The sequence below is a fragment of the Lacerta agilis genome, chromosome 1 (genome assembly GCF_009819535.1).
Source record: "Lacerta agilis isolate rLacAgi1 chromosome 1, rLacAgi1.pri, whole genome shotgun sequence".
Lineage (NCBI taxonomy): Eukaryota > Metazoa > Chordata > Lepidosauria > Squamata > Lacertidae > Lacerta > Lacerta agilis.
In genome coordinates, this window is record NC_046312.1 from 1,237,613 (window position 1) to 1,461,375 (window position 223,763).

A 223,763-nucleotide genomic window follows, 5' to 3' on the forward strand; every position below is an offset into this window, starting at 1 on the left:
CAGAACACAAACCACAAGTTTGAAAAAGTACAGGAGAGCAATCCCATTGTCTCCCAAGACAGACATCTGCCAACACAAGTCACACACCATGAGTATTGGACATGCTGACTGGGGCTGACCCAAGTTGGTTGTCCATCAACATCTGGAAGGTGACAGTTACCACATCTTGGTTTATTCTCTAGGCCAGGCATGTCCAACTCCCAAGAGACAGCGATCTACTCCCACTATAAAAAGAAAACTTTTTAAAAAAATTGTCCAGTAGCACCTTAGAGACCAACTAAGTTTGTTCTGGGTATAAGCTTCCATGTGCATGCACACTTCTTCAGATACCTTTGGATGCACACGAAAGCTTATACCCAGAACAAACTTAGTTGGTTTCTAAGGTGCTACTGGACAATTTTTTAATTTTTTTATTTATTTCGACTGCATCAGACCAACACAGCTACCTACCTGAATATAAAAAATCTGGCAGTGATCTACCCATTGGATTGACCAAGGTTGTTGATCTTCTTTTGGGGAGGAAGACCCAAAGAAGTTGAGCTCCCCCCCCCCCATTTCTTTTCATTTTCCTCTTTTTTTGGGGGGGGGGAAACGAACAATCAGGATCACATGATCTACCAGGATTGATCAGGGACGCCTCACAATCGACTGGTACATCACGATTGACCGGTTGGACATGCCTGCTCTAGGCCACAAAAACATGAGGACCTTTGTTGTGTGGAAGAAGATCAGAGCTACATCACTTGGGAAGACAGGCGAACTAATACCAGTTTACTGGAAGAAGCAAAGATCACCAGTGTTGAAGCGATGATTCTTCAACATCAACTTCGTTGGACTGGTCATGCTGTGTGGATGCCTGATTCTCGTCTTCCAAAGCAACTACACTATTCCGAACTTAAAAATGGAAAGCGTAATGCTGGTGGTCAACAAAAGAGGTTGTGATGGCCTGGGAGTCAGACTCTGATGCTGAACCTGAGGGATCCCAGCCTGCACAGGATTCCCCGCCTCCAGAACCAGCTGAGCCGGGGCCAGGGCTTGAGCCTGAAGGATCCCCACCTGTGCTGGATCCCCAGGTGCAGGCATCAGCAGAGTCTGCTCTGGCTCCTGATGGGAGGGAGGACCCATTGCCTGCAGGTGCTCCACTCCCAGCCTCTTCAGAGGAAGCTGAGGCATCCCCTGGGTCCAGTAACCCACCAGCCTCTCCTGAGCTACAGAGGCTCAGGGCAGAGAGGCGAAGGGAGTTAAGTGTCTGCAGGAGGAGTGCTCGCCTCCAGGCCCGGAGGAGAGGCGAGTCTCCAGAGGATCGGGGCGGCCCTAAGCATAGGGCCAGATAAAAGCCAGCCAGACCCAGCCCAAGTTGCGTGAGCAACATAGTTGCAAGCGTGTGCTCAACCTGCAACCTTGTGCCTGAACCTGCCTTGGACCTTGACCTGCTCCCTGCCTCGCTCCCCGCCGGACTGACCTCCTTTGGACCCCTAGACCCAGGACTGGACTTGGACCTCGCTTCATGGACAAACCCTTGGGGCCAGCACAGAGGTTTAAAGACTGCATTAAGGCAAATTTTTAACAAATGTAGTATAAACACCAACAATTGGGAAACACTGGTCTGCGAGCGCTCCAGTTGGAGAACAGCCTTTACCAAAGGTGTCATGGGCTTTGAAGACACTTGAACTCAGGACACAAGGGAGAAACATGCTAAGAGGAAGGCAAGCTTGGCAAATCCACACCGTGATCAACTCCCGTCCGGAAACCAATGTCCCCACTGTGGAAGGACACGTGGATCTAGAATTGGCGTTGACACTCACTTACAGACTCATTGTTAAAACTGTGTTCATGGAAGACAATCTTACTCAGCTACGAGAGATAGAAGAAGAAGAAGAAGAAGAAGAAGAAGAAGAAGAAGAAGAAGAAGAAGAAGAAGAAGAAGAAAGGGTAATGATCTGCTCCGGATTCCGTTCAATAAGACAAGGCAGCTGTGTTGGACCCAACTGGCCAGACTCACTTTCTCAACTGGTCAATAGCGTGTTCTGCCTCCCTACAAAGCTGTACAGGTTTTATAGGGGAGACAAAGTTATCACAGCCTGGTTCATAAGAAACCACAAGAAACCAGCTTTGCGGGGGAACACAGGACCAGCAGCATTGCTGATTCAATATCCCCAACTTCTAACATGCTGACTGTGTTCTCACACTCTAACGGAGACATGGTCTTAAGGCAAACTGGCTCAGGTCCCTTGCAGGCCCAGATCCTTGCAGACCCCAGACCCACTCATTCTGTTTCCACAGTTGACATGACAAAGCTTGGGGGTAGATCAAGCAAGGAATGAGAATCAGAGTCGGGAGTATTGGACATCCTACCTTCCTTTCACGTCTTAAGATGGTGAATCTGATGAGCAGGTGTCCAAACTGAAAAATATCCCCTGTTTTCTTTATTTGCAAAATAAGACGAGAGTTGAGGAAGCAGACTTGTTGCTGGCATCCATTGCCAACTTGACAGTCTCGAGTTTCTCCAGGCTGAACTATATTGTTCATGCAAATTGCATGCAATTATGCAAACAAGATCTAATTAGATTGATTGATACTGTCATGTCAGCAAAATTCCTACCTTGCCTCAAAACCCATGAAAGATTTGTGTCCAATAAGTATTATTATTTCCGTCATTTAGCTCAGGAAATCTGATTTAGCGTTTATTGTGGCTTCTTGCTCATCAGACCAGGAGCTGGGGGAGGGGTCTTTTTATTATTTTAATCACAGCTTTCAATATTATGCTAATAATACTTGAATATTTCCAGCTGGCTTCCTCATCCGCATTGCCACGATGGGCTATAATTAAAGCGCGTGTTTATCAGACAGAGAACATGGATGATTGACAGGCCGTGGCTCATCTGGAGGAAAACTTTGAACGCACCATGCCATCAACTTGGTGATCAGAGGCAGAACTTTGCCATATTCCCTTTGTTCCACATGTTTTGGTCTATCTTATAAAGGGATCCAATTACGTCATATCCATTAAAACAAATGGACTTTAATAACTTAGCTCCGTCAATTTAGCCTGGAGAAGAGAGGTCTAAGCGGTGACATGATAGCCATTCCCAAATATCTGAAGGACTGACTGCCATATGGACAGGGGCGTAGGAAGGGGGGTGCGGTGGGGGGTGGTCCACCCCAGGTGCCATCCCAGAGGGGGTGACAAAATCCCCCCTGGGTGGATCACGCCGCCGCACCATGATCAGACCCGCCCCTCTGGAGGATCGTGCCACCGCACCAATCGCCCCGTGGGTGGATCGTACCGCCCCGCCACTCTGCACACAGGAGCGGCTAGCTCCGCCACTGCACGTGGAAGATGGAGCAAGCTTCTTTTCTGCTGCTCCAAACTGTCCTGAACCAACGGGTTCAAATTGCAAGAAAGGAGATTCCAACTAAACATTAGGAAGACCTCTCTGAGGGTAAGAGAGGGGAAGTTTTTAATGTGTGATATTTTTGTATTTGATTTCTGTTGGAAGCCGCCCAGAGTGGCTGGGAAAATCCAGCCAGATGGGTGGGGTACAAATTATTATTATTATTATTATTATTATTATTATTATTATTAGCTGTTTGACAATGGGACAGACTCCCCTGGAAGGTGGTGGACTCTCCTTCCTTGGAGGTTTTTCAGCAGAAGGCCACGTGGCAGGGATTTTTAACTGAGATTCCTGCATCGTAGAGGGTTGGAATAGATGACCATTCCAGCTCCACAATTCTATGATCTAGGAATTCCAGGAATTCTGAGCATGACGTAGTTCGATGCAGGGGTAGGAAACTGGATCCAGCCGGGCAGCCCTGCCATGGACCAAACGTACATCACAATGACATCGGGGGAACTAGTTTTGCCTGTGCAAAGGATCCGCTGATGGACGGTGCCTGCAAACCCCCTTTGTCTCAATTGCTCCTGTACCTGCCACATATATGTCAGCCTTTGGGCAGATGGGTGTGGCTTGGCAAGCCAATGAGGGTCCCCTCCCCTGGCCTAGAAATGAAATAATTGCATAGAACATGTGGGCACTCAATGACACTGAATGATGGATGATTCACGCAGTGCATACTTAACTGTGGAACTCCCTGCTGCAGGAGGCAGTGAATCTGCAGGAGGGAAGAGGGCGTTTCTGCTTGGGAGTTTCCCTGTGGGATATCTGGTCGGCCACTGTAAGAGCAGGATGCTGGACTAGATGGGCTCTTGGCCTGATCCAGCAGATGCTCTTCTTATGTTTTTATCCTCCGAAGCAGTTAATACAATGCTCATTACTTTGGAGGAAGTCCTGCTGAACTCAGCAGAATAAATGTGCAGAGGAAGAACAGGCACTGCAAAAGCTTTCAGCCGGACATTACGGTATCTTCCTTGGAATGAAATCCCAACTTACGTGAGTCTCGGGGCTCTCCATGCTTTCCAGGAAAGGGTCTGAGTGGTTTTCTTCTTGCCTTCCTCCTTTCCCAGAAAAAAACCCGCTCTTTAGTGCTAAAACAGAGCAAATGTCAATCCGGTGGGGGGACGGACCCCAAATTGCTGTTTGCTCCGATTGACTGCTAAAGAACAGTTTTCTCTGATGAAATACAGGGAGACAAAAGGAAAAGCAGATGACCTCTCAGACTTGGGACTTGGGTGTGGAGTGGAGATCACCCAGACTTGTCACCAGGACTATGATCTTTAGTGCTGTGACCTGTCAGTCACTAGAAGGGGGCTGCTTACAGAACTTGCAAGAATTCTCCCCTCAATATTTGCTATTCTGTCCCCCCCTTTCCCTACTTATTTATGTGCCAATGCACTTAAGGGGGTTCGCAGTTATATATATATATATATATATATATATATATATATATATATATATATAACCAATAGCTTCCAATCTTGTAAAAATAGCACAAAACAAAGAAGCATTGGGAACGGCCGATGCAAACACACGTACAGTAAATCAGGATGTTGCTCTGCAGGCCTGCTGTGCATATTGGGAATGCTCCTATTAAGCAGAGACAGGCCAGCTGCAGAATCGAGATCTGTGCCTCCAGCGGGGGAACAGGGCTGCCTCTCCATCTCCCTCTCACCCTGGCTCAGCGGGGGGCTCCTTCCTCTGCAACATTTTTCATTGGCTCTTATCTATTTCACAAACCTGAGCGAACAGGCAACCAGAACAAAACACCCTGCTCTTTTCCCAGACTCCCATCTGAAGCCAGTTTTGCTGTTTGCTCACTCTCCCTCCGCTCCTCCGTTTGCAAGGCATTCGGGATCATCTCTGCCTCTTGGTGAAAAGGGCCGCTTGCTACATCTAATCCAGGGGTGGGCAAAAGTTGCAGCCCAGCGGGGTTCCCTGGGGTCAGAAGGAGTGTCCCCTCTGCCTTGCGAATGGGCATTGGCTTCTGCCTTGATAGGGCGAAATGGCATAACAGGATGGCCCGCCAACATTTCAAATTTGAAGGGGCCGGTAGAGGCCAGGGAAGCGGGCAGGGCCTCAGCGGCAGACCAGGGGGAGCAAGTCTACACCTAGGTCCACTGCTGCTACATATAGGCTGCCTGTGCTCGGACCTGGCAGCGCAGTTGGCAGGCGAGAGTCATAGAATCATAGAATCCTAGAGTTGGAAGAGACCCCAAGGGCCATCCAGTCCAACCAAAAAGATTTGGATCATTATAAAAGATGCAGGAGGAAATGATTTAACCAAAGGACCCACGAAAGGGGAGGAGGGAACTAACTCCAGGAGATTCCTTGGAATCTTGATTCTATGTTGAACGTTCGATATGTGACTGTAAAGTCTTAATCTGAAAAACCATATATATACAGGGTGAGTCCTTTAAAAGAGGTCCCGTGTGTGTGTGTGAGAGAGAGAGAGAGTGAGAGTGAGAGTGAGAGAGAGAGAGAGAGAGTGAAGGAGTCAAGGTGCCAAGAGAGACCTGTTGCTTCTGCCAGCTTTCACGGCTCACCATGAAGCCCAGACCACTGGGCAGTGGGGTTCAGCATCCAGCCAGACTCCATCCTCTCAACAGGGAGAGGGAGGTTCCTGCCCCCCCCCCAGGTGACCTGCAGGTGAGAGATGCATTTGCAAAACGCAGAGAGAGAGAGAGAGAGAGAGAGAGAGAGAGAGAGAGAGAGAGAGGAGAGAGCAATTGCTCAAGCAGAGAACTGGGGGCCGTGAGGGTGGTCACCTCAGTCTCCAGGCTGTTTCCATGGCAACCAAGGAGCTGCGATTTTGTTCTCCATTTCTCCACTGCCTAAAATGCAGCCTCCTCCGAGGGCTGTCAAAATATTATTATTTTTTATAAAATAAAATAAAATTAAGACTTGGAACAGATTGCTGGAATCCACCAGCCAGCGCCTGAGATGCGAATGTGGCTACTTAGTATGAACCCAAAATCGGGAGTGGGCTAGGTGCTGTGCTGTACCGCCTACAGAAAATACCCAGGGGGTTTGCAATGAAAGAGAGAGATGGAGAGGTTGAAGGCTGGAAGGGCCTTGGCTGCAGGGGGGGGGGAGGCGGGGGCAGGAGGGCTCAGTCAGAGGGGCAGGGATATTCCCTGGCAGTGATCCCCAAACTTTTTTGTGGTTTCACGAACTCATCTCCAGTGCCCTCTACCCTGCCCTACAAAAAGCATTAGTTAATATTAAGAATAGCCGTCTGCACAACCCACCAAGGAAGAGAATGAAACAATAAATTTCAAAACTGTAACAAATAACTGCTCATTTATTCCACAAATAAATGCATGCCCAGATAAATATATATTCTGATCTACTCTTGCAGGTACGTGTGTGTGTGTGTGTGTGTTGCATGAGAAATATCCTTACCCATTTTTACTAAGAAAAACATAAGGCAGAAGGAAGTTTACAGCACGAAATGTTTATATGTAAATACTCACCAAGCATTCACCTACCACTGGTGAGTGGCAACTAATTTATAAAAAAGAATCAATAGCTATTACCAATAATTGGCGACCTTGTGATTTGGGACATCTCAGGACCAGGAATACAAACAAAAGTGATCAACGGGAATAGCTTCAAAAGAGCAGTAAAGACGAAGAATGAAGGTTTTGCTCGACGCTCTAGTTTGATCAATCACAAATAAGCAACCAATGCATTTGGGGGTCTGACTCCAGCCCCCCCCCCAATGCCTCCCCAAGGGGGCCAGGAGGGCTCTCGTGCTCTTGTGAACAGGGGTGTGTCAATCTGAACTTTCCCTATGCTTTATTATCGTAGATCATGGCATGAGGAAGAGGTCACACCATCCTCCCAGCCCAAGATGTTACCAGTTACAGCTGGGTAGCCGTGTTGATCTCTCAAGAGTCTCCTCTCAAGAGGAGACTCTTGAGAGTCCCATGGACTGCAAGAAGATCAAACCTATCCATTCTCAAAGAAATCAGCCCTGAGTGCTCACTAGAAGGACAGATCCTGAAGTTGAGGCTCCAGTACGGCCACCTCATGTGAAGAGAAGACTCCCTAGAAAAGACCCTGATGTTGGGAAAGATGGAGGGCACAAGGAGAAGGGGACGACAGAGGATGAGATGGTTGGACAGTGTTCTCGAAGCTACTAACATGAGTTTGGCCAAACTGCGGGAGGCAGTGAAGGATAGGCGTGCCTGGCGTACTCTGGTCCATGGGGTCACGAAGAGTCGGACACGACTGAACGACTGAACAACAACAACAACAACAACAAGCCGTGTTGGTCTGCCATAGTCGAAACAAAATAGGAAATTCTTTCCAGTAGCACCTTAGAGACCAACTGAGTTTGTTCTTGGTATGAGCTTTCGTGTGCATGCACACGAAAGCTCATACCAAGAACAAACTCAGTTGGTCTCTAAGGTGCTGTTGTTGTTCAGTCGTTCAGTCGTGTCCGACTCTTCGTGACCCCATGGATCAGAGTACGCCAGGCATGCCTATCCTTCACTGCCTCTCGCAATTTGGCCAAACTCATGTTAGTAGCTTCGAGAACACTAAGGTGCTACTGGAAAGAATTTCCTATTTTGTTTCAAGATGTTACCTTAAGGCAGAGATAATTCCAGGTGACCCAGACTTGTTTATCGAAGGCTCATTGCTGAAGCCTTTAAATCAGCCTTCGTCAGCCTGGTGACCTCCAGATATTTGGGGCTACCATTTCCCTCTGGCCCAGCTAGACACGTTTGCTGGGGATGATTAGAGTAAGGTTACCAGATTTTTTTCAATGAATCTGGGGACACTTAAAATACATACATACATACATACATACATACATACATACATACATACATACATACTACACTTTCAGGACGTGGTGGTGGGAAGCGGGGCGTGGTGCGTCAGGCATGGAAGGCGGAGAAGGAGATCCGAGAGCAGCGGTGGTGAGGTTTGGGCAGCACGATGCCTCCCTTCCCATCGGAGCAGCCCCAATCCCATTCCTACTTGCGTGCAAGCGGGAGGGGGCGGGGATCCCACAGCTTCCTGTTGCCTAACTGAGAGATCCCTGCCCCCTCCTGCTTGCACACAAGTAGGGGCTGGGAGGCTGCTCCGATAGGCAGCATGAAGCCTCCCTTCACAGCTTAGCTGCCGGGGTCAGGGAAGGTGGGGGCAGCCCAGAAGCTGCATCTTAGAGCCCCTGCACCACCAACCTATGGGGACTTCCGAGCAGCTCCTGAAGCCAGCCAGAGCCAACTGCTCCGGGCTGCTGAGATTGCCGCTGCTGCGTTTCCCAGAAGAAGAAGAAGAAGATGAGGAGGAGTTTGGATTTGATATCCCGCTTTATCACTACCCGAAGGAGTCTCAAAGCGGCTCACATTCTCCTTTCCCTTCCTCCCCCACAACAAACACTCTGTGAGGTGAGTGGGGCTGAGAGACTTCAGAGAAGTGTGACTAGCCCAAGGTCACCCAGCAGCTGCATGTGGAGGAGCGGAGACACGAACCCGGTTCCCCAGATTACGAGTCTGCCGCTCTTAACCACTACACCAAACTGGCTCTCTACACCAGGGACATTAGATGAAATCCGGGGACATTCCAGGGATGGAATTTGTCCGGGGACTTATTCGCAAATCCGGGGACTGTCCCTGGGAAACAGGGACGTCTGGTAACCCTAGATTAGAGCCGTTGTCCCCAACATCTGGAAGCCAGAAGCAGAAGACGCTCCTCTGCACCTCTGGGTGAAAGCAAGGGCAAGCCAAATGGTGCGCATCTGTGAGCGCTCCCTGGTCCCAGCCAGAAGCCTCTCCCCATTCATCTGAATTTCTTGACAAGATTCTGATAGAGCAAACGAAACTGCTGACATGTTCGTTCCTCCACAAAGTGCTTTGTGTATAATGAGGATGGGAAGAAGAAAATACTGAGTGGTGGAGGGTGGCGGCTGAGCACTGCTGCTCCCTTGCCACCTCCAAACACGTGCCATCAAATTGTCGGCTATTACAAGGGTGAGGTTGGCCTGGATGTGGGCTGGGGGAGTCTCAACCTCTTTGAAGAGGCTCTGAAGCAGCTGGGGGCTGTGTCTGCTGAACGACTTGATAAACGAGCGTCTCAGTAGCAAATCCTCATTAAGATGCAACCAATACTCACATTTCAAATGCAGCGTTAAAGTTTCTGGTGCACCCAAAGAAAAGTGTTTAATTGCCAGTTGCAGGGCAGGGTTTGATCTCGCTGGGACTGAAAAATTAAAAGCCTAGCAAAAGCTCTGTTTTGTTTGTAATCGGCATTAATGAGATCAAAGCCAACATTTGCATCATTAAGCAGCCGTAATTTGGAAGGGGCACTCTCAGACGGGCTGCTTTCTTTGTGGTTTCTCGCAAGAAAAATATCGATGGCTTTTGCAACAGTATTAACACACTAGCTATTCATAATTGAGAAATTGATTATGGCGGGGGCTTTGATTCCAGCTTCACCCCAGCAGGGAGTTACCCCGCTCCCTGTCCTCATAAGCCCAGGAAAGTGAGTCTCGGAGGCGGTTCTGCTCGTAGTCAAAGCACATCTACAATTCCTGGTGACAGGAGAAGGGCTACTCAGTGCAGAGATGGATGTTGCTAAGGAAGTCTCTCACTCCTGAGTTTCACCTGGTCTGCAGCCACCAGACATCTCCTCACCCTCTTCTTTCTACTGCATATTTCCAACCACTCAGAATTCTATATTCAGCAGGAAATTGAGCAGCTGAGTGAGGCCCCGGAGTCTTCTAACTTTCACACCTTATACCACTCATACCAGAAGCTTGTGTGTGTTGGCAAGACACCCCATTCACTGAGTGGTGAGAGGCTCTGTGGGTTCCAGGCAGTGACCCGGGTTCGGTTTCCTTGGAAAGAATGTCAGCAGAGACTGGGGTGTCTTTAGGATCTATGGTTTTATTTGCACATAGGTACAACCTGAGCAAGAGATGGATTGGCCCACAGCATTAACACTCCAACAGATCTTGCTTCTCCATTTGTCACAGCTTCGGATCCATCACAGAGCAAGCGGGTCTCTGCATCTCCAGCTTCCAACCAGCTTTCAGCTCAGCTCACACGCCCCTCTCTGACAGTTGTTCTCTGACCCTCCCGGGATGCAGGACCCCAAGAATTGCAAGGGACTCAGACCATCATGCAGGCAAACCTCCCAAACTCACGACCAGGGGCATAGCAAGGGGGGCGTAGGGAGCGGACCGCCCCAGGTTCCATAATGGAGGGGGTGACAAATCATCAAGAAACAATTACTGCCCTACTAGGGCGGTTCATAAAAAAACTTTTAAAAAATGCCTGCTCCGAAGTTCTTATCTTACTATACTAGGGATTATATAGCTATATATGAAATTTCATGCAGATCGGTTAATATCTTGACCCTCTTCCATCAAAAGAGCTGTTTACTTGGCGGTTTTCCTATGTCGTGAAGGCTGAAATTTCAGTTCAGTGGAGCACTTACTGTTCCCAACCCTAACGCTGTGGAAAGCCAACTAATTAGACTTTAATTTGATTTTGAGATGTTTTTAGGAGGTAATTTAATTATTGTTTGATTTTATACCAATGTTATGTATCTGATGTTAAATAAAAGTTTATTATAATTATTACTTGTTATTATTCCTTTGTCAGAAAATATGAAATAAAGTAAAACCATTTTTGCAGTGGGGGGAATCAATGGGGGGGTGACAAGTAATTTTCCGCACTGGGTACCACCTGACCTCCCTACGCCTCTGCTCACGGCAATATTTGTTATCTTCCTTTGCACCGAAACCTTTAAAGTGGCTAATGAAGTTCTGCTTCCTCTGCTCATGAGACTGTTGTAAAAGCCGAAAGTGACTTGGGCCTGAAGCTTGGACACCTTTCTCCCAAGATGAGCTCCTCTTCGGGAAGTAAGAGCTGTTGGACAGTGGAATTTGCTGCCAAGGAGTGTGGTGGAGTCTCCTTCTTTGGAGGTCTTTAAGCAGAGGCTTGACAGCCATCTGTCAGGAATGCTTTGATGGTGTTTCCTGCTTGGCAGGGGGTTGGACTGGATGGCCCTTGTGGTCTCTTCCAACTCTAGGATTCTAGGATTCTAAGTACAACTCATTTGTGCTTCTTGTTCCCTAATGTGCAAGTGCCGTGCAGAGAGGCCCTTAGTCCCACCCTTAGTCCCACACTTCTTCAGATACCTTCGGATGCACACGAAAGCTCATACCAAGAACAAACTTAGTTGGTCTCTAAGGTGCTACTGGAATGATTTTTTTTATTTTTTATATTGTTTTGACTTTAGGATATATGGTTTTATTTGCACATAGGTACAACCTGAGAGTCCCATGGACTGCAAGAAGATCAAACCCAGGGGCGTTCCTAGCCCCTTGGCTGCCTGGGGCGGGAAGCCAAAAGGCACCCCTGGGGGCGGGGCGTCGCCCTGCGCGCGCGCGTCATGACGCACATGCGCGGCGACGCCCCGCCCCCACGGGGCGCCGGGCGGGGGCTTTTGGAGCGTTTTTGGGCTGCAAAGAGTCCTGAAGCCGCTGCTGTAGCACCCCATTTGTGCTACAGCAGCGGCTTCGGGACTCTTTGCACCCAAAAAGCCTCCCCAAGCTCCCGTCCGGCATCCCCGGGGGCGGGGCATTGCGGCGTGTGCGTCATGACGCACGCACACAGGGCGACGCCCCGCCCCCGGGGGGTGCCGGGCGCAGGCTTTTGGAGCCTCTGCAGCCCGCGAAAAGCCGCTGGAGGGCGCGGGGGCTATTTTGGGTGCTGCCGGGGCAGAGCCGCAGGAGCGGCCACGAGGGGGGTGACACCCCGACTCGCTGGCGGCCCCTGCGGCTCCACCCCGGCAGTGCCAAAAATAGCCTAAAAAGAATTTTTTAAAAAAATGTAGAAAAAAAGCCCAGTGGGCGGGGCAGCCCCCCATGGGTCACCCCCAGCAGGGGCGCTGCCCGGGGCCCCCCGCCCCCTCCGCCCCCCCCTGCGACGCCCCTGATCAAACCTACCCATTCTTAAAGAAATCAGCCCTGAGTGCTCACTGGAAGGGCAGATCCTGAAGTTAAGGCTCCAGTACTTTGGCCACCTCATGAGAAGGGAAGACTCCCTGGAAAAGACCCTGATGTTGGGAAAGATGGAGGGCACAAGGAGAAGGAGACGACAGAGGATGAGATGGTTGGACAGTGTTCTCAAAGCGACTGGCATGAGTTTGGCCAAACTGCGGGAGGCAGTGGAAGACAGGAGTGCCTGGCGAGCTCTGGTCCATGGGGTCACAAAGAGTCGGACACGACTGAACGACTGAACAACAACAACAATAACAACAACCTGAGCAAGAGATGGAGCGGCCCACAGCATTAACACCCCAACAGATCTTGCGTCTCCATTTGTCACAGCTTTGGATCCAGCACAGAGCAAGCGGCTCTCTGCATCTCCAGCTTCCGACCTGCTTTCAGCTCTGAAACCTTTACACTGAAACCTTTAAAGTGGCTAATGAAACCAGACGTAGACTAGGGTTTCCATGCTATCTCCCTCCACTCAGGATGCAAAAGGAACTTGATTCAGAGCAGAAACGTAAGGGCACCAGATGCGCTTGCTGGATGAGGCCAATGACCCACCCAACCCAGCCTCCTATTCTCACAGTGGCCAACCAGATGCGCATTGTGGGAAGCCAGCAAGCAGGATCCGAGCACAAGAGCAACTCTCCCATCCTGTGGTCTCCAGCAACTGGAGTTCAGAAGCATCGCTGCCTCCTTCGTCATCCCCTTAGTCCTTGTCGAAGCAGAAAGAGCAGCCTGGTGTTTGTCATCCTGAAGAATGGGGGATGTAACTCTCCCCCCCACCCCATGTCCCCGATAATTGAAGAGGGAAGCAGGAGGAGGAGGAATTATTCTGCCCCCCCCCCGAAGCTCATCTGCAAGCAAGACATTCCAAGGTTACTGAGGGTCCGTGAGCCGCAAAACAATTGCTGCATCCACAGGAATTGTTTTATGGAGTGGGGGGGGGGGAGAAAGAAAACAAACACCGAGATCTCTCAGCGGGGCTGGGATTTCTGTCTGAAAGGCCTTCCTAGGTCAGCATTCTGGCTTGCCAGTTCCTGAAATCGATAGGGCCTCTGACACAGGAGGAGATCTTTGCTTGGCAGGTGCTGTTTCCACGGCCTTCAAGCGACGATAGTGATCTTTTAATTCATTCCAGTTGTCAGCCTCGCCTCTGACAAGCAGCTTTGAAACGTCCTCTGGAAATTAGGGACCGGAGCCTGTCACCTGCCCTCGGGTCATGCCCTGGGCCGCCCGAAGACATCTCGATGCCGGAGGCAGAAGAAACAAGCGGTGTGCGTGCTCCACACACCAACACACGGCACACGGCTCTTCCCCTGCAATGGACCTTAAAAGGACATCTCGTTAAGGACCAGTAGACAAAGGAAACAGCAGGCATATAATATGCAGAAGATGGAGCAAGCTCCTTTTCTGCTGCTCCCAAAGTGGGATAGCAAATCCAAACTCTACTTCTTCTTCCTTCCTTCCTTCCTTCCTTCCTTCCTTCCTTCCTTCCTTGGAGGTTTCTAAGCAGAGGTTGGCTGGCCACCTGTCATGGATGCTTTAGCTGAGATTCCTGCATTGCAGGGGGTTGGACTAGATGACCCCTGGGGTCCCTTCCAACTCTGTGATTCTATGACTAGATGGGCCATTGGCCTCACCCAGGTCCAGGACTCTTACGTTCTCCAGTCCTCACCTGTGATTCTCAGCAACTGGAATTCAGAGGCAATAAGTGTCTCTGACGGTGAAAGGAGAGGCTTTGGAGTTAACTTGGCAGAACTGTTTTCCTTTCTTGAGTCACATTTGCATCTGCCCAGACATGTGCCCCCTTCTCCTTAAGATCCCTAAAAAGGTTGATCTGTTGCCCGGTGGCGACTGAAAGGTGTGCGAGTGTGTCTATGAATGAACGATTCCGCCTTGGACCATGAGTCATGGATCAGTTTGGTTTGTCACCCAGCTGGCTCGTCTTGTAACAAAACGAAATGAGCTGTACAAACACACAGAATGTGCTTGTCATGCTTCCACGCCAGAGGAAATGAAGGTTTATTTACTGTTCTAGAAAAAGGCCTTTTCTATCGCAAGACAAGGTAACTATCAGCCCAGAGACGCCATCTGAATAGAGATGTTGACTCATGCAGGTGATCGTGCCTTAACCTTGACCTCCCCAAGGTGACCAGCAACAGGGAATTTGGCAGACCTTGTGCCAACGGGGTTAGAATCCTAGAATCCTAGAGTTGGAAGAGACCCCAAGGGCCATCCAGTCCAACCCCCTGCCAAGCAGGAAACACCATCAAAGCATTCCTGACAGATGGCTGTCAAGCCTCTGCTTAAAGACCTCCAAAGAAGGAGACTCCACCACACTCCTGGGCAGCAAATTCCACTGCCGAACAGCTCTCACTGTCAGGAAGTTCTTCCTAATGTTTAGGTGGAATCTTCTTTCTTGTAGTTTGAATCCATTGCCCCGTGTCCGCTTCTCTGGAGCAGCAGAAAACAACCTTTCTCCCTCCTCTCTATGACATCCTTTGATATATTTGAACATGGCTATCATATCACCCCTTAACCTTCTCTTCTCCAGGCTAAACATACCCAGCTCCCTAAGCCGTTCCTCATCAGGCATCGTTTCCAGGCCTTTGACCATTTTGGTTGCCCTCCTCTGGACACATTCCAGCTTGTCAGTATCCTTCTTGAACTGTGGTGCCCAGAACTGGACACAGTATTCCAGGTGAGGTCTGACCAGAGCAGAATATAGTGGTACTATTACTTCCCATGATCTAGACGTTATACTCCTAATGATGCAGCCCAGAATTGCATTGGCTTTTTTAGCTGCTGCATCACACTGTTGACTCATGGTGGTGGTTGGGTTCCCCCCTCCTTGCATGCCATGAAAATTCCCTGCATTCCCCTTTCCAGAGCAAGCAAGCCCATTCTGCAACCTCCCCAGGATACTGCCCACCATGTCAACATATTGGTGAACATGTTCCATTGCTCCTTGCTCTCCTCTGGTGTAGGAGAGATGGACTGGGCATTGCCAAGCCTTTGGCTGTTGCTTGGTCTTAAACGTGAATGGCTCAGTTAAATGATAATGACTGAAAAGAAGGGATCCATAAGGAGAGGCCACTTACACTAAGGTTACCAGACGTCCCCGTTCCCTGGGGACAGCCCCCGGGTACAAAATCCATTGAAGTTGAAAAGTGTCCCCACATTCATTGGGGGGGGGGGGAGAGGGAAATCTGATAACCTTAATTTACTCTCTTCATTTCAATTTCATAAGAGCATAGGAACCTAAGAAGAGTGTGCTGGATCAGGCCAGTGGCCCATCTGCTCCAGCCTCCTGTTCTCACATTGGCCAATCAGATGCCTGTGGGGAAACCCACAAGCAGGATTTGAGCTCAAGAGCCCTCTCCTCTCCTGTGGTTTCCATCCAGAAGCATTGCTGCCTCTGACAGTGGATGCAGAGTCTAGACATCCTGGCTGGTAGCCACCGATCACCCTCTCCTCCTCCATGAATCTGTCCAATCCTCTTTTAAAGCCATCTAGGTCTAAACCACAGAGCCTAGGGCTTGCCGATCAGAAGGTCGGTGGTTCGAATCCCCATGACAGGGTGAGCTCCCGTTGTTCGGTCCCTGCTCCTGCCAACCTAGCAGTTCAAAAGCACGTCAAAGTGCAAGTACATAAATAGGTACCACTCTGGCAGGAAGGTAAACGGCGTTTCTGTGTACTGCTCTGGTTCACTAGAGGTGGCTTAGTCATGCTGGCCACATGACCCGGAAGCTGTCCGTGGACAAATGCCGGCTCCCTTGGCCAGTAAAGCAAGATGAGTAGCGCAACTCCAGAGTTGTCCACAACTGGACCTAACGGTCAGGGGTCGTTTACCTTTACCTTGAGCTACAGGGTGGCAATTTCAAAAGTCTATATAAGGGCTTGCACACCATTGTTCTGTGTTTTCTCCTCCCTCCTGCGTGGGGGGGGGGGAGTGAGGACCCTGTTGCAACAGTTTAATAAAGATCAGGCTTACTAGCTGCTTTGCCTTTACCTTTAGAATCCTAGAATCCTAGAGTTGGAAGAGACCCCAAGGGCCATCCAGTCCAACCCCCTGCCAAGCAGGAAACACCGTCAAAGCATTCCTGACAGATGGCTGTCAAGCCTCCGCTTAAAGACCTCCAAAGAAGGAGACTCCACCACACTCCTTGGCGCCTGCCATTGCCTCCTGTGGTGGGGAGTTCCATAGCTGAACTATCTGCTGCCAGACTATGCACCCCCAATCTGGCTCCATCCAGAAGGCTGCTTTGGAGGGGCTTGGCCAACAGCCCTGCCCCATCTTCCTTTCGCCAGGCAGGCGTGGTTCGGATGCCGCAGCCGGTTGTTGCTGAGCCCGCTTTAGCATTCGCGGCAGGTCCGCGCACAGCACCATCCCGCCACTCGGCCGCCCCAGAGAGTCAGGCTTCATTCCTTCTGACAGCGCCTTGTCAAGCGGTGACTTCCAGCTGCCACTCGACGCAGAAGATTAATATGAAAACAACTTTCATCCTTAGCATCTACATTCTGTGACTGCAGGCGCTGAATCAAGCGGCAGTTTAGCTGGGGAGTTTTCAAAAGGAAAATAACAAAGGAAAAGGCAATGAGCTAAGCAGTTTCTCTCCGAATTGTTCTCGAGATTTCCCCAGCTACCCCAAAGTGGCCCTTGCAGGAAGGAACACCTGGACGTCTGCAACCCATTTCCTTTTCTTGCTGCGTCTGCAAAGTCCTTGTGGGTCACGTCAGAGATACAGTCACGAGCTTCACTAGCTGGATCATCACCTTGGATCAACTCCTGCCCAGAAACCAATGTCCCTACTGTGGAAGGAGGTGTGGATCCAGAATTGGCCTCCGCAGTCACTTACGGACTCATTGTTAAAACTGTGTTTATGGAAGACAATCTTACTCAGCTATAAGTGATCGCCAAAAAAGAAGAAGACAGCCATGAGCCTCGGTGACAAATCTGCATATTTCCTTTGCTTGTAACTAAGATAGTTAGCTTCTTATGTTCACATGACTGGCACATGGCAGGTAGCAGCAGGAGGTTGTGGGGTGTGAAACACAGAGCAGTCAAATACAACATTCCTAGAGTGGACATGTTTAGACATGAAGAGGGATGTTTGTCCAGCCAGTAGATAAACTTCCTGTTTCCTCCTGGGCTGGGACAGACTTCCTCTACATTTGAACAGAGGTGGGTGTGACCTTACCTGTGCAGGTAACAAGATAGCACAGGGCAGGCAGCAACATCTCCTTAGCCTGAGATGCTCGCTTGACTTCCAGCCAAGAAAGGACAAAGGAACTATCTCCTTATGGGATAGATTCCACGTATATATATTTTGTAACTTAAGTCTGCCTTCTGGGACCCATCTGTGAACAGAATGTGTGTGAGTAAACTCTTTTATACTTTTCTACACGACTGTGTCGTGCCTGTTCTTTTTAGGAGGGAATAAAAGGGTGGCGGGTGGCGCTGTGGTGTAAACCACTGAGCTTCTTGGGCTTGCCGGTTGGAAGATCGGCGGTTCAAATCCCCATGACGAGGTCCAGTCGCAGATGACTCTGGGGTTGCGTGCTCATCTCGCCCTATAGGCCAAGGAAGCCGACGTTTGTTTGCAGACAGCTTTCGGGTCATGTGGCCAGCATGACTAAGCCACTTCTGGTAAACCAGAGCAGCGCATGGAAACGCCGTTTACCTTCCTGCCGGAGTGGTCCCTATTTATCTACTTGCACTTCATGCTTTCGAATGGCTGGGTTGGCAGGAGCTGGGACCAAGCAACGGGAGCTCACCCTGTTGCGGGGATTCAAACCACTGACCTTCTGATCGGCAAGCCCTAGGCTGTGTGGTTTAACCCACAGCGCCACCTGCATCCCTTTTAATTTATTTAGCTAGTTACTTATATTTTATTAAAAAATGTTTATAGGCCGCTATTTCATAAGCAAATATCAAAGTGGGTTGCAATGAAATGACATTTTAAAAAGCCATACAGGGGGGTGCAAAATTTAAAATTAGACACCAGTGAACTTTGGATAAACCTGAGTTGCTGGGTAGTTTGGCATCTAAGGGATCTTAGTCTCTAAAAGAACCCTGGGACTCTCCAGATATTATTGGAGGCTGGTCAAGGATGATGGATGGATGTTGCGGTCCTGCCACACCTGGAGGCCACAGATCCCTGGTCCCTGGTGCGAGGTCCTGCAAGGGAGCTGCATCTCACCACCGACCTCGTTCTCTGCTCTGCAGTCTCGCCTGGACCACTGCAAGAGGCTTCTTGCTTGAATTTCAGCTAATCCTGGCACCGTGGCAAATGGGCAGCCCTTTCTTTGGGAAGAGGTGAGACCAGAAGGCCGTTTGTCCCCCAATGCCCCCAGTAAGCGTGAGCGTTTTCCTGAGCCCGCCAGCGCTTGTGCCCTTCTCCAAGGTGAGGTTTCCAGCCTCCCTGGGTGCCCCGACTGCTGCAGCTTCTAGCTAAGCTCCACACTTGAGTCCTGATTGCCTATTAAGTAATTAAGCCCTGGCTCCTAACCAGCAGTTTTCTTATCTCTTGTTGCTTACTCTGAAAGCGCCATTATTGGAAAGCCGGTTTCGCAGGAGAAGTTTCCCTTTTCTTTTCCGCAGCAAACTTTAAATTGACCATCTCTGCTCATTTGGAGCACCTTTCAGCCCAGATAAATGAAGCAAAGGAACGCCGTCCTTCACTCAAGCTGGGTGGATGGTGGGGAGCTTTCCCCCTCATGGGACTCCCTCTTCTGCTTCTATCTTCAGGCCTTCAGAGGAGGAGGAGGAGGAGAAGGAGGAGGAGGATTTGATATCCCGCTTTTCACTTCCCAAAGGAGTCTCAAAGCGGCTCACATTCTCCTTTCCCTTCCTGCCCCACAACAAACACTCTGTGAGGTGAGTGGGGCTGAGAGACTTCAGAGAAGTGTGACTAGCCCAAGGTCACCCAGCAGCTGCATGTGGAGGAGCGGAGACACGAACCCGGTTCCCCAGATTACGAGTCTACCGCTCTTAACCACTACACCACACTGGCTTCAGAGGTGGGAGCAGGCTGGTGGTTCAGAATGGAAAGAGAGCCTGGCTACTGAATCTTGACCAATGGCAAAAATCTAGTCCAGCCTCCTGTTCTCACCATGACCAAATAGATGCCTCTTGGGAAGCCTACAGAATGGACCTTTCAGGTTCAGAAAAGGGCAACTGACATCATCAAGGGAATGGAGAGGCCACCTTATTAAAAAAAGGTTGCAGCGCTTAGGACTTTTTAATTTAGAGGAAAGGCGAGGAGGTGGCAGCACAACAAAAGTTTATAAGATTATCAGAATGCTAGAGCTTGTTTTATGCTAGAGTTTGAATTATGGTGCTGGAGGAGACTCTTGAGAGTCCCATGGGCTGCAAAAAGATCAAACCTATCCATTCTTAAAGAAATCAGCCCTGAGTGCTCACTAGAAGGACAGATCCTGAAGTTGAGGCTCCAGTACTTTGGCCACCTCATGAGAAGAGAAGACTCCCTGGAAAAGACCCTGATGTTAGGAAAGATGGAGGGCACAAGGAGAAGGGGACGACAGAGGATGAGATGGTTGGACAGTGTTCTCGAAGCGACTGGCATGAGTTTGGCCAAACTGCGGGAGGCAGTGAAGGATAGGCGTGCCTGGCGTGCTCTGGTCACGAAGAGTCGGACACGACTGAACGACTGAACAACAACAACAGAGCTTGTTGACATGCAATGAAGCTGAATGTTGGAAGATTTAAGTGGCAAGAATTTATCCCTATCCCCCTGGTCCGTGCCCAGGTGAGGGAATATCTTAAAATCGACATGAGACCAAGAGAACAGGCAATCTCCCTGTAGGGAACCCCCTTCTTTTTACCCTTTTGCAATAGGAGACCCCTCTGCCAAGCATTTGTTCAGTGAACCCTCTTCCTCCTCCTCCCCCCAGTTCTCCCTCAGATGTTGACAGGCCAAAGGAAAGCCAACAGATTGCTGCGGATGAAGAGTTTGCCATTGCATTTTGCCAAGAAGCACCCTGGGGTGGGGTGGGGTGGGGAGCAGCACAAGCAACAATGGATGGTGGGCTGTACCCAAAGAGTCCTCATCAATGGCATCTCAGCAACTTGGAGAGAAGCAGCGGAGGTCTCTTCTGGGTTTGACGTTCTTCAACATCTTGTGCATGTACTGAGGGTGCCATGGAAATTTCACAGCAAGCAACATCTGAGGTGCTTACCTGAGCCTCATTGAGGGATCTTGAGGAGATATCTCAAGCAGTTGTTTGGTGGTAAGTGCCTGTGGCGTTTGCCCACTCATTGTGGAGATGTCGTACTGGGGGAGAGAGAGATTCCAGTTACAGGTAGGTAGCCGTGTTGGTCTGCCCTAGTCAAAACAAAATAAAAAATAAAAAAATTCCTTCCAGTAGCACCTTAGAGACCAACTAAGTTTGTTCTTGGTATGAGCTTTCATGTGCATGCACGAAAGAGGTATCTTCCGTGCATGCACACGAAAGCTCATACCAAGAACAAACTTAGTTGGTCTCTAAGGTGCTACTGGAAAGAATTTTTTATTTGATTTTGTTTTGACCAATTAAGTTTGTTCTTGGTATGAACTTTTGTGTCCTTGCACACTTCTTCAGATACCTGGGGGAGAGAAAGAAAGGGTTAATAGACTGACCAATAAGAAAGCCCAGGGGTGGAGTCTTTGGAGGTCTTGAAGCGGATGCTTGACAGCCACCTGTCAGGAAAGCTTTGATGGTGTTTCCTGCTTGGCAGGGGGTTGGACTGGATGGCCCTTGTGGTCTCTTCCAACTCTATGATCCCATGATTCTATGAGTCTGTGTTTTGGCAGTTTGGTTGGTTTATTGTTGGGGGAAGACAGTTGGCAGTTGGGAGGCATAGGATGAGTCAGAGTGGGTTAGAGACAGAGGGGAGACAGAGAGATTGAATTGGATTACAGTGTTTCAAAGTATTTAAAACTTGTCTGTGTTCACAATAAACTGGATTCTTTGTTAATATGTTACAACCTGACTGAGTCCGAATATATTACCTGGGAGAACCTGGTTGGTGGCAGCGGATTAGTGGTGGCACAGCCTGGGTCAATAGTCTGTGGAAGGACCAGGGGCTCTGTGTGAATGCCACAGTCCCCTTGGGATGCCCTGGGCAAGAGAAAGTGGCTGGCACAAAACAAGAAGAAGAAGAAGAAGAAGAAGAAGAAGAAGAAGAAGAAGAAGAAGAAGAAGAAGAAGAAGAAGAAGAAGAAGAACAGCATTTTGAGATAATCAAAGTGCATTTTTGCAAACTCCCAGCAACAGGGAATTTGGCAGGCCCATGCCAATGGGAGTGGCCTGGGGTTGGTGGTGGTTGGAGACACCCTCCCTGCATGCAGTGAAAATTCCCTGCATTCCCCTTTCCAGAGCAAGCAGGGAAAGAGTCTGTCCATTCTGCAGCCTTTATTTCCTGAATCATTCAGCCAGAAGGAGGGGAACTGATGGGGAGGGCATGAATTGGCTAGCACCTGTGCCATCCCCAACACCTTCCCCTCCCAGAACTGTTTAAACAGGGAACCAAAGCCGATTTTGGCAAACCCTGCATGATTCCCCGGGCATTATGCACTCATTCCAGCCTTCAAGGGGCTGGAAGGCAGTTTAGTGCCACCCACTGCCAATCCTTGAGCCCCCCCTCCCCATCCACCCATTAAGGTCTTGTCTGCTGCAGGCAGCTTGTAAATCGTCCAGGTAAGGACCGTATCTATCCTTTCCCTTTTATTGCTCTGAATAGCTGGCAAATGGCCGTCGTGGCAGCAGCCGAGGGAGGCAGCACAGACTGCCCTTCTCCGGAGGGGGACATTCACTGCTTCCCTGTCATTGTTCAGTGACAATGTTCCTCCGTGTCATGCCTCGAAGGTTTCCTGAAAGCTTCCTCTCCTTCTTCTGGCTCCCTGTACAAGCGGAGGAGATTATTTGCCCATAAATGTTTTACTAGCCAAACTGGCTGATCGGCGTGTCATTGTGTGGTTCCCGTAAGAGCGACTGGCTCTGCCAGGGATTGGCATGGGCGACCTCTGGCCGAGGAGCTTCCGTTCCTCTTAGAACGCACGAAAGGCCTTGTCAGATAACTCACAAAACCCGGTCCCGATGGCCTGATTGTGAGTACTTGCAGTTTTGCAGAGCATGACCACCAGCCAAGAAAATAAAATAAAAGGGGGAGAGGGAAGGGGGAGGGAGTGAAGCTCTGCAGCCTTCCAGAGGAGAAAGGAGAGAGCTGGACTGTGGGCAAGATCAATGCTCTCTCTGCACGGGCTCATCACTAATGCATGATTCAGTGACATTGGGAGGAGAGGTAAATGGAGGGCTGGGGGCTCCAAGTATGCAGAGCCAAATGCTCTCAGAAGAGTCAGGCAGGTTTAGTCGGAGACACCTTTTGCAAGCTGCGGGTGAGGTCTCCAAAGCTCGCCAATTACCCGACATCTCCTGAAAACAATTTTGCCTAATTTCTCCAGGTTAATCTGAGGCAATATTATGGCCCTTTTTTTTTTGGCCTTATTTGAGAGAGATAAAGACCCTGATGTTGGGAAAGATGGAGGGCACAAGGAGAAGGGGACGACAGAGGAGGAGATGGTTGGACAGTGTTCTCGAAGCTACTAACTTGAGTTTGGCCAAACTGCGAGAGGCAGTGGAAGACAGAAGTGCCTGGTGTGCTCTGGTCCATGGGGACACGAAGCGTCGGACACGACTGAACGACTGAACAGCAACAACAAAGGTTGTGGAGCCCTCCAGTATTCCATAGTACCTTCAGACAATGAAGAGACTTTACCCATTGTTCCTCTCGGTGTTTCTCCAACCCTTGCTTTATTCAATCTTCTCCCTTTGTTTTAAACCACCACTTTCCCTCTCTCAGCGTCTCTGCCTTCTCACTCGCGTGCCATAGCCACTGCTGTTGGGCAAGTGCCCCTGCTGCAGTGCAAGAAGCTTTTCGACATTGCTGTGCACACCAGAGATGGGGAAGGGATGAGGAGGCATCTGGGTGGCTTATGTGAGAACAGGATGCTGGACCAGATGGGCTGTTGACTTGGTCCAGCAGGTTCTTCTGAGGTTCCTATGTTAACCATCTGAACTGTCCGTCACATCTGGACTCTGCCAAGGAAGGTACCTGAGCTTCCTGTGTGTTGCCTGGATAGCAGAGCCCAGGGGTGGACAGCCAGATGACCACTTCAGCTCACTCCTGCACCACCCTGCCTATCCATCACATCTGCTGGCCTTTCCTTAGGGATGGCTGCAATAAGTTGTCTGACAGCACCTTGCGGAGGCGAATCCTTCGGGGCGCATTAAATGGCGGTACCTGTTTCCGCGAAGCTGCCCATCCCTTCCCAGCATTTATTGATCCCTTCAAATTGAAGAGCACGTTCAGAGGCTTCACTTTTCCTGCTGCCGAAAACTGATTTTGACACCGGCCTTTGAGAATCGGGTGATATATCCAACTGCCCTCCCTGCGCTCTGCCATTTTTTCCCCCTTAACCAAGGACTTCTGTGGGAATCGCCCTCCTACTTGTCTCGAGTTGGAGTTTTCAAGAATAAATAAATCCCACGTCAGGGACGGCTAATCAATAAGCAGCATAATGAAGCCCAATGCAATAGCGTTTTGGGAAACGGAAACAAACACCCCACGAACCAAGGGAGGAAAAAGACAGAGACCAAGGCACATCCCTCACTAAAGATTTGCCTGCCGTTATTTCTTTCCCATGATGGCTCCGAATCATTGTGTCTGTTTAGTTAAGAGCCACCCATAAACCACTTTTATGTAGAGTTCAATAATGTTGTTTATGATGGCTTTAACAACAGGTATCACTTTTTGCCGATCCCTCTCCCCTTTTCCGAAGATACCAGCAAAGACACCCCTTTCCCTCCCAACCCAACCTACCGGTAGTTCTTTCTGCTATTTTGGAAATCACACAGCTTTGTGATCCTGATTTACCCCACCCCCCGCCCCTCCTAAAAGTGCTGTGAAAGCTTTTGGAGACCTCATAAAAAACCAGCGGCAAGACAAACCACTTTGACACAGAGAGCCAAATAATGGACCTCGCTGGGCTTTATTAGAGGGTAAGCGGAGGTTGTTAAGTGTGTCAAAATCTCTGCCGGGTGATGGATATGCTGTCCTAAATGGAGGGCTGTCTCGGAAGAAATGAAAATGGATAGCCAGGGGTCTCTCTCTAATTGGGAAAGATTGTTTTGCGACGGCCAGGCTTAGTCACTACATTGCAAGCTGAAAGGTGGGTGGGAGGGAGGGAGATGGGCATTACACGGCTGATCATCAAGAAGGAGGTTTAAAACAGATAAGGCAGCTGGGGATACAGGGAGGGTGCATTTGTGATGTCGGAAAAACAGGTGCACAACCCTGCCATGCCTGGGATGCCCCATTGACCACCACATCAGTGGCGTAGCATAGGGGGCCCACAGGGGTCGTTGCTCTGGGCACAAAATTGTTAGGGGCCTCTATACAGGTGCACGCTTCCATCACCAGGCTCTGTTGAAAATGGCTTCTCCAGGCAAACCAGGAAGTGACCTCTCCAGACAATGGAGCGACTCTTCTTATCTCTGTGGCTGCCACCTCCTAGGTGACACGGGTGCCAGGACACCTGGGGTGGATTTCGGAGGAAGGGTTCTGAGCCTGGAAAGAGCAGGGCAAAAGGCGAATGTGGATAAGCCCCAAATCAAGAAAACCTTCCAGACCTCAAGCTTGCGCAGTTCATTCGGAGACACTGAGCACCTTTCAGAAGGCTGGCTGTTGCCAGAATTGCCTGCAAGAGATTGGTACATTTCACTCATCGGCGAAGCTAATTTCTTGGTGGAGACGGAGTCAGGTTTATTAGTTCAACAGCAAACCAAGCAGAGAGCGACGCTGAGAGGCATATCAATGAGCGGTGGACAGAGGCAGCCCTGTCAAAGCCTGAGCCCAGCCGGATCCAGAAAGGCTCCAGGCCCCAGTTTTATTGAATCATAGAATGGTAGAGTTGGTAGGGATCCCCAAGGGTCATCCAGTCCAGCCCCCTGCAATGCAGGAATTGCAACTCAAGAATCACTGACAGATGGCCACCAAACCTCTGGTCTGTTGCACTAACTAAAGCAAATCCTCTCCGTCCTCACCTGAGAGTGACTCCATCAACCCCTGGTGCTTGCTTCTGAGTAGCCCTACCTAGAACTACCAATACTAAACTGAAGCAGCCGAGGTGGCAATGGAAACAGCACAGTCTTTAGTCCAGATGAATGAATCCTGAACCCTCTTCTCTCTAGCTCCACCCACCGCTGGCTCAGGCTCCGCCCAACGCAAGTCCCAACAGATTGTAAAAGCTTTCAAAGAGGGTTAGGCAAATTCAGGGAGCAGAGGGAGGTCAAAGGATACAAGACGCAGGGACTGTGCTCTGCTTCCACACTGGAAGGCAGTGATGTTTCAGAAAAGAAAGACGGTTCGGTTTGCTTTCTATTGATTCCAGTGCAATAAAACACTGAGGTTTTCTGGTGAATGGATTCTTCCTTCCAATGACTACTCATATCTCCTTATTTTATTCATCATTGCTGTATCCCAGGCCTTCCTCTAAAAGAGGCCTCTTGCTGGTGCAGTATCTGTTTCCTGCGTCTTTGCTGTTAAAAAACGCAACAGCCCTTGGCACCGTGCGAAATCTGTCGCAAGGGGGAAAGGTTGTGTGCATCATATTGCATTGGGCTTGTCACCCATCTGGCTCCCGTAGCGGCGAAGCTAAATGAGCTTTGGAAAGGTGCAGCATTCGCTCGTCACACTTGCAGGCAAGAGGAAACAGGGGGGACAAGGCGTATTTGGGTCATGGCAGGAGGCAGCAGCAAAGCTTACCTGGAGAGAAGCAGGTGGTGGAGGAGGAGAAATATTGCAATGCACCCTCAGATCTGGATTCATTTTAATCCACTGAGTCTGACTTCTGCAGAGCTTTTTAAAACTGCCTTTTGGCTGTTATTTTCCTGCTTCTGCTTTTAATTGCTGCAAACCAGCCTGAGCGATGCAAATGCGTTTGTGGGGGCGTGGGGGGCTTGGCAGGGGCGTAGCAAGGGGGGCGGGGGGCAGGGGGCGGTTCGCCCCGGGTTCCATAATGGAGGGGGTGACAAATTATCAAGGAACAATTTTTTTTAATGCCTGCTCCGAAGGTCTTATCTCACTATACTAGGGATTATATAGCTATATATGAAATTTCATGCATATCGGTTAATATCTTGACCCTCCTCCACCAAAATAGCTGTTCACTTCACTGTTTTCCTATGTCGTGAAGGCTGAAATTTCGGTTCAGTGCAGCACTTACTGTTCCCAACCCTTACCCTGTGGAAAGCCATCTAATTAGACTTTAATTTGATTTCGAGATGTTTTTAGGAGGTAATTTAATTACTGTTTGATTTTATACCAATGTTATGTATCTGATGTTAGCCACCCTGAGCCCGACTTTGGCCGGGGAGGGCAGGATATAAATTAAAGTTTTTTATTATTATTACTTGTTATTATTCCTTTGTAAGAAAATATGAAATAACGTAAAACCATTTTTGCGGGTGGGGGGGAATCAATGGGGGGTTTGACAAGAAATTTTCCACACCAGGTACCACCTGACCTTCCCATGCCTCGGGGGGGGGGGGGTTGACAAAAAAAAATTCGCCCCCGGATACCAATTTACCTTGCTACGCCCCTGGGGTTTGGAATATGCAGTCTCACTTGGCAGGGGCCAGTTTTGGCTGCGCAGAAAAGAAATGGCCAGAAGTGTAGCACAAGTGCATTGCAGGGGGGTTCTTGGGGGCCCTGCCAACAGGCCTTTGTGAGGGGACTGATTTTAACGAAAGGTCTGGTGCCGTGCTGCTTTCATTGTAATTACTGGCATATCTTAAACAGATTTTATAGATGCATATAGTTTCAATTCTATAAATATTTAGTTGTACTCAGTTGGGAGAGCGTGAGCCTATTAATTTCAGAGTTGTGGGTTCGAAGCCACGTTGGGCAAAAGATTCCTGCATTGCAGAGGGTTTGACCGTTGCAGTCCCTTCCAAATCTACAGTTCTATGATTCTATGATTTATTTGTCTGTGTTTTTAGCGGTTTTTGTTTTTTATCCCTAAGCTGCCTTGAGTTCTGTCAGGGGAAAAGGTGGAATTATTAACAACAACAACAACAACAACAACAACAACAACAACAACAACTCAATAATTCTGTGATTCCAAGCCTCCCTTGAGGGATGTTATCACTTTGAAAGCCGAGGGTCCATTTTGGGTGTATCACCATGGAGGGGGCACCTGAAATTGTCTCCCATCAAGAAGGCTGATCGCCGAATAATTGATGCTTTTGAATTATGGTGCCGGAGGAGACTCTTGAGAGTCCCATGGACTGCAAAAAGATCAAACATATCCATCCTTAAAGAAATCAGCCCTGAGTGCTCACTGGAAGGACAGATCCTGAAGCTGAGGCTCCAGTACTTTGGCCACCTCATGAGAAGAGAAGACTCCCTGGAAAAGACCCTGATGTTGGGAAAGATGGAGGGCACAAGGAGAAGGGGACGACAGAGGATGAGATGGTTGGACAGTCTTCTCAAAGCGACTGGCATGAGTTTGGCCAAACTGCGGGAGGCAGTGGAGGATAGGCGTGCCTGGCGTGCTCTGGTCCATGGGGTCATGAAGAGTCGGACACGACTGAACGACTGAACAACAAAGCAGTAGAGCAGTGGGAGCAGGCGTAACGTCCAAGCAACTTCTCCCAAGTCCAACTGCATAGCTTTTGCAAGGTGCATGGGCGACACAATTGCTCCTAGCTACAGTGAAGAAGAATGGCCTCAGAATAAATCAGCAGGCACAGGGTTGGGCCCTGGAGGGCCTTGACAGAGAACATTTTCTCGAGGAAAACAGCTTTGCCCATGCCTGCCCCAGACCTCCTAATCGGCCAGCGTTGTTTGCTGGACCCGCTCCATCAAATCTGGGGGCAGAGGCCCCCTTCTCCAGCTCCTTGGATTTCGGGAACCCCTTTAAAGCAGTGGAATATGTTGTGCATGGAGAGAGGGGTCCACCCTCCGGAGAGACCAGAGCACCCCAGCAGAAACAAGACCCGGCATTTGAGCTAATGGCAACTCTGGAGGGCTGTGAAGGAGGATGGATGGGAGGAAGCCCAGTAATGGCCTTGGTGGGTGTTTCGCAGCCATTCATTCTGCTCAAGTGCAAGGGGGGACACACACACAATTCTCTTTCAGGAGAATAGCAGTGCGGCAGGAACAGTGAATGTGTTTGTGCATTTGTTTTCCAATTGCCGGGGGAGGGTTGGGGGGGGGAGAATTAAAAGAAATCTGTCTCAGGGTGACAGGAAGAGAGTGCAGCATTGCAGGCACATTCGTGCATTCATTCTCCCCCTTATTTGTTCAGGAGGGGCGTGTGGGTCTGTTTCTTTTCTTAAAATAAAAATAAAGAGTCCTTGAATTGCAGGAAGTGGTCAGACAGGATCTCTATGCAAACCAGAGTGGGAGAAATTCTGAGACAGGCCTGCAGTTGAGTCCACCCTAGACAAGGACTTGGCCACTTTCCAACTCGCACGTTTGCCATCAACTCGCACTGGAATGCACTTTGACACCTGGGGTTGCCAACTTTTTGATGCACCGTGCTCCTGTGCGTTTGACAGGAGCCCGACGGTGCACAGCAATTTAGCCGTGCACAGCAACTAAGTTTGTTCTTGGTATGAGCTTTTGTGTGCCTTGCACACTTCTTCAGCTGCACACAGAAGCTCATACCGAGATCAAACTAAGTTGGTCTCTAAGGTGCTACTGGGAGGAATTTTTTCATTTTGTTTTGACCCAGTTTTCTGAGTGCATGTTCTGGAAGTTGGGCAATAGGGGCAGTACAGGATTCCTTTTGGTGTACCGACCTCCCCGCTGCACCAAGGATTCCCTGCCCGAGCTGCTTCAGGTCGTGGCGGATATGCTCCTGGAGACACCTAGTTTGGTTGTCTTAGGGGATTTTAACATCCATGCCGACACGACCTTACAAGGGGCCGCTCGGGACTTCGTGGAAAGCATGGCCTCCATGGGGCTGTCCCTGAATAAGTCTGGTCCAACTCATAGCCGCGGACATGCCTTAGACCTGGTGTTTACCTCTATGGATGTTGGTGATCTGACACTAAGTAAAAGTGAAACAAAAGAAGTGCCATGGTCAGATCACTTCCTGGTGCAACTGGACTTCTCTGCGACCCTTCCCCTCTGCAGGGAGGTGGGACCGATTCAGATGGTCCGCCCCCGCTACTTAATGGATCCAATTGGCTTCCAGAGAGTGGTAGGGGATGCATTATCCCATGTTGATGGCCTTTCAGTTGATTCCCTGGTGGCCCGCTGGAATGCGGAGTTAACCAGGGCTATTGACTGTCTGGCTCCGAAGCGCCCTCTCCGATTGCATGGAGCCCGGACAGCTCCGTGGTTTTCCCCGGAGCTGAGGGCGATGAAACAGTCGCTGAGACGGCTAGAGCGCCGGTGGCGGAAAACTCATTCTGAATCAGACCGGACACGGGTTAGAGCTCAACTTCGAGCCTACCAAGTGGCAATGGCGACAGCGAAGAGGACCTTCTTCGCTGTTTCTATTGCATCTGCAGAAAACAGCAGCAGGAGACTCTTCCAGGTGGTTCGCAACCTAGCAGAACCACCTTTGTCACCGGGGTCTGGTAGGGACCCCAAGATCTCCTGCAATGCTTTTGCAAAGTTTTTTGCAGATAAAGTCGCTCAGATTCAGAAGGAGGTAGACTCCACCGTGGGAGCAGGGCCGGGGCGGGAGAGTGCTAGAGCCCTGTCTAGTCATGTTTCATGGGATCAATTCCAATCTGTTACCTCCGAGGATGTGGACAGGCTGCTTGGACGAGTGAAACCGACCACCTGTCTCCTAGATCCTTGCCCATCCTGGCTTATAAAAGCTAGCCGGGAAGGGCTGGGCGATGGGCTCTGCGCGGTGGTGAATGCTTCCCTCTGCGAGGGAATCTTTCCAGACCCGCTGAAAGAGGCGGTCATTAAACCGCTTCTTAAAAAAACATCTCTAGACCCGGCCAATATGGCCAACTATCGCCCAGTCTCAAATTTACCATTCTTGGGCAAGGTGATTGAGCGGGTGGTTGCTGAACAACTCCAAGCACGCCTGGAAGATGCGGACCATTTGGATCCCTTCCAATCAGGATTCAGGCCTCATCATGGGACTGAAACTGCCTTGGTCACGCTGGTTGATGATCTCCGGCGGGCTAGGGACAAAGGTGAGAGCTGTTTCCTGGTTCTGCTGGATCTCTCAGCGGCCTTTGACACCATCGACCATAACATCCTCTGGACCGGCTAGAGGGGTTGGGAGCTGGGGGCACTGTTATACAGTGGTTCCGCTCTTTCCTCCTGGGCCGTGTTCAGAAAGTGGTGGTGGGGGATGAGTGTTCAGACCCCTGGGCTCTCACTTGTGGGGTGCCTCAGGGTTCTGTCCTCTCCCCCATGCTTTTTAATATCTATATGAAGCCGCTGGGAGAGATCATCAGGGGGTTTGGGTTGGGTGTTCATCAATATGCAGATGACACCCAGCTCTACCTCTCTTTTAAATCAGAACCAGTGAAGGCGGTGAAGGTCCTGTGTGAGTGCCTGGAGGCTGTTGGAGGATGGATGGCGGCTAACAGATTGAGGTTGAATCCTGACAAGACAGAAGTACTGTTTTTGGGGGACAGGAGGCGGGCGGGTGTGGGGGACTCCCTGGTCCTGAATGGGGTAACTGTGCCCCTGAAGGACCAGGTGCGCAGCCTGGGAGTCATTTTGGACTCACAGCTGTCCATGGAAGCGCAGGTTAATTCTGTGTCCAGGGCGGCTGTCTACCAGCTCCATCTGGTACGCAGGCTGAGACCCTACCTGCCCGCAGACTGTCTTGTCAGAGTGGTGCATGCTCTGGTTATCTCCCGCTTGGACTACTGCAATGCGCTCTACGTGGGGCTACCTTTGAAGGTGACCCGGAAACTGCAATTAATCCAGAATGCGGCAGCTAGACTGGTGACTGGGAGTGGCCGCCGGGACCACATAACACCGGTCCTGAGAGATCTGCATTGGCTCCCAGTACGTTTCCGAGCACAATTCAAAGTGTTGGTGTTGACCTTTAAAGCCCTAAACGGCCTCGGTCCTGTATACCTGAAGGAGCGTCTCCACCCCCATCATTCAGCCCGGACACTGAGATCCAGTGCCGAGGGCCTTCTGGCGGTTCCCTCACTGCGAGAAGCAAAACTACAGGGAACCAGGCAGAGGGCCTTCTCGGTAGTGGCGCCCGCCCTGTGGAACGCCCTCCCGTCAGAAGTCAAGGGAATAAACAACTACCTGACATTCAGAAAACACCTAAAGGCAGCCCTGTTTAGGGAAGTTTTTAATTTGTGACTCTGTATTGTATTTTGATATTTGTTGGAGGCCGCCCAGAGTGGCTGGGGAGACCCGGCCAGATGGGCGGGGTATAAATAATAAATTATTATTATTATTATTATTGACTACGGCAGACCAACACGGCTACCCACATTTCTCCTCTCAGTCTCCTCTTTTCCAGGCTAAACATACCCAGCTCCTTCAACCGTTCCTCACAAGGCTTGCTTTCCAGACCCTGGATCATCTTGGTTGCCCTCCTCTGCACACCTCCCAGAAGACAGGTGTGGTCTCTGAAGATGCATTTATTGGAACAGTGAGCAGGTAACATTCACAACCTCGACTCATGAAGAGACACTCTTCTCTGTGTCTCACCAGACTGGGAGTAGGGATAAAGGCTGCTTGCTGCATAATTAGAAAAGCCCCGCTTGTTCCATTTGAAGGTGACCCGGAAACTACAACTAATCCAGAATGCAGCAGCTAGACTGGTGACTTGGAGCGGCCGCCGAGACCACATAACACTGGTCTTGAAAGACCTACATTGGCTCCCAGTAAGTTTCCGAGCGCAATTCAAAGTGTTGGTGCTGACCTTTAAAGCCCTCAACGGCCTCGGTCCTGTATACCTGAAGGAGCATCTCCACCCCCACTATTCAGCCTGGACACTGAGGTCCAGCTCTGAGGGCCTTCTGGCGGGTCCCTCCCTGCGAGAAGCCAAATTACAGGGAACCAGGCAGCGGGCCTTCTCGGTAGTGGCTCCCGCCCTGTGGAACACCCTCCCTTCAGATGTCAAGGAGAAAAACAACTGTCGGACTTTTAGAAGACATCTGAAGGCAGCCCTGTTCAGGGAACTTTTTAATGTTTGATCTTTTACTATATTGTTGAGATTACAGGTGGGTAGCCATGTTGGTCTGCCATAGTCAAAACAAAGTAAAATAAAAAATTCTTTCCAGTAGCACTGGAAAAAAAATTTTTTTTTTATTTTGTTTATATTGTTGAGAGCTGGCCAGAGCTGGGGAAACCCAGCCGGATAGGTGGGGGTGTAAATATTATTATTATTATTATTATTATTATTATTATTATTATTAGAGATGTAATTTGACATCTCCTGAGCTACAGCATCACAGGGCTCTGCCACCACCCTGACACTCTCATCTCTGAGGAATGGCTTGCAGTGATCCCAAAATGTCTCAGAATGTTTAGGTGGAATCTTCTTTCTTGTAGTTTGAATCCATTGCCCTGTGTCCGCTTCTCTGGAGCAGCAGAAAACAACCTTTCTCCCTCCTCTATATGACATCCTTTTATATATTTGAACATGGCTATCATATCACCCCTTAACCTTCTCTTCTCCAGGCTAAACATACCCAGCTCCCTAAGCCGTTCCTCATAAGGCATCGTTTCCAGGAGGGGAGAGTTGCTCTTGTGTTCGAATCCTGCTTGCTGGCTTCCCACAATGGGCATCTGGTCGGCCACTGTGAGAACAGGAAGCTGGACTGGATGGGATAGTGGCCTGATCCAGCAGCCAGCTCTTCTTATGTGCTTACATTCTTGCCCTGTGTGAAGAGGGAAAGGAACGGTTATAGATTTATTTATTTTTAAATGGCACCCCGCATTTGGGGTGGTCCATGCAACTGGAAAGTGAGTCAAACACTCCCAGTATCTCCCCCCCCCAAAAAAAATTAACCCAGATGCCCCCTAACTTTTCAGCCTGAGAAAAACCTGGAGAACTTTTTGGGATGGGGACTTTTTGACTCAGCCTTGGTAGGGGCCAAGAGCTTGGTTCTCTGAAGGCATCCTTGCGCCTGCTCAAAGAGCTGCAGAGTCTGTTCGGGGTAAACCCTTGCAGGGAAGCAACTACCCTAAAGCTATCAGGTCTAATCCTGGCTCTGCCCTGAACAAGCGCCAGACTTAAGAGCTTTGCTGGTCCTCAGGAGACCCAGCCGGCTGGCGCACTTGGGGAGAGTCCTTCTATTTAGCGCCCCTGCCATGCAACTGTTCAGTAAATGAAACTCTCCTTAAAAACACCGCGCAGGAGGGAATAGCAATAAAGGAGCCGTCGTGGCGAAGTGTTTCATTTAATTTGTGGGAAGGGACAACTCTGGTTTGTTTGTGGAGATGGAGCTGAGCAGCTGGCTGGGGAGGCAGATTGATCTGACGGCTGACGGGCTGTTTTCTTGCTTTCTCCTCCTTCCCGCTAATCGACTGCGACCAAGGAGTCCTCTGCGCTGGTTCTGATTTTGGGTTGCATCATTAATATTTTAAGGCTCGCCATTATAAAATATTCAAAACCAGATATATTGATGTTAGCACTTTAACAACGTCCCGGCACAAATCAGATTAGTGAGTTTTCATATGCAGAGTTTTAATTAAACCCATAAACAATGCGCCTTGTTTTTCTTTGAAGGCACTTTGACTGGGCTGCTGCGTTGGGTGGAAGACACTTCTCCCGAGTCACCCCAGCTGAACCTGATGAGGAGGGATTGTCTGGTGTGTGCAAGAGAAGGAGCAAGGAGGGGAAGTCACAGGGGGCCCCTCCGTCGTGGATTCCTGGCAGAACAGCCCTCCTCGTTGCATGGGGCAATCTCACAGTCCAGGCGACACCCAGCAGCTCATAAGAACCTAAGAAGAGTGTGCTGGATCAGGCCCATTTAGTCCAGCATTCTCTTCTCACAGAGACCAACCAGATACCCCAATGGGAAACATGCAAGCAGGACCCAAGCACAAGAGCAACTCTCCCCTTCTGTGGCTTCAAGAAACTGTGGGAGGGAGTTCCACAGTTTCACGATGTGCAGGCATGTAGGTGGGGAAAGTGATGCTCGAACCCTTCAAGTTTCATGCAGCCGTGTCCTGCTAAATTCTCTGCCCCGAGATCCTGGAGAGGCACCTGCTAGTCCCAGAAGACAATTTCCTCTTCCCTCCCTGCCCCCTTTCCTTGTGTGCTGTGTTTTTCTAGATTGCAAACCTTCAGGCAAGCAATGTCTTGTTTTGATCATTGTGTTAGCCACAGGGAGCCCTTTTTGGCTGAAAAACGTTAGAAATTCACTAAATAATTATGATACCAGGCAAGACGGACCTTCTTGTCTGGAGATGCCCATTTGCTGTGGTCACCTGCAAGGTTCTTGTATTTAACAGACTTATAAAGAGCTTCGTGGCGAGAGGCCGTCAAAACGGTGTACAAGATAAAAACAGGGTGAAACACAAAACCCAATTTCTAAAAGCAAGGAGGACTCTAAAAACCATGAAAATGCACCTTACAATATCTGCATACATGAAATCAACATTCTGGGTCTCCCATCTGAGAAAGCCTTAAAAAAGAAAAAGAAAACATTTATTCAGCTTCTAAAAATGTTTATAACAAACAATCCCTGTACAGTATATCGCTACCCCCAAGAAACATAGTTCTTGAAATATACTCGGAGTCAAGTGTGAATTTCATGCTCTTTATTCAGCTCATAGTAGCAAGGAATGAGTCTTTCCCCCAACACGTCTGCTATATATATACATTATTTACACAATGGGCCCCATGTGATTGGCTAATTCCGGGCTGCTCCTGTAGGCCAATCAGGTTGCGGATTCACTTCCTCCAGGAGCCTGATTGGCTGCTCTTGCAGGCCAATCAGGTCGCTGATTCACTTCCACCTGGAGCTGGATTGGGTGGCTCCTGTGGACCAATCAGACTGCTGCATTCTGGATCCTATTGTTCTAGGATTCAGCTCAGTACATAACAGTTCTAGTTACAGGTAGGTAGCCGTGTTGGTCTGCCATAGTTGAAACTAAATTTAAAAAAAAATAAATTATTTTGTTTCGTGCATAGGCAATGTAATCGGCACAGTCTTGAATACACTTGAACCATGCAGCTTCAAGATTGTCTTTGGTTTTTGCGTCCTTTGGTGCTCTAAGATGCTTCGCAAATTACCGTATTTTTCGCTCCATAAGACGCACTTTTTTCCTCCTAAAAAGTCTGGGGTAATATCTGCGCGTCTTATGGAGCGAATGGTGGTCCCTGGAGCTGAATTGCCCAGGGGCCAAAAGAGGATCATGGTTTTTATTTTATAAAGAGAAAAGGTTTTTTTGAAAGGACCCCACTCAGCAGCTGATCAGCAAGAGATCGGGAGAGAGATAAGAGTCCCGGTTCCCTTTCAGCCCCGCCCTCCTTTGTTGAATGTGCTGCAGAGGGAGGTTGTTTGTTTCCCCAGCGACATGTGACTGGCTGGTTAGATTATCTGTCTGGAAACTGTAGAAAAGGCTCCCTTTCCTTTAGAAGCTGCAGAAATGTGAGTTGAACCCCATAAAAACAGAGCTTTTCCTCTTTGATTTCCCCCCTTTGCAAAAGGAGCTTTGCTTTTTCCCCTTTGTAAAAAAAAGCTGCAAAACTTTTAGCTGATCCTCAAAAAACCAGGGCTTTTAGAGGAGGAAAACCAGGGGGAATTTTTTTTTTCTTGTTTCCTCCTCTAAAAACGAGGTGCGCCCTATGGTCCGGTGTGCCCTATACTGTATTCCACCAGAGCTTTGTTCCACAGTATATTCCACCATGCTTCTAAAATTCTAAAATTCCCAAATAAAAATGTATTCAATCGGCGCCTGAACATCATGATGTTAGGGCAGCTGTCTAATTTCAGCTGGGAATGGATTCCAGGAAGCTGAAGGTGCAAAACTAAAAGCCTAGTTTCTAGTGCAAGCCAAGCTTTAAAAGAGAGCTAGGCCCATTCCTGGAGGAGAGGGCTATCGATGGCTCCTAGCCAGGGCAGAGTCTATGCTCTGCCTTCACAGTCGGAGGCAGTGATGCTTCTGAATACCAGTTGCTGGAAATCACAGGAGGGGAGAGGGATCTTGTGCTCGGATCCTGCTTGCGGGTTTTCCGTTGGGGCATCTAGTTGGCCTCTGGGAGAACAGGATACAGGACTAGATAGGTCTCTGTCCTGACCCAACTGGGCTCCTCTGATGTCCTCCTGCAGCACCCACAAAGAAAGCAGCAAGCCCAAGGTCCTGGAATCGCACCTGTTGCAGAGCGACACTCTTTTCCCGTGCCGTAATGTGCAGACAGGTTTGGCCCTCCTCCTGCTACAGATAAACATAAATACATAATGTTTATAGATCCATGTGTCTGGCGCTAATATAGCACCAGCCGCGTGCAGTACGTTTATTAAAGGGAGAAGCCGTGCCGGAGTGCCGGAGATTGAGTTTGTTCTGTGCTGCAGTCACGGTGGGTAGTTTGCTCCATAACTCTCCTTGCACTTGGCACTTCTCCCAGGATGAGGCCCTGCTGTGCCAGCCCTGCCAGGCAGGAGGAAGGTGGCCTTGAGACAGATGAGGCTTCCAAGAGGCCGCCCGAATGTTTGTCTACCGAACTCTCCCCCGTGAGCAGCTGGGGCAGCTCCCAGCATATGTCATGGTGCCCAATAATGGTCTTTATTAATAAAAGCGGGTTCCCACTGCCATCCTCCCTCTGAGACAAAGCACTTTGCCTGACCCATCCTGCAGGGAACTGCATCTAAGAACAGCAGAGAAGAAGAGTCAATGGCCCATCTAGTCCCACATCCTGTTGCACATTTAGACCTTCTAACCTGACCCTAGAAATAAATTCACACGACTCAGATATTTGGTTTGGTTTTTGGCAGAATTTAGGCCACAACTTTATTGATTACAACCAAGTGAGTGGTTGCATAGGCTCTGGTTCAACTAGCTCCCTGCACCCTTGACCCAGAGCTCTACCGTAGGTCAACCAAGGGTGAACACCAGGGACAGCGGAAAGCGGGAACCCCGCCAGTCTGCCACCCTGATGTCTCCCAGACTTGGGCACGGGCACAGCCCTTCTCAGGGTTGACCAAACCATTGTGTCCCTGGATTCCTTTACCGGAATACCCTTCACATAGGGATGGTGAGAGCGTTCTCCCATCCGTATCACCTGAACCAGAGCCTATCCACAACCTTACAAGTTGTGAAGATTTGCCATGCGGCAGGTGAAATCCAAGTGGCAACAGCCAATCAGCCAAGTTGGAAAATTACTTCCATGACAGGCGGGCGCAAGCCCTAAATATAGGGAGAGGTGAGCGGGTGTTCCGATGCACTAGCCCCAAGAGGAAGCTCAGGCGCACATGCAAGGGCTTAAATAGGTCCCTCGGTGTCCTTTACTTGCGTCTCATTGGTCAGATTGCTACCAGCATCGCGGGACCCACCAATAGGGTGTTGTGGCTATCCAAACAATCCCCACCCACAACACAGGGTTTGGTTGCCAGGTCGCACCACAACACGTGCCCTCTGTGAGGGAGGCCCCGATTTCTCACAGTGACGGAGCACAAGAGCAACTCTCCCCTTGTGTGGGTCAAACTTTTGTGCCAGGAAAGACACAGACAGATGTGTTGTACAGACAGATTAATGCTTTTGGTATGTGTTTATAATGTTACTTTTGCTTGCCTCTTGTGTGAGATGAGGAGGAGATTGGTTTTGCACTATTTGTGTGAATGAAAATAAAAAGAAATAAACACAAGAGACTAGACAGAGCATCCCTGTTCCACATCGGGCTTCCTCGCTGGAAGTATTGCCATAGGAAAGTGGGCCGTATGCTTGGCTAGAAATATCTCAGCAGCTCCCAAGCTTTGCCCCCAATGGATCGCTTGCTGAGGGTCTTGGCAGACCACTTCATGGTTTCTCCATTGTAACGCACTGTGATAGATTGCCGTATGATTCAAAACTGCATTTTTACTGCTTCTTTTATTTCTTATGTTGCATTTTATTGCACTGCCGTTTGCGTCACATGGAATCCAGATCGAAATACAATATAAGAAATAAAAAAGCAGGAACAATGCAATTTAAAAACGCAATGAATATTGAATACGGACACGCCACATACCACCTGAATGAAGCTCACAGACAGCTGGTGGTCCACAGCCTACAGTTGGGGACACACACACCCCAGGTCTCTCCTACTGAAAGTGAAAATAAGAGGGCTGGTGTCTTTCACCTGCTGCCAAGGGTGTAGCGAGCTGCTTGGCTGCTGGGGGCGGCAAGCCTAGCGGCACCCTCGGGGGCAGGGCGCCGCTCCGTGTGCATGACGTCATGACGCATGCGCACGGAGCAATGCCTCCGCCCAGGCCAGCAAGGAGGGGCGTCACACCCCTCCTCGTTGGCCCGCCTGGATCCACCCAGGGAGCTCAGTGGCTTTTTTCGCCGCTGGCTGGATGTGCTGATCACGGGGGGTGGGGCCCCCGCCCCGAGTGTCACCCCCCCCAGGGCACTACCCGGGGCAGCCCGCACCCCCCCCCCCGCACCCTTTCTCCGCCCCTGCCTGCTGCATCACAGTCCTCAGTGAGACGGACCAAAGAAGCATCTCATCCGAAGAGAAGCACACCTGAGCCCAGGCCTCACGCTCCAGGGGGCCCCCAAAGAGGCTGAGGGCTCACTTCTCAAAATCAGCTTCTGAGGCTGGTGGGAAACTAAGAGAGCCCCCTCTGCCAATCTGAGCACCCAGGAAGGTCTGCAGGGAAGGAGGCAGATTTTCAGGTATTTGGGGCCAAAGTCCAACATTTTGGACTTTGAACATGAGCAGCTGTTTTAAAGCTGGGTTTGTATGAGATCTGCACCTGCCCCCCCGTTTCCAGTAGCTCCTCCATTTGGATTTTTTAAAAAAATGTTTACAGGTACTCTCCTTTTGCCTCAAGAAAATCACCATTTTATAGTGCAGATCAGGGGAAATAAATACAGTAAATGGGCAAAAGTACAAAGATTCACGAAATGTTTAGGGCTATGCGTACCCTTGCATCCGTGCCAACATTGGATGAAAGCCTCTTTCTGCAAAGCAATCATGAGAGGAGTTTGCCATCCTCTGGGGTGTGGATTCCATTTTGAGGGAAACCTTAGGGGTCCCCCTAGTGACCAACCCGAAACAACTACATGGTATCAGTTTTATCATTTAACAGCAACCAAAAGGTTTGGGGTTCTGCGCAAACCCAGAAAAGAACTGGAGAATGGGATAGAAACCTGGCACCCCCGTTTGCCAGAAATGCAGTTATTCTCTAGGATCAAAAGTCTTGAGATCACAACCCCGGAGGGTGGGGAGCTTTCCTCCCCATGCAAGCAACAGTTTCAAAGGAGGAATAAGAGCATAAGGAGAGTCTGCTGGATCAGGGCCATCTGCTCCAGCATCCTGTTCTCACAGTGGCCAACCAGACAGTTGTGGGAAGCCCACAAGGAGGAACTGAGCACAAGAGCAGCCCTCTCTCCTCCTGTGGCTTCCAGCAACTGCAGCTGTTATTCAGAAGCACTGCTGCCTTCAAATGGGATGCAGGTGGCACTGTGGGTTAAACCACAGAGCCTAGGGCTTGCCAATCAGAAGGTCAGCGGTTCGAATCCCCGCGATGGGGTGAGCTCCCGTTGCTCGGTCCCTGCTCCTGCCCACCTAGCAGTTCGAAAGCACATCAAAGTGCAAGTAGATAAATAGGTACCGCTCTGGCGGGAAGGGAAACGGCGTTTCCATGTGCTGCTCTGGTTCGCCAGAAACGGCTTAGTCATGCTGGCCACATGACCCAGAAGCTGTACGCTGGCTCCCTCAGCCAATAAAGCGAGATGAGCGCCGCAACCCCAGAGTTGTCCACAACTGGACCTAATGGTCAGGGGTCCCTTTACCCCTTACCTTTACCTTTACTGCTGCCTTCAACTGTGGATGCAGAGCATGTGGGAATGTTCAGGGAGGCAGGAGAGGATATATTGTTTATTAATATCCTTCCTAACTTGAGCTAGCAAGTTCTGTAACTTAGCAGAGTTGCACATCCCCCTTTTAAACGCACAGCGGATAACTGGTTGCAGGCTTGTGTAAGCCTCTCACTATTAGGTTCCTGGTAAGTTCCCTTATATCCCTCTTAAAAGAATAAACACACCACAATCTTGTGTAAAGTATATATAAGAGGTTTACTCACACATTCAGTTCACAGTTGGATGCCTGAAGGCAGACTTAGTTAAAAAGTATATGCATGAGGATCAACCACATATGGGGGGTTAATCCCAGTGACTGCAGACTGGCAATCACTGCAGTTCACACAACAAAAGGAAGATGGAAAAGAGGGAGGAGGGCTGCATGTCTTGTGCTTTTGTTACCTGCACAGGTAAGGTCATGCCCACTAGTCACAGGCAAAGGAAGTATGTCCCAGCCCAGGGGAAACAGGAAGTTCTGACTGGCTGGTCCAAACATCCTCTTGCATGTCCACTCTAGGAAAACAAGGAACGTTGTATTTGACTGCTACCTATGTATCACATCCACAGAGCAGAACCACAGTGGCTAGCAGCCATCATTAGATGTCTCCTCCTCCATGGATTAGTCCAATCTTCTTCTGAAGCCGTCCAGGGACTCATCCCCACTTACCTTTCCCCCCACACTTTCTAGGCACAGGTCCACACTTCCCTGCTCCATGTACGAGCATTTTGGTTCTTTTCCCTCTGCTGCTTTCCCCAGGAAAAAAAAAACATTCTTTAACACTGATTTGGAACAAACAGCTATTTGAGTTTCTCACGGGTTGCCATTTGCTCTGATTCAGCAGCAAAGAGAGGGTTCTCCTGGGGAAAGCGCCAGAGCAGCAGCAGCAAGTAATCAGACACAGGGCTTTAAAAATCTACGCCTGGAGACATGGCACAAAAGGAAGAGCTTCTGGAGGAGTCCCAGGTCGGTGGCCGTCACTGCCTCCTGCCATCTCTGCGCTGCATCAAGGAGTCCTTCCTTTCATCTATCCTGAATCTTCCAACCTTCGGCTTTAGGAAGAACTTCCTGACAGTGAGAGCTGTTCGGCAGTGGAATTTGCTGCCAAGGAGTGTGGTGGAGTCTCCTTCTTTGGAGGTCTTTAAGCAGAGGCTTGACAGCCATCTGTCAGGAATGCTTTGATGGTGTTTCCTGCTTGGCAGGGGGTTGGACTGGGTGGCCCTTGGGGTCTCTTCCAACTCTAGGATTCTATGATTCTATGACTGCTGAGCTGGGACAGGAAGAGACAACCAGGACTTTCACTAAAGGGAAAGCAGGGCAAAAATCATTTGGGGCTTTGTCATTTAGGGAAAGGAAGGGTCAGGTGGCAGACTTGCCAGAGACTTATAAGAGTAGGAACGGTATGCCAGCTGGTTTAGATGAAGAACAGAGGAAGAGCCGAGCTGCTGGGTGAGGCCAAAGGCACAAAGAGCCCTGTGACTTCTTCTCACAATGGCCAACCCGAGGCCCCAATGAGAAAAACCCCACAAGCATCGTCTGAATGCAAAAGCAGTTTCCCCGCAGCAGTGGAGGTGGAACACAGCACCAAAGGCATCCATTGGAGAGAAGCAGAATTAAGCACAAAACGATTTTATTTTAATTTTGGTACAAGGCTAGAGAAAGAGGCCTGCTCCAAAAAAAAAGGTGGAAAAGAGACAATGGATCATTTGCAAGACGTTTCTGTAACAAAAATGCAAAAAATCCAGCTCAGCCACAGAACCTACGAACAACGCTATCGTGTCCTTAAGAGAGAGAACAGAAAAACGCAATCGAACATGATGTGCTGCCTTGTTCCTGCCCGGAGATTTTTCATTACGCTCTGAGCTCTCTTATTGAAACCTTTCTCTCTGCTCCTCACCCATCCCTTTCACGAGTGTGATATTTATCTAATACATGGAGCAGGAGGGGGGAGTTAGAAAGAAGAGAAAACCCTCCCAATTTTAATTTCAGGGAAATCTTCCTCTCCTTTCCCCTGGCTAACCCAGCCCCGGTTCAAGATAACAAAACAATGGCTCCGTTGCTTCTCATTCATTTCATGCATTTCTGAGCATTGTTGGGAAATCCAATCCTCTGGCTTTCGCAGCTTTCCCTGGGTCCTCTTCCTGGGTCATCACTCCGGAAGGAGCCACATGCGGAGCTGAGCAGAACTCTCCGGGAGGGTCCCACGAAAGGCAGAGATTTCCAAAGAGAGGCTAACCTGGTGCTAACAGGAAAAAGTGCTCCTTTTCCCTGGTGGGGTACCCAGGAGTCTTTATGTAGGTTCTCTATCGGCCAAGCAGAGAATATTGGGAAGCAAAGCGGCTAGTAAGCCTGATCTTTATTAAACTGTTGCAACAGGGTCCCTCATTCCCCCCCCCCCACGCAGGAGGGAGGAGAAAACACAGAACAATGGTGTGCAAACCCTTATATAGACTTTTGAAATTGCCACCCTGTAGCTCAAGGGACCCCCTGACTGTTAGGCCCAGTCACGGACGACTCTGGGGTTGCAGCGCTCATCTCGCTTTACTGGCCGAGGGAGCCGGCATTTGTCCGGAGACAGTTTTTCCAGGTCGTGTGGCCAGCATGACTAAGCCGCTTCTGGCGAAACCAGAGCAGCGCACGGAAACGCCATTTACCTTCCGGCCGGAGCGGTACCTATTTATCTACTTGCACTTTGACGTGCTTTTGAACTGCTAGGTTGGCAGGAGCAGGGACTGAGCAACGGGAGCTCACCCCACTGTTGGGATTCGAACCGCCGACCATCCAATCAGCAAACCCAAGGCTCTGTGGTTTAACCCACAGTGCCACCCGCGTACCCATGTATTGAGTAGCTCAAGGCCACCCCCCCAATACATCATACATACATCACTGAAGGGGCCGTCTACAACAGGAATACATCATAGGATGTGGTCTATGGCAGAAATCCTGTCTGCCAGGATAGCTGATAATGGTCACTGATTGCTTTCCCTGGGCATCCTGGCCGTTCTTTTGTGATATTAAAGACTCAGTTCCTGAATCCAGGTCACTGGCTCACCCCATTCATACACAGATATGCCCTTAAGACAGGATTTGTGAGCAAAGAGACAATGGGGAGGTTTTCCCATTTCCTTCCTCAGAGAAACATTTGAGGTCAATTTGGGAGAGTCAAAATGGTTTCAGGACTATTTTCCTGTACTCTTTCAGACATGTGGTTTATATATTTATGTAGGTGTTCGCCTGGTACATCTTAGACCTTATAATTCTCATAACACTGGCAAAACGTCCAGGTCGCTGGCAGGTTAAGCATTCCCCCTTCCTATCCTAAATATTAGCTAGTTTCTGACATTCAGTCAATTTGCAGTTTAGGGGGGTGGTCTCTCCCCCCCCCCCAACTTATAACAATAGGAAAGAGAAGATAGCAAAACAGAAGGTATTATGCAGTATCAATGCAGACACGAGACAGCATAAATAGTGTAGGAATACTTGTACATATTTGGAGAAGGAAATGCTGCAGTAATTATTGTAGTATGTGTGCCCAACAGAAGTGCTCCCCCCCCCTCCCAAAAAAATCCCCATCCTTGCTTTTTCTAGCATTGCAGATCCATCTTCGGAGCCAAGAGCAATCTGCTTTTTTAAATCTCAAGAGCTGGATCTCCTCACAGAGTGCACATTCTCTAATGGTGTCTTAATATAACCTGCCGATAACTCACTCACACTCTCTCTCTCTCTCTCTCTCTATATATATATATATATAATGGAAAATATGTCCATAACACTATTTTTGCACAGGGGAGCTAACCAATACCTTTGGGGGGGTGTAAGTAGGGGGGTCTCAACTCTGCCAACTTTATATCCATCATGTTGGTTTTAATTTTTTGCAATGCAGAATGATATTTTAGGCATTTGTTTTCCTTAAAAAAAACAAAATTAAAGTTTGCCTACTGGAAGAAAAAGAGATGTTAATCTTAATACCCTTGCATTCTTAGCATGAGTGTGCCATATGAACAGAGATCTAATATGATTAAAATGTGATAAAATAAAATAATGAACTCATCAAGATACAATATTAAAAGCAGTTTCAAACAACTTGTGCATCTCGTAGATAACCTGCTGGAGAGGAGACGTGGGAAGATTCCGTGAACCATGGGGCATTTTCTCCCCAGAGATGTGGGGAAACATAGTTGTCCTTATTAGGAACGCGACTTGAAAATAAAACGACCAATATGCCTTTGGCTCCATATTTCAACTCCTTGTTTTGATGATTCCTATTGGGGGAGGCTACCAGCCAACAGCAGCAAAATACCTCCATTTTCCTGGTTTCCTTCCCTATCCAAAGTGAGAGACGGTGTTGCGCAGTGGTTAGAGTGCTGGACTAGGACCTGGGAGACCAGGGTTCGAATCCCACCGCCCCTTAGTCATGAAGCTCACTGGGTGGTCTTGGGCCAGCCATTCGCTCTCAGCCCAACCTACCTCACAAGGTTGTTGTAAGGGTAAAATGAGAAGGGGGGAGAACTATGTTTGCCACCTTGACTTCACTGGTGAAAAAGTGGGATATCATTGCAATTAATAATAACGATCTTGACTCCTCACCCCCATCAACTGTGGTCTAATTGTGATGTTCTCTGGGGCCTCCGCCATTTCCACATGGGTTGAGCGTGCTTGTTGTCTTGCAGCCCTGCATCAGGAGAGCGACAACGAAATACTGTTTCGCCCCAAAGGGAGAAATAGCTGTTGTTTTGCCCCAGCTCTGCTCAAGATCTCTTGCAGGGAAGATCCTGCCAGGTGTGTTTGTCATCACCTGATGACGGAAGATAAGCCAACATGTCTGGGGTGACCGCCCCGCTTCACGAGAAGGTGAGAAATTGAATTGTAATGACAGGCCAGTAGACAAGCCAGGAAGAGATGGAGGCCCTTTTCTCTGTTTTTCATGCTGGCCTGAGGTCGGAGGCAGAAGCCTGCATTGCATATACTCTATGAAACCACCACCCTGGGCTTGCAGTCGTAGAATCACCGAGTTGTAGAGTGAGAAGGGACCCTGAGGGTCCTCAAGTCCAACCCCCTGCGATGCAGGAATCTCAACCAAAGCATCCCTGACCGATGGCCATCCAACCTCTGCTGAAAAACCTCCAAGGGAGGAGAGTCCACCACCTCCAGAGGAGACTTATACAGCCTGTAGTGAACTTCTGAGTAGGGCTGGTCAACTGCCCTTGACTGGACAGGTCACTGGTGGTGCAAGCCCCAAGCTGGACTCTGTGGCGGCCTCGTCGCAGACCTTTGGGGTAAACAGCCTGCAGACTGATGGAAACGGTAGCCATCGCCGCTGCCGTCATAGAAGAATGTTGTATTAATGCTTGCACATTGATAGAATAATAATTCATAATAATAAGATTAGATTGTTGCATTGTATGTTCCTTGGTGCGGGACCTATCCTCTTAAATTTTGCAATGCACTTGCACACTGATGGAATAAATAACAAGAACTTATTTCTCATAGCACGTTAGCTGTTGCCTCGCATCGTGGTGTTCATTAGTTCTATTGTGTGGCTGGGGAAACCCAGCCAGATGGGCAGGGTACAATTATTATTATTATTATTATTATTATTATTATTATTATTAAGAACCATGCAACGTGAAGACAGGCAATGTTAACCCCGACATGTGCAGACAACTGCTGCCCTTGGAGAACCAGTCAGGTCCTGCATCCACAGCAGCGAGAAGAGGAGGAATGACAGCTGGGAGGAGTGCAGAGAGGAGGAGAAATCCCCTGGTGCATCTGCAGCAGCACAACCGGGTGCCTCCACCTGCCCCATCTGCGAGAAAACATGTCTCTCCTGCATCAGTCTCTGCAGCCACTGCAGGAGCTGTATGTCTCTAATGGTCTGAATTCACCCTCAAAGGCACACTTCTCCCTTGTCTCTTGAGACAACAAGAACATGGTGCCCAGGGTCTCATAGAATCCTAGAATCCTAGAGCAAATCCCACTGTCCAACAGCTCTTACTGTCAGGAAGTTCTTCCTAATGTTTAGGTGGAATCTTCTTTCTTGTAGTTTGAATCCATTGCCCCGTGTCCGCTTCTCTGGAGCAGCAGAAAACAACCTTTCTCCCTCCTCTAGATGACATCCTTTTATATATTTGAACATGGCTATCATATCACCCTTAACCTTCTCTTCTCCAGGCTAAACATACCCAGCACCCTAAGCCATTCCTCATAAGGCATTGTTTCCAGGCCTTGGACCATTTCGGTTGCCCTCCTCTGGACACGTTCCAGCTTGTCAGTATCCTTCTTGAACTGTGGTGCCCAGAACTGGACACAGTATTCCAGGTGAGGTCTGACCAGAGCGGAATACAGTGGTACTATTACTTCCCTTGATCTAGACGCTATACTCCTATTGATGCAGCCCAGAATTGCATTGGCTTTTTTAGCTGCTGTATCACACTGTTGACTCATGTCAAGTTTATGGTCTACCAAGACTCCTAGATCCTTTTCACATGTACTGCTCTCAAGCCAGGTGTCACCCATCCTGTATTTGTGCCTTTCATTTTTTTTGCCCTAGTGTAGTACTTTACATTTCTCCTTGTTAAAATTCATCTTGTTTGCTTTGGCCCAGTTCTCTAATCTGTTAAGGTCATTTTGAAGTGTGATCCTGTCCTCTGGGGTATTAGCCACCCCTCCCAATTTGGTGTCATCTGCAAACTTGAACCTGCAACCCTGTATCTGTCCAGTAGAATGTAGAAGAGCAAGCAGACTCTTTGTTAAGGTAATAGCTTTCACTTCCCAGTCAAATGCGCATCAGCATCTCAAAGGATGAGCTGAGCACTGTTGCTCTCCAGCAACAAGGAAACCAACATAAGGAGAGCCAGCTGGATCAGGCCAGTGGCCTGTCTAGTCCAGCACCTTCTTCCCAAAGTGGCCAACTGGATGCCTGTGGGAAACCGGCAAGCAGGATTCAAACACAAGGGCAACTCTCCCCTCCCGTGGTCCCCAGCAACTGGGATTCAGAAGCATGGCTGCCTCCTGTAGAACATAGCCGTTGCAGCTAGAAACCATTGGAAGTGGCAGGGAGTTCCATAGTTTCAGTATGCACTGTGCAGAAAAGGGCTTTCTTCCATCTGTTGTGTCTGTTGTTATCTGGAAAGGGGGGGACCCCAAAGGTACGCTTTCCAAGTTCCTTCCTAGGCTAGATGCCCCGAAAAATACCAAACGTGCCGACACAAATCCCAGATCTGTTGCCAAAGTAGGATCCCGCCGTGGAAGGGATGGAAAGCGCAGCTCTGTGTCTCCGGCAGACTCTTGGCTGTGCCATCACAATGGTGGCATCCCTGGGGGCGGGCGGGTGGAGCTCTGCCATTGGGGCGTGGGGGGAAAGCAGATTAAACCTTTTCAGGAGAAGCGTTGTTTGCCGTCCCCTGTGACACACGGAAGGAGAAGGCTGTTATCTTGGAAAGCAGCCTGGCTCTCACCCGGGGTCTTGATAGATCTGCACTGTTCCCCGCTACGTTCCAAGAAATTGTGAACTGACGACATGAGAATATTTGTTATGGCGATCATGATGTGCCGGGTTTTTAAAAGACTCCTTGAAGAAAAAGCGACAGGGGGTGGAGGGACACTGGGAAAAGGAGGAGGGGAGAAGCAAGTCTTATGGGCTATTTCTGAGATCCTCGTCATTTCAGAAAGGAAACGGTTGGTTCATTCTGCTTTGTTCAGGCGCCGCCTGGAGTCCCGAGTCTGGTTCTGGGCTCCCCAGTTTAAAAGGGATATTGACAAGCTGGAAGGTGTGCAGAGGAGGGACACCAAGATGATGAAGGGTCGGGAAACCAAGCCTTATGAAGAATGGTTGAGGGAACTGGGTATGTTTAGGCTGCAGGAGATAGGATAACCATCTTCAAATATCTCAAGGGCATAGAAGAGAGAGCAAGCTTGTTTTCTCCTGTTCTGGAGGGTAGGATTCGAACCAATAGCTTCAAGTGACAGGAAAAGTGATTCTGACTAAACATGCAGAAGAACTTTCTGGCAGTAAGAGATGTTCAACAATAAAACAAACTCCCTCAGAAGGTGGTAGAATCTCCTTCCTTGGAAGTTTTCAAACAGGGGTTGGAGGGCCACCGTCAGGGATTCTTTACTTGTGATTCCTGCATTGCAGGGGGTAGGACTTGATGACCCTTGGAGGTCCCTTCCAACTCTACAATTCTATGCAAGCCCATCCTAGGCCAAATATTATGCTTCAGACTCAGGAAGAGGCCTCAGTTTCAGGCCCTACAAAGAAGCTTTTGAGAAAGTGCTGGAGAAAGTGCCCAGAGTGGCTGGCGCTGAAGATAATCCTTGTGCCAAGCATTCTACCTGGTTCCCCGGCTCAGTTCCCCCACCAGCACAGCACGTCGTCCGTGCCCGTCCCCCCCAATATTTCGTGGAATGAAGCCAGCGTTCCTGTCTCCTTTTCTGTTTTGGGTCTTGCGTCAGAAGTCCTTTTGGCAAATAACAATCATAACAAAAGGATTAGGGAAACGATTGAGCTTATTCAAACATATTCCAAAACGCGGCTCGCTGGAATGTACACACGGCCTTGCGGTTCCATTATCTCTCGGTCGTGCCTCATTCGGTCTCATCCTTAATAGGGTTAAATGCATTCTGCGTAATAGGCAGGGCAACAAAGTGTGAAGGAAGCCCCACCAGACGGGCGTCTGCTTTCGGGTTCCTTTCCAAGGCGATGCCTGAGCACTCAGGGGAAGGCGACAAAGCCCACCTCATTGGCAAAGTTACGCCGACATTGTAATTCCTGCATAACTAACAAGCCACGGCTCCTGTAACTGAAAAGTGGTGATTTTCATAGAATGCTGCCCTTTTCATTACGGCATACATCTTTGATTTAATTTGACATGGGACGCATCAACCTTGGTTTGGGAAGGCAAGGTGAAAGAGAACATGCGAGGCATAGGAATGAACCCCTTCAAAGAGAACGGGGCGGCTTTCCTTGGTATGGAATAAAATGCAAAAGGAGGAGGAGGCCCTGCGGCTCAGGGAGAGAGGACGGATTCCGCTGGCAGGAGGTTCCAGGTTCAATCCTCCATGGAGACTCTGAGGACATCATCCGGGGAGCGGCTGGGAGGCAGTAAAGCCAGCTCTGAGAAAGGCAACTCAAAGGTCCAGCTCAGCAGGTTCCCCATCTTCTCCTTGTTGGCCTCCATCTGCCTGGAGAGACAATGGAGTGTGCCTCTGGGGGTGAAGCCAAACCGCTGTGTGACCAGTACCAGAGTGACCTCACCAGGGCACAAGCCTGGGCAGTATGTATGGAGGTCCTGGGCTGACCAGACGACAAGACCCGCCCCCCCTCGGCCTCGCAGATGTGGCCCAAAGTAAAGCAGAGCAAGATGTTTGGCACCAGCTTGGCTGCAGGAGCTGCCGGAAGGAGGCGTGCAAGACACGATCCAACCGGCTTAGGGACTCCACTCCAGACTTGTGTAGGGTTCACTCCTAGAATCATAGAATCGTAGAATCCTAGAGCTGGAAGAGACCCCAAGGGCCATCCAGTCCAACCCCCTGCCAAGCAGGAAACACCATCAAAGCATTCCTGACAGGTGGCTGTCAAGCCTCCGCTTAAAGACCTCCAAAGAAGGAGACTCCACCACACTCCTTGGCAGCAAATCCCACTGTCCAACAGCTCTCACTGTCAGGAAGTTCTTCCTAATGTTTAGGTGGAATCTTCTTTCTTGTAGTTTGAATCTATTGCCCCGTGTCCGCTTCTCTGGAGCAGCAGAAAACAACCTTTCACCCTCCTCTAGATGACGTCCTTTTATATATTTGAACATGGCTATCATATCACCCCTTAACCTTCTCTTCTCCAGGCTAAACATACCCAGCTCCCTAAGCCGTTCCTCATAAGGCATCGTTTCCAGGCCTTTGACCATTTTGGTTGCCCTCCTCTGGACACCTTCCAGCTTGTCAGTATCCTTCTTGAACTGTGGTGCCCAGAACTGGACACAGTATTCCAGGTGAGGTCTGACCAGAGCAGAATATAGTGGTACTATTACCTCCCTTGATCTAGACGCTATACTCCTATTGATGCAGCCCAGAATTGCATTGGCTTTTTTAGCTGCTGCATCACACTGACTCATGTCAAGTTTGTGGTCTACCAAGACTCCTAGATCCTTTTCACATGTACTGGGTCGATGGGTATGTCATTGTTGTTCCCCAGGAAAGGCTCCTTTTTCTCCTAGGATGGCAAACAGGGAGAGATATGCCAGTGCTTCTCTGTGGAGAAAGAGCAGAATTCTCCTGCTGAGGATGCAACCCATTTTTAAGAAAAGGGAAGAGTGAGAAAGTTTTAGCTAAAATTGAGCCACGATTCATCTCCCTTTGCGCCTCCGCACAGGTCAGGACAGGCGTCGGGGAAGAACACGTTTTTTTCTCTTCCTTTTTGCAGAAGTCGCTTTGGCATGGCTTGTTCTTGATTTGAAAGTAGGAAGCAGAAGAAGAAGAAGAAGAAGAAGAAGAAGAAGAAGAAGAAGAGGGGGGGTGAACACCGGCCTGTTCTCGCAAAGGGCAATGTTTTTGAGGAGGAATCCAATCCCCTTCCTTTCGAGTGCTCTTTGGGGAAATGAAAATCATTTGACACGGAGACATTCCTAAAGAGGCGAAACTCTGCTCAAGCTTAAAAAGTGCTTCTTGACTCCTCGCTGTGGCACCTTGCCTTGAAACCGCATTATCTCTTCCCTCCCCCTACCTGCCAACCCCCTTTAAATGGGGTTTTCTCATTCGCTGGGCACAAAAGGCCCTTTGAAAGGAGATTTGTCTCCGCTCTGTGAGGCCAGCCCTCCCTCCTGGCTCACGGGGGAAACTTCATTTCGACTCACAGAGAGAAGATGCGCTCTGAGCATGTTGCAGAGAGCAGCCGTGGTTATGAGAGAGAGAGAGAGAGGTGGCAGTTTGCCATGTAAGGATCTGGCTCCCAAATCTGCGCAGGCCTCCCAGACCAGCCGTTTTCCAGAGTGGAGACACTGCTGGAATCAGAACTCGGAACGGGTGGGGTTCAAATCCTTGCTGAGCCCCGAGAACCCTGGCAAGTCACTTCCTCTCTCAGCCTCAGTTTCCCCGTCTACAAAATGGGATCAGAGCACCAGAAGAGCCTGGCTCCTGGATCGGCACAGTTGTCCTCCTGGTCCAGCCTCCTGTTCTTGTCTACACCAGGCCATCCAGCATTCCTCGGGTGAAAAGAGTGACGTTTCTCGCTCCCCACCAAATGACCCTCCTTGACACCCCCTTTTTTCCTCCCCGCCCCCTCGAACATTCCCACCATCACTTCACCAACGGGACACCGTCCTGAGAAAACCCCTTAATCCAGATTTTATCTTATTCTTGGGCAGATTTACAAAACGTAAAAAACACACACCAAGAAATAAATTTCGAATAGTGAGATTAGACGCAGATGCACAAAGCATTTAAGACAAAAGCCAAGAGCCCGGGCTCCCCCTTTCTTCCTGCCCTCTGCCTGCTCCTGGAGCTGGCATGCCACACAGGGGTGGCCTCTGGTAGGGGCAGCCTCGCCTCCTCCCCGGGTTTGGCAGCGGTGCTGGGGGTGGGGGGGAATAGGGACATTCCTGGATCAAATAATTCCGGAGCTGTCCCTGGAAAACCGGGGCACTTGGAGGGTGTGACACTGACGGGCAGCAGAGGCTGTCTCTGTATTTCAGGCAGGGGAGACTCTCAGCCAGGGGCGTAGCAAGCCTCTGCGCTTCCGGGGGCGGCGGCGGCGGCACAGAGGCACCCCCCTGGGGGAGGGGCACGACACGTGCGTTGTGACGTCGAATTTCCCCCTTTCCACGGCTTTTTTGGCCGGGGGGCATCACGCTTGTCCCTGGCGTGACGCCCCCTCCTCGCTGGCCCGCCCCCCCCCCAGAAAAAAGCGACGGAAAGGGGAAAGGGGGAGGCAAAGTAGGCGCTTGAACGTGTCTGCCCTGCTTCCTTTCCCCCCCTCAGTGGTTTTTTTCAGTGGGGGGTGGGCCAGTGAGGAGGGTGCGTCATGCCAGGGACAAGCATGACGCCCCCTCCTCACTGGCCCACCCCTTGCGCCGAAAAATAGCCGCTGGAAGGGGGAAAGGCGACATGCCCCTGTTCGGGGCCCGCCCAGCGGGGCGGGTGGGGGGGCGTCCAAAGTGTCACCCCCCCTCCCCTGGAACTCGGGGCGGCCCGCCCCCCCCCCAGCCCACTTGCTACACCCCTGCTCTCAGCCCTGCCAGCAGATGCCAATGGGGACTTGGCCTTCTGCATGCCAAGCAGCTGCCCTACGCCTGAGCTACGTCCCTCGCCACAAAGGGACCCTGCAGGATTCGCACTCCCATTTCCCAACTTTGGGTCGGGGGAGATGCATTTGTGCAGGGGGGGGGGAGGCGAGGCAAGCTTCCCTTCCAAGCTGTTCCTCCTTCGACCTTTGTGCCTGCAGATGCGAGTCTCCTTCTTCCCCGATTTTCATCATCCGTTTTTTTTTCCAACGAGGTGTTCATTTAGCCCAGTTGCCATAGAAACCGGAGGAGCTCCGTGCCCTCCCTTGTTCCGTTTTGACGGGAAATGGCCGCCTCCATATCTTCCTGACATTTTCCAGTCAAAAGAGCCGGGATGCTCGTCCAAAGGCCGGGACTGACACAAGAACCCCTGCCCAGAAGAGACGTGGTCGCAGATTATTCCGTGTGGATCAGTGGCGTTTGAAGGCAGGGGTTGTTGCAAAGAAACAAGTTGCTTCCGGTTGAATGAGATTATTTTAAAAAATCATCTCAGGCTGCAGAGAAAGTTGTGCGTGTTCTCTAGCCCGAAAGGAAAGGGAGAAAAGTCAGGTACACAGGTGCCCGGTTTTGTTTGTGTCCATATATAAAATATACGAACAATACCATTCGCAAAACTAAGTTTATAAACGTCAGTATTCAGCAGGCAGTCAAGGTGGTATGTTAGATCTAATCTGAAAATGAAAGTAAAACATTGTGGGGTTTTTCCATCGTACTCAAGGGTAAACCCACTGAAGTCAATGGACTGGGCTACCTTAAGTTCATTGATTTCAACAGGTCTACTCTGAGTATAATGATTCAGTTGGAGAGGACCCATTATTCACGGGCTTTTTAGCTGCTGCTGACCGAGGCCCCCTTTGGAATCGGAGGCCCAGGCCAAGTGGCCCAGATGACCCCCCCCCCCGCCTCTGTTTGGGCCTGCATGGAATGTAAACACAGACATGCGATGTAACAATCACACATCCAGCAATGGGAGAAAATGAAAATACTGACACACCTGGAGTCCATCAACATCTGGAAGGCCACAGGCTCCCCAGAAATTCTCTTTTTTGCTGGATGTAAAAATTCAGCTGCCTTACAAATCTAAAAAACACCAGGTTCCCTTTTGGGGAGCTGGACCTGCGTTCAATGCCTGTTTCCAACCCTTTTAGGCAGCGGGAGAGGGGAAAAAGGCCCCCGTGAAACAGGATGCCTCCTCTCCCTCCTGTTGGCATTTTAAAAGGCCGCTTTGCAAAAATTCCGCAGCCTGGTGGGTTCCCTATTACCGAAGTGCGGTGGAGAGAGCCTGCTGCGATTCCTTCTCCGAGAGATCCAGGCAACTCTTTGCAAAGCAAAGCCAAGAGGCAGCAGGGAGGGCGCAGCCGTCTCTGCCAGCGGAAAGCCAGTTAATGAGGAGCCTCCATCTCTCATCTCCTGGCACCCTGGACGGGGGAAGAGCGAGCTGGCATGGAACTGGTGGCCAGGGGAGAGCCACTCACAGCTAATGAGCCGCCCGCATCAGCTGCACCCAGAACCCGCCACCCACCTTGGCATGGAGAGGGATCCCTCGGGCATTCGGAGGCACCAGCAGCGACTGAGCGAACAGGAGCACAGCAAGGGGCTCGGGCTGCTCTCACGCCACCTGCCAATGTTTGAGAATTCAGACAGGGAAGGCGCTGGTTTGCCGCTCCCCACGACAGATCTTGAATTTCCCCACCCTCTGCTCGGCTAACAGTGGAAGCAGCAATGCTCCGCAGCTGGAATAATAAAATCATAGAATTGTAGAGCTGGAAGGGACTCCGAGGGTCATCTAGTCCAACCCCCTGCAGTGCAAGAAATAACAGCTGTTAATTGGAATAATAATATATTTATATGCCACCCACTGGACTGAGTTGCCCCAGCCGCTCTGGGTGACTCGAGGAAACTTGTTGCTTAAATGTCTTATTAACGGGTGCCATTACTTCCTAATGTTGATTTATGATTGCAAGGTAGCAGGATATGCTTCATGCAGAGAAACTTAACACTTTTATAGCGTTGCTTGGCACTGCAAGAAGGTAAAATTAAAATTCCTTGGTTTTCTGAGACCAGTTTATGTGCTTTTATATCAAAAGTAGATTTCCCAAGGTAAATGTTGTCCAACTACAAAAAATTAGCAGATTGTAATTCCCCACATCCAAAAACATATATTTTAAGACCCCTCGCTGAAGAAATTTGCAAATACAGTGGTACCTCGGGTTACGTACTTAATTCGTTCTGGAGGTCCGTTCTTAACCTGAAGCACCACTTTAGCTAATGGGACTTACCGCTGCCACTGCGCCGCCAGAGTACAATTTCTGTTCTTATCCTGAAGCAAAGTTATTAACCTGAAGCATACTTAACCTGAAACGTACTTAACCTGAGGTACCACTGTAATAATAATAATAATAATAATAATAATAATAATAATAATAATAATAATAATTTATTTGTACCCCGCCCATCTGGCTGGGTTTCCCCAGCCACTCTGGGCGGCTTCCAACAAATATTAAAATACATTAAAATGTCACAGATTAAAAACTTCCCTAAACAGGGCTGCCTTCAGGTACTTTCTAAATGTCAGGTAGTTGTTTATCTCTTTGACCTCTGATGGGAGAGCGTTCCACAGGGCGGGCGCCACTACCGAGAAGGCCCTCTGCCTGGTTCCCTATAGCTTTGCTTCTCCCAGTGAGGGAACCACCAGAAGGCCCTCAACGCTGGACCTCATTGTCCGGGCTGAACGATGGGGGTGGAGACGCTCCTTCAGGTATACAGGACCGAGGCCATTTAGGGCTTTAAAGGTCAGCACCAACACTTTGAATAGTTAAGTCAAATATTAAGCTTCACCCCCTAAAATGCCATGTTCTAATGCAGGAATCTCAACTGAAACCTCCGTCAAATCATCTTGGTCAATGCTTCTGAATACCATTTGCTGGGGAAACCCGAAAGCTCAGATCCCACTTGTGGGTTTCCCACAATAGGCATCTGTTTGGCCCCTGTGAGAAGAGGATGCTGGACTAGATGGGCCCTTGGCCGGTCCCAGCAAGCTCTTCTTCATTCCCACTGCTGTGATTTCAGCTCCATCCCATCCTGCTCCCCTCAAGCCCAGTTCAGCTGCTGACGCAATCCCTGCCCGCGATTTTACCTACTAGGCTTTGGTGACATTTTTAGCGACGATTTCACAAGAAAGAAGCGCGGCCGATCAAGTCGAAAGCGGTTTGTTTCAAGGACCGGCAGATGAATAATGGATGGGCTGAAAGTCGGTCAGAGTTTATCAGAGCAATTCTGCATGTTAAACGGAAATTAGCGGGTGGAGCTGGAGCAGCCGAGATCCATCCTTCTCCAGGGCTCCAGAAACAGGGAGCTCCAAAGCCTCTGATCTGTGCTGTGATTTCCAGCATATCCTTATATGGCTGCCTTTCTGCTCAGCACAAGGCCCATAATTCTGCCTTAAATACCATGAAAAGGAAGCATTTGTCAGAATACCTCTTGCCATTTACCTCTCAGATTAACAGGGACATCAGAGAGAGAGAGAGAGAGAGAGAGAGAGAGAGAGAGAGTCAGGCAGGTACCATTTTTTGATGTAGTGGGGGGGGGGAGCTAATGTAATTCTCAGCTGCATCACAGAAGTCCGGTATCCATGTCAAGGGAAGTCATAGTCCCACTCTCTTTTTTTTTTTCCAAAAGTTTTTTTTATTTTCTGAGATAAGAACATAAAATAACAACCACAAAATAACTAAACAAACAAACAAAAAAGAAAAACTAACAACATCAATACATTATCATATTTCAATACATCTTCCTTTACATTGTCTTAAGGACCTCCTCACACCCTCTCCTTCTGCATACATTGTGTCTCATCTGTAGTAACCTTAAACCACAAAAATCTAACCAATAGTATGTACTTTTAAACCTATTCCTTTAAATTATACTAGCTGTTGCCTTTTACTTCCGTCTGCTCCTCTTAAATCTTTATTTTAACATGATTTCTTAAATAGTCCTTAAATTTCTTCCAATCCTTCTCCACCGCGTCGTCCCTCTGGTCACGGATTTTCCCGGTCATTTCTGCGAGCTCCATATACTCAATCATCTTCAACTGCCATTCTTCAACTGTCGGGATCACCTCTGTCTTCCAGTTCTTTGCTCATAGTCCCACTCTCTTCTGCCTTGGGTCAGGCCACACCTGGAATACTGTGTCCAATTCTGGGTGTCACAGTTTAAGAAGGGGTGTTGACCAGCTGGAAGGGGTGCAGGGGATGGTCAAGGCACTGGAGACCAAGCCTGATGAGAAACGGTCGAGTGAGTTGGGGGGTTTCTAGCCTGTAAAGCAGGGGTCGGCAACCTAAGGCTACAAACGGCCCACGGGGGTCGTTTAACCAGCCCACAAGCTGCCCCCGAACTGAGTCGCCCGCTCAGTGAGTCCCCGTGCACTGTGCTAAACAGGCGCAGCGCGGCGTGGGGACTCGCTTCCGTGCTGCTGAAAATAATAATAATAATAATAATAATAATAATAATAATAAAATAATAATAATAATAATAATAATAATAATAATAATAATAATTTATTTGTACCCCGCCCATCAAGTCTGCGCATGCACAGGTGCTGAAAAATGCATGTGCACAGGCGCCGGAAATCGTGTCTGCGCAGACGCAGACACTGGAAATTACAGGCGCAGTTGTTCACGCACAATCCGGCCCACAGAGGGATCTCCGCTGGAGTGAACTGCCCCAGGCGAGGTAAACCTTGCTGACCCCTGACCTAAAGGACTGCAACGTGGGATATGGAGCAACAGAGCCGTCTTAAGGGGATCTGCCGCCCTGGCGCGGCTATCCCTCCGGCGCCCCCGCCATGCCGCCTCTCCGCCGCCTCCCTCCCGCGCTTGCCGCCCCTTGGGAGGGGGGTGGGCGAGCGGGGGGTGAGGGGCGTGGCGCTGGAGCGGCGCGGGGCTCTGCGCGCCCTTCCAGCGCTTCCGGGATGGGAGGCGAGGGCGGCCGGCTCGCGCTCCCGCGCAGCTCGCGCTCCGCGCGCAGCTGGACGGCGCGGCGCTGCTGGGCAGCTCGCGCTGCATCGGGCGGGCGGCCGGCTGCGCGCGGGAGCTCTGCGCGCCCTTCCAGCGCTTCCGGGATGGGAGGCGAGGGCGGCCGGCTCGCGCTCCGCGCGCAGCTGGACGGCGCGGCGCCGCCCGCCCTCGCGGCGCCGCCCGCCCTCGCCTCCCAGAGCCCCAGCTGGAGTGCTGGAAGGTCGCGCAAAGCCCCGCGCCGCTCCAGCGCTCCAGCTGGGGCTCTGGGAGGCGAGGGCGGGCGGCTTACAGCCCGCCCGCCGGCGCGCGAGTGCCCGCCTGCCCGTGGGGGCGGGGGCGGGTTGGGGAGGAGGAGCCCGGTATGCCGGCGGGCTCGCGGGGGCGCCCCTGGGGCGCCCAGCGCCCTGGCGCACCGCGCCACCGGCTTCTATGGATGAGACGGCTCTGTGGAGCAAGCTTCATGACGCTAAACTTTTGCCCATCCGCAGTTGCCCAGCGGTGGTGATGATGGAGCATGGGGGGGGGGGGGTTGGAAGAGAAGCCTTTGCTCCTCCAGGATGGTCTGCAGCCTTGTTACCTCCCTACTCCTCAAACTTAATGGCAGGTGCCTTTGTCCAGAGAGCCCTTCGGCCGCGCCACCTCTGGGTGCTGGATCCCTGCTCCCGAGGCTCTAAAAAGACTTTGCTGTGTTTGACTAAGAAATTGTGTGTGTGTGTGTGTGTGTGTGTGTGACACCCGCCTTTTCCTTCCCGAATGAGAAAACACTGCCCTCATTTGTAATAGGTTTTTAAAAAAACCACCAGCAAGCCACGATAATGCACAGCGCTCTCACAGTGAGAGCCAGTTTGGTGTAGTGGTTAGGAGCGGTAGACTCGTTATCTGGGGAACCGGGTTCGCGTCTCCACTCCTCCACATGCAGCTGCTGGGTGACCTTGGGCTAGTCACACTTCTCTGAAGTCTCTCAGCCCCACTCACCTCACAGAGTGTTTGTTGTGGGGGAGGAAGGGAAAGGAGAATGTTAGCCGCTTTGAGACTCCTTCGGGTAGTGAAAAGCGGGATATCAAATCCAAACTCTTCTTCTTCTTCTTCTCTTCTCCATCTTCAAAGTGTTTCGCAAGCATGAACAAATTAGTTCTTCTAACACCCCTCTGAGGAAGAAAATGTCACTCATTTCTTTCTTTCTGTTTCTCCTTCTTTGCAGATGGAGAAACTGAAGCAGGCGGGTGTTGTCCTTTTTCCGGCACCTCCAGGGAGAGCCACTACTACTATCCTCATTTGTTTGTTTGCTTGTTTTATATCTTGCCTTTTCTCCGAGGATGGCCTTCCGGGATGGCTATGCTCCACCCTCAAGGCTGGAGGCTGAAAATGCTTCTGAATCCCAGTTGCTGGAGACCACAGGAGGGGACAGCATGGTGTAGTGGTTAAGAGTGGTAGACTCGTAATCTGGGGAACCGGGTTCGCGTCTCCGCTCCTCCACGTGCAGCTGCTGGGTGACCTTGGGCTAGTCACACTTCTCTGAAGTCTCTCAGCCCCACTCACCTCACAGAGGAAGGGGAAGGAGAATGTGAGCCGCTTTGAGATTCCTTCGGGTAGTGATGAAGCGGGATATCAAATCCAAACTCTTCTTCTTCTTCTTGTGCTTGGATCCTGCTTGTGGGCTCCCCCAATTGGAGCATCTATTTGACCCCTGCGAGAACAGGAGGCTGGACTCGATAAGATAGGCCGTGGGCCTGATCCAGCAGCCTCTTCTGATGTGCTTATGATCTGTCCTCTGCTCACCCGCATCTCAGGCACATGCCTGCCGGATCCCAGACCTGAGTGTTCCTGGCTTGGCCGGGTTCTCACTGCCGCAAATCCCTCCGAGGCAGGGAGGCAAAAGCAGCGATGCTGCTCCACCTCTAGCTCCCGGTAAAGAGCTTATGCAGCCAGAGATACGATAACAGGGAACAAATTGGCCGGTGTAAGTAAACTGCCTGCGCTTTGTCGCCGAGGCCTTTGAGAGCAAGTGAGACAACAAAGGGCTGCCGGAGATAAGCACTAATTTGTCCTCCGTGCATGCCAAGTGTGTGCGCATGTGTGGATGTTCCTAAACCCACATTGGAGACCTTGGCTGCTGCCTCCAGGCTCAGCTGAAGTAGCCAATTCAACGTCCAGGTTCATCCGGTTGGGAGGAGACCTCACTCACCTGTGGAAGGACCGGGGTCCAGGCAGGAATGGGTGGAGAACTCTGGCACACCTGTGTTTGGATTCAAGTATTGTTTCAGGCAGTTGGATTGAGGGTAAATTCATGATAAAATTTCTCTCCCGTCCTTCTGTCGGGGATGCTTTAGTCGAGATTCCTGCAGGGGGTTGGAGACTAGATGACTCTCGGGGTCCCTTCTAACTCTTCAAGTCTATGATTCTGGAAGCGACTAAGCCCCATTGGGACACAAGGTTTAGGTTCCCCACCTGTTTAGGAAAATGAATGAGGACTAGAGGATTCCTTAGATGGCCAAGATTTGGGAAAGTGCTGCAAGGATGGTGGAGGAGAATTGCAGAAGAGTCTCAGCTAAGGTGAGTTGGGGAGGAGAACATAGAGGAGGAGGAGGAGGCATGAAGCACTTGTGGTTGATGGAGGCAGGGAGAGGGTGCCGATTCCAGTGAAGCGAGAGGCAGATTATGAGAGCAGCAAGACTTGGGGGTGGGGGGTGGGAGAGGGGCAAAGGCTGACAAGGGCTTCTGGGATGCAGAAGGTCCCAAGTTTGGATCTCAGCTAAAGAACGACTGACTTGAGGGGGTCGGATCTTGCCTTGGAAGGCAAGCATGAGCTACTTCCAGATGGCGCAGTTCTAAAACTCCCATCCCATAGAATTTGGCCTGCCTTGGTTCCTCATTTAGGTTTAAGCAGAGACTTCACCTTGCCGACAAAAGTCCGTATAGTTAAAGCTATGGTTTCCCCAGTAGTGATGTATGGAAGTGAGAGCTGGACCATCAAGAAGCCTGATCGCTGAAGAATTGATGCTTTTGCTGGAGGAGACACTTGGGAGTCCCATGGACTGCAAGAAGATCAAACCTATCCATTCTGAAAGAAATCAGCCCCGAGCGCTCACTGGAAGGACAGATCCTGAAGCTGAGGCTCCAGTACTTTGGCCACCTCAGCAGAAGAGAAGATTCCCACCCCCATCATTCAGCCCGGACACTGAGATCCAGCGCCGAGGGCCTTCTGTCGGTTCCCTCACTGCGAGAAGCAAAACTACAGGGAACCAGGCAGAGGGCCTTCTCGGTAGTGGCGCCCGCCCTGTGGAACACCCTCCCATCACAGGTCAGGGAAATAAACAACTACCTGACATTCAGAAAAAACCTGAAGGCAGCCCTTTTTAGGGAAGTTTTTAATGTTTGATATTTTTGTATTTGGTTTCTGTTGGAAGCCGCCCAGAGTGGCTGGGGAAATCCAGCCAGATGGGCGGGGTACAAATAATAAATATTATTATTATTATTATTATTCCCTGGAAAAGACCCTGATGTTGGGAAAGATGGAGGGCACAAGGAGAAGGGGATGACAGAGGATGAGATGGTTGGACAGTGTTCTCAAAGCAACCAACATTTGGCCAAACTGCGGCCTAACTGTGGGAGGCAGTGGAAGACAGGAGTGCCTGGCGTGCTCTGGTCCATGGGGTCATGAAGAGTCGGACACGACTAAACGACTGAACAACAACAACAACCGGCTTCCCAAAGCAGGTCTGAATCCCCCTTGGATCCTGAGGTGCAGGCAAGGAACAGAGCTCCTGCTGCTCCCAGAAATATCTCCGTCTGCTGCAGACAGAAAGAGGAATGACCTCCTTTTTTAGAACAGAGGCGAAACCTCAGCCAGACAGAGCCTCCTTCTCTCTCTCTCTCTGATCTCCCTCCCTCCTTCTGTTGACAGAGAAAGAAGGGCATCCCCAGCTCAGTTGGGGCTTGAATAACATGTGAACACTAGGAAGGAGGCACGCAGGACCCCCCCCCCCCAAAAAAAACCCTTCAGGGGCATAAGAAGAGCCTTCTGGATCAGGCCACTTGCCCATCTATTCCAGCATCCTGTTCTCCCAGAGGCCAACCAGAGGCCCCAGTGGAAAACCCACAAGCAGGAGCCGAGCACCAGAGCAGTTCTCCTCTCCTGTGGGTTTCTGCTAACGCAAAGCATCGCTGCCTCGAACCACAGCTGCCTTTTCTGTGCAAAGAAAGTGTTCTCAGCCGCGCACTCGCTCTGTGCATTGCTTTGCTGGCTGGCTTAATGCAGGTGCTGGGCGAGGAGGGTCTGATCCGCTGCAGCGGTTTGAATTCCCAGCTGCGTTTGCCCGCAGAGCTTTGCTGCCACCTGCCGGGGAGAGGCCAGGAGCCAGAGGCAGCAGATCTGTGGAAGGAGATTCCTCCTCCATCACCCGTGCATCTCCCTTGGCCTCCTTCTCCCCGTATTTAACCCACATCCCGGCAGGACTTCACAGGGAGGCTGAGAATGAGTGTTTGAGCTCACCTCTGCACTGAGTGAGCCCAGCTCAGGAATTGGGGAGCTCACACTTTCGTTCGCCCTGCCGCCTTCCCCTAGCAAAGCCAGAGAGAGCCAGTGGGAGGCATTTCCCTCCAGATATCAACTCCACAGGGCAGTCAGGTTTGGGAGAGGCTCCCAGCCAGGAGGTCCCTGCTCTGTCTCCAGGGTGAGAGACAGAGAAACCAGTAGGAGAAAAACTTCAGTTTCCCAGGACATTCTATACAAGATCTCAAAGTAGCTGTCTTAGTCCAAAAGAATTACAGAAATAGACTGGAAAGAGAAGTTGCTGAATTGCAAATTAATACCAAACTTAAAACAATGGAGAGACCTGGTCTGAATAGAGACAAAACTGCTTTTTCCACCTATTGCAGTCATTAACAGTTGTCAACAGGTTTACCTCGCCCATTCCCACCACCCTTCTGAGTAATACCCCTCCCCACTCCCTCACTATATTTAAAGGTCTAGTGACTTCCGTTTCAGTGTATCTGAAGAAGTGTGCATGCACACAAAAGCTCATACCAAGAACAAACTTAGTTGGTCTCTAAGGTGCTACTGGAAGGAATTTGTTTTGTTTTGTTACATCCATGGTCAGAGGTAGCAATGCTTCTGAACACCAGAAGCTTTTCTATCAGGTATAACAGGAATGGATATCCCAGGACCACAAAAGGACTACAGTGGTACCTTGGGTTACATACGCTTCAGGTTACAGACTCCGCTAACCCAGAAATAACGCTTCAGGTTAAGAACTTTGCTTCAGGATAAGAACAGAAATCGTGCTCTGGTGGCGCAGCGGCAGCGGGAGGTCCCATTAGCTAAAGTGGTGCTTCAGGTTAAGAACAGTTTCAGGTTAAGAACGGACCTCCGGAACAAATTAAGTTCTTAACCTGAGGTACCACTGTATTTAAGTACGCAATGACAGCCGCATGAATATTGCTAGCGCAACATAGGAAAGAAGGTGTCCCAGCTAAAGATGGGCAAGTTAAACTAATGGAATATGCTGAAATGGCAAAATTGACATTGAAACTAAAAGGGAGAGACGACAATGAATTTAAAGAAGATTGGAAGGACTTTACTGCAAATATACAGAAGCACTGTATGCAGGTCATTACATTAGCAGGGTTTTAGAAATACTTGTAATGGCGTTATGAATGGACAATAAGTAATTTCAATGATTTTTTTTAAATTTAAAATGGACATGCGGTATGATGATAAACAACGGCACCCGGGAAGTCAATTTTCTTTTTTCTTTATGTAATGGACTATTGTTGTTTTTTGTTTTTGCAATTTTTGGAAAATTAATAAAATATTATATATATAAAAAGAAGAGGCAGCAATGCTTCTGAACACCAGTTGCTGGGAGCCGCAGAAGGGGAGAGGGCTCTTAGGCTCGGATCCGGCTTGCGGGTTCCCCACGGAGGCATCTGGTCAAGAACAGGATGCTCGATCCCTGCATTGCTACCTGCCGGGCAGCTCCACAGTGGGTGCCAAGAACCAAAGCAGCCCCAGCCATCCACAGCCAGCCAATTAGCGACTGTGCCCCTAATAATAATAATAATTAAAAAACTTCCCTAAACAGAGCTGCCTTCAGATGTCTTCTAAAAGTCAGATTGTTTTATTTCCTTGACATCTGATGGGAAGGCGTTCCACAGGGCAGGCGCCACTACCGAGAAGGCCCTCTGCCTGGCCCAGCTCTCCCCCTCCCCAGTAGTCTGGCTTCACCTGTTTTGGGAAGGCAGGTGGGATCAAGACTGCCAGCTGGTCCTCTCAACCCCTCTCCAGGAATATTAGGCACAGAGCGCTGGCAAGTGAAGCCCCCTGCTCTTGCCTTAACAGCAGCAGCAGCAGCAGCAGAAACCTTTAAAGAAACATCATGAATTCTATAGGCTTCAGCACCCTGCTGCCACATGGCTGCCTTCAGAACCTCAGAAAACAGCGTGACGACCATCTAGTCCAAATATAGTATATAATATAGAGAAATCTGGTTTTTGTTTCTTGCCCAAAGGAGGCCCTTTTGAGTGGAAATACACATCAAGATGGTAAAGGACTGGGGGGGGGGGGAATCTTACGCCAAGTAATCTGGGTTTGTACTTCCTTTCCCTTTTTTATAGTGACTCATCAAAAACCCTTACAATGAAATTTGGACTTTGAAGCATCTCTTAACATACTCTAATTTATATTTACTAGTTGTCCTACAAAATAATTTGTCTAGGTTGTGCACGTCATTTATCATTTGCAACAAAGGGTTATAGGAATGATAAATGACGTACATAACCTAGCCAAATTATTTTGTGGGACAACAAACGAACGTAAATAATAATATTACAGATACACTTCGAAGGCCCGTATTTAATTGTTTTGTATGTTTCCAATCATTGCTTGTAATTGTCCCTGCTGCTCATTATGGGGCACAGCAGGAGAAAAAAATCCTTGAGGCATGTTTGAAAATGCCCCTCTCCGCAGGGAACCTCCTTTGAGTCCATCGCTGCCCATCCCAGTATCAGCTAGTCCACACAGGAGGCCACATTAAGCACATTAAGAGATGGAGAGGAAGAGCCACACTCCGTGGCATAGAATCCTAGAGTTGGAAGAGACCCCAAGGGCCATCCAGTCCAACCCCCTGCCAAGCAGGAAACATCATCAAAGCATTCCTGACAGATGGCTGTCAAGCCTTTGCTTAAAGACAGAGCAACTCCTTCACAGGCATCTCCAGGCAGGGCTGGAAGAGACCCGTCAGGTCTGAAATTCTGGAGATCCTCTGCCAGTAAGCCCCCTCTGCCCACCCACCTATGGCTCACTTGGTGGACTGCTGTAGATCGATATGGGATGATTCTTAATTGTATTTTTAGACACACCACAGAGCACGTGTATGTCTAGCTGCTAGACTGGTCTAAGGGCTCACCCACACTTCCGCTTGTTTGGCCGCTTTCCCCTGGGGAAACCTGCACTTTGCCGCTGAATTGGAGCAAAGGTGCATTTCTTTTTCCTGCGTGTTGTTTGTTCCAATTCAGTGCTCAATAGGCCTTCCTGGGTGGGGAAAGTGGTGGTGCAAATGGGAACGCGCTCTCCATCTAGGCCAGAGCTTTCCAAACTGTGTCGCAACACGTTCGTGTGTTGGTGTCTAGGTGTGTTGTGCAAATGCTCCCCACGCTCCCCCCGGGTCTGGAAAGGGGTTAGTTTAATCTCTGGCTTTCTAGTAAAACTGAATTACTGTGTCACGAAATGACGCAGGTCTAAAAAGTGTGTCACCAACATGAAAAAGTTTGGAAAGCTCTGATGTAGGGTATGCTCTGCAGCCTGTTGGAGGCAGCCATGCTTCCAAATGCCAGTTGCTGGAATCCACAGGAGGCAAAAGGACTCTTGTGCTCAGATCGTGCTTGCGGGTTTCTCATAATAGGCAGCTGGGTTGGCCACTGTGAGAACAGGATGCTGGACTGGATGGACCATAGGCCTGATCCAGAAGGTTCTTATGAGTCAGAGGTTCCCAAATATGCTAGACTAATTCATGGACAAGGGAGGATAGCCAGTGGCTACTAAGGTAAAGGACCCCCGACTGTTAAGTCCAGCCACGAACGACTCTGGGGTTGCAGCGCTCATCTCGCTTTACAGGCTGAGGGAGCTGGCGTTTGTCTGCTCCGCAGTTTTTCCGGGTCATGTGGACAGCATGACTAAGCCGCTTCTGGCGCAACGGAACACCGAAACCAGAGCAGTGCACAGAAATGCCGTTTACCTTCCCGCCGGAGCGGTACCTATTCACCTACTTGCACTTTTGGGTGTGCTTTTGAACTGCTAGGTTGGCAGGAGCTGGGACCGAGCAACGGGAGCTCACCCCGTCGCAGGGATTCGAACCGCCAACCTTCTGATTGGCAAGCCCAAGGCTCAGTGGTTTAGACCACAGCACCACCCACATCCCTAGTGGCTACTAGTCACAACTAAATGGAACCTCCATTATCAGGAGCAGCATATGTAGTCAATGCCGGGGACTGAGACATGTTCTGCATGCAAAGGGGCCCAGGTTCAGCTCTTGATCTTCCATAGGCCAGGATCCCCCATGTGGTGGCCTCCTGACATTTTAAGATTACAACTCGCAGCAGCCTCAGCATCACGTGGGTGTGCAATGCTGGGGGGCTGGGAGAGGCAAGGCTGGAGTAGACGATTGGGGCCTCATCCATATAAAGGCAGAGCCATGAATCCATTTTTTAGGTTCAGCTGGCTACAGATATGGGTGCTGTCTGTCCTTCCGAGGGGGCAGCGTTCCTCTCTGCAGCAGTGAGGGGCTGTGGAAGGACTGCTTGCTATTTGTTTTTAGGACAACCTTGATTACATTCCCTTTGATGTGTATTTCGAGCCTCCCTTCGGACCAGCTCAGCGTCACAAGGCCACTCGGATTGTTTGCTCCAGCGGAAAAGCACCTCCCCTCGCACTGCAGAGCCACAACAGGAACAAGATGTGGCAGCACAGCTGCCGGACATTTATCTGAATGCCAGTCCCCAGAGAAGCCGTCGCTTGGGTGTCTCCTTTTATAGCTCAAGCGAAAACGCCCCACTCGCGTGTGTGGGCTTCGGTTTAAAAATGGGGCAGGGAAGATTCAATGGCGAAACGGGAAGCAGCATTTTAATCTGGGCCCTTAAAGCATGTCTCTGCTAATGCTGGCACTCATCTATTTTCTCTTCAATTCGTCAAGCTATTTTGATCTTTTTACACACACTGCTAGCAAGAAGACACGGGGTTGGACTAGATGACCCTTAGGGTCCCTTCCAACTCTACAATTCTATGATAAAAGGCATGAGCTCCAGGATGTTGGGGGATGAATATCACCCAGGAAGCTCCCTAACATATCAAGCATTTAAGCCACTTGTGTCATTCATTTATAGAGGTGTGCAAAAAAGGTAACAGACCCCTGGACGGTTAAGTCCAGTCTAACTCAACTATGGGGTGCAGTGCTAAACTTGCCTTTCGGGCTGAGGGAGCCGGCGTTTGTCCAGACAGCTTTTCCGGGTCATGTGGCCAGCAGGACTAAACTGTTTCTGGGGCACGGGACACCGTGACGAGTGCCAGAGTGCACGGAAATGCCGATTACTTTCCTGCCGCAGCGGTACCTATTTATCTAGTCACACTGGTGTGCTTTTGAACTGCCAAGTTGGCAGAAGCTGGGACAGAGCAACGGGAGCTCACCCTGACATGCGGATTCAAACCGCTGATTTTGCTATCAGCAAGCCCAAGAAGCTGAGTGGTTTAGACCACAGTGCCACCCTCTCCCTCTGCTGTGCAAAACAAACACATGCGTACAAAGCAGTGGTGCAGCAGTTAAGAGAGTGTCAGACTAGGACCTGATAGGGACCAGGGTTCCAATCCCCACTCGGACATGAAGTTCACTCCCAGGGTTGCTGTGGGAATAGAATGGGGAGGAGAACCATGTACGCCACCTTGAACTCCTTGGAGGAAAAGTATAAATGCCATACAAACAAACAAACAAACAAACAAACAAACAAACAGTGATCTCACCAGTAGAGAAACAGCTGTCACCTCTGTAAAACGAAACTCTGGGCAAGAAGTTTGTGATCAGAACAGAGCCTCCAAGACGGGGCGTGATGGAGAAACAGCTGTGTTCTAACAGTGTTCAACTGAGCAGCAGGCTTTATTTCACTTGACTGGACAGTACGCTGTCCAAAGGAAGAATGAGGACAGGGAATGTTGGTTAAGTGTCTACTGTCAATTATTAGGTTTTGGGGCAGGGGGAGATACACCATTTTAGAAATGCTCCAGCTGATTTGAGATGCCTCGGAGGGAGACTCTGGCAGCCACCCCCCAAAGACCACAAGGTACAGTTACAGGTTTCCTACATGTCGGGAATTTTATTACTTGGAAACGATTTCCCAGGTAAGACCGAGGCATCTAGTCAACTGCAAAGACAACATTCACTCAGCAACTGAGAACAGCAAACATGCTTCAGTCGTGTCAAAAGTCACTTCTGCAGCAACTCAAGAGTAAAACCTAGTTTCTGCAAGCCGCCTTTCGGGGTGCTGCCTGGTCGCGTCAGGAAAGGTCCCCTCGTCCTTCAGAGCTGGAATGCATTCAGGTCAGCTGCCTTGGCCACGACTGCGCCAGGGGGAAAAGGAGGCGGGTGCAACTGTCCCACCCAAGGAGCGCTGTTTTAAGTCAGAAACCAGGAATGTCCTCCCTCAGGCAAATGGCAGGCTGCAAATGGAATGACCCCCTTTTTTGCACTTCCCCTCGCGGGGGCCAAGTGCCAAAAGAGTTTAAAATGTATTTTTTTAAAAAAAATCTCCCACACCAACTAGGGCTTCAAAAGTTGTGGGTCAGGCAGAAAAATGTTATGGGATGCAACCGAGCCGTCATCTGTGGCAAAGGAGAAGCATGCAGGAGCACACACCTGCCAATGCCTCCATCTGCCCCCCGCCCCAAGTGCTGCATAAAGGCCAACCTGGGGACCACTTCAGTGTTTTGGACTACAACTCCTATCATCCCCTGCCATCAAAGCAGTGCTGGCAGGGGATGATGGGAGTTGTAGTCCGAAACACCCGGAATGCCCCAGGTTGGCTAAGGCTGGATACCTCAGGGGATTCAGGGGCTGCTTACTGACCAGGACCTGACTCTAAAAACCTTATCTCCCCCCCCCCTCCAATATTTTTTTATGAATGAAAACATGACGCAAAAGGTAAACAACAACGGGGCAGAGGGCTTCTTGAACACGGCATGATGCCAGAGATCCAAGGCAGACAACTAGGAATTGGGGAAGTCCAAGGCCCACTTTGCAGTGGAACTTACTGAAAGCTTTAAAAAGTTTAAAAACAGCATTACTCTAAAGAACCGGCCTTGGCTGACGTGGGACCGACCACCTTCAACCGAAACACACATTTGGAAACCCAAGCTCTCAATCATTTCACCATCTATTTTTTAGAAGCCGACTAGAGCTGAGCACAGAGCTTTCATGTATTCATCTGGAAAAACAAAACACCTATGAGGCAAAACTGCCTGGGGTGGCTAAAAGCGGCCTAACCTTGAGCGTGAAATGTCCTCAGTCTGCTCTGTGAGGAAACAATAAGAGGGCAAATACACTCGGGCTGTACTTAAAAGGGCAGAAAGAAATCTGCTGGCCCCAAGATGGGAAATCTTCAAGAGAAGAACGGTGTGCACCGTAGAAAAAGAGCACCTGGCCACAGAGGAAGAGAGAGACACACAAATGCTAACTGCATTCACAGAGTCACTGGCCTTTGTGGTCTGCCACAGGAAGCTGCTGAAAGAGTCAGAGCCTCTTCTAGAACACTGTGAGGAGTAATGAACGTTCAGCTGAGGATAGAGACAGAAAAAGGCACCTGGGCAGAGAAACCAAGGGCTGAGCCAAGCCCTCAGAAAAAAAACCTGCTAGAGTTCCTATCCTTCATCTTGCAATCTACTTACAAGTACAGCGGTACCTCGGGTTACGTACTCAATTCGTTCCGAGTCGCTGTACGTAACCCGAAAAACGCGCTTTGCGCATGCGTGAAGCTCATGGACGCCTTCTGCGCATATCGCCCGCACGACGGGAAACACTTCCGGGTTACGGGAGTTCGTAACCCGAAAAGTACGCAACCCGAAGCGTACGTAACCCGAGGTACGACTGTATTAGTTTGCAAGAACAGGTTAGAAGGGGACCGAGCAGCTGACTTCACAACCTGCCTTTCCCCCTTGCATACGATTTGCATCCCTTAGCCTCAAAATCAACAAAGTTTGGGACACAGCATCTCCCAACTCCTTCATGGGTTATAAAAGCAGAAGGAACAAGGGGTGGGGGCGGGGGGGGGGCTGTCACATAAAAGGGGGAAAGAAACAATACCCAGGGGCCAAACAGAGGCCCAAAACTAACAAGCCCAGACAACCAATGTTACGTTAGGCTGGGGGACAAAGGACTGTTTTTGGGGTGCCCAGAGGGTTTGTGGCTCCTTCCCAGCTGGACAGCAGACACCACCCAGGTCATCGACAAATGGCTTTGGAAGCGCCCCTTGGTGCTGGTGCTGGGGGCGGCTGGCCAAGAGATGCAGGGCCAAAGAGCCCCCTTCCTGAGCATGCAAAATTAGCTACATCCTTCCAATCTCCCTGCTTATTTCAGAGGCCCATTTCAGACACAACTGCAGATTCCTTTTTGCATTCTGAAGAGCAAAGCTAAGAGGAGTACCCTCTTGTTAGCACTGGAAAAGGAGAGCAGGCAGCACGTCTGAAGACTCCTCTTCCCGGACTGCCTCTGCATGACAAGGAGAGAATGCGTACACAGGGAAGCCTCATCGGGACACTTCAGGGAAACTTTTTCCAGCACTGCAGGCTGGCCATCAGAAAGAACTCATGTGGATACCGACAGAAAGCCATATGTGTAAGTTGCCCTTCTGCACTGCCTGGCCCAGCCCAAGGCTGCCACCTCCGTTGCTTCAAATATCAAACTTTATCAAAGACTTGCTAAATCAAAATGTGGTTGCGCCGCCCCCTAAATTGTTCCACGTCTGTTCTCTTGAAGGAGAGGAAAAGGAGGACTCCCTCCCCCTCCCCACTGAGTGTCAAGTTGTAACTCAGGAAATGCAGAAAGGGAGCCAGCTGGAATTAGTAGCTACGACTGCTCTGCTCCAGCACGAGCAACAGGGTTTGCAGCACGCTGCCTCAGTGCGTTCGGTGGTTCTCTGTGCTCCACCTCGGCATCGGGAAGATCATCTTCCTCCAGTTCTTCGTCTGCTTTTTGCAAGAGCTGAGTAGACTCCGGTAGCTTTCCTGAAAAGAAAACATATCTTTACCTCTGGGCAAAGATGACCTGCTCAGGCCTACAGGGGATCCAAGCTTGGAGCTATGCCCAAGTACTGGAACTTCCATTTTTGAAAACCACAAATAAACACCGGGAATTTCCGTTTCATTAATGGACCTGTCTTTTTTACCAGCAACTTTAAGCAAAATGCACTAAAATTAATCACAGACATAAAAAGAAGCAAAATAAAATAAAAAATTCCTTCCAGTAGCACCTTAGAGACCAACTAAGGTTTTTTTGGTATGAGCTCTCGTGTGCATGCACACTTCTTCAGATACATGCATGCACACGAAAGCTCATACCAAGAACAAACTTAGTTGGTCTCTAAGGTGCTACTGGAAAGAATTTTTTATTTTATTTTGTTTTGACTATGGCAGACCCACCTGTAATAAAAAGAAGCATTGAGGTAAGTTTTCTTTTCATTTTTGGAGCGCTTTAAAAGTTTTGAAACCATTCTACAAGCCTTGGCAGAGTGAAACCAGTGTCCCAGACAAATGAATGTCCACCTCTGCCTAGACACTTCCACCAAAGGACAGCCCACCACCTCCTGAGGCCGCCTCTGACCTTCCACTGTTTGTCCCACAGCTCTTAACTAAGAGGCAGTTTCTCCAAACAGCTCAGCCAAAATCTGCGTGCCTCAAATGTCCACCTACTGATTCCAGCCCTGGCCATTGGCACAGGGAAACTCAGGATCCAAGCCATTACCCAGCGGCAATTTCTTACATCCATTTTGTAACTATGATTCTCATGTTGGGTCATGGGGTGTGTCTGAGTAAGGCCACTGTCAAGAAAAAGATTCTTTCGCTTAGACCTCTGAAATGTTATTTCTTGGGAACTGGGATGAGCTCATCAGGCGGGAGCACCTTCGTCAACTTGTGCTACTTTGCTCCAGGGCCTGCCAAATGAGAATTGGCTTCAGCTCTGAGAATGTGAGTAAGCCTGAGTCCAGAAGCTTCTGGCTCCTCTAAGCCTTCAGATTGGCTCAGGGGGGCTTCCGGCGGCTGACGCCATTACGGGTGGTCGTGGGATGCTTCGTCTGCGAAGCACCCAGTCCATCCCGGGGGTTAGGAGCCCTGCAGCCGCATAGCGGGGCTCCGGTTGGGGTGCGGGAAGAGCGTCCCGCACCCTGGGCTCCCCGGCTGTGCCCGTTGTGGCTCCGAACCCTTCCCCCGCTCCCCCTGTAAAGGGGGAGTGGGGGTGAAGGGACGACGGAGCCGGGCTATAGGGGACATGCCCCAACCGGGATGTAAATGCGGCGACAAAGCCTGTGATGAGCGTCTAAGTTCTACCTGTCTTTAAGGAGCTGATAAGAACCCAGAGGCTGTGAGTAATTGATTGACTCTTTGTATTCCTGGAACGATCTGGGGGAAAGAAGAAAGGCAGCCCGCCTCCCTCCCTTCGGGTGGTGAAAGAAATTAACTCTTTAAGTGACTGCTGCTACAACAATCGATAGAAAGTATTTGGAATTTGAAAACTGAGACTGTTGAGATTTCCCTTCGGGGGTTAACTGGGGAAAAAATATCTCCATTTGAAGTTTTGGTCTTTATACTCCGGCTTCGGAGAAATGGCGACGACTTGGTTTGTCGTGGGAAAAAACTGAAACAAAGGAAGGAAGAGACAGGAACTGAAATCTGATACTCACCCTCTCTCCTAAAATGCTGGACTTTGTGCTCACACTGGTATTGAACTCTGGTTTAAAGGATGAGGAAATGCTCACTGTCTTGCAGCTGGAACTGCTTAATCGAAAACTACAAGTTTTGAGTGGAATTATAAATAAAAAGGACTCACTTTCCACAGAGGAGGCTTTTCAAAAGTTTTACACAACGGAATCAAACCTTGGCAAAGAGCTGGGAGGGGCGCTGGAAGGATGGTTTGAAATGGCTGGGCAACTCCGAAAGGAGGAGGAGCCGATTTCTGGGGGTGGCAGCCCTGGAACGGGAAAATCTACAATATCCAGACTCCGAGGTGGCAGCTCGGGGGCAAGGGACATCGAATTAAGATTTCTACAAGAAGAAGAAGAAAAAGAAGCGGAGGAGCCCATGGAGGTGATGAAGACCCTGAGGCTTGATGCGGGGTTTGTTGTGGATGTTGCCTGGACCTGTGGACACTCAGAGGAAGACAATTGGAGATTTGGTTCCGGTGAAAGACAGAAAAAGACAATGGACAGAGGGGGAGTGGGTTGAAGTACTAAATGTATAATCCAAATGGTCTGCCATGGTATCTGAAATTGGAGTGTGAAGTCTGTTAATTACAAGTTTATTTTAAATAAGTAAGGAGATATTGAATCTTAAGTTAAAAGCAGCATGATAAAGGATAGAAGAAATAAGTTTAGCTATAAGAATATTTGGTTATGATTTAGGTTATAATGCAAAGATTAAGATAAGTATGTTTTCTTTTTTTTTTTTAAGTAAAGTTAAAATTTTTTATAGAGAAAAGTTGTTAAGGAAATAGTATATTGATTTAAAACCGAAGGTGAATAGGCGGGGGAAGTCAAACGTCAAGATTTAGAACTAGGAATTTTTTTTTTTTGTAAGGTATATAAATAAGAAGAAGAATCCTGACATTATGTGTATTTGTATTTGTTTTTGTATCTGTAGGTATGGGGTTGGGTTTGTGTTATATTATGAAAATGCTAATAAATTCTGTATAAAGACAGATTGGCTCAGGGGGCACCCCCTAGTTGCTATCCCTTTCGGCTACGCAGTCAGCCACTGCCTTTGCCCCTTTTGTCTCCTGCTTCCATCTTCTACCTGTTTCTACCTGGGATACAGTATTTCCTGTGCTATGGAACACCAGCTTTTGGGTCCTTGCTCCCTGCTGGTGTTCTTCAGCTTGGATCCCCAGATGTTCTGGGACTACAACTTGCATCGTCCTTAGTCAGGGATGACAGGAGTTGCGATCCGACCTCAGTTTGCAACTCAAGACACGCAATAGGGCTTACTTTGATAATGGTGCTGCAGCGGTCTGTGCTTTTTGGAAGGGCAAATACAGTCTGCCAGAAATACCATTATCTGGAAAAGAAAAATTCTTTGTTTTAACACTGTATTATTGCTTCGTGTTTGGTGTGAGATGTGACCTTCAAAGTTTCCAAGACATACAAAAACATTTACTTACAAGCCCCAAAAGGAGTCCTGAAAACAACGTTGCAAATGCAAAAATGGCATAGGAACCCCAGGCTGGGATGCCGAGGTTTTCTGTGAAATAGTTGTGGCAGTTCTACAAGAGAAGGAAGCCTGGTTAGAGCAGAGGGTCACCAAACCTTTGGTGTGCGTGAATTTTTGAGCAAATGCCACCCCCTCTGATCACTTATTCCCCCCCCCAGTCCACAAAAAAACCCAAAAACATAGAAATTGCACACTTTTCCAAGGGACCTGGGTATAAGACAAACCCAGCAGAATTACTCTTGAGCACAGAGAGGTGAATGAAGAAGAAGAAGAGTTTGGATTTGATATCCCGCTTTTCACATTCTCCTTTCCCTTCCTCCCCCACAACAAACACTTTGTGAGGTGAGTGGGGCTGAGAGACTTCAGAGAAGTGTGACAAGCCCAAGGTCACCCAGCAGCTGCTTGTGGAGGAGCGGAGATGCGAACCCAGTTCCCCAGATTACAAGTCTACCGCTCTTAACCACTACACCACACTGGAATGAGGAAGTGGGAAAGAGAGTCTCTCTTCCAACTTCCTGCTTCAGGTCTATGTATCTTTCTACGAAAGAAAGGATAACCTCCCTCACCGGTTCAGAAGCAAGGGGGCAGTCAAAGGGGAGGAAGGCCCAGAGACTCGATGGGCAGCAGGGGCAGACCTCCTCAAGGTGGCAGTTGTGCCCACAGGAGCTATACTGGCAACCCAAGGTAGACACTCAAGTGCATTTGGCTCAAGGGGAGATCTGAAACACACACATACCCTGATCCACATAGATAGCTGGAACAAGGCAGACATGCTGCTCATCCTGCCAAAAAAGAAAAAGGCAGAAGAGATAAAACAAAGGCCTTTTCTGCAATCAAAGAAGGCAACAAAACAACACCAACTGTTGTTCACTCTCGCTGGGGCACTAATGAAACCTTCGCTCTGAATGCCTGACGTTTTCTCTGCCATACTTGGGATTCTGACGCTGGATGTTCGCTAGAGAAAGTGTGCGTGGGGCACAACTGCAACATCCCTCCTGTCTCAAAATTCACTTTTTAACATTCTGTAACCTCCTCTGGACACGGTTTCCTTGGCTCTACCATCAATCTTTCTTCTCCTAACACAGAGTTAAAGGAGGCTTTTGACCAAGACCAGATTAAATAGGCTGCGAAAAAGGCCCTAGTCTAGAGCACATGATTTTCATAATATGGTTATGGAGAAAGGTAATTTTTGCTGGAAAAGTTAGCAGCTTAAAGAAGCCTCTTTAAGCAGTCTGGGCTAGGCCGACCTGCAATTTCCACAAGGTGATACTGGTTTGACCACACTATCAGTGCTGAAATAAGTACCGTATTTTCCGGCGTATAAGATGACTGGGCGTATAAGACGCCCCCCCAACTTTCCCTGTTAAAATATAGAGTTTGAGATATACGCGACTGCAGATTCTCCACCCGGCGTATAAGACAACCCCCGACCTTTGAGAAGATTTTCCTGGATTAAAATGTAGTCTTATACGCCAGAATATACAGTAAGTTTATCAAGTGGTCTACCAAAACCCTCAAGCAATTTTCAAGGTGACTGAATATTTTTTTTAAAAAATGATCTTAATATATAATTCAGTCATTTTCATTTATTGATTTTTGCAGAAGCCTATTAAGGGAGAAGGAGACTTTAGTTGTCACTTACAGGAAGGAAGATGGACCAAACCATGAAGAAATGGGCTCGTTGGACTTCCACTCCTGGTCGCTGATGAAATTGATGAAATCCGTTTTAGTCCGTGGACCTTGGTATCGTCTGAATTCACCATCTTTACAGCTGATCAAAAGAAGAGTCCTGTCAGTAACTCAAAAATTCCCAGCACGTATGTGAAACTATGGAGAAGACTGCTGGACTCATATGCTAAGGCTGAGCGTTGTTACAAACACAAGAACTCATTGTCAGCTTTATTCCCCAACGGTTAGGGCATTCTCTCTCTCTCCGCCCCCCCCTGCCCCTTGTCTTTGTCCAAAGAAGACAGAGAGAACTGAAGTCCAGTACTGTATTATTGTTCCAATTAGAACTGGGGGTGAGGAATGAAGAACTAAGGTTCCCCCCCCAATAAAAAAAACCTGCCATGTTTAATTAGAGTACTTACTGGTAGATGGTGGGGAGTGCTGTTATGATAAACCGTCCACTCAGTCCTGCAGAAAGATCCACAGGGAACATCAGAGCTAAAGGTTTGTTAGAAGTAAGGGGTTTTTCCTGCGCTATCAATATGTGTTGCTACTAAAGGCTTGTTAAGTCTTATTTTCCCCAATTGCACATATTTTGTGTAACCCTTGAACTTTGTGCTCTTAACCCTTCTACAACTCGCATAAGATACTCATGTAGCAATCAACTCTCCAACCCCACGTAACATATAATCAATATTTGGACCCCAAACGGACAGGCCTTGCTCTACAAAAGATATTCGTCTCTCATACCACAGTGACTTGACTATTTTTGCAGCAGTGACAGACACGTATGCAGGCTAGCAGGACATAATTAAGGTGATGTACCGTTAGTTAATACAGTAGCAGGTTTTTTTTAAAAGTTGTAATACGAAGGAGAATGTTTAAATTCGGAAACAATTAAAGATAAGGAAACCACTGACATGTATAAATTAAGCTAACACAAAAGAACCAGGGAAGGGAGTGGGGGGAAGTTGAGGGATCTAAGTAAGCCCCAAAATATGAATTTATTATGGTGTAAAAATGTTTTATTTTCTATTTTTTATTTTGTGTGGTTTATTCTTTTATACATATGTGATGATAATGTTTAATTGTGAAAATTATTTAAAAATATGTATTAAAAAAGGCGGTGTACTGTTATCCATGTTAATATTTATGGAGCATGCTATTTGACTAAAATTACTTCAGTTTTACACATGCTTTCGTTTGCAAATGTCTTGCTGCCTATAGAACTTGTATACCTTGGAGGACTTCAGGGAGTGTACAGTCCGTACTGAGTGTTGGACAAACCTCTTGACTCACACGAAGAGCATATCTCTCCTTCAAAGTGGAGCACTGCTATTTCTCATATTGTCATAGCAGAATCTTCCAAACCTTCTAAAGCAGCACCAGGTTTCACACCTCAAAGCTACTGCTTTAGCCCAGGCATAGGCAAACTCCGGCCCTCTAGATGTTTGGGACTACAATTCCCACCATTCCTAGCTAACAGGACCAGTGGTCAGGAATGATGGGAATTGCAGTCCCGAAACATCTGGAGGGCCGGAGTTTGCCTATGCCCGATTTAGCCTAATCAGCACAGATGTGTGGTACGTGCATCTACTCTAATGCAACCCACTGTATCTGAACAAGTTAGAACAATCCTTGTAAAATGAACTCTCAAAAGTTACTAACTAGCCTGTCATGGATTGGGGGCCTCGAAGTCCTGTGTAACGTGCAGGGGTCTCCCTTCAGATGTCAAGGAGATAAAGAACTACAGATCTTTTAGAAGGCATCTAAAGGCAGCCCTGTATCGGGAAGTTTTTAATGTTTATATATTTTTTAAGCCCAGAGTGGCTGGGGAAACCCAGTCAGATGGGAAGGGCATGAATAATAAAATTATTGTTGTTATCCTGCCACCCAAAGTCCACTGTATTACTGTAGTGGCACAGAGGATGGATTTGGTTTCTGTGTTGAGACAGAGGAGGTCAGAGCACCTCACCCACCTGCATGCAATTCCTTTTCACCTACAAAGTGAATGCTTAAATAAGATGAATTACAAATATATAAACTATTTCCCCTATGACAGAAGTGAACCTTACCTGGCTGCTCTGTCACATCCACTTTTGCGATGTTAATTTCAAGATCCTCCCCCCATTCAGCAAAGCTTTCCCATTCTGGCTGTAAGTTCTGACAGGCTGGGCACCAAGGAGCATAACTGGAAAGGAAAACTTATGTAAGCAACCACTGTGTGAGAAAACACAAATCCCACTTTTGCCCCCACAAAACCATCAACTTTTACAATATATTTTTAAGATCCAGTTCCCTGAAACACATTCACAATCCATGTCATGTCTATAGAGTGCTAAAAGCACAATTTAAGAGAAAACTACTTACCATATATATATATATATATATATATATATATATATATATATATATGTATGTATATATTGCAGCCACTCACAATGCAAGATACGCTCTATTGTTTTATGAGTTCATGGTTAAGAAAGGATTTGGAGTCAGCCTCCTACATGGTCCACTGCCAATGACATGATCCAGCAGCTCTCCTTTGGGAGGTAAAGGCTTCCCTCTCTGCACTCTCCTAATAAGGGCTCACAGGAAAGAAAGCGGAGCAGGGTGAGGGGCTTGCAAGGCCTCAGAACCTATCCTTAGATGATGACATGGGTTCACAGCTGAGTGGGAGAGGAGAAAGCAATGCCAACATCCCCCGACTCGGCCTTTGGTGTCTCCAGCTAAAAGGACCTCAGGCTGCAAAAGACCTTGTCCTGACTACAATCCTGTACAGCTACTGCTCTCTAGAGCTGACAGCTCTGGGTGCAACACCAGGTTCTCCTCTTAGCAATGTAAAGCAGCTGCAGCTGCATATGCTCATTATTCTAGATTCAGGTAGGTAGCCGTGTTGGTCTGACGCAGTCAAAATAAATAAATTAAAATTAAACAATTGTCCAGTAGCACCTTAGTGACCAACTAAGTTTGTTCTGGGTATAAGCTTTTGTGTGCATGCACAGGTATCTGAAGAAGTGTGCATGCACATGAAAGCTTATACCCAGAAAAAACTTAGTGGGTCACTAAGGTGATACTGGGCAATTTTTGAATTATGGTGCTGGAGGAGACTCTTGAGAGTCCCATGGACTGCAAAAAGATCAAACTTATCCATCCTTAAAGAAATCAGCCCTTAGTGCTCCCTGGAAGGGCAGATCCTGAAGTTGAGGCTCCAGTACTTTGGACACCTCATGAGAAGAAAAGACTCCCTAGAAAAGACCCTGATGTTGGGAAAGATGGAGGGCACAAGGAGAAGGGGATGGCAGAGGATGAGATGGTTGGACAGTGTTCTCGAAGCGACTGGCATGAGTTTGGCCAAACTACGGGAGGCAGTGAAAGATAGGCGTGCCTGGCGTGCTCTGGTCCATGCGGTCATGAAGAGTCGGACACGACCTAACGACAACAACAACAAGGTGCTACTGGACAATTTTTTAATATGCTCATTATAGCGCTGAAGCCTGGCTTTATGATTAAGGATAATGAACAGTGAAAGTGTGTATATAACAAAGTAAGGGGGAGGGTGGTGTTTCCTTGGTTCATATCCGGCTCTAGGAGCAAGAACAAAGTTGTTCAAAAATGTTCTAAGTTGTGCAACAGCAGACTATCAGTTCCCCCTCCTATGTCACTATGTTCGCCTATGCATTTTTCTTTAATGTAAGTCGCCTGATGACCTTCAGGTGACAAGGCAAAAACATTCCTCTTCGGCTACTTAAACGGAGGGGAGGGTATTGCTTTCTGTTAATATGTTGCATATTTTTGTGCTTTCATACTGCAAACCACCCTGTGCTCCTTAGATGAAGGGAGCTATAGAAATCAAGATGATGTATAAATAAATAAAAACATAATAAAATCAACCAAAGGAACTGCTGGGCAACTGCATATTTTAAAAGGGGCAAACCTGTTTTAGTAAGTCGCTGAAAACTCTTTGCAGCTTTTGCAATCACTGTACATTTGAGGAAGTGGCTCATGTGCTTCTTGCATGTCAACTATCATATTAAGAGTTTTGCCCTGTTGCAGGGTGTTTTCTTCCTGCTCATGGTGCAGCTTGGCCTCAGAAAGAGAAGTGAAGGCACTTCCAAGGAGCCCCTAAGGACACACCATCTAGTCACAGGCAAGCTCCTCTCTCTCCTTTAGGGATTACGGTTTCCTGCTAATATCCCTTCCTGTGTTTCCATGCTGCAAAAACGCCCCATGATCCTTGGATGAAGAGCCATGTGGGAACTTTATAAATAGGACAGAAGGAGCACAACACAGACAATGGAGAGCGGGTTGTCAACTTAACGGGGAAATTATTTATAAGATCTGTTGTAATTTGGCTTGTTAAAAATTCGGAAAACTATTGTTAGTAGGATTGGAATAACACTTGTAATTTAATGCTGAATTTTGGACACAATGGAGAGAGAAAAGATTTAGATTATCATAAAAGACACAAGGAGAAATAAAATAAAATAAAAATCCTTCCAGTAGCACCTTAGAGACCAACTAAGTTTGTTCTTGGTATGAGCTTTCGTGTGCATGCTTATGTTGGATATGTGATTGTAAAATTTTAATCTGGAAAACCAAATAAATAAATTGGCAAATAAATAAAGGTAGAAAATTTCTCATTACAAGTCTTCAGAGAGCCCTGCTAGGGATGTCAATTGCTTACAATAATTTTTCAAGTACCTTTCTGTATTTATTTAAATTTTGAGTCATTTTCTAATGAGTGCAATCAGAATTGCAAAACGTACAAAATGCAATGATATAAAGGTGAATTTTGATAGCCATGAGGCGGGAGGGAAGGAAGGAAGGAAGGAAGTTGATAGGCTCTAAAGAGCCAGGATGGTAAAGTGGAAAATGATGGTGTGAATGTACATAATTAAATGGAAAATAAATAAAATTATATATACACACAAAACAATATTCTGGAAAAAATTATATATATGTGTGTTTGTGTGTGTTTTTAATTATACTTATATAAATTATGTATATAAATTATATAAGTAATTATATAACTATATACAGTGTGTATATATATATAATAATAAATTTACAAACAATTTTTTTGAAAACTAATGAAAATAGTTTGGCAACGAAGATTTAATCAATTAATAATGATAATAATAATAATAATAGGGATATGAGAAGGGCGCCCCTTTCCGTCCATCCCATGCCGGTCCTGCTGCTTCACCGCGGGGAGGGTGCCTCTGAGCATGCACAGAGCGCCCCTTCCCCCCTCAGCCTCCCCCCCAAAGGGACTCACAACTCGACCATCCACTCTCCCTGCAGGAGCTCCCGCCACGACCCGTCGCTCAGCGACCTCACTCGGCTCCTTCCCGCCCGCGCGGGCCCCGCCGCGAGGAAGACGAGCAGGAGGAAGAGGAGGCGGAGAGGGAGAGGCGGCGGCGGCGAGGGCGGCCGCGGCGCTGAGGAGAACGAATAGCTGCTGGGAGCCGCCATCTTGGCCCTCTCCACTGCGCATGTCACGAGGGAAGGCGGCCCCGCGGCACGCCGGGAAAAACGGGCGGCGTCAACGGTGGCTCGGAGGGAAGGAGGGAGCTGGCCTGCGCACGCGCTTCATTTCCCCTCTTCGGGCGGGCGGGGGGGGGGATGTCGGAGGGGACGGCGATTGGGCGGCTGCCCCTCCGCGGCGAGCCAATGGCTCCCTGGGACTGAGGCGTTCCCCGCCCCTCCTGGCTGGGTAGGAGGAGCCTCCGGTCCCGTTAGGATGACTCAGCGGTTCTTATTGCATGACGTTGCATTTTATGTAAACGGCAATTGGCTTGGGGAGAGAGAGAGGCCGGCAAATGGAACCGAGAGATGATACCGTTACGTGAAGGATTCCGGGGCGTCACGTTGCAGACCGCCCTGGGATCTCCGGAGGAAGGGCTGTATAGAAATTTAAGAAATAATAATACAGTGGTACTTTGGTTCTCAAACTTAATCCGTTCCCAAACCAAGGCGCGCTTTTCCATAGAAAGTAATGCAAAACGGATTAATCCGTTCCAGACTTATAAAAACAACCCCTAAAACAGCAGCTGAACATGAATCTTACTATCTGAGACCATGGATCCGTAAAATGAAAGCAATAAACAATGTAGCCTACTGCAGTCACACACACACAATCAATCAATCAGTGGCTGAACTGGGTTCCACACAGTCACAAAAAAGGAAAATAAGTAGCAAAAACAGACCTAAGCGTAACACTCAAAATGGAAGCGTGGCACTCAAAATGGAGCATTTTTTGGCTTCCGAAAAAGGTTCGCAAACCAGAACACTTACTTCCGGTAGTGTTTGGGTTCCAAGTTGTTTGAGAACCAAGGTACCACTGTGTGTGTGTGTGTGTGTGTATTGTTATAAGAATTTCAAGGTCATATATAAAAAATTAAATGTTCATAACTATATATAAACCACGTCTGAAATCCCACATAACAGTACACACACACACACACACACACACACACACAACATACACACATTATGTATACAATGCAATAATTACATTCATTCATCTTTTGGGGCCACCAGGAACTCAAATTTACAAAATCTTAACGCACCCCCCCCCCACCAGCACTTACATACATTAAAACTTGCATTTCAAAAAGCTAAAAGATGGTTCTTTCTTTTTCAAAAGGTGTTTCCAGCAGTGTGGGTGGACAAGAGGGGGAGGCGCGAAAGGAAGAAGGGGGTTAAATGCACCCCAGCAAATGCACCCAATTACTTTTGTCAACTAAACTGCAACTTTCTTCAAATTTTTCTGAAAGAAAGCGCGGGGTGGTGGTGGCTCTTAATAGCCACAAAGAGCGATGCTCTCTCGTGGGGCATCTTGGAGGTCCCAGTGGTGGGGGCTGCATAAAGTGAGGTCTGGGGCCAGAGGCTGCCCCTTTATGTGTCACTCAAACTTGACACTGAAATACAGTTGGATTGCAGTCAAAGGCAGCTTGCTTCTTTGTCTCCCCTAGTATCAGAGTACCAAACTGCGGGAGGCAGTGGAAGACAGGAGTGCCTGGCGTGCTCTGGTCCATGGGGTCACAAAGAGTCGGACACGACTAAATGACTAAACAACAATATCAGAGTAGCTAACACCACTTTCGTCAGCTCATTAACCTTAGGCAGGCCTGCAGAGGACCCTGAGATCCTGGAAGGAGGTTCGCTCGTGTTTATTTTGCATTTATTTCAAAATACCTACATCTTCCCAAGATTCATAAATGATTGTCCATCTGTTAACTGCTGCCCTGATGCTTGTTTCAGTCTTAATGGCCATTAATGTTTCATTTTTTAATTCCCTGAATGGGAGTTTTAATCTCTTTTTGAAAGTGAATACTTACCACTGCTACCTGTTCTTTTCAACCCTGGGGCTGCAGATTTTTTTCAACTGAATCTATTTTTCTCAAGAAGGCTGGAGGAAAGAAAGAATGAACGTGAATCCAGGACAGTATGACTGCTGTATGAGCCTGGGAACTGGAGACCTGGCTCCCAGGAACCTGGCAATTCTCTTCAACCAAAGGAAATATATTAGAAATACATTTATTATCAGAATGATTCTTTGGTCTAATTGTTCCAGTTAAAGACCAGAAGATTTCTTCCTTGCTTTGAAGCGTAGCTACTTGTTTCTATTGAATGTTTTATGCGTTTTTTAAAACTTTGATTCTGGAAACTGAAAACACAGCAGAATTTTCTATGTACTGTAACTACCCAGGCAGTCCAGTGAAACACGCTGACAGCAGTGCTTCTTTCACACCAGCTCGATGGCTACCACACAACCCATGGGAGCGACGTTGCAGTTTTCCATTTCTCAAGTAATTTCCAGTGGGGCCTGGGACTTGTCCTTCTGTGTCAAAGATCATCATTTTCAATCTTTACTTGGCTTTGAAACTTCCTCTGGGCATGTCTCTGTCTTTGCAACCTGGCCTGATTTGCAGAGCTGTTGTGCAGGGAGATGGGAATAGTATTTCAGGGTGCTGGTATTCAACAAAAAGGATTAATAGTAAGGTTTGAAAGAATCGTAGACAGATAGGAGAAAAAGGGGACAGCCCCCAAGGAGCAGTCACTTTTGGGACTGGTGAACAAACTCCAGGAGCCGGGGGGGGGGGGACGCAACACACTCCCAAACTGCTTGCTTTCACTGATTTATTTAGTAAACATCGCACAACCAAATGAAATACCGTTACAATGAGGAAAAGAACATTATCACACTTAGCAAACACAAAAGAACAAGGAGGTTGCTGAGCAGGTTCCCACTCAACTCAAATGCCACCTTTGTAAACGGGGCGGGAGAACACGAAGCCCGCTGGTAGGAAGCTATGCTAGTTGCCCAGCAAACCCATGGGGTCAGAGTCGCGTTGAAAGCTACAGTACATGAGGGGTCGGAATCCTGCTTTAAAAGCTGGCTTTGCCTTGGGCCAGAGAGGTGACAGCACATCCCATGTAAGGCAAAGAGAGGAGCCGTCACCCAGCTCTTTCAGTGAGTTCAGAGGGGTTTAAGGCAAGCGTGGAGTGCTCATGTTCTCACACACAACGGAAGGGGTCACAAAGCAACAAGAATGAACTTCGTTATCTCTGGTGGGCGAATGCAAGCAAGGCGACAAACAGGTGCCCAGGGCAACGCCACGGTGGAACCGCAACACTTTCCAGTGTTCTGCCTCAGGTCCTTTTAGGAGCTGAATGACAACAGTCTTGTGGCACCAAGGAGCACCATGTGCAGCCCAGCATACCTCACACCTGCCACCCCTTCAATCTACTCGGCTCTACGTTCCTGATGGAAGGGAAGTGCGCTTTCCGGCGTGGGCAGTGTGTCTGCTTCTTTCTCCTTGAGCCACCCATTAATGCAAATCTGACCGATAGCAGGCACACACTCCCCCTGGTCTACAGTTGCTTTAACACACGGGGATGATGACTTAAGCAGGACCTTGGGCAATGTCTTACGTGGAAAGGCATTCTCTGCGAGACAAGACAGTTGCTGAACTACAGCAAGCTTATTGCAGCCTAGAAGTGTGACAGCTGGGCTGTTCGGTTTGCCTTATGCCTGAGCACTTAGGTGAATGGGAAAAGGGAGTCTGGCAAACTTGCTGAAACATGCCACTCCCTAGACTTGCATCTACCACACTCACAAATTACCCTGCAAGGAATCAATCCGTTCTTGACTAAAAACAGTTATTTGCTCCTTAGCACACTGGTTTATAATGCAAGTGCTCTACATAAATGTATTTTTTTAAAGAACTCATGAACATCTACAGGGCTAGATTCCAATAAGTTAACAATTTTGTAGGTTGCCCAATGAAAGTGCCCAGAGGCCCTTGATAAAAAGCTGCTACATTTGGATTAGTTGGACCCTCTGCCGGATACTATATGCCACCTCCTTCCAGCAGGGCAGCTTAGGAATGGGCAACGGCCAGGATTCAATCACGGCGTTTCCAAACACATCCTTGGCTCAGGGGTCCTTAAGCATGGTGAGAAACTGCCAGCTCTGCTTACGACGACAGCCTAGCAGCAGGTCATGCTTTGCAGGAGGCTCAAGGGGCATAGCAGATAACGAGGGCAACCACGTGCTCATCAAGGCCTTTGCATCCTGCAACCATTTCATACCCTCCCTCCCTCCCTCGCCCTCCGGTCATGCCTTGTGGCTAGGAGTTCCAATAATCCATCTGCTTCTAAGTTCAAAGGCACCTCAGAGAGAGCGAGAGAGCGCTAGCGCATGTGAACCGTTTAACCAAGCGTTTTTCTTGAACTGAAATTAAGTAGTTCACGAACACAGGAGAACCGAAACAGCTTTGACGGCCTCCTATAAATTGCTTAAGGTTTTCTTCGCGCTGTCCACAGTGAGCATCTCCGAAGGAAGCCTCACAGAAATGAACAGGAATTCCTCCAAGTGCACAATTCCGTACATGAAAGGTCACTGCAACTGTTTGCATGATGCTATTATTGCTGAGGAACAAGAATTGACAAGCCACCCTGCAGCCACTAGGCAGGAAGTGCTTGTTCGGTCATTTAGTTGCTTGAAAACTCTGCTGGACTCCCTTAACATCTTAAGGAGAGTTTCGGGAAAACACAGTACATGCAAGCGTACGTAGAAATGTGATGCAACTTTGTCTGTGCTCTCCTAGTGTCAGTCTAAACATGAGCTCGTGGGAGGAGGAGGAAAGAAGGAAGGAAGGAAGGAAGGAAGGAAGGGGAAAAACAGTGTAGTTTACCCTATTAGAACTTGGAACAAGTTCATAAGTAGAAGACTTAACAGAAACAAACTGCATACCCCATTGCTGTATGCTTGTGAATTATGAATAACTGGGGAGAAAGTAACTTGTGTTAAATAGAGAAAAAAGAGGGGAGAAATAATTTTGAGAGGAAGGAAAGTGGGCAAACACAACAGCCAAAGTATAGCTACCTGAACAAAGTAGAAATATATGGGGGCAAACACAAAATGGAAATCTGAAGACCTAGTTTCACAGTCACCTGTATGAAATGAGGATGACCACACAGGGTCTTACTTAACCCCTTCAGAACTTAAAACTAAGTTTAGATGAATATTTCTTACAGGAAATATCCCTGCTGGAGAGCAATTCGCCAGCACTGGGCAAGTCCTCCTGAAATGGCTGAACAGCAGCATTTGCTTGGAAAGACGGAAAGTAGTGGGATCAATGCTGCCTAATTATTTGTCTTAAAGGGAAAAGGCAAGAATTCTATGTGGAAGAATATACTTTCCGTTCATTAAGAATCTGAGTAAGAGTTCTCCAAATGAGGTAATCTAATGAAATGCTATGATGTTAAATGTCTGACATGTTGCACAGGCACGGGTGAAAGAAACAGAAGGTAAATGTCAAAACAAGAAACCGCCAGCATGTACACTGGCAGCAGTCACCACATCGGCTTCAGACCACCTCAGACTCGGCAGATCCTGCTCCTTTCGCCAAACCATCAGGACAGCACAATCCTTTCCTATTTACTAGGAAGCTGGTCCCTCTCGTTTCAACGGGACTTTGCTCCCTTGCAATTGTGCTGCGGGTGAGAGCCTTAGACTACCAACAGCCTTGCTCAAGAATAAACAAATCTTTTCTTAGCACCATGTTAGAATCAGAAGACTTTGAAAACTTGGTTGTACATTCTTTACAGTCATACATGGGCCAATTATTACAGATTGGAGTGTGAAGGGAGAGAGGACATTTCTATCTTTTTGAAGTATTTTTACACACATGCTGCAAAACTGATTAAACATGATAAACACACACACACACAAACAACCCAAGAGGCGTGGAAGGGTTTGCTGTCTAAACTGCTATCTCTGTGTCAGGATTGAAAGCTGTCGATCCTTTCATTCAGATAAGGAGAAGGGAAAGAAGGGTTACCGGTTTTAGACAGGTAGGCAACTCCAGAAAGTGCAGGGCTAAAAAGGCATTCAGCTTATCAACTTAAAGAGAGCCACCCGCTCGTCCACTCGCCAAATCCACACAAGCAAGTTAAGAAAAACAACAGGGAATGGGTACTAAGTGCAGGCAAACAGACGACGACCGCATCAGTTATTTACAAACCTGGAGTAATGGGGGATGGGGGGGGAGAGGCAGCCCTTTAGTTAACTGTTCATAAAAAAATTGTGAAGCAATGATGGTCTCTCACTGCAAAGATGGAGCCAGACATCAACCAGGCAGTCTTCACCAAGGTTAACTACGTCAGTCAGAGGAGGAGGAGGAGGAGGAGAAAGAGGACAAAGCTCCATGAGTCAGGGAGTTTCTACGCCTACTTCAGGCAACACAGTGATTCTTGCATCGAGATGAATTATAATGACAGTATGCAGCCTGGGTCCCTGCTAGGAACATGGCTCCATTTTTTCGCCCTTCGCTTCTTTGTGATCAGCAATAACCAGGAACAATTCTCGTTTGGGGTTAACCTGTCTGCATTTCATTTGAGCTTTTCCCCCTTCCTCCCGACTCCAGGAAGTGCAGCTTCCGGTCTCCACAGCCTGTGCCAGTTGCGCCCTCTTCATAGCGCCGTCAAGCCAAAATTGCACCGGCAGTATATCATGCCAGCCGTGTCCAGCCAGGTATCCGATATGGGGTCGTATTTCTGTACAGTGTTCAGGTAGGATGACCCTGAGTGTCCGCCAACTACATAAAGGTAGGTGTCAATTACAGCCGCACCAACTCCTAATGGGGGTGAGTAGAAAGGAGAAAAAGAAATGTTGAATGCTAGGATATCACCTCCCCTTCTCTACAAAAGGAGTAAGAACATTGTAGGAACAGAATGTAGGCCAGCTGTGGAGCTTGGAGTCTGATCATAAGCAGGCTCAGATTGAAGCCCCGCTGAGTTCAACAGAACTTACAGATCCAAGTTTATTATTCGGCCTAGTTCATCTGGGAAGTTTATTTAACAGATTTATATTCCACCTAGCAACATAAAATATTTTCGGGGCACTCACAATTCCAAATAAATACAGAACAATACAAGATAACGTGGCCCATGAAACTAGCAGCAGGAAGGAAAGCCTCTTCAGAAATTAAAAGTTAAATTAATAGAGACTGATGTGGAATCTCTGGGTGATGCCTTGGGTGTGGTTTATTGTGAAAAGGTGTCTAATAGAAGGGCCAGTACAGTACCAATCACAGAATGCACTTTGGACCTACCTTCCAGGTACTCTGAAAAGACCACGGCTAAGCTCTCCCAACACCTAGCCCAACTCCCTTTCCTCATTCTCACATTATGATGATGCCTAGTTCTTACAAGGCCACAGTGTAGTGGCTAGAATTAGCCAACGACATGATAAGCAGAGAAGGCATATCTGGGAGGGAGGGGAAGTGCAAGACCCCTTGAGCATCTAGGCTGGGAGATGCAGGGCTGAGAAGAAAGCCCAGCAGAAGCCAGAGGCAGAAAATTGTTCCTTGTCCAACCTACAGTGTCACAAATGCATTCCCAGATGGAACAGCAGCTTCCACGGGTCTTTAGGCCAGGGTGATGGGAGTCCATGTAGGTCCCCCTTGGGCTGATCCGGCCCTTGAGCAAGCAGGACACCGCCCTCAAGCTCACAAGGGAGGCGCAACCTCTCGTTGGCTCACCATTGCTCTTGGGGCTCAGATTTGGCGGCTCCATCTTAGCTATAGCAAGCAACTCTGTGGAGCTTATTGGGGTTATTCTGCAAGTCAGGAAATTGGCAAAGGAAATCGATTCAAGGATCAAGCCTCACCCAATTCCTCAGCAACAGAAAAAAGCACACGGTTGGAAAAGAGGAAACTGGCAAAGCCACATTCAAAGACGGCAAGAAAAGCAATATATTGCCTGTGTATCAAAGGAGTCCGATGGAGGAAGATACGCGATCAGGAGTTACTGAAGCATATCAGTAACATTCAGGCTAAGGTCAGCCTTCACCCAAGTTGGCACGCTCCTGTGGTTTTGGACTACAATTCCCATCAGCCACAGAAAGTACGTTTGCATCGATAGATCAATCCAACACCCCCTTTCCTGGGCTGCTCTCACCCAGAGAGGACTGGAAGTGAGGAAGCAGCAGTTCTATGAGGTACAGCCTCTTTTTAAAGGTTTTATATCCCTGAACCATCAGCTATTTGAGTGCTGCTCAGGTAGGTCCCTTGCAACTCAACTCAACTCATTTTATTTTGGCTTTAAGCCCATAAACATAACAACCAAAAACAGAAACAGAACACCACAGAGTGGTTTACAATTACTAACAATAAAATAGCTTTAAAAATAGTCCCTTGCAGAGTTTCTTGGTCTACCGTGGCAAGGACTACCATTTCCTTTCTGGAAAGCAAAGCCAAAGAGCCCTTTGGGGTATCCTGACAACTTCACTAAGCACTGTCCTGCTTGGACATAACAAATGAAGAAGGCATTCCTACAAATAAAAGGTATGGGAAGAGCACCGAGGCAAAGAATATTCTTGCACATGGCCTCAAAGGAGGACTCTGTGCTGTTGCGCTTGGTTCCACCCCAGCCCCCGTCAAGTCACAAGGAAGTGACAGCAACTTCTAAGCCAACCAGAAGCAGCTCCTGGGATTCTTCCTACCTGTTCGGGGCTCCTTCATCGGCTGGCAAACAGTCCACTGGTTTTGATGAGGGTCGTATCGCTCAATGCTGGACAAGTGGGAGACACCGTTGTGCCCTCCGACCACGAAAATAAAGCCCAGCATAACCCCAACGCCAAAGTTTATTCTTTTGTCCGCCATCGGAGCGACTGGCTCCCAGGAGTCCTTGCTGGGATCGTAACGTTCCACGCTGCAGAAGCAGACCAACAAAAGGGATTAGTGGCAACACTTTGTACCAATTTAATACCTCAAGAGGCCACTGTAGCTGTGTTCATGAGGGATTCCCAGCACGTTGAGAATCCCCAGTGAGATATTTGATAGAACAGGAGTTACTAGCCTCAATATATTTTGCTGTAACAGAATAGCTCTGGGTACAAAAAGGAAAACATCCGCCAAAGGAGCAATTGCTAAAGAAGGGTCACCCGGTGCAACATCCTTGGCCCACAATGAAAGCAAGGCTGTGAACTAGCTGCATGTAAGGAGAAGGGCCCTAGTCCAGCAGCAGCAGATCAGCTTTGCAAGTGGAAGGTCCCAGGTTCGATCCCCAATGGCCCCTCTGGGAAGGACGGAGAAAGACTCCCTGCCCGAAACCCTGAACAACCACAGCCTGTCAGTGTAGACAAGGCAGAGCTTGATGGACCAATGGTCCATCTCCATTTAAGGCAGCTTCCTGCGCTCCTAAAAAACCAAGTCAACTGAGGAGGGAAAAGAGGGGCACTGCTTAGGTACACCTGCCACACCAACATGGTCAGCTCATGCCGTGTTTCCTTAATGTTTTGATGGCTAAGAGGCCTTGCCTTTGTGGACACTTCTACATACCAGAAGTGCAAGGAATGCCACCCACATCATGAAGGATGATGTGGTCCACAATAATCCTGCACCCACACTGTATCTTGGCTCAAGTCAACGGAAGCCACCTGTCCTGGCTCTACTTCAAACTCCACTAGGAAGGTAGACTGGTACCTTGTTACCTGTCATAAGCCCCTTCATCCTGCACAAAGATCCCTTCTCTCAGCACACTTTCTCAAAGAAGTGGAGGGATCGGAGGAAAAGGGCTGGACACACCTCCATGCCTTCCCCATGGGGTGAATGGGGAGGCAGCGAGGCACTGCTTTCTGTGGCACGCTAACATCCTGCCCAGTTGTGCAAGAGGCATCAAAAAGGCCAAGGCTTTGCGCTGGTGAAAGGAAGACGCTCCGTGCCCCAAAGAGTTCACGTATCAGGGCAGCGACTCCTGCCTCCAGCTACAAGAACACCAAGGCAATCCAAGACCCTCCTCTTTATACCACCCATATAACAAGCCTGCAAACAGAGACTAGTGCTGAAGCTCTGCTAGTGCAATGGACTTCCGTGTGCACAACAGAGTTTATTTTTCTCCTCCTCCTGCCCCCCTCAAAATGAGTTCTGGAGGGTTGGGGGACCCTCCAGAGATTTTGAAGGCATGCAGGGGGAGGAGAGGAAATAAATATCCAACTGTGCCAAGGGAATCATGCACATGGAGCACTGACACAACCCTTAAGCTCTACCTTTCATGTCGTGTGCCTCTTTCTCCCCAGAGACCCACAGCAGGAAAAAAAGAAGATACTGGGTGCGTGTGTGGAAGGGTAAGAAACCACAGTGTGTAAAGCTGAGCATTTGCCAGCCGCACTGCAAGGCCCCCTAGTTTAGGATTGAAATGGGGAAGGTCTGGGGCAATGTTAATTCTGCTATAATAATGTGGAATTGAATAGACAGTTTATTTACTTGTTTTAAGTGGGCTGGTGTTTTTATGTGAGCTCATTGCTGAGTCTTGGGCATTGGTTGAGCTAGCAATTCAGTTATATAAAGACTATGGTTGGCAAGGCTGGACAAGACCCCCCGACTCTATGGGGTGGGGGCACAGAGGAGTTCCTGCTCCAATTCAAATCCAAACACAAGCTTAACAAAGATGTTTGCAGGAGGAAACTTTCCACTCTGCTTTTGCAACACCAGTCAGGATCCCAGCCCTTCCATCAAGTGAGGAGGGAGTATTCAGCCGGAGTAAAACTAAACCCAGAAGAAGACACTAGGGTACCCACAGGGGTGCCAACATCTTGCCCTGTGAAGGGCACAGAGCCAGTGTGCACAGAGAAATTTCCGGGCCAGGACTTTTTATTAGCCTCAAGCCAACTAAAAGCCTCTTTGAAACGTTCCAATTTCTCTCTCTAAGTTTGCAACGAAGGAAAACACGTTGAACTCTACTACAGGTTTTAGCTGAAGATCACAGAGAATTCCTTGGGCGAATCCTCCAGAGAAAGCTAATGAGGCTCACTGGGAGCAACTACGGGTTATTTGGAAGCAGCTCTTGCATGTGCCGACTGAACAGGGCTGAGGTCTCTGGGAGCAGGGAGGGGAAGGTGAGCTAGGGGGTGCTTCATAGAATCCTAGAGTTGGAAGAGACCCCAAGGGCCATTCAGTCCAACCCCCTGCCAAGCAGGAAACACCATCAAAGCATTCCTGACAGATGGCTGTCAAGCCTCCGCTTAAAGACCTCCAAAGAAGGAGACTCCACCACACTACTTGGCAGCAAATTCCACTGTCCAACAGCTCTCACTGTCAGGAAGTTCTTCCTAATGTTTAGGTGGAATCTTCTTTCTTGTAGTTTGAATCCATTGCCCCGTGTCCGCTTCTCTGGAGCAGCAGAAAACAACCTTTCTCCTTCCTCTATATGACATCCTTTTATATATTTGAACATGGCTATCGTATCCCCCCTTAACCTTCTCTTCTCCAGGCTAAACATACCCAGCTCCCTAAGCCGTTCCTCATAAGGCATCGTTTCCAGGCTTCATCCAACCCCAGTGACCCACCTCTACTTACCTGTTCATATGAGCAGGGCCGTAACCTCCAATGGCATAGATCATTCCATCCAGAACGGCTGCGGCAAAGCAGCTCCTGGTTTTGCTCATCGGCGCCACAGGCTGCCACTCCTTCACCTTGGGAATGTACTTCTCCACGGACTGCAGGTAGGACTGCCCATCGTAGCCCCCCAAGGCGTAGATTTCTCGTGACAGAACCGCCACCCCCAGGGTGCTGCGGCTCTCGTTCATGCTCTCGAGAGACGTCCAGGTGTTTGTGTCGGGGTCCCAGCATTCCACGGAGCTCTCGTGCTTCCGGTAGTTGATGCCTTGGCACATGTGGGTTGCGATCCCTCCTATGACGTAGATTTTCTGGTCCAGGACGCAGATCCCAAACTCGTAGCGAGGGATGCTCAAAGGTGCCAGGCCTATCCAGGAGTCGTTCTGAGGGAAGTACATCTCAACGCTGCGGAAGGAAGAGGAGGGGGAAGAGGTCAGGAGGCAAAACGCAAGAAGGTAAGAAGGGGCCGCTGAATCAAGCCAATGGCCCACCTAGTGGCCCAGCATCCCGTTCTCGCAGGCGCCTATGGGAAACTCTCAGCTGGGATTCGAGTGCAATCTCCCCTCTGGTGGTTCCCAGCAACTGACATGCTGAAACACTGCTGCCTCTGACCAGGGAAGCAGCGCATGGCCATCAGGGTGAGCAGCCACTGGGAGCTTAATCCTCCATGAAACTGTCCAATCCTGATTCAAAGCCATCCAATTCAGTGGCTGCCTTGGGGTCCCACTTCACCACCCACAACGATTATGTGGAGCAGCCCACCACCACTTTGGGGGTTTCTAGTTTGCTGGACTCTATGCCCTCCTTGAGGTACAGAGCGGCACCACCTCACGCATCGCCCAGCATCAATACACATGGGTACAGCAGACATTGTATGTGTGGACATTCAAAATGTTTTCCTTCGGCAAAGTATTGAGCTAACTTTGCAGTCATGGCATAAGAGGACAGGTCCTCGCACGGACCTATATGATTGGGCTTATTTATTTATTCTTCTTTCATAAAATTTAGAAACCACTTGATGGTTAGGAAAAAAAACCTCAAAGTGGTTTACAAAAAGGATAAAACAATAAATTGCCTCTAAAAATGTAAAACGTACAGAAAGTTAAAACCACAGTAAAATAAGACTAAAACAAATGAAAACTCATACAAGCTTTTTAAACATCTGGGTAGGCTTGTCCAGATAAGAATGTCTAAGAACAAGAAGCCGACAATAGGAATAAATGAGAGTTCTCCAGGATGGAGACCAGTGAGTTGTTGGGTTCTGCAGTTATCTTTTTAACTTGTTCTTAACCAGTATTTGGGGGTGAGAAGTGGGGTGGTTAAATTTGCTGATGACAAGAAATTATGGTACTGTACGGTAAGAAAGTTACGAAGAGCTGTGAAAGGATCTTTCCAAATTAGGTGAATAGGCAGTAAAGTTATGTGTACTGGGGCACTTTCACATAGACCCTGAAGTGATGCAAACTGGGGGTGACTGGTCAGGAAAGGAACCTTGGGAGCAGCAGTGTGCAGCTCAGTGTGCAAGAGATTTGATAAAGGCAAATTCCTTGCTAGGGTGGGGCAAAGAAAAAAAACACCTGTCTATATAATCACAATGTACTACGAATGCAAGGTGTGATGACAATTGAAATACTGCCTACAGTTCAAGGCTGCTGCCCCGTAAGCAAAATATTGAAGAGTTGGAAGAAGTTCAAAAAGCGGCAGCAGTGATGACTGGGGTCTGGAAAAGCTCCCCAACATTTGGGGCTTTTTAGTTTAGAAAAAAGGGACGGTCTTGGGACACAGGGGCATAAATAATTGTGCATGGTGCAAAGAAAGTGGGGGGAGATGTTCCTCTCCGTCTCTCATAGAACTGGAACTTGGGAGTCATCCAATGAAGGTGATTATTGGGAGTTTCAGGACAGACAAAAGAAAGCCTTTATTCCCACTGGACATAAATTAAATGGTGGAATTCACTCCCACAAAGGACAGTGATGGCCAGCAACTTGGATGGCCATAAGAGATGAGAATTCATGGATGGTAAACCTCTCAGCGGCTCCATGCTACCTCCAAGATCACCATGATACTGAATAGTGTAGTAGCTGCTAAGGGAAAGCAAGCATGAAAGCCCTACTGCTCTCGTGTCCTGTCTCTGGACTTCCCGGAGGCACCTGCAATCTGCCACTGCAGAAAAGAGGGTGCTGGACTAGGAAGGAGTTTGGTCTAACCTCCCCCCCCCGGGGGGGGGATACTAGTTGCCTTTACAGAATGGCTACCAGAGTGCAAAAAGAATAGAATAACAATTGACAAAGAGCATTACATATTCTAAGCAATGAATTGATTGCCTTCATCCCAAGCCTTTCCTTGCTTGACCCTTCTGCTTGCTGTACAAGACCCAGCAAATGAAAGGCCACGGAAGGCTGCCCACCAAGCTATCACTCTGTTATGCTCAACTACGGGGTGTAGAAACCATCGGTTGCTGCCGTGGCTTCGGAACAGAAGCGCTAGGCAAAGCAAGACCGCTGACTCCTAACCCTTTCCTGGCTCTCGCAATTCCTCACCTCTCCAAGCAAGCGAAGAGTCCAGCCTTCCCTCCCACAGCGCAGATCACTTTAGGAGGGCAGCGGGGCCGTGTGGTGAGCACCGTCTGGTAAGACAGCCTGTGCTCAGGCATGAAGTGGTACTTCAGGGCTTCGTTCAGCAGGTGCTTGCAGGTGTGGTCATCGCGAATGAGATGGTTGGCTTCGTACAGCCTCGTGAGGAACTTAACGCTCAGCAGAGGCAGCCGCACGCAGTGCAGGAGCTGGGCCAGGTACTGCTGGCGTTCCTGCACGTCATACTTGATCCAGGATTCCAGCGCGTAGAAGACCATCTCCTCGGTGGCCACATTCAGGCAGTCATTGGAAACTATTTCGTCCAGCTCGGAATGAGTCAGTTCAAAAAACTCTTCCGTCTGGCAAACATCTTCAAAGTTCTGGCAAATGTATTTGTTGGCGGCCAAGTAAAGGTCGTGGCAGCCGTACGTCTCCGCAAAGCGGGAGATTCCAATGCAGTTTCCAGGATCCAGCTGGCTTTCCAAGAAGGTGCAGCATTCCTTCAGCACCAGCTTGATCTGCAGGAGGTTGGCAGCAGGCAGCAGGGACTCCACTGTGTCCTGAGAGATGAACACGGTCCCTGTGTAGGCATATTCCACTATGGCCTGCAGGGCAGCCTCGGCGATGCACTGGAATTCCACCTCTGAGTTCTCTTTCTCTGAGAGGTTGCCGCCAAACATGGCTTTGAAGTACGGACTGATGCTGGCGAGCACCACTTTGTGGGCGTGGATCTTGACGTCTCCGACGCGAAGGATGATATCGCAGAGCTCATGGTGCTGCCGGAGGAGGTTCAAGCCCTGCAGGAGTTGTTCCGAGTGCAAAGGGGTCAAGTTGGCAATCATGTAGGTTGGGGACGACTGGTCCATCTGCAAGAAATGGAAGGGAAAGTTGGAAAAGCGTTAAGCAGAGCTGAAACCTCAAAGCATAGTGCATGGGCAACCCTGGCTCATGCTTGCACATGGAACATACCTAAACGCACAGGCTGCAATTCGTGTTAGTGCTGGAGATTGCTCTATCAGCACAAACATTTCTGCTTGCCTCCCCACTTCTCACCCCATGTGCAATTCTCAGGGTCCTCCCTGCCCCCCACTGCTAGAGCCGACTGGGGGTGGAGGAGGGGAGGGGGAGAGCCCTGTTTTACTAGTGGGACTTCTTGTGCTGAGTCCACCTAGAAATTGGATGCAAGTCCTGTGTGGCTGCACATATTTTTTCTTAATTTGCTAGGCTTCCATGAGCGCGCACACACACACTCTCTCACTCTGGTTGGGCTTCATTATCCTTGCTGCATTTATTTCTTGTTTCCCTCCATATCTGGCTTGGATTGCCTATTCTGTGTGGAAGCTGCTTGAAGTGCACAGTTCTTTGATACCACCCAGGATGAATCATTTCAAAGAAGCCCTTTCAAAATAATCTGGTTTGCCACATTCATAGGAACCGGGCAGAGGGCCTTCTCGGTGGTGGCGCCCTCCCTGTGGAACACCCTCCCTTCGGATGTCAAGGAAATAAACAACTATCTGACTTTTAGAAGACATCTGAAGGCAGCCCTGTATCGAGAAGTTTTTATTGTTTGATGTTTTAGTATGCTCTGATATATGCTGCCCAGAGCTGCTGGGGAAACCCAGTCAGATGGGTGGGATATAAATAAAAAAATAGTATTATTATTATTATTATTATTATTATTAATTACTTGCATTGCCTCATACCAAGAAAGATCATTACTCCATCTAGCACATCATACTATACTGTTCTAACAGTATCCGTTACCTTTTTTCACCTACTACGTATAGCTGTGTCTCCTCTTCCTTCCATTTTATGGTTGTAACGGTTTAGCCGTTTCATTTATATGCTCATGCTGCAACCCAGCCTGGGACCTTAAGGGTAAGAAATCAAGTAAATAAGGAAATATCATCCACATCGCCTGGCAGTGACTCTCCCAGGTCTCCACTCATCCTGGAGAGATGCAGGTGGATTGAAGCTAAACACATTTTGTTTGCAAAACACGTGTTCTACCACTGAACTGTGGATCTTCCATAAGCAAGAGAGGTAATGAGAGCTTCTATCAGGGAGGTTGGACTGGTGTCAAACCGACCAGGCAAGATACAACCAATGTTATTCCCATACCCCCACCCCACAACTGCTCTCTCAAACCCTGGGAATTGGCAACCGGCAGCAGGACAAGAGCACAGCAGCAATTCACAACCGGGGGCATTGGGAGGCAAACTACCTCTAAACAGTGGAGGGAGAACACGGTGACCATCCTCAAAAGCCAGTGTGGCATAGTGGTTAGCGTGTCAAACAGACGATGATGACCTGGGAGAGGCCAGGGCTCAGATCCCCCCAACTCAGCCACGGAGCTCACTGGGTGACCTTGGGCCAGTCTCTCTGCCTAACAGGGTTGTTGTTGTGAGGAAAGCAGGGGGGGGAGGGAGAACCATGTAACCACCTCGAATTCCTTTTAGAAATGCAATGGGGGAATATATATATATATATATATATATTGTGGCTCACAGACCGCAGAAAGCGCTACCCAGCCATTCACCCTCTTGAGGAGGCTCCCTACACCCGCACACTGTCGCCTTCGGGGTACTGAGTACATGGGGCCAGGCAATGAAAAGAGGCGACCACTTAAAACTCCCTTTGGGTGGGTGCCTTGCTTATGCTGCCCGGGGGAGGCCAGGGTTCAAATCCCACACCCCGGCCATGAACTTCACCAGCTGTAAGCCCCTGCTTCCTCCCAGCCTAGCCCACCTCGCAGCGTGGTTGTGGGGGGGGGGGGTTAAATATTGGGGGGGGCGGGAGAGTCGCGAGGAGGTCAAAGGGGCATGTAAATGCAGTAAACAAATGCAGCTTTTCTCTCCTCCTCTCAGCCGGGCCTACCTCGCGGGGCTGCTGTGGGGGCCCTCGCAGGGGGGAGGCGGGCTGCCGCCCCTCCTCACCAGGGACCCCGGGGGGGGCGGAGAGAGAGAGCGAAGGACACCCCCCCCCACGGCACTCCCACCTCGGGGGCGGCTCACCTGAGTCACGTGGCTGCGGCCCGGTCGGGAGAGGGGCGGGGGCGGCGACCTCCGCGGACTCCTCGCAGCCACAACAACACGGGCGGCGGAGGAAGAGGAGGAGGAAGGGGAGGAGGGACGGAGGACGCGTCACTTCCGGCGCCCGCGGACTCCGCCCCTGAGGAAAGCGGGTGGCATTCAGGCCCTGACACGCGGGGTAACGCCCGCCCCCCTCACAAATTCCCATGACGGCTTCTATTTCCTGGCATCTGTATGCATGTATGTACGTATGACGTGTCCCCTCCTCCCCCACCACACCCCGTTTCTTGAGGTGAGGACTACGACTCCCAGCGCGCCCCGCGCGGAGGAGGAGGAGTCCGCCCGCACCACGTGACCGCCGCTCTCCTCCTTCTCCTCCTCCTCCTCCCGGCTGCGCTGCTGTTGCTACTGCCGCGCCTTGCGTGTCCCTCCGCGCAGGCGCAGTGGGCGCGGCCTCGGCGGGCTGCCTGAGGCGGCGTCTCGGCGGAGGAGGAGGAGGAGGAGGCGGCGGCTGAGGCGAGGCTGGGGCGGCGGCGGCGGCGGCGCTGGTGACGCGTTTCCCTGGAGACGGCGATGCTCCCCTGCGCGGGGCCCGGCGGCGGCGGGGGCGGCGGCGGCGGCCTGGGGTCGGTCTGGCGTCTGAGCCGGGCGAGGCCCCGTCGGGGGTCATGGCCAGAGAGGAGCCCGAGGGCGGCGGCGGCGGCGGCGGCGGCGCTGAGGCGGAGAGGCCTGGCCGTGAGGCGCCGGGCGGCGGCGGCAGCGGCGGCGACTGCTCTTCGTGCTCTTCATCCCCTCCGCCGCCTCCCCCCTCCGAGGGCCTCCGCTTCGGCCTGGTCCCCGCGGAGCTCCACGCGCGGCTGCTGGACCAGCGGGACTACCGGGGCCGCGTGGGGGCGATGGGTCAGCTGAAGCGTGTGCTGGGCGAGGCGCCGGCCGCGTCCCTGGCCTGCCTGCCGGCGCCGAGCCTGCTGGGCCTGCTGAGCCTGCTTCGGGCGCTGCTGGACGACTCCAACTTCAAGGTGGCCCTGGGCGCCCTGGAGGCGCTGCGCCTGCTGGCCTCGCGCCTGGGCCCCGCCGCGGGGTCGCGCGCCCGCCTGGAGCCGCTGGTGTCGGCGGCGGCCAAGGTGCTGGGCGACGCCAAGCTGGCCGTGCGCCAGGAGTACCGGCAGCTCTTCCTGGCGCTGATGCGCGCGGCGGGGCCGCAGCCCGTGCTGGACCTGCTGCTTCGCCCGGAGCACCTCCGCCACCGCAACGCGCGCGTCCGGGAGGTGGTGCTGGCCATCTCGGTGGCGGCGCTGCTCACCTTCCCCTCCGAGGACTTCGAGCTGCCGGCCCTGGCCGCCGCCCTCGCCCCCGCGCTGGCCGACGCCAAGCGCCGCGTGCGCCACGCCGCCCTGGAGGCCTTCGCCGTGCTCGCCTCGGCGCTGGGCCCGTCGCGCGCGGGGACCCTCCTGGAGGCCGTGGACGCCGTGGAGCTGCGCGGGGACGGGGAGGGCGTGCTGGGCGCCGTGCAGGCGCGGCTGGCCAGGAAGACGCTGCCCAGGCTCACCGAGAACTGGTTCGTCGAGTACGCCGTGCCGCTGCCCGACTCGCCCCACGGCGGCGGCGGTGGCAGTGGCAGCGGCGGGCGGGCCGGCCCCTGGCCCCGCGGCGCCGACACGGACTGGCTGCTGGAGGGCAACCGCATCCAGAGCGCGCACAGCGGCTCCGCCGGAGACAGCGCCTCCTCCGCCCTCGCGCCCTTCGCCGAGCAGGGCGGCGGCTGCTGCCCCAGGAGGGTCCTCAGCGCCGGGAAAGGGAAGCTGCCCTGGGAGAGCGACAGGCCCGCCGCCGGGCGCGGATGCTGCTTCGCCAAGGCCAGCGACGCTGCCACGGTGAGTCCCTGCCTCCGCTTCACCGGGTGCAGCACATGCCTTTTAGACATACACAGTTTCGGAACAGGGTAATTCAGTTTTACAAGGGTCTTGGGACTGCTAACCCCTTTCCAGTCCCCGGAGGGGTGCCAGGGTGTCCGCACACATAGTTTGCAAAGCTGGTTTACTGTCATAGACCAGCAGTTCAAAAATACCTGAAATACAGAACTGTAGATTTTGGACTCACAACCGTCCATGGAGGCGCAGGTTAATTCTGTGTCCAGGGCAGCTGTCGACCAGCTCCATCTGGTATGCAGGCTGACACCTTACCTGCCCACAGACTGTCTCGCCACAGTGGTGCATGCTCTAGTTATCTCCTGCTTGGACTACTGCAATGTACTCTACGTGGGGCAACCTTTGAAGGTGACTTGGAAACTGGAATTAATCCAGAATGTGGCAGCTAGATTGGTGACTGGGAGTGGCCGCCAGGACCACATTAACACCGATCCTGAGAGATCTACATTGGCTCCCAGTACGTTTTCGAGCACAATTCAAAGTGTTGGTGCTGACCTTTAAAGCCCTCAATGGCCTCGGTCCTGTATACCTGAAGGAGAGTCTCCACCCCCATCGTCCAGCCCAGACACAACTATCTGATGTTTAGGAGATATCTGAAGGCAACCCTCTTCAGGGAAGTTTTTAATGACTGATGTTTTAATGTATTTTTAATCTTTGTTGGAAGCCGCCCAGAGTGGCTAGGGAAACCCAGCCAGATGGACGGGGTATAAATAAGTAATTATTATTATTATTATTATTATTATTATTAAACTTGACATCCCTCTGTTGAATGGCTTCTGCAGCCTGCGGTAGCTGAGGGTGGGGACACAGATTTTTTTTGGTAGGGTGCAACAAGGAGAGCTGTGAGGAGGGGAAGCTTGGCAGGTGGTTTAGAGAAGCAAGTGTGTTGGATGGGGCAGGTATAGAAGATGGAGTGGTTCTTAGTTCAAGGTACGGCGACAAAGGGTACATTCATAGCCTAAATATATGTAAAAAAATACAAAAATTGTCCAGTAGCACCTTATGGACCAACTAAGTTTGTACTGTGTATCTGAAGAAGTGTGCATGCACACAAAAGCTTAGTCTGCCTCTAAGGTGCTACTGGAAGGAATTTTTTTATATTTTGACTGCATCAGACCAACACGGCTACCTACCTGAATCTAGATTCATAGCCTTTCCACCAAGAAACTCAAGGTGGCATGTGTGGTTCTCCCCCTTCCCATTTTATCCCCACAACAACCCTGGGAGGTAGGCTGGGAGAAGGCAGTGACTGGCCCCCAAGGTCACACACAGTGAGCTTCATGGCTGAATGCGGGGTTTGAACTTTGCTCTCTCCCATGTCCTAGTCGGACACTTGTAACCACTATGCCACCACTGGCTCCCATAGGGTAGGTCAAGAAGAGGAAATGGCTAATCGCATTTTCTCCAAAATGGCACCTGCCGAGTGGTGTGGATGCTGCAGCTTCAATGGTGTGGCCTCTGCACTCCACAGGAGCCGAGGGGAGGGAAAGCTCAGCAGGCAGTTTGGAGAAGGAGGTTCATTGGATGGAGCAGCCATAGAAGAGGGAGCAATCCTTGAAGTTCAAGGTGGGGTGACGAAAGGGTTATTATGACTCTAATATGCCTGTGGTTAAAGGCTAATAGTTCAGCGCATTAGAAGCTTGAACAGCGTTTTTTTTAATAAGGTAATGTAATAACTTTCAGCTACCCTTCACACACTTCATCTACCCAGATATGTTTAGGTTATGTCAGCTGAGACCAAAAAGAAGGGTGGGAGTTCTTGTTACAAAAGGTTATTTGCCTCATCATCCTGGAGGCAGTTTTTCATCCCCCATAGACCACCAGGCAAGTAGCTATTTGCAAGCTTGTGCTATCCATTAGACCATCTTTACTGTTTTATTATCTAGATTTGCTGACCATCCTTCATCACATACAGTGATCTAGAGCAACGGTTTCCAATTGGTGGCCCCCAGCACCCTCCCCCAGGGGGTCTGTGGGGGGTCTGTGGCACATACCCGTCAATTGTCCAGGACATCCCATTTTGGGGCACTGTACTCTCGCACAGGTCACATGACTAACCAGATTCATCATAAAGTGAGACTCAGATTGAAGCTTGAATTTTGCTGGTACAGTATCTGTAGAATTTCAGGGAGGAACTATTTGGTGGTTTCTCCACTGTAATTTTGCTTTAAGATTATGATGATTACTGCTACTACTACTACTACTACTGGGCTTGTTTGTCAGTTGAAAGATGGATTTAAGAAGTATAATTCTCATGGTCGGGAATTGATTCTTGAAAGTAGCAGCAAAAATGTTTCCCAGGTTCATGGAGGAAATTAATTATTACCTTCAGGCACATTCCAGTGAGCTCATATTTTGCTACAAATTAACAAAGTTGTTCAGTAATAGCTAAAAGAATTTATAATGAGGAATGTTCATACTGATCCAGTAACGGTAGTGAAAGGTAGGGGAAGACTAGCAGCTGCAGAAATACTGAGAGGAAGAATAATATAATGAAAAATTCCTCTCTGTCTGATCAGCTTGCAGATTGTGTGCTAGGAATTTAATCTGACTCCCAATTTCTAAAGGTAATCAGGTTTGTGCTGTCCCAGGGACTGGTGGAGGCAAAAGTGTGGTACTGTACTTGAAAATGCTGTAACTTTTGTAAGATGACTACTCAATTAAAACATTTATCCTGCAGGCTCCCCGTGGTCTCCCAAGGTCCAGATTCAGCACGGTTGTCCATTGCATGTGACCACATAGCTTTCTAGTTTTACAAGGAAGAAGGCTGAATTGCATTTTAATGTCTCCTCTGTCCTGTTTCTCTTGCAGCTCTCACCATCAAATGATTTCCTGCAGTCTCCAAAACTGAGGCCTTCTCAAGGTAAGTGCTACATATGTGTGCAGACCCAGGTGACTCACTGTCATGCGATGGTGCAAAGGAACGAAGAGGGGTCCCTTTCCTCCGAATCTTCCCTTTGCTCATATGACGACACAGGGGGTGGCATTCCTCACCCCCAGCTCAGCGCTGAATCTGGGAGAAGTGCTTTCTGCTAAAACAAAGCCACGATCTGTTTTTATCACAATCCTTTTTTAGAACCTATTGATTCTGCCACATCCTGGACTGATTTGGCTAAGCCATGGTTTGTTTGAATATGTAAACTCTTGCCAGTAGACTAACTGTGGTTTGTTTCAGCGATGGGTTGGCATTGCATCTGAAACCAACATCCTTGCTTAATCTCAGTTTGTTTGGCCACTCCATACCAGAAGCATAGCTGTCAACTTTTCCCTTTTCTTGCGAGGAATCCTACTCGGAATAAGGGAATTTCCCTTAAAAGGGGGGGGGGAATTGACAGCTATGACCAGAAGCCAGCCAAGCTACAAAGGCACATGACAAGAGCCTTTGCTGGTCTGTAAGGCAACCTGTGATTTGTTGAACAAACCATGTAACAGCTGTTTTCAGTAGGTATTTGCAGGGGGGGAGGTGGCCACATTGCAGAAATGAAAGGAGGGTGGATAAAAATCAATGATTTAAAAAAATAAAAAAATGATTTTTTAAATTTAAATCAGATTTTTAAAAATTTAAATTGGATTTTTAAAATAAAATGCTTTTGGAGGAAAAATCTTTCTAAAGATAGTTTTCTATTTAAGTTACATTATAGTCCAAAGGCAATTCATCAGGATATAAGGATTTGTTTTAAGTTTTTCATGTTTGCTAAAGCTCAGTCTAAGTTTTTTTTTAAACTGTTTAACAACATCAGTTAAGAAACATGGACACATATGCTATACTGTAATGTTATTGTTTTAGTTAAATAAATTGCTTAAATTGTTATTAAGGAAATTATTTTTTTTCCCTTCCAATAAAGTACAGCAGAAAAGTTGTCCAAATATAACAGTTAACTTACTGAACCTCACAATAATTTCATAATTATCTGAAGCAGTGTGCATGCACACGAAAGCTCATACCAAGAACAAACTTAGTTGGTCTCTAAGGTGCTACTGGAAGGATTTTTTTATTTTTTATTTTTTCACAATTATTGTTCTATGTATTTCTTATAGTATAACCAAATCAGTAATTTTTGATATAACTGTAAAAACTACTCCGAAAATTTATTATTCCAAAAATGAAACCTTCATCTGGTTGTAAATATTAAGATTATACCAGCAAGAATGAGTCTTTCTGTAAAAAAAATAAAATGATTTAAATCAAGCCTTACTGACTAGTGATTTGAATTACCAAAGAGCAACCTGAGCACTAATTTGGCTGCTTTAAGGAAATGGCCCTGAAGAAGCTGCTTCTGTTGTCCTGGAAGCCTTTCCAAGAATCTTGGTTCTTTGGCAAAAGCCCTAGACACTGAATGAAAAGGTCTATGGAAATAGCAGAATCTAGGGCAAGCCCCTGAACGTCTTTTAAGAAAACGTCGTTATAATTATTCCTCCATTGCACAGTTGAGTCCACTCCTTGCCCTTTTGAGTTTTTCTGTGCCATCAGAAAGGTACTGCCTTTGTTGTCTTTTCTTCGCCTGTGAAAAACTTTTGGCTTCCAGCGAGCCTTTTATGTGGTCTTCACTGGCACAGAAATTGCGTTTCTATATATATATATATTTATGTATTGGTGATATTTTTTATTATTAAATTTTCATAAGCTGTTTCATGGGAAATGACTATTAAATAATTCCCCCCCTTTTAACAACTGTGGGAAAGTTCAGAGTAACAAGTGGTGGCGATGTGAGTGAGGAGAATGCCTGGAAGTTGACTTGGAGCCAGCCCACATGTTATTCTCCTATATGGGCACATTCCTTCCTTCCTTCCTTCCTTTTAAAATGGCATTTCACTTTTGAAATGAATGTATGAGTAAATAACTTTTCTTATTTGGTGAGTCCCTCATCTTCAGGAGAGATTGAACTACTTCTAACCCTCTCCTCTTCGCCCTCATAGCTAGCAGAAGTGCCAGCTATTTCCTATCCCTTTGCATTTGTGTCGAAAACGTGGTCTTGGCAGGGGGCGGCTCACTGAACCCCACTGTCTGTCTGGGTTAGGGGTAGGGAACCTCCAGTCCATGGGCTGAATTCCACCTGGCACAGGTTCTGGTTTGACCTGTGAGGCTGTTTTCCCCAGACCATGGCCACCTACCCAACATCATACGCGATGCCAGGTGTGTGGCAGGTTTGATTGGATGCACAACTCAGTTCCCCATAGCGAACTTGAGTATACCGTTTGAAGTTGCCACCCATCAGCTGGCAGTCGGTGACTTCAAGCCTACTAGGTCAGGTGCACGGCTCAGTTCCCCAGTGAATAGAAATAATTCCCTAGTGTTCTTTAAGCTAGTGGATCTGAAAGTTGTAACCAGACAGCAGGCAATCCCTGGAAAAGTGCTAGATCTGCGGAGAGGCTTCCCAGTAGCTCAGCCAGGTGGATCTCTGGGGAAAATGCAGGGAGGGGAGGGGGTGCTGCAGCTGACTTCAGATGTGTTTAACTGGTTCTTAGGAAGTTATTGCCAGGCCTGTGCCAGTCCTTGAGCAGGAGAAGTTAATGGGATTGAGTCTGGAATGGTTAGCATATTTGTAATAGTGACTCCTGAGAAAGTTTTTTGCGCTCTTGTAGTAAGAAGGAGCCGAGCTTTGTCACTTTAGTATTGAAAAGGCCATACTGGACAAGACCAGACTCGCTTTGCTTCCTTTTAATTGGCAGTCCATTGTGCTCCTGCCTCTGGGTGGACTCTGCCAGTTTAGAGGGACTTCAGAGTTCATTTAGGGATGAGCTCAATTAGAATGCAAGCATGTGTGTTTGAGGGGGGAGCAGGAGACGTGAAGCTGCTGGATTACTTTCAGTTGTATGTTTTTTGTTTCTTTTTAAGGGCTGCTTTTGATTTTTATCTTCCCCTGTCCTGGATCGATTAGGGCAAAAAGTACTTAGGAGCAACTGCCGTGCCATTTTTGATGTGCCCCAATAAAAAGGAACTGCCTTTTCTGCATCTTGCCAGTTAAATTATTCTGCCTTGTGCACATGAAGAAAGCTTGTTGTAAGGTTGCCTTGGGAGCTTCTTCACACTTGGTGCTGGGATTGCTCACGGGACGTTCCAGAGTCCCCAAAGAAGTGTGTGAAATCCCAGAAGAGGGGCTGTGTGCTTGCGTGTCTGTGTGTGGTCTCTTTGCTTGCTAAAGTTGCTTTTAAAGTGTCACTGCTTATAGAAGCATCCTTGACTGCCCTTTCTTTTTTGCTTGAAAGGTGTGATGGCCTCTCATCAGCCTCATATTCCAGGAAAATGCGGGCTGCTTGGTTTCTCTCACACTCGCGGGAAGAGCGGCAGTGTGGATTCCGATCTGCAGTTTCTAGGACTGAGCAATCCCTGGCAGGATAAAGGTATTGTAGAATGACCCATCTTTTAAGCATTTGTGCATGCCAGACCCATTCCAGTGTGCCCTGTTGGTCGGGTCAGATCTGCATGGCAAAGCATATAAGTGGATGGCTTGCATTGATCCAGATGATTGGTTCAACTGGCGAAGCACTTGCAACGGTTTTCCAGGCCATGAGCAGAAGTCTTTCCTGGCTTTCTGCTGTCTGACATCTTTAGCCTGAGGTGCACAGAGCAGGTGCATGACCGTAGAACTGTAGCAATAATAATAGGAGTCATTGTGTTCCGAAGCCCTTTAAGCTCAAAGCTCTGTGCTGTAGATTACTTCCTCACGCAGTGAATACATGTATGGGTCAGTTTCCTCTTCTGAAATGAATGGTGAGCCCTTACAAGCAGTGAATACCCAGTGATGCAGCCGCAGCACCTTTTTTCTTCTTTTGCTTGTTAGGAAGCAGGAACACTGGCAAAGAGCATGAGGGAAGTTTGGAGACCAGCTCATTCAGCACAGGGCCCTTGATTCTTGCTCCAGAACAGCTGCTTATTCACCAAACCTATAGTGCAGAATTACATCTGCGGTAGGGAGCAGAGAAGGAATAAATTATGCAGAATAATTTATGCCAGTAAAGCCAAAGTGGCAGGACCTGTTTGTATGCCACAGACCATCAGTTAAGCAAAGTAACGTGTCCTTTTTGATACGCTTATGACTTCAAGGAAAATCTCTCTGTGTGACTGGTGCTTGAAGATTGGTTATCAGACAGATTAGACAAGAAACAGTTTTTAAATGGTTGTGTTTAATTTCATGCTTCTTTAACCTGGATTGTGCATTTCTTTCCCCCTTCCAACCAGTGTGTGCCAGCCTCAGTTTCCCCAGCAAGCCTCAGCGGACCTTCTGCAGCCCACCTGAGCATGCACCGCCTCTCCTGGGCTCCCACCCCAGCCAAGGAGCGTTCATCCTTCCGTCCTACCCATTCTCATCACCCAGGCACAGTCCAAAGCACACCTCCCCTCCTGCGGACTCGCTCAAGAAGTCGCAAGACTTCTCTAATTCCTGGCCTCTGAAGAGTTTCGAAGGGCTTCCAAAACCTAGTCATCAGAAGAAGTTTTCCAGCCCGATGGCAGGAGAGGATGCAGGTACGAGCCCTGGTGGAAATAGCTTGATGCAGTCTCCAGCAGCGTGTGCTGAACCTGGTAAGGAAGGGCTGCCAAAGCTGAAAAGAGAAGGAAAAGGAAAGTGCCACCTCACCCTGCTGCATCCCAGTCTCCAGCAAGGGGGTCTTCCTGGGCCCCAGGAGGGAGGAGGGAGGCTGGGGTCAGCACTGGCAAGAAGCAGGCAACCATGGAAATCTCCTTTGCACACTGCTTCCCACACACACTTCCTTTACATGTTACTGATCAGTCACTAAGCATCTTCCCAAATAGGGGGAATCTTTCTTTGCCTCTAGAAAGGGGCTATAGCTTCAGGAGTTGGCAAATTCCAGAGACAGGGAGTTTCACAGTCGGTGAGTAACTGGCATTGTGGCAGGACAAGGGGGGGGGGGAGAAGCCGTCTCGGGGTCTGCAGGGCTCAAGTCGTTGAGGGATTTATAGGTCAAAACCAGCACCTTGAATCATACCTGGGAAACAATATTAAAAGCCAATGTGGACTGTGCATCAGTATGTATATGAAAAAAACTCTACTTTTAAAATGTTCTGAACATGTTCTCTCTGTTTTTTGATGCAGAGGCAAAGCCACAGGATACGCCTCCCATTCAGCTGAAACCTGCCTTTGTGAGATCGCCGGCTTCGCGGAGAGGCCTGAGTGGAACAAAACCAGTGCCTCCCATCCCCAGGGGCCTTAGTCCCTTACCTGACAGAGTGGAAATCAACATAGTGGGACACAAGAACGGGGAGCCAGAGGACAACTGGCTGAATGAGAGGGACAGGAAGCTGGCCATCGATCTTTCAGAGTTGAATGTCAGTGAAAAGGAGCTGGATGAGGAAGAGGTGAGGGCTCAGTATGATATTTTTACTGTTACGAAAGGGTGAATAGCAAAATTATTTTCCTGGGCTTCCCACGGCCAACACAAGTTTGTTTGTAGTTTCTGTATTCCATGTTGCTTTCTTATCATAGGCACGTGGGGGTGGGGGGGGAGGCGGAATGGGATGAGATGATGCAACTTTTAAACAAAATTCCTGCTCTTCACTCCAGCATCCAGTCATAGGCAGGCAGCAAGTAATTCTGTAACCTCACACTTGCGCTTCCTCACAGCATCCAGCTGGGATCACGTCTCTTCCCTTCTTTTCAGATGCAGAGTTCTCTCCGCTCCTTACGTAACAGCGCTGCCAAAAAGAGGGCAAAGCTAAACGGCAGCACTTCCGATCTTGAAAGCCCAGACTCTGTCCTGAAACTTGACCTGACCTCAGAGTCTCCTTCTTGCTTGTCGTCCCCAAGCACCAGCTCCTACAGCGAAAGTGGGGTGTATAGCCAGGAGTCCGTGACATCCCCGCTTTCGACAGCCCCTCAGGGAATGAGAACAATGTAAGTGTCATTCATAGCACATGGGGGGGAATCCACAGCCCATGGCTAGGGGGTAAGGGGAGGTTTTGTTATCCCATGCGGGCCTTTTCCGGGAGGTGCTGATGCCGGGGACTGAACCATCTGGGACCTCCTGCGTTCAGAGCAAGTGTTCAGTCAATGAGCTGCAGAGGAGCAGTTCTTGTTTTCTTCTGGAGACTTCAAGGGTTGCTGAGCACTGATGGGGGTGGCTGGGGACATGTTATGCCAGTGCTCCAGATTCTGCGCTTGCTGAAGCCTTCTGGGTGCCATTCTCCAGGCAAGGCTCGGTGGTTTGTGCTCCTTGTCCCTCATTTGAACTCCTATAAAGAACAGTTAACAGCACACGCATAGAACCAGTTCATATCCAAGGCAGACACCAACTGGGATCAAGGCTTTAGAAGGCATGCTGAAAGAGAAACTTGAACTTGCTCTCCTTCTTCCGGGTGCTGGGAGCTGCTCTTGGTGGCTGTTCTGTGTGCAGTGAAACACCCACTTGGAGGGATGGTTTCTCCGGGCCATGTGAATAAGTTGCTCCATTTCCCGTGTATCCTCGGTCTTCAAAGAGCTGGCTCCTTCCTACAGATTCTCTCGGATGAGTAATAGTGAAAGCTGGAGCACTTTGTGCAGGGTAGGAACAAGTTAACAAAAGTGCCTTTCTTGCTGCCACAGGTCGGACATATTCCCTCTCCTTGGAGGCAACTCCCAGCCAATGAAGCTCTCACCAACACGGAATCGGGGTCCTATAACTGTAGAGCAGAGTCCCAGCACAGGTAGGATAGGGTGGATTTAATGGAGGCAAAGTTGTTCTGTTTGCAGTGTCTCTGGATGCTCCTGTGGGCCTCCCCTGTTGACCTTCCGGGTCATCGAAAGATGGTGGGCAGGCAGCAGCCATAGACCCAGCTAGCTTTTTAATGTGGATTTGCAATCATGTCGCATCATATGTGCGGGTTGGGCTCTAAAGGTTGGACATAATATGTGAAAATGCATATAGCAAAATTTATGTTTTCATTGGCTGGGAAAGGAAGGGAAGCCTCTTCCATGTCTCTGTTGGCTCCCCTCCTCCCCATGTAGTGACCCCCAGAAAGGATGGAGGCAGAGAGGGAGAGATGGGAGGAGGAAGGGGGGCGGAGAGTGATGCAGGCAGAAGAAAAAGGCTGAGCATGTAAAGTTGGAATTTGTGTGAATACAGGGCACATACGAAGTGACTCAGTTGCATTTCTGGGAGGGGTTGATACAATCTTATAAATATTTGAAGACTCTGCACACTAAGAAAATAAAGGCACTGCAAACTGTCAGCATATTAATTTTGATGTCCTAGAATGACTGTACATAAATATACATGCTTTTTATGAGATTTGCCTTAAGGAAGTTAATAACAACTTTGACTTGGCATTTGGCTGGTATTGGATCAATTTTATGAAGCAATGTTTCTAGAACCAGAAATTTTTTTTATCAGAAAAACATACTAGTGGAAAGTTTTTCTACCCCAGCCACATTACCTACTGGATGTCGTGCTACTTCCCCAAACATGTACTGAGACCTAAATTCTAGTTTTCCTTGAACTATCTCCCAAAGCCCATATCATACATATATTAACTCTTTCCACCTGGTTGTGACAAAAATTGGCCAGGCAGGCATACCCTCCTACAGGCAGTTTGTACATGCAGAATTCACACTCTGGCCAGCTTGGGCCTGGGGCATTTGCAAAATTAGGCGGCTTCCTGTGTTGCTCTTAGGAACAATTTGCTGTGGATTCTGCCTTCTAGGGATGTTTCATGAAAAAGCATCTTCCGGCGTGAGCATCAGCGGCCAGCGCCTGAGCTATGGGAACGGATCAGGAGATTATGAAGAGGACAGACAGAAAGTGGCATCGCCTGCCATCCTTAAAGGGCAGAGTAAAGAGCACCAAAGGCACTGTAAATCCACCAAAGGTAAGAGTTGGCAGCTGGAAGGGAGGGGCTTCTACTCTACTCCTCTAAATTTGGGCCAGGATCCTCTCTTAGTCTTCCTTTCTGATGCTCTGAGAGAGAGAGAGAGAGAGAGAGAGAGAGAGAGAGAGCAAAGTGCTACCTTCAGATGTGGTAGAATCTAGCTTTTCATTTTAAGGTTAAACTGGAGGAATGTTTCTGGGGTGGGGGATGGGAGTGATGGTGCACACTTTGGACCTGATCCAGAGCTGTGTGGTGCTACAGTAGGCATGCAGGTCCTCCGTGGGAGCATTTGGCTTTCTGAGGGTAAGTGGAGGCCCACCTAGTGTACTGGATCCACTGGTTTGGGCTGTTGATATCAAATGCAAAACCAGAAGGGAACTTTCTCAATGTCGTGGATGCAAAGCAAAAATAACTTAATGAGGAATTATAGGTAGTCTTAACACCCGGTTTTTGTTTGTTTTTCTAGGGTTTACAGGGCCCACTTCGAGTTTACAGCAGCTAACTAGCTTAGACTTCATTTCACCGAGTGCCTTGTCAGAAGACTCTGTAGTCATTGTTGGAAAAGGTATTTCGAACATGCGCTTGTTGATTACAATGCTTCTTATGCCGGCCTGAAAGTCTCTCCCCTTATACAGCCAGTCAGTCACTGTGCTCTGCAGGTGAGGAGGACCTCCTTCAGAAACCATCCTATCAGGAGGTCCACTCCACCCAAGGGAGGAATTGGGCCTTTAGTGTTGTCCATCCCCTTGAATATCGGACAGGCACTGTCTCTGTTGCCTTTTCAGCACCAACTGAAGATCTTCCTTCTTCAATAGCCCTTTTAAATTCCCAGTCTGCATCTGGAATGAAATTGTTCTTAAGATGTTTCATCGCTTTTGCCAGCTTGGACTCATTTGAGGGAAAGAGTGGGATATAAATTTCATTCATAAATAAATAAATAAATAAAATTACTGTATCAGGAAGGCTTAAAATATATTTTGCTTTATGATCCTTCTCCCCCACCCAACTCCCTTGTATGTGTTTTTGTTGGAGTGGGAGGTCACATGGACCTGTGCAAACATTTCTTGCTGAACAAATAATATACGGTACTTGGTGTGTGCAAAAAATTGCACATTGGTAGCTGTGCTTGCCTGTCCCTGCTGGCAATAAAAGAGGCAAAGAGAGGTAGAAAAGGAAACAGTCCCTGCGCACATTGAATGACCTTGGTGCTGTTGTCGCCTTGTTTAAACCTGTGCATAAAATGGTTAAAACAAAATAAAAAATAAAAAAAATCCTTCCAGTAGCACCTTAGAGACCAACTAAGTTTGTTTAAAGAAATAATGTGTGCCAGAAAAAACAACAACATTCATCATGAATGTTGGATCTTTCATGATATCCCAATGAGCCATATATATATATGTATATTTTAGGAGTGTTTGGAAGCCCGCCTTCAGCTCCATTAAGTTACGGCCAGTCCCTGATATTCTCCATGGAGAATGGAGATGCACCTTCATTCAAGCAAAGCATGGAGCCGCTTTCCGGGATCTACGGGAGAGCCGTCCAACAGCAGAACCCTGCACTTTATTTTGATGTGGAAAACGAAAGAGATGTAAGAATGGAAAATAGGTTGCAGAAGGGGGACTGTCACAAAGATGAGCTTTCTGAAAATGCATAATGCACCTGTGTGCCACGGTTGCTACGATCGCATTTTGTTCTTGTTGATGTTGTTTAATGTGTTAAGATGTTGCATGTGGCCAGAAATGCGCCTACAGATATTGGGCTCAGGAACGAATTGCAAATAGTTCCTGATACATACTGCGGCACAGTGACAAATGCCAACATACATGTAATCCCATTCTGTTATCCTCAAAGGCTCCAGCAAGTTTAAACAATGAAGCACAACCTTTTTTTTCCACTAGGCTAGATAATGCTGAGCGAGGCCCTATTTTTTTCTTACTCTGGTTAGCAGAATAAAGAGAGACTTAGTTTTCACTTTTGTTCATTTCTCCTTTGCGCTGAAGTATCTGCTACAGCCATCTGCAGTCTCTTAGCAATTGTTGACCACTCAATAGCTTATCACTCAGATGGATTTGCAGCGTCTTGCAAAGTGCATCAGAGTTAACATAGCAGCCATGGTGTTATTTGCATGACTGTTTCTTGAATCATCTTGTTTTTCTGCTGTGGAAATGTTCTTTGAGAACCAAAATGGTGTGGGTGTGAGTTTGTTTGTTTGTTTGTTTGTTTGAAGAGGTGAGGAAATGATTGTGAGGGAAAGGGGACTTCTCCTGTTTCTTCACTGGAGTGCTATGTCGCTTCAACCTTGAAGATATTGTTGGCCTCCAGGAATGAAGTCAGACAGCTGGAGAATCCATCAATAATATTCAGAAATTTTGACTCTTAGGTGTGTCTTGAAGACTTTCCATGCCAACGGCCCTTCGTAGCTTTTTTATTTTTGATGAGCCTGGCGCACACATTTGACTTTTTTTTTTTTCATTTTTTGTTTTAACATTTTACGGCACCTTGATATTTCTTGATACGGTGGGTATAAAAATACTTATTATAAAAAAGTACATTTTCCTGTTCTATGCAGATGAAAGTTGCCTTATCCAAATCTGCGCGGGAGAAGATGAGACAGAAGAAGAGAGAAGAAAAAGAATATCAGGAAGTTAGAGATCTTGAAAGAAAGGAACCGCACACTTGGGAACTGCTCAAGCACAATGAATCGGAGAAGAAGACCACCGAAACCAGTAAGCCAAGTTGTTGTTTTTAACTGCTCTTGCAATGCCACCTTGTAAATAAGCCTGTGAAAGTCACTGATCTGCAAGTCCAGCTCCATCACTTATTTCTGTGCTGTGCATGGAGGGAGAGGCCTTTCTTTCCCTGCCAGGCTGCTTGGTCTCTGTGTGCAGATCGCAGAGGAAGGATGAAACGCTGGAAGCAACAGTGCTTTAAGATCCATTGAGCTCTGTTTCTTATTCCAAATGCGATTTCCTTCTGGTGCGGTTCGGGGTCTGCCTAGCACTTGTTTCTCTAAATCGGCTGGGAGCTGTACAAAGATTAAAAGAGGCCTGTGGTTTAAGTAACTTATGGAGATGTGTTGTTAATGAAATCTGGTTCTTTGCCCTTAGGAAATGCTGCTTTCAGTCCTCTGCTGAAGAGAATGTCAAGCGTAAAAAGGGCACAGCCTTCGGTCTTGCTAGAATCAGGTGAGACTTCGCAGCTCAAATATAAAAAAGAGATTGTTGCAGTGTCGCGTATTGTGGGGTGTCTCAGGTTGCTTCTACCATTGGGAGCACCTGGCCATCCCTGGGGCTGGGGCTGCATCTGGTTGCTCTGCCTATGCAGCCACATGCTTGTCATGTGCTACAAGTCCCATTGCACTTTTGAATCCCCAACTGGACAATGCTTGCAGGTGAAGTCTCTCCGGGTCCACGAATGCAGTTGAAAGATCGGGTGCTGTCTGTCACGCACAGTCCAGAGATAATGGAACCATCCGAACTGAGACCCTTCCCTAAACCCGAACTTGCTCTTTCGGAAGCCCTGCATTATCTTGCTGAAGATGACTGGTAAGTGTCCCAGGTTACCTTTCTCTTCTCTGTTTTTCTTGACTTTGTCATGCAATCAGCAATTGGAATTGAAGCTGCTTGCATAGCTTTGTGTTGTTTCCATTTTCAAACACAGGGAGAAGAAGATTGAAGGCCTGAACTGGATTAGGTGCCTCTCTGCCTACCACCCTGATGTGTTGACGGCAAAGCTGCACGAAACCAGCCTGTCGGTTGTTCAGGAGGTTAACCTCACCTCTCCTATCTAGATCTTTTCCTGCAGTTTCTTGGCAGATGGTTTTGAGGGGAGCATTGAAGGTGTAGCATTGCAGCCATTTTCCTTTTTTTGCGTTTGGCACCTCAGCTCCTCCTACACCTGCCTCATTTTTACCTCCCCTCAAGCCTGTATCTAAAACTTTGATTGTTCATTCAGCTTGTTACTTCCACAACTGATGGCAAAATCCTAACCACAATTCAGTCCCAGCTAAGAGGGGTTAGGGTCACAGCCTAAGTTTGCCAGCACATAGGACAGCAGATAATTTTATGTAACACGCTAGATACTGAAGTTGGGATTTTGCTTGGCTGCTTTTGCATGTCTGTCAATTAATGGGATGCAGGTAAAATACTATTTTTTGTGTGGCTTTTCTGGCCTACCAAGCCTAAGCAAAGATGGTCCTCAAATTCGGTCCCTCTAATTACATTGGCATTTTCTAATGGACTGAGTTGGGGCTGCAGGTGGTTCTGAATTCTAGAATGACAGCCCTGTTACTTTTTAGTGGCAAATGAAACAGTTGATTTAACAGAATGCATATACTGCTTGAGTGTAACAAAACCTTTGAGCAGTTTGCAAGAAATTAAAATTATCAGTAACTATAAGTAGTTAAAACATTTGAAAGACAACTAAAATCGGCAGTAAACTAAAAAGAGATTAAAACACATCGGCTTTTACATGTCTTATGTAAAACGTTTTATGCAGGTGCTGAAAAGACTATAAACAGTATACCTGCCTAATTTTAATAGGCAAGGAGTTGCAAAGTGTGGGTGCTGTAAACTGTTCCCAATCTGTTAAGGGTTTTATATATACCAGTAGTAACACCTTGTGCCTTGCCCAGTGGCAAATCTACAACCTGTGCAGATCTCTGAGCACATGCTAATGCTGACAAGGTCTCCTGTCAACAGCTTGGCTGCAGCGTTCTGCACTAACTGTAGCTTCCAGGTCAAGCACAAGGAAAGCCCCACATAGAGTGCATTGCAGTTATCCAGTCCTAGAAGTCTCTCCCACTCCAGGAACAGTTGTGGCTGCCATGCCAGACACTGGGCCTCCTGTGGCGAAGCTGGACCCAGAAGCGCCCTCAGACTGCAAACCTGCTCCTTCAGGGGAGAGCAATCCTGTCCAGGGCAGGCAATTTACCATTTTCTCAGGACTAGGGAAACATTCTCAGTGCCTCTGCTGTCTCGTCTGGATTTAAGGCAACTGTTGCATTTGCATTTTGCCCTCATCATCCGACTCAAGGTCTTTTCTTTCGCACAGGTGAAGAATTTGCGTTCCGTTGTGTCCCGAGCTGCCGTGGTTTGCCTAGGGGACTTGTTCAACTTCCTGAAAAAGAGCATGGATCAAGAACTGGATAACACGGTGAAAGTCCTCTTGCACAAGGCCGGGGAACTGAACACCTTCATTAGGGAGGATGTTGACAGAGCCTTGAAGGCCATGGTGAACAACGTGACACCAGCACGGGCGCTCTCGTCTCTGATCAACGGAGGCCAAAGGTGAGCCTCTTGGAAATGTTGCACTGGGGCTCTTCAGAGCTTCTCCTGCTTCTTACTTGCTCCTTTGTGGGCCTCTTCGTTGTCTAACAAATGTAGTTCATAATAAGAGCCAGTGTGGTATGGCGGCCAGAGTGTTGGACTAGGACCCGGGAGGTTGGGGTTCAAATCTGCACTTGACCATGGAATTCACTGGATACGACCTTCGGTCAGTTATTGCCTCTCAGCCTTACCTTCCTCATGAGGAGGAGGAGGAAGACTAAGTGTGTCACCTTGAGACCTTGGAGGAAAGGTAGGGTATGAATGAAATGAAATAGCAGTAGTTAAGCCTTGCTGTGTGAGCTCCTCTGGAAGAACTGGGACTCGCACGGGAGCACTATTGAGATGAAGTCCGGTTAGAAATTCGTGCAAGCTGTTTTGAAAGGTGTGCTTAGTAGAAAGTTAGGACAGGCAAATTCTATGTGAGTGCAGAAGCCCCGTCACATAAACCAGTCGCTCATCACACTTCAGAAGAGTGTTTCTTTGCTGCAACAGAACTTTGAGAGAGCTGCTTTATTGCTTCCCCTCATGAGCAACAGGGATTCATGTGAGTTCTTCCTTGGTTGCTGCTGCTGCTGCATGAAACAAAACTGTCCGTTGGTGAAAGGTTTCGTGTCGGTGCATTCCTACAAGGCACCTGCTCTCTGGTCCAGATTACGTTGGGAGAATGGAGCGGGGCTGATGATTGGTCAGCCAGCCAGATCCACTGCTTTTACTCCAGATGATCTCCACATTGCTGTAATCAGCAGCTTAAAGGAAGGGTTCTGGTGTGCAGCTGTGGAAGTTTTTATGGTCTGCTTTCAAAATAATTGTTTCAAGGCCAGATCACCACACACGTCTCTCTTGCGGATGTTTTCCTTTCTTCTCGTTCCCATTAGCCACTTGAACACAGCAGTGAGAAGATGTGCGGCCCAGCACTTGTCAGATGTGGTGGAGCACATGGGGCCGGGCCGAGCGTTGTCGGGCATTAAGGATGTGACCGACAAGCTTCTGTCTGCAGTAGCCAAATTTGTCCAAGACGGATCACAAGAAACAAGGTGAGTGAGCAGATGCAGAGCGAGAAGGAATACGGGCACTTGGTAGGATGCTGCGGTCTCCAGCTTGTCTGGAAACCTAGATTCTAGCTTCGCACATGAAGAAATGATAGATAGATAGATAGATAGATAGATAGATAGATACTTAGATACTTTATTGTCATTGTACGTACCGGTAGTACAACGAAATTGAATGTGAAGATGTAATGGCAGAAATAGTTGACAGATCAGAGACAAGGAAGGAATTGAAAGAAGCTCAGGTTACATTTTCCCCAGCTGGTTTTTCATTCTTGAAAAATCCCAGTATAAGTTTTCCACATTTCTAAACTGGTTCAGAACGAGAGCGTTGAGTAGAAGTGCGGTTTGTCCTCCAGCTGCAGTTTTATGCATGTTAAGTTCATGCGAATTGGTTCATCACCAGAGGCACCAGAGGCAAATTACTAATTGACATCTGGCTCCAAATACAGTTATTGTCGTGATACTCAACTTTTGTTCTCACTCCTCTTAGTGCTCTTTTTTTTTTTACACACGCAGAGAATACATTTTGTATGTACATAATTGGCAAAGCCAAAATAATTCATATGAGCAAGGTTTTATATGAATGCCTTCCTGTGGTTCATTGTACCATTGGAATTGTTGGAAGAGGGATCCCAAGGTTCATCTAGTCCAGCCCCCTGCAGTGCAGGAAACATGAGCCCTCAAATACTTCACAAATAGGATACAGGGGTGTGTGAGTGTGTTATTGTTTTTATTTTGATTATATATTTTGTGGTTTTATATTTTTATTTTGTTCTGTGAACCACCCTGAGACCTCTGGGTATAGGGTGGTATATAAATCACACATATACACACACACTGTACAACATAGCTTTGTGGGGAAGCTTGTACCCACCTGACCCCAAATATGTGTGAAATTAAAAGTAATTGGAAGAATTCTTAGCTACAGTTGTGGCATTTGAAGACCCTTAAGTTTTCCAGCCTGAATGTTTATGCATCCTCACATCCCTTTCTGACTGGCTGCTGTTGTTCCCATTTTACAGAAAGACGTCTTTGCTTAGAGCATATATTTATGGTGCTTCATAATGGACATCCCAGGGAGGTGGGGCAGGGTGTGAACAGCCCTGAGATCTACGGGTGAAGGGCAGTATACAAATTAAATAGACAGACAGACAATGAGTCTGTGACTGAGCTCAGGTATCCTCAGTCAAGCGTTATTATTATTGTTGCTGTTGTTATTTTACTAAAGTATCTGGCCTGACAGACATGCCTTGGGTGTAAATCTACTCGGTTGATTTGTGGTGGGTGCAGGTACTATGGACGGAAGATGCTCTTCACTTTGATGACACACGCAGACTTTGACAAGATGCTTGAAAAGTATGTGCTGCCAAAGGACTTGCCTTATGTGAAGGAGACCGTCAGCAGCCTGCGACAGAAGGTAGGCTGTGAAGAATGTCATGCCATGTATAAAAAGAAGAGGTGGGAAGATCTGTCAGATTTTGGAAGTAGTGATGAACTGACCGCTATTGCCAAGGTTCTGCCAGCTTGACAATTGCAGCTTCTCTTTTGAAGAGTCGGGACAGAGAGCAGAGGTCTTTGTCTTTGCCGTGTTCATTGGTTGTCACTTAGATGAGACCTTTGTATCCCACCTAAATACCCAGAAATACTTTACACCATATATGATACTCTTCCTGAGAAACAATCCTTAGTTCTAATTATCACAGACAGTGAGGAAGCTCCCTGGTCTTCCCTCAATAGCTTTTCACAAGTCCTGCTTTCTGTCTCTGGCTTGTAAGATAATTAGTTGGTCCATGTTACAAACAGACACAATTAGTTGGTCCATGTTACAAACAGACACAATTAATGCCCTTTCCACCAGTTAGGTAGAGAAGGTCTCACAAATATTTTTCCTTGTGCACCCCCAAAATTTGCTCTTCTGGTGGAAAGAACCCCTGAAACAGCACTTGGCAGGAGATTGTTCTGTCCGGCACGTTGATGTGCTTGTGCAGACGAAACATTTGCAGTAGCACAATGCTGAATTCTACCCTTAATTTTTTTTACCCAGGTGCCCTCTTGGAGTTGTATCCAACGTTAATCCTACTCAGAGAAGACCCCTTGAAGTTTATAGACATGACTATCTTAAGCTCGTTCATTTCACTGGGCCTTCTCTGAATAGAACTTTGTTGGATATAACCCAAAAGACCTTCCCTGTCTTTGTAATGCAATTTCAGGGTCTGGGAGAGATGCCGATAGTCACACCCTCAGCCAAGGGCGGAAGAAGGGGTCACGCCAGCAACATGGACAATTCGAGGTCAGCCTCTGTGTCGCGAGAAGCGCTCAATGCTGGCGACAGGTACAGTTGTGCCTTCCTGCTTCAAAAGCTTCCGGGGGGGGGGGGGCTAAGGAGTTGGGAATCTCTCCTGCGCAGCTCTAGAATCTGTTGAACTATATGGGCCTTCTCCGAAGTTATTACAAAGGCTGCAGAAGTAGGAAACCTCTTGACGTTCTTCTTTTCAGCAGAGAGATTAGAGAAGTGCGCGAAATGCCCCGGAAACTAGCTCCCCGTAACGCCTTGGAAAGTGCGGAATACGTGAAGGTCATAACGACGCTACTGAATGCAAAAGATTTCCGGGATCGAATTAATGGAATCAAGCAGCTGTTGGCAGACACAGAAAATAACCAGGACCTTGTTGTTGCAAACATTGTGAAGGTAACTCTATAAAGAAAAAAAGCCCTCGACATCCTTGTTGGAGCTAGCAGGGGATCCACGAGATTTAAATCGGAAAATATCATGGCTCTGAGGGGAAATGGAGGATCACTCTCAACAAAGGAGGAGCCTGTTTGACGCTATAGGTAGAAGCACAGCTATATAGGGGGAGAAATGATGCGTGTGGGGTTCGACCACCATTCCAGCTAGCTGCAACTGGCAGCAGTTCTCAAAGGGCCCAGGGAAAGAGCTCCCTTGAGTTGGGAATGGCAGCAATTGGCTGTGGCGTCTTGCGGCCCCACCACTGAAATGTACATGAAAATGCACAAGTATCCAATCTCTTTATGGGACTTTGCATGCCCTGCCGTCCTCCTGGACACATGGCTCTGCTCACCCCTTTGCACCATGGGATTTGGAGGACCAAGGCCCCTCGTGGCCTGGGACTGGGCACCAGGGACTGTCGCTTGGTTTCTCCCTGGCACATGGATGTGTTGCAGAGCCTTTGACAAGTTAGCCTTCTCAGTCTTGGCTGTCTATAAAACGGTCAGTAAGAATTTACCACACTGCAGAATGAGCAGGAGAACAGGTCGGATGGGAGCCTGGTTTCCCCCATTTCCTTTTTGGTTATCTGATGTTACGTTGTTGCTCATATATCGTCTATTTCTTAAACAAAAGAAGCCCAGAATTCTAACTCCTTCACTGACTGTAGTTTTCAGAGATGATGGGATGCACGCTGACCAGAGTAGCCTCTTCTTTTGTTTTGCCCTCCCCACAAGTGTTGGGAGTAGGCTGCTTGGTGTGTGCTGTTGTCATGGGGCATCAGCCGCATTTAGACCAGCATGCACAGCCTGGTCAGCTCCCTGCATCTGCATGAGGGAATGGGCTTGCAGCTGTTGTGGTCCTGTGCCCTTTTCTAGATCTTTGATGCCTTCAAGTCCCGCTTGCACGACTCCAACAGCAAAGTCAACCAGGTGGCCCTGGAGACGATGCACCGCCTGATTCCTCTGCTGAAAGAGAAGCTGTCCCCCATTATCAATATGCTGATACCTGCCTTGGTGGACAACAACCTGAACTCCAAGAATCCAGGCATCTACGCCGCTGCCACAAACGTTATCCAAGCTCTTTGTCAGCACTTAGGTAATGGGACCTTTTCCGCTACCAGCCATGCTTCAGAAAACAGAATTCGCAGCAGGTTTGGGGCTGAGCAGCCAGGAACTCGTTTCTTTTCCCACTGCTCAGTTTACGCATCTGTTCACTGTGCAGATGTTGGCACACTGGTGCTTTGTGTGAGCTTGAGCGTGTGGAGGAATGTTTCCAAAGTGGAGCAGGCCTTCAGCCAATTCTGATGAGGGGTGTGTGTGTGTGTGTGTGTGTGTGTGTGTGTGTGTGTGTGTGTTTAGGATTCCAAAAGCATTCTGTGCACTTCCCTGCCAGGGAATTCCAAAATAGTCCTTTCCTGGCTATTCTGCATCAAACACAGGATGTATGTAGCCCTCTTGGGACTCCCGTTGAGTTGGTTTTCTGTGTCCCTCCTCCCTCTGCATCTAGACAACTACCTGCTGCTTCAGCCGTTCTGCACAAAGGCCCAGTTTCTGAATGGGAAAGCCAAGCAAGACATCACGGAGAAGCTTGCAGGTAAAATGAATGTGAAATAGCCCATTGACGTCCCATCCCATTATAACAGCTGAAAGCAGAGCAGGAGTTTAAGCTTAAAAACAGGAAGCCGCCTCACAGTCAGGCCATTGGTCCATCTAAGGCAGTACTGTACACGCACTGGCAGCAGGGGTCTCCCTAACCCAACCTGGGGATTGTAGCCGAGGCCTTCCTCTGCTCTGCTGCTGAGCTGGGCTTCATTGATGGCCTTTCCAGAAGATGCTCTGACTTTGCATGCTTTCAGAGTTGCATTCTTGCTTGAGTTGGGGAAGAGGGCCTCCTGCCGTGCATTTGGTGTGACCAGTTACTCCCCCCCCCCCTCTCCGTCTCCCCCTTTTTGTTGTTCTGAATCCAGAGCTGGTGGTGGAGCTGTATCCTCGCAAGCCTCACGCTGTGGAGCAGAAGGTCTTGGTGGTCCTGTGGCACCTGCTGGGCAACATGACGAACAGCGGCTCCTTGCCCGGAGCCGGCGGGAATATTCGGACAGCCACTGCTAAATTGTCAAAAGCGCTTTTTGCACAAATGGGTCAGAACCTGCTGGTCCAAGCTTCGTCCCAGTCCCCCCACATCAAAAGAACTCTGGAAGAATTCCTTGACCAAGCCAGCTGAAGCAGACTGAGCAGACGCAGGTGTGTGCATGAATAAATGCACCTACATGGACAGTACGGTTCCTACAGGTTACTGAATAACTGACGGCAAACTCTTTTTCCATGGGGTCGAGTGGAGCATCCCCCCCTCCGCTGCATTCCTTCACAGTGCCTGTGCTTTTCAAGTGGATTTGGATTGACTGCTTTTATTTACTGGGTTTATCTTCCCCCTGGTGCACGTCCTAGGCCGAAACCAAAATCAGTATGATGCTTGGGAACTTTCTCCCCTCTGGTGCTGTTCCAAGAATTCTCTGGAGTTGGGGAATGGATGTCTTGCGAAAGCAAAAGTCAGCTCTGCTTGTTTGCACTCTTCTTTAGACTCAGTGGGACAATGCCCTGTGTGTGTGCTAACGAGATGAGATTTTAAAAATAGGAATAGTTCTAATCATGAAATCATGTTATGACATGTCTTCTCATGTAGCCTTAAGAGGGAGGGGGAAAAACTTTTGAGAGGCACATTTATAAAGAACAGGGTTCTGCGTGATGTTTGTGGGGGGGGAAATGTATTTTTAAAATCAGTCCCAGTCATGATTGTGGAGTGTTCGCTTGCTTTTGCTGCTGCTGTTGATGTATTACATCTGCTTGACAGTTGGGCATCATTATCTGCACACTCTTGTAAAACTTTTGACAGGTTATAATGAAGCATATTGACCAAAATTCATAGGAAACAAATAATTTTTACATATTTTGAACAAGTCTTAAAAGAAATGTCACGTGTTGAATATAGCTTCCATATTTTAGTGTGAAAAATACTGAATTTATCTCTATCCAGAATTTATAAAGGTGTTAAGTTTTCTGCCCTGCTGTGCAATTCTCAGCGATCTAGTGCCAGTTGTTCCTTCTCCTGTCGAAATTTTACCATCTAAAAGTACTGTATTCATTTGAAACACATAAAAACAAAATGTTATAAAAAAATAAATGGATTTATTTCTGTAAAAATGATTCCCTCATGTTGCTAGACTTGAAATTTACTTTGGGAGTTTTAGCATAAAATATGTGTAATGAAAATCACCATGGAAGCAGGGGGAAAGTTGGCAGGCAAGGCGCACCATTTTGGAAAGAAAACGTGGGGAGGTCAGGATCGGACCATTAGGTCCATTTAGTTCACGACTGTGCATAATTAGTCTTCCATGTGGGAAGTTTGTGAGCTGGGGCTATCATGTTGCAGCCATATGAACTTTCAGAGAACGTTCATGTCAGCAACGCCACTTTCAGAGATGGCTTTATGGAACAAACCTTTTGATGGGGGGGGGGGGGGGAAGCAGACGTACCAGACCTGCCATACTAATCCTCTTTTCCAGAGGAGTGGCACCATCCTTGCGAAGTGTAACCAAGGGTACTCAGATCATGGCACAGCCTCAATTAAGGGAGAGTAGTGGGCTTTGTCCAGTTTGGGGGGGGGGGGATCTGGAGCATGTTAGGCAAGCAGGACAGATTAGGAATTGTGCTGGTTTGCCCAGCAGTCTCCCTGCCTGAGCTGGTTTTGGAGGCGTTGTTGAAGACTCCCAGACTGCTGGTTCTGGGTAACTTCCAACATCCACGCTGAGGCGACCAGCTATGGGATGGCCCAACATGTCACTGGCCCAACACATGTGGGAGGACACACTCTGGACCTTGTTTTCTCGACTGGGCAGGAAGAGGGTGGTCTGAATGTGGGGGACATGGACATCAGCCCCGGACAGATCACTTTCTGTTGAGAATCAGGCTTTCGACACCTTTTCCCCTCCATGAAGGCGGGGGATCTATTACGATGGCTCAGCCTCAGGAACTCTCTAGTAAGAGCTGGGAAATAGCAGCTCAGCTACACTAGATCCAGAAAATCCCAACTGGAGAGCATCATGATGCGTAGATGCGGGGGGGTGTCATCCCCACCACAAGGGACGTGAACTGCTCTCTTGCTTAAGAGGCTCCTGTGAGGCCACAACGAGAGGAGCTTGAAGTTCTGATGCGTAAACACATAAGCACACTTGAGTTTGGGGGAAATAACAGGTAATGTTGCTGTGGGGTGGTTTTTTTTTGGGGGGGGTCTACTGGATTCTTGTTTGATGCCTGCAGGCATTCAAAGAAGATGAATCACTATATGGGCAAAATCCACAAATTTAAACTGTTTCAGTTTGTATTTTAATAGATGTGCAATTGTTTCTTGAACATCTTAACCAGAATATTTTTTATATAGCCTGTTTACTCAATGAGGTTTTTATTGTATTTCCCTTATTCATATGGCAAACCCCATTTTATCTCATTTTTTGGCAATTAAAGTGTCCATTTGAACTGGGCTATCAACTTGTTTTGCTGCATCTACTTGTTTTATATATAAAATAATGTCCATAAGTTATCCAATTTTGAGAATAACTGCATATAATTTTTTTTTAATGTGGTTTTCTCTGTGCTGCGTGGTCAGGAATTGTTCCTTTGACTAACCCTCCTTCCACTCACATCCCATCCGATGCTGTTTTCAAAACCACTTCCTGGCCTCCCCAATGTCCACACCCTTTGAAAGTGGGTGGTTAGCAGTTCTGCCACACTTCAAACCTGCCTAGTCTCCACTGCTACCCACCAGAGCAGAGAGCCTCCTTGGCAAGTGGCACAATTTGCTGCCCTTTAACGTTACCCTGAGCAGCTGTCACCTGACAAAGCCTGGAAATTCCAACTATGAACAAAAAAACCCCAACAAATGAATTGTTAAAAATTAAATGACATGTGTAATGATATCCTGATGAACCTATGTGGGCAGAAGCACTGAATCCACCTGCAGACACTCCAAGTAGAGTAACTGACCCAGGATCTCCTCCAAAGTCTGCAGTGCTCTCTTAGGACCACTTGATCCAGTGTGCCCCCGTTTCCACGTGCAAGCTCACCCCCAGCACTGCAATGAAGGAAAAGCACAGAGATTCAGGTGGTGTTGGGGGTTCAACCAAAGTTCAGATCCCCACTCAGTCTCAGACCAGGAACCATATTGCCTCTTCTGCTTCACGGCTGGTTCTGATGGTGGAATAGGGCTGCCCAGAGCTGAAATCCTAAGCGACTTAGCTGTCCCCTTCCTCCCCCTCCTCCTCGTTTTGCTCCTCCTCCTCCATCCTTTCATCCTCCTCTTCGTTCTCATCGCCTCGGTTCTTCTCAGGATCTTCTGGATCTCCCTTCTTGTCTTTGTCTTTTTTCTTTAGCTCTGAGGCTCCCTTTTTGCCTTTCTGCTCACGCCTGTAAGCTAGAAGGACAAGCAACTGTCAAAGCAAGCCCAGGCAGTGGCTATCATCACCACACACCCGGGCACAGGTGAATGCGAACCAGAGGCTGAACAGGGGACACTTGAGCATTTACCTTCTAAGGATTCCTTTAAGGGGACGACAAATCTCTGGAACTCCATTTCCTCCATGGCTGAGAGGACGTCTGCAGCATTCAGCGTCTTTCTTTTCCCTTTCATTGCAAAATTATTGGCACTAATTAAGGAGAAAGCAAAGGGGAAATTACTCACCCGTCACTAGTGAAAATCTTCCATCAGTCTTTTTCCCTTGGAAAAATTAAGCTTCTAATAATTAATTATCTTCCCCGTCCCCATAAAATTAAACAGCAGCAAAACGAATCGCTGCACAGTCCAACTATGTGGTTTCAAAGCTTCAATTAATTTTTCCCCAGGTGACTATCCATATAAAAAACATACATGCACATCTATCAATGCACAGCTCTTTTGAGAGTACTAAAACAAACATCTTATTTTTCAAGACCACCATTGTTTGAATAACTTTTTATGAGGAGGCATGGCTTGCCATGGTGCAAGATGGCAGCATGACCTAATTTCTCCCATCAATTGGACCAATAGGACTTGTACTGAAGCCTTTGTTGATATACGTTTGCGTTGTTCTGTGCTGTCCACCTTATGGGGGTTGAGGCTACTGGAAGGCTGGAGCGCCATCAAACATTGCATTATATTTGTGTTTGTTTGTGTTATTAAAACTGGTATGGTCGCTATTCTTATAAACAACATATAAATTGCAAGTCAGCGTTGTGAAATGTCACACAGGGAAGGTGTGTGTTGCACAATTGTGAAGAAGAAGGGGGGTTTGGATTTGATATCCCGCTTTTCACTACCCGAAGGAGTCTCAAAGCGGCTAACATTCTCCTTTCCCTTCCTCCCCCACAACAAACACTCTGTGAGGTGAGTGGGGCTGAGAGACTTCAGAGAAGTGTGACTAGCCCAAGGTCACCCAGCAGCTGCATGTGGAGGAGCGGAGACGCGAACCCGGTTCCCCAGATTACGAGTCTGCCGCTCTTAACCACTACATCAAACTGTAACCAAACTACACCAAACTGTGAAGGGACAGCCCAAGCTCTCTTTACTTTTGGTAGACCGAGTGAACAAAAAAAAATTAAAACCTATCAACACTGTCAGTAAGTAAAAATGGTGAGAGACTTGAGCTTATCCAGTCAGGCTCATGGGTCCCACCAGCAGCAACACTCACTCACCATGATGTGGCATACAACACAAACACACTGGCAGCTCGCGAGATCGCACTTCGGGCTTCTTTGGAAATATTTACTCCATCAGGAAGCTGAGGGGAAAGAGGTTGCGTAAGCCTGGGAGATCCAGTTGCCTGCAGCGTTCTGTCCTACTCCCATCAATACACGTCTGACACTGCACTTCTGCTACTGATGAGGGTGTTCTCCCTCTCTGTCTTGCACACCAACTACTAGTGCTTCTGTCTTCTCCAACGCTCCAGATTCCCAGCATCTTGTCCACTTACTCATGGCTCCCACGGCACCGAAAGTATTTTTACAGAATTTTAACCATATAACGAAACACGATAAATATGTAAAACCGAAACCGAGGCTGGCACGGGATGTTACATTCAGCGGAGAAAATGTTAAAGCAGGTTATCTGGGTAGCTGCAATAAGATAAAGGCAGGTAAGTAGAGAGGGAATGAGAGAACAAGAGGCGAGGCAGACAGGACTTGTAAGATGTATGGAAACAAACCTTTAACTGAAGCCATCAGAGGCACAAGGAGTACCAAGAACAGAGCTCATCCACACTTCCACTTGCTCTGAAATTTCTAATCATGGGTCCAAGAGGTTTTTCTTTAGTTCTGCCACTTTCCCTGGAAAAACCTGCCATTTGAACTGCTGAACAAAGGCCAATCCACAGATAACCCCATAGATGTTTGTTTCGATTCAACAGCAAACGGTGGGTTTTCCAGGGGAATGTGCCTGGAAAAACAAGAAACTACTCGCACTTTCAGGAAACATCTGAAGGTAGCCCTGTATCGGGAGATATTTAATGTTTGGGTATTTTTGGAGGGCTGGGGAAACCCAGCCAGATAGGTGGGGTATACTGTTGTTAGGTGGGGTATGTTATTGTTAATGGAGTTTATATACCGCCCTATACCGGTAGGCGGGACGCGGGTGGCACTGTGGTCTAAACCACAGAGCCTAGGGCTTGCCTATCAGAAGGTCGGCGGTTTGAATCCCTGTGATGGGTGAGCTCCCGTTGCTCGGTCCCAGCTCCTGCCCACCTAGCAGTGCGAAAGCACGTCAAAAGTGCAAGTAGATAAATAGGTACCGCTCCGGCGGGAAGGGAAACGGTGTTTCCGCGCGCTGTTCTGGTTTGCCAGAAGCGGCTTAGTCATGCTGGCCACATGACCCGGAATCTATACGCCGGCTCCCTCCCAGAGTCATCTGCGACTGGACCTAATGGTCAGGGGTCCCTTTACCTTTGTACTGGGAGGTATAATATAATAAAATTTAGGGAGGCTTTTCATGTTTGATAGATTATTGCATTTTAATGTTCTATTGGAAGCCGCCCAGAGGGGCTGGGGAAACCCAGCCAGATGGACGGGGTATAAATTATAAATTATTATTATTATACAACCATGATATAATTTTTGTTTATGCCTGAAACCCCTGGGCAAACGGTGTTAGTGTGCCTGAGCCCCGACAAGGTTGCCTATTACTCACGGCTTCCTTCATGATGCGGGTGATGACAGCGTTGGGCAGGTTCAGGTCTTCGGGCCGTTCTGCCATGGCGCCCCCCGGAACCTGGGGAAAGAGGGGGGGGACAGGGCGGCCAAGGGGGTTATTGATGGGCCTCTTCCCCCCCCTCCCTTCGGGCGGCTCTTCCCCTCGCTCCACGTCCCTCACGAGGCCCAAGTGGCCGAGACAGGCGACCCCCTGGTCCCCGCCTCCCTCACGGACAGAAGGCCTTCGGAACTCCCCGCGTAGGGAATAAATCAACGGGCCGCCGCCGCCGCCGCCACCAGGAAGGCCCGCCAACGGCCTCCCTGCTCACCGCCCCGGGCTCGAGAGCGGACCTTTCGCCCTCCCTCCCTCGCGAGGGTGCCCCCGAGCATGCACAGAGCGCGGGCGGCGCCCACTCACCGCTCCCTCCCCTCCGTCGCCGCCAGCAACGGCCGCTCGGAAGGCGCGCCGAGAGGGGCCTCCAAACGCGCTCCCGGCATGCAGCGCGCCTGCGCACGCGCGGAGGGAAGAGCGCCTCGTCGCTTTTCTCCGGCTCCCCTTGCCTCTGCGGTAGCGGAGCAGGCTCCTGCCCCGCAAGTGGCGCCCGCCAAGGAGCCGCGGAAATGGGGGTGGCCAACCCTCGACACGCTTTTCGTAGAAAGCTACCACAGCGTGACCGAGACCAAGAACCACCGGGCCCTTGTCCCGCATATGGCGGCGGGACGAACAGGAGCCGGAAGTTTGGGGCCGCGAAGCGTCCGCCACTCGTTGGCTTTGCCAAGTGTCCTCCACCTCCGCGCCTCTCTGTCCCGCGCGGTGCACTCTGGGAGGAGGGCGCGGGAGGAGAGAGCGCGCGCGCGAGAGAGAGGGAGAGGGCGCTTGACGTTGCTTAGCAACCAGAGAGCGGCCCGGCTTAGCCCAGGTGGGGGAGAAAAGGGCGGGAGAAAAGGGCGGGAAAAGGGGTCTTTTCCTCACAGAACAGCCCCTCGTCCCGCGCGGTCGTCAGTGTCAAGATGGGGGGGGGGGCTCGGATTAGGACGGCGAGGTGGCGAAGGAGCCCCTGAGCATGCACAGAGCGCTTCACCTCACCTCGGTGGTTGACACTGAGACTTTGTTCCTGCCCTTCTCAAACTCTTTTTATAAATCTCTTTCCATTGAATTCGTGTCCTCTTTACCTCCTTCCTTCCATCTGGAGACCTGGAGCCGCTTTGCAGCATAAGGAGCAAAAATGGGGTGAAATCAAGATTATGCGACCCCCGAGCGGTCGGCGTCAGTTTTTAATGTTTGAAGTTTTATTCTGTTTTGAAGGTTCTGTTGAAAGCCGCCCAGATGGCGGGGTAGAAATAAATATCATCCATCATCATCCCCTTCTTCTCCCCAGCCCCCCCCCCCGGCTTTTCCCAAGGCCATTTTCAAGCCTCCTTCAGGGTGTGAGATTCTGGTTTTATTTTATCTACTCCGTTTTTTATTGTTTCTGATGCTTCGTTCTGTCGTTCCAAACCTGTTTTCTTTACTCGTTTTTCTTTACTTTTCCCGGAGGAAAAGTCCGCCCCCCCCCCGTGTTTATGTCCATCCTTTCCCCTCAGGGTCTGCCTACAAGGCTGCCCCCCCTCACAACAGCCCTGCAAGGCGGTTGTTGGCTTTTTTTGCAGCATAAGGAGCAAAATTGGGGTGAAACCAAGATACCCTTTTTGGGGGGGGTGGGGGGAGTCCTTCTTCTCGCCCTCTGGCCTTTGCCAAGGCCATTTTCAAGACTGATTCAGAGTTTGAGGCGGTGAGATTTCGGTTTTATCTACTGCAGGCATTTCCAAAGTCCGTTTCGGGGGCCTAATCCGGCCCCTGTGGCAGTTTATTTCCTGGGGTAAAATCCTAAAAAAAACCCTCAACAACCTATTGGAGTAAAATCAATAAAAAAAAAAACCGTTCAACAACTTTGGTTGGCCCTCACGGCCCTTCACTTCATCAAATCTGGCCCTCTTTGAAAAAAGTTTGGACACCACTTTGGTTTTTTTTAATTATTATTATTGTTTTTGAGGTTCTGTAGTTCCAAACACCCCTTCATGGATCACTGCCTTGTCGTGGCGAAGGGGCTTGAATTACTCAGGGAAGCTATGGACAGGTCAAGATGGACAGGTCATAGCGGAGAGTTTGGACCAAACGTGATCCACCTGGAGAAGGAACTGGCAAGCCGCTCCAGTATCCCTGCCAAGAAAACTCCATGGACAAAGACAACAGGCATATAAAAGATATGACGCTGGAAGATGAGCCCCTCAGGTCGGAAGGCGTCCAACTTGCTACTGGGGAAGAGCGGAGGACAAGTACAAGTAGATCCAGAGCTGATGAAGCGGCTGGGCCAAAGCCGAAAGGACGCTCAGTTGTGGATATGCCTGGAAGCGAAAGGAAAGTCCAATGCTGTAAAGAAAAGTATTGCATAGGAACCTGGAATGTAAGAACCATGAACCTTGGTAAGCTGGATGTGGTAAAAAATGAGATGGCAAGAATAAACATTGACATCCTAGGCATCAGTGAACTAAAATGGACAGGAATGGGCGAATTCAGTTCGGATGACTATCATATCTACTACTGTGGGCAGGAATCCCGTAAAAGAAATGGAGTGGCCCTCATAGTCAACAAAAGAGTGGCGAAAGCTGTACTGGGATGCAACTTCAAAAATGATAGAATGATCTCGATACGAATCCAAGGCAGTCCTTTTAACATCACAGTAATCCAAGTTTATGCACCAACTACCAGTGCTGAAGAAACCGAAATTGATCAATTCTATGAAGACTTACAACACCTTATAGAAATGACACCAAAGAAGGATGTTCTTCTCATTATAGGGGATTGGAATGCTAAAGTAGGAAGTCAAGAGATAAAAGGAACAACTGGCAAGTTTGGCCTTGGAGATCAAAATGAAGCAGGGCAAAGGCTAATAGAGTTCTGTCAAGAGAACAAGCTGGTCATCACAAACACTCTTTTCCAACAACACAAGAGACGACTCTACACATGGACATCACCAGATGGGCAACATCGAAATCAGATTGATTATATTCTCTGCAGCCAAAGATGGAGAAGCTCTATACACTCAGCAAAAACAAGACCTGGAGCTGACTGTGGCTCAGATCATCAGCTTCTTATAGCAAAATTCCAGCTTAAACTGAAGAAAGTAGGAAAAACCACTGGGCCAGTAAGATTCAATCTAAATCAAATTCCTTATGAATACACAGTTGAAGTGAAGAACAGGTTCAAGGATTTAGATTTGGTGGATAGAGTACCTGAAGAACTGTGGATGGAGGCTCGTAACATTATACAGGAGACAGCAACGAAAACCATCCCAATGAAAAAGAAATGCAAGAAAGCAAAGTGGCTGACCAATGAGGCCTTACAAATAGCGGGGGAGAGAAGACAAGCAAAATGCGAAGGAGATCGTGAAAGATACAGGAAATTGAATGCAGATTTCCAAAGAATAGCAAGGAGAGACAAGAGGGCCTTTCTAAACGAGCAATGCAAAGAAATAGAGGAAAATAACAGAATGGGAAAAACCAGAGATTTATTCAAGAAAATTGGAGATATGAAAGGAACATTTCGTACAAAGATTACCACAATTAAGGACAAAAGTGGAAAGGACCTAACAGAAGCAGAAGACATCAAGAAGAGGTGGCAAGAATACACAGAGGAATTATACCAGAAAGATATGGAGGTCTCATACACCCCAGGAAATGTGGTTGCTGACCTTGAGCCAGACATCCTGGAGAGTGAAGTCAAATGGGCCTTAGAAAGCCTTGCTAACAACAAGGCCAGTGGAAGTGATGATATTCCAGCTGAACTATTTAAAATTTTAAAAGAGGATGCTGTTAAGGTGCTGCACTCAATATGCCAGCAAGTTTGGAAAACTCAGCAGTGGCCAGAGGATTGGAGAAGATCAGTCTACATCCCAATCCCAAAGAAGGGCAGTGCCAAAGAATGCTCCAACTACCGCACAATTGCACTCATTTCACACGCTAGCAAGGTTATGCTTAAAATTCTACAAGGCAGGCTTAAGCAGTATGTGGACCGAGAACTCCCAGAAGTGCAAGCTGGATTTCGAAGGGGCAGAGGAACCAGAGACCAAATTGCAAACATGCGCTGGATTATGGAGAAAGCCAGAGAGTTCCAGAAAAACATCTACTTCTGCTTCATTGATTATGCAAAAGCATTTGACTGTGTCGACCACAGCAAACTATGGCAAGTTCTTAAAGAAATGGGAGTGCCGGATCACCTCATTTGCCTCCTGAGAAATCTCTATGTGGGACAAGAAGCTACAGTTAGAACTGGATATGGAACAACTGATTGGTTCAAAATTGGGAAAGGAGTACGACAAGGCTGTATATTGTCTCCCTGCTTATTTAACTTATATGCAGAATACATCATGCGAAAGGCTGGACTGGATGAATCCCCAACCGGAATTAAGATTGCCGGAAAAAATATCAACAACCTCAGATATGCTGATGATACAACCTTGATGGCAGAAAGTGAGGAAGAATTAAAGAGCCTTTTAATGAGGGTGGAAGAGGAGAGCGCAAAATATGGTCTGAAGCTCAACATCAAAAAAACTAAGATCATGGCCACTGGTCCCATCACCTCCTGGCAAATAGAAGGGGAAGAAATGGAGGCAGTGAGAGATTTCACTTTCTTGGGTTCCATGATCACTGCAGATGGTGACAGCAGTCACGAAATCAGAAGACGCCTGCTTCTTGGGAGAAAAGCAATGACAAACCTAGACAGCATCTTAAAAAGCAAAGACATCACCTTGCCGACAAAGGTCCGTATAGTTAAAGCTATGGTTTTCCCAGTAGTAATGTACGGAAGTGAGAGCTGGACCATAAAGAAGGCTGATCGCCGTAGAATTGATGCTTTTGAATTATGGTGCTGGAGGAGACTCTTGAGAGTCCCGTGGACTGCAAGAAGATCAAACCTATCCATTCTCAAAGAAATCAGCCCTGAGTACTCACTAGAAGGACAGATCCTGAAGTTGAGGCTCCAGTACTTTGGCCACCTCATGAGAAGAGAAGACTCCCTAGAAAAGACCCTGATGTTGGGAAAGATGGAGGGCACAAGGAGAAGGGGACGACAGAGGATGAGATGGTTGGACAGTGTTCTTGAAGCTACTAACATGAGTTTGGCTAAACTGCGAGAGGCAGTGAAGGATAGGCGTGCCTGGCGTGCTCTGGTCCATGGGGTCACGAAGAGTCGGACACGACTGAACGACTGAACAACAACAACAAGTTCCAAACATGTTTTCTTTACTCATTTGTTGTTACTCATTTCCTCTTCCCTGAGGAAAAGCCTGCAAACGCTGCCGGTGAAATAAACGGGAACTGCATTCATTTCTGTTCCGTCTCTGGACACAAAGCATGTCTGAGGGGGATCAGGGACACCGAACCCATGGCATTTTGACTCTTCTTTTTTTCCTTTGCCCATAGGGTCTGCGTACAAGGCTGCCCCCCTCACAACAGCCCTGCAAGGTTGCCTTAGGCAGAGACACAGTGGGTGAGCAGGCAAAAGCTTCCTTTCTGAGCAAGGGATTTGAACCCAGAGCTCCCTGGTCTGAAAATGATTCTGGCACCATTCCTATCACATGCACACAATAAAAAATTAAATAGAAGTTGAGGAGCAGCAAGTATCAGCATAGCCATACTACCAGCTCCTAATAACTAAATGTGTTTGTGTGTGTGTGTGTGTTTCAAAACGTGCAAATAAACACTGCAGTTCTACATAACTTTTTTAAAAAAGTGATGAAAGAAAAAAGTACAAAAAAGATTTGCAATGAATATAATAGTTACAGAGGCTTAGGGCCCTCGTATTTACGGGACCGCCTCTCCTGGTATGCCCCGCAGAGGACCTTAAGGTCCATGAACAACCATAGCTTAGAGGCCCCAGGCCCTAAGGAAGTCAGACTATCCAGGCCAGGGCCTTTTCAGTGATGGCTCCAACCTGGTGGAATGCTCTGTCCCATGAAAGAGACTCAGCCTGGTCTTTTAAATTCCCTTCTCTTTCCCCCTCCCCTTTTTATGAAGATTACCCGCTCTGGGACCCCACAGCTAATTCTCCCCTGGCCTCGTCGCTGGCCCAAGTAGGATTAATTTAGCCAGCTAGCCCTGGTGACTGTCTAATGTTTATTGGATGGATTTCCCCCAATATTGATTTTTGAACTTTGAATTTTATTGTTACTCATGCTTTTATTATTACTCATGCTTTTATGTTGTATTTTATCCTGCTTTTATGTTGCATTATAACTAAGTGTTTTAAATCTGTTGTTAGCCGCCCTGAGCCCGGGTTTCTAAACCGGGAAGGGCGGGGTATAAATAAAAAATTATTATTATTATTACAGTGCCATTCATTATTACATTTGTATATATAAATAATATTGTCCTACGTGATTATTAGAAACCTACTATATTCTGTATAAACTGCTTCCAAACATCAATAAATTTAAATAAACCTTTCGCATTTCTACCCTAACTTACCTGCGAGTAAGCCCCGTTGAATTCCATTGAATTTATTTATTTAATGTCCCCCGGACCCCCGTTCGCAACATGAGCAGCGCGCAACCTGAAGCGCTGTGTCTGCGCACGTGTGTGATGCGATTCGGCGCTTCTGCGCATGTGTGTGACACGATTCGGCGCTTCTGCGAACCGCCGAACCCGGAACTAACCCATTCCAATACTTCCGGGTTTGGCACGTTAGTAACCCGTGACGAATGCAACACGCAGAGTTCGTATCCAGAGGTATGACTGTATTTCAAAACACCACCAACAAAATTCAGAGTATCAAAAACTAACTAACTAAGATGACATCTGAATGAATAAAGCTAGCCTTGAAATAACAATTGTCCCGATATAGACGCATATGGGATTGGCTCTTCCCCTACACATGCCACCTGTTTTATCTGGACAACAACTCTGCAAACTAAGTTAGGCCAGCAGAGAAAGATGGAGGGAGAGCCACCAGCCCCAGGCCATCGGAAACCAAGCAACTTCCCATCCCATCCGGGGCTGCTGTGATTGGTGTGCAAGGTCTTCCGGCCCTGGGCATCTCTTGGTTTAAAAAGGAAAGCACAACAATGACTCTCTTGCACCCACTTCGTCTTACTTACAAAGTTGTATTTGCCAGGTCAGGTTATTCTTTAAAGCACCATGTGATCCTCGGATGAAGTGCGGTATGTAAATTTGATTAAAAATAAGATTACTTTGCCATCTGGGAAACGAATGGCTTGAACACCTCTTGACGTGCCCTGGTTGCCTTGATCTCTGCTCACGTGATCTGGACCAGGAAGGTTCTCTCCATCTTAATGATGGGGAGGTTCTCTCTCAGGCTCCTAACTAGCACATTGAATTGCATCTGGAATAGACCCAGGACCTAGCTATACAGCTGTAAATAAAATGTTTTAAAGTGCAATATACAAATGTGGCACTAGATGGTAACAGTGAGCTATGCAAAATTCAATGTACTTTATCAAAATGTTTTTTTTAAAAAAACATTTCCATAGCGTTTTTTATATGTGTGCAAATTCCACCCAGTGGGGTTCTAACCAGCAGCAGGACAGTTACTGGCCAGCGACCTGTCCCTTCTGAAAAAATTGCTCACTGTTTCCCCTTGTTTTCAGGCTGCTCTAAAAAGCCAAGATGGCAACCATCGATGCCAGTCAGTGGGATGAAACCATTTGCGATATGATTGCCTGCCAACACCCTCCCTGCTGGGAGGCAATCCAGAGGATCGTGAAAGGGCAGCCCCGGATCATGTTGAGGAGCCTTGACTCTCCGGAGGGAGATTCCCCCGAACCTGAAGGTAAGCCAGAGAAACTCTTACCCTGCACAATACGCTAAATTTATTGATTAAATTTATATATCACCCTTCATCCAGGGATCACAGGTTTACGGTATAAAAACACAAAAAGATGTAACATAATAACAAATAATAACAATTTAAACAACAACCCCCTCACCGTTTAAACGGCCCAAGATGATGATTAGTTATTAAATGTATATGCTTCTGGTAGCGATTGAATGCCAAACTATACTAGCCAAGTGTCACCACCCATTCCTTTCTGCCTTTCCTTCTGTAGCTGGAGGGCTCTTCTCTTTGGTTTTTCCGTGTTTCAGATGAACTGCCGACACTAAAGATTGTGGACCTTCCCCTCAACTATTCTCAAAGATGTGCTGAAAGCTTACTTTCCATCTCGAAAACTATCTCAAGCATCAAAGAATCTAGAAGTTTTTCGAATACCACGCTGAACAATGCTTTGATGCCCCCAATTTCACGAATCAGGTTAGCACACTGGGATTTCCCATAAATATGTGCTTCTGGAATCACAGGCTTTGGATGTCTGATGTTTAATGCATTCTTTTGCTGCTCCTGTGAATTAGATCCATTTTTGTGCCCTTGGCAAAAAATCCTCATGACAGCCACCGTCCCGCCCCCGCAACAGACAGAGAAGATATCTATAGCAGGAAATAAAACCTACCATAACCATAGCTGTCAACCCTCCCTTGCTATTCCCCACTGCTATATACATAGCTGTCAACCCTCACTGCTGTTTCCCAATAAGGGAATTTCCCGCAAAAAATGGAAAGGTTGACAGCTACGACCATAACACTTTCCTGCACAACCCCCATTGAAACAAACTGGAGCTGAGCAGATACGTTGCAGTATCATTGTGGAAACCCCATACGTTTAAACGAGGCTTGCACAGTGCCCTGTGTCAATTTATGCATTTGCCCATGTGGTTTTTCCAGTTCCGAAAGGTATCCCTTCCCAGGACTGAACTCCAGGATGGAAACTCGCACTTCCCACTTCACACCAATAAGTTTCACCTGCTTGAGGCAAGCTGAGAAAGTGAGTTCTGGGGATTGCTGGAAAGCTGGTTGTGGGTTGGGGGGTTGGAGAGAGACAGTAGGTCAGGAGGGGCAACTTATACATGGCCAGAGTCCTGCTGGCTCAGCAGCAGTAAGCACTTCCAGGAAGAGGCTGCTTCGTGCTTCTCTCCCTCTCTCTGCTTCCACAAGCGAAATCTAAACAGTGGCTCCACAACACGCTCCATAGCATTGCCTACCAGCCCTTGGGTAGTTTATTATTTTGCTCCAGCCCAGCCCCTCCACTGCCCCTTTAATTGGTAATTTCCTCCTAGCTTTGGATACAGTTGACAATTTAATCGATTGCTTTCCCTTTGCAGCCTGAGCGCTCCTACCTCCTGCTTTTTAACTTCCTATATATTTTTATTACTGTGATTGCCCACTTAACGACATTGATTACTGCAGTTACTCGATGGGATTTTTTTGTAATCAATTAGAGCCTTAGGATTAGAAAGGGACCTTGAATTCCATCTAGTCCAACCCCCTGCTGATGCTGGAAACTCACCACAATTGCTAATTAAATTAATTAATTTCCTTTAAATTGCAGTTACAGGTGGGTAGCCGTGTTGGTCTGCCATAGTCGAAACAAAATAGAAAATTCTTTTCAGTAGCACCTTAGAGACCAACTGTGTTTGTTCGTGGTATGAGCTTTCGTGTTAAATTGCAGTTGCCCAACTTTTGGCATTACAATTGAAAATAATAAGCTGCACAACTCCACATTATTGTTATACACCTCCTGCCCAAATAATGCTTGGATATGCATAATGGGAGACCTCATAGCCTTCCCTAAATTCCTAAAACAGTCTTTATATTGTACAGCTTTCTTTTTATGTCACACATGCTGTTTACTTACCTACTCGGAGAGCTCCTGACACTGAGCTGACTGGGCCCCAAAGGCATGACTTGGGGTAAAGCAGCTGCCTGTGTTCCTAAGCAGGCAAGAGCTGTGTGTTCCTTCTTGCCAGCTCCATCGCAAAGATTATTTAATGGCCAGCTGTGGCACTCTACCCATGAAATATCACAAAATATTGACAAAAGCAGCTGCAGAAACCACTTATTGGGAAATCTTAGTTGTGTTTCTCTAGTGACCTTTTATAAGCTCTTTGGGGGCATTTGGCTAAATAGAGCATCTCATTTCCCCACACGTATATGATAGATACAGATGACGGACTTCAGTGAGTTGGCTGGGCACGGGCTGTGCACACACCTGCCCCCCTGTGGAAGCTTGGTAGTCACATGGGTCCCAGACAGGCGCCATAGGCTTCTGCGACCTGAGAAGCCAGCCACAAGAGGGTAGGTAGCAGGGTGTGGGTCCACATCGTCCCATGTGTTTCCCCTTGTGCTGGAGGCTGCTGGAGGCTTCAGTGGTATGAACTTCCCTTATGGCCTATAGACCAGGCGCCGTGAAGCTGACTCTCCTGGGCAGTTCCTAAATACAGAGCCTGAGGACCTTACCCTGCTAACCCCTGTAGGAAATGATCCTGCTCACCTATTTATTTCTTGCATCTTTATTCTGGAGCTGGGTATGTTTAGCCTGGAGAAGAGAAGGTTAAGGGGTGATATGATAGCCATGTTCAAATATATAAAAGGATGTCATATAGAGGAGGGTGAAAGGTTGTTTTCTGCTGCTCCAGAGAAGCGGACACGGGGCAATGGATTCAAACTACAAGAAAGAAGATTCCACCTAAACATTAGGAAGAACTTCCTGACAGTAAGAGCTGTTCAACAGTGGAATTTGTTACCAAGGAGTGTGGTGGAGTCTCCTTCTTTGGAGGTCTTGAAGCGGAGGCTTGACAGCCATCTGTCAGGAATGCTTTGATGGTGTTTCCTGCTTGGCAGGGGGTTGGACTGGATGGCCCTTGTGGTCTCTTCCAACTCTATGATTCTGTGATTCTCCTTTTCAGCCAGTCTAGTCATGCCCCATAAAAGCAGCTCACACTAATTAAAATATAAAATTAAAACTGAATGCCACGTACTCTGTGGGGAGTGGGAAGTCTCAGCTGGGAATAACAACAACAACAACAACAACAACAACAACAAGACATTACGGCAGGGGGTGCTTGACTGAGGGTTTCAGTGGCTGGCTGAGAGGGGAGTTCTCTGCTGGAGAGTCCTCCTTCCCTTCCCTGCCTTCCTCTCTCCTTCCGATAGTTGCAGCAATGGTAGCTGAAGGGCTGGGTGTAGGAAGTTGCCTTACTAGAGATGAGAGTTTGCAAGAAGTTAACTGTGGGGCTTCTCTTTTATTAGAGTGCGCGTGAAAGACCTTGCTTCAGAATGCAACCTCATGGTTGTGGAGAAGAAGGAGATGGTAAGTTGAGCTTATTGCACTGCCTAGATCAGGGGTCGGCAAGGTTTACCTCACCTGGGCCGGTTCACTCCAGTGGAGATCCCTCCGTGGGCTGGATCGCACATGCACATGAGAGCACACAGCCACGATTTCCGGCGTCTGTGTCTGCACAGACACAATTTCTGGCATCTGCATCTGCACAGACGCAGTTTCCGGCTTCTGAGCATGTGCAGACGCAATTTCTGTCACTGCAGAAGCGAGTCCCTGTGCCACACTGTGCCACTTTAGCACAGCATGTGGGGACTCATTGAGCGGGTGGCTCGGTTCGGGGGCTGCTTGTGGCCCATGGGCCTTAGGTTGCCTACCCCTGGCCTAGATCTTGCTCTTGCTTCCTAGGTCAGAAACTGCCTGCCCAAAGCGTGCTGCCTCTTTCCTTTACTTGGTGTGCTGGCCTGGTTCCTGTGCCTTTAATGGCAGCCTGAAATGCTGAAATGCAACATGTGAAGCTTTTGCTGGCATTGAGAGAAAGTGCTGAGGGAGCACTCTGCCTGCTACGTTTTTGTTGGCTGCTGATAATGGCAGGGGAAGGTCTGGGTGTCCCACTTCCAAGCTGTTCCAAGTCTACAGCCAGGGGGGAGATTCTGTCAGGCTGAATTCTGTGGCAGCAGGTACTCAGTGACGTTGGGTTGGGAGCAAAAAGGAGTACACAAGAGCCTGCCTGTTCCAGGGTGTTTGTGTGAGCCATGAGTGCCAGGTGCCAGTGGATGGACCTGCCTTTTTGGAGCGGGTGGGAAGGGCAGAGGTGGTAGGAGCAGTGGGAGAGTGTTTGTTTGTGGCTTTCCTCCCCTCCTGCCCACTGGAATTACCTCATTTCACAGAAAAGAAAAAAATCGAATAAAGTTCCTACAGGTGGTCAGCCCTACCTCCTTCATCTAAGGAAGAAGCCAAAGGAACCTGCCATTTTGCCAAGGTCAGCTCCTAAACCACCATTTCCCTAACAAGGGCTCACGTCTCCTAAAGAGCCGGGCCTTTATCTTGGTCCACTGGCTTTGGTATCCCGACCCCCTAAGAGCAAAGAGAACCTTCAAGAAGCCTATGAGGCTGGATGCACCACCAGCATCATCCTCTGGGGCTTGGCCAAGTTACTCCAAATTCTGCTTAAGAGGCAGAAACTGCAAGAGCTGGGTGGGCAGAGTATGGTCCCCATTCTGTACTCATTGTGTGCTGCTGTTTTTGCCCTAAAGTATCCTTGCAGGTAAAGAAGGGGATCCCAAGGGAAGCCTCTTTGTGGGTAAAGAAAGGGATCCCAAGGGAAGCCTCCTGAGTAAAGAAAGGGATCCCAAGGGAAGCCTCCTGAGGGAGAAGAGCTTCTCATCCTGTCGCTCGCAGCTGGCTCCTGTTGAGCCCCCACTGCCTCGCTGCAAGAGCCTCCTGCATCTAGAGAACAGGAGGGGGGAAGTGGCAGCCAGGAAGGAGGCGCTGGAGTCCCTCTTCACTGTGCAGAAGGCACCCAGTGCAAAGGTAAGCAGTAGCTGGGAGGGAGTTGGTTGCAGGGGTCCATATGTTATCATTATAGGGAGTCAGCTAAGGTGTGCCTTTGGCCTGATGGTCTCATGTTCAAAATTCCTATTGTGTTCAAGCGCTGTTTCTTTTCACATAACGGCATCCTTGACACACGGATAAAGTGGGGAAGGGGAGGCAAGCGCTTCTGACTTGCCCTTCAGCTTTTACCTGCCTGCCTTGCCCTGAAGACCTGTGGGGCTCCAGATCGTCTGCCAGGGAGAGGAGCCCCTGCCTCCCCACTGCAGTGCCTCAGTGGCCTTGGGACAACCTGCCTGCTGGACCTGCCAAGACCCCTTGTGGGATCCTCTGGCTGGAGTCCTGGGGACGTGGCCTTTCATAAGAGGCTGCGACAAAAGTGTGCAGGCTTCCTTCCCTGTGTCCGCTAGATGCCACAATCCAGGCCAGGCTTCTGGGGCAGTGTGGTGCTCAGCAGGGATGCAGGTTTTACCATGTTCATCAGTGACTCCGCAGTGTTTTTGTGGAAAGGGAGAAAATGTCTTTAGTTGCCACATGCAGCAACTTTTAAAACATTTTGTTGCTGTTACAGAGTCATATAGAATAGGAGAATCCACTAGCACTATCCACAAGTCTTTGAGAGATAAGATTATAAGCCTATGATGGCTCCTCAGCTCACCCTGCCTCTAGTACCCAGCCTGACTTTTGTGGGTTGTTTGCATGAGGAGCACTTTTAGTCAAGCAATGTGCTTTTTTATGTGTGTGTTAATATTTTTTAATTATATGTGCTTTTGTGGTTGTAAGCCCCTTTGAGACACCTTAGTAGAATGTGACAAGTTAAATGTGATAATCATAATAGACACAACAACAGCACACCTTGGTGTGTCTGTGACGTGTCGTTAAGAATTTGCATGTACTTATTGGACCCAGGTGGCGCTGTGGGTTAAACCACAGAGTCTAGGGCTTGCCGATCAGAAGGTCGGCGGTTCGAATCCCTGCGACGGGGTGAGCTCCTGTTGCTCGGTCCCAGCTCCTGCCCACCTAGCAGTTTGAAAGCACGCCAATGTGCAAGTAGATAAATAGGGACCACTCCAGTGGGAAGGTAAACGGCGTTTCCTTGCACTGCTCTGGTTCGCCAGAAGCGGCTTTGTCATGCTGGCCACATGACCTGGAAGCTGTCTGCGGACAAACGCCGGCTCCCTTGGCCTATAGAGCGAGATGAGCGCCGCAACCCCAGAGTCGGACACGACTGGACCTAATGGTCAGGGGTCCCTTTACCTTTATTGGCCCATCAAGCAATCCTACACGTGTTTGGTCAGAAGTGGGAGGGAATGGAGTCTGCTGGGGCCAGGAGTGAGTGCAGCTGTAGTCTCCTAAAAGCTGCATCAGACAAAACCAAATCCATCAGGGAAGAGATCCTTGTGTGGAATGAAAAGGTTCATGGAATCCACCCTTGGACTGACCCAATAAAGACACAGCTATACAGTATTGCAATTGTGGACTGGGGACAGGAGGGTTGCAGAAGAGGAAACTGGATGATACTTCTGCATCTCCAGTTCATTTCCGTTGTACTGGATCCTTGCAAGGTGGAGAAGGCACAAATATCTAGCTAGCTAGCTAGCTATTCCAAATTGGAGTTTTGTTTTGAAGTCGTACCAGGTAAGGATGTTAGTCCAGTTTCTCCTCCATCCTGTTACTGACATGTGGTTTTGAAACATGATGTGGTGGCGGTTCAGAACCAGGTTCCATCTCACATGTTTGCTCTTGACTCAGGGGTGGTTTTTGTTGCATTTGGCTTGCAAGAAACTCATTCAGAGGAATAACTGGCTCTAAACTGCATTCTCTTCTCTTCTTCCTTCCCCTCCATTCTTTAGATTCCCATGAAAGAAAATCTCCTGAGACGGACCCCAAGCCAACTAAAGTTTGCCTTAAGAGGTTTGGATAGCGTACTTCTAGCTGTAGGTACTGCCTAAATGTAGCTGTGGGGGCAGGCATCCAAGAGATTTTCTAGGAAAGACTGAGCTGTGTGTTCCGGTTTTGCTCTAGACTCTGTGGCTTTCAGGCGTCCGATGCCAATGCTGGCAGAGCAGCAGGAAGTTGTGGATCCCCCTTGCAGTGGAGGAGGAGGAGGAGGAGGAGGAGGAGGAGGAGGAGGAGGAGGCCTCCCAGACAAGGCCCAGCTCTCCCAGGAAGGCACAAGTGCTGTCAGAGCAGAGCAGACCTCTCAGGTGGGTTAAGAAACTCCTTCCTACCCAGGCACCAACTGGGTATATGGAATTTGAACAGTGGTAATCAAGAAGATAGGTTTTTTCGGGAAAGCAACATGGTACAACAACTTGCTAGAGACTAGACAGGTGGGCTTTTTTTTGTTAATTATTAAAATGTAAGATATAGAAATGCAGGACAAGAAAAGAAAATATTTTGTAATGTGTAATAATGAATAAAATGGAGTGAATTCCCCTCCCAAATCCATTGCATGTCTTTTCAGGGTGAATTTGAGTCTTCCATGGCCCAAATTGGGCAAAAGGTGTGAAACATGTATCCCCAAACTGGATATTAGATATTTTAGGAGGGAACTGTTCTCTTCTGCATAATTAAGGTTTCCATCACTCTGTCCCCCACTGGGCCATAACAGACTATTTTTAAAAGCGTGCCTCATTTATTCACCCCAGCTGATAACAACCACCCCATCTTTGAACTTCCATAGACCATAGATTCTGCCTTTGGGAAAGTTCTCAGAGGACACCATGGTGGTATTTTAAAGATGTTGTTGTCCTTAGCCATGAGGGCTAGAAATGCAGATGTTTCAGACACTTTAGGTTTAGTGTGTGTTTTGGGTCCCCAGTCTAATCTCTTATCTATCTTGGGCAAGCTGTCCTAAAGGGTGGGGTAGAGAGATCCATCATTGCCACTTACTCTCCTTTCTCAGCCTGCAGAAAACAGCAGAACACAGGTGCCGCCGCCGCCACCACCACCAGCGACGGCTGCCACTGCTGCTGATGGGCAAAAGCCCTCGGTCAAGTTTGAATCGCACAAGAGCAGCACGGGCGCTTTGCACATGGAGGGTGAGTGCTGCCAGCAACTTCTGCATTGTGACAGCTCTTGCTATGCACTGTGCTGTGGAATGGAAAGGAAAGGTGGGCAGGTGGTTGCAGGCACTCCATCTAGGGAGGGGCAGCCCCCACCCCAAAATGTAAATGTGCAGGCCAGGCCCCCTTTAAGTTCTGCAGTGTCTTAACAACAGGCTAAATGAAGACCAGGCCCAAAGGGCTGTTGTTGGGGTTGGGCTGGAGAAAAAAGATGGGGAGAAGGCCGGCAGCCCCTTGGGGCTGAGGCCATGGACCTCTGCAGGCTACTTTGCTTATTGAGTTGGGGTTGTTGTTGTTTTTAATTGATAATCGAAAAGCCAGCAGTCAAATAACAACGGCAATGACAGATGGACCAATAATCCGCCTGAGGTTGGGGTAGGGGGGAAGAGAAAAGAGGAGAGCCATTCAGGTGCAGGAGAGCTGTATGTTGATCCACATAGTATAAGCCTCTTTTCCAGCATGTTGCAAACAACAAGCTCTTTCCCAGGGGTTTTTGCAGAAGGAAACACAAGTGGCCGTAGAGGAAGGTCAGGTCCTGTGAGGCACAGGAGCACTTCCCTCACTCAGCCCAGGGATCTGCTGGGCCTCCTCTTAGTCTCTGCCTTGTGGTGCTGCTCTTTGGTTGTGCTGCTGCTTTCCTTAAGGACATTGAGTACAGAAGTAGAAATGGAAGGGGGGGGAGCAAAGAGGAAGTGCTGTGGCAAAGGATGCTAAAGACATAGGTTTGTGTCCAGTGCTATTGCTGCTCAGAGTAGACCTATAAAAATTAATGGGCATGACCAACTGAGGTCTGCTTATTTAAGTGGGTCTGCTTTGAGTAGGATTTAGCTGGATATGTCTTAACAATAACAAATTTCTTCGAATGCATCAGTAGCAGGACACTCATCTCAGCAAGCAGTTGGACCATTTGATGGCCAGGGAGTCCAAGATGTTCTAAAATAAGGAAGTTGCAGTGAAGCCCAGTAGATCCTTGGTTTGTTCCTCAAGTGGACTGACCAGCCCCATGGTCACAGGGAGACTCTCCTCCTCCCATACATCTTTCCTGCCCTCCTCATGTTGGAAATCCTCAGGGGGCCAAGTTTTGATCACATGACCAGGAGGTCAGCGTTATGTGCATCCCTGTCCTTGTGCCTTACTTGGTTTCTGTTTTCCTCTTCTTCCACAGCTGATAGAGAGTTCTGGCTCAAGAGAGTGGCTCAGAAACCAGAGAAGACCTTCTTGCAGTTCCAGTCCATAAATCCTCCTCCTCCTCCTCCCTCCCCTCTCATGTCTGAGACCAGCGAGTAACCTCTAGGCCGGGCTTGAAGTGAAAAGGCGGGGGGGGGGGGATGTGTAGGCAGCAGCCTACCATAGAGATGGGTTTTTATTCCCCTTTATGGGGATCCCTGGTTGCTCTTCTTGGACTTGGAATCATTAAAATCCCAGCTCTTCCACTTTCCTGCCTGTGTGGCCTTGTCTCCAGAGGAAAATTCCATGAGAATAGCTTCTTATAACAGCGCAAAGGTAGGAATCGTGGTCACACCTTAGGACCTTCCACTTCATCTGGTGCATGAAGTAGCCTGAGAAGAACGCTGAAGAATAAACCAAACTTGAAAACTGAGAATGAAATGTGTTTGGTAGACTAAGCTCACAGCAAAGGGGCGGGCAGTGGGTGGGTATCTGCTTTTGTCGAGGGAGAAGTCACACTCTGGCAGCAATTATTAATAAACCCTCAGAAACGCAGTTGCATGTGTTATTCTGCTATAGTTCTGCAGAGCATGCACTGCTTTCCTACCGTTACCTTCTCATAGTTGCTTGGTCTGAGTCTTGCAAGCGAGTCCACAAAAGTCTCTAGCCCATGGAAAGTGTTAGTAGCCCAGTCTGCCCCACCCTACCTGTTTGAATTGCTTGTGGTACATGGGTGCCTCAAAGGAAGAAAAAGGGAAATGACCAACTCTTACTAGCTTTTTTCAAAAATGTCTTTGCCTGGAAGACCCCCTTTTCTCCACAGATGACCAGAGGACACAGTGGCTGTTGAAAAGCCTTGTTTAGTGTAGATGCAACCTACACTCTAACCCGATTGTAGTGCAGAAATGTAGTTTTTCCTCAATCCAGAGTCATTCACGCTCGTCCTCAACATACCACTTTCGATCTAGATTGATCCTAGCATGATCCTGCCGTCTGCAAGGGTGAGTGTGGCTGGTTGATACACGTTTGAAAATGCTCCCCTTGATTAGGTTATCCACGCCTTTCCCTCCTTGCACGTGTCCCAGGGAGGAAGAGGGGATGGCAATCCTGCTATATGGCCACCCACAATTTCACTGTGCCAGTAGGACTGCCTACATCGGTTTGCAAATGTACACACTGCAGAGTAACACAGAATCAATCTGCAGTGAGCTTTTATTTTTGGAATGGAACCAGTTTCTCAAGAAGTGCTTTTCAGGGGCAGGGTAGAAAATATGTGATTGATCTATATTGTGGGTGGGCTGCGTAGAAAAAGCAAGCACTCGGTCTCCATTGATTGTGGGATAAAATTATTGCATAAGGCAATTAATTAACACAAAGCAGGTGAAGCCAGGTTTTGTTTCTCCCTGCTGCTCTGAGAAGTAGGGAATTCAGGGTGGAGACTAGGGACATCTTGAGGTTTTAGAAATAATGACCCTCTTCTCTCATGGCTTAGGATGGAGGTGCAGGCTCCCTGGGAGGAGATGGCAGCCACTTTTACTCTTCCCTGGTTTGTTCTTGGGTGCAGCTTGTGGCTGAGGAGGAGCAGAACCACCAACCTGAGCATGGATGACAACCTGAGCTAAGCTGTGGGTTACTGAGGAGCCACAAAGTGGGTGGGAGCTCCTGGAAGGGGCAGGCAGCATGGTTGCATAGTTTGACTTACCATGTCACAATGTGAAACAGTGCATTTTAAAAACAATTATTGTGTACAAATGGACAGGGAGGCCTTTCTTGGCTCCAGCCCTGCCCCGGCCATCCAAACAACTTTTTCTGTTGACATTTGCACTGCATGCTGTATTCCAAGCGTAGTCCCATGACAGAATTGTGCAAGAATATTGTGCTGCTGATGGTTCTATTTTCAGGGCTTTCTCAGGCACCCCTTGTGTGGAATTTGCCTTTTTCATCGCTGGCACTGGAGCTCAAGTTCTCCTGGGGTGTGTGTGTGTGTGTATGTGTCTCACCTCCAGATCCTTATATATATGAAGTTTCCCCGAATGGGCATCACTACATGGAATGGAATCTAATGGTATTTGCCCCCTTTTCATTTCCTGCTCACCCCGTTTGGAGAGACCCTTTATGAGCTCTTTGCGACCCCTTCCAGCTTTTTTAAACACCCTGAACAATCTGCCAACTCAACCCCCTCACCCTGCCCCCCACACTCCAGATCATTTGGGAACAAGTTGAAAGACCCTTGCTGGAGGAAAGAGCTTCACATCCTGCCCCCTGGCTCCCATCCAAGCACCTACTTTGGCCTTGGCGGAAGGGTTTTCAGAAGAGGCCAAACCTTCGCTCCATGCTGGGGATTCTTTTGGCAGCCCTGCGAAGCCGCTGTGGGCAGAGGCCCCTCCTGCCTCCCTCCCTCCAAGTTGCTTCTTCTAATCCCCACCTTCCTCCTCCTGTGCTTTGGTCTCTTGGCATCAGACAGGACTGTCTGTTGCAAATGAGACTTAAGTTGGTTCCTCATTCTTGATTTGTGGCCTCTCTAACTCCTTGTTCAATTCAGTCATCCAAGTAGCTGTGGACAAATAACGTTTGACAGTCCAGCCAAAAAACAAAAAACAAAATACCCCATACGCCTCCAGTTCTGGCAACCCTAGGAAGATTCCCATGCATAAGCATTTTTGGCAGTTGCCATTTTTGATGTGCCTGGGTAAAAAAGGTACCTAGTTGTGCTATGATAGAGTTAACGTCCCTGACCGGAGGTCCTGGCAAATGATTTATGCTATTCTTGGACTGGAGAAGGAGAAGGCAGGTTATCCAGGTAGAAGGCAGGTTATCAAAAACTGCCTGCTAACTGGCCTTTTTCCGTTGCTTCCCAGGCTCTGAGGGGTAAAGTCCTCGCTGCTTGCTGGGGGTTCTCTTGGCAACGCTACCCTTCTGAGGAAAAGAGCCTTTTCCCAGGACTCCTCCCCCTCAAAGTTGTTAATTCTCCTTGTCTTCTCCCTCCCTCCCTCTGGCTTCCATCCATGCTAGTCAAACAGTCCCAGTTCAGAAAGGCTTCCCTGCAGCTTCATCCCTTCGTTCCTTGGAGAGCAGGCGGGTTCTTCTACGGGACACTCTCTTGCCTCGTCTGAAGGTAGGTTCCAGGTAGCCCCTCCGTAAGTGCCCCTTTGCTTGGTGACAGTTGTTTGGGGAGGCTGGTGTGATCTGCTTGAACATGGGGTCCTCGGGCTTGGCTGCTAGTTTGTTTTTAAATATAACCCTGCTTTCTGCAAGGAGGTAGCTGTGCAGATCCAAGGTCTGGCCTGTGCAACAAGGCAGCAGCACAGGGGGCTGGGGAAGTGGGATGCTGGTCTGATGACCCGGAGTTTCCCTTGACACCAGTATGAAAACCCTTCTCTTCCAGGCACTCATGAGGTGAGTTGCTGTTGGCCTCGGTTTCCCACCTGTGAAATGGAGTGAATAGTGGGACTATGGTCTACTAAGGTTTTGTGCACTGCCCAGCGTTTTAAAGCAGGAGTTGCCAGACTATGGTCCTTGGACCCTGCCAGTGGTGTGTAAGCTTCATCCATGGGGTCTGCAGCAGGTCTGTAAAAATGCAGTTTTTGTTTCTAGCACTGGCTGGCACCTTACAATTGCTACAACAGGTAGAAAGACCACATGTAGTCTGCCAAGACCATCAAGTGCTTCTCAAGTGGTCTGGGGGGGAGAAATGTTTGGGAACCATAGACTTTCAGAGTTGAAAGGGACTCTGGGGGAATATGCAGCTGTCCCTCACAGGGATTGAACCTTGGCATTATCAGCACCATGCTCTAACCAAGTTTGTAAAATTCTGCATAGTGTGGAACTTGCTGCCGCAGGAGGCAGTAATTGCCACCAACTTGGAAGGCTTTGAAAGAGGATTAGACAAATTCATGGAGGAGGAGAGGGCTGTCAATGGTTACGAGCCAGGGTGGCTATGCCCTGCCTCCACCGTTGGAGCAGCCATGCTTCTGACTACCAGCGGCTGGAAGCCACAGGAAAGGAGAGTTCTCTTGTTCTTGAATCCTGTTTGTGGGCTTCCAGCAGTCATCTGGTTGGCCCCTGTGAGAACAAGATGCTGAACTAGATGGGCTTTGGTCCTGCTCCAGCAGGTTCTGCTTGTGTTCTTATGCTTGATGCTCATCGCTGCACATCAATCTGATGCCAATCGTGGTTGCAGGAGCAAGCGAAGCTCTTGTTTTTCTGTGCAGTTGGCAACTCCAAAGAATGCAGTAAAGAGGCAGCGTCAGGAAGCTGTGCCTAAAAGATGGCGGGAGTTTCTAGGAGACAACAGTGGCATGTCAGCCAGGGCAAAAGGAAAGACCCTGCCTAGGAAGCAACAGATGCTGCGGGTGGGTTGGTGGAACAGAGCAGGCGGGAGAATTTAAGGGACGCACAGCGGGTTATCCAAGGGGCTGTCTAGAAACCACTCCAAGCGCCCTTGTCTGGCTGAAGGGTGTGTGTGTGTGTGTGTGTATGTAGAAAAATGAGTCTGGAGGCTGAGAGAGGGAAGGGAAGTTCCCAGGTATATTTCTTCTCTCTTTTTGTTGGATTTCCCACCCCCCACCCCATTTTTATTTAGACGAATCTATTTTTATTGTATTCTATGCTGAAAAGTTTCATTAAAAATAAATGTATAGAAGAAGAAGAGCTTGGATTTGATATCCCGCTTTATCACTACCCGAAGGAGTCTCAAAGCAGCTAACATTCTCCTTTCCCTTCCTCCCCCACAACAAACACTCTGTGAGGTGAGTGGGGCTGAGAGACTTCAGAGAAGTGTGACTAGCCCAAGGTCACCCAGCAGCTGCATGTGGAGGAGTGGAGACGCGAACCGGGTTCCCCATATTATGAGTCTACCGCTCTTAACCACTACACACACACACACACCCCACACGAAGACTGTGAGCTAAGAGATGATAAGGAGCTACCACTCAGTAGGTCATGCCATGTGCCCATTGATCCCAGGGTGGTCTAACTGATAGCTGTTCTCTGGGATTCCATGAGGTTCTTCCCTTAAGTCTGTACCTCTTTGTCCTGTTTTCAATTTGGTCCTGTGGTGGGTGTTCCCTCTTGTGGTTTTTGCCTCAGGTTTTCCTTGGGGAAAGAGCCCTGAAGCCCCATGTTTCCCTATTCATTCTTCCTCTAATCAAATGTCTCCACCTTCAACTCTGCCCACCTGTGGCAGAAAACCAGATAATTGGGCAATCCTTTGACCTATACAAAAGGAGCCATGTATCATTTAATACTTATCACAATAAAAAGAAATGAACAGGAACGCAACGTTTTACTTGTATGTCGTTTGATTTTTATATGAATGCTAAACAGGGGGAAAGTAAAATAAAAGATTTAAGCATGCCAAGAAAACCCAAAGTGTGCTGCTGAGAGCCGGAGGGGGGGAAACTAGGAAAAGGAGCCTGCAGGGTAAGACAGAGTTAGAAGGAAAGGACAACACAGCTCCCGGGAAAGCATACAGAATCCTGTTCAGGAACTACCGTATTTTTGCTCCATAAGACGCACTTTTTTCCTCCTTAAAAAGTAAGGGGAAATATCTGTGCGTCTTATGGAGCGAATAGTGGTCCCTGGAGCCAAATTTCCCAGGGGCCAAAAGAGGATCCTGCTTTTTATTTTACAAAGAGAAAAGGGGGTGTTGAAAGGACCCCGCTCAGCAGCTGATCAGCAAGAGATTGGGAGAGAGATAAGAGTCCCCGGCTCCCTTTCAGCCCCGCCCTCTTGCCCAGGCCTCCATTGTTGAATGTGCTGCAGAGGGAGGTTGTTTGTTTCCCCAGCGACATGTGACTGGCTGATTAGATTATCTGTCTGGAAACTGTAGAAAAGGCTAACTTTCCTTTAGAAGCTGCAGAAATGTGAGTTGAACCCCATAAAAACAGGGCTTTTCCTCTTTGCTTTTCCCCCTTTGCAAAAGGAGCTTTGCTTTCCCCCCTTTGCCAAAAAAAGCTGCACCACTTTTAGCTGATCCTCAAAAAATAGAGCTTTTTCCTTTGCAAAAAAAGTTGTAAAACGTTTAGCTGATCCTCAAAAAAACAGGGCTTTTAGAGGAGGAAAACCAGAAAAAAATATTTTTTATCTTGTTTCCTCCTCTAAAAATGAGGTGCGCCATATGGTCCGGTGCGCCCTATCGCGTGAAAAATACGGTATTTTAGGACATGTTCAGAGCAGACTCATCATAATAGATTGATACAAAATACTAGTAATCATGGGACACATGCCAGTGTGGATGGGCCCACAGCCCTGCTTCGTACTCCACCTGATCTTTCTCCTTCCCACCCACCCACCTTTCTTTGTATCCTGCCTTTCTGCGGCTTTCAGCAATCCACAAATCCATTAAAATTCACCAAATCATAATAAACCACAAGGATGAAAATAGCCATTGGCAAATAAAAGCAACAGCTGAAAAAGGACCTTGAGTGCCTGCGAGCACTTGGAAGGGCCCACAAGGTGAAGGTGCCCAGGGAGGAGACGCATGGAATGTGGCCACCTTCAAGAGTTTCGCCCTCAGGTCCCCACCCCAGTCTGAATCAGGATGGTTGATAACACTGGCCGGAAAGGCTGCGATAATAGTTCCTCCTCCTGCATATTCAGATAGTGGCAATGGCACAAGCAGCTTTCAGCTTCTACCTAGCAAGCTTCTCCCCCAGAGCTCTGCTTTCCTTTCAGGTATGGAGCTCGACACCTGTGCGGAGGAAGGCCAGGTGCCTGCACATCTTCCAGAAATCAGCAGCAGCATTTCCAGAGCTCAAACTTCGCCAGGGAAGGCGCTGGAGAGGCTCCAGAAGAACCGGAGGAGGAAGATCAGCCACTCCTGCGTTAGAGGCAAGGGTAGGTCCTGGTAGGTGGAAGTGGGCTGGGGGCTGGCTGGAAGCACATTGCAAAAAGGGAGCTGGGGCAAGTGGAGTCCAGGACTTTGCAGAGCCAAAGTAAAATACCTTGCTCCATTTCAAGTGTTGCGTTTCTAAGGGTGTGCACCAGGGGTTGGCAACATGCGGCCCGTGGGCTTGATGTGGCCCACGAAGACCGTTTTACTGGCCTCCGAGCTGCCCCTGAACTGAGTTGGCAAGTCCCCCCGTGCTCTGCACTAAAATGGCACAGCGCAGTGCAGGGACTCACTGAGCGGTGCCAGAAATCGTGTCTGTGCGTGCGCAGATACCAGAATCGCATCTGCGCATGTCCAGGTGCCGAAAATCGCTTCTGCGCAGGCACAATTTTTGGCGTATGGGCATGCGCAGAAGCGATTTCTGGCATCTGCACTTGCGCAGGTGCGATTTCCGGCGTCACACTGCACCAGTCCGGCCCACGGATGATCTCCGTGGGAGTGATCCGGCCCTTGGCCAGTAAACCTTGCTGACCCCTGGTGTATACTCAGCATCTTGTAAGGCAGAAAGCTTGCTGCTTAAAAAGATTCTTACAAATACAGTGGTGCCTCGGGTTACAGACGCTTCAGGTTACAGACTCCGCTAACCCAGAAATAGTACCTCGGGTTAAGAACTTTGCTTCAGGATGAGAACAGAAATTGTGCGGGTGTGGCGTGGCGGCAGCGGGAGGCCCCATTAGCTAAAGTGGTACCTCAGGTTAAGAACAGTTTCAGGTTAAGAACGGACCTCTGGAATGAATTAAGTTCTTAACCCGAGGTACCACTACTCCAGAGTCCCAACAAAAAAACCCTACTTGCCTGTTTATATAGCAGTCTAAGTGGGGGTACACTCTGGGGAGAGAGAAGAGACTGTAGCTGAGTGGCACAGCAACAGCTTTGCCTGCAGAAGGTCCCAGGTTGAATGGCCCCCTTCCTGTGCTATCTCCAGTTTAAAAGATCTTGGGCAGATGACCGGTAGGTGATGGGAAAGACCCTTCTTTCGTCCCTCCCTCCCTCTATTGAGGCTGAAGAGCTACTGCCAGGCAGAGAGCAGACAATGTGCTGGAGTAGATGAACGGCATAAAAGGGTCCGTGGAAAAGGACCAAGTGAGCCCTGGCTTCAGGAGACCCTGGAGGCAAACACTAGGTTTGATGAGGGACATTTTGGCGGCCCCCCCCCCGCCCAGTTCCCTGCCCCATAGAAGTTTCCGTAGAGCCAGCGTTAGCAGTGCGTGAAATCAAGCTGTGACTGTGTTCTTTCTGGCATCGGGGAGTTAGAAAACAGGCGTTGGAGAATATTCATGTGCTCACAGATGAGTAAATAATCGCTATAATTCTTAAAAAATGTTAATGTATGTGCATGCACGCACCCACACCACTTAAGTGCGGTGCACACCCACAGACACACGCTGGCGGTGCAATTCTGTACTTTGCCTTCAAGGCGGGGTGGCTCTCTCTTTCTCTCTCTGGTGTGGGCAGGTGCAGATTGGCTTTCAAATCCACCAATGGGCATCAGTGGTGCCTTTTGTCCTGTTCAAATAGTGGCGGTTAGGGGAAGCCCAGGCCCCCAGCGGCTGCTTCCTCCTCGGAGGAAATGACTTTGAAGCCTCTTTGAAGCTGCCTGGCTCAGCCCAGTGACTTGGGCTGCTGGAAAAGCAGGTGCCTCCAGTAGGAGAGAGTGGAGGAGCCAGGGTGCTCGGCTGGATGGGTGGGTGGGGAATGGAGCACGGAGCTGCCCCCCCGAGCCTCCCTCTCTGTCAGGTCAGGCGACCAGCTGGAGCCTCCCTGCTATGTGAAAACCTTTGGTGAGTTGGGGTGGGGAAGCGTGGAACTTGTTGCTGTGGCTGCAGAGCTTGTCGCCAGCAGGAGACCCTTGTTCTGGCAGGCAGGAGGGGAGTGTGGTGGGAGGTGCTGCTGTTGGTGTCTCTGTATCAGGTGTCAGGGGAAGGAGCCTGTGTGCAGCCCTTGCAGCAGAGGCAGGCCGTGGCAACGCTCCCACCTGCTTGCCTGCCTGCAGTGGATTCCTTCAGGGGCAAGGGCAGGAACTCTCCTGCACAGCTGCCCTCCATGTGTGCGCAGGGGGTGGGGAGTGTGCCTCTAAGCAGGGAGCTGCAGTCACTCATGGCTCCCCTTCATACGTGTACACACAGCAGCGTCTGTGCACACAGAACCTTCCTGTGTGGCACGCATGGGAGGGCTCATGCCATTTCCTCACTGCTGTGCCAGGACTTTGCAGTGACCCCCTGTGAATCTCCACCATGTCAACCAATGGGATTTACTTCCACATAGAAAGTGATTGACATGGGATAATTTGTGCAATCTCTAGGTCAGGTATCTTTGCCCTTTTCAGACCCAGGGCCCGTTTTTGACCAAAACATGCATTTGGGGACCAATTTCTTAAGCTTTTACTGTGCTTCTATCTGTATAGTGGCAGGGCTCCTGTTGTGACCCAGCTTGGATCAGGCCATGACCCACCAGCTGAAGACCAGGCCTCTAGACTACTAGCCAGTTTCTACCAAGGGAGGTGCTGGGTGAAGCTTGTGTCCTCTGATCTGTGTTTGTGTGTCTCCTTTATGTCAATTTTAAAGGCAGGAGCTCGCTGCAAGCTAAGAGGACCCTCTTTTGTTTAGTACATCTTCAGAGATGACCTTTTAGAATCAGTTTAACCATGACTGGCTAAATGGAGCCTCCATGTCCAGAGGCCGTCTACCTCTGAATACCAGTCTGTTCCAGCAGCGAGGATCTTCTTACACTCATGTAACCAACTCTTGGCTCAGAATTCAGCCTTGCAGATGGAAATGGATTTGAGCCTGGACAGGACTGGGCTCACCCCTGGCAGAGGCACTGCTTACAGGGAGGAGTTAAAGCCACGTGAAATGTGAAACAGGATGTCCTTTAGCACTAAACAAAATCGAAAATTCTTTCCAGTAGCACCTTAGAGACCAACTGAGTTTGTTCCTGGTATGAGCTTTCGTGTGCATGCATACCAGGAACAAACTCAGTTGGTCTCTAAGGTGCTACTGGAAAGAATTTTCGATTTTGTTTTGACTATGGCAGACCAACACGGCTACCCACCTGTAACTGGTCCTTTAGCATTGGTGCAGATGTAGGTACTCCAGCCTCGTCTGTCGTTGTTTATGATTGCACGTCCGCTTGCCTGGAGTCCAGTATTACACACATGGGATTCAGCAGCCCATGAGCCGGAGCACTTGCTTGAAAGCCACACATGAGTCCCTGGCCTCTGTGCTTAGGAATATGGGCTTCTAATGGTGCCTCTTGGTTGGAATTTCTCATGCTCCTTTCCCTGCCCCACTGGCTTTGTTTCCTGGGAGGGGATTCTGCGCCTGGCAAATTCTTCCCTGCTAGGCCTGGTTGTTGGCTGGCGGGATCTGCCAGACACGCTTGGCTGGGTCAGCGCCATTCCACTTTCACAGCAGGCCCTTTGTTCTGTTGACCGGCTTGTTCCCACAACTTCTGAACTCAGAGTATAACCCACTAGTGAATGAGAAGAATCCAAGATGTGGCAGGCTTTCCAGAGGGGCCGCAGACTGGCCCTTGCTTCGGAATGATTTGGGTATGCACTGTGTCTTGCCTCTCCATGGGCTACACAGATACTGTAGCCACATTCATTCATTCATTCTCAGAGACACATGCACTGCCACCTCTATTCATTTCCCAGTTGCAGGAAAGGGTTGTAATGGGGCCCCCCCCCCCCCCGGGCTTAGGGATAATTGTTGCAGACTTAAGTGAATGTTCCCAAAACAAGAGAAACTCACACCCACACCCACCCCCTCAAGGTGTGTGAGTGGTAGAAATTAAACAGGTGAGGAGGTCATCGATCTCCCACTACATCTTTCTGCCTGAGGAAGCTTTCCTGGTTGAATTTCAGCATTGCCTGCTGCTGTTTTTTGAAGGAGCGTTTCTGCTGGAAAATAAAAATGGCATCAAACCATGCATGGATGCTGTGGAGAGTTGAATGTGAAGCTGCCTGTCACCAGAGATAACCACTGGTTTAGGTGGCTTTTGGAAAGGCTTAAGACAAGCTCATGAAGGAGAGGGAGAGAGAGAAGGATCTTTCCATGGCTGTTAGCCATGACTGCGAAATGGAACCTGCAAGTTCAGATTTAGGCAGTCAGATGCTGCATGGTTACAATGAGGGATGGCTGTCACTGCCTGTGAATTCTGCCATCAGAGCCTCTGGCTGGCTGGCCTCCATTGGAGAAAGGATGCTGGGCTTAATGGGCTCTTTTTCTGATGCAGCTGTATATATCGCCCCCACCCACTCCCCATAGCTATCAACCCTCCCTGCTGCCCCCCCCCACTGCTATATACATAGCTGTCAACCCTCCCTGCTGTTTCCCAATGCTATAATAAGGGAATTTCCCACAAAAAGGGAAAGGTTGACAGCTATGCCGCTCCCCCCATCTCCCTTCTGGTACACCCCTGGATATTTGAGGCCCTGGGTGCCTTGCCTCCTCTTGCCCACCAGAGGGCACCCTCCATGCACTGGTCTCCCATGGATCATTGCTGTGTGCCCTGAGGAGGAGGCGCGGAGGGAAGACTAATCATACAATGAGGATTCCTGGGATGACCGGCTGCCTGTCAAAGCTTCCTGGCTGCCCTGACACTTATTAAAGCAAACCATAAATCAGAGCCATCCTTAACCTAGTGTTAAAAAGCAAACTGCTGACTTGCTTTGTTTTGCAAACACACCATGTGCAAACCACAAAAGTGTGCACAGGGGTTCTTTTGATATTTTTGTGGAGTTCTGGAGTGTTTCTTTAGTTCGTTTTTTCAACTCCTGCTGGCTTGGTTTGGTTGATTCCCTGTTATGGTTTTAGCTCTTCATGTTTTGCTTATTATCTTTCTAGGGGGGGAATCTTACTGTGGTTCATTATTGTTATTTATCATCTTACTGCATTCTAATTGTTGTTACCCACATTGGATATTTTGAGTAGTTATAAATTTTATCTCTTTGTCATGATTGGGAAAAGTATGCACCCATTCTATGTGTCAGTCATGTAAGCCACTTGTTGCTACAGCATTTCCTATGTTGGAGGCCTCCTTGGCTTCATTCTCCATCTCATAACCACCTTGAGCATTTGGGTCAGGGGGATGTAAGAACGTCCCCAGCACTCAGTTGCTCCTGGGGCCCAGTATCATCACTCACAATAACCCCTGCCTTCCTATAGTGTTTGCATTCAGAGTGTCCCACTGGTTCTCTCCAGGCTCATTAGGAAAGAGACTAGAAATGAAACCTACAATATCATAATTCCCTTATACAAATCTATGGTGCAGTCATGCTTGTACATTTTTGGTTGTGCCACCACAGAAAGGGTATTGTAGATTTGGAAAAGGAAGGGGCTGGAGTGACTCAGATTACAACATCTGGGGCCTTTTGCTTTAGAAAATGCTTGCCACATGAGAGAGGTGTACAAAGTTATGCATGGAGTGGAGAAAGCAGATGGAGAAAAGTTTTTTCTCCCTGTCTCCTAACTCTAGGACTCATGGGCACCCACAGACAGACAAAAGAAAGTACTTCTCAAAGCTTGTGGTCTTGGTGGACCAAAAGCTTAACATGAGTTAACCGTTGTGATGCAGCAGCAAAAAAGAAAAAGAAAAGAAAAAAAAGCTAACACTGTTCTGCACTGTATCAACAGAAGTCTAATGTCCAGTCAAGAGAAGTAATAGTCCCACTCTATTCTGCCTCGGTCAGACCCCCACCTAGAGTACTGTTTCCAGTTCTGGTTGCCACATTTTAAGAAGGATATTGATAAGCTGGAACATCTGCAGAGGAGGGTGACCAAGATGATCAATGATTGGGAAACCAAGCCTCATGAGGAACGGTCAAGAGAGTTGGGTATGTTTAGCGAAGAGTTGTTTGGCTGTGGAATGGGCTCCCTCAGAAAGTGGTGGACTCTCCTTCCTTGGAGGCTTTTATGCAGAGGTTGGATGGCCATCTGTCACGGATGCTTTAGCTGAAATTCATACATTGCAGGGGGTTGGACTAAATGACCCTTGGGTCCCTTCCAACTCTAAGATTCTGTGATTCTTCAATTCTTCACACAGCACGTATTTAAATTCTGCCACAGGAGGCAGTGAGGGCCACCAGCTTTAAAAGAGGATTAGGCAAATTAATGAAAGATAAAACTATTAGTGGCTTCTAGCCACAGTGGTTGGAGACAGTAGTATGCTTCTGAATACAAGTTGCTGTTGTGCTCCTGTCCTGCTTTTGGGCTTCCCATTGGGGCAGCTGGTTGGCCAATGTGAGAACAGGGTTCTGGACTAGAGAGGGCCCCTTTGGCCTGATCCAGCTTCAGGGCTCTTCTTGTGTTCTTACAAGGTTTTACTTCAGCCAAGCAGTAAAGGTAAAAAGGTAAAGGACCTCTGGATGGTACAGTCCAGTCAAAGGTGACTGTAGGGTTGTGGTGCTCATCTCACTTCAGGCCGAGGGAGCCGGTGTTTGTCCGCAGGCAGATTTCTGGGTCATGTGGCCAGCAGGACTAAACTGCTTCTGGTGCAACAGGACACCATGACGGAAAGCAGAGTGCACGGAAATGCCGTTTACCTTCTTGCCACAGCGGTACCTATTTGCGGTACCTATTTTACCTGACCCAGTAGGACTTTTCTTAAGTTTTTAAGAAAACTCCTCTCCTCAGGAGAAATGACTGTGGTGCGTAATTTGTGTGGGCAGGAGAGAAAGAGAGAGAGAGGAAACTTCTGGATTCTGATGGAAGCCAGATAGCTGCTCCCAGTTTCATATCTAGTTGCATTTAATGCAAGTTCCCATTGTTCCCATTTCACAGATGAGTAACTGAGGTGGTTCTCAGTGTCTCCCAGATTCCAATTCCAGCTTCTCTATACACTCTCAGTCATAGCATCTCTTGTCTCCTCTAGGGCAGCTGAAGCTCTCCATCACCACAGAAGGAAAGGACCTGGAGCTCTATGGTGAGTAAGCAACCTGGGAAGCCAAAGGAACTGAGCTGGTGGAGAGAAGCATCTGTTGGGTAGCTGAAATGTTCACTTTTTGGGTGGCCATTCCACAAACCCACAACCCCCAGCTGCATTGGTGGCTTTGCTTTTTACTGGTGGTCTGAGAGCCAGCAGCCTCGGGACAGGAGCAAAATAGTGGCTGAAGCAGGGGCATATAGCACTGGCTGTAAAACGATGGCTCAGGTGTGGTGCTTGTTACCTACTGCACCTACCCTATCCCCACAACCACCTGTGTTGGGATAACCTGCGTCTATGAGTTATCTCCTGGGGGTTTCTGACCCCCAGCTTCAAAACGGGGCTTTATGCTTAAGAACGTTGACATAACTGGGTGTTCCTTAAAATGTTCAAGTTTCACAGAAGGTTCCCTGCCCTGCCTAGCTCATCTCTCTCAACCTCTGTGCATTTTGATTTGTTGCCTTTGGCCAGGTCTTTCACTAGCTCTGCAGCTGACCAGTTTCAGAGTTTTGCGTTACAATACCAGATATGTCATCACTCAGATGTGTGCTTGGCTATGGGGCTGTTGGGTGTGGGGAGCACTGAGCCCCTGTTATGCATCTGGCTCTGCCCCAAGGCAGAATGTTCCGGCTGGCTCTGGCTGGTGGACACTTATGAGGATTTAGTAAAGAAGAAAGTACGGTACATCCGGGGTGTGTGGGGGGATACATCCCTGCCACCTGCAGTCCCTGTGGATGCTTCTCTTCTTGCTCCACTTCTGTGGATGGAATGGGCAGAGTAGGAAAGAAAGAAAATTCACTCAGCCAGGGCAGAACCAGCTGCGTGCAGAAGAGCATCCTGGCTCTTTCTTCCATGGGGGGAGCAAGTGTAGGGTGGGGATGGAGTCTGGATTCTGCAGCACTGCCCAGAGAAACACCAGCCTCTCCTCTGCTGTGGTCGCGGCACAGCTGCGCAAGGATGAGACTGAGCTAAAACCAAGATGCAGCCTCTTGATATTTAGCTTGATGGTGCTTTTGAGCCTCTGGCACAGATCCTGTCATGGCGAGCAGGAGGAAGTCAGGCGCATGAAATGCAGTTTGGCATCTGGAAGTGGAGCTGCGTCTGCCTCCAACCAAATGCTCAGGCTTGGGTATTTTTAGTAGGCTTTTACTAATAGAAAACATTACATGCTTGTGTACACACACACACACACACACAGAGAGAGAGAGAGAGAGAGAGAGAGAGAGAGAGAGAGGCATCTATAATTCCTTCTTTCCATCTTCTGCTTTCTCTCCTGCCAGTGATCCTTAGTCTTGGAGTGGCAGGCAGCTGCAGGCAGAGGGGTTTAAACTCATTTCAGCAAATTGTGAGGGGGGTGGGTGGGGGTTGTTCTCTGCTAGGTTTAAAGTGGCAGACTTCAGATCAGATCGATTGAAAAATAGGTTGCCCAGAAAACCAGCGTGCTTTGAGAACATGTGTTGTGGTTACTCCTTTTATTACACAGCAAGTATTGCAGTGTTATCCACACACATCAATCCTCTCTCTCTCTTTCTATCTCTCCTTTTTTCTTAAGCAAAATGAGTTGTTCCTTTGGCATGCAGACCTACTCGTTTTTTTGTCATCTTAATTGTAGCTGTAAGTCACTTCTCTAAGTACGGGCTGTTAGCAAGCCAGGAGTATTAATTTATTGCCTTTCCAGCCTGCCCTCCTCCACCATAATGCCCAGGGCAGTGCACATGATTCTCTTCCCCCAATTTTATTCTCAACAACAACCCTGTGGGGTAGGTGAGCCTTAAAACCAGTCACTGGCTCAAAGTCACCTGTGGCTGAACTCTCATCTCCCCAGTCCTGACCTGACACCCTGGGCCACTTGGGCTCCTGCAGAATAAACAATGTGAGACAAAATCCATGGGGTGGGGTCCTCTTCCCCCTGCCTCCCTCCCTGAACGGCAGGACCCTTTGCTGCTGCCACCGCCACAAGGGGTGCATGAAGAGGTCCTTGGTGAAGGGGCTGGGACCGGATCCTGTTCTCTCCTGGAACCCTTTGCAGCCAGTGGGTCAGCTTGTAAGGAAAGGGGCTGAAGGCCAGGTGGAAGACCCCTTGGCCTGAGCTGAGCCTGTAGGTTGCCATGTGTTCTATAGCTGCCATGGGAAGGTACGCTGCACGTGGTCAGTGGCCCTCTTTCTTTTCAAAAAACACACGATGCACATTTCCAGGGTTGAGCCCTGGTGCTCAGAGCAGGTTCCAGGAAGGAAAGCAGGATGGGGTGCTGGGAAGAAAACAAAACACTGGCAACGAAAAGATAAACCCTGGACCTGTTATTTTGCAGACCAAGCTAAATCTGCATGCCTTTGCACACTGTTGTTACAAGAGAAGATTTTGTCATAGATTATCCTGCTTCTGCTGCAGGAAAGGCAGTGGGCGATATGAAGCGCCATTCCTGACCACAATGGGAGCTTCCCTGGACCCCTCTTCCCTTTAGTGCCAAGCCAGTTTAGCTCACCATCTGTTTATGCTGAAGGGTCAACAGTGCCCTCCCAAAACTACACCCCTCAGGTGTCTTTAGGAGAAACCCTGGAGGTGTTTAGACCAGATCCAGTTTGTAATGTGGATGTGCTCTGTTCACCATGTTTTCCCCGCACACTTTCAAGTCTGTATTTGCATCCATAGGTACAGAAATACCAAAAACAGAAAAGAACAGCTGAGATTCTCAGGGTGCTGAATTCTGTGCCATTCTGGTGCCAAATTCCTTGCTTTTATGGAGGATGGTGGAATGCATCGAATGCTGGGTGGTTTGATTCCCAGGCTCAAATTAAGCCCTATAACTAGGGGGAGGCAGGGCTATCTGCATGAGGAGAGGAGAGGGGCTGGGGCATGATGCTGAGTCAGCAGGGAGCTGTGGAGTCAAGGGCTGAGTGAGTTAGGCTGGAAGCTGCAGGGTGTGTGTGTGTGAGAGAGAGAGACAGAGAGAGTGAGAAAGTGCACAATCTCTCAGTGCATCCAGCAGTCACCAACCTTTCCATGTCCGGGGGCACATAGGGAATTTTGGGAAGATGCTGACAGCACCAGTCACAAAATGGCTGCGGTCACAAGTAAAAAGATACAGTTAATGATGGGAACCTGCAGTTTTTGCTAATGGAAGCTCAGAGTTCAGGACCCCTTCTGGGGACTCCACTGTATGCCTTTGGGGGCACTGGGTTGGCAATCCCAATTTAACCCTTTTTCCCTGCTCACGTTTCAATGTAATTTCTTCTTTTGTTTTTCTCTTCCCTGTCCCCCAGTCATGGAAGCCAAGGGCCTGATGGGGAAGGAGTACCGGATTTGCGACTCCTTTGTCAAGGTAGGCTTGCCACCCTCAGGAGGGGTGCTGGTGTCGAGACAGTGATCTTTCGTGGTGGGTGGATTCCCCTGGAGGAGCAGGGGAGGAGGAGGGCTGCTCTTCTCCTTCCCCCTCCTCTGAGCGCAGGCCCTCCTTCTTACCAAGCTGCTGACTTAAGTTGTCTGTAGCCATTGATTTTTGCTACATGCATCTATAAAGAAACGAAACCCTTCCTTCTCTTTGCCAGCAGAAGTCCGAGCAGGTGTGGGATGCGGGAATCTCTGCTGCATCTCAGCTGGCTCTTTGGTGCTGGGGATCTTGCAGCTGCTGCCTCTGCTTTTCTGGAGTGAGGATTGCAAAGGCAGTGGCAGGTTAGCTGTGGCAGGTGCCATCCTAAAAGGAGCATCCTCTGCTGAGGGGCACTGTGAGTGGCCCCTGGCTCCATCTGGGCCTCGTTGGCCCTCTTAGCCTTGCTGCTTGTGTTACCCAGCCTTAGGATTTCACCGCTTCTGTGGAACTGAGCCAAAGCTAGGGGGCTTATCTGAATAACTTCACAAAATGAAGGCTGTCTGTCCCCTTCTCTCCCCACCCAAAAACCCAGCAGGGGATTTTAAAAGCCAGCACTGACATTTCATTGTGGGTTCCATTCATGCTTTGACATCCAGGTGAGGTTTTTTTTCCCATTTCAAAGCTGCCGGTTTCCCACTCATCTAGGTGTGTTGGCTGGAAGCCTGCTCGAGCCAGAAGAGAGTTAACACACAATAAGAGCAACACTCTTTCTCTTCTTCTCCCAACAAAGGTGTCGCTTGTGCCGGAGACAGATCGGAAGTGCAGGCAGAGGACCAGGACTGTGCTGGACAGCAAATGCCCTGTCTTCCATGAGCATTTCCTCTTGTGAGTATGGGGGTGTCAGCTGCTGCCCCCCCCCTCTAACACACACACACACACACCTCCTCTTGTGTCTCAGAGAAGGACCAGGCTGTGTGACAAGAGGCTGGTCAGGGATCCTGAGCCAGAGAAAGTGTGCTAGGACTTGCCTTGCTTCTCTGACTCCCAGTCTCTCTCCCCCTCCCTCCCTCCCTCCCTCCCTCTCCTCACCTCCCCCCCCCATCTCTTGTCAGCTATTATGCCTCAGCACAACTTGCCTCATGCATAGGAAGCTGCTGCCATGAGATGAAGAGCGACAGACACTATTCTGCTGTTTTCTTGCAGCTCAAATGCCTCGGCCCTGTGCACAAAGCTGACTTGTCTGTGACTGTCAGTCTGTGCACGCACACACATACACACACACACACAAGCGCTAGGCTCCTGCCCTCCCCACTGTTGGAGTTTCTGAACTAGACAGCTTCTCCCAGACTGAGCTGCCCTTGGTGTCGTGGGGGGACTTGGACCAGGTAAATAGGGTTTCTCCAAGGGTGCTGTTGCATGGTAGGGGGTGGGGGCAAGTGCCGTGAACTTCCTGGGTTGGATTCTCAGTCTTGAGCAGCAGTGCTGGTGCCTCTGGTGGACATGCATCCTCTTCTCATGGTTCTTGTTAATTTCCATCTGAACTCCTCTGCCTCTGGAATGTTGGCTGTCCTTCTTAGCTCAAGCGCACCTTCCCCTTGGGCCAGCCTCTTTGAGGACAGAGCTAGGTGAGGGGGTTGGATTGGAATAAATAATGCGAGCTGAAAATATGTACCCAGAAGCATCCATAAGCTGTGGCCAGCTCTGGATTTCTGCCACAGGTAGGCAAGTTGGTATGAGGGGGCCTGAGGGAGAAGTCTCTGTTGGGACGTGGTCCTTGCTACCCCCAGGGGCTCATGGTCACATCCTTTCTGCTTTGTGTTCCAGCCCTTTGCCAGAGGAAGATGAGCGGAAGCGCCTGCTGGTCACTGTGTGGAACCAACCAAGGAACTCCAGGTAAGGAAGATGCAGCTGTGAGACTATAACGCCGTTGAGCCTTTGGTTGTTGTCATGTGAGTGGTGTTGCAGCAGAAGCTGCTCCCTTAAGTGTGAGTAGCCTTTGTGGGATTGACTCCAGTGTCACGGGACTCAGTGTTCGGCTCAGTGCCTCTGAGGGAAGAGCAGGGTCCCCTGCCTAGGTCAGGACCAGCTCCTCCTATGCACCCTGCCTTGGCCCCAGCATTTAAGGTCTTGTGAGTAGATTGTGTGTGTTGTTCCATCTCACCAAAGGGGTAGATTAGCATCTGCAAGGAACAGGGGCTTCTCCGCCACTGCCCCCAATGCTGAGCATGAACTCCCTCCCTGTGGATAAAAGTTTGCTCAGCATGTTCCTCCTGCTGTCCTTTGAGCGACGGGTGAAGATGGTGCTTCTTAAGAGAATTGTTCATCTGTGTTCCCTGTGCTGGTTCTGTGACTGTTTGCTGAGATGGTTTGACCTGATTCTGATTTGTGTTACTGGAAATAATTTTTATTCCTTTATTTTCTAAGCCACCATAGTGGTATGCCCTTTTGATTATGATGGTGATGTCATCTGTATGTGTAATCTGATAGTGAACAGCGTGTGAGAGGGGAAAGAGAGTGAAAACATAAATCCATTTGGTATTTATAGAAACTGCAGGATGAATTAACAGTGTTGCTGATGAGATTTGTCTTGGAATTTTGTATGTCGCCTCTTTCTGACACTGAATAAATATCTCCTGTGTTCTTCCCCACCAAATGACATAACTAACTGAACGTCCAGCCTTGTCCAAATATTTCAAAGAGCGAGTTGTTGTTGTTGTTTTTTGTTTTTTAAATAATGCCTAGCTTACCACATTAAAATTGTAGGCATCATCACCAAGTGTCAGGCTTTGGGTTGTATCTGGCTGTTGTAACTAACTAACTAACTAACTAACTAACTAACTAAGGAAAAGATAGCACATGCTCAGTATTTAAAGGATGAGAGAATGTTTAAAGCAAGTGTGGCTGAACGAGAGGGCATCTGCTAGTTTGGGCGTTAAAATGAGTGGCAGATAGGTGCCCCCACCCAGTGAGCCTGCCCTGCCTTTTGTGCCTTTCCATTATGGAACCAGAATTGCGTCTCCAACCATGTCAGCACCAGAGGGTTGGATCAGCGCATTGGGGTTTTGCCAGGACCTCAGGGTGCTTCCGGACAACCTGTTTAATGAGCATGCATCATCCTGATTTGTCATCCTACACTTTCCAATATGTTTTCCAATCACTTTCCTTGTCGTAGAAAGACCTATCTTTTGTGGAAGTGAGTTTGTTGTGCAAGAGCTCCCAACCAACTGTAACTCTGCAATCTGAATTTTCTGGTATCAGATTGAATCTCACCTGAAAATGGTGACCCCTGGACTCGGCCACACCCCTCCCAGAACCCTGAATGGCTACCCCCAGCTGCCACAGGGAGCCCCGGCTAGTCCAGCGTGGCTTACCCATTCTGGCTGGCTGTGGGCCTTAGACATTGCCAGCAGCCCCTGCAGCCTGAAACCTTTCTAAAATATTTTTTAATTGGAGGCAGCGAAGAATCATAGAATTGTAGAGTTGGAAGGGACCCCGAGGTCCATCCAGTTCTATCCCCTGCAATGCAGGAATCTCAGCTAAAGCATCCATGACAGATGGCCATCCAACCTCTGCTTGAAAACCTCCAAGGAAGGAGAGCCCACAACCTCCCGAGAGAATCCGTTCCCTTGTTGAACAGCTCTTACTATCAGCATATATAGAAGCAGAACAGCTACAATGGCTACAAGGAACCTCTGTTCTTGCAGGCAGCCTGCCTTTGAGTCCTGCTTGTTTGGGAACTGCAACAGGAGCAGACAGTCGTCTTCAAGCCCTGCTCCATGAGCTTCCCAGAAGCTTCAGAGGGGCGGATACTGGGCTCAGGGTCTGACACAGCAAGGCTCTTCTTACTGCGCTGGATCAACCCACACTGGTGTGCTCTAGCAGTCAGGCTCTTCCTATGCATTGTTATGTAATGTGCTCCAGCAGAGCACGACTGAGCTCTTACATTACCCCAGAGCAGGTCTAGCCAAGACCCTTCTTCCACAGAGCTCTGGGGGTTTGGCAGGCCCCCTGGCCATTCGGAGCTCTTTGACAGATACTGGGTGTGGCAGGGTGCGGGATGGGAGGACCTTAAAGCAGCTGGTTCTGGCGTTCAAGTCATAGAGCTGGAAGGGACCCTGAGGAACATCTACCCCCCCCCCCCGAATATGCAGCTGTCCATATGGGGATTGAACCTGCAACCTTGGTATTATCAGCACTGAGTTCTAACCAACTGAGCTATCCAGTGGTAGGCTCCATTTCCCATACCCTCAGTGTCTCCCTCTTTGGGGCATCTGACTCAGCTATTCCTATTGCTATTGCTATTGCTATTCCTATTCCTTATTAAATTTGTTAGTTGTGTTATCTTGCCCAGGGCAACCCAAAGCAACTTACAACCGACCGACCAAAGTTGCCTTAGCTAGGCAAGTCCTCTGCAGCTGCCTAGTGGTGGGATTTGGTGTGTGGTGACACATGGGGGGGTACCTCCTTCTCTTCCTCTTCAGGGTGAGGCCATGTGGCACATGGGCAGCTTCCTGTGTGCTGTGGAACTTTGCCAACCTGCATGGCCGACGGAGCCTGGTGATGTCCAAAAGACGTCACTTGGGCCAGCCAAGTGTGTGAGGAGCTTGGAAGGTGCAGACCAAAGTGTCTCCTTGCTCTGGTTCAATGCCCAGATCTCCTTGCAGGGGTGACTCCCATGATGGAGACAAAATGAGCCCCCAGCAGGAGCTGTGGGAGCAGCGGCAGCCCTGATCTCCATGACTCTGTTTCGGGATTCCTTCTCCCCACAGGCAGAGCGAACTCCTCGGCTGCATGAGTTTTGGCGTGAAGACCCTGCTGAGCCCAGACAAGGTACGGAGGAGCCTCCCACCCTCCTGGGCTGTGCGGTGAGGACACCGCTGTGGCACAGCTAATTGTCCCAAGGAGAAGGAAGTCCCTGTCATGCTTTAGTATCTCTGTGGTGATGGCAATAAGAGATGAGGTGTGACAGCAGCAGCAGCAGCAGCAGCAGCAGCAGCACACCAGTCTTTGTCTCACGGGGGTGGGGAGGGTTGCTGACGTCCTCCCAAGCTGAATAGGGATTTGGGGGTGGGGAGATGTACGGTATTAAGCAGGCTAGAGAATCCTGGGTCTGGGCCTGTTGCAGGGCATGCAGTTTCTTCTCTATAGTGGTGGGATTTGGTGTGTGCTGCTGTCACTGACATCCCCCCATATCAAAAACTAGTTTGCTATTTCTGAACGTGGAAATTCCATGCAGTCGTGATGCCTAAATGGAACCCTGGGTGGGATTCTACTCATGAGACCCCTTAGAGGAAGCCCTGCACAAGGTCTCCCGCCAGCACAGCAGGGCTTTTGACCAGACCCCCACCCCCATGCCCCCTGAAATTGGCTCCCCGCCAATTACAGTGTAAAGTAAGACATGGACCAATATAATAGTATTGTAAATGGTTTTATTGTTGCTGGGGGGCACGTTCTTTGTTCTCTTTTTTCTTTTTCTTTTTTCTTTGTCCACGATTGTTGGTTGTTGTGTCTGAGATGCTGGAACTTTGTATGTGGAAACTTTAAAATATGCAAATAAAAAAATATTGGGAAAAAAAGAAAAAAGAAATTGGCTCCCCGCTAAAAACAACAACACCCCATTAAACCAACAGCAACCATAACTAGGTGGGGTTTAAAAAAACAAAAACAAAAAAAACTAACCTAAAATAAATTGGGGAGCAGAGAGTGCTGAGAATGTGTTGTCCACCAGCAGCCAGATGCATGTCAGAGCTGCGGGTAGAGGATTGGGTGCTGCCCTCTGCTGCCAACTTTTTAAAAAAATGTATAAACCACATGCAGCAGTTTCCAAACATCTATAGCGACTTTAATTAGAAAAGTATTTGAAGCCAATTGGGATGTTCATCCTCAAGGCAGATCAGCAACAGGGGTTCAGCGACATCCCCATTTCAAAGATGGAGATTGAAGGCTTGGAGACGTCCTGTTTGAACATAAGAAGAACCTGCTGGGTGAGGCCAGTGGCCCATCCAGTCCAGCATCTTGTTCTCACTGTGGCCCACCAGATGCCTATTGCAGGAAACCTGCAAGCAGAACATGAGCACAAGAGCAGGTTCTTATTCCCTCCCATCATTCCACATTCCTGGCAGCTGGGCTGCGGAACAGAACACAGATAAGGTTTCCCAGGTGGCTTTTGTTGGGCTTTGCAAATGGTGGGGGGGGGGGGCTACCTTGGTTTTCTTTAATGATTTGGGGGGGGTCTGTGCACACACGTACACACATAATGACGTGCATTTTGCTAGCAAATAACAACACAGCTGGGAAGGGATTTCTAAATCCAGAAACTTTTGGCATCTCCTGCGGCTTCCTTCTATTGACTCTCTTTCTAACTGCAGGAGATCTGCGGATGGTACTACCTATTGGGGGAAGACCTGGGCAGGACAAAGCACCTGAAGGCAGCTACACGGCGGGTGAAACAGAGCAGAGGTGGGTCCCCCTGGGAGTTGCTTGTGGGAGTAAAGGCGGTAGGGATGTGTTTCTCCCAGGGGTCCTGCTGCAGAGCTTGTGGACACTGTGCAGGGGAAAGACCCCCAGGCAAGCCTGTACTGGCCTCCATGGCTGCTGCAGGGGGAGCCAATTGCCCCACTCCCCCCCCCCCCAGCCTGCTTGGGCAACCAGAAGGTACACACCCAGCCTAGCCTAGTTAGAGGAACAAAGAATCGCTCAGAAAATGGCTATTCCCTGGGCAGCCCTTTTGCACATTTTTCCATCATACTAACACTGTGGGAAGAGGGAAGGCAGCTCTCACACGCAACACAGTCTTGTAAATACAGTAAATAATTACGAGTCAGTCCCACTTGGCTGCTTGCATTTTACCTGCTTAAGCAGTCACGGGCTTGGGAACATGTTCACAGTTCCCTGCGGAGCATCTTTGGAATTCTGATGTTTGGAGGAAGGCAAAGGTTGAAGGTATAATCTTACGTATTTATGGGCATTTGAGACTGGCGGGTCTCTCTTCCAAGACAGGCTGCCTGTTGGCTCTGTGGCAAAACAGGCCTCATCTCTGACACCACTGGTTGCTATACAGAGAAACATGGGGTGCTGGTTTAAGCTGAGTCAGAACCTTTGGGTCCATGTCGCTCAATATTGCCCACACTGACTGGCAGCAATGGCTTTCCAGGGCTTCAGGCAGGGTCTTTCCCAATCCCTCCAGGAAGTGCCATTGGGGATCAAACCCCATGCAAAGCAGGTGCTCCGCCCACTCAGTAACAGCACCACCCCGTTGCAATGTTTTGGCCAACCCAAAAATGCCTCCTCTCTGACATTTCAAGAGGCATGGCTGGTTCAGGCCAGTTGAGGCTTTGCTTAGGAGGTCTCAACCGCTGGAAATGCTTCTTCAGAGACCATATAGTGGGCTGCTGTCCATTCAGGTCCCCTGCAGGGGTGAGAATCGCTGGTGCTGTAGGTGGCGCTGTTGAGTTGTATCAGAATATCCATTTGCCCATTGATTTGCCTGCTCTTTCCTACTCTCCTTTCTCCTGTATTCCACCAAACATTTCAGTAATTTAATTTGATTAATAGCTGGTCATTTGTTCAGTATTTTATGGTTCTATAATTTTAAGATTTTAAAGTTTTAGCGTGCTTTAATGATTTTCCTGTATACTGTCTTGAGCTGGAGGTTCATAAATATTCTTAAACTTCTTGTCGATGCTCTAAGGTCATATTCTGTGGTCCTGCTCTTCATCCCATCTTTGCAGGAGATTAGGTGGGCAAATACAGGAAACGAGGCTTTTTCAGTGCTGGTCCAAAACCGTGGAATGCCTCCTCTTGGGGGATCTGCCAGACCCCGTCTCTTCCTGTTTTGGGACAGGAATTGAAGAGAGGTGGCTGTTGTGGTTGTTTTTAAGCCAGCAAGCTCCTGTTGTAAACCACTCTGGGGTCAACTGATGAGTGGCAGTATGCAAATCTCAAAGATAACCAAGAAAAACCAGCTGCTTTAAAGAATTGTTCTACTTTACTAATATAGTTGTTTTAGTGCTGTTGCGTTGCAGTGTTTTTATTTCCCACTTAGGTTTATTATTGCAGGGATAGATATTCCTGTCATTGGAAGCCATGTGGGTACATTTTGCAGAACCATTGGACACTAGTAACAAATAGCAGAAACTCTCCCTTGTGATAGGGGTGGAAGAGGGCAGAGAGGAGGAGACTCCTATATTACGTAGCTCCCCACACCTGAGTCTCTCTGTGTGTGATGTGTCTAATCCTGTTGCCCCCCACCCCCCCAGGATCAAGTCTGCCCCAAGTTGCGCAGATAATGTGAAGCCGTTCCGGCAGCTTCAGTGGACATTAGGCATGTAAAGCAGGATGTTTCAGTACAGGGAGGTCAGGCCTTCCCTCTTTTTTCTGCAGATGTGATGGACAGATTCCTCCCTATTGTTTTGCAGAGCTGATGTTGGCCAGGCCAGCTGCGACGGTGGCGTTGCTGGGGAAGCAGCAGCAGGACGAGAACATGGAGCAGCTCAAGGTAGGAGCGTGCAGGTGTGGGAGGCAGGGCTCAACAACCACCTTTCCCAAGCCAGGGAGCGAGTGGATGCCTTGACCATATTCAGCTGCTCCTGCTAAACACCCATGAAGTGGGCAGCCAGTCAGAAAGTGTGGAGGAGATTGGGGTGCCTCACCATCCTCCCTCACCTGCCCACAGGCAGGAGGACTGTTGCAGTGAAAATCCTGCTGCAAATTGCACCCTCCGCCTGCTGTTCTGCAAGTGTTTTTCTCATGTCCCTCGCATGCTCCTGCCGGCTGGGAAGGAGAGGAAGCTTGAAACTCTTCTTGCTTTGACATCCCTGGCAGCATTCCTGTATCAGTCTCTACAGCCGCAGCAGGCGCCGTAACTTTCCCCCAGCTTGACCACACCCCCGAAGGCACACTCCTGCATTGTCTCCTGAGACAGACGGATGCCAGCCATTTCACTGCAGTCACCCCTATCTGTTCTTTTCCTTTCTAATGGGCACTGGCAGGCAGGAGTCGGCATGCCTAGGAAGGCTCAGCTCTTGGGTTGCTTTGTTCCTCTTACGCAGCTAGCCATGAACGGGTCTGATTTGCGGATCCCCATCAGTAAAGAGTTTACTTGTGTGAGAGAGAGTTAAAGAGAGAGATTTTTCTGGGCATCTTCTTTCCTTCCTTGGTTACTTGCAGTCCTTACCCTTTCTCCTCCACTCTCCCCATATGAATGTGAATGTAAGCCCCCCGCCCTTTTGCATAGCACTAGTGGAAGGCCCCCTCCGACATCCTCTGACTGTTTGTGAGAACCTGGGCCATGTCCGTGTGCCGGGGAGATTTGCCTCGGTGAACAAAGGCCGCCTGGGTGAAAGAGCTGACAGGAGCTTGACTCCAAACTCTCTCTCCCTCTCTCTCTCCCTCTCCCTCTTCCCCTCCAGTTCTCAGGAAGCCTCTCTGCTTATCATAAAGCAGCACATGGCAGTGAGAGCTGCCCAGGAGGTGAGGGGTGGCTTCCTGCCATTCTTCTGCTGAGCAGCTCCTGGGTTCTCATGGGCGGCCATGCCAGGATCACAGAGGCTTATTCTCAGCTGCCAGAAGGCAGGCAGGCAGGGGGCCTCTGTTCTGCGCTCACCAAGGAGAGCGGGGAATGGTTTAGCTTTGCCTGGTCCGCCCGCAAGGCTCCAGGCCGCGGACATGAGCCGATTCAGCGGACTGTGCAGAGTGTGCTCGGAGCAGCGCTACCGGCAGGTCGGTTGCATGCGAACCCAGGAGCAGGTGTGCGCGAGGTTCAAGGAGCGTGGCCTTCTCCAGTGGGTGCGTTGAGAGGAGACGGGAGCAGCACCTCATGGAACTGGCTTTGGTGCTGGGAAGGGCCCACACTTCTCCCTGCCAGGGCTGAATAATTCTGTGGACCTGCCCCACTCCTCCGGGTGGCTGACTGGGCTTTCTAAGAGGAGTCGGGGGTGACCTCCTTGATTGTCCCTGCATCATCTGAAGGCTTGGACCTCGGGATGAGTGTGCTCCCTCCCCTGTCAGGTGCTTGTTGGGGATCCCAAGGGGTCGAGCCCTGCCATGGCGCTCAGATCCTGTGCTTGGCCCCTGTGAGGACGGGGCCCAGTTGACCTGATCCAGCTGCAGCCAGGCTCTTCTAGTCTCATTGCTCCCTTGTTGAGAGAGGCTGGCTTGCCTAAAGGCCTCTGACAGCCCAGTCCTAGGTGGGCTGACTCACGGAAGTCAGCCTCACTGCTTTCCATTGAATTGGTGCCCTAATCACCATGCACTGGGTGGCAGCTCTGGTGACTTCATAGCTGAAGTGAGATTCGATCCAGGGAAGTGAGCTCAACTGCAGAGCGCCGTCTCTTGTTGCATATTGATTTGGTCTCGTTGTGTGTGTGTGTGTGTGTGTGTGTGTGTGAGAGAGAGAGAGAGAGAGAGAGAATTGTCTTTTGAGGGTTCAGAAGGAACCCCCTCCCAGCCTTACATGCTGCCTTCATTCCATGTCTAGCAAGAGGCTCCTGGGAATCTCACAGAAGCAGGGCAAGCAGGGGGCGGAGGATGGTAGGAATCCAGCTTTATTCTGTTCGTTTTCTCCAGTGTCTGCTAGTCAAAGGGATGCTGCCTTTGACTACAGATGCCCCATTGCTAGCTGCCCTTATTTACTAGCCAGCCACTAATTGGACCACCTGATCTCCCCTAATGTGTCCAAGCGGCCTGTCTTGGGAGCTTCCCCCTCAGTGAGTTCCTAAGGGGCAGCCCTGCTTCTGCCACACTGTGCTCTGAGGATGCCTCTTGCGGTGTGTGGGATGCCTCTTGCAGAGGGTCTTTCACTCTGAACCTTTTGACCCTGTGGCTTTGGAGTGATGAGATTGTGACCTGGAGGGAGGGCGAGCTACCCACGCTTCATCTAGGTCCCCCACCTCTTTCTGGCACCTTTGCCTCGGGGTCCAGTTGGGCATCAAGGAGGCAGGTTCCAGCAGGCCCCTGGATCTCCAAAAGATGAAGCAGCAGCTAAATAGGGCAAAAACTGCCCTGTGTGTTTGCCATGATGCAAACAAATCTCCTACCCTAAAACACCCTGAATAAAGCAAAGGAGGAGGAGGAGGGAGGCACTGTATCAACATGCAATCCTTTGCAGGCTACTCAAAAGTAAGCCCTGTTGACTTCAGGGAAGTGTGTGTAGGATTGTGGCCTTTGTCAGCTTAGAGGGGTACAGCCTTTCCAGTTACACAGAACTCCTTTCCAGGTCAGTTCAAGAGGGAAACCCAGCCAGATGGGTGGGGTGTAAATAATAAAAAATGTTGTTGTTGTTGTTTGTTGTTGTTGTTGTTGTTGTTGTTGTTGTTGTTGTTGTTGTTGTTATTAGGTGGAGGAAGAACTCTGTGATTCCTCTGTTGTGCCCAGGGGAAAACTTGGCTTGGCTTCTCTTCAGGTTGCTGTCGTGAGATAGTTTGTGTTGATAACTAGCGGATAAAATGTACAATGTGAAACTCAACTCTTACAATCTGTAACTCAACTCTTCTTCATTCTTCTTGATGAAGTGGGGCTTGAAGGCTGGCATACTTTTGTTCTTGCTGAAGTGGGTTCCCTAAAAGCTCGAGTTAAGGGCCTCAGAGCTCGACTGGATTGGGCTGGGGAGGATCCGCTAGGTCCTCCTAGCCAAGGGTTCTGCTTTCTCTCCACAGTGTCCGGCCAAGTGTCCGCCACTGCCCCTCCAGGAAGGCCACAAACAGTGCATGAAGCCAGCAGCCTCCACCCACATGGTTTGTTCTCCATCAACTAGTATTCAGAGATAGACTGCCTCTGAACATGGAGGCTCTCTATACCTGTGATAGAACCATGAATTGCACTAGTTTCCCATTTAAAGCTATGTTAAGCTTGTAGCCACAATCACAGAATCGAACAGTGAGTTGCACATGCTAATTATACACGTGTGAAGAAGTACCGGTAGTCATTTTTCCTGCTGGTCCGTTTCCACTGGGTGGCCCTGAGAGAAAGAGGGAAGCGTTCTCCCCATCTACTCCTGGCGTGCTTTATGTAATCCTTAAATCCTTTCAGTTATCTCAGCTAAGCAGCGCACAAACGCTTCAACCAGGGAACTTGGGCTCCAACTTCCTATAGTCGTTCTGTCTGCCTTTTTCTGACTATGGCTCCTTCCCCCTGTCTTTCAAACCACCCTGTGGCACGGCCCATGCGCTGCCCTTGGACTTCTGCGGAATCACCAGGGAGTTGCCCTTTTGCTCCCAAGCAGGAAGAATGTGTCCCTCGTCCCCTTTGAACAGACTCCCTCCTCCTTTGAGCAAGCGCTGGTGGAGGAGCTCTTAGTGGGGGTCTTCCTCGGGAACCGGAAGGGCAGATCTTTCCCCTTTGCTGGTCAAACAGGATACGCGAGAGACAGACATCTCTGGAACCACTCAGGCTCCACATGGGATGCAAGTCCAAGTCTGAACAGTGTCTGTGGTCAGACAGGTTTCCTCTCTTCCCATCGGCAGCCCAGTCAAGATGCCTCTGCCTGCTCTCATGGGCCATTGAGCTTATTGGGTGCTTGACATGAGTCCACAGTATGATGCAGCGGCAAAAAACAACAACCGACTAATGCTATTCTAGGCTGCATCAATAGAAGTATAGTGTCCAGATCAAGGAAAGTAATAGTTCCACTCTGTTCTGCCTTGGTCAGACCACACCTGGAGTCCTGCATCCAATTCCGGGTGCCACCATTTAAGAAGGATGTTGACAAGCTAGAACTTGTGCAAAGGAGGGCAACTAAGATGATCAAGGGTCTGGAAACCAAGCCTTATGAGGATCGGTTGAAGGAGCTGGGGAAGCTTAGTCTGGAAAAGAGGAGATTGAGAGGAGATGATATAGCGACTTTCAAATATGTCAAGGACTGCCACAAGGAAGAGAGAGCAAGATTGGTTTTTCTGCTTTGGAGAGTAGCCTTTCAAACCAGAGTAGACTTGAACCAGTGGCTTTAAGTTACAAGAAAGGAGATTCCGACAAATCACCAGGAAGGAATTTCTGACAGTAAGAGCTGTCCGACTGGAGGTTGTGGACTCTCCTTCCTTGGAGAAGAAGAAGAAGAAGAAGAGTTTGGATTTGATATCCCGCTTTTTACTACCCGAAGGAGTCTCAAAGCGGCTAACATTCTCCTTTCCCTTCCTCCCCCACAACAAACACTCTGTGAGGTGAGTGGGGCTGAGAGACTTCAGAGAAGTGTGACTAGCCCAGGGTCACCCAGCAGCTGCATGTGGAGGAGTGCAGACACGAACCCGGTTCCCCAGATTACGAGTCTGCCGCTCTTAACCACTACACCAAACTGGAGGTTTTTTAAGCAGAGGTTGGATGGCCATCTGCCAGGGATGTTTTAGCTGACCCTTGGGTCCCTTCCAACTCTACCATTCTATGATTCTGTGCTAAGACCCCCAGACCCTTTTCACATGTGCTACTGGTAAGCCAGATGTCCCCATTCTTACATTTGTTCACCTGGTTCTTCCTGCCTATGTGCAGAACCTTACATTTGCCCCTCTTGAAATTGATTTTGTTAGTGTGGGCTCAGTTTTCCAATCTGTTAAAGGCATCTTGAATCCAGATTCTGTCTTCTGCAGCTTTCACTGTCATGAAGGGAATAAAACTAAAATCATGAGGAAATAGCACCAGGGGCATGACCAGGATCCACAGGGCTCCATGTCAGACCTTGGCACATCTCCTGTGGGGCCACCTGGTGGGGATGTGCAGCTGGGGGTGGGGGTGGGGAGCATCCATGCTCCTGTTGTGGTACAGTGTGAGTGGTGACGGGATGCTGGCTAAGGACCCCTTTGGTTTGACTGAGTGGCCCACAGGCACCTGTAGTCTCTGAGGGGGCTGAAAGCTCTTTCTGCTGGGTACCAAATCCCTTTGAAGCCCATGCTGCCTAGTGGCCTGTCAGGCCCTGGCTTTTGGAAAGCCCCTTCAGCCTGACGGCACAATGCTATTTTGAGGAGAGCTGCTGTGGTGCTTCTATCCTCCCTGTGGCAACGGATGTGGGTGAGGCTAAGATAACCTCCTCCTCTCTGTGGTGGTGGAGGCGGCTAAGGTAGGGATTGATAAGATCAGCACAACCTTTCAGCTTCCTGTCCACATGTGGCCAGTGGAAAGTTCCTGGTGCTCATTGCTCAAGGAGAGAGCAAGGTGCTCCCCACCCGTGGCTGCCTGCTGAGCCCACACCAGGGGACTCACTTGGCTTTTCTTGTTGTGAAGGCCGAACAGAATGGCTGTGGGCACAGTTGCAGGGTGTGTGGAAGAGATCCCACTTCCCTCTCCTGGGGTTCAGTGAGCATGTGCAGAGTGTGAGTGTGCATACATCCCATTTGTCTTTCCCCACCTGCTGCACAGATACAACCAGTGAATGCAGAATGCATGAGGGGCAGCTGTTGCTGTTTGTTAAAAGGCATAACTTCGTTGTTTCCTTCCAGATTACAATCCCGCGTGGCAAGAATGGGTTTGGGTTCACCATCTGCTGTGACTCGCCTGTCCGTGTGCAGGCAGTGGACTCGGGTAAGAAGGGCAGAGGTGCCTGGATGGTGGATTAGTTCGCTTTGCAAAGGGGCTGGGCTCTGGGCTCCAGCTTCTCCTGCCTCTTGGCACTCTCCTCCTGGTCTAGGGAGTGGCATGCTGGCCGTGTGCTATACAACACAGGTCCGCTTTCTCCCACCACTCATGGCTCCAGCCCGCAGACTTCTGAATTCAGCATTAATTAGGCTCTGGAAGCTGGCAGGGTCTGCTCTTGGACTAACACAGAAACGTGCACTGCTTTCCCTATTTTCCTTCCTGTCTAGGAATGCTAGGGATTCTTCTAACTCCTATGCTTGAGAAGTTCTGTTTGGCTTACAAACTGCTAGGTACTCATCCACCCAAGTTTGCTTTGGTGGGAAAGGCTATGAAACCAGTTTGCCTGCGGTACAGACATGCCCTGTTTCTCCCACCCCACCCTTTGCAGGTAGCCCAGCAGAGAAGGCTGGCTTGCAGCAACTGGACACCATCCTCCAGCTCAATGAGCAGCCTGTCGAGCGCTGGAAGTGCGTGGAGCTGGCCCACGAAATCCGGTGACTATAACACACATGTGGAGATGGAATTGCAGGGTTGGAACCAGGATCCCTGGATCCCTCAGGGTTGTGTGCATGGGTGGAGAGTAAGGGGTCTCTGTGCCTGTGTCTGAGTATGGAAGGGCTGCTTTTGGGAAACACCCAGACATTTGCAAAGGCCTGACGTGTAGGAGATGTGCAGTTGTTGCAAACACTTTATGGTCATCGTGGGGCCAGCACAGAGAAGGCCTCCCTCCCAACACCTTGAGACTGGATCTGGTCTGTGGCCCTTTCCATCTTGACCTTTCCATTTTCCATTACTGAGACCTTTGGAAGAGCCTCTGCACGCTTCTCCCTTCTCTACACCTTGCCAGTAACTGAGGTGCTTTTTGGGAAGGTTGTCCGGAGGCTCCGGAAACTCCCTTCCTGGGGAGCCTCCTCAGAACCCTTCATCTATCAGCAGGCAAGGCCTTCCTTGTTTTGGAGAAGGCTCTGGCCTGATGATTTCCAAGCAAGGGTGGGAGAGACAGGGCAGAAAGTGTGTGTGGGGGGGGGGGAGTGACACCAAGAACGAATCTGCGTCAATGCCAATCCTATTTCTTGCAGGAACTGCTCCCGCGAGATCATCGTGCTGGTCTGGCGCATAGTCCCTCGGGTCAGACCTGGCCCAGAAGGTGTCATCCGCCGCTCGTCCTGCAAATCGACGTACGACTTGCAGTCACCGCCCAACAAGCGAGAGAAGAACAGTGCATTGCGCTCCCAACACCTCGATCATCGCCAGAGCTGCCACATCGTGTATGGTGGGAACGAGGGCCTGGCTCTCAACGGCTGGGAGCGCTACACAGAGCTTGGGAAGGTCTCCCAGCAGCACACCATGCCCTCCCCTTCCCGACCACCCTCAACGAGCGGGGGCGACAAGAACTACATCATCCTGGCCCCGCTCAATCCAGGAGGCCAGGTATGGAAGCAGGGGTTGGCTACTGGTCAGTTGGCTCATCTCACCTCTTTGGTCTGAAATGCTCCACTTGCACACTCTCCTCTCGGAAGAAGTGCAATTGGCAGGTCAGAGTCTCCCAGATTGTCATTGTTTTCATGTGGGATTAAGTCACATCCTGACAAATTTGGAGTTCTTGCGAAACAAACAGGCTTCCTCCCCTTGCAATAAGGAAAATGGTAGGGATGCGTTCTTGGGAGGGTGGGATGTAGCATTTGCCTAGCAATATTGTCTCCCCACATACAAATCAGGATGAAATCTCATTAAGCAGGTTCCCTGGAAGGGAACCCCTTTCACTGCCAGAAGTGAAAATACAAGGCCTTCGTCCACAGAAGCAGCTCATGAGATGATTAGAACTGGTCCTGCAGGGGACAACAGGCTGTGGGTGGCTGGATGCTCCAGAACAAGAATGCCTGCATGCAGAGAATTGGATGTCAGCCTGCAGGTCAGACTGCAGCGTAGCTCTTTCCCTGGCACATTTGCTCTCTGTGTAAAAGGAGAAGTTCCATGTGTTGAGTCCACCCTGCAGGCTGAAATGCAGTGGTTCAGGCGCTGTCTTTCCAGAGGATGCTGCTGGGCCCTTGGCCCTCCATCCCATCAGAGCCCTCTGCTGTTGCTCCCCTCTGATACCCTTAGTTGAGTCTGAGTTGCCCATCTGAGCATGTTGACTGTGCATGGAGTACCTAGAATAGTTCTTCCAGGGTAGTGACATCTTGTCCCAAACAGTGCTGACCTATATTTCAAAAAGAGAAAGGGCTGAGATTTCCAAATGCTACATTCCGCACCCAGCATTAGAATTGCAGGGTCTTCCCAAGCCCAACAGTGTCTTCTGAGAGCAGGGAGGAGGAAGTAACCCCGGCTCTCCTGCCTTGTGTCTTCCAGGTGCTGAGGCCCGTCTACCCAGAAGGCAAGGCCCCTGGAGGTGAGTGAGAAGGGGGTCTCGCTCCATTCTTGCCTGTGTCTTGGGTTTTGCTCATTTCTGGGTTGGAGGTCTAGCTTTTCTTGAGGTGGCAAACTATTAAGTGAGGCCAGGAGCAGTGAAGGAAAATCTTAGGGAGCCTCTTTTTACTACTTGTTGTATTTGTTTTCTTGTGTTTGGAGCACAGAGCAATGGAGAGGAGTTCTGGAGAATCCAGGAGCCGCAGCTGGTGGCCTATTAGCTGCTTGGGCTCCCAGAGTCCCCAGAGGTTTGCCTTGTATGAACACTACACCTTGTCGCAAACTGCATTTCATTACTTGTTGGGAGTCATGTGTATCCCAGCCTTCCTCAAAAGAGGTTGCGGGGGGGAAGCGCCTCAATTTTATTCTTGTGGCAGCCCTGAGATCAGAGAGCCTGGCTCCAGGGAAGAAGAAGAAGAAGAGTTTGGATTTGATATCCCGCTTTTCACTACCCGAAGGAGTCTCAAAGCGGCTAACATTCTCCTTTCCCTTCCTCCCCCACAACAAACACTCTGTGAGGTGAGTGGGGCTGAGAGACTTCAAAGAAGTGTGACTAGCCCAAGGTCACCCAGCAGCTGCATGTGGAGGAGTGCAGACACGAACCCGGTTCCCCAGATTACGGGTCTGCCGCTCTTAACCACTACACCAAACTGGCTCTCAGGGAGGTCACCCAGGGAGCTTCCTGGCAGAGCAGGGATCCAGAGCCTCCATCCATGCTGTCCATTAAAGCAACTCACTCCTGGGAATGCAGGGTGGGGGGAGGTGGAATTGCAACGGGCTGCATGAGAGGAAAGGACCCTGGGCTGGGCCAGGCCAAAGAGTGGGGGCTCTATATAGGGTTTCTGAGCCAGGAAGTCCCTGCTTCAGATCTCATGTCACCCACTGACTCACTCCCCCCCATGGCCACTTACCCACATCATCCCCACGGAGAGGGTGATAATGCCAACCTGCCTTGCAGGGCTGTTGTAAAAACGGCTGTGCTTTTTTGCCTGCCGCTGTTTGAGAGATGCCAGCTGAGTATTGCTGCCCCCTCCTAGGGACTGAGAGGCCTTTCTCCATCTCTGCAGCAAAGAGTGGGGGCTTCTGAGCCATTGCTAGTGAACATGGCTTGGTACTTCCATTGTTTGTCTGAGAGCAAACAAGCCCTTTCCAAATGGCTCATGGAATGGTACGATTTGTTTCCTTTGGAGCAGCCCTATCAGCTTCCCCATCTGCATCCAGGAGTGTTTGGGTTCAGGGGGACAAGGGAGGTTGGGGGGGGGCAGGCTCTTGAATGTTTGCCTTTCCCAGGGCAGCATCAGAGCAGCTACGAGGGACCTGCTGTGTGTGGGAAGGCAGCTGAGGGCAAGATGCCTTGCCAGCAACACTGGCATATTCCCCCAGGTGTGGCCCTGAGCACCCCAAGACTGAACAGCCTCTACATTGGCCACTCAGCAATGGCAATATCCTTAGCCCAAATCATCACAGTCAACACTTGTAAAAGTGGGAGTGATGAAAGCAGGTGAAGAAAGAGCTTTGGGGGCCAATCTGTTCATGATAAGGCCAGCCTGGGAACAGAGAGGCCCTGGTGGAAACAGTGCCAGCTGAGCTGCAGTGTTGTTTTCCAAGTCCTCTGCGGCAGGAGCAGCCATGTAGGAAATTTGCCAAAGTGACTGGCCAACAATGAACTGGCTTGACTCACCGTTTCCGCGAGGCTCCGTTTCCTACTGACTCTTGGAAAGCGTCACGCCCTGAGCAGGCACAGGGGACGGATGGGGAGAAATAAACACATGAAAAGCAATTCCTTGATGTTTCCGGGGAGGCCAAGCCAATGTGCACAAGGTTTAGTCTGGGCACCCGCCCCCCCCTGCCTCCTGCCATCAGAGGGGAAGCTGCCCTGTGTTCCTTGCAGGGGCTTCTATTCTTCTTCTGGCCAGACCTGATGGTGGCTGCAGCCCAAAACACACTTAATTCATTATATGCTGAGGAGTAAGCTCCCTTGAGCATTGTGGGGTTTACTTTTGAGTGAACCTGCATCAGGTTGGGCTGTACATCTGGTACAGAGGAAGGCTCTGTCTTCTTAATGCCTTTCCCCCAGACCAGGGGAGGTGAAGAGGCTGGCATGTACTTAAGGGGACTTTGTTGCCTGATGAAACTTGACGGTTGAGTCAGGCTTCTGACAGTTGTTGGTAATTGGACAGGAGGCTTGTTCACACTTCCACTTGTCCTGTGTCTAGAAAGTACAGGGCTGGGCAGTTTTCCACTTGACCTGGGCTTTCTAGGCACAAGACTGAGCAGTTTCCCCTTTGCCTGCTCTTTCCCCAGGGAAATCCCGCTTTTTAGCACTGAATCAGAGCAAACAGGAGAAAACCCGAATTGCCGTTTGCTCTGACTGAGTGCTAGAGAGCAGGTTTCCTGACTGGGTGGGGTGGGGTGGGGGGAGCAACAGGACAAGAGGAAGTGGAAATAACCCCAGAGTGGTAATGGCCCACTTGGCCGTTCTGATCTGCAGAACTGGCACTGCTACCTGTGCCTCATAATATTCGCTCCACAGTTGTAAGAAATCAGTCTTTGAGTGTGCAGCACCTGCACTTTGGAACTCCCTGCTTATTGACATCATGCAGGGCCTTTGCTGTATGCTTTCCGGTGCTTTTGCCTAGACAAGCATATCCAAAGATCCAGAAAGTTTATCTATGTCTTGATCTCTTTTTAGTGCACTGTTGGTTTTTATTATCTTTTGAATGTTTTTAATTCTTTATTGACCATTTTAATAGTTATTTAAAAACCTGTTTTGTGGTTTATTTGGATGCCTTTAATAGAGGATTAGACAAATCCATGGGGAATATGGCTGTCTTTATCAGTTGCTGGAAACTTCTGCAGGGAGGCAGCTGCTGTTTCGTTCAGGTCCAGCTTCCTTGTGGGCTTCTTGCCTTTGGGGCACCTGGTTGGCCACTGTGAGAACAGGGTTCTGGACTAGAGACGGCCCCTTTGGCCTGATCCAGCTTCAGGGCTCTTCTTGTGTTCTTACAAGGTTTTACTTCAGCCAAGCAGTAAAGGTAAAAAGGTAAAGGACCTCTGGAAGGTACAGTCCAGTCAAAGGTGACTGTGGGGTTGTGGTGCTCATCTCACTTCAGGCCGAGGGAGCCGGTGTTTGTCCGCAGGCAGATTTCTGGGTCATGTGGCCAGCAGGACTAAACTGCTTCTGGTGTAACAGGACACCATGACGGAAACCAGAGTGCACGGAAACGCCGTTTACCTTCTTGCCACAGCGGTACCTATTTATCTACTTGCACTGGTGTGCTTTTGAACTGCTAGGTTGGCAGTATATAATGTTGTTACACGAATTAATTAGTGTGTTCTTAGTACAGCTCTCTGGCAGGGCTGTGACCACAGCAGTCCTGCAGCAGAGGGAACAACAAGCTGCCCATCTCTCCCCCTTTCCTCCAGGCAATCCATGCAGAAGCGGGTCCCAGGGCAAGAAGTCCCGGCTCATGAAGACGGTGCAGACCATGAAAAGCCACAGTGGCAGCAGCTCCCAGAACTGCACCCTCATGAGACCTGGCATCCCACACTCCAGCTACGGCACCTACGTGACACTGGCCCCCAAAGTGCTGGTCTTTCCCATCTTTGTGCAGGTATGTCTCAAGGAGGGAGGGGGGAAGGGAAACCCTTTCTGCTGGGTAGGCACTTCCTCCTGTCCCTGCTGTGCTTGCTTCAGTACTACCACCTCAGTAAAACAGTGCCTTGTGTGCTGCCTCCCACAAAGTGCTATCGGCCAAAGTACTAAAGCCAGGGTGTGCGGTGTGGAAAGAGAAGAGGGACTTGCATCATTGTGGGGAGAGAGGTGTAAGGAAGACCCAAGGAGGAGGCTCAGAGCCCTGCTGGGCCAGAGCCACGGGCTGCCCAAGCTAGCATCCCTCTTCCGAAAGAGGAAGCTCCCAGCCAGAGCTCAAAAGCAACATTGCTTTGTTGTCAATTTGTTTTCTCTTCTCCTTTGAGGCAGCCCTGGGAACATTGTTCTAGGGGGCAACTATAAATTTAGCAAGTAAGTATATGCTGCTCCTCCCCAAGCCACTGTGGCATCACTGCTTCTTCGTGTGAAGGCTCCATCTAGTCACCCTGACTCATAGCCATCCATAGGGTTGGGATTAGCCCCAGCCAATATGGCCACTGGGCAGGGATGATGGGAGTTGCGGGCCACAGCATCTGGAAGGCACCATGTTGGTGACCCTTGGGTAAGGGTCTTTGATAATAAAGGAGAACCAGCTTTAAGCAACTATGGTGGAAGGTTTTTATTTTTTTTTTTAAAAAAACCAACAACACCTGGGGACCAGTACCTTAAAAGTTGAGTTAGAATGTGGCTGGTGTGGACCTACTATGAGGACATAAAAAGCAGGGTAATTAGCCCTGACTGAATGATTCAGAGTGAGCCTTCATGGCTGTGGAGTGGAGCATCCTTTTGTGAGGACCCCTTCCTCCACCAGAGTCCTGCAGAATTTCCCTAGGAAGAGTCCAAGGGTGCCAGTCTAGGCCAGCATCCTGTGGCCAGCCAGAAGCTCACAAGCAGGGCCTGAGAACGGCAGCGGCGGCAGCACTCCCAGCAAGCGGCGTTTGGAGGTGCCCTTACCTCTGACCGTGGAGGCAAAACATAGCCAGTGTGGCAAGTGGCCATTGGGAGCCATACCCTCCATGCACTTGTCTTAGCTTCTTGTAAAGCTATCCAAGCTGGTGCCTCCCCACCCCCACCATGAGCCTTGATGTGGCCTTAGCTACAGGCAGAAATGGCCAGTGTGGCTGCATCTGTGCACCTTGGCAAGGGAGGATCTTCCCTGTGCCCAGCCTCACCCTGAGATGTTCAGGGGCTTTGAGGAGAGGGGCTGGGAGAGAAGAGGAGCGTTGGTGGCCGTTGGTGGCTGGCAGCCGTGGGCCTCTCCTCTCCTATGCCCCCCACACTCACAGCAAGCATCTCCTGCCTCCCACATGCCTCTTCCATGCTCCCCCTGATTGCTTTCAGTCACTGTTGTGGCTGCTGCAGCTGAACAGTGATAACCACACACAGGGGCAGAGTGTGAGAGATCTTTTTATAGTTCCTGTGTGTGATGTAGGTGTTGGGGTTGCAAGGAGCCATCACACACTCATGCACAACCCGGCCCGCCCACACCAAGCCCTCAAAGGCTTCTTGTTTTCCCTCTGCTGGACTTTCCACCTGCAAGATCCGGTTTGTTATCAGGGGCTTCCCAGCCTCTCTGCAAAGAGGAGGTTGGTGGGGCTCTCAGGGGGCTGGCGTTGTTCTTCACACCCAAGTCTCAGGTGTGCCTCCCCCCCCCTCCTCTTCCTTTCAGCCTCTGGACCTTTGCAATCCAGCCCGGACACTGCTGCTGTCAGAAGAGCTTCTCCTTCACGAGACACGGAACAGACCGACCAAGGTGAGGCTCTGGGCACTTGTTGGTGCTGGTGAATTGTGTGAGATGGTGTCTGCTTGCTGATGGCAAAGGAAGCCAAGGCCCCCTCCTCTGCTGTCAGCGGGATGCTGGAGCCCACCTCCAGAAACATGAAGATGGGGCAAAGTGGGGAATCTGCCGGGGCAAATGCGCCCCCACTCCTTTGGCAGCAGAAGCACTGAAACAGGGCTTAAGAGGTCTGACATGTCTTTGGGCTGAGGTGAAGAAGAAGAAGAAGAGTTTGGATTTGATATCCCGCTTTTCACTACCCGAAGGAGTCTCAAAGCGGCTAACATTCTCCTTTCCCTTCCTCCCCCACAACAAACACTCTGTGAGGTGAGTGGGGCTGAGAGACTCCAGAGAAGTGTGACTAGCCCAAGGTCACCCAGCAGCTGCATGTGGAGGAGTGGAGACACGAACCCGGTTCCCCAGATAACGAGTCTACCGCTCTTAACCACTACACCACACTGGTGGCTGGATCTCCTCAGGTAGCCCCCCAAGAAGTGCTGGTTCCCCAAGGCCAGAGCTGGGAGAAGCTTCCTAGGGGACATCTACAACCATCACTTCAGCTCCAGGATTCTTTGGTGGGCAAATGCTCATCAATTTCTGTGTGCTGCCGAGATCCTCTTAAGGAGACCGGAAGCAGGAATTTGGGGGGTGGGGTGCAGAGGAATTAGCCACCCATCAGCAAGTTTCAGTTTCAGTTTATTTTATTTCAGCTTTAAGCCCATAGACATAACAAACAAGAACAGAAAAAACGTGCACATTCTGATTTACAATTACTAGCAACAGAACAGGTTAAAAGATATACAAATTAAATGAGTTATAATGGAAATTAAAAATTTCAAGTTGTGTATAACAATCCATTGCATCTCTTGAGTGTCACTACTGAGGTTATGCAGTGCCAAGCATTGCATATCAGGTTTGTCAAGCGTGGACCCCCTCTCCCCTCGCCCTTCATATGGGCTTCAACGAATCTGGTTCTGCTGCCTTGTTTGAGATTGCAAAAAAAGTTGTTTGTGTGAAGTTTCTGCCGGCCCTTCTTTGTGGCTGCTGGGGTGCTCCTCGAAGATAGTTGGGCTGTACTTTTTTTTGACAAACACTGCTCTGCTCCTGGACATTTTGCAACTGCAGCAGGAGCAGAGGGACATTACTTCTCCTGCCTCCCTGTCCCCATGCCAGGCAAAGCCTTGGCCTGCCAAACGTTTGTGCACCAGGCTGCCCCGGAAGCTTTTTTTGGGGGTGGGGGTGGGGGGAGGTTGCATCCTCTTCTAACCGCCAGCTTGTCTGTCCAGCTGTGCTAATGTTAAATGTACTCACATTTGAGTGCTTCCACCACCCTGCATTAAAAAAGAAAGAAATTCCATGCATGTAGACAGGCAGTGTGTCAGGGGGATGGACTTCTTTGTCCTGGGGTGCTTGCTTGCTTCCTGCATGCAGAGAGGGCTTTCCAGTAGGAAGTGGGGAATCCACCCCAACCCCTTGCATGCAAGAGCCATGAGGCCCAGGAGGAGCCACACTGCAGACAGGCACTTCTTGATGACAGAGTGGGAGAGGACGGCACCCACCCCTCTCTTCTGAAGAGGAGGAGGAGGAGGCCCTGCTGTGAGTGGAGAGCAGGGGCAGGAAGCGGGCCTTTCATGGAAGTGGGCACACCTTCTGTGGGGTGTGGTTCTCCCTTTGGCCCACTTGCCTTCTGCCCGCTTTTGCCTCTGGTGCAGGCTGGGGGCTTTGGCTAGTGTCTTCTCTCCCAGAGGGAAATGATGGTGGTTTTGGTATTGTTCCTGAATTTGCCTGTGATGTACGATGCATGTCCCTAGAGGGCAAACTGGGATGGTGCTTCTGGCATGATGGCCTTCCAGGACTTTTCTCAGAAAGGGGGTAAAAGTAAATGAGCTGAAGATGCCACCAAAGGATTATTTTCTTTAAGAGCGGGGAGAAGATGGTGGGTGGCTGTGGAGGGAGCCATGCCAAAGCCAGTCCTTCCCCCGAATCCTGATTCTGGCTTGAGCCACATCCTGTCTAGACTTGACGGTGGTTCCTGTAGTCACAATCTGCTGAGATCTTAGTCCTAGGTTTCCGCTGCTATGTGCTACAGGAGGCCCTTGTGCTCTTGGCTCCTTGGCCTGGCACCCTACCATCTCTGAGGAGAGAAGGAGAGTCCAGGGGCTCTGGCGTTGGCAACCTTCTGAAAATGCCATCGGATCAATCAGTCAATCAGCTTAACAACTCACATGGGGAGTTTATAGGCAAATGTTCTTCCTAGTTCTATTAAAAGTAATTGCTCTTTGGCCTGCCCATCCACTGTATTGTTGAAGCAAGAATTTGATTTATATAAAACAGGGGGCAACCAAGCTCTTTTTTTTTGGCCAGTCTCCCGAGAGTTGCATGCCAGCAGTGGGTGATGCAACACACAAAGGCACACACCGCCCTCTCCTGGCTGACCTGTGCAGAAGGTGTCCTTGTCCCATCCCTGCCCTCAGCTGATCAGTCTGATGTTGATCTGCACCCCCACCCAGGAGTTGGGCTCAGCTCAGCCCAGTGTTAGGCCTTGTTTATTCTCCCACCTTTTGCCACTCCCACCAAGGCTGGGTGGCCCTGCGTGCCTCAAGTGACCCCTCTGTCCTCTTCCCACCTTGCCCAGGTGACTCTCTTCATCTACTCAGACTTGCTGCTCTTCACCAAGGAGGATGAGCCGGGACGGTGCAATGTCCTCCGAAACCCCCTCTACCTGAAGGATGTCAGAGTGCAAGAAGGTGAGTTGTGGCAGGGGGCTGAGAAAGGACACAACACCTGCAGGTGTTGCCAGGGCACCTTTGCTCTTCCAGGAAGTGGGCTGAGAGCAAAGATATGTCGCCCTCTCCTGATTGCTTTACAGCAACTGGTGTTCAAAGTATACTGCCTAAGTACATGGAGGCTCCATTTATTTTTATATATTTACGTTTTGCTTTAAATCTTGCCTTCCTTCGTGGAACTCAAGGCGGTGTACATGATTTCTCTCCCCCTCCCAACCCAAATATTATTTCAATAAGTTTAGGGTGAGAGATAAGGTAAGGACTGTTTCATCCAGTGAGGTTTCACCCAGATCTGTCTCCCTGCAAGCTGCTGTCATGGCCCACAACCACGGACAGACCTCTCCCCTGCCACCCTGTATTCACCCAGCTATTTCCCTTAAAGCCCCACCCCACCCTGTGATCGAGGGCTGTGGCCACCAATTGCAGGACTGAGTTGAGCATAGAAGGAATTCCTTTTGTCACTCCTGGACTTAGCACTGACCTGCTAAACCAAGTATTAGGAGGCTGTGCGAATTCTCTCTGTCTGTCATACCCGGTGCTGTTTTTTCTAGAAAAAGAGGTGCTGGAGTTCACCATGAACTTCTCCCTTATTCTCTTAGAATGGCAATGGTGCCCACCTGTGAGGAGAGAGCTTGTGATGCTGCCTGAGGCAGCTTCTTTGTCTCTACATATGTGAGAGCTTTGCTTCTGAGGACTGAGAAACTCTCCATCTCTTTCCTTTTTGCTGAAAGCAAACAAAAGCAAATAGGAAATGAAAATCACTTGTTCAGTTGCCAGGAAGAGGGGGGGGAAGCATTTTGCCTGTGGGAGCCACTTCAGAGTCAAGGGAAAGCTAAATTTTTCTGATCTGCTTCACTTGCAGCTTCCTCAGAGGATCTGAAGTTCTGCATCCTCTACCTGGCTGAGGTGAGCATTGGACAGAGCACAACCGCACCGTGTTCTGTAATCGCTTGCCAAATGCTTCCTTTACTTGAATCACTTGAAACACTTCCACCTGTTTGGGGCAGAAGCTGGCCCTCTAGAAAACCAAGCGGGGTGGGGCAGAAGGTGAACTGGCAAATTTCTGCTGGGGAAACTTCTTCTGGGAAAACCTCATTTTACCCCTGAATTGAAGCAAACATCAATTGGGGTTTCTTTGGATATATGTTTGCACCAATTTAGCTCTAAAGAGTGGGTTTTCCGGGGGAAACGACAGAGCAAAGGAAAAACCACTTGGACCCATGCCTGAAAAGCATGGGACAAGCAGAAAAGCATTCGGACCCAGGCTTCCTACACATGGGGCAAACAGAAATGTGGATCAGAATTCTCTCTCCCTCGGAAGAGGTAGTCTGTTGTGTCTCTGGATGAGCCTCTGTTTTCTGATTTATTTCTTCAGTCAAGAGTCCCTGGGAATGATGGAGAAGGGAGAAAGTCTAATCAGCTCACATTTAAAGAGGAACATAACCTAATTCACACTTTCCAGAGCAATGCATGAATGGAAACTCAGCTACCCTCCCCAACTCCCTCTTCTTCCACTTTTGCAATGCCGTTCTCCCATCAAGGAATGAATACAAACATACATTTGTATAAAAGCAAACATAAGATACAAAAATAAGGGGAATTATTTTGCAAGAGTGTGTCTGTTAGGCAAACTTGCATGCAGAAATATGTGAATGTGGGGGAAAAAAACCACACAAAAATGGTGATTAATTTTCAGCAGGGCTCCCTACCCCCCCCCCTTTTAATGTCAGAAACTGATGTGGAAATGCGGGAAATGATCCTAACATTGGTCAAATGAGACACCGAAATGCTCAAGGGCGTGTTCATAGGAAGGGACGGGTGTCACTGTTGCCCTCATACCTTTTAGAAGCAAGCCTTTCCTGGGCACCTCCCTCCATTTTAATTCAGAGGGAGAAATGTGAGCCTCACCTGGAATAAATTTGGCAAAGGCACATGGTGTGTGTGTGTGTGTGAGAGAGAGAGAGAGAGAGAATTTTGGCCCCAGTGCCAGGTGCTGTCTGTTGGTGTTTTGGTCACCTCCTGCCCTCTGGGGTTTGTGTGTACACCCCTGTAGGGGAAAAGCACCATGCAGAACCATCTTGCGTAGCTAGCAGTGTTTGCACAGCGTCCCCATTGCCCAGCCCTGATCGAATTGAGTTGCAAGCCGTTAATCCCATTAGCTGTGGGATTAGGAGATGGGCTCCTGAATTGCTCTTGATGGAAAGCACTTGGAAACGTCTTTTCAGATGCCTCTTGGGGGACATTCTGGTGGTGAGCTGCGCAAATAGTGTATTCATTCGCTGCAACAGCAGCACAGCCAATCCTGCCCCCTGCCCAGCCGGCATTATGCCTTGTTAGCCTGAACTGATTTCCCGTAATTCACCCTCTCCTCCTGCTCCGAGAGACACAAGCGTGGAGAGGGCAGAGCTGGCTGAGCACGCACATGTCCCTTCCGCATAGAGGAGCCTCCTCTCTTGCAATCCTTCATGGCGCTGTTTCTGTCTCACGCTCCACCCGCATGGCTCTAGAGCACAGGGGCTTATCTTCCCAGGACTAGGCGCTGTTCTGTCTGTCAGGTAAGCTTTGGTCTGGCTTTAAAGAGTAACACTATGGGTCAGGCTACAAAGAGGTCTGTGTCGCTGCACACAGAACTGTAACTTTGTTGAGTTGGCGGCAGCAGCAGCAGCAGCAGCAACAACATCTGTGTCTCATGCCACAGAGAGAACCTTGCGATGCCCCTCTGGGCATTCTGCTCCTGCGGGGGGGAGGTGTGCTTTGGGCAGCCTGCCCTCCATGGTGAGGCGTGGGCCAATTCAGACAGCCCTCCATGCTGGGCATGTTGTGGCTGGAGAAAGTCAGAAGCAATCCCAGTTTTGAAAAAGCAAGGGGGGGGGAAGGGGGCAAAACCAGGCCATGGTCTTCCTGCTAAATGACCCATGATTCCTCCTGCTGCCACCCCCGCGGCAAGTGTTCTGGGGCCCCATAGGGCTCCTTTTAAACTTCCTGTGCAGCTGCTGCAAGTCAGAGGAGCAAAGGCGTTCAAGGCAAAGGAGACACCTGGGTGCTGCAGAAGACTTTTGGGACTTGTCAGGATGTGGGGTCCCTAAATAAATGAGTGAACTACTTGTCACTTCAACATTCTGCCCTTCAGAGCTTGCACATCCTGCTAAAAGGGTAGCAATACGAAGTGTTGGTAAAGCACACAGGCACAACTCCCCCCCCCCCACTATGATACGATGAAACTGTGCCCGCCTGGCGACAGGCTGCCGTGGTGCTTTGTCTCAGCAGCCCCTGTGGCGCTGAGGGCAACCTTGTAAGTGGATGATAAATCCCTGCCAGTCAGTTTCCTAGCCAAGGAGCCTTTTAGCTGAAAGACGGGTGGCAGCAGTGACGTCTGCCTAGCCGTCGAGGGAAAAGGGGGCTGTAAAGCAGGAAAAAAGCACTGCGGGTGGGTCCGTCCCTGTGGAGGGTTGCTTGACAGCCTGCCCCGTAGTGATTGTTCAGCAAGGTGAGCAGAGTGGGAAGTCGGCCTGGTTCACCAGACTTCCATCTCCCTTCCCTGCCAGGGGCAGCCCAGACAGGAGCAACTCGAGGGCCTCAGCAAGGTCTTCAGTCTTGGATTTCAGCAAGTCTCCAGTGGGAGGGGAGCTGCACTGCTGGGGGGGGGGCAGCCCTTGGGCATGCCTCTTCTCTTGCTGCCTCTGTTGCCAGAGCCCAGCACAGGGACCTCCTCGGATGGAGGCATGAGCAGCCTCTGTGTCTCTCAGGTGTGCTGGGCTTAAGGCACCATGAGGGCTCCTTTGCTCGGAGAGACCGCGATGTGGATGTTGCCATCGGAGAAGGAGGCCGGCTTATGGGCCCAGAGCTTGGCTCCAGGGTCTGGCTAAAGGCTGGTGTCCTTCTGTGTCCCTAGAAGCTGGAGTGCGTGCTCAGCCTGGAGGCTCACTCCCAGGAGCAGAAGAAGAGAGTCTGTTGGTGCCTGGCCGACAGCATCTCCAAGCAGCAGCCCACGACCCCCACAGCTCCTCCAGCTGAGAGCAAGGTAAGCAGCCGGGGAGGGGGTGTGGTGTGCTGAGAGGGGCCCGCATCACTACCACCACCTACCCTTCCAAATTTTGAAACCCCTACCCCCTCAAAAGAAACCTGCAGTTCAGTCAACCAGCAGATCAGTCAACTAAAGGCCTAGATCAATTGCAGTAATGTTGTAGGGGGAAAAAATGTTTGTTTTTTTTATAACAGTACATAGGAAGCTGCCTTTATGGTGAGTCAGATCACCTTGCTCAGTATTGTCCACACTGACTGGCAGCAGCTCTCCAGGGTCTCAGGTAGGAGCCTCTCCCAGCCCTGACTGGAGGTGCCTGGAGTAAAGGTAAAGGGACCCCTGACTGTTGGGTCTAGTCGCGGACGACTCTAGGGTTGCGGTGCTCATCACGCTTTACTGTCCGAGGGAGCTGGCGTACAGCTTCCGGGTCATGGGGCCAGCATGACTAAGCCGCTTCTGGCAAACCAGAGCAGCACACGGAAATGCCGTTTCCCTTCCCGCCAGAGGTTAGTTAAGGGGATCTTGGATAGCAAAAGGAAATGTTGTGATGGCTGCTCAGTGACCGTGTCTTTCTCGTATGCTTGCTTGCTTGCTAATGGCCTGCAGTGACTAACTGTTGCCTTCTCAGCGCCTGCTAATCATTAGAGGATTGTTTTCCCCAAAGGCCCCTGGTGGTTGGTAGCTTCTCCTAACGGATGCGCAACCCAACACCAAGGGTGGGCAGAGGCTGCAGTTTTGCAGTGGGTGCACAAGTCAGTGCAGTTTGGGGGGAAGTCGACCAGCTGTGCATGGGGGCAGGCGCCCTCCTCCCCATTTGCCCTGCCAATTGCTGGCATTCAAAGCTTGACTGCATTTGGACCTGGAAGTTCCTTATATCTGACAGGACCAAGAGCCATGGGTTGCCCTCTCCTCCACAGAAGCAGCAGAAGCCAAGAGAAAGGCCCTCTCGTGCCCCAGCTCAGTCTTGCTGCTACTGCAAGAAGGGCAGGGCAGGAGGGGTTTTTCTTCTCACAGGGATTGTAAGTTTTGTCTGGGTACAGAGGAATAGACTGCATGCCCTGAAGGGACTCAGAGTAGTTGGGGGTTGATAACAAAAACCAACCCCCCCCCCACTCACCTGCTTCTGAAAACCTCCCTCCCCTCTCCCCAGGCACTACATCCTGCAGTGCATCTTGGGCATCGGGCAGCTTCTGCTCTGCTATCTCCTTGTTTCCTGGACCACTTTACCGTCTTTGGGGAAAACCACACCTCCCTGTTTCAGAGGAGGCTGCTTCTTATTTTTTCTTGGCAGACCTCCCATGCTTTTCATGCTTACTGCTCCGGCAGAAATTCAACAGACAAAGCACATTCTGCATGGAAATCAGCAAGGTCTCACCTGTTGATTTCCCTCCTACTGTGCCACTGTTGAAGGCATGGGAATCCTGCAAGGGGAGAAGGGATGGCATCCAAGTTCCTTCCTCTGTGGCCTGTTTCCTGGTTGCAGCCTTCGGTGCAGCAGGTGCTCAGCTGGGCTGCCAAGGGAAGGTTGCCCCCTGGGCAGGGAGGGGCTGGTGTCCATTGCAACCCCTGGCTGGGCAACCTAAGGGCTTTGCTTCCTCAAGCCAGGCCTGCCCTGAAAGCCTTGCTTTTGTTTCCATGGAGGGAGGGAGGGAGGGAGGGAGGGAGGGAGGGAGGGAGGGAGGGAGCAAGCAGTGCCTGCCTCTGGGCAGCCAAGATCAATTGGGCATCTGGAGCTATGAGCATAATTTGAATTGGCTGCTTTCTGGCAAAGGTCCTGACGAATGCTTAATCCAATGACAAAGTGATTTAGGGAGGACAATGAAATCTTGTGTGTAAGTGTCCCTAGCTCACTCCCAGCCAAGGAGAGATGCTCCCCGCAGAAAGGAGAGGCAGAGGAGCCAGCGGGAGGGCCTCTGCCTCCCTTCGTGGCTCTAGCCCACCTGCGAGGTAGGCACCTGGCGCCTGATCAGCAGCACCAGACCCCTCTGCCTCTCTGCCCACCTCAGAGGGAGTGAGGAGAGGCCACGTGGCAGCCTCAGAGGTGACAGCGGTGCTTCTGCCCTGCTTTCTGCCCACTCCAAGAAGGGCCTGGGTGATCTCTGGTAGGTATTCTGGCTTTTAGCAGTGAGGGTGAACTGTGCCTGAGCAGGGCTGGCACAGCTGCTGGGAGGGTGTGAAGAGCACCTTTCTCTCTGGCTGCTTCTAACCTTCGTGCAGGTTTCGGTTGCTGCTCTCCAGTGCTTTAATATGAATGTGTTCGATTGCAGTTCCGTTGACAGCTGTGTGCATGCTGCCTTGAGATTTTTCATTTGGGACGAGAGATTTTGAAACGTTGCGAGTAACCCCTTCCCATCCCCAGTGAAGCTTCCTTCTAGGGTGGTTAGGAAGGGCGGACGTAATTTTGCAATGAATGACCAAGAGGGCAAACCTGGTCTGTGTTACTGGGGGTGAGTGTTTAGGTGTGTGCGCACGCAGGTGTGGTTGTTTTGGACGGGTTCATGCTGAGCTGAGGGTGTCATCTCAAGGACTGGGAGTGGAAAGGGGAGGACTTAGCCTAGTCCCTCCTGTTAAATTACAAGAGTCTGCAAATGATTTCTGTGGTGTTACTTTTAAAAAACAACAACAACAACAGGACTTGGAAGAAAAACTGTAACTTGCCCACTTTTCTGCACTGGTTCTGCTCTTGTGCTTTAACAGCAGCCCAACAGGTAGAAATGAAACATTTGCACTGTTTTATCTCCCTGCTGAGAAATGTTTTAAATTGTGCTTTGCAAGGCAACTGGGGCAAGGCGGTTTGAGCATATAACGTCAATCCTGGCCTGATTGCATTACTGGCCAATTAGTTTCCAAGCCCAATTCAAAGTGCTGGTTTTGACATAGAAAGCCTTAATTGGCTCAGGTTCGCAATAGTCCAAGAACTGCCTCTCTCCAATTGTGGCTGTTTTGCAGAGTAAGTACAGGTGCTTCCATTGTGAGGGCCTCTATCCTTTGAAGCTTCCTTAAGTTGTGTGAAGAGGTGAGCAAAGGATGCTTTGATGTTCACCAGTGAAATTCAGGGTATGTGGAATAGATGGCTGTGAGCATCCTTGGTTTTGTATGTTGAGTGTTACGTAATGGAAAAGCATTAGAGGTTATGAACATCCCATCCGTTGCTCACCACAAAAGTCACTTCTGCTCCCATTCCAGTCCCTTAACGCACCTTGCATAATTTTTCTTACAAAAACAACGGCTCTGATGCAGAAGGGACAGATGAGGTCGCAGAAAAACAGAGTGTCCCACAGCCTGTTGCCAGTTGCCCAGCCTAGAGTTCAGCTGCCCAGCCCCTGCGGAGGGTGTTGTTGGTTGTGCACTTGCATTTGGGCATCCGTGCGCCAAAGAAGGACAAGCCCACCCTCTGTTGAGGGGTGGGGTGGGGGGTCCTTCTAGAGGCCGAAGCCTGGAAAAGGGGCAGCTTCCGCAGGACACTTAACAGCAACTTATTTATTTATTGCATTTACACCCGTCCTTTTTCCCCAAGAAGCTTGTGGTGGTGTCCGTGGTTCTTCCCCCTCCTCATTTAATGCCCCCCAACAACACTGTGAAGTAGAGTAGGCTGAGAGGCAGTGGCTGGCCCCCAGGTTCACCCAATGGGCTTCATGGCCAAGTGGGGGGATTTGAACCCTGGTCTCTCCCAGGTCCTGGCCCGACACTTGAACCACTACACCACACTGGCTCCCAGTTTTAACAAGGCAGTGCAAGAGGCGGCAACATGCCTAGGACTAGAAAAGAGGGGGCTGTCCTTGTGAAATGTGGCCAACTTGAAGGGTATGGAAATCTCCCTCCTAAGGCCTCTGCCGTTTCCCATGTGGAATCAGAGTTGCATCACCATCACCATAGGCCTTGATTGCGCTCACTGGAAAGATCTTGTGTTGTCATGGGCATGTTCGAGGGGGAAGCCATCCATGGGCACCCACTGCAGCAGCAGCAGCAGCAGCAGGAGGAGGAGGAAGATGTTTACATGCCAGATTCCTCCTTCCCCAAAGACCCAAAGGCCACTGGCTCCCGGTGAGCCACTGAGGCGTGTTGGAACCTGACCAGCTCTGTTTCCTTCCACAGCCGGAGCCTTGTTTATTTGCTTTTGAGCCTCTTGTAATGATAGGTGAGTCCATAGTGCAATTAAGCACTGCAGCTGGCACAGAGGAGCCAGGAGCTGGGTGGACAGGAAGGGCTGCCGTGTGAGCTGAGGGATGCTGCTGCTGCTGGGTAAAAATCTTGAGGGGAAGAAGGCTCCCCGCCAGCTCTCTGGCTGTGAAAGAGGGGCTGCCCAGCCCTGAGAGCAGCTGGGGAGCTGCTCTAGATGTTAAATAAGTAGCGTGTGAGACAGAGAGACTGTGGGTGTGTTCCTCTCTGTGTCTGTATAAGTGTAAAAACGGTGCTTCCTGGCCTATCCTATCTTTACCATCACTCCCTAGGAAGGTGGGGAACTCTCCTTCCTCGGAGATTGTTAAGCAGAGGTTGGATGGACACCTGTCATAGATGCTGATGGTGTTGGAAAGAGGTTGCCAACCCCAGAGCCCCCCTGGACCCTTCCAACTCTACGGTTTTATGACCAGGACCAAAACGGCCCACAGAACCACAGGATAGTTGGTAGGGATGGGAGGGACACAGTCCCACATGCACACACCCCTTACACAATTCAGGTGCCAGGTTCATCGGTGGCGGGGGTGTGTGTGTGTACTTGCTGACCAACACAGAACACATTTTTCAGCCTTCATTTGTTTACAATTTCTAAACATGGAGGTTGCTGCTAGTTTAAATGGCTTTGGGGGTTGGGGAAAGAATTGGGCAAATCCATGGAAGAATTGTTGTGTTCCTAAGGTTGCTTGAGTTCTTGTGAGGTGTGAAAAGGAAGACAGTTGTGCAGCCCTTTGCAAAACATCCTTGGACATGTCCAGACGTCTCTCCCTTGCCCCTCGCTGAATCCCCCCCCCCCCGCTTTCATCACCTTCTCTGTCAAATGCAATGAGTAGGGATGGATTAATTGGCATGATTAAACAGACAGTGGCTTAACCTCCATTTGAAAAGCAGAGCCCCTGTTAATTGGACCTGATCTTCAGGAAGATTCATGCTTTCAACTAGCCCACTCATTCCTGCCCCCCCCCGTCCTGTCCATGGGGAGGAGAGTGCCCCCCCCCCGATCCACTGATGACACAAAGCAGCCACAGACCAGCCCATAGCCCAGAATTGGCCACTGCTGAGCTCAGGAGTGATGGTGGAGAGATCTGATTGTGTTTCAGTAGGGAGCTGCCTGATCCACCTTTCTCAAACCAACTGAAAATTGCAGTTCCCAGTTCTCCAGCCACACAATATATACAGAATACTGGATTTTTACAGTATTTTAAATAAAAAATTGTGAATTGCTGCAGAAATGTGGGAAAATATTGGCAAAATGAAGAACATTATTATTTGGTTGCTTTTTTGAAAAGATGAACCCAAAGTAAATTGCAGAAACATTTTTTTTTTTAGAAACAAACTTTAATACAAACATGAAAACAAAGCTTAATGCTCACAATAATATAGATCTACAGAAAAGATCAGCTCCAGCTCAGCCCCATTGACAGGCTCTGCCACCTGCACTCTTGAGAGCCAATCCTTCCTCCTCTAAACTGGCTGCTTATGTTAGGTTGTTGGGCTACTGGGCATCAGTTGAACTCTTGCAGAACTACCAAAAATCCCAATTTGCCTTATATTCCACTCTTGTGCACATCATTTCTTAAAGGCACCATGGCAGCCCATACTTTTGCAGCAGGTGTTGTTGTTGTTGATGATTAGCCGCTTAGTCGTGTCTGACTCTTTGTGACCCCATGGACCAGAACACACCAGGCACTTCTGTCTTCCACTGCCTCTTGCAGTTTGGTCAGACTCATGTTGGTAGCTTCGAGAACACAGTCCAACCATCTCATCCTCTGTCGTCCCCTTCTCCTTGTGCCCTCCATCTTTCCCAACATCAGGGTCTTTTCCAGGGAGTCTTCTCTTCTCATGAGGTGGCCAAAGTATTGGAGCCTCAACTTCAGGATCTGTCCTTCCAGTGAGCACTCAGGGCTGATTTCCTTCAGAATGGAGAGGACTCTCCATAGGACTCTCAAGAGTCTCTTCCAGCACCAGGTTAATGCTGGGCTCTCAGGACTTTGCAGGAAGTGAAGGGAATGACAGAGAATTTCATTGTGGGGTTAAAACATCAGGTGTCAGGGCAGATGGTGCCTCAAAGTCACTGTGGGAACCTCCCAGCTCCCGTCAGAGTTCCTCCTCCTTCATTTCCTTATTATCTTCTTGACTTCCAAAAGTGTTTCCCCCATTTTCTCTACAATTCAACTGGAAAGGGTAGTGCATTTAGTTGTATGGCTTGGGGAAAAGAAGCTCCCATCTCTCTGAGAGCAAATAGGCTTCTATTGTGTGTGTATAATAAGACACTAAAGTCAGAAAGGGATTACTTTCACTTGCTTTTCAAAATAGTAGCTGTAAAAATTTTGATTCTCCAGATACTTATTTGAGAATCGTTTTCAAGTATACCTGTATGCTAATCTGAGGTAAAGGTAAAGGACCCCTGACCATTAAGTCCAGTTGCGGACGACTCGGCTTGCGGTGCTCATCTCACTTTACTGGCCGAGGGAGCTAGCCTACAGCTTCCAGGTCATGTGGCCAGCATGACTAAGTCGCTTCTGGCGAACCAGAGCAGCACACGGAAACGCCGTTTACCTTCCTGCCGGAGCGGTACCTATTTATCTACTTGCACTTCATGCTTTCGAACTGCAAGGTTGGCGGGAGCTGGGACTGAACAACGGGAGCTCACCCTGTCACAAGAATTCGAACCACCTACCTTCTGATAGGCAAACCCTAGGCTCAGTGGTTTAACCCACAGCGCCACCCACTGTGACTGAGGTAGTCACAGTGAAAACAGGAGCAAGGTGGTCTTTAATTTGGATTAGTTCAGCTAGCCCACTTTTGCCAGAATTTTTCAGACTAGGTTTGGAAGTGCTGAAACTGCTGCATGCTTATGTGTGGCATACTGTCTATGCAGCCTTAAAACCACAAAACCCATGGTGCAGCGCAAGTGCATTTGCAAAAACTGTGGCACCCGTCATCTTTAAGTAGGGGAGCCTTTAACTGGAGGGAACAATTAAGGCAGCATTGAAAAAGGCAGCGTGAATGGAACCAGCTGTTGCTCAAATGGGGGGCAGATTTTCCATGGGAATCCGCTGCTGTTTATCTTCCTGGCTGTATATGTTGCAGTGCTCTCATAGAAATGATAATTGGACTATCAGTTAGGGCTTCATGGCTACTTTATCCAGGAGTGGGTCCTAGACACCCCCCCACCCCCACACATGTGTGTTTCCATCTGCCCTGGTTGGGAGAGGCAGAGAGTCTTTTCCCTGTTGATAGTGAAGGTCACTTTCCACCCCCCTCCTTATAGTCAGGTACAAGGAGCTCCCAAGAGCCCCAGAAGAGCCAGAAATAGATCGACAGGCTCTGAGGATCACTATCTGGGGAGCCGCAGCTTCTGCTTCTCCATTAATAACTGTAGAAGGCTTGGCCGGCTGCACGGAGGTCTCCATTCCAGAGCCTGGGGTGAGACTGCTGGGTGCCGCCAAAGGTGCTGCTATCATTGTGGTTCCTTGCGGGGAGGAGGGTGACCTGTAAGAGCAGCAGGCTGGAGAAGAGGGCCCCTGCCTGGACCACAAAGTGGGTAAGTGCTTCCGATATATTAGGTCAAGGGACCCAGGAGCTGAGGATTCATTCAGGCAGGGGGCCATTGCTGCCTGGCAAGTAAACATTAGCTGGAAGCAGAGCAGTCCCTCTTCTTGGGGCATTGCTGGGAAGACGGCACACCTTGTAGCTGGGGGTCTGCAGTGGACCGGCACCCACTTCCTCACACAGAGCCACTGGGTGTTGGGGCAGGGGGAGTTTGGACTAGAAATGCCACTGGGCAGATGGGCACTGCTAGGAAATTGAGGAGCTTCTGAAATATTCCAGCTTCTTTCTCTGGATGTTGAGCTTTATTTTTAAAAAATAATAATAAACAAAAGGTTGTATCCAGTGTGATTTATATTCAGAGGAGACCCATTCAAATGGATGGAGATGGCCAGTGGGTCTACTCTGAGTAGCACTCACACTGGTTTCAGCCCCGAGTTTTGGTCAGTCCTTTCTTGTGTCCTTCTGAAGTGCTGCTGAACAACAACAACAACAACAACTACTTGTATGCCATCCATCTGACTGGGTTACCCCCAGCCACTCTGGGCAGCTTCCATCAAATTAAGATACAGTACACCAAACATTAAAAACTTCCCTATCCAAGGCAGGGGAATTGATGCCCTCAGAGCCTCCAGCATTTCAGCTGAGAGATGCACCACTTTGAGAAGCAGTTTTAAAAGTAGGGTATAAAAATGTAAATTGATGAAAGGAAGCACTTGGCCACATTGCACTAATGTTTGAGTATGTTGATGTTATCTAACGAACATACTGGGCTGCCTGGCTTAGGGGATTTTATTTGTTTTGTGTGTGTTTGTCTATTTAACATTCAGGAACCAGGGGCAGATTAGCCCAACGTTGCCTACTCTGCTGATGGGAGACTTTTCAGGGTATGAGGCGGGTGTGTGTGTGTGTGTGTGTGTGTGTGTTCCATCATTACTTGCTGCCTGCTCCTTTTTAACCAGAGTTGCTACCAGGGTTCTACCCAGGGACCCCCTGCATGCAAAGCGCAGTGATGCCCCTCCCTCAGTAAGCACAGCCCAGGGGATCCCCCACCACCATTGCCTCTCTGCTGGTGGAGTTGCCTGGGTGCCACAAATGATTTCTGGGCTCCATCCCTTAAAGAGCTGCTGTGGAGAGGGAATGTTAGGCAGGGACAGCTGATCCTCCCTTGGAATCATAGAATTGTAGAGTTGGAAGGAACCCTGAGGGTCATCAAGTCCAACCCCCTGCAACCCAGCTATTTCCACGCACAGTCTCCCATCCAGTTTGAAACCATACTGGCCCCTGCTTAGCTTTTTCTGCTGGGCCAAAGCCCCCACCTTCCAGGCTAGTTTCAGGGCTTGGCAGCTGGTCTTACAGCTTAGGTTACACACGAGAGTCCTGTTTTTATTTTACTAAGTGCATGTCAGGCACCAGTTGTATTCCACCACTGCACTGCTTGGCTTTCTGCCTATGAAAGGCAGACTATCACCAGATGTGTGCATCTGCAAATCAACTTCCTTGCTCAGCCAGGATAAGTTCCTCTTTGCCACCTAGCAAGACCCTGACCACCCTCACCCCCCTTTTCAGAATGCTCCTTTGCATGGCTGTTTGGAGCAACCTGGAGAAGCCAAGGAAAGAGGGGAAGCAGCAAGGAGAGATTCCCTCAGGCCCTTCCCTTTTTTGCTCCATCTGCATCTTCCTCCTAAATCTCTCCCGAGGAAGGAGTGGGGGGGGGGAGTGTTTTGAATGGTGCTTTGCACGAAGTTTTGGGAAAGTGCAGAAACTTCAGGAATCGCTCCTGCTTTTTCTTAGCTTCTGTATACTCTTTGCATCTGCCAGAAGATAATGGGGGGGGGGTTGCTGTTGGTCAAAAATTACTAGCCAAGCCAAGATTTGCGTGTCCAATAGGATGCCTGGTGTTTGCCCACTGGCAGTGTGTTTCCCCAGAGCACCCTCCTTTGACCCTGAAGAGCAAGCAGGCGGAGGCTCCTTCCGGGTCCTGCCCCTGCCCCCGCCCCACTGTCCAGCTGCAGAGGACAGAGGTGCCCTTGCTCTCTGGCCCAGGAAGCCCTCCTGGCTCCTGCAAGTCCCACTCCTGTTGCTTGCTAGTTGCTGGGTCTCATAAGTGGCTCTGGCTGATAGAGCAGCTCCTGGTGCATGACGTGTGCCCTGGAAGAATTTCAGCTGCCATCGCTGCTGACAGTTGTGCTGTGATAGCAGGCGGCCTCTGTTTGTTTAAGCTGGTTGCGCTGACGTCAGGGCTGGGCAAGCAAGGAGCAGGCCAACCTGATTGAATTACAAAAGGATTGGCCCTTGGCTGAGGAATGGGGGAGGCAGAGAAGCCACTGGCCGCTGCTTCTAGCCAGGCAACAACAGCTGACCCCACACATGGCTGCTAGGTTAAATTGAGGATTAGACCATTCTTGCATCATGCAGGTGTCACTAGTTGCTAGCCAGTGTAGAATGGAACTTCCATCTCCAGAGACAGTCTACCTCTGAGTCCCAAGCCCTGGGGACAGATAACTGGGAGGGGGGTTATGGTTGCCTAGTGCCCTGCTTGTGAGACTCCTGGAGGTGCCTGGCTAATGGCTGTTGGATACTTCTATTGGACACCAAGATGGCCTCTCCAGCTGACCCATCTTTGGGGCTGCTCTTCTCTTCAGGGGAGCTGCTTCCAGGCCTGCAGGCTGACCGCCTGGAGAGTGGCCACACCTACTCTGCACATGCCCTGGATAAGGGGGCAGGGATAGGCCTGTCACACATTTTGGGAGCATCCCTTTTGCATGCAGGAGGACCCAGATCCCAGCTGGGCAGGGCTGGGAAAGAAAGGGCAGCTGCCAGTAAGTGAAGGCAGAGTGGAGTGAGGTGGACCTACCTGCCTGTCGGTCAAGGGCGGCTCTATGTTTTGTTTCTGGAACTTGCACCCAAGGAGACCCCTCCAAGGCAGAGGCTGCGGCTCCTGATCTTCTCAGGAAGACCTCAGGCACATCTTTAGATCTTCAGACCCTGTGTCTGAATTTGCAAGGCATTTAATGTAAACCCCCCCCCCCCCCAAATATTTCTCATTCCAAAGGCACTTCTTCATTCCTGTTGGGCCTTTTTCCGGTGGGGCAGCCATCCCTCCAAAGAGGGTTTGTAAAATGACTGTGGGAAACCCAAGCAAATCTTTGCACATGTCTTGGACTGACCACAGCTCCCATCAGTACACCCAGAGGCCCCACCCTACCCGCAGGAGCCTCTGGTGAAGAAAGGCTCTCAGGTAGCCGCAAGGGATGAGGAAGGGACCTCTGGCTGTGGCCGGAGCAGAGCAGAGAAATGGGGAAGAGACAAGCAGTCTGACTTAGCCTAAGGTGGCTTTCTTATAGACCCTTACACCTTGGTATCCTTTCCCCCTTTGTAAAGGATCTTGGGTCCCGATCCAGCAGAACGCATGGCAACTGAGGACAGGTTTTTCTCTGCCCTGTTCCCAAATGTGCTGGGATGTGGGGTGGGCTGGGTGATCATAGTTCTGTAGGTCAGTGTTTTTCAACCTTTTTGGGGCAAAGGCACACGTGTTTCATGAAAAAAATCACAAGGCACACCACCTTTAGAAAATGTTAAAAAAAATTAACTCTGTGCCTATATTGACTATATATAAAGTAATTTTTCAAATTTTCCCACGGCACACCAGGCAACATCTCGCGGCACACTAGTGTGCCGCGGAACAGTGGTTGAAAAACACTGCTGTAGGTGGTCTCTAGGACAGAAGAGGTTTGCTCCCTTTGCCAAGCCCCTCTTCTTCATAAAATTGTAGAGACCCTGCAATGCAGGAATCTCAACTCAAGCATCTGTGATGGAGCCATCCATCTTCCTGCTGCTGCAGTTTTAGACCTGAGCCCCTCTGGTCCCCCTCCTGGTGCCTCCCCTACCCCTAACCCCAGCATGTGGCTGACCCTTTCCCCCTCTCTCCTTCTTCCCCTCCCCCAGATGCTCGATCCAGAGGCTGCAGCGCCAGGGGCCTTGCCCTCCACAAGGGAGGACAGAACAAGTCCCACAGCCAACGCCATGAGGGAGGACTCGGTAGAGGAGACAATGGCAGTGGCCCAGGACCCCCCAACAACAGGATCTGGGGAGAAGGGGCCCCCCAGCCCTGGGAAGCACAAGGAGGAGGAGGAGGAAGGGGCCAAAGAGACTCACCTAAGCCCCACAGCCTTCGCCATCCCCAAGCTGCGGCTGGAGGACACAGCGGCCATCGCCACATTTGATCTTGATGGCCCAGTGGATTTTGGGGAGGAGGATGAGGATGAGGAGGAGGAAGAGGAGGAAGAGGATGAAGAGGATGAAGAAGATGAAGAGGACGAGGACAGTCACGAGGCCTACCTGAGCAGAGGGGAGGTGAAGCGCTGCAGCATGTTTGAAGCCTCGGCCAGCGAGCCACCAGCCTGCAGCCTGAGTGCCCAGAACTCACTACGGCGGCGCACCCACAGCGAGGGGAGCCTCCTGCAGGATCCGCGGGGCGGGCACTGCTTCACCTCTGACACCAGCCTCAACTACGCCGAGGCCCAGGGCCCAGGCACCAGCTGGACACTGCCGTCCCCCCAGACACTCAAGAAGGAGCTGGCCAGGAACGGGGGCTCCATCCACCAGCTCACCCTGCTCTTCGTCGGGAACCGGAAGGTAGGGTGTGCAGAGGGATTGCCTGTGGGGAATCTGGGGGACAGCAGGGGCGCTTGGCATAGGGGCAGAAGGCGTTTTCCTCAAGAAAGGCAGGCAGTGGGTTCTGGGGTAGTCTCGCGCCCCCAGCCGCTGCCTGTACCACCTCTAGGTTTGGGGCAAATCTGGCTCTTGCCATGGAGGATGCTGTTCCCTCAGGCAGGGGGCCGCCTTCTTCATTGCTGTCCTTTTGTGGCTCATTTCCCGAAAGAAAGCTAATCAAGTGAGAGTTCAGCATTCTGAGAACCTGTTATCTTTTTAAAATGTTTCTAGTCCTTAATTACAGGTGGGTAGCCGTGTTGGTCTGCCATAGTCAAAACAAAATCGAAAATTCTTTCTAGTAGCACCTTAGAGACCAACTGAGTTTGTTCCTGGTATGAGCTTTCGTGTGCATGCACACTTCTTCAGATACACTGAAACAGAAGTCACCAGATCCTTAAATATAGTGGGGGAGTGGGGAGGGGTATTACTCAGAAGGGTGGTGGGAATGGGTGATAGGCTGATAAGTGTGGAAAACCTGTTGACGACTCTAAACGGCTGCAATTAGTCTTGCAGGGAAAGGCAAGGGGTGAGATGGCTAAAGATGGCTTTGTTATGTATAATGAGATAAGAATCCAATGTCTTTGTTCAAACCAGGTTTCTCCATGGTTTTAAGTTTGGTGATTAGTTGCAATTCAGCCACTTCTCTTTCCAGTCTATTTCTGAAATTTCTTTGTATTAAGACAGCTACTTTGAGATCTTTTATAGAATGTCCTGGGAGATTGAAGTGTTCTCCTACTGGTTTCTCTGTCTTGTGATTCCTGATATCAGATTTATGTCCATTTATCCTTTGGCGTAGGGTTTGGCCTGTTTGTCCAATATAGAGAGCTGAAGGGCACTGTTGGCATTTGATTGCATACACAATGTTGGAAGATGAGCAATTAAATAGTCCTGAGATGGTGTGTTTGATGTTGTTGGGACCAGTAATGGTGTTATCCGGGTTTATGTGGCAGCAAAGTTGGCATCTGGGTTTATTGCAGGCTCTGGTACCAGTGTCCATGTTGAGTCCTGTTTTTGTATTATTGTGGGTGAGGAGCTGTTTGAGATTGGGTGGCTGTTTGTATGCGATGAAGGGTCTTCCTCCCAGAGCTTGAGAAAGAGAATTGTCATTGTCTAGGAGAGGTTGTAGATCTCTGATGATGCGTTGTACTGTTTTAACTTGGGAGCTGTATGTGATGACTAGTGGTGTTCTGTTATTTTCTTTTTTGGGTCTGTCTTGCAGCAAGTTCTCTCTGGGTATCAGTCTGGCTCTGTCGATCTGTTGTTTAACTTCATCAGGTGGATATTTTAGTTCTAAAAAGGTTTGCTGTAGATCTCTTAGGTGAGAGTCTCTGTCTGTAGAGTTGGAACAGATGCGGCTGTAACGTAGGGCCTGGCTATATACAATGGATTGTTTGGTATGTTTGGGATGGTAGCTAGAAGCATGTAGATATGTTTGTCGGTCAGTTGGTTTACGGTATAAGGTGGTATCTATGTGTCCATCCTGTATTTTTATAGTAGTGTCCAAAAAGTGTATTTCTTGCATAGATAGGTTCATAGTTAGGTTGATGGTGGGGTGAAAGTCATTGAATGTCTTGTGGAAGGTGTCCAGGGTCTGTTGACCATGTGTCCAGATAATAAAAATATCATCAATGTAACGCAGGTACAAGAGAGGTTTGAGTGGGTAGGAGTTTAGGAAACGTTGTTCTAAATCTGCCATGAAGATGTTGGCATACTGTGGGGCCATGCGGGTGCCCATTGCTGTGCCGTTGATCTGAAGGAACAGGTCCTCACCAAATTTGAAGTTGTTGTGGGTAAGGACAAAATGACAGAGTTTCGTAGCAAAGTCTGCTGTGGTTTTATCTGAAATGGTGTTCCTTATAGCTTGTAAACCATCGTTGTGTGGGATGTTGGTATACAGAGATTCCACATCCATAGTGACTAGAATAGTATTGTTAGGAAGGTTATTCAAAGATTGTATTTTTCTCAGAAAATCTGTGGTGTCACGTACGTAGCTGGGAGCACTGATGGCATATGGTTTCAGAACAGAGTCCATATAACCGGAAACCCCCACTGTAATGGTGCCAATACCTGAGATGATGGGGCGTCCTGGATTTCCTGGTTTGTGTATTTTGGGTAGAAGATAGAAAGTTCCTGGTCGAGGTTCTGCTGGTGTGTTCATGAGGATCTGTTCTTGGATGTGTGGGGGTAGCTCCTTAACAATCTTGTTCAGTTCTTTTTTGTATTCTTCCGTGGGGTCTGAGTCCAATTTTATGTAAAAGGTGGTATTGGAAAGTTGTCTGTGAGCCTCCTGGATGTAATCAGTTTTGTTCATGATGACAACAGCTCCACCTTCGCTCTAGTCCTTAAGATGGAGAAGAAAGGTTTGTTTCTGCCCTCCAGATGCAATTCCTTTCCCAGGGAAAGCCAGTATCTGACACATTTGGGTTCAGTCCTTGTGTTGCTCAGACCTAAAGTGCCCTAAGGTCACATGCAGCTTCCAGCCATAAACCAGGTGTGCAGCCTGGGAGTCACTTTGGACTCACAGCTGTCCCTGGAGGCACAGGTCAATTCTGTGCCCAGGGTAGCTGTCTACCAGTTCCATCTGTTATGCTGGCTGAGACCCTACCTGCCTGCACGCTGTCTCGCCAGAGTGGTGCATGCTGTGGGTATCTCCCACTTGGACTACTGCAATGTGCTCTACGTGGGGCTACCTTTGAAGGTGACTCAGAAACTACGACTAATAACAGAATGCGGCAGCTAGACTGGGGACTGGGACCTGTCATTGGGACCATGTAACACCGGTCCTGAAAGACCTACATTGGCTCCCAGTACGTTTCCGAGCACAATTCAAAGTGTTGCTGCTGACCTTGAAAGCCCTAAATGGCCTCAAAGGCCCAGTATACCTGAAGAAGCGTCTCCACCCCCATTGTTCAGCCCGGACACTGAGGTCCAGCACCGAGGGCCTTCTGGCAGTTCCCTCATTGTGAGAAGTGAAGTTACAGGGAACCAAGCAGAGGTCCTTCTCAGTAGTGGTGGGGCAACAGGTGTCCTATGGCCTTTTGTTGCGCCCATAACCCTGGAGAAGTCAAACTGAGCAATGCTGTACTTCTGCCCAGGATGCCGGTGGGCAGGGCAGCTATGTGCTGCTGCTGCTGCTGTGAGCTGCTTCTGCGCTTTGTCCATTATTGCTGCTGCTGTTTTGTGGTTGGTCCATTTGCTGCAGCTCAGCCTCCTTGGAGCCCCCAGCCAGGAACTGGTCTGTATCTAACCTGATTAGCTGCAGGAAGCCTAGCTTGATGGCAGCTGCAGGGCTGAGGCTGCCTAGTCCTGAATTCCTGGTGGGGGCTCTTATCATTCGCTTGCCCAAGATGCATGCGTGTGGGCACATGCTTCACCCCTGGGTGACCCTCCTAAAGGCAGCGAGAAGCTGACTTCTGCTCTCCATCGGAGACAGGAGACTTGAGAACAGACACAAGCGGAGAAATGCAAACAAGAGCCATGCCTACAGTCCTTAGAAAAGTATTTCTTTGGAGATAATTTTCTTCTCTCCCTCTTTCTTCCTCCCTCCTTCCCCCCCCCCAAAAAAGCGGCCTCTTCGCCAAATAGGATTTTCTCTGCTGTTCTTTTAATTTTTCATTTGGGTGGGCAGCATCTTCCCCACACTGTGCTCTGCAGCAGCAACTCCACCTGGGACATGGGAGGGAGAGGTGAACTGGCCGGGAGGCTGCTTTCTTCCAGCCTTTTGCACAAACTGTTGGTTGGGAATGTGGCAGTAGGGTGTGTTGCTGGAATGGGTTGGCCATAACAACAACAACAACAACCCTCCTTTTGCTTACGCCTTAGAGAATGTTTGTTTACATTCCAAGGTGGGCAAAAAGGAACAGCCGTTTTCCAGTCTGTTTCATAAGGATGCTGTTTGCAGTTTTTGTCCCCCCTTTCAAGACCTCAGAATGCTTTCTGCGATCTTTCTCGTTCATCCTCAAAGACAAGTCACCACGTTCTCCCTTTCACAGATAGAGAGACTGAGGCTGAGAGTGCGGCTTACCAAAAGCCAGCAAATCCATGATTAGAACTAGGTTGTAAAGCAAAGTTTCCTAGATTAGACCCATCTAGACCAAAGGTCCCCTGAGCTCAAGTTGCTGGTGGGCACTCAGGGGAGAGGACAACGGCCCTCACATCTGGTTGGCTAGTGGGTGAAGCAGGGGACCTGGAGAAGATCTAACCCCCCCCTTGACCCCCCTCTGCCCCCCCCGGAAAGATCCAGTCACAAGCACTGTGAGCAATTGTTAGCTTAGTGGAACTCCCATGCTGAAAGGCAGTCTATCTCTGGATGCCGTTGGCTAGGGAGCAGCAGCAGGGGCAGGGCTGTTGCTCAATGGTAGACCATCTGCCTAGCATGCAGAAGGTCCCAGGTTCAATCCTCATTGGCATCTCCAGGTAAAGTTGGGAGAGCCATTGCTGCCAGTCACTGAGCAAGGTGGACCAATGGCCTGGCTCAGTGTAAACTGCTCCCTCTTTCCTTGATTTCTGTTGGCATGATGCCTTGCTTGGCTGGGGACTTCCTGGAGGCTTTGGCCAGTAGGCAGGGGGTGGAGGGAGGAGGTTTCTCCATGAAGGCAGATCTGTTATCAGCTGCTTAGACTGCAGGCAAGGGGGTCTCATGGTGACCCTTCTCTGCTCCTTGATCTTCAACCGGAAAGAGGCAGTTGCAAAACTCCTGGTCCTCAGCAGGGGCACAGCAAGGGGGTGCAGACCACACTGGGTGTCATCCTGGGGGGGGGGGTGACATTCGGCACACACCCCGCCCACGACTCCCAAGCCTGCAGCAAGCGGTGGCCCCAACGGCAAAGCGATAAAGCTCCCCGCCTTTTGCCGGCTTGCCGTAGGCTTGGGGGAAAAAAAATTCACGCCAGATACCACCTGACCGTTGCTACACCTCTGGTCCTCAGCAGCAGCTCCTGCCCACCTGGTTACCGAAACCCTCCTTCCTCCTTAATTCTCAAGCCAAGAGTTTCCCATACTGCCAGGCTGGGCTCATGGTGTGCCTTGACTGCCTCCTGGTGGTCATTTCCAGGATGGCTTGGGGCATTCCAGATCAGCCCTTCCTTGCAGGGAGAGACCACAAGGGCTCGTCTACACAGGGAGGAAGCTCATTATATAATAATAATAATAATAATAATAATAATAATAATAATAATAATAATAATAATAATAAATTTATTATTCATACCCCGCCCATCTGGCTGGGTTTCCCCAGCCATTCATTGTGGATTAGAAGCTGCTTCTGCCTCAATTTTCTGAGGGGTGGGGTGGGGTTCTCCACACCAGGTTCTCGTCATCTAGCTGTCATTCTGAACGTTTCCCCATCAAGATTCGGTTTTCCCAGCTGAGGGATAATCTAGTAAGGAAATTAAAACCAATATAAAATTGAATGTTGCCTTGGAGAGGGTTTACATGGGTAGTACCACCTATCCTCAGCCTCCTATTTTGTTTCTGTCATGTTTGTGGGTTTTTGTTGTTGTTTTTATTGCAAAGCACTCCCCCCCCCCCAAATCAATTGCTTTCTGTGTGTGAACGGGCAAGAGCAGCACAGGCTTGGAGTGTGTGTGTGTTAGAGATGAGCCATTTTCCTGGCAATTATTGGACAGCTTACATCGAAGCGACCAATTTTCAGTTACTCAGTCTGCAAGATCCTGACTCAGAAAGGGCTCAGAGGTGTCCCCTCCAGCCTGGCTGTTCTTTGCCCTCTTTGTAAGTTGCTGCTCAGCAGGCTGCCAATGGGGCTCTGGGCAATGTACTGTATTTCATTTTTTCACCTGCTCATTTGTGCAAATCTAGTAGCTTGAAATAGCTATGTTTCAGACATAAAAAGGGACTGCTTTGCCCACTGTGGAATATGTATTAAATGCTGGCTTTGCTGGAAGTTTGTTATGCAATTCCACATCCTTTAAGAAAAAATATGGTGCAATCGTGCAGGTAACCAAATAAGGTACCTGCCTGCATGTCACAGCCTCCCAAGGCAGACCGTTCCACTGTCAAACGGCTCTTACTGTCAGAAAGCTATTCCTCATGTTTAGTCGGACTCTCCTTTCTTGTAAATGGAGTCCATTGTGTTGGCTCCTACCCAGCAGAAAGCAAACTTGCTCCATTGTTTTCTTTGTCCCTCCTCTCCCAGTTGGTTTACATGATTGAACTGAAGTTCTCTCTCTCTCTCTCTCTCTGTGTGTGTGTGTGTGTGTGTGTGTGAACTGCACAATTCCGAAACTGACTAGATAAAAAGAAGGACCCGGCTGCATTTCAAGCCACTACAGCCACTGCTAGGTCGTTCTTCTCAGTTTGGATTGTGCACAGCAGCACACAGCCTGGCTGGATGCTCCCCCTGTGCTGGTGAGGGCTTGCCCCCTTTCTGTGGCCACTGGCAGCAGCAAGAGGAAGATGGGCCCCCGAGCACTCAGCTGCTCCTGCCCGCCCTTCTGCCTCTGCATGGAAGCAGAGTCTCTCCCTCTCTCCCCTTCCAACAATGGGAGGAAATGTGTTTGGGGCAGGCTGCCTCTTGGAGTGTCTCTGCCAGGGAGGGAGACAGCCTGGCCAATAATCTCCGGAAGCCTCACCTAGCAGGGGAAGGAAGCTGTGGGACCCTCAGGCTCCTTGGCTCGGGAGCCCATTCCCACGGGTGAGCGGAAAGTGAAGGGTGGGGGAAGGGAGGCAATTGACCAAGGGAGATAAATTCCTCAGCAAATTATCCTCCTGAGCTGAGCGTGCAAAAAGTGAGGACTTATATTCTTCCCAGGTTACAACCCAGTGTTGGATAGAATGGGGCTTGCTTCTGAGCTGAACACATACCCAGCCAGATGGGCGGGGTATAAATAATAAATGAAAAAATTGATAATACAGAATTGGGCTGCCCCCTATTTCAGTATATTCAATGAATGGTGCTTTTGGTTACTGCTGCCGTATTGGAGCTGCAAAGTGTTAATTTGGGGGCAAATGACTTATAATGCATCCAGAAAAGCTTCTGTTGCATTTTGTACATTGTCACAACTTCTGGCTCAGCCATAAAATATGGAGGAGGGGTGTTGCAGGAAATGATTGCAGAACAGCAGGAGCATAAATGCAGCAAAACATCCTATTTAAAAATGGTGCTCTTTCTAAGTGAGCAACTAGCAAGAATTTCATTCCCTTTGAGTAAAAGGAGTCAGAGACTTGCTATGCTTTAGAAATGGGAGAGAAATTAAGGGAGAAGACAGTTCCAAAGAAAAGCTTGCAGTGATTTGGTTCTTGCATTCTGGTTACAGTTAGAGAAGCAGGAAGAGGAGGAACAGAGCAGGGAGCAGAGATACCCCATGGCAAGGGGTTCAGGTGGCAGAAGGATTCCAGGAGAGGGTGGCTCCCCTCAGCTGCAGCCTGCCTTCAAGGGACGCCTCACTCCCCAGGGGCTGCTGCTTATCCCCCATCCCGTCCCATCTCATCCCTGTGCTTCTCTTCCCTGCAGCAGCAGCAGCAGCAGCAGCAGCATGGGCACCTGCTGGACCCCGACTGGGCCCTTGACCGAGGAGTTTCTTCTCGAGGGGCCCGCAAGAAGACAAACAAGAACCTGTAAGTTGAGGGAGGGGAGGGAACCCATCTCGGGAGGGGGCTGAGGCCAGACCCAGAGTCACTGCCTAGGCTTGTGGAGGCCCCACACCAGGCAGGTAAGGCCCTCAGATGCCACTTGAAAAAGACACACACCCCTGTGTGAAGATTCCTGGGAACTGTAGTTTGATAAGGGTGCCAAGAGTTGTTAGGAGAACCTTAGCACACTACAATTCCCAGGATTCTTTGTGTGTGGTGTGGGTGGGGGGATGGGGCGTTAATAAGAATGCTTTAAATACATGATATGGATGTGACCCTGGAAACCCAGATCCCAAGCTGTGGTGGGCTCCTTTGAGTGGACTCACTAGTTATTGGGGAATGAGGTGCTAACAGTTATTTCCTTTACTGGGGTGGGATGGGGTCACTTTCTGCATGCTCAGATATCCTTTGACTATTCCTCATGTGTTCCGGGACTAATTGCATGTTCATGATGGGGCTTGCTTGCTGGCTCCTGAAGGAAAAGCTCTCTGCCCCTTGCATGGGGGCTTCTTCTGCCAGTCACAGCAGCCGGAGGAGGCAGCTTGCAGTCCATCCACACAGTCCCCATGCCTGCTTCATGTAGCCTGGTGCAGAATGAGACCCTGGGTGCTGGGCAGCCTGTGTGCAAAGTCAGAAGCAGGGTCAGCTGGCCTCCCCTGAACTCCACCCCCCTTGCCCGTTGCTGGACCAGGAGAGTGTAAAGCTAGAAGAGGAGCGGGTGGGTGTTGGTGCATTTACCACTTCTTTACTTTCTTAGAGAACGGGGTGTCACCAGCAAATGCTAAAAGGCCTCACAAAGAGCAGGGTCAGACCAAAGGGGGCTCAGCACACTGCCCCAGCAGGAAGCCATAAGTACCCAAGGCGTGCCCTAGCTGCCCTCCCCAGGGCCTGGAACATGGAGCGTTCATGGAGCGGTGTGGCTAACATGGAGCGGTGTGGCTAAAGGGGGGGGGGGTAGCTAAATCAAGCCAAAGTGGGTCCACCCTGGCTGGCATCCCACCTCTCACCATGGACAGCCAGACCCCCCACCCCTCCCAAAGCAGGGCATGTGAGCAGGATGGGCCTTTTCTCCTGCTGCTGTTGCTGAGTGCAGCATTTATGTCTCTGAACCACAGAGGCATTACAGCTCAAATTGGTGCTGGCAGACCCCCTCCACCCCCCACTCCTCTATGCATTTTGCCTAAAACCACACCTGGCCGTATTCAGCATCAGTGTCTGCTCAGAGGAGACGCGTTGAAACTGTTTCCCAAAAGGGGAGAGATGGGCAAGGCAGACAGACAGCCTCTGTGTCCGTGTGGGGTTTCCCCTCTCCTGGCCAACCACATCCTCTTCATGCAATCCAAGAATTGTAGAGTTGGGAGGTCATCTAGCCCAACCCGCTGCAATGCAGGAATCATAACTGAAGCACCATCTTTGTTCCTGGGTGTTACTCTTGAGTAATCAGCACTGGGTTGCTGCTCATCTGTTGCAGCCATCTCTCATTCGTTTCAGTTTTATGCAAGAGATAAAACAGACGAAAACGGCAACTGGGGTCTTCTAGCCCAAAGAGGGGATCTGAACCCAGGACCGCTTGAAGCTCGCCTTACCCCGCCCCACTTCTAAAGGGCCAGAGTGTATCTAAACCGGCTACTCCTCGTCCTCTGCAGATGCGGGCAAGACGGTGGGCACGGGGAGGGCTTCAGGAGTCCCGCTGCGCATGCTCGAGCGTGGGGCCGGCTTGCGAAGCGTCGTTGCGGGATGCTGCCGCGGGGTGTCGCTGTCGGCGCGCTATTTAGGCGGCTGCGGTGGAGACGCGGCGGAGGGGAGGATCTGGCGCCCCTTTCTCAGCACGAGGGTCCGGGGAGGGAAAGGGCGGGGGGCTTCAGCTGCCTTTGAGGTCTCCGCGGACGCAGATGCATCCCTCCGCGCGTGGGGTCGCCGAATGGTACCTGGAGAGGTGAGGGAGGCAGAAGCAGCAGCAGCAGCCCCGCCTGAGCATAGGAGACGCGGCTTCCTCGCGAGTAGGAGGAGGGCGTTCGGCTTTATTTTAAAGAAAAAGTACCGGAAAAAAATATTTTGAAACGGGGGCGTAGGGCGCTCAAAGATGCCTGCGGGCGGGACGCCCTTCTACATCTGCACTCTGCATTTGCTCAGGAGCGCTCTCACAAATTCCCCACGTTGTTGGCTCCTGGCATTCCAGTCATTGAAAACGGAGTTGTGGGCCATGAGTGGCCTGGGCGCAAATCCTGTTTTGGGGATGAGACGAGCCCCCCGGCCCCACCTCTCGAAAAGACCCGGGTCTGGAAAGGACGTGGGGAGATATATAAAAAAAGTAAATGGGCGGGGGGTTCCCTTTCAATTAGAGTAAGGTGATTGGGGAGGTGCGGGCATGACGCTTAATCTGTACATCCGCTGCGTCTCAAGGGCGACCCATTTGGCTCTTTGTGAGGGTGGGCATTCATGCACGTACAGGTAAATTCAGGTTGGATGGGAGGCCAAAAATGGATGGTGCTTCTTGTGAGAAAGCTGCCCCGGGGAGGGTGGGCTAACCCTTGCCTTGACCCTACGGTCATGAACCTCCCACCGCGAACCAACCAGGGCGAAGGGCGACCATTGCTGGCTGCCCACGAAATCCATTCGGAGTGGGGAAGGCGCGGTTCCGTCCCGGAGTCTGCGGAGAAAGGGCACGTCCGCACTGCCCTTTCTAAGCTTATCCAAGGCGCCTTTAACTCACAGGGCTGCCCTTCTTGCGGCTGTCCTTTGTTATGGGTGCTGGAAAGGGTGCCTCTGTGAAGGCTAAACTGCAGTTCCCACCAGGATCGCTCTGGGATGCGCACGGGGGATGCTTCAAGCCTGTAGTGTGGATCTGGCCCGTAAAGAAAAGGGAGAGCCTGCGCGCTCAATAGACAGGCTTTGGGAAGGCTCCGGGCTGCGGGGGTCCCAGCCTCTCCGCTCCCCCCGTGAAGAGGGCGGCCGGACTTAGCGCAAAGTTCGCCAAGGAAGCCGCGACCTTCCCTTGATTGACATTTCCCTGCCTCCCTCCCCACGCCTCCTGTTTAACCCTCGACGCGCCAGGAGCTCTATAAATAGCTTCGCCCCGCCCCGCCCGGCCCGAAATAGGAGCCCTTGGGCGGCCCTCGCACGTGCAGCAGCTCCACTTTCGAGGGGGCTGGCGGGGCCGGCCAGCTGCAGGCGCCTCTGTGCTCTGGCTGTACTCTGGCTGCTCGCGTCCCCTGGAGCGCCCGGCCATGCCCTTCTCCCGCGAGGCAGCCCAGGCGGTGGAGCTCCACGCGGAGATCCTGCGGGGCTCCCGTGGAAGAGTCGGCATCGGCGTCACGCTCAGCCTGCAGCGGAGACACACCTTGAAGGAGTACGTGGGACACCCCCGGCTGCTGCTGAAGGAGTGTGCGCCCTTTGTGCGTGCTCAGGGGGCACTCTTGGCCCTGGCTGGAAAGCCGCAGAGCTTACGCGGAGTGCGGTGTGCTCACTCGGAATACTGGGGAGGGTTGGGCTCCTTAGCGTCGATCCTGAAGCGGTTCCGTGTCGGGGTTTGCGGTGTTGTTCTTTAGCAGAGCGCCCAGACCCCTCCTGCCTGTCCTTGAGGACAAAGGAGAGGAGCCGGGCGCCCCTTGCGCTCTCTCTGGCTGGGTTGGGAAGCGACCCTCCATCGCTGGGCTTGTTCCTTTGCTTCCTCCGCCCTGCCTCGCTAACCCCCCCCCCCTTCTGCTTTGCATCTCCAGAGCCAAAGACATGAAGACCCGGCTGGGGATCTTCCGAAGGCGGAACGAGTCTCCTGGAGGCCCTCCAGCCTGCAAGGCGGACAAAGCCCTCAAGACCCTCAAGTAAGGAAGGGGGGTGCTAGCTGAGACCTGAGGTGTCTCGGGGGTGACCCCAGATCCCGCAGAGGTGGAGCCAGGCTGGGACATGTCTCTGAACTTCTCTTCCCAGTGCAGAACTTCACTCACCAAGAGCAGAAGCTGCACTTGAGGTCCAGCTGGAGAACGTTCCTGGAGCTTTTTCTCCTCTTCTGACCCAAACCTGCTCCTTCCTGCAGGCCCCTCCATTTGTAGCAGTCATATCCTGGGTGGATTTCCAGCATCTTTAGACTGGAGAGGGTCTGAGAGGAAAGTGAAGGGCATCCCTGCGTACACACACACACACACACACACACACACAAAAGGATTGGTGCTTAAACACATTTTGAACAAATGCAAAAATCTGCATTTCCCTCCTTTTCTTTGCAAGAATTTTTTTAAAGCATGCGTGGGATTTTCAGACAATTGCAGGTTTTAGCCTTGCTTTTTGAAATCTATTAATTGGTGTGAAGCTTGGAAGGCTGCATCTGGGAAAATGAATGTTGGCTATTACAGTATGGCAAGAGGAAGTCCAGCAACATCTATGTTTTGGGAATGGGGGGTGTTGTTTAGTAGGGCAGAATCAAAATGCAAGCTTCTTGCATGTATGTTAATCAAGCAGCATTTGCCTTAAAATTTTAATTTACTCCAGTTCAGGGGAGGGCTTAATCCAGGGGTCCCATACGGCCCAATCGCCTTCTAAATCTGGCCCGCGGACGGTCCGAGAATCAGTGTGTTTTTACATGAGTAGAATGTGTTCTTTTATTAAATGCATCTCTGGGTTATTTGTGGGGCATAGGAATTCGTTCTTATTTTTTTTCAAAATATAGTCCGACCCCCCACAAGGTCTGAGGGACAGTGGACTCTGCTGAAAAAGTTTGCAGACCCCTGGCTTAATCCTCTGGGGGAAGGGGGTTTCCCTTTTTTCCTGCCTTGCAGCTTCTCTTTCCTGCCAAGTGACTCCTCCCCTCATTTTCTCCTTCTCCTTAGGCCAACTCCTGAAGAAGCTCTCAAGTGGGGAGAAGCCCTGGAAAAACTGCTTCAGCATAAATGTAAGGCGGGAGGAATTTTGCAGTTTCTAGCTTTTGAGAATCACTTAAGCTTCAGAGACACAGAACCCAAACTCCTGAAACATCTGTGAATCTCAGATATGTGCAAAATCTTGTCTTTAAGTGGTATCTGCAATTCATCCCTCCCCTTCTCTCTGACTTTTTAAAAGCATTGTGGGGATAACAGCACCCAAGACTTGGCTGTGTGTGTGTGTGTGTGTGTGTAAAACTGTGAGGGTGATGCTCCTCCCCTCCCCATTGGCTGCTTTCACCCCCAGATTGCTCTACCCACAGCTGCCCGGCTCTGGAATCCCACTGGTGTTGCCTGGCACAGAGGCAGAGCCCATTGGCTCATCTGGTGCATGATCTCCTTCTCTTGGCTGGAAGCGATGCTCCACAGTCTTGGCCAGAGTGAGGCTTTGGACAGTTTCTGCCCCCTGAGATTCTTTTCCAAGTTGGGCATGTTGGAGTTTGTGAGGAACCTTTCTCTGTGCCATCCTTGGATTGTGGATCTGCTGTTTGGTGTTAGGAAATGGTTGTACCTACAGGACTCTCACGTTTTACCCTTCTGTTGCCTGAAATGCATTGCTGGGGGAGGCAGGCCTGGTTTAGCCTGCTGTGCCACCTCAGAAAAGTCTTGCTGGTTTAGACCCAAGGTCCACTGAGTTCAGTAATTTGTGTGCCAGCCAGGTGCCTTTGGCCCTTACCTTCATCTCCTGTGTGTCTGGTCTTTAGAGGCAAACCACTTCTGGCTATGCATCCCAAGAGCATAGCTGTCAACTTTTCCCTTTTCTTGCGAGGAATAAGGGAATTTCCATTAAAAAAAGGGGGGAAGTTGCCAGCTATGCCCAAGAGTTGCCCTTCCCTCTTTACTTAAGAGCAGGCACCCCCAAACTCAGCCCTCCAGATGTTTTGGGACTACAACTCCCATCACCCCTAGCTAACAGGACCAGTGGTCAGGGATGGTGGGAATTGTAGTCCCAAAACATCTGGAGGACTGAGTTTGGGGATGCCTGCTTAAGAGGAAGGGGCCAGAAGGGGAAGGCTGCTGGATCCTGCCCCCTGTGCCCCAGCCCTCAAGGGTGCTTTCTCCCCAGATGGTCTGGCCGCCTTCCGTGCCTTCCTGCGCACCGAGTTCAGTGAGGAGAACCTGGAGTTCTGGCAGGCATGCGAAGACTACAAGAAGATCAAGTCCCAGTCCAAGATGGTGTCCAAAGCCAAGAAGATCTATGCAGAATACATTGCAACCCAGTCCTGCAAAGAAGTGAGTGAGTGGCCAGGTGGCTAGCTGGCTTCCGTTGCCCGGGGGGTGGGGGGTGGGGGTTGGCAATCCAAGGCCTGTTGGTGTTGGCTGTGCCAAGGTGCAACGCAGACCAAGAGGCTCTGCCAAGGTCTGGGGTGAAATGGACACCTGGATGAAGGATTTTGAAACTCAGCCTTGAGATTTTGCAGCTCAGTGTTTATTTTGCGTCCGGCTGATGAACAGGCTTAAGACAACACCAAAGTACTAGGCTACCCGATCTAAGATACATGGACACATATTTAACTGAAACCTGTATATGGGCAATGTTTATAGCTGGAGGGGAGCAACACAGGTCTAAGTTTGTGTAAGAAAACTGTGCCTAGAAACTCTTGCCTCCCCAAAAACTTGCTATCACCTCTGAGGGGCCTGTGAAGACTCTTTAAAGAAACAGCTCTGATGTGAGCAGGGCAAAGCCCAGTTGATACTGCCCAGTCTGGTTAAATTCTCAATTTATGCCAGTTTCTCTGTCCTGGCTGTTCTGCAAAGAGTTTGGGAACTTTTCCGGGATTGTGTTGGAGAGCCTGGGCATGTTCTCCCTGCCTGCCCAGAGTTTCCATTTGGAGAAGGGAATGGCTTCTGTTTTAAGTCCATGGAGCAGATAATGACTCCTAGGAGAAGGTCTGCTGGCTGGTCAGCTGCTTGGCAGAGGGGGAGACGATCTAGTACAGGGGCTAGCAAGGTTTATCTTGCCTGGGCCAGATCAGTCCCACAGAGATCCCTCTGTGGGCTGGATCGTGCGTGCACCTGCGATTTTCAGCATCTGCGCATGCACACACGATTTTCAGCACCACGGAAGCGAGTCCCTGTGCTGCGCTGGTTTAGCGCAGCGCATGAGCGGGTGGCTCAGTTTGTGGGCTGCTCGTGGGCCGGTCAAACGACCTCCGCCGGCCGCTTCCAGCCCATGGGCCTTAGGTTGCTGACCCCTGATCTAGTAGCTGACAGGGGCATTAGTGGGGTGCCTTTGATGTGCCTTTTGCCCACTGCAGGTTCAGAACAGGAATTTGTAGCTTTCAGGAACAGTCAGTATTGGGAAGAGACAGTCTGCCATGGGCACTCTGGCCTCAGCTACTCTGCCTTATTTTAAAAAGAAAATTCCAGCTCTTTACAGCTGGAAAGGATCTCTAGGTGTATCCACCACTGCTTCCCAGGGGGCTGTGCTGCCCCCTCTCTTGACCACTCTTCTATCCATCCATCCATCCAACCAACCAACCAACCACCCTTAACATAATAGGAGCCTGCTGGATGAGGCCAAAGGGCACCCCCCCCCCCCCGTCCAGCATCTTTCTGTGGGAAACCCTTGAGCAGGATTCAAACGCAAGAGCCCTCTCTCCTCTTGTGGTTTCCAGCAACTGGTATTCAGAAGAATTGCTGCTTCTGACCATGGAGGCAAGTATAGTCATCCTGGCCAGGAAGAACTATGAGGGAAGAGAGACTTTGTGTGCTGATCACCAGGCAACAGCTGTTTCCACTTGCCTTGCCCCCCCCCCCCACCTCGTGATCAGCACAAAGTCTCTCTCCCCTCATAGTTCTTCCTCTAGAAACAGCTCCTTTTCTCTCTCCTGAATCTGTCCTCCTGCTATCTTATTTGAGCTGCAGTGACTGAACGGGGACTTTCCTCCCTCCTGCTCTTGTAGGTCAACCTGGACTCCTACACCCGGGAGCACACCAAGAACAATATGCAGAGCATCTCCCGGGGCAGTTTTGACCTTGCCCAGAGGCGGATCTACGCCCTGATGGAGAAGGACCCCTACCCTCGCTTCCTGCGCTCAGAGTTGTATTTGGACCTCGTCAACCAGAAGAAGCTCAGCCCTCCGCTGTAGAGGTGGCCTGGCCGGCTTCTTAGGGGAGACTTGTTTCTGGGAGGTGTATGTTTACATGTGATCTGCTGCCTTTCTGGTCGGAGGCCTGCCTGGACAAAGAAGCCACCGCTTCCTTCTGGAAGGGCCACTTCCCCCCACCCCTGGGGTCAGACAGCTCTGCCTCCTCATTCTCTTCCACCCCAGGAGCTTGCTTTGTCTCTCCGGTACGACGACGTCATGGTGACCAGGAGCTGAAGGCTGGAGGTCCCACCAGACCACTGTGAAGTTCAGAGCTGTCTTCCCTCCCGCTGCTGCGCCCGGGTGCTGTTGCAGAGGGGCTGCTTTCTGAGCCTGGACCCGGATTTGGCACCCAGAGGGCGTTTGTGGGGTGGCAGACAAAGATGGCTCCTCCTTCCAAAGAGTTGCTAACAAAGGGACTTGGGCAGCACTTGGGGGAATTCTTGTCATTGGCACTTGGGCATCTCTGCTCTCTCTCGACAAAGAACTCTTTCTTCCTCTTCTTTCTGTCTCATCCTTCTCCCAAGAAATGCTCAATCAGCCCCCCTACTGCTTCCAGTTGCCATCTGTTCCCCTATTTATTGAAATCATCTAGCTGGGTGCTCAACAGGTTGTGTGCATGACCACTGCTCAACTTCCTGTTGAGTTTTTTTGTTTTTTTTTACTTCAAGTGCAATATTATTATTAATATTATTATTACTGTTTTTGTTTATGTGCCTCTTCTTTCGCTCTCCACCATCTCCCGGAACTTTGCAGTGGAGCGAATGTGCCTAAGTTCTGAGTGTGTCCAACATCCCTGACGATGCTGATGACTGACGACATCTGCTGTACCTGCAGGCAGCTGAGAGATCTGTAAGAACAGGGCTAAGGGCAGACTGTGACCTCTGCGGTCAACACACAGAGATGAAAGAGTGCTGTGTGAATGGGATGATGACTGCGCTGGTTGGGCCTCCAGAGGGGAGAGTGTGCCTGTATGTGTGTCTGCGAGGCCCCTGCTTGCTCATGCTTTGGTCCAGGAAGTCCCGGCTGCCTCCTCTCTGGAGGAATCTGGTGGGTGGAAGCTTGGGCCAGGGCCTGGTTTACAACTCAAGCCCATTTCTGCAGGTAGCTGTTAATGTTGTGCTGTTGTTTTAAAACCCATCAACTTCTTTTTTTAATGTCATGGCTATTTAGGATAAATAAAGAGAGAATAAAAGTCCTTAGCTTCTTTTTTTCCCTTCCCTGTTTCTCTGCTTTCCCAAGGAGGAAGTTTTCAATCCATGCAACACTTTGTCAGAGACTGATCTGGGATGGGCTTCTTAATTTAAAAATTGGTGTCTGCACTTTCCCTGAAAGGAGGGATGTGGCTGGGCTGCTGGCTTTGGGGAAACGGCACCATTGTCTGCCTGCCTTCATCTCAGCTGTGCAGAAGGGCTCTTGGTGGCTGTCAGTCAAGATCGCAGGGGAAATCTACAGCAAAGGATGTCCTGAGCAGAGCTCTCTTGAAGCTCAGGCTGCCAACCAGCCCGCTAAGCCCTCGTGATGAGACTTTGTTCTATTCTCCCTGCCCTGGTCAGTCAGAGTTGACCCATGAGGTGTGGGGAGGGTTCTACTTCACAAGCACGTTCCTTGTACAGCAGCACCTAGCAGGATCGGGCCCTCTCCATCTGCTGACATCTTCCAGTGTGGTTGGTAATGGATGGGGCGTTGTTTGTAGGAAATGGTCTCACAGGCCAAATTGGACCCATGGCATGCTGAGAGTGGTCCATGGGCCAGAGGTTTCCCACTCCTAAAGATGGAGGGAGTGGGGGGGGGAGCTCTCTGGGATCTTCTTTGCTCAGATGCCTTTGAGCCCCTGCTTGGTGTCCTGAGATGTTAGGGCTGCTCTCTGGAGACTTGAGGAGTCCCATATCACCTCCACTTGGGACAAGAAGGCTCGGCTGAGCTTCACTCTCAGACTGAGGGCCTTCAAGCTGAAGAGGGCGGCTGCACTTGAACTCCTATCTGCCTGGGGCATTTTCTGCACCACTGAGCAATTGGCCCCTCTCTGGCTCTCCAAAAGAACAGCAAGAGCATCTCAGAGCTGTTCTCAGTCACTCGCTTCGTTTGGACAAAGTGCAGGGAAAATTTCATTTCATTTTCCATTTCCTCCGACCGCATTTTTTTTTTAATGGCAGTGTTATTTTTAGGGATTGCTGTGAGCAACAGGCCCGCTAAGCAAATAAGAGCTTCACTTTTCTTTCCTTCTGCAAAATGTGCACAGTGGGTTTTGGCAGAAGGAGACCCAAAATGGGGCTCTGTCCTAAGAGGAACATTTTCCGAGGCCCCTGAAGGATCTCCCTGGCCTTAATTACAGCAAAGCTAAAGCCACGCTAATTGCCAGCACCACCTCAGCTTTTCCAGCTCCTGACGCTCAGAGCACTTAGTTCTCCCTCAGGGCCTGCGTCTGGGTAGAAAACAAAAAAGTGGCCAAGGATGATGCCATCTTTGGGTAACGGGGGTGCGTTGCGGGGAGTGCAGGCAGGTCAGGTGAAAACTCCAGAATTGTAGTGCTAGCAAAGTGGCATGCATAGGGTGTGGGTGGGTGTGGAAAACTGGGATTCTGGTGGAAGCCAGATAGCTGTCTTCAGTTGCATATCTAGTTGCATTTAATGTAAGTTCCCATTTCACAGATGAGTAACTGAGGCCAGTTAGTGAGTGTCCGCCTGAGGTGATTCTCAGTGTCTCCCATATTTCAAGTCCAGCTTCTCTGTACCTTCTCGGTCACGGCCTCTGGTCTCCTCTAGGATACCGGTAGTTGAAGCTCTCTATCATCACAGAAGGAAAGGACCTGAAGGTGAGTAAGCCAAAGGAACTGATTTCTCTCTGCCTCCCCCACCCCCTGCAGCCTCAGACAGGAACAAAAGAGTGGCTGAAAGTAGGGGGGGGAGGAGGACAGGGACACAACAGCTCTGGCTGTAAAATGGCCCAGGTGTGGTGGAACCACCAGGTCCTCATCATCCAACAGAGTCTGAACTTCTTCCCATCAAGATAGGGTTTTCCCAACTGAGGGGTGACCCAGTAATAGATGTAAAACCAATATAATGTTGTATTTTTTTTTAAACTATTTTTTGTTGGAAGCCTCCCAGAGTAGCTGGGGCCACCCTGTCAGATTATTATTATTGTCATTAAACTGAATGTTGTTTGGGGAGTGGGGCTTTTTACATGGGTGGTGTTACTTATCCCTGCTCCTTATTTTTATTTTATTATTAAAGTCCCCCCCCCCCAAAAAATGCTGTAACATACAACAAAATGCTGTAACATACAACAAAAGCAATTGATTTCTGTGCAGGAGCAGCGCAGGTTGGGAGGAAGGGTGTAGAGATGAGCCATATTCCTGGCAATTACTGGACAGCTTTCATACAAGGGACCAATTTTCAGTTACTCGGTCTGGAAGCTCCTGACACAGAGCAGGGACACCGATCCCTGCCCCCCCTCTCAGAAATGGCTCAGAGGTGCCCCTCCAGCCTGGCTGTTCTTTGCCCTTTTTGTAAGTTGCTCCTCAGCAGGCTGCCAATGGGGCTGTGGCCAATGCACACAAACACACAGGCATATATTTCATTTTTTCACCTGCTCATTTGTGCACATCTGGTAGAATGAAAAAGCTATGTTTCAGACATAAAAAGGGACTGCTTTGCCCACTGTGGAATATGTGTGTGAAACGCTGGCTTTGATGTATTATGCGAATTCTAGTATGTCAAAAATTAAAATGAATGTTCATAAGAGCACAAGGTGAACTGACATATGTAAGTACATGAGCCATGTGTCTCCAACAGCACAGGAGAGCAATCCTGAAGCCATTTCGAGCTGTGCTTTTCAGAATATTGCAACCTGACAGGGAGGCAGTGTCCAGAGAAGAGAGGAGGGAGAAGCGCGAGCGCCACCTGCAGCTCCTGTTGGAAAGCGAGTCTCGCAGTCCAGCACGTCAAAGTGCAAGTAGAAAGATAGGTACCGCTCCAGCGGGTTTCCATGCACTGCTCTGGTTCGCCACATGACCTAGAAGCTGATGCCGGCTCCCTCGGC

At 49.4% G+C, this 223,763-nt stretch overlaps 6 protein-coding genes across 20 annotated transcripts; 3 read left to right on the forward strand and 3 right to left on the reverse strand.

Moving 5' to 3' along the window:
* Positions 1-70,654: 70,654 nt before the first annotated feature.
* TMX1 (thioredoxin related transmembrane protein 1) lies at positions 70,655-81,349 on the reverse strand. 2 transcript variants are annotated; one of them, XM_033155738.1, is made up of 8 exons: positions 81,138-81,349; positions 77,932-78,047; positions 76,279-76,324; positions 75,831-75,959; positions 74,925-74,970; positions 74,139-74,240; positions 73,966-74,035; positions 70,655-70,993 (listed from the first exon to the last, which is right to left on the reverse strand). In XM_033155738.1, the coding sequence occupies exons 1-8, from the start codon at positions 81,332-81,334 to the stop codon at positions 70,836-70,838; spliced, it is 864 nt and encodes a 287-aa protein (XP_033011629.1). In that variant the 5' UTR covers positions 81,335-81,349; the 3' UTR covers positions 70,655-70,835. The 2 variants fall into 2 exon arrangements, with proteins under 2 accessions (XP_033011629.1, XP_033011713.1); XM_033155822.1 differs by lacking the exon at positions 74,139-74,240.
* A 2,638-nt stretch (positions 81,350-83,987) lies between these two features.
* Positions 83,988-98,479, reverse strand: KLHL28 (kelch like family member 28). 2 transcript variants are annotated; one of them, XM_033156038.1, is made up of 6 exons: positions 98,357-98,460; positions 97,107-97,213; positions 95,310-96,208; positions 92,731-93,174; positions 89,877-90,085; positions 83,988-88,008 (listed from the first exon to the last, which is right to left on the reverse strand). In XM_033156038.1, the coding sequence occupies exons 3-6, from the start codon at positions 96,206-96,208 to the stop codon at positions 87,845-87,847; spliced, it is 1,716 nt and encodes a 571-aa protein (XP_033011929.1). In that variant the 5' UTR covers positions 97,107-97,213; positions 98,357-98,460; the 3' UTR covers positions 83,988-87,844. The 2 variants fall into 2 exon arrangements, with proteins under 2 accessions (XP_033011929.1, XP_033011845.1); XM_033155954.1 differs by lacking the exon at positions 97,107-97,213 and having other exon boundaries at positions 98,357-98,479.
* A 563-nt stretch (positions 98,480-99,042) lies between these two features.
* Positions 99,043-122,958, forward strand: TOGARAM1 (TOG array regulator of axonemal microtubules 1). Its single transcript, XM_033172478.1, has 22 exons — positions 99,043-100,248; positions 103,114-103,165; positions 106,510-106,644; positions 107,483-107,767; positions 108,357-108,619; positions 108,922-109,154; positions 109,842-109,942; positions 110,939-111,103; positions 111,570-111,668; positions 112,513-112,691; positions 113,673-113,829; positions 114,211-114,288; positions 114,495-114,648; positions 114,764-114,869; positions 116,156-116,391; positions 117,306-117,464; positions 118,770-118,896; positions 119,690-119,811; positions 119,976-120,168; positions 121,083-121,302; positions 121,714-121,800; positions 122,174-122,958. Exons 1-22 carry the CDS (start codon positions 99,043-99,045, stop codon positions 122,425-122,427), a joined length of 4,611 nt encoding a protein of 1,536 aa, XP_033028369.1. The 3' UTR covers positions 122,428-122,958.
* A 2,186-nt stretch (positions 122,959-125,144) lies between these two features.
* Positions 125,145-128,478, reverse strand: POLE3 (DNA polymerase epsilon 3, accessory subunit). Its single transcript, XM_033156144.1, has 4 exons — positions 128,413-128,478; positions 126,927-127,012; positions 125,784-125,902; positions 125,145-125,670 (listed from the first exon to the last, which is right to left on the reverse strand). The coding sequence occupies exons 1-4, from the start codon at positions 128,476-128,478 to the stop codon at positions 125,492-125,494; spliced, it is 450 nt and encodes a 149-aa protein (XP_033012035.1). The 3' UTR covers positions 125,145-125,491.
* A 7,565-nt stretch (positions 128,479-136,043) lies between these two features.
* Positions 136,044-145,484, forward strand: C1H9orf43 (chromosome 1 C9orf43 homolog). The gene is made up of 10 exons (XM_033172487.1): positions 136,044-136,239; positions 136,554-136,719; positions 137,187-137,286; positions 138,460-138,598; positions 139,553-139,611; positions 140,469-140,560; positions 140,835-141,111; positions 142,983-143,043; positions 143,155-143,241; positions 145,363-145,484. Exons 1-10 carry the CDS (start codon positions 136,077-136,079, stop codon positions 145,482-145,484), a joined length of 1,266 nt encoding a protein of 421 aa, XP_033028378.1. The 5' UTR covers positions 136,044-136,076.
* Positions 145,485-147,772: 2,288 nt separating this feature from the next.
* On the forward strand, positions 147,773-220,929 carry RGS3 (regulator of G protein signaling 3). Of its 13 annotated transcripts, none has more exons than XM_033156233.1 (24): positions 147,775-148,479; positions 152,040-152,201; positions 159,130-159,180; positions 162,442-162,500; positions 163,279-163,373; positions 164,313-164,381; positions 167,240-167,318; positions 168,857-168,947; positions 170,906-170,985; positions 176,909-176,990; positions 177,433-177,538; positions 178,124-178,475; positions 179,394-179,433; positions 182,877-183,064; positions 184,772-184,855; positions 187,515-187,626; positions 188,528-188,571; positions 191,558-191,686; positions 203,363-204,052; positions 211,602-211,705; positions 215,440-215,541; positions 216,544-216,605; positions 217,700-217,866; positions 219,540-220,929. In XM_033156233.1, exons 2-24 carry the CDS (start codon positions 152,042-152,044, stop codon positions 219,723-219,725), a joined length of 3,132 nt encoding a protein of 1,043 aa, XP_033012124.1. In that variant the 5' UTR covers positions 147,775-148,479; positions 152,040-152,041; the 3' UTR covers positions 219,726-220,929. The 13 variants fall into 13 exon arrangements, with proteins under 13 accessions (XP_033012552.1, XP_033012124.1, XP_033012209.1 ...); XM_033156318.1 differs by having other exon boundaries at positions 211,608-211,705; XM_033156402.1 differs by having other exon boundaries at positions 211,611-211,705.
* Positions 220,930-223,763: the final 2,834 nt, after the last annotated feature.

Excerpts from the sequence above, each read along its gene's own strand:
- TMX1 (XM_033155738.1), bottom strand. The coding sequence starts at position 81,334 with ATGGCGGCTCCCAGCAGCTATTCGTTCTCCTCAGCGCCGCGGCCGCCC. Across the intron at positions 75,960-76,278 it reads GCACTCCCCACCATCTACCA|CTGTAAAGATGGTGAATTCA; the intron begins GTAAGTACTCTA and ends TCTTTTGATCAG. Across the intron at positions 74,241-74,924 it reads AGCTATCTATGTGGATCAGG|AACTGCCACAACTATTTCAC; the intron begins GTATGTGTGTGT and ends CTTCTCTTGTAG.
- KLHL28 (XM_033155954.1), bottom strand. The coding sequence starts at position 96,208 with ATGGACCAGTCGTCCCCAACCTACATGATTGCCAACTTGACCCCTTTG. Across the intron at positions 93,175-95,309 it reads CTCTTCGCTTGCTTGGAGAG|CGTTGAGATGTACTTCCCTC; the intron begins GTGAGGAATTGC and ends TTCCTTCCGCAG. Across the intron at positions 90,086-92,730 it reads GGCCCTGCTCATATGAACAG|CGTGGAACGTTACGATCCCA; the intron begins GTAAGTAGAGGT and ends CTGCTTCTGCAG.
- TOGARAM1 (XM_033172478.1), top strand. The coding sequence starts at position 99,043 with ATGGCCAGAGAGGAGCCCGAGGGCGGCGGCGGCGGCGGCGGCGGCGCT. Across the intron at positions 114,289-114,494 it reads TTCGGTCTTGCTAGAATCAG|GTGAAGTCTCTCCGGGTCCA; the intron begins GTGAGACTTCGC and ends CAATGCTTGCAG. Across the intron at positions 120,169-121,082 it reads TTGTTGCAAACATTGTGAAG|ATCTTTGATGCCTTCAAGTC; the intron begins GTAACTCTATAA and ends GCCCTTTTCTAG.
- POLE3 (XM_033156144.1), bottom strand. The coding sequence starts at position 128,478 with ATGGCAGAACGGCCCGAAGACCTGAACCTGCCCAACGCTGTCATCACC. Across the intron at positions 125,903-126,926 it reads GTGTTGTATGCCACATCATG|TGCCAATAATTTTGCAATGA; the intron begins GTGAGTGAGTGT and ends CTCCTTAATTAG. Across the intron at positions 125,671-125,783 it reads CTTAAAGGAATCCTTAGAAG|CTTACAGGCGTGAGCAGAAA; the intron begins GTAAATGCTCAA and ends TTGTCCTTCTAG.
- C1H9orf43 (XM_033172487.1), top strand. The coding sequence starts at position 136,077 with ATGGCAACCATCGATGCCAGTCAGTGGGATGAAACCATTTGCGATATG. Across the intron at positions 137,287-138,459 it reads GCTTGAGGCAAGCTGAGAAA|ATACAGATGACGGACTTCAG; the intron begins GTGAGTTCTGGG and ends CGTATATGATAG. Across the intron at positions 140,561-140,834 it reads GAACCTGCCATTTTGCCAAG|TATCCTTGCAGGTAAAGAAG; the intron begins GTCAGCTCCTAA and ends TTTGCCCTAAAG.
- RGS3 (XM_033156233.1), top strand. The coding sequence starts at position 152,042 with ATGGAGCTCGACACCTGTGCGGAGGAAGGCCAGGTGCCTGCACATCTT. Across the intron at positions 176,991-177,432 it reads TGTGCAGGCAGTGGACTCGG|GTAGCCCAGCAGAGAAGGCT; the intron begins GTAAGAAGGGCA and ends CACCCTTTGCAG. Across the intron at positions 216,606-217,699 it reads AAAACTGCTTCAGCATAAAT|ATGGTCTGGCCGCCTTCCGT; the intron begins GTAAGGCGGGAG and ends CTTTCTCCCCAG.